Below are 238,557 nucleotides of genomic sequence, written 5' to 3' on the forward strand. Positions count from 1 at the left end.
AGACCATCCTTCTGGACACCAGCACCCCTGTGCTCAAAATGCTCCTCATTCAAGGTGAAATCACGTTTTTTTACGTAAGGACATTGTGTATTTGTACTGATACACAGACATTCACACTGATGGCAGTGGACATCTACAGACCATCTTATCTAATCTGACCATTCACACCACATTTACACACCCATGAGCAGCAAGGGGAGCAATTCGGGGTTCAGTGTCTTGCCAAAGGACATTTCGACATATGGACCAGGGGGGGTGGGGATCGAACCACCAATCTCTCGAATGGAGGACGACCCACTCCACTACAGAGCCACTGTCGCCCCATATTGTGTCATATTTCTCTCCCTTTCTGTATTTACATGGTTGTTTCTCTTGTTTTCCTCATTTTCCAGTCACTAAAGACTTTTTAAGAAGAGAAATACATTTACTTTCTGTTTGTAGGACGACTAGAGGGGATTTGTTACGACACAAATGAGCATTTCCTTAAAGGTAACCAGCGGCAAAAGCATCTGTAGGTGGTGAAGCCTCAGTCTGACGCTCGTAACACTCTTCCACTCTTCCACGTCCAAATAATCCACAGAGACCAGCTGGTAAACTAAAAATATGTACTTTATTAAATTGTCACAAAATTAAATATAAACTGCTTCCTATACACGCAATGAGAGAGAGAGAGAGAGAGAGAGAGAGAGAGAGAGAGAGAGAGAGAGAGGGGTCAAAACACTTTGTCTCCACTCCCTGATTGTCCTGACTGACTACAAAAAGCACGTAACCTTCTTTTTAAAGGTGCAGTCTTCAGGAAACAAAAATACAACTGTCAACAGTTATTATAAAAACCAAAACATGTTCATACTGCCCCATTATAAGCAAATCATATGTTTAAAACTGTACATAATGTGAATATTCTTATACTTAATCCTTATCCCAATGAAATTAAAACATTTTATCAATAAAAAGACTGCATTCAGGCTCCTACAGCATCATTATTTTATGATTTAACATGTTACTTTTATCAGTGTTTTGCCTTGAGTTGCTGCTCGTTCCCTGTTTCAGTGATTGTGTTTCATCTTTACCTTGTTTTTGTTTTGTTCTTTTACTTTTACGGAGTCCTTTCTGACATTTGGACAGATTCTGCCAATGTCCATTCATATGTATTGTCCCTGTCTAATAAATAAATGACAAAATAAATGAAATAAATAGGATAATGTGTTGAAATTAAGGCCCTTTTTGTGAAATTTAAACAAAGTGTCCAGTTGTTAATTAGCTGTTTCATTGTCTTCAGGAGGGACGTTGGTGTTTGATGAGGCGGACATCGAGCTGCAGGCAGAAAACATCCTGATCACAGACGGTGGGCGGCTCCAGATCGGAGAGGAGGAGGCGCCGTTCCAGCACAAAGCCATCATCACGCTTCACGGGAACCTGCGCTCACCTGAACTTCCTGTCTACGGAACCAAGACGCTGGCTGTCAGAGAGGGGACGCTGGACCTGCATGGTACGAACGCACAAGCACATTCAGACAGACGACGCTCCCCTCTGGACTCCAGCACATCCCTGCAGCCTGGCTCTGTCAAAGAGCAGTAAATAATAAATATAAATGTACTTATATTCAAGTAAGGGTCAGAATACTTCTTCCACCACTGAATTATAATCCTCTCTGAAGTAGACGTGACCCGAATATTCCAGAAAACACTGGTTACACGTCAGTATGTCACATAATGAGTCATTTGAGTCCTTTGTCCTGAAGCTGTGTGGTTATTAGTGACACCTCAGCTTCCCTCCTCAGGCTCGAGTCATTGTTGACAACTTGTTTCTCCAGGTATTCCGGTCCCTATCACATGGACCCACCTGGCCCAGACGGCGGCCGGCGGCTCCTCCACGCTGACCCTGATGAAGGCGGTGACGTGGACAGCCGGAGCTGAAATTGTCATCGCCTCCACCGGCCACAGGTACACGACGGACCGTGGATCTGACGTTTAAGAGCAAAAATAACACAATTAAGTGTTGAGATTTGACTCTTTAAGTGTTTGACTGTTACCGTTCTTTGACACTGAAGGTAATGTGCTCAAAAACAACCAACCAACTTTAATTTAAAGCTGCAGTAGGTTAAAAATAGATAAATAAATAAAGGAAAAAACAGAATTTAAAGCAGAGGAAGGGGTCTTCCTGTCTCCTGTGACAGACTAGGTTTTCTAAAAACAGCCAAGAGGAAAAACAGAAGTCTAGTTTCCCCTCAGAGTTACAATATGATAAAGATTATTATGGATTATTTACCAAACATGGCCAAAAATCAACTGCCCACCCCAGAATTTAGGTTAATTCATGAAACTAGCTTAATGAGTTCAAATGGACAAGAAAGCTGAAGAAACAACATATTTTGTTTGTAGCTGGTTATAGGTTATATTTATTCAGCATACACTGCAGGAAGAGGCAGAAAACCCAGTGGGTTGATTTGAAGCCTCCACCTAAATAATGTTAAATTTTCACAAAATTATAAAGAAACACAAAATTTACATACAAAAATAAAAAAATTAAAAGTACATGAAGAAATAACAAGTTAATAGTAACAGATTATATATAATAACAAAAAAAATAATAACATAACATATAAAAGCTGCTGTTTTTTTTCCAAACATACATGGCAGTATGTTTGCAGGCCTTATGTCAAGTTAACGATAATGATTAATAATCTCCTACAAGTTAAACGTGTCTCTCAACAAAAGAGCCTTAAATCTTCAAAGGATTTTCTCTTTACTTCACTGTTCCTGTCGTTTTTTTACCCCTGAGCTGATGTGTGACGGGTTGTTTCATGACTGTGTAAAGTTAAACAACACCTGGAGACAAGATGTCATTAAACTCATCCTAAAGTAACATTTTCCTGTCAAGTTTTAATAAATCTCGGCGCAGAAAGTGTGACTGAAAGGGAATATGGGAAGAAATAACCACCTTGGTATTTGTCGCCTTTTTTTTAAAAAGGTATAAAATAATCTAAACCTCAGGCATCAAAATGTATACAATCACATAATTGTTCAGACGTCATTTTAATATTTTCTTTTAAATAAATGACAGCTAATGATCCATTTAGTCCCTTTTTTAAAGCTCCAATCGTCTTTATGGTGTTATTCAAGGATTCAAGATTCAGGGATTCAAGATTCAAGGATTCAAGATTCAAGGATTCAAGAATCTTTCTTTATCCCGAGGGAAATGATTGTGCAACAGTTTCAATACAAAGATGGGAAAGTATCAGAGTAACAATAAGCATAAAAACATAAATCAAATCAAATAAAGCTAACATCAAATAAATCAAACAATACCTAAATGTGACAGAGTGCAACAGACATTGGGGTTAAACGTAGGTAAATACAATATACAACAATACGCAGCATGCAGTTTAGCAGCATATTGAAATAAAATAAGTACAAACTTAATAAGGGATAAGGAGCGATAATTGAAAGTGTTAAAAATGTAGCAGCATTTCCTACAGACCTAAGTTACAGGGAGGTGTAGCAGCCTTTCTTACTGAAGTGAGTTAGTTACAGTAAAGTACAGTGAAGTTATTGTATATTCTGTAGATAGATACAGATGGATCAATGGTGTGGAGCTGCCGGTGGAAATCATTTGTTTCTGTTTCCAGGCACAGCCAGATCGAGAACGAGGTGAGGATGATCGCCGCCGTGTCGGCTGATGGCAAGACTCTGACCCTGACCGAACCGCTCAAGTACTCTCACCTCGGGGTGACCGTCACGCTGCCCAACGGTCAGGAGTTTGAGGGCCGAGCCGAGGTGGGTCTCCTCACCAGGAACATCGTGGTGCGAGGCTCTCTAAACCAAGAGTGGGACGACAAGATCGAAGCCTGCCCCGACGGCTTCAACACAGGTCTGCGATTTAGGTTTTGGGATTTCATTATAAGAGACATAACGTTGCAACGTCAGATTCACCAACATGTATGAGACTGCAAATGTTTTCCAGTTGGTTTTGGAAGAGTTTACTAGATTAATCCTTAATCTGCGAAAGTCCTAAAGCCCAGGAATTAATTGCATTTGCACAAAGTCAGTGGGTTTCGGGTTAGAAGCCTAAAATACGGTCCGTGGTAAACACATGTTTAAGAGATTAAGGGACCTAACATATATCAATAAATACATCGCTTGCTGGGTTTTCAACTGGCGATTGCATTAACTCGTAAATCATAAGTGGTGTCTAATATTTGTAAAGATTATCTCGCTCAACAAAATGTGTACATTTCATAAACTTTTGTAAGAATCCAACACCAGTGGACAAATCCCATCAGGTTTTCGTTGAGGGAACCAGACAGAGGCCAACTTCATCCCTGCAACACACGCATTAAAATCCTCCTTCTGCTCCTCGTGCTGCAGGTGAATTCGCCACCCAAACCTGTTTCCAAGGGCGGTTTGGAGAGGAGATCGGCAGCGATCAGTTTGGAGGCTGCATCATGTTCCACGCACCCCGGCCAAACGAGAATCTTGCAGTCGGCAGAATTGAACATGTTGAGGTGAGCTGCTTCAGACTGCTGACCATTATTTTACAGTCAGAATCAGAAGCAGAAATACTTTATTATTTAAACCGTATTTAAACTATTTTACTGAGATTCCTGCTGCTTTTCGAAGTCTTCTCATCCTAAACAATGTGTCAAGTTTGACTTTTGTATCAACACAAATGAAATGATGAACTTTTGTGGCACAGCTCTTCAATGCAGGACAGGCCTTCAGACTGGGACGTTACCCCATCCACTGGCATCTGATGGGAGACATCGACTACAAGTCATACGTGAAGGGTTGTTCCATCCATCAGACCTATAACAGGGCCGTAACCATCCACAACACCCACAAGCTGCTGGTGGAGCGCAACGTCATCTACAACATCATGGGTGGGGCCTTCTTCATCGAGGACGGCATTGAGACGGAGAACATCCTGCAGTACAACCTGGCTGTGTTTGTCAAACAAAGCACCAGCCTGCTGAATGACGACGTCACTCCAGCTGCCTACTGGGTCACCAATCCCAACAATATCGTCCGCCACAACGCTGCGGCGGGGGGAACCCATTTCGGCTTCTGGTACCGCATGCACAAGCACCCCGATGGCCCGTCCTATAACCCAAATATCTGCCAGAAGAACGTTCCCCTTGGCGAGTTTTACAACAACACCGTGCACTCTCAGGGCTGGTTCGGCCTTTGGATCTTCCAAGACTTCTTCCCCAAGAAGAATGGAGGCTGCCGCTCCAGTACCCCCGAGCCTGCCGTCTTCCGCGAACTCACCACCTGGAACTGCGAGAAAGGTGCAGAGTGGGTCAACGTGGGCGCTGTGCAGTTCAGCGGCTTCAACATGATCAACAACGAGAAAGCCGGTATTGAAGCCAAGCGCATCTTGAGCCCGCACCTGAGCGGCTTCGGAGAGGAAGGAGGGGCGATGATGATCAACAGCACCATCGTGGGCCACGTGGACGAGCTCGGACTGGGAGGTGCCTACTGCACCCAGCGAGGTATCATTGCGCCATTGGACGATGGCCTGAGCGTCGTTGGTACCACGTTCATCAACTTCAACCGTGGGTCTTGTGCAGCCATCGGGGTAGCCAGAATCGATGGGACGTGTATAGAGCGGTGCGGCGGCTGGGCGGTCAGGTTTAGTGGTGTCAAGTACCTCGACTCATCAAACAAGGCCAGCTTCAGGTGGGAGCACGAGGTGCAGCTCGTGGACACCGATGGCTCCCTCACAGGTACTTGAGTCTCTTACTACTAACTTAACTAATTATAACTAACTAACTTAACTAATTATGTTTATTTAACTGTTCCTTTCCAAACTAAATCTGTATTACGTCCATCAATCTATCGAGGTATCCAGAAGATTATTGTTATTAAAGCATCAGGTGTTATTCTGAACTGTTCTTATTGTCAACGAACATGAAGAAGTCAAAAATAACATCACTTCCTGAGCCTGATCCTATTGGTCGCATGAACGTATAAAGAGAACTGGATACAGCACGCGGAGCCAAAAAAATGGCTCAGCACTGCTTTAACATTACACGGCCCGTGGTGCAGGCGCACTGGAGACTTCAGCCGGCTCCATCAGTCCAGTTTAGCGCTCTGCTAACTTAAAGGTTGATAAAATGATTTTGTCGTGCGCCTCTTTAAGACTTTCTAAATGTTATCGTCCTGAATGGATCAACTTCTCACAGTGAAACAAGTCATTTTGACACTTAAAATGTATCCACATCTCTTTTTACGATGTAAGTCAATGGTAAAAAGTCTTTTTGACAGACCGAGTAGTTGCAATGCCGCTGTTTTGCCGCTACATCAACTTGGCTTCAAAGTCCTGCGCACTTCTCTGGACCCTGATTGGTTCCTACTACAAAGTTTCAATAGTTTTAATTTTATAGTTTACTACTAATAGTTTAGTTTTTCTTGTTTTTCTTAAAAAGTCAAACTCAGTAAGACCTTAAAACTCCTCCTCCATCCTGCATCTGACTAATCTCTGTCACACGTGTTTCCTTGTTTTCAGGAAAGGTCGGCAACAAAGTGGTGCCGGTGAGCCCGTTGCTGGACCCCGCTCACTGTTCCCAGAGTGCGGAGTGGAGCGTGGGATTCCCTGGCGCAGTGTGCGACGAAACTGTCGAATTCCACCGTTTTGCGTTCAACAACCCAACACCAAGCTCTCTGAGGGCCAAGGACGTCATCTTCACCAACTCACACGGTAAACACAGAGGCTTAACACTTTTTCATGTCTGTGTTGTTGTTGGAGATACAGTCGTTTATCTGTAATCTCTGTCGACCTCTGCTGGGGAGGGGTGGGACGTGCGGTCGGATACCAAACTTTACTGAGTATACTGAGAAAAGTCCTGCATCTCTCTCCCAGTTTTGTTTATAAAAAGCTTTTACACCAAACTTAAGAGGTGTATATCTAAATCATGTCATCTGTGTGCTGATTATGCACTTTAAATGAAAAAATGGCTGATGATCTGGTCAGCTGTCCCAAATGTTTGCGCCCACAAACTGAAATGGTCACAGATACGACAGAAGAGTTGTTACTTTATTAATCCCACAAGGGAAATTACATTTTTTCGCTCTGTTGTTATTCAGGTTGCACACACACAGGCCCGAAATACACACACATGCACACACAGGACCGATATACATGCAATTAATGGAGAGATGTCAGAGTGAGGGGGCTGCCAGTGGATCAGCGCCCCGAGCAGTTGGGAGTTCGGTGCCTAGCTCAACGGCACTTCTCCAGTCACCTGTCCACACTCCATTTATGGTCCACACAGGGACTCGAACCGGCTAGTGTAATATGTAATTGGAGATTGTACACAGTTTGATAGGAGTTAATGAAGAAAATGTAGCAAAACATCCTGAAACACAGCTGCTTCTGTTTCACTTTAAAATGGAAGTTGTGTGTAAACTGAAGTGTTTTTTTGACAGCTCCTCGTGTGAGCACCCAGATGAGGAATGACGATCCAGTAAAACATATTATAATTAGATACAGTGTCTCATGGAGACGTTATAATCGCTGCAGAATACTATACAGGACTAAACACTTATAAATGCTCCTGTATTTATGTACGACTGCATTAAAGTGTTTTACTTGCTCTGTCTGACCTTAAATATGAAACTGCTGTAATCTAAGAGTTTCAATCACTTGTTTTAATGTCACTATAACAGGCAGCTCCGTGGTTCCCTATTTGAAGAAGAGAATGACTCATAAGTTCGGCTGGATGGCCCTGCTGCCCAGTAAAGACACTTTCAACATGTTGTTTGACAACATGGATCACATCACCAACATCACTTACAGTGGGGAGTTCTACGGCTTCAAGGTACGAGACGGGTCCTTCACTGGATGTGATATAAGAAATAACAGGACGATGGGTTTTCTGCCTGTTCACAGTATTATACCGATGTGCTTCTTTGCTTGTCCTTCCACAGTCAGATGGATTTGTGATCATTAAGCACAACTTCACCCAGAGTCCGGACAAGTTCCGCGTCATCGACGAGAGAAACGGCTCGTTGACGCCGTTGAGCTTCAGCAACAACCACAACGGAGACTGGTACTTTGACGCCAGCTCCAACGACCTCTTCTACATCAGTGAGACACACTTTAATATTAATCCAATGACTTTACTGCCTTTTTTTTGTGTGTTTATTAAGCAAAAAGGCCTGAAGCAGCTTCTTTAATCTGAGAATTTTTTCGATTGAACTGTACACACACACACACACACACTCACACACACACACACACACACACACACGTCTCAGTCTGGGAGGACTTTCCTTATGCTGCCAACGTTGTAAATACACTGTATTTAGTCTCAGTCTCAGAATGACAACGGGTTGCAGCAGTTCAGAAACATCAACTTACCCCCAGTTTAATGTTTTATATGCTACCTTCTAAAAAGACCTTTACCTTTATGAAGAGTGTTGTTATAAAATCACAGAGAGCTGAATTCATTGTTAGACTATTCAACATTAAATCACACAGTAAACATTCACTGATGGAGTCATTTTTTTGTGTCTGCAGTTTCTGGGAAGACGAGTCAGCGCCGGCGTCGTGACACCGTTGACCGCTCACTGACGGACACCGCGGTGAACTTCAGGGTCTACCGCTGCTTCTACCTCGACTGCATCACACCAACACCACCTCCGCCAGCCACACTCCCCCCCTTACCCACCGGCCGGCCTGACGACTTCATGTACGTTAAGTCTAGTTCAACTTTTTACAATAACTTGGAGAAATGAGTGTCTGTGTGTTAAAACAAGACTAGGTTCAGCCGATCCTGACACAAGATTATGAATATTTTGATATTAGAACATTTTGTAATTAATTGAAATGTTCCTACTTAATAGTTTTCACTTTTTATAAGAAATAAGATTTAAATTTACAGAATTCACTTAATGAGGGGGATTTTTTTCCCACTAAAACAGTGATTCTAGTTTTAAATGAAGCACATTTGAAGGAAAAGAAATAAACACAATATGCAAAATAACCAAAGTAAAGAGTAAAAAGTACAGTATTTCACTCTAATACGTAGTCGAGTAGAAGTGAAACGTAGAAGCAAATCAATATAATCAAGTTAACTGTAAGTATCTCAAAAGTTTACTTAAATTGGATTGGATTGGGAGTAATGGTGACTTACAACTTTACAAAAGAAAACTCACAATATATTTGATTTCTAAAAGTGAAACCAGTGGTTTCCTGACACTGAAATGTTCTTTTTGTGTGTGTTTCTCTGCAGTTCGTGGTCGAACGCTTCTTTCTGGAAGAGTTCAGCTGAGAATAACTTCACTGCACCAACAGCAGGCGCTGACGTGGTCATCCCCGCAGGTACATTACAGAAGAAAACAAAACATAAGTCAACTTTTACACTAAATATATGATATAACAATTTATTTCAATGTAAGTTAAACAGCTTTTATATAATCTCTCAAACTGGCGATGAGATCTGATTATCAGAAAAGTGTGTGTTTGATTTATTAGAGCCAGAATCTGGAAATACAAAATTCAGTTTGAACATGATCTTAAGGTAGTTTACTTTTATATTGTTGTCCCTGCTGAGCCCCCTACTCTACACCCTCTACACGCATGACTGCACCCCCGCACCCCCGCACACTCCAGCAACGCCATCATCAAGTTTGCTGATGATACCACAGTTGTGGGGCTCATCTCTGAGGGAGACGAGTCGGCTTACCGGGACGAGGTGAAGCAGCTGTTAATGTGGTGTTCAGACAGTAACCGTGTCCTGAACACCACCTAAACCAAGGAGCTGGTCATAGACTTCAGGAGGAAAGCCAAAACAGACACTCAACCCCTATTCATCAGGGGGAAACATGTGGAAAGGGTAACAGATTTACTGTTTCTCGTAGGCACATACAGGAGGACTTCACTTGGAGCATTCACACCACAACCACCATCAAGAAAGCACAAGAGAGACTGGACTTTCTAAAAGTTCTCAGGAATAACAATCTGACTCAGAGACTTTTGGTGTCTTTCTATCGTTGCTCCATAGAAAGCATCCTGACTTACTGTATGTGTGTGTGTGGTTTGCCAGCTGCACAGTGGCTGACTGGAAAGCCCTCCAAAGGGTTGTTAACGCAGCCCAAGAGATCATTGGGTGCTCACTCCCCACCCTAGAAGAACTTTAAATGTGTCTTTTAAAGGTCTAGCCTATTCTGTTTTAAGCTTTTAACGTTAAATTATTTCTGCACTTTAAGGGATTGTACTGTAAATGCCGTTGTACTGGTACAATGACAATAAAGACAATTCAATTCAAACCACAGGGAAGTGGGTCGTTCTGGACGGCAACACTCCCGCGCTCAACAAGCTGACGGTCATCGGAGTTCTCGAGATCCCCGACACCATGAACAGCTCGTCCTCCAGACCGGCTCGTTCTGCGCCAACGTACAGCACCGTGGTCATAGACGCCGTCTACATCTCCATCCAGGTCAGTGAGATGCAGGATTATAACATTTAAAATCTGTTTCATGTTGTTTTTTTCTGTTTTTTTCACTTTAAAGTTGCAGCTGGCGAAGTGGAGATCATTTTAACTACTTTATAAACTGCTGGGCGAACTCAGAAGACGACCGTTCAGCCTCGGGGGGTAACAGGCGGGCGTTCAGGTGTCGCCAGAGGATATCAGGGCCAAGACTTCCTCTGCAGAGCGGCATTCATGGTCACTGGTGCAGTACGTTCAGTTCAGTGATGTTTGCGTCTGCTGCTGTGTTCAGGGCGGGAGGCTGATCGCAGGATGGGACGACAAGCCGTTCAGAGGTCAACTGCACATCAAGCTGAGAGGGGAACACAGCACGCCTGACTGGCCTCTGCCCAACGGACCCAACCAGGGATCCAAAGTCCTGGGTAAATACTATATATATGTTATCTGTATAATATTGTTTTTGTTGTTAAATATGTTGTTTTTATAGCTGGAGTTTGCTTCACAATCAACCTCATGTGCTCGTAAATGAATGTGTAACATATCTGCAACTGAAACAGGCAACTTTGTTGTGTTGTTCGTACATTATTATATATATTTGTGACATATCGTAACAATAGGTTGTAGAATATTCTGCTGCATCTCTCATATTGTAATTATAACTACATACTTTCGTGTTTTTAAGATGCATCTACTAAACCTCTACACATAATCACACACACACACACACACATATACATATACACCTATATACTCTCTCACACGCAGATATATGTGCATGTTTGTAAAAAATGATGTGAAGAAAATATAATTAAACTTAACGAAAGGGGAGGGGAAGGAAGAAAAAGACTTAATTAAGTTATATTAATAGATACAAAACAACCATAATGTAACTATTGTGGCTAATGAACCAAGAAGAGTTCATTTACTATTATTATATTATTTTAAATTTAAATCTTCAAAACAAATATTTTAAAAATGTATTGATCTCAGCATATTTTTGTTTTGTAAGTGGATTCCTGAATGAAGCCGTGGTTTAAATTACAACATTTGCACATTGTGTTATAATTTAATATAAAGTGAAACAGATGGTGCTCAGTTACCAAATAAACAGAAATGATCTTCTGCAGTGATTTTATTACATAGAGTAAATAATCCCAGCCCAGAGGGGAGCTGTGGTGGTGTCACGTGTCTCACAGCGGGCCCTCGTGTGTTTCGTTGTGTCACAGGTGTGTTTGGTACTCTGGAGCTCTACGGACTACCTCACAACGTGTACCACACCAAACTGGCTGCCACCGCTGACGCCGGATCCGACACGCTGACCCTGTCGAAGTCCGTTGACTGGCAGGTCAGGAGCTTTTTACTTTCAACCTCTCTGTTTTGAAATGTAAAGATCAAACACGGGGGTTGTTCACGTGGTCAAATCTAATGCAGCTCTCGCGACAGCTGCTACTGAGCCGTGTGTTTACATGTGTGCCCGTGCGTGCAGGTCGGAGACGAGGTCGTCATCTCCACCACCAGCTACAACGCGTGGGAGACGGAAAAACGCCACATCGTCGCCAAGTCAACAGATGGACATATTCTGACCCTGAACCAGCCTTTGACCCACACTCACATTGGTCAGTTCAGCTTCACAAATGTCTCAAGAGCATCAGAATAATAATAAAAGTACCGTCTCACTGGATATTCAGCTCAGCATCACCTCATAAAGGTTTTAACCTCTGCTATTCAATTAGAACAATCACTTCTTTATAATATGAACAGGTGTTTCCAGATATCAATCCAAAAATCAGCTTTTCTAGATGTGTTTATTGTGTTAAACTGAAATAAATAGTTCATAGAGCTTCCAGAGAAGTCTCAGTCTGACCACTCTGACCTCTGTTTCCTTCTCCATCTTCAGGTGAGACTCACTCCGTCTCCGGTACATCGTTGTCCTACACTCTGGCGGCTGACGTCGGCCTCGTGACCAGAAACATTAAGATCATCGGTGAGCAGTATCCGGAGATGATGGAGGAGTCGTTCGGAGCCAGACTTTTGGTGGGCACCTACTCCTGGGCCGGAATCGACTATAAAGGTAAGAAGAGTGTAAACTGTGATCTCTATGACTCGACAGAACCCTGTGTGTGATGTGTGGACGGGATTAATGAGCTGTAATGTTGTTACTCATCTGGAGTTTCAGACCTTCGGACTCTATGGAATCAAATCAGCTCCATTGATATGTGGATCTTTGAGATGATGTTCACAAATAATTTCACCGGCTGCAGTTGTAATCACCTTTTGTGTGCATGTAAAAAATATATATATAGTAAAGTAAAGTTTTGCAGCTGTAGAAATACAAAAAACATCTTTTCACAGGCTTATTTTGTTTCCATGCGCACACTGGGAGTGAAACAGCGCTGCATTTCAAATGATGCATTGTGCATCAGCAACTCAGCAAAAACTGAGGATTGTATTATTATTATTATTATTATTATTATTATTATTATTATTATTATCTCTAATCTCATCTCATCTTCAGCCTCTTATCCGGGGTCGGGTCGCGGGGGGGCAGCAGCTTTAGCAGGGGACCCCAAACTTCCCTTTCCCGGGCCACATTAACCAGCTCTAACTGGGGGATCCTGAGGCGTTCACAGGACCAGTATGGAGATCTAATCTCTCCACCTGGTCCTGGGTCTTCCCCGAGGCCTCCTCCCAGCTGGACGTGCCTGGAACACCTCCCTAGGGAGGCGCCCAGGGTTCATCCTTACTAGATGATCCTGAACCACCTCAACTGGCTCCTTTCAACGCTAAGGAGCAGCGGCTCTACTCCGAGTTCCTCACGGATGCTGAACTTCTCACCCTATTATTATTATTATTAAAGTAAATAAATGTTGAACCAACTCTGCAAAACCTCCAGTTTTATCTCCTACGTAAAACTCTTTTTTCATGTTTTATTCATTATTATTCATGTAGCCATAAACCATCAGTCATGTTCTGACTCATTACATTGTCATTATTTGGTGGTTTATTCCTTGTTTCAATAATATGAAGTGCATATATATACTTTATATTCAGCCCTGATCTGACTTTACCTTCGTTTATATTAAAACACATTACACTGAACATTGTTTCATGTTTTATTCCTGAAGGCAAAGCTCAGATCAGGAACGTGGAGTTCGTCCGCTCTGGTCAGGAAGGCTGGATCGACGCCCATGACCCTCGTTACTCTGTGGCCTTCCTCAACCTGGGAGAGGTGCAGCAAAACACACACGCACACATGCACACACGCACACACAACCACATATAAAAGGACTACAGGGCTGCATGCGTGTTAAATCTTTATATTTTATCACCTGTGATGTTCAGTAGGCGTTCACATGACCATGCGGTGCTGTTTAGACTTACTGGAAAAAGTATTAATTAAATGTGTAAAATGTAAAATGAGTATTGTTTTATTTGTGCGTTGAAAGGTCGCAGAAGAAGACTCGTACCTTCAGGGTTGTGCTTTCCATGACGGCTTCTCTCCGGCCATCGGAGTCTTTGGGACAGATGGACTGAAAGTTGACGATAACATCATCCACCGCACTGTGGGAGAAGGTAAACACTGAGCTGTCAAAGTCATTTACACGTTTGTGAAGTGATATAATCTCCTCCAGCACTAAAGCATTCACATGAATCCTCCGCAGCTATCAGAATCTGGGGCGACAGGACGACCGTCAGGAGGAACCTGGTGATGATGACGCAGTGGCCCGGATCGTATCAGGACAGAGAGGAGCCCTTCAACTACGACTGGAACGCTGCCATCGAGGTCCCTTTTCTCAAAATACAACATGAACCGCTTAAACTATAAAAACACGCTGCTGCATTTATGGTCTTTGCTGGTTTTTCAGGTCACTGAGGGGACAAACGTTGTGCTGCAGTATAACATCGTGGCCGGTTACGAGAGAGTGGCGTACCGCATCGATGGTGAACCGTGTCCAGGTGATGTTAAATAAATGGGCCTGAACCGTAGATCGTATCTGAGGAAATCTTGGCCGAACTGACTGAGGAGAGAACTGATGGTTGTGTCCCTCTGTGACTTCTGCAGGTTACCTGAACGAGAATGAGAAGTGGATTCACAATGAGGCTCACGGCGGTCTGTACGGAGTCTTTATGAACAAAGACGGTTTGCCCGGCTGCAGCCTCATCCAGGGCTTCTTCATCTGGAGGAGCTTTGACTTCGGCATCTACTTCCAGGTTTCTACACTGAACTCTTATTTCTGACGCATTCATTCATCCGCAAGGCAGCGTTCTGACATAATTTGAGGTCAAGTGATGTCAAGGGCGAGGAAAAGTAAAATACTAAATCATATACAATAATTTAAACCAGATAAACAGAAACAAGTGAGTAGCCTGCTGAGCTCCACATGACTGCAGAAACACTTTAAGACAGTGTCAGGATCAAAGACTGTTTCATAAATCTTGGACCTTTCTCAACAAATTTTCTACATGACATCATTTACATTTTGATCTCATCTGATCTTCATCCGCTTATCCGGGGTCGGGTCGCTGGGGCAGCAGCTTTAGCAGGGGACCCCAAACTTCCCTTTCCCGGGCCACATTAACCAGCTCTAACTGGGGGCTCCCGAGGCGTTCCTAGGCCAGTGTAGAGATATAATCTCTCCACCTGGTCCTGGGTCTTCCCCGAGGCCTCCTCCCAGCTGGACGTGCCTGGAACACCTCCCTAGGGAGGCGCCCAGGGTTCATCCTTACTAGATGATCCTGAACCACCTCAACTGGCTCCTTTCAACACAAAGGAGCAGCGGCTCTACTCCGAGTTCCTCACTGATGGCTGAACTTCTCCCCCTCTCTCTAAGGGAGACTCCAGCCCCCCTCCTGAGAAAACCCATTTCGGCCGCTTGTGTCCGCGACCTCGTAGCTGAAGGTTTAAAAGATTAACAGTGATCCCCTTCCTGTCCCCTCACAGACCATCATGGATATTATCATTGACAACGTGACCCTGGTGGACAACGGGATGGGCGTCATGCCTATCATCTACGCTCCTCCTTCTCTCTCCCACGCATACGCCGATAAAACCGTACAAGTACAGGTAAGAGGGTTTATTTAGTTTCTACTGTCCTCTCATCGCACATCATTTGGTTCGTTTAGTTTTCAGTAGAGACTTTTAAAGTTACAGATTTCTTCTCCTCGTCGTTTCCCAGAATGCCTTGATTGTTGGCAGCAGCCCGAACTTCAACTGTTCGCTCACGTTGCCCAGCAGCGACTTCAATATGGTCATCAGCGGAGAACATCGAGCCCCAAGACCTCTCCCAGGTACAGCACAGGGTGATGCTGCTGAAACACCACAAACAGTGTCACTAATACAAAGTATAGAGTCACGCGTCAACATGACATTCTCAGGGAGAGAAAAATGGCGTTCAGCGTGGCAACACAGCCGTTCAAATGTTTTCAAGTTTCAAATTTTCTGTTTAAGAAGGTGTCTGACCTGTTTCTCTTATATGAAAATAGAAATTTTGAAATGCAAGATAGGTTTTGCAAAGTTCATTTGACATGTTCATTTATGCACATTGCTGCCTGTAGGGGTGTGTGCGGGCTCAGGACACCGCCCAGGTAATATAAGGGCAGGTGTGTGTTTGTTCGTCAGGAAACCAAATGTCAAGTGAAAGAGGCAGTGGTTGAAAAAAGTTCAACCGCTTTATTAAGATCATGGTGATGGTTTATTGGTTTCCCAGTATCGGCTCCTTAATTTAGAGGACAGTTTTGTTTATTTTTGAAGTTTAAAATAAAAGATTTTCTAAATCTTCTGTCAGCGAGGCGAGCTGACCCCGCCTGCTGTAACCACGGCTCAAACAAAGAACAGCCGAGACGCTTGGATTTGCCGTTTTAGGATAAGACTCTTTTTTAAATCAGTTAAAGTTAAACAGTCTCAGCTCACATCCTGCTGATTACTGAGACAGAGACGTGTTTATACATAAATCTTTTTCACAATAAAACCTGGACTTCTGGACTTAACAAAGATCTTGAATAAACTAGAAAAGAGGTCCTAATTGTTCAGGTGTCTTTATTGAAACAAGGGTAAACTAGTTTCACAGTCATGTCTCAATATGAACAATTACAACAAGATATAAAACTGAAACAAGGAACAGATGAGAATCGACAAAGTGCTGCAATCCACAAAATAAAAGCATGAAATAAGAAGAAAGAACGCCAAGAGCTAATGTCACACAAATATAGGTTAGAAAGTAAATAAAATAAATAAATAAATGTTCAGTAGAACGAGAATAAAACAATTAGATAAAAAACCAGAGGATCTATGAATAAAAAACAAGATAAATGCTCCAAAGTTGTGCAACTGCAGCTTGTTTACCAGTGCGATTGCAGCTGTTTTTGTAACGTTTCGTTCTGCAGAGAAGACTAAAAACCTCCGTCCAGAGGGAAGAAGCTGGGACTCACTGTGCAGGGATGCAAACATCTAAAGTGTGTGAAAATGTAACTGTGTACGGGGAAGAGGGGTTCAGCTCACATGACCATTTCACTATTTTGTTCAAAGAGTCAAACATAGTGTCATTATGGTGATTTAATTTAACCAAACAATGAAATAAACACTTGAACGTTATTGAAAAGTGCTGGAAGTTGTTCCTGCTTTTGTGTATGAATGCAGACTGGTTCAGTTTTTAAACCCCTGATGTTGGGACTTTGTTCTCACTCTGAACAGGCGGGCGGTCTGGACTCTGTTGGCCCAATTTTCAATCTACACACAACAGAGCTCCAACAATGGCAAATTCTGGCACCGCCAGCTACAACGCCATCAAAGGACTGATGATGGTGACGGGTGAGTTCAGGCTCGGAGCTTTAGGAGGGATTTACTTTGCCACTGAAAACATAGAGGAACATATTCCTTATTCCTCATCTCTCTCTCTCTCTCTCTCTCTCTCTCTCTCTCGTTTTCTTTCCAGACACGACATTCGTTGGTTTCCGAGACGTCTGCTCCGGCGAGATGAACTTCATGTTCTTCACCAACCCGTTGAACGAGGACCTGCAGCACCCTGTGCATGTTTCAGGCATCTCCATGGTCGACAGCACAGAGAACGGCAAAGTCTTCGTCCACAGGGCCGATGTCGGGTAAATCACTGCACCGCCTGGCTAAATCTGCTATGTCATTTCCGCGTTCATCAGACAGTGAGAGAAGGAAACACCTGGACAAGATAAATAATTATTATTATGACGGCTTAGATTTATATAGCATCTTTCTCAGTGCTCAAGGCGCTTTACAGAGTCCAGGTTCCCTTCACTCACACAGACATACATGGTGGTGGTGGTAAACTACGTAGTAGTCACAGCTGCCCTGGGGCAGACTGACGGAAGCGAGGCAGCTAATCAATTCAATTCAATTCAATTTTATTTATAGTGCAAAATCATAACAAAAGTTATCTCAGGACACTTTAATCCGCCACTTTAATCAGCGCCTACGGCCCCTCCGACCACCTCCTCAAACATACAGCAGTCAGACACAATCACACGAGGCAAGGTGGGTGAAGTGTCTTGCCCAAGGACAACAATGACCATGACAGGGCAGGGATCAAACCGTCGACCCTTTTGACGTTGGCTGACTCACTCAACCAACTAAGCCACAGTCGCCCCAGTTAGATTTAAGTCTTTAAGAATGTTTTAAAAGTTTCCTTTAAGTCTTCTGTGTAAGACAATTTATGGATTGTTGCTGCAAGACGAGTGTTTTTTACTGAAAACATTTATGAACTTTAAGCATTTAGTGTAAGATTAGTTTCAACATCATTCATTAATTGTCTTTATTTCAAACATATAAGCAATGGAAACAAAGTTAAAATAGTAGTAGATAAATAAACACATGCTCAAAAGTCGGGGAGATAGTAAAAACGTATCTAATCCTACCCTTTAACAGATCAGTTTATATTAGTAACACGTCAGTATATGTTATTAAAAAACTATAATAGCTATAATAACACAGTTCTATCATATAAATGTGTATAACTATCAATAATAACTATGATTATTATATATTATATATAAATTCTATAAACAATCATACATAAACATTATAAACGACAAATATATATATTAATATTTATTATAAATACAAATAACAAGTGTATTACAAAACTAAAGTCTGTGTATGTCCATTTTACGGAGGCTCTTCTAAATGTCTGTACTTTGTGAAGACGATGTCTTTATATTTGTTTTTAAACTGTTTTGTCATTTCTGTACTCCAACACTTAAACTGATTCCACAGTTTAACTCCGTAGATGCTGAAACTACAGCTCTTGTTGGTTGTGCGTGTGTGGCGTACCTTAATTCCTGCGGTTTTGTAGCTGATAAAATAAAACCTTTCTCTTTTTGTGCTTCAGTAAAGTGAACCCATCCGACTGCGTGGACATGGAGTGTGACGCGAAGAAGAAGATGCTGTTGAAGGACTTGGACGGGTCGTTCCTGGGTGCAGTGGGAGCTGTGGTGCCTCAGTCTGAGTTTGCGTGGGGAGGTGATCCCAGGAGAGGGCTGGGCGACTATCGCATCCCCAAGGTCATGCTCACTTACCCCAACGGCAGCCGCATCCCTGTGGACACGATCGCTCCACACAAAGGTAACTATTTAATTATTTTATTGAGGGACAATTGAAAGCCACTTGCTGTGGTTAAATGAATATTTTCTCTTTAACTCGATTGAAATAATTCATATTCGAGATTTCATCTTGAATATTTACATGGGCGCTAACTAGAGTGATCAGATATTAGCTTTTTATCAAAATATTACTTTTTGTTATTTGTGCAAAGTGGTAAAATATAATCGAAATAGTAATAATTTACACTCTTTTAATGATTTAAAACTTTTCCTGTCCTGTGTGACCCTTTGCTGACAGGTAGACCATCAAATACTGCATAATAAAATGCTGTGTTGCTCTCTCTTTAGGTGTGATCAGGGAAAACTGCATGTACATGTCTTCCTGGCAGTGCTACAAATGTTTCAGCCTGAACTACACGATGCTGGTGATCGAGAGCCTGGACGCTGACACAGAGACCAGGCGTCTGTCCCCCGTCGCTGTCCTCGGAGGCGAATATCTGGATCTGATCAACGGTATGTAGCGTCCTGTAGTTGTGATATGATTAAAACCCAGAGACATCTAAATGCTCTCTCTCTAAAAATCAGTTACAGTCTTTAATCCAGCAGTGTGTGTGTTTGCGTCCAGGTCCTCAGGATCACGGCTGGTGTGCGGGCTACACCTGCCAGAAGAGAGTGTCCCTCTTCCACAGCGTTGTGGCCACAAACAAATCCTTCGATGTCTTTTTCTCCAGCGTCAGCCCTCAGAAACTCCGCCTCATGATGCTCAACGCTGATTCTTCCGAGGTCAGAGGACACTAAATATTACCACACAACAAGCAGATCCGCCGGGGCAATCTGATCGGTCGACTTAACATCTATAACGTGCTTAAATCCGCATGACAGCACACGTCTTCATTGAAATATAACTCTGCCGTGACGCTCCTGCTACTGTATTCATGCTTTAATTTATACGCTATAAAGTATAGAAAAGCTCTTCTTACAATCCTTAAATATATATATTATGTAGCAAATACATATTTCTTGCCTAAGCACAGTGGAAGTTGACATCCTTTTTGTTTTCTGCAGAGCATCGTGGTGTCAGTCTTCTACTCCAAGCCTAACCGGTTGGACGTGTACGTCAACAACAACCTGGTTGCTCCGACTAACGCTAAGTGGAACGATGACAACACTGACTACACTCTGAACAAGCCTCTCCAACCAGGTGCTGATGCTTTACCTGCACGCAGATAATGTGACTGTTAATCAATGCAGACAGTGATACACAGGGAAGAGCCTACAGTATCTATTAAGCTGTGTCATCTTATTATGTCAAGTGTGGCTTTCTTTGTATTTGATTACGTTGTTTGTCTCAAACTCAAACACCTGAAACATACTTACTCTTGGCTCAACCAGAAAGTTCTGAGCAGAAACTATAAAATAAACGTTATTCCTGGATTTCCAACATGACAGTTCTGACCTTTAACAAAATAAAATCTAATCTTTTCCCCTCCAGGTCAATATGATCCCCAACTGAGTGCCACTTTGGGCACCAACTACTTCGACCAGGAGTACAAGATGCTGAAGGTCGTGGTGAGAGGCTCCGAACCGGTGGAGATCCGAACCGCCCCGGTTCTGTTCCTCTCTTTTGAGCTGCCCGCCATGACTGAGGACCAGTTCTTCGGAGACAGCCTGGTCCAGAACCTCGCTATATTCCTCAAAGTGCCCCCAAATATGATCCGAATCACCAAAATCATCCGGGAGGGCGGAAGCGCGCGGCGACGGAAGAGATCCACGGGCCTGAAGGTGGAGGTGGAGATCAAGAAACCTCCGGTCCAACAAAGCACCAACAGCACCGACGGTTAGTGAGAGAAGACGTGTAACTTCTGAGCTGATATCGTATTTAAAGACTGTTTTAAAGTCTAATGTGTGGATGTGAATTCAGATTTTTTTGTGTGTTATCTCAGATGAGGAAGACTTTGTGTTGTTGAAGAACATCGCTGATGATCTGGGTCAGGCGGCAGTTTCCGGGAACCTCAGTCAGTCCATCGGCTTCAACGTCTCTTCGATGGGCGTCATCCCGCCTCCGCCTCCATCATCTGACCCCGACTGGAACGAGGTGAACGTCAAGACTCAAATCACAACACCTTTAGAGTAAAAAGAAACAAAAACTAATGGAAAAATCCCATTCCATCAGTTTTAAAACAAGTGCTCACTGCTTTTGTGGTTTCCTGCTTTTAAATCTCAGGAGGCCAATAAAGAAGACACAAGGGAGGAGCCCACAGTGAGCTACGTGTCCAGCGTGGACGACCTGGTGCTGGTGGAGGAGCCCATAGTCGGGGAGTTTGTGGGTCCTCTGGCCCAGCAGCCCACTCTCATGGCTGTGGATGAGCAGGTGAGGAAAAAACACATCTGCACACAGGTCGTCCTCAGAGAAATGACATCCACGGGGATTTACAGCAGCTCAGGATCAGATATTACTGTTCTGAACACGTCATCATTTTACGGATCCTTCATGAGTATCATGTTTCGGATCAAACTCACTCGACTACCAACATGTAGCTCAGTTTATATGTTTAAATAAGGGTAAGCTAGAGTAGTACACAAGAAATTCAACTGTCTGAAAGCTGCCCTGTGCTGTTGTCTGCAGGGTAACTGTGTCTCTGTGGGAGTGACGACGCTCACTGTAACAGCCAGCCTGAAGGACGCCAGTGGGAACAGCGTGGACGGACTGGAGGGTAACACCACCATCCTGTTCAGCACCTGCTGGGCAAACTTCACCGACCTGTCCATTCAGCACAGCGGTACGTCTGCTGCAGGTTTTTTAAAATCAGGCCTATAAATCATATTAACTTTCAGATAAAGTACTGAGGTGGTAAACTCTGGTAAGGTAATTTATTTAAACGGTTAAAACGCCGTCACAGTCTCAAACACACACACAAGAGGAACAAGAAGAGAAACATGTTTGAGTGGAGGGGGACTTTAAAGTTTACTTGACTCTACTATTCCTTCTCCTCCTCCTGGTGCTGCAGTCTCGTGGTTTATTTCAGGATTCTTCCAAAACATTATTTATAAAAAGAAAACCCTCGGTGCAAAAGTTCATCTACTTGCTTTTTAACATTTTACCCGTCCTCTCCCTGCAGGTGAGAACCTGACCATGGTCTTCACGCTGAAGGAGTGGGGTGCCCAGTCACGCGCCTTCGACGTCAGAGACACTCCAACCACTCTGGCCCCTGCGACCACCAGCGGACAACCGGCCACCACCGACGACGACGACAGCGTCTTCTGCTCCAGCGCGGCCCTGTCCGCCGGCAGTCTGTACCTGGTCAGCGTCATCTACAGTGTGGCCTGCTGCTCTGAGGGAACCACCTTATGTTAGTCAGCTCTGTGACGCTAAGAGGGTTTGATGAAGGAAACCTCGACATATAGTCACTTTAACACAAACATATTCACTTTAACACTAATGGGGCTGCTAAAGAAACAAATGTAATCCTTTAATATCATTTAATATCATGCACATGCCTGTTTTTTTCTTCCACTGAATCGTTCGTTAACCAAAGTCAAAATCCAAAGCTCCCACTCCTCCTCTCTGTGAAGGCTATAGTTTGATTCTGTTTCTTTTCTGGTTTTGTAAAAGGTTTAAATGTACTTTTGATATGAAAATACTCAGGGTGACACATCCATGATGTAGACTTTAATAACTGGTGCAATAGAACTTAACTTGGTCTGAAACGAGATGAAGGAAAACATGAAGTTTGCATTTTGTTGTTGAATGTTTTGAAACTTTATTCTCTTTTCAATAAATTCTATTTTTCATTCATAAACATCGTTATTGCATCAGTGTTTTTCTTCATCATATACAGTAATGTGTTACAGTTTATTTTAGAAGAAGTATATTTTGTGTATTCTACATCTATATCTACAGTATGCTAAGGTTTTGAGCAACTTTAATTAATTTAATTTGATGTGTATATTTATATTAATGTATATCTTATCCCTTGCAATGCCAGAATAACCTGCTGCTACATAAGAATTCCCCAGTTTGAGAACAATAAACATTAATCTATTTGATGGATTAACTGAACAGGCAGACTGGGCACAGGAGCAGCGGATCAGAGGTCCTGACTCACAAAATGTTGCCAAATAACCACACAATGATCACAAAGAGACTAAATGGCTGAAAATAGACACAAACTGATCAAAAATGTGCTCATACCAATTAACAAGCAAGAAAACCACCATGAAAAGATGAAACAGGACTAAACATAGATGCTAAAGAATCACAGATGTGCAAATGAACACAAAACGACCACAAAGAAATGTAAAACGCCGAAAATATACATGCAAAGTCATTATTTAGGGAGGCAAAACGACTACAAGTAGACTCTTTGAGTTTGGGCATCTTGTTCCTATGGAGACAGGGTAGGGGCCTCTTCCAAGTCTGTACCCAGGGGCCCTCTATCCATCTGTCTGTCTGTCTATCCATCTATCTATCTATCTATCTATCTATCTATCCATCTATCTGTCTATCTGTCTGTCTATCTGTCTGTCTGTCTGTCTATATCTATCTATCTATCTATCTATCTATCTATCTATCTATCTATCTATCCATCTATCTATCTATCTATCCATCTATCTATCTATCTATCCATCTATCTATCTATCTATCTGTCTATCTGTCTGTCTGTCTGTCTGTCTATATCTATCTATCCATCTATCCATCCATCCATCTGTCTGTCTCATCCGTCTCTGGGTGAAGGCTCTGTCCATGGTGCTGAATGAGGCTGATTGGTTGGATGTTTCCTCTCTAAAGCGCATCAGATCCGTTCACTCCTCACTAGAGGGCGGGAGACTCCGTGGTAAATGCGCCCACGCTGCTGCTCCGGTGCACTGATATTTAATGTCCTGCTTGAACAGAGACAATTCTAAAACTGTGACCCAAAAAACAACCTCCAAATGAGGAGCCATTTGTTTTTGCCGACGCGTAAGTGAATGTCCGCAAACGCACCAGGAGTCGACGAGCGTCCTTTCAGCGCACATCTGTCTCCCCAGGAGGGAGGCGACGGCCGGCGGAGGAACAATTAGTTTTACAGCCTTAATTTGCGTCCCCCATTTAGCCTTTACGATAGAAGTACAATGTGGGCGTGTTCTCGGCCCCTTTTTTTAAACTTTGCACCGCCTGTCCTCCGGAGCTGTGCGCTCTTTGCGGAGCAGCCACTTGCTGCAGAGTGGATGCAGAGTTCAGCTCCGGCTTCGCCCGTGGTCCCCGCGGCCACAGCTCAGGCTCCGGCTCTGATTCAGGACGAGACCAGAGGATGGATCTCTATCACTTCGCTTTTCTCTGCGGAGCTCTGGTGTTTGTTTGGGAAATCCCCGGGTTTCACTCTCTCGCTATTTTCCCTCCGGCTGCCCTGAAGAGCGGCAAGGTGTCGAGGATTTATGATGGACAAGAAGCTTCGAGGTACTTCAAGGAGTTTTACGCGCCGCCGTCCATCGACAGAAACACTAAAGCGACATCCAAAGACTCAGTGGAGCCTCACGACTACATGCTGTCTATTTACACGACCTTCTCCACAGCGGAGAGACTGGGACTCAACGCCAGCTTCTTTCGCTCTTCGAAAGCTGCAAACACTATTGCGAGTTTTGTGGACAGTGGACAAGGTACGTGGAGCTCAACTGTACGTGTGAGTGTGTGTGAGTGTGTGTGTGTGCATGCAGGTAGGATTGACTCATACTCCAGATTAATTCCGTGCAGACAATAGTGGGATATTTTTGTGGTATGTGCATCATCCCCACGAGAATGCATCTGACCCCTCTGCTTTAATGCTTTCCACAGATGACCTCCCACTCTCCCCTCTGAGGAGACAGCAGTATCTGTTCGACGTCTCAACGCTCTCCAAAAAGGCGGAGGTGCTGGGAGCCGAGCTCAGGATATACACCAAAGTGTCTGGGAATTTCCGTATATCGGAAACAGAGCCCGTCGACATCCAGCTCCTCTCCTGCCACGACCGGCAGCTGCTCGACTCCAAAACACTGGACTTGCAAGATTCCCAAAGGCCGAAGTGGGAGGTGTTGGACGTGTGGGAAATATTCAAAGAGCAGCAGCACCTGAGCCAGGGGAAACACTTCTGCCTGGAGCTCAGGGCCATGCTGGACAACCCGGAGAGGGAGCTGGACCTGCAACTTCTGGGGTTGCACAGGTACGGCAGGCCTCAGCAGAAGAAAGCCATCTTAGTGGTGTTCACCAGGTCGAAGAAGAGGCAGACGCTCTTCAGTGAGAGGAGAGAGGGCAGAGTGTTGCTGGGCCTGGAGAGGAAGTCCAAAGAGAAGGGCCCTGGAGCCAAAGCCAGCAGGAGGAGGAGGACGGCTGCGTCCAAAACCCGCCACGGGAAGAGACACGGCAAGAAGTCCAAGTCCAGGTGCAGTAAGAAGCCGCTGCACGTGAACTTCAGAGATCTGGGCTGGGACGACTGGATCATCGCCCCGCTGGATTATGAAGCGTACCACTGCGAGGGGGTGTGTGACTTCCCCCTGCGCTCCCACCTGGAGCCCACCAACCACGCCATCATCCAGACTCTGATGAATTCAATGAACCCCAGCAACATGCCGCCCAGCTGCTGCGCCCCGTCCAAACTCAGCCCCATCAGCATCCTCTACATCGACTCAGGAAACAATGTGGTGTACAAGCAGTACGAGGACATGGTGGTGGAGTCTTGTGGCTGCAGATAGTGGACCTGGCAGGTGTAGGGCGTCACCCTCTGGCTCTCTGGTCACAGTATCACAGTCTGTGTGGGGACGAGGCCGCACCTGAAATAAGGAACACTCGCTTGATCTGTTTGGCGAGAAAAACTTAGTGACGCATTTCCTCACAACGCAAACCAGCAAGGTCATGTTTAATACCTCAAACATTTGTTTTCTTGTTTTTTTTCTCTGTTTTCTGGCAACTTCAACGCTACAGCGACTGCAACTGCATATTCATGGATAGAAGAGAGGTGTTCCTTTAAAAACAGACAGATTTAATACCCCCCCCCCCCCCTATTTTTATCTTATAAATTATTGCCAGTGCAAAAATAAAACCATTTTTTTTATCCTTTTACCACCCACTGTTTGGCCCGTGGGACAGAGCATTACATGTTCAACTGTCACGGACCGCTCGTACTTTGAGAATTTACATGAATATGAATATTTAATATATGGGATGTTAGATTAGAGTCTAGTTTATTGTCTAAAGAACACCCTGTAGTAAACACAGTCCTGGTACAATGGAAACCAGCATCTACAACTTAAAAAAACATAAAAATAAGAAGTATTTCTGTCGTCAAGTCCAACAACGTAATCAACCTTGACCTCTGACCTCAAGATATCTGAAGGAAAATTCAATTCAGTTAAATTTTATTTACAGTGCCAAATCATAACAAAGATGGACACCTGTCTTGATCAGTTTGGGAGGAAGAAAAAGAGAGAGAAAGACACAGACGGACAGTCCCAGAGATGCAAGCAACCAGAAAAATGAGAGTAACTATGAGCTTGGTTCTGTAGGTCCCCACGAGTCCCCACGAGTCCCCCCTTTACAGACATGCACACTTTGTGATAATCCAGACAGTTGGGGGAGAAAAGTTTCCTGCACGCAATCTAAATGTGTAATTTCTGCCTATTCGAAAACGGAGTATTTGAATATTTCTGCATACCGGGGTCCGTAAACAGTCTTGGAGTTGCATTAATTGGGTCTGACTGTAAAGCTGAGACTTGATGAGCCCCATTATATTCGTTACAAGTGTGACGATGTTAGTCCCCGTAGAAGCCATTTCATTGTAGTGAGATAATATTTACAATATAAACTGTATAAAATGAGCTGTTGTGACCTCTAGGATCATCACAACCTCGTGAAACTGTACAACCACCAACTAGAGACCTGGAGCATTCAGAGGATGCATGGCTTCGTTAGGTGTAATGACAATAAGAGGATTCAGATGCAGAACACGAGTGCTCGCCAAAATCTCTTTTTTTTTATTGTTATACCAAATCACAGCATGTTTTTTTTCTATGGTGTTCAAGCTCAAGTTCAAAGTGTCCTAATGTGATTTTTTGGAAGAATTATTTGATTTTTTTATCAATTCGTAAGTAAAAAAAGTTTGTAATTTAGCACAAAATCTGTGTAACAAATGAAACCCACTCAAAATCGACTTATGAGACATAACAGAGCCTGAGAACGGCCGTCACACGCTTCCACCGTAATGTTTGAAGCCTTTGCACACTCGCTGTCTGTTCTTCTTCTACTGCTTAACAGAAACTTCAGTTCACATTTTTTCACCATGTTGGACGTCTTGAGTGGCGTCTCTGCCAAGTTTAAAAAGCAGATTTTCAGCACTTGACACGGCCTACGACTCAGGGAACGTCCTCGCGTGCTGGAGAGAAAACGTGAAGTCCTTTCTTTTTTCCAGATTGATCCGCCGGCATTCACATTTCCACCACAAAAACAAAAAAAACAGTTTTACTTTTTTCGTCGAGGAGATGCATAATTTTGTCTGTGATGCACTGATGTTCAAAAAAAAAAAAGGTACCATGTGTAAATATTTGGAAATAATAATTTATGTTCTACGAATAAGTTATATCATTTTTTTTATCGTCCGCTTTGTTCCGTTACAACTTCCAGACGGCATGAGTCACACATCTGGATGTTCCGGTTCGAATAAACACATATGGGTAATGTTTTGGTAACGAAACGTGACAGCTATGTTCTGGTCCCAGACTGTGAAATACTGTAGTTAATATCAGTGTTTTTGTTGTATATATGCATAGGAAATAATTATTCTGCAAACAAAGAGACATTGTGTGTCTTTGGTAAACTCTTTTTTGTATTTTAGGCTATACTGTTTTAAACATTAGTCGCACATTTTAGCCTCTTATATTGTGTTTTGCATTATTTACTGCGACCTGAAGATAATATATTGTACTGACATGGATAATTCAGTGTCATCTCTGTGCTCTCCTGCATCAAACCCTTATTACAGCAGAAAATGAATTAATAATGTATTTTTACACAGTGAAATAATCAGTAATATTGTATAACCAGATGAATCTATTCTTATAAACTGTGTGAACTGTAAGAGTGTGTAGAGTAACAGACAAATTAAAATGTCTTGAACTTAAAATAACGTTGAAGTTTGGACTTTTAATCACTTTTACCCTCTTTTTTTGGTCATTTTACGTTGTTTATTACTGCTCGTACTGTCACTCTTTACTCTTCCTGGTCTGAATTATTCATCAAGTCATTAACAACTTAGTCAAAATATACCTTTATATACCTGTAACTTTAAATGATCTAAGTTTTTATTGTCCCGCTTGATTTGTTTGCTTATAGCAGAAACCAAAAAAGAAAGGCAAATCAAAAGGCACATCTTTGTCCTCAGGTCCAGTCTCATATATTAATTCAACGTGCTGCAGGAACGAGTCCTAAAAACCAGAAGCCTGTTTTCATTTTTGCACTTCGCTGCATGCACCACCGGTTCCCTCGCCCCAAAGTCAGTGTTTTTTTTTTGTTTTGTTGTCTGAAGTAAGGTCTGTTGTTCACATGAGCTTAAGAGAGAAGAGAAGTTATGTTCTAGGCCAGTAAATACTGCCCTGGTAAAGTTTGGAGCTTGTATGTGTCTTTAAAAAGGTGGTTGCTAACAAGGAGCTGAATGAGACTGCGGACGTTATTGAGGGCATTAAATGTTTTCACAGAGCGTCCCGTAAACAAAGAGTGAATCCTCGCTGCAGCGGTCCGACTTTGACTCTGAACCACGGTCCTTCGCTGCATGTCGACCCCCGTCCACTCCCCGTTTCCTATTAACATTTATCTGCACTTACAAATAAAATTTAAAAAAATATCGCATCAACCGTGCAAGATCCTTAGGAAGCTAGTGGAAGGTGTAGTTTGTTCAAAGCCTTACGTTATATTTTGACTTCTGGAGAATGCATTTTCCCTTAAAACATCATAAAAGTGTTTATTTTTGAAGATTATCTCGCTGAACAAAACATATAAGTATCATAAACAGCTGCTAGCGTCTATAAAGTTCACTCACACATTATATATCTTGTTTGCTGAATTCATACAAGTGTCCTCAGTCCGTTCTCATTCCCACAGCGTCAAATACCGCCGTGGCGTTAGGCCCTGTACGTCTGTGCCAAATCCCCCAGGCTTTCAACTGTAAAGTCATTCGAGGTGATGGATGAGTCAAACAAACACCAGACTTTTACCCAGGAGACCGCAGTTTGTGTTGTATGCTAAGCTAAGCTAACCGGTCGCTGGTCGTAGCTTCATATTTATGATACGAACATGAAAGTGATGTCCATCTTCTCCTCTAATCGCAAGAGGGTAAATAAGCAGATTTCCCAAATGTCAAATTACTCCTTCCCTAAAGTGAAAACATGTCTTTTTCCAGCCAAAAGTGTCTGAAAGTGTGTGCTGCTGTTCTTGATCATTCGTCGTCGTAGGTTCACCTAAACCTGCTCCTGATCAGTACGAACAAGTGGTCTGGAGCCTCTGTCTTCCTCTCTGGCGTTAAAGGGACGAGCGAGCTGAGTGACAGTGTGCAGGGTGAAAACAGGGTCACCAGACAAATGGAAAGAGCGCCATCTTCCCTGGGTGGGCTGTGTTTCTGTGTGACAAACAAACTAGTGTGCAGATGTAGTGACTGACCCCCCCTCCTTTAGTCCAGAGCCACATTGGGTCCCCTGCCCCACGGACAATAGCGGCGGAGGATCTCAACATCAGATTAAGCCTGCCTTTTCCTCACCAGGGCCAAAGGTCAAGTGGGGCATTGTCTCCGGGAGCTTTGGACATTAAACAACGTACACGTCCCCTTAGAGAAGGCCAATGATTGTATAGGCAATCAAGAGTTAAGGGAGGGGGGCGAGGGGAAGGAATGTGTGTGATGCTCTGTGAGGGCCAAACAACAAGGTGAGATATAAAAAAGGGGCGGCCGCTTTAAAGCAGCTGCTCTGAGCAGCCAGCGGAGGACAAAAGACTGGAATGTACCGTCTCTATAGCGGCGTACGGAGGCGTTTCTGCACTGCGTCTCGCTGTGGCAGATTTGCAGTGAGATGGAGAAAGAATATTTGCAGGGGAAACAAAGCCGGGTGTAAATCGACTGCAGGATTCAACAGTTATCAGAGAGGAGAGGAGAGGGGGGGGGGGGGGGGGGGGTAACTGGGAACTCATGTTTTTCTGTTTTCCTGCAGAGTTTTTCTGTGATGTTAAATGTCTCACACATGTCCACAGTGCAGTCAAGAGGAAAAGAAGTGAGGATTGAGCGCGGTGAGATCTGGAAGAAGATAGTTTTCAACATGTGATGTGTGTCCAAGAGATCTCGAGACGGGCGGCACAAAGAAAGAAAAACTTTCCCCTGAAGTATTTACGTAATATAATTCCTTACACTTGTCTTCTTTGTTTACTTTTCGTCGCAGGCAAAAGTGATGTTTTGTTATCTTGACCTCTGTGTTTGCTCTGGTTAACGCCGCCTGTTAGAGGCTTCGGAGTGGAGTCAGATGGCGGCCGGCCCAAAGCGCTCTGACTGACACGGGAGGGAAGTGACTCGTTACTCCTTCTGTTTGTTGAGTAAACTTTAGTGACATCTAAAGGCCTTTACACTCTGAATGAGACTAAATGCTCGCCTGCAAACATTCATGCGGGCAGGTAGTAGTGACGTGATGACATTCTTTTGAACGGCTCTTCGGTATAAATGAAGGGAACCAGGTCGTAGTTGAAAGCCGTTCTTTGTGCCAAAATTTCCCGCTCGCATGCAGGATGCACAGACAGCTATCACACTGAAAACACACCAAATGCTTTTATTTACACTTTTATCCGGTATACGTGACAGGCAGGTGTGTGTGCGCGATGCCATCCGCATGAGCCGTGAGATTCAGTTCCCATCAAAGAGCCGTAATTCCCATCACTAGCAGATAAACAGTTACGCAGTCTAGGGCTTTTATTGTGAAAGGGAAGGACAGAAGGAATGAATAAGGTATTCAAAGCCATTGTCAAGGTTTAAAAGAGCAACGTTTGGCATCTTCTTTGGAGTCTGTGTTGTTGTTTTATAGTCCTCAAGGTTGAGGCCTTTATTTTTCTCTGTGAACATTTTTTTTTTTTTTAAATCAAGCAAAAACATTTTATTGGCGTGTAATATTGGCTTTCTGTTTGAAAGCACTCGTGATAAAAAACAGCAGTGCAGTGTTTAAAGGCCTTGTCGTTTTTGCTGCAGGGTTTTGTCCTTTTCACATTTTGCCTAAATGTGATTTTAAAAGTAAATGTTTTTTGGACATTTAATTGAAACAGTGCATCTTCCTGAAGCATGAAGCCGCTCAGCTCCAGGACGGAGAACATCCAGGACGTAAGAAAGGACTGAACGCACCGATTCATCTGCAGCCTTAGAACTGTGCAAACAGAGAAACATTTATTTTCCATCAGAGTCAAACAGAACAAAGCCAAGGCGGACACATATATAGTCAACCTACAGCAGGTGAGCAGCCCTCATTGGATAATTGGTTGAACAGGATTTCAAATCTATTAGACGACGGATCCACTAGTGGGAGTTTCCATGGTTAGTGTCCAGATGCCACACCATGGTGCACCACAATCACGCCAGAAAAAGTGACATTGAACAAGTAACACACCGAAAACAAATAACAGATTTACATTTCAACAAAACAGAGAAACATACAACAGCAGTTCTACCTTCTGGTCAGTTTGTTCAGGGCGGTGACGGCAGATGGAATAAAAACCTTTTTTAAAACAAGCTTTTTTTTTGTGGGTGATTTGTCCGTACCTGATCCCAGAGGGGAGGAGGGTGAAACAGGGGGATACAGGGTGGGAGGGGTCATGTGCAACGGTCTGAGCTGAAATACAAAGCAGTAAAAGTACATTTATTATATTAAAATGACCATATCTCATATATCATCGTATAGCTAGTTTAGGTGGAACTTGTTAAGAGCGTTACTGTCTTTGGACAAACATAAATAATACACACGTCAATTTTGAGCGTCAAACATTATATTTCCTGTAATTTGGTGAATTCTTTTCCACCAATTTGTGCCTTTTTCTGCATCAATTTACAGTGTAAATGTTGCAGTACGTCCTGCTTCAACCCAAGGATCAGTAAATTAAGGTATGCTTGCCGAAGAAGAGGCACATGCTCTAAATTAAAGAACTAACACTTAGAGCTGTTTCTGTTATACATCTGACCCTCATTGATATATTCATACACATCATACTTTGGGGCTAAAAGTCAAATGTACCTACCACAATTCAGAAATCAACAGTAAACATAAATTAAAACTGCAAGCAGCTATGAACGGACCCTCGCACCTAGTGTGTGTCGGAGGAGCTAGCCAAAGTCTGGAGGAATGTTTGTCCCTATAACTAATGCTTGGAAACAATAAACTTCTCCATATTTACCAACTTGATCTGAAATACATGCAAATTAGACACTTGATGGTAGGGCGTTATCTGTGAGTTTTAGAAAGGGGATACATTTTGTGGTAGACTGAGAAACCGTCTGAAATCACTTATATCCCCCTGTAACTTTTGACATATTTCCCAATGTTACTATTTATGATCTGAAATATGTGCAAAACTGGGAGGATACATTTTGTGGCAGACTAATAAAGCCTTGAATATCACAGATTGGACGAAACGCAACAGTATTGCATCAGATATTTGCAAAGATCATAGTCTGGCTCACCGAATGTACGTTGTACTGCGGCGGGATAAATCCTGACATCCCCTATGTCTGCCATCTCTTTTGAGTTTAGTGCTGTTTAAGATGATTGTGATTAGTTTAAAGAAATACAAACAACCGAGCTGCATTTGTCATTCACGCACATGCACAATACATAAGTATGCTAGGGAGTTTTTTAGCCTGTAATAGATTAAATGGCAGAAATGTCATTGAGCTGCTCTTTACTTTGATTTTCTGGACATTTCCCTCAGATGTGATTGACATTTAAGAGACATTCATGAGCTCTCCGCGTGTGTGCTGACTGACGCGGACTCAGAAGAGAAGAGGGATTACACGGCTGAGTGAAAAAGCAAAGTGACGGAGAAGGAGGAGGTCAGACAGGTGAGTGGGTCACTGCTGCTGACACACAGTGACTTCTTGGCGCAACAGAAGCCATCTCAGGGTTTGGATGTGTGTCTCTGTTGTTGTGAAGTAAATGTTTAAGACATTTAATGTTCCCGGACATCTAAAAAAACATCAAACTTGACTTAAAGGACTGTTTTCCAAGATGTCCCTGCAGCTGGTTGCATCGCTGCTCATAATCTGTTGTGATCTGTCTCAGCTGTGAGGAGTTTCTCATTACAGCGTTTCTGGAACAAATCAACACCACATTAAAATAAAGAAAACAACTAATTTTAGCCTGAATGTTGGCGTGTGTAATTGTATTTAGTAACTGAAAACACTATTATCGTGTGCAGCTTGGGTTTGACTGACACCTGTGCTGCTCCTCAGCTGGAGTCAATTAGTCTCTTCCTTTGCGTTTGGTTGATTGAGTTTCAGTTTATCTCGACACAACAGTTTCCCCCTCATCCATGCATTGCTCCTTTTACATTTTGTAAATTATCAAACCACATGGTCCGGCCTCCTGCTTGTCATTTCCTTGAACCAGGTTGTGAACTGAATACCCTGAAGGATTTCACATCTGATAGAAAGAAACTAGTCTCCTAAAAAATGTTCCCACACAATGAAACTGCATCCTCCATTACATTTCCAGGAAACCCTGTTTGTCCCGGATTACGTTCTTTGATGATTCAAAAATAAGTTTCAAATCAATCAAAGTCCGCTTAAGTCCAAAAATGGAGACGTTTGGGGTGGATCAAACAAATAGGACTTTCACCCAGAAGACGACTGTTTATGTCCAGTGTGAAACCAAAAGTCAACGTTGACCCAATGTCAGAACCCGTTGGCTATCTGTCTGACAACAATTTCACCTCTTGGTACGTCGTTTGCCACCTTGGTCTTAGCTGCCAAGCGCGGTACCGTAGCCCATTCACTCCCATACATGCGGGGAAGAGGAGATCACCTCATAATTATCTTCAGACCCACTACTAAAAAATGTTTGTTGGCACAGTTTTAGACCCGAACAAAATGGAGTTATGTGCAGGAGAAGGAGGGTGCACAGCTTAAAAGAGTCATAGTGGAACACATTCAGCAGCTTAGGTCCCGCACGGCTCCTGCAAAGACACAACTCTGCTGCTCAAACTTTCTGTGCATTGTGTCCGATGTTTTTTCTGTTGTTTTTCGTGTTGTTTCATGCTTGGCGCTCAGGCATGGGCTCGGGAACGCAAAGATTTCTACATCCGGTAAATAAGTCCTCCTGCGTTCACGAGAACCAAAAATGGCAGCGTCCTTAAAGGAGCCTGCGCCATTGAGCAGCTTTCCAAAGGGATGAATGGGCGCCATTTTTCCCGCCCGCCATCCATTCTTCTTGCTATCAACCAAAGCCCACTCAAACGTGATTGGTCAATACTACACAGACTACAAACAGACAGAAACAATCTTGTCTTGTTGCCTACAGACTCTACCTTCATACGCGGGATCTGTTTAGAGAGATTAACGTTGACCTGTTTGTAACCTACATTCCTCTGTGTCATGCACATAACTTACTTAACGTTAACAACACACTTAATTTGATCCAAACCTTCATCTTTATCTAAACTTAACCAAGTAGATTTGTTTCAATTGTCACCACACGTGCACCCTAAAAACTTTATTACAAATAAACAAAATAATGTAGACTAACGTAAAAACAATAAAAATACTGATAAGAAGAAGAAGAAGAAGAAGAAGAAGAAGAAGAATTCCTTTATTAGTCCCGCAAATGGGGAAATTCAATTTTCACTCTATGATTAATCATGTTACACACACAGGACCGAAATATACACACACATGCACAGACAGGACCTATATACATGCAATTAATAGAGAGATGTCAGAGCGAGGGGGCTGCTAGTGACCGGCGCCCCGAGCAGTTGGGGGTTCGGTGCCTTGCTCCTCGGCAGTGCCCAGGAGATGAACTGGCACCTCTCCAGTCACCAGTTCACGCCCCATACATGGTCCACACAGGGACTCGAACCAGCAACCCTCCGGCTTCCCAGCCTAGTCACCTCTGGACTGAGCTACTATAAACAAAACTTAAAAATGTCTTTATCACGCTGGTTCTTTCCCTAAGAAAACCCAGTCGGATCAAAACGTTTCCAAATCCAGTGTTGCGGCTTTTCCTTCTTTTGGTTTACAACACAAACATCTGGAGAAAATGTCCCATAACACCAGAGAGTGCAGACTTCTTTTGTCTCCTTTTGTTGATGAACCAGGTCGAGCAGGTATAAAAGTTCCAGTACAGCTTCTTTAGCGCTTCTTCATGAAGGATTCATCGTTTTCGAGTTCCCTTTGGTGTTCATGCAGGATGAATATGTCAAGGGAACACAAGGCTCCGGTACTCTCCGGGTTTAGGACCACTATTTCTAATGTTCAACAGGTGGTCTTGAGTGTTTTTTTTAAATCTCATTGTCATATTGGGTTTACATTATTTAGCTGAGAGTTTTGTTGTTTGAACAAAAGTCGATCCGTGACTTCATCAGCCTCTCCAGCATGTTTAAGGTATTTGTGTGTATTAAGAGTTTGACCACTCAAACCTGCACTCATTCTCTCTTTAAGTTCAAAGGAAGGAATTAGATTTCACTTGTTAAATCAACACTCGTCCCCATCTGACGCCTCATATCCGTCCTTCGCTGTAACCTCTCTGTCTCTATCTGAACACAGGCCCTCTGTGTTTCCGCACTTTGAACAAGATCCTCTGGTTTCGTTCCCATACTTGATCTCCCCGGTCTCTTACGGATTGTGGCCTCGGGTGAAGGTTTCATGAGAGGGCAGCGTGGAGCAGATCCACATTTTTTCGACATCTTAAAGATGCACATTATCCACAACACCTCATAATGGTGAAGTTTTATAGAGATCCCTGATACCACTCCTTTTTCATGATGCACTTTAGAGGAAGAGGACAAGAGCCAGCAGAGGTGTGTGTGTGTGTGTGTGTGTGTGTGTGTGTGTGTGTGTGTGTGTGTGTGTGTGTGTGTGTGTGTGTGTGTGTGTGTGTGTGTGTGTGTGTGTGTGTGTGTGTGTGTGTGTGTGTGTGTGTGTGTGTGTGTTCATGAAGGAAAGACAAACAGATGGAGAGAGAATACAGAAAGACAGGAACCCGAACTAACCCTTTAAAACCCCAAAGTCACACAATAAGACAAACTAACTAATTCAATTCAATTCAGTTTTATCTATAGTGCCAAATCATAACAAATGTTATCCCAGGACACTTTACAGAGTAGGTAAAGACCACACTCTATGACTTATTTATGATTTACAGAGACCCAACAATTCCCCCGTAGAGTACGGTGGCAACGAAAATCTTCACTATAACAGACAGGAACGTCAGAAAGACCCAGCTCTGTGGAGGATGGACATCTGTCTGCACCGGAGAGAGGAAGAGAAGGAGAGAGAGAGAGAGAAAAGACGGACAGATGGACAGAGAGAGACAAAGACAGACACAAAGACAGAGACAGACACACTTCCAGTAACTATAATAACATCTAAAGTAATGTGAATATGACTTATATGTTATGGCGGTTAATACAGCAGAATTGTAGAAACAAGCAAAGCTAAGGTGATAGATTATAAAAGCAGCAGGAAGCGTCATGCTACCTAACTAACTAACTGATTTAGGGAACAGCAGATGAGCAACTCCTGTTGTCCCTGGAATCACTGGTGGCTTTGAAGAGAGTATAGCGACCCCCATCTCCTGTAGATAACACACTGCCTGTGGATACAGCCCCACTTCAAAATATCCGAATCATCCCTTTATGTGATGACTGAAGTGGTTGCAATTCATTCTGAGGGGAATATGAATCCCTGGACCACATTTCATGGCAATGCATCCAATTGTTGCTGAGATATTTCACTAAAAGCCAAGTGTCAACCTCATCAAACCATAGAAACGTTGATATGAAACGTTTTGGCACCTTCTCTGGTTTAACTGTCAGCAAGTGCTCAGGTGACGCAGTGCAACAAGCCTCAAACTCCTCTAAGGGAGGAGGTTGGTGTTGATGGTTGGGTCGAACACACACTGGACTTTCATTCCCGGAGACCGCGGTTCATGTCCCGTCCCATGTGAGAGCGAAACATAAAGACATAACAGACCTAATTATTTTAACCCAAACCAAATGTGGTTTTGATGCCTAAACATAAGCTTCATTAATAGTTTTTGTTTGAATTTTTGAATTGTTTAAAACTGCGACCGTGGAGCGTCGAAAAGCGTCGGTATGTGACGAGTAAGGAAATGAGAACGGGGTGCAGCGATTCAGAAACGCTGAGACTCAACGTATTTGTGGTTTGCAGAAACATACACCAATGTTATTTTCTACTGGTTGGATTAGTTAAAAAAGAAGAGTCAAACTCAAAGCTGCAAGGTACTAAATATCCAGACTTTTTTTTTAGTCCCGATGTGAAACTCTAACAACACTGGATCCTAAATTTCCCATAATGCAACCAACAGTTTCCATCACCACCTAGGAAACAGTGTTGAGATCATAGACTGTATAAAAAAAAATGGACTCCGCCTCTCCGTCGAGGGCCGTTCTCTTAACTTGATCCAATCGTACTCGTCTACGGGAGTTGCCATCTTGTCAGACTTTGACCTCGCCTCATTTCCTCTTACCAAAAAAGGGCATGTATGTGACGTTGGGGGGAGGGGCATACATCCATCTGGCTGATGTACACCTCTGAGGAGACGTGAGGGCCAGAGGCTAGCTGTCACTCAAGAGGCCACGCCCCTAATTATTCATAAACTTTAATTTCCAATAAAATAAAAACTAACCTGACTACAGACTAGAAAGTTTTTTTGTCCCAGGCCTTAAATAGGTTTAATTATGCTGTGAAACGGCCTGTTTAACATATGAAACCTGCCCCTAGTGGACACTCGAAGAACGGCAGTTTTTGGCACTTCCTTATTGGAGCAACCAGGAAGTCGCTGTGGTGGTTGGGACTGTGTTGGGACCAAGGAGACTTGTAGGCTGAGCAGTGACCATAAACAAGGAGCTGACCCTTTAATGAGGGTGATGCCCACGGTGTAAATTTGAGAGAAAGAAAGTGTGAGGAAGGCCATGAAATTGGAAGAAAAACGTAGTGGCTGGGACATAACTCTGTGTGTGTGTGTGTGTGTGTGTGTGTGTGTGTGTGTGTGTGACTATGTGTGTGTGTGTTCCTGCAGCACAGCCCCATCCGTCAGCCTCTTTTGGCAGCAGAACAAACCGGGCAGAGTTACTTTTTAGCGGGTGTTCCCCTCCTCTCCTCCCTGCAGCCTCTTTTACTGTCACACAGGGATCTAAATGATGAGGACACGCAGAACATGCAGATGTTTGCAATATCTCTCTCTTAATATGAACTCTCTCATACAGACGCACCTGGCTCTGATTTGTCTGAGATAGAGCATGTAGCGTGTGCACTTGACATCAGTTTTTTTATGTGTGCAGAAAGATACTTAAAGGAAAGAGAGAAGAGGAGGAGGAGGAGGAGGAGGAGGAAGGAGGGGGTTGTAAGTAAAAACAGAGCAACTGTCGCTCACATGCCCGACACAGAATGATAATCAGGGCCCCGGCTGCTTTTGTACATGAGCAGCTTTGGTTTTGGGTGACAGCGCTGGTAGTGTTGTTTTACAGTCAGTCTGCAGTTGGAAATAAAAACCAGACGAGGTGGGCTCGGCAGCCAAAATCAGTCCCCCCGGTAATTAAAAGTGCCTGCTGAGAGCTCTTTACTACACGCAGCCAGATCACTGATCATCACTGGCCGATCACATCAAAAGGAAATGACACAGGACACAAGGCAAGCCATTAGTGAGTCGATTTCCCCCAAAAGATCACAGGCATCATTGGGCGGTTGATTACCTACAGATTGTCTGTCTTTCTCCACCTTTCCACCCGCGGGGACACGCACTAAAAGGTACTTTTTAAATCCTCCTTCTGTGGGAAAACGCCATAAAGAGCGAACTATATAATGCCACAATTTGATGCATCATCAAATCTCATGTTCTGCCCGTATATCTCTTTTCTTTCAGCCTTTAAAGCTTTAGTTTATAACTTCTGTCAAACGGAGGCCTCTGTGGTCAAAAGTGGTAGTTACAGGATGAAAGAGAAATTCATTTGCCTTCATTTCCCAAAGTTCCCTAAAAAGAAAAGGTGGTGACGTACACTGTGCGAGATTAGAGATGAAAAAATAATTAATTATTCTCTCATTGCTCACTACCGCACTATATTTCCTCCAAAATAAGGTCCCGTGGGGTCCACAGGAAGGAGAAGGACTTTGCCTCTATATATGTTTTTTGGGTTCATCCTTACTAGATGATCCCGAACCACCTCAACTGGCTCCTTTCAACGGAAAGGAGCAGCGGCTCTACTCCGAGTTCCTCACGGATGCTGAACTTCTCACCCTATCTCTAAGGGAGACTCCAGCCCCCCTCCTGAGAAAACACATTTTGGCCGCTTGTACCCGCGACCTGGTTCTTTCAGTCATGACCCAACTTTCATGACCATAGGTGAGGGTAGGAACGAAGATTGACCTGTGATCCAGAGCTTTGTCTTCCTCAGCTCTCTTTCCGTCACAACGGTGCGGTAGAGCGACTGCAACACCGCCCCCACTGCTCCGATTCTCCGGCCAAACTCACGCTCCATCGTCCCCTCACGCGTGAACAAGATCCCGAGGTACTAGAACTCCTTCACTTGGGGTAAGGACTCATTCCCTACCTGGCAATACAATACAATACAGTACAATAGGCACTACTTCAAGGAAATACATTATTTTTAATTCCAAATCTGAGCTTCATACATCAGCAGAGTCTTAATTATATTCACTCACTACAAATGAATATCTTCTATTCGTGTTTATGTTGATGCAAGTTATTATCACTAAAACAGACTCAGATATCAAAAGCGCTTGAAGAAAAGGGAAGTTTCCTCTTTCATCCTCTCAGATCAGCTGAAGAAGAACAGAAAAGGTTTTGCACAGATTCTCAAAGTCAGTGAGTCATCAAACCAAAGCTTTTACAGAGTTCCTGAAACGTCGACCTCTTTGAGACGCAAGACTTTTACAAGCGAAAAGCAATATTTTATGAGTCATTCTTGAGCTGAATATGAAATCATAACCTGTAAAGTTACAGATAAATGTAGTAAAATTACGATATTCTTATACGTTTAAGTCATGTGGTATCCGGCTCTCGTGATATTTGCTTTTGCTGCTGCGAACTGTTATTTCCAAGGTCAAAAGTGAACCTTTAAACTATAAGTCCCTCCAAAATAGGAGGAAACATTCATGTTTCAAAGGCCTTTAGTGACTTTCTAACTTTAGTTGGAAGGAGCATTGATGAAAAACTTTTCTTCCACCTTCTTAAAGTGTAATTCCGGCGCAAAATCATCCCATGGTCTTTTTCAGCACTTACAAACATCAAATAAGCCATGGAGACAGTTTTTTTCCGTGTATGAACTATTAACGGAGAAATCCAGGAGAGTCGCTGACAACCGTACGTTGCTAACACTGATCAGCTCGGGGCATTCAAACGGCTTTTTTAACCACTAATCCTGCTGAAATAACAGCGAACCTCTGCAGCAGCATGAGAAGAGTCCCTACACAGAAAACAAAGCAGCAATGGGCTCCTTCCTTTGGGACTGACTTTGGTAATCCACTGTAATGGACTTTACTATGAGAGGAGCTGGTACAGGGGCCAGTAGATAAGTCTTTAAAACACTCTTTTAATAAACTCTGGGTTCACTAACTACGTTGTTGGTGCTTTGTTTTTTGTGTAGGGACTCTTCTCATGCTGCTGCAGAGGTTTGCTGTTATTTTGAGCAGTATTAGTGGTTAAAAAAGACGTTTGAATGCCTTCACCGTACTGGCTTCAAAATTATAGCGAAGCCACAAAGGCATCGAAACAATTCGTATGGAGGAACAAAGTAGAAATGAAGCTGATAAAATCATTAGTGACCCCTCCTATCCATTACATAGAGCATTTGAACCCCTACCTTCAGGAAGGCGTTATAGAGCTCCAGGAGCAAATAGAAATATCTTTAAGAAATCCTTTGTCCCTAATGCTGGGACACTATGAAATGGCACTAATCACACAGGACACACTGCCTAATATAGAGGGAGTCTTAATGCTACAGGTTTGAGACAACAAGCACACTTTCTTATTTATTTATTTATTTATTTATAGTAATTTATTCATGTCTTTCGATATGAAATGTTCTGTCCAAACTCGTCTTGTGTGTCTATATTGTGTTTTTAATGTCCTGTCTATTTTTCTATGCTTGCGGTGGAGCAAATTTTCACATTGTGGATAATAAAGTTTTCGTTTTTCGTATTTTCATCTGCCTTTTTTAATCCGTCATCCGTTAAAAATTGTTGCACATGCGTTTTATTACTTCCCTGGCCATGAAACAGATTTAGAACAATAGGCATGATGTTACACGTATCAGTTACAGTAAAAAGAAAACACACACACTTAAGCAGAACACAGACATGGGCAACAATGAAAGCAGAGTCAATGACGGTTCAACAAAACAAACAAATACAGAACGGTTTCGCAAAAACAGACACAAGACAGGAGCGGCAGCAGTAAGATAGGTAGTGGTAGGGCAGTTTAGCAGCATACAATTACTTTCTATTCGCAATAGGAGACTAAATGAAGTCGTCAAGCAGTGAGGATGACTTTGTACAACAGATTTTACTAATGAATGACTGACGTTAGTGAGGAGCTATCGTTCAGCTGCCTGGAGCATAATCACTTCTGATTCATCTTCCGTACATCCTGATTTAAAGCTGCTCTGTTGTTCTTCAAATGCTGCATCTCTGTTTTTAATTTGTTTTGAAGTTCTTAGTGCTGGGAGACTAACCAGCTCATCAGATGCCCTTTTGGAAGAGGACGTGTGCACGTACGGTGGCTCTTAGTGGTCAAACAACTCTGTAAAAGGCTTTTGACGCGTCCAAAAACAATGAACCTGTTCCAAACACTTTGATAACGGACGAAGGTTTAGAAGTCGGCGTGTGTTAAAGTGATGGACACAACGTGACGTCGTATTTATTTTTTTAAACGTGCGTAAATTCCAGATGAAAAATACGGACGTGGGGGGGCCCCAGTAGCTCATCTACTCGAGCGGGGGGCCCATGTACAAAAAGGCTGAGTCCTTACCGACTCCCTTTGCTGCATGTCCTCCCCTCTCTCCCCCTTGCCTGTCAACCTTAAGCTGCATCTGTGATAAATGCAAAAAGCCCCCAAAAATCTTCTTAAACAAGAAAAAACTGGCCTTCAGTCTTTCTCTTCTTCAGATATTCAGGGCTGTCTGAGGTGCTAAACGGCAGACATTTTTGAACACCTTGTTAAATGAGTTGCAGGTGCAATCAGCGAGACAACGGCACTTTTACCTTCGCACAATCGCCCTACTTACTGTAATTTATTCCCCCTTAAAGAAATGTGGGGGCGAGTGGCGTTTGGGCAGACAGAGAGGGGGAGCCGAGTCTTTGGGTCAATAAAAATCAAAAAAGCAGTTATTGACTTTGAAGCCCCTTGCCGTTTGAGGGAAACCTGAACCGGGCCGATTGTGGCGAGTCGCTCTGGTTGAGGTCGGAGAGGAAATGCAGTGTGACACTAACAGGCTGAAGGAGGAAGTGTTGATGGACTGAATTAAACAAGGGGAGGAGAAGGGGCTGAGGGGGTGGTGGGAGGGATTGTGGGGGCATGACACTAATGTTTTCCATTGACAAGACGGAAAAGCCCCGCTGCTATGCCACACACACGCACACGCACACACACACACACACACACACACACACACACGCACACACGCACGCACACACACACACACACACACACACACGCACACACGCACAGTCATAAATCCATGAATTTATTCACAGGGAACGTTCACTCGGAGTCGGCAGCGGGGGCACTTTCCCATGCATACTTTAAGGAAAACATACACAAACATTTGTCTTAAACTGAAGTCTGATTGAAAGGTGAAACATCCATCCAATCAACATTTACCAAACTGCTTTGCTCCAAAAGTTTCCCAGAGCAGTTTGATTAAAGACTAAAAATGACCATCCGTCGTCCGGATTGAAAGAAGATAATAAAGATTTAAACATATTTCAGGCTACTGTGACTCACTGGTACACAAGCTGTCTGTTTCCAATTATGGCTTTTGAGCAGTTTGAGGAAATGTGTGGTAACTTCAAGAGGAAATATTTTACATGTCGTGGATGTAATAGAGGAGCATTGTACTTTGTATAAACTGCTGGATCTGGGTTTTATCTGCACACGGAAAAGAAACGCAGCAGTGAAAACAAAGGAGTAAATGTGGAGCGAGTGTTGAAGGGAAAAACAAGCAGACGCGGAAGAGAAAAAAGCAAAAATGTGTTCAGATGAGGATTTTTACTTTCAGAGTTCGTGCGTTTGACAGAACTCCTCAGAAGTGACGGAGAATAGCTGCAACAGAAGGAATCATCAAAGCCGCCACGAAGAGTGCACAGGTCAAAGGTCATTTCAAGTAGATAACATGTATTTACTGAATATATACAATAATTCTGCACAACAATATGTAGATGCTCTGCAAACAAAACAATTCTATATTTCTTTAAAATATGCAAATGACTGAGAAAACATCCTTTCACAGCAACTTGAGGAAGTTTTCTGGTGATAAACTTTCCCTTTAAATGAAGAGTTTTCCATTGTTATGTGGTAGAGCAAATAAATGTGTTTTTTACCCATCCAGCTCTTAAAATGAAACGATACACATTAGCTGTGAGTGTCTTCGGTCAGGAAAGAGTAATTCAGAAATACATCGGCACGTTAAAGAGCTGAAACAGACTTTTGATTTAAGATGAGAGCAAGGATTGGATAAGGATTGTTTTTCCACAATAAATTATCAGCAAAACCACATGTTTTTGTTATTTCCTTCCTTTTGTTTGAGTGAGGAGGGCTTTACATGTTTTGGTTTTGTCTGTTTGCTTCTGTTTCTCTCTCTCACTGCTCGCCTGGCTGCAACCAGCAACCAGCAACCAGCAACCAGCAACCAGCAACCAGTAACCAGTAACCAGCAACCAGCAACCAGTAACCAGCAACCAGCAACCAGCAACCAGTAACCAGCAACCAGCAACCAGCAACCAGTAACCAGTAACCAGCAACCAGCAACCAGCAACCAGCAACCAGCAACAAGTAACCAGCAACCAGCAACCAGTAACCAGCAACAAGTAACCAGCAACCAGCAACCAGCAACCAGTAACCAGCAACAAGTAACCAGCAACCAGCAACAAGTAACCAGCAACCAGCAACCAGTAACCAGCAACCAGTAACCAGTAACCAGCAACCAGCAACCAGCAACCAGTAACCAGTAACCAGCAACCAGTAACCAGTAACCAGCAACCAGCAACCAGTAACCAGTAACCAGCAACCAGCAACCAGCAACCAGTAACCAGCAACCAGTAACCAGCAACCAGTAACCAGCAACCAGCAACCAGCAACCAGTAACCAGCATCCAGTAACCAGCAACCAGTAACCAGCAACCAGCATCCAGTAACCAGCAACCAGCCACCAGTAACCAGCAACCAGCAACCAGTAAACAGTAACCAGCAACCAGCAACCAGTAACCAGCATCCAGTAACCAGCAACCAGCAACCAGTAACCAGCATCCAGTAACCAGCAACCAGTAACCAGCAACCAGTAACCAGCAACCAGCAACCAGCAACCAGTAACCAGTAACCAGCAACCAGCAACCAGTAACCAGTAACCAGCAACCAGTAACCAGCAACCAGCAACCAGTAACCAGCAACCAGCAACCAGCAACCAGCAAACAGCAATCAGTAACCAGTAACCAGCAACCAGCAACCAGCAACCAGCACTCCTGTCTGACAGTCTCCTCTTCCATACTCAGTCAGCCTCAGTGGAGTCGGGTGACTCCTGGCATTGTCCTTGAATGGTTATGGTTGGTATAGTTCGTGAAAAAAAGAAAGTGTACCGTACAGTTGTTATGAACGGGAAAATTAGCTATAGACACCAAGTAATTGTTTTTACCAGGCTGAACACATGTTTATTTCTGCTGTAATATTGGATATTTTAACATGAAGGTCTATGGGAATTGACCAGAACCCCACCACAGCGACTTCCTGGTTGATCCAATCAGGAAGTGCCGTAAACTGCAGTCCTCTGAGTGTCCACTAGGGGCAGATTTCATAATGAAGCAGTTTCTCATTGACCCCCATGTTAAACAGGCCGTTTTCACAGCATCATTAAACCTGTTTAAGGCTTGTTACAAAAAATCATTCTAGTCTGTATGTTTAGGTCATATCTCCATGACAACACTGAGGGGGTTGGATTTTTTTGTACCAGGCTAGTTTTTATTTTCATTGGAGGTTAAAGGTTATGAATAATTAGGGGCGTGGCCTCTTGAGTGACAGCTAGCCTCTGGCCCTCACTTCTCCTCGGAGGTAAACGTCAGCCAGATGGACGCATCTCCCTCCCCCCAACGTCACATACATGCCCTTTTTTGGTAAGAGGTAATGAGGCGGAGTCAAAGTCTGACAAGATCTAGACTCCCGTAGGCGAGGACGATTGAATCAAGTGGAGAGAACAGACCTCGACGGAGGTGCAACGCCCATTTTTTCATACAGTCTATGGGATAGACTCTCTTTTGGAGCCAGCCCCAAGTGGCCATTCGAGGAACTGCAGTTCTTGGCACTACCCTGTTAAGGACACCGCGTCCACAGTCTGTGGTTCAGCCTCACAATCTGTGAAAATAAGGTTTTAAAAATGCTGCATTAATATGTTCATGTGATCAAGACTTCTTCCAATTACAAGTACAGTTTATGGCGTTCTTTTATGTGTACGTTACTGTAGTCGTCATTTTGATTGTGATTCGACTGAACAGACGTAGTTAGATTAGTTTCATCCCTTCTCAGTTTATCGGCGTGAGCACGGTGATGAAAGCCTGTTTTGATCTGTTCATATCTGGATTTGGAGAGGCACATGGCATGGGAGAGGTCAGCGTTTACGGGCATTAACAACAAGTCAGACAGACCTCCCACTAGTAAAGCAGGTTTACTTGAGGTCCTCCACTCCTCAGGCGTTGATAAGGTTGTCAATCACACATTTCTGGAGCCTGGAAGCAGCTGAAGCATTTCTGAGGAAACTAAGGCATTAACGGAGAATTACAAGATCTTACAAAATCTTTTATTAGGTCTTTCATCCAGTCTCCCTTTTAAGTCATGGATTTGTTCAGTGTTATTCTTTTCCTTAATTAACAGGATTAAAGTAAACTTTGATCAATAACGTCTGAAACAATGTCTTTTCGTCAAAACCTCCGTTAATCCCTCTAAGCTGTCAGATGGTATCACGTCCGCCGAGTAAAATCTGGACCAAAGTGGATTTTAGGAGCGACCTGGAGTCACACGCTGAGGCTGTGCAGCCAAAAATGCAACGTGTTGAGGTGTTTTGAACTATGCTTGTTACTGTGCCACCATGAAGCGTTAAACTTTGTCCTTGTACGAACAGAGGTGATGCCTTTTAGGAGGAGTATAAAATTAAATTAAAGGCCTTAAATGTTATTTTTTTACAATATAAACTTGATGTTTATTCTCATACATGCGTAGTTTGCTTGATATATTTAAAATTTTGAGTTTTTCACAATTGATCAAACGTCATCATAAAGTTATTTTGTTGTCTAAAAAGAAATGAATGGAGCGTGGACCGGTGGCTGGAGAGGTGCCAGTTCATCTCCTGGGCACTGCAAAGGTGCTGTTGAGCAAGGCACCAAACCCCCAACTGCTTGGGGCGCTGGTCACTGGCAGCCCCCTCGCTCTGACATCTCTCCATTAATTGCATGTATATAGGTCCTGTCTATGCATGTGTGTGTATTTCGGGCCTGTGTGTGTGTAACATGAAAAATAATCGTATTCCCGTTGCAGGATTAATAAAGTAATAATTCTCCGTAATTCTTCTTTAATTGCAGGTACATTTGAAAGGAAGTTTGCACGTGTTGTGTTTTTTCAAGAATTAAAGTTGAAAAGTTCCAAAATTTAGTTGCAGGTTTTCTTTAAATACAAAACTGAGTGACTTTTTCAGATGTTTTGTGTCTTAAACGTGAAATAAAATCTCTAATTGCCTGAACCGAATTTGATGATGATCGCTCCAAATTTGTAGGAGGAGTAGCAAAAAAGAAAAATAACAGATCTGGACACAAATCAAAATGGTGGGAAATAAATCCGGACATCTGGACCCACAGAATCCAGGATTTACTGTGAGACTTTCGGTTCAAAGCTTACAGGCTCAAATGCGTCGTTCATGTCGTAGCGCCACCATCTGGAAACATCCATCAAGTGTGAAGTAGACGGGACAAACGGTTCTTGAGGTGTGTGAAGGACAAACACAGAGACAGACAGAGATTCCTTACTTTATAGATGTCTGGTGGAACAACAGCAACAGATCAAACATCAAATAAAGCACGGAAAATAAAACTTCTTTAGAAAAGTCTTGTATTTACAGAACTCGATTCGTACATAGGCATTTTATTTATTTATTTTATTCTTATTGCTGTTCACTGCTGCTTTTTTATATATGTTTACAGACTATTTATATGTGCTGTACGCCTATTTTCTCTATTCTTTACGTGTATTTGTTCAGCTTTATCGTCCTTGCTTTTATCTGTTTTGTCTAATTCTGTCAGGACAAAGAGAACAAAGTCAGATTCCTTGTACACTTGGCCACAAAGGTGATTCAGAGTCTGAGGTGGTACCACGATATTTTGATCCAGAAAAAGGAAAAGTCATGGCGGTGAAGCCCTGAGTTGTTTTTCTGATAACGTGTGTTTGTGCGGCTCGCTGAGTCTGAACAAAATGATCGTCGTCGGCCCCCGACTGGATCAGAGCGATCTGGTGGCAGTGACCCCGGCTCCCCTCTTTCACCTTTAGGTGTTGATTGCTTTTAGAGCCCTAAGTCTAGATTGAGGGCTTTTCCCATGGAGATTAGACGATCTGGTTTAAAGCTGTTTCAACAGGTCGCTTGTGAGGGGTCAAAGGTCAATTACATAGTAGTGCCTAATGGTAGCAAATAACGTCAATCACCTTAAATGGACCAGCGGCGAGACTTGTGCCTGACTTTGGGCTGGAATGTGGGGAATCCAGGGGTTAAGCTGGTGGCATGGAGCGGCTGACTGGACACACACACACACACACACACACACACACACACACACACACACACACACACACACACACACACACACACACACACACACACACACACACACACACACACACACACACACACACACACACACACACACACACACACACACACACACACACACACAAGCGAAACTGGTCGAACTCACTCACCATTACCTACCATGCAATGCTATCAATCTTGCAGTGACCTCATTCAATCTCAAAAACAACACACGTCTTATAACTGCAGAGATCGAGGATACACCGATGACCTCTATGGGAGCGAAGGAAGCACGTGATGAAACTAGAACACGCATTTCCTTCCTGCAGAAAATGCGTAAAAAGCTGATACTCAATGTTTTAAAGATTTAGACATGTTTTAACACGAATAAGCCCGTACTATAAACGTAACAAAACTTCTCTTCCTTTTTTTTTTACCAGCCGCACAAAGGCCGACAACTGGCCTGTGCTGTAACCACAATGTCACTGTGTCGCACAATTAATGTAAACTAGAGCTGCAACGATCCACTGATCAAACAGTGTTTAACAAAACTGTTCTGATAATCGATTCAAGCTAAAAAGCCACATTATTGCAGCTTGTTTATGATTGTAAATAATCAATAATGAAAATAATAAACACCTTTTTTTTCCACAATATCTTAAAAGCGTGAAAAACACGGTATCTCCCTCCTGCACATAATGCTATAAATACCTAGAAGAGCATACAGAGCACAGACCCTCGCCAAGGCCATGTCCTATCTCACATTATTATTATTTTTGGGCAGTTTTTCACGTCTTTATTATAAAGGACTGACAGAAAATGGGGTGAGAGAGAGTGGGGGAGACATGCAGCAAAGGGCCGCAGGTCGGAGTCAAACCCGCGGCTCCTGCTGCCTCGAGGACCTTGAGCCTCTTTACACGGGGCGACTGCTCAAACCACTCCCATGCTGCACCTTTGCACCAAGATTCATTCAAATCTGGGCCGAATTTTCCCAAATCCTGCTGACGAACATAAAAACTAACAAACTGATGACATTAGCTCCTTGGTAGAAAAACTAAATGTTTTATCTGCAGCTGAATATTAATGGTGAAATTTAACCAGGAGTGAATATTTTACGGTAGAACTAAAATACCACTGTATCAGATTTATGTGGTTTAAATTTCACTCTTTAAAATACCCCAAAAGTCATTTTCAAGTAAGGGTTATCTTTTTATTTGTCTTGTTATATCAAAATATATATATGAAAAGTATAATTTTTAAAAGGGTTTCAGGGTTCAGACAGAAAGTTAAAGTTTCAAAGGTCTTTAATCTAATGTCATTATTATGTGTAGGCTGCAGTTTACCTGTAAGACTTTAATCTTGCTGCCTTCCTTTGCATCCACACAACTCCTGCTCCCCTTCATCCTCTTCCTCCTCTTCTTTGTCTTCCTCCTCTTCCTCCTTCGTTGCAGCTGAGGTGAAACATTCGTCCTGTGAAAGAGAACTCTGTTGGCACAAACGTCTGCCATTCACATTTACAGTAAATGATTTGTTAAGGCTGTACCAGATTGACTCTGTAATTAACGACCTCGCCTGGGGCGCGCAAACAAATGACGATACCGTGTAACCACGACAACAGAGATGACTCATACCCACAGCGAGCCCCTCACCTGGCCTGATGTGCCGTCTGTGCCAAATGTAGTTTTTCCTCTGTGTGTGTGTGTGTGTGTGTGTGTGTGTTTTAACATTACAGTGACTCACACTGAACCTAACGTAAGTAATGTGTTCATAGTGTTTTGGTTTGCAAACTAAGGATAATCAAAAGGAGTCTGTGCACGTTGATCAACAATAAACTGTAAATTAATTCATTTTGCATTCATGAAAATCTCCTGAAAAGTAGTTTGATGAGTAGAAATTTGCCTTTTTCATCTTTTAATAGACGTTTACGGTGATAAAACATCAAGTATCAAGTCAAAAATATCCACGACACACAAGCTAACATGCTGTTATTTAGCAGGTTTATCTTAGTTTAGTGTAAACACTTGCTAATCTGCACTTCCTCATTAGTTTTGTAGGTTTTTAGTCAAAAACCAAAAGTGTTGGACAAACTTTGACCAACTGAAATCAGGCTTCACCAGAGTTATTGGGAATATTTGTACCAAATTTCACAGCAATCCGCTTAATATCTGTTAAAAATAAATCATATAAGCAAAACAACAACTTTTAACAAATAACTGCAGCTTACAAATACTTTTTGTTCTTTAAAGAAAGAGTTTCCACCAACACACAACTCATGATTACCAAATTCCACCATCACCTGCCAGCACACCTGCTCCTCATTGGCCTCAATCAGCCACTTTGTTTAAATACACACCTGCCTGTTAACGCAAGATTTCCCTAACGTGCCACAAAAGCTGTCGGCCAACCAGCCATTTGGTTTTGGCAGACTGTTGCTCACCTTGTTTGTTAACTATACCAAAGTACATCTTGTTTTTATCTTAACGTGTTCAGCTTTTGAACGCTTGAGAGCTGTTTTTAACCATCGATGTGAAGAACCCAGACAAACAAATCAGTTTATGAAGGATTGTTATTCGATTTTTGCTCAATAAATAATCTAAGAAGTGCTGGAATCAACCTTCACAAAGTTTCTAAAACCCTGAAATAACAGTGTCCTTAATGCAGGGCTGGATTCCCAACTGGGTATAGCGGGCCAGTACATTTTTGCCCCCGGTGCATTTAGATTTAAGTCCTGGTTCATAAAGAACTTTAATTTGCACAATGTTTCTGTTTTCTTTCATTATTCTCTGACTTCAACCCTCCATCTGAAACCTGTTGGTGTCTGATGCTTCAGAAATGGTTACAGAATCACTTTTCATTGACAAGAATAATAAAAGAACATTCCTTCATAGTGGTGCACAGATACATACAGTATACTGTCGTACAATGTGGCACAGTCCTCACATTGTTTGTGTCTGCAGGTGGTTTTGTTTCCATGCCTCCCTTGACCTGAAAACTCTGCACACTGCAATCAGGCCTGGTTTATGGCGGCCAATCTGCCATTCACCGGAGACTAAGATTGATGACGCCTGTCCTGACTGACTGGCACTCGGGGCGAGTTGCTGCTGTCGGACATGCACCGCACACTCATAAACCTCAGTCCATGTGTTCGGAGACAAACAAGGAAATGTGTCCATAAATTCTTAACTTGCTTAAGAAATTGGAATGAAACAAAACAATAAGGTAGTCCTGTGAATCATGTTTCGACCAGCTGGAAACGACTACACCTCCTCCCAACCTTCAGTCGCGTTGCCCTTTTGACCCACTGACCAGACCACTTACATTAACTAGACACAATGTATTCTCCCATGAATGCAGCGTTAACCACCACAGGCTCCCATTGACACTCAAACGGAAGTATTTTTACGGCCTCCAAGCACCACTGAACAAGTTTAAAGCAGCTTAATTGCAGCGTTGACCTGATTGGCAGCTACATGAATGTGTCTTGGTGGGGAAGAGGCCACAGACTGTTAACTGCAGCGAGGTGCTAAGAAGAAGAAAAAAAGGTTAATGAGCTAAACGCTGCACTGCCAGACCAGCTTTCAAGTTGGGATTCATGTCTTTATACAGACTAATAAATGCGTCTTGTGAAAAAGTATGGTGGCCCTGAGGTCCCAAACAGATTGGATGAAACATCAAAAAATTAGAAAACACAACATTTTCTAAGATTTTCTTAGACAATAAAAATCATTGAGTCAATTTGGCACGAACACCATAATGAGTTAATTTTACCCCAAACCCATCGGATATCTGTCTATCTGTTGGCTTTCGGTGTAGCCAGTGGATTTCCGGGTTAAGACGTCCTCTTCCCAGCGGCGGTCATTGTTTACGGCCCGATTAGCAACGTCATCTCATCTCATCTTCAACCGCTCATCCAGGGTCGGGTCTCGGGGGCAGCAGCTTTAGCAGGGGACCCCAAACTTCCCTTTCCCGGGCCACATTAACCAGCTCTAACTGGGGGATCCTGAGGCGTTCCCAGGCCAGTGTGGAGATCTAATCTCTCCACCTGGTCCTGGGTCTTCCCCGAGGCCTCCTCCCAGCTGGACGTGCCTGGAACACCTCCCTAGGGAGACGCACAGAGGGCATCATCACTAGATGATCCTGAACCACCTCAACTGGCTCCTTTCAATGCAAAGGAGCAGCGGCTCTACTCCGAGTTCCTCACAGATGGCTGAACTTCTCCTCCTCTCTCTAAGGGAGACTCCAGCCACCCTCCTGAGGAAACCCATTTCGGCCGCTTGTACCCGTGACCTCGTTCTTTCGGTCCTGACCCAGCTTTCATGACCATAGGTGAGGGTAGGAACGAAGATTGACCGGTAGATCGAGAGCTTTGTCTTCCGGCTCAGCTCTCTTTCGCCACAACGGTGCGGTAGAGCGACTGCAACGGCGCCCCGCCCGATTAGCAACTTGAGACGCGATAATGGAGTTGACAGATGGCATCTCTATGAACAGATATCCACATAAATACACACGTAAATAATAACGGAGAGCTAATGAAAAGCTAAACTATAATCTATTTTGTTATTGTGTTTTGCATCTCAGGGCCTCCGTAGCCTGCTATTCATGACTGATCATCACGTTTGTTCCTCTCCAAAAAACCTGAATCCAACAAGTGTTTACTTCTGTAGTTTTTAAAATACCATCTGTGACATACATTGCAAACTTTACACAACCAAACCTTGAGATTCAAATGCTTGTCTGGTACAGTAGTAACAGGAAATGAGGTAACGAGGGCCTCTCTGGGAGTGCACAGCATGGAGAGCGATGCACTGACCCGTGGCAGCCCAGACAGGTCCACTGAACTTTAAAGGTGAATTGGATCAGGGCCCCTGCCCGGCCGCTCAGCCAAAAACCTCCTGATGAGGGCTTAGCGGCGGCAGTGAAAGCAACCTAATGAGTGAGGAGTAATCAACACTATTACCGGGCCTCGCAAGCGCACCCAAGCTTCAGCCCAGCAGGCTGTAATGGCGTTTACAGGCTGATTCACTGTGAGAGTGACTAATCAGGAGAAAGGAATATTAGTGAATTTAATAGTTTCAGTATAAGTCTTTACCATTTGTAGGACGAAGGGAGAAAAAAGAGCTTTGATTAATAAGCTGAAGTGCTCTTTTTTTTCGCCGGGGTCTGTAACCATCTGGGGCTCTAGCTAAACTGATGACCTCACTGCATTTCACTGGCTGCAGTCCATCCTGCAACATGTCCCTGGCAATCAAAGAGCAGTGCCAATACAAAGGCCAAGTCAGGAGCCAAACCTACGAGGTCACTGTGAAGTAAGACACTAATCAGACGTGTTAGAGGCTGTTTTTACAGATACATACGAAAGGTTGAGACTGAAAAGAGCATTTAATTATAAAAAGTTAAATTTTAACAGGTTATCCTAGGGCACTTTCCATATAGAGTAGGTCTGAACCACAGTCTTTGATTTACAGACCTAAAGAAAACCTTCCTGTGGCAGGAAAGTCACACAGACCAGACTTTACGGAGGGCGGCTGTCTGCCTAAACCGGCTGAGGGGGGTAGTTTCCCACAGACACACAGCAACCGCTTTTATGTCCAGCATGAGTATAAGTCATCTGTCAGGAAGACGGGAGCCTTCAGGGTCGGGATGGCACTGCACAACTTTTACTGCTTTAATCCTAATCCTCCTCGATCGAGCGTCAATAAATCCTCCAGCGTAAGACATCGACTCTTCTTCAGTCTCCACGATCACCGACTCTCAGATTTACCACATCGACAAACCACGATCCCTCACATTGCAACAAGAGTATGATCTTGTTTAAGTCTACCGACCTTTTTACTTTACTATTGTTATTATAATTTAATATGCTCTTATATTCTGTCTATGGTAGACACTTATTTTATGACCATGAGATATTGTTGTAATGCTTGATGTGCTTTGTTCTTTACCTTTTCTTCTCTTCTCTTTTTCCTGGTTTTTTCTCCATTTTTATATTTTTTCATTTTTCTCCGCATTGAAAATCATTGAACATATTTCAAAAAACAATATAAACAAACAACGATCCAGGGAAAACCCTCTTATATAATAATGTGAGGCGGTTTTATTTTTAGTGTTGTGCACAAATGATACAAACTGTAAAGGGATTTTTGAGTTCATGAACATTACGACAGTTTCTTTATGGAAGTGAAAGTATTTAAAAAAATATAGATTTCAACTTAAAATTAAAACAAATCCTAAATTAATTGAACGATAATCCAAAACACAAACATAATGATGAATCTCTACTGAACACAAACTAAATCTAACATTTGTTTAAAGGAGTCGGGAGGAAGTGCAGATCTATAACTTCCTACCAATTGCGTTCAATTCAATTCAATTAAAAAAAACTTTATTAGTCCCCGGGGGGCAATTCAGGGCACACAGAGCAGCAAATAACAACAGTGCAACTATACAAAAACATTTTAACCTAACAAGAATAAAGTGTAAGAGAAGAATAAGTGTCAGGATGTTAGTGTGTTAGTTAGTTCTGCTGCGTGGTGACAAACCTCCACAGAGCTGCAGCAGCTGTAATGATCTCGCGTTGTTTACAGGCAGGTACTGTCGTCTCCAGGCCTCCTGCAACCTAACACAGTTCAAAAGTTTAAACCCGGGGCAGGATCTGTTGTCGGGACACTTTAAGCAACTTACGGACTTACGGAGGCGTAATCCTTTTGTGTGTAACTGATTTAATGAACAAAAGTAAAAACAGAGGGTTGATCTTTTAATCCCTGGAATACTACTGAAACACCGGAGCGCTGCATTTCTTTCCCCTTGAAGTTAATCGGGACTATAAATCCGCAGATTTTAAGATTCTGATTTATCGAATCTCTCAGAGCGGAATAAAACAAAAGCGAACTGTTGGGAGGAGGATCTGTAATATATCAAACTGCATACTTTTAGATGGGATCGCTGTTAAGTGGTGTGTGGGTTGGTGTGTGTGAGAGTGTGCTGGATTCTCTGGCATGTGAAAGAGATTGAGTTTCATAAGGAGATCTGGTCGTTAATTCGCCTGTTTATCTCGATGCGGAGCTCTGGACTAAATTTGAGTGAAATATATGATTCTCGCAGACACGTTTTATCTGCCGACTTCTCCGTCCGCCTCCCCCTTCACGCACCCTGACACACACTCATCCTCCTCCTCTTCCTTGCCAAATACCTTCCAGTCGAAAAACACCCAATTCAGCTTATCAGTCCAATGCATCATCGTGTCCTCACATTAGCCGAGCTGCAGCTTATCCATGTTTATCAGTACATTAACCACCGCTACCCCCTATTAAAGGTGTTACAGGTGCTTTTGAAGCAGTTTGTCATATTTACTTCTACAAAACAAGACATCACTTTGTTTCGAGGCGTCACTTTGGATCAGGAGGAAGCGTTGATGCTCCGCAGCTGCAGCAGATGTAATGGACCAAGAAGAGCCGTGCCAGGTCTGGTTTCAAACCGCGGATGGTTTATGTTGGCCCCTGATCAGGATCCAGATCATCCTCTCTTAAACTTTTTCACAGTGCATTATTTTGATGTCTTCGCTCAGCACAAATGGGGATTTGTCACAACATTTTTACAGTCTGAAATAACATTTTATTTGGCAAATATGTTATTACAAGTTTGTTTTTTGTCTGTAGTTTACATGTAAAGGCTTGACAGTGAAACGTTTAGCTACTCACAAGCTTGTAGTGCCACCTTCTGGTAGAACACATTAGTTTGATTACACTTGTACAAAAGCCCACAGTCGACAGCATGTGTTGCAACATTCAGGCATTATTTGAATACAGCATACGGCCAAAAGTATAAAGACACGTACTTGATCTTATTGGTTTCCATTCATCTCATCTCAGTGCACTCTAAAAGATAACTTACAGACACTAGCAACTTGCTTTGGACACCAAATCCATCAAAGTGAACATTTTGTCTTTTGTCATTTGCACAGAGCTGCAGCTGAGAGTAGTTTTTATATGTCCACTTCAGGCTTTTTAGAGTGAGCTGTAACTTTTCAACACAAATCACATTATTAACGCTGATCTTCCTTTTCACACAACCAAATTTGCTTCTCATTTATCTCTGAGGTTGGATCTTTAGACCTTATCATAGCCAACTCTCAGTCTCAGTCTGAGAGTCATTAAATGCACCATATGAGTGTTTGTGCTCAAGTGGAAGAAAACACTTGTTCATTATAAAGGATTTCCATTTCGACTCTTACCAACTGTACATAGACATTATTATTGTGGTTCACAGGAAACGGTAGTTTGGTAAGAGAGGGAGTTTGGTTGAAAAGAATAATTGCTTTGCGGAGACCACATATAACTTGTATCAACAGAATTTCATCAAAAGTCAATTACAAGGCCATTGAAACAAAAGTTATATGAAACGTAGTCTTGCACTTTTTTTTTCTAAAGTAATTTTTGTCCTTTTTAATGCCTTAATCATTTAGGACAGATGAAGAGTGAGGGGAAACAGGGGAGGGGAGATGACATGCAGCAAAGGGCCGCAGGTCGGAGTCGAACCCGGGCCACTGTGGCGAAGACTTTTAGCCTCTGTATGTGGGGCACGCTCTAACGACTGAGCAACTGGGTGCCCCAGACTTGCACTTTTTAACCAGATTGAGCAAAGTTTTAACCTAAATGTATAGACTTCTGTTAGCCCGCAATTCACCAAATGAATGCTTGCTGGGTTTCCTCGGTCTGAACAGGTGTTTGCTCTTACAGTATATGTTTCCTTTCAGTGCAGCTCTGCAGCTTCAGTCCCACACTGTGAGCTGGAGTTACCTCCTGTTGTTACTATAAAGCGCCGATGTCATCGTAGTCGTCCTCAGATGAAGACATTTGGTCGGGGCTCACAGGGGAGTAAATGGGGCCTTCATCTTCATCACCTTATGAACAGACAATAACAAAAATCAGCATTTGTTACAGATCTTATTTTTCCACAAGCGTGACACCTGTTTAGTGACATTTACCTGAACTCTGCAGGTTTGTTGTTTGTCCGGGGTAAAGTTGATCTTTGCTGTTTACGAGCCTCAAAGGGTCAAAAGCATCCTTGACAACAGATGACTGGCTTGGTCCTGGTTCTGTCATTTGTAAGAGCACAGGGAGTAAAACTTTACCTTGGGAACGCTTTTTGAGGCAGTTTCAGGTGTGCTTTCGTCTTTCATATCCTCCTACCTCTGAGCCACAAGTGTGTCTGGGAATTTTAGCTGCAAACACCCACAGCTTTGGTTAAGGGACGGTGCTAACGCTCCCCAGCATTATTATCATTTCCTTTAAAAATAAAAGAGCAGAACCATCCTCCCCCAACAAGTAATATTGGTATTTGCACAACTCATTTTACCCAATACAACATTGCTAAAAGAGAAAGGAGTTGGTGGATGGTGGATCCTAATTTAAATCTAACAGAAAAAGTTTAGTTTAGCTCATTTTTTTCGCCGAGAGGATTGATAAACAGGGAAAACAGCTGACTCGGCTCATTCCACTGTTAACAAAATCCGACTGCTGGCTCGTGATGTTATGCTCGAGGCTGCTTGCTCGACAGCATCAATCTCATGAAGCTGGAGTGTTGCGAGACACTATTTCGTTCCCTGCTTTACAATCACGGGACCACTGCGAGTGAGGCCCCGTTACATCACAAAGCAGGTTTTTCAGGCATTTCTTTGTGATGCAGTTCTGACACACAGCCAGCAGATGTCACTCTACTGACTCTATGACATGCTTCGAAGCAGCGCGTCGTTCATGAGCAGCTGTATCAATTTGGTTCAGTGGTTCATGAAGCTTCGATTTCATCACCACTACAGAGCTCAATGTAGCTTCATAATTAGCGTTCAAACATGAGAGCGGTGTCGATCTTCTCATTTAACTCTCAGCAAGAAAAGGAAGTGATTAAAAAGTTGAACTATTCATTTTAATATTAAAACAGTTCAAAATAGATGTGAATACTGTACACATATCAGCAGTCATATTGGGAAATGTTAGGCAGACACGTGAAAGGTTTCTGTACGGCCCTTTAGATCCTTTTTACAGTAACTTTACAACAGGGCACTGGTTGAAGGAAAGCAAGTGAATGAACTCGACCCACCAGGAGTGACATAGTTGTCTGTGTTTTCGTAGCATTCCCCAGAGGAAGTACTGGAGGTGTCAAATGAGTCCACTGTGATTTTTGACACTCTGGCATATTCAGCGTCTGTGGGGCCACCATTATAGCTCACTTCATGTGTGGGTCCAGGGACTGGGAAATGAAAATTAGAATATTATATTAGACAGCAATAGCATAAAAAGATAAATGATCTCTTGTAAAAGTAATATTTTACTCTATGGTTTAGAAAATTATCCCGGATTTTAATTTTTCTGACTAAAACAGAAACAGGTGGCAGTTTCGACGTCGAGTGACTCTGATGAAGACACACTTGATGTCCAAACGTTAATGATAATACACCATTTTACAGATGTATAGTTCTAAATATGTCCTAGTTTATGTCCTGTTGCAGTGAACGACTGTCGACTGACAGGAAGTTAACAAGGACCGAGTATGTTCGGTTATAATACAATACAGAATTGACTGTGCATGCAACCAAGGTCTATTTAACCATTTAACTTTAAATTTAACGTTAAATCATAGGAAATTTCAAATCATTGCGATCATGGTTCAGTATCTAGCAGCAAGTCATGTGTATAAATGCCTACAATGCCACGCACCGCCATATTTACAGGTGTTTGAGCGTACTACAGACAGAAGCATAAAATACATCTGATACTAGGTTTAGTCGAAACTCAGTCATAATGGATGTGGCTCTTTCAACTAAATCCTTTCAATGTGTGGGGGACAGAATTACCGGATGTGAGAATTATTAGTTTTTGAAAACAGATGTAAATGCACTTAGTAATTTAGTAAAGATTTAAATTTTGTATTATGAGTACGACTGTATTTGCTTTTAAATCTGTGTGACAATGAATTTTGTCTTATGTTTTGTTTTCTTATGTTTGTGAATATTTGGCCAAGTGAAAAAAATCAATGTAACTCAAAAGATTTCCTTGTTGAATAAAGACTAAATGTAATTAAAAACAAATTATATTTGGTGAAGATTGAGTGATTTATATATCTAAACACTCCTACAGTGATAAATATGTTCCAGAAGTCCAATTAAAGCCCAGTTCAGACCAAAGATTTGTGACGAGATGAAACCGTTTTAAAAAGTTGCAGGTAAACTTTGCAGCGGTGTGAACGTGCGCGTCTTGTCTCGACTCAATCCGTCTGACGGTGTGGCCTGCGACTCAGCGTGAGCAACGTCATGTGTTTCGTCAGCCCATCACCTCATAGCGAAGTCCGCTGGTCAAATCACTTACGAACTGTGAGCAGGTGAAAATGGTAGTTTTGGACAGAGGCTCAACAAGTGCATGAGAGACAAGAAAAGGAGACAGCGTGAGAGGGTCGAGCGAGCTTTACACTTAAAAGGCAAAGCAGTGAATCAGGGAAATAAAACAGTGTTTTCGCCGTTTCATCATCACCAGAAATGTAGCTGTAGCAAGTATATCTCTCTCTGTCCTCATTGTGTTTAAATATGCTATAAATTATATCCACATATGAAAAAAGCCTGAAAAGTTATAAGTTAGAAACGGTAGTACAGAGAATCGTTGCTATGGACATGATGCACCGTCTCGCCTCGTCTCACTGGTGTGAACTGGCAGGTTTCAGAACTTTGCAAGAATTTGCAAGTTTCAACTCTTTTTCTTGAGAATCTTTGGTCTGAACTGGGCTTACAACTCTAAAAAAGTTTGAGCTATCCTCTAATGATTACTGGGAAGAGCAGTACTATACAGCGGATACATTATCGAGTGTACTGAGATGTGCAGAGTAAAATATCTAGTCTCTTCTGTGGCATCTTTGCAAACAGTGACTCACCTTCCTCAAAGAGGCTGTCAAGACCTGAGGGCCTCATCAAAGGGTTCACGTCTGTTCTGTACCGCTGAGAATCTGGATACAAAATGATGCACATGATGCGTTTGTTTTAATCCCAAACCTTCAACCTGCAAACATTCACTGCAAACAGCATTGATCTGCAAAGACCGCTCACACGCATGCATGGCAGAGCAGCTTCAACCGCAAAATGCAGCAACACAGCGAGAGAACATCTCAAGAGGCAAAGACTGAGAAACACACAGGAATAAATGAAAATAAAAGAACGTAGCTCACTCCGAAAAGTTGATAAAGGGACAGACGGGTCATTGCTTGGCTCATACTGCTCATAGTCAGTATCTACCGACGTGCTGTCAACACTACTAAGCTGGGTCCAAAGATACCTGGGATTGGAGGGGACTTTTTGAGACAAAAATAAAAAAAATTAAAAGACTTGATGAGATGGCTATATGCTTTGTAGATGCTGCAACATTCTGCATCTTTCTCACAACTGTGCATGTATATAAAATACATATATATGTACGGTACCAAAGAGAGAAAAGAGTGAGTTGTGTGAGAGTCCAAGGTATTGAATTAAAGTTGTTTTTTTTATTATATTCTTGTAAATATTCAGCCACCGACCTTCCGACTGCAGTGGGTTGGGGGTGACCTTGATGAGGTCAACGGCGTCTTGGTGGCCGTTGTGGTGATATTGAGTGGGACCTCGTGGGCTGGTGCGCGTCTGCTGGAGCAAGAACGCTGTGGACACAATTACCAAGATATAGATTACTATATATAAAATATATAATAATATACAAAATATATAATTATTGGCTTACTTAACTCTTGGTTAACTAAGGTTTTCACAATACCAGAACTTAAAACTTTGTAACAATACAAGTAAAAAAAAAAAAAGTAGGATCATTACAGTTTCATCTGTGCAGCCTTGGGTTAAAAATCTGATGTAGTTCTTCTTGTTTTTATATCTTTGGTACTTTAGATACTATCAGATGTGGTTATCCTATCGTTTTGAAACCTGCGGTATTAAAACAGTATCAGTACTTACTATACTTTTGACAACAGTAGTGTCGACTGTCTAACAGAAGAATTTATTTTACCTTAAAAATAGATTTAGAGGTTTCAATTTACTGAAGAGATGAGATTAAACTAGATATGATGTGGTTTGAAAAACTGGAATATCAGTCTGTCATTAAGATTAAAGATCCTCTCACAACTTTGACATAGACATAAAAATAATATATGCTTTGAATAATAAATTGTTTGTTATGTGTTTTTTTCCCAATATTAATATAATATAATCACATTATTAAAACGCATCAAAGTCTTCTCCCTCATTGCACTTAAGTGGTGTAATTTTCTGAATTTACCAAACAGTTCGAAAATATTGTGATGCTTGATTTTCTCCTTATCTCCAAGCCCTAATCAGAAGTATATTAACAAGGAATTTTGTTTATTTTAATCCCATGACTCACATAAAGAGAACAATGTATCTGGAACTGAAGCCACGTAAAATCAAAATCTGAAATATGATTTAAAAGACTTTACTCGCTGAGATTCGTCACGTTCAGAGCTACTAAAATCACAAATTGACTCTGGATTGCTGCGCAGATGAAAGTAGTGAGACTGAAGCGCGGACTGAAGTGAACCAACCGTGTTTCCTTTTGTAATGGCAGCAGAGCACCGAGTTTGTGATCAGAACCACGAGGAGAAGAAGAGCCAGAGCGATGACGCCGAGAAGCTCTGGGGGCGGTAAGGAGAAGCCTTCAGCATGATCGACTGAGGTTGGACCTTTTGAGATACACAGAAAGAACAAATACACATCTTTCTAATACTTTCTGATCGTTGAGTCAAGAGTAAACGCTTTCCTGTGACTTGAAAAACACACTGAGACGTATTCTGTTTGCTCTTAAATGAGCCGAAGAATATTTAAAGTAACATTTAAAAATATAATGTGATATATGTCTGTTTTAGTAAGAATAAAAACTGAAATATTCACCAGACGTCCAGCCGGTCGTTACAGTTGCATTAGCTGTGGTGGCTGTGGTGGGTGCAGGAAACCCGAGGGAACCTGCAGGATGATAAATATATTTTAAGTTCAACACAATCTGGATGGGAAGTGACACAAAAATAAATAATTATTCACCTGTTTGATCTATAAAATGAGCTCAACATGGACAAATTCAACCCAAAGCTGTATTGTTGATGTTGGATCCAACACAAACACTGTCACTCACCTTCACAGATGACGCCAGATGCTTTTGAGGACATGCATAGGTGTTTTTTGTTGACGAACTCCGTGCACTGCCACAGACTCCGTATGTTTCGATCGCATTGATAGAACCACAGTGACCCGTTGTTGTGTGCGAGAGGAGGCATAAACTGTGAGTACTGCAGTGGCTCAGCACCACACTGCAGCATGGAGCACACCATGGAGGCCATGTTTTTATTCCAGCAGTTATCACACACCGTACCCCAACTGCCATTACGGTGGACCTCCACTTTACCAGAGCAACGGTCCAAACCTCCAGTCAGCCTCACTGCTCTCATCTCTGCACAGAAAATAAACACTGTGGAATTATGAGAGGAAAATAAATATCCCATGATTCATGTTGAGACAAGGAAACCCTAAAAGTTATATTGACTCTGGTTTTAGCCCGTCTCCGGTCACTCAGCTGCTGGGACAAATAACGTCCCCTTCGCTGAGGCTTTTACCCAGTGCCAGCCTACAGTAGCTGCGCACAACAACAGACAACCCTGGCAACCCACAATGCCGGCCGCTATTGGCTGGTACAATGTAAACTGAAAGTGACAGAAAGTCATTGTCAAACCCTTAATATATATAAATATATATATTAATTCAGACTAAATCCTTTTTTTAATGGAAATTAAATACTTTCATACTGTACCCCTCAAAACGCCCCGTGGGTGTATTGTTTTTTTTAAATATAGTTTTTAATGAAGATTCTACATATTCAACCTTTAATATACACCATATTATATATATCATTATATTATACATTAAAAACAATATTTTTGTTTTTGACCAAATACCTGCAATACTTTTTTTTAACTCTCATCAGCCTCATCTCTAAATTACTCTGTATTTCAAGCTAATTAGCAACTGTTAGCATGCTAACTAGCTACACTACGACGGTTAGCCAAATATTATATACACAAAGCTAAATTTACGAAGACTCACTCTATCTTTTAAGGGTTTTAGAATGAATTCTTATTATATTGTAAATAACTTACTTATATGAGCACTAAATATGCAAATGAACTGCTTAGCAACTTGGAATTGTACTCACCCTTGAATGTATCTCCTAGCTAATCAAATGAAGCCCAAATAACTGTTTTTTTGTTTGTTTTCGTATATTTTGATATGTTTATATTTTAAAGTTATACCATTTTATTTTTATTTTGTGCCCTTTTTTATGTTTTTTCCTCCAACCGTGTTAATTTTGGAAATGTTAATCTCCCCTATTGCTGTAAATTTCATGGTGGCAGGTAAATAGCATGCTAACGGTAGCATTTTAGATTTTAGCCCCACGTACAGCCGCGCAGAGCTACTGTTTTAGCTTAGCTGTAGATTCTTGGTGTTTGGACTATTTATGACTCTAAACTAAATAATTTGCCACAAAATGAAGTGTATTTCTTCTCTGATACGTTTCAACAGAAGCTCCACTTTCTAACGTTATCTTTTCCTGGAGCTTTTACCACTTCAGAGAGGAGTAACCGTTAAGCTAGTAGCCGTTAAGTTGGTAACCGTTAAGTTAATAACCGTTGAGTTAGCAGCCATTAAGTTAGTAACCGTTAAATAAGCCGTTAAATTAGCCGTTAAGTTAGCCGTTAAGTGGCAGTTGGAGTCCATTATCCGAATTTGATGACGTAGGCTTGCGATTTCTCTAACGGTTAACCTTAATATTTTTAAATAATATTTTATTTTTTTAATTATTATAACCTCTTTTTCTAAACTGTGTTAACATTATTTTTTCAATAAGTTGAATTTGTGCTCTGCTTCTGACCTGAGCACACGACCCCCGCGTCCTCTTTGTGTCCGCAGTCGGGCTCCTCCTGTGCGGCCGGACAGGCCCACAGGTTGTCCTCTCTGCCGGTACAGTTCAGCTCGTCCCGATGGACCGGTCCTCTGCCCGGGGGGAAGGAGCCGCCCTGACCCGTCACACTGAGGGCGTAACCGCAGCCGAGCTGGGCGCACACGACGTCCGCATCCCGCAGGTCCCACTGGTCGTCACACACGGTGCCCCACCTGCCGTTTCTCCACAGCTCCACCCGGCCTTCACACCGGCCTGACCCCCCTGCCAGCCGCACAGCCTGGTGCCCTGAGGAGGACGTCATACTGTCAGTTTATTTTTATATTTTTAATTTATTTTATATTTTAATTTATTTATTTTATTTTGTTAATTAATTCATTATTTTTTATAATTTTAATTTTATTTATTTATTTTGATATTTATTATTTATTTTTAGTTTTATGGCAGTTTACTCTATAATATTCACATTATTCTATAATAACTACATTTAAATCCCTGCAAACTGGTAAATGTATCCATCTTTTATCAGCTGAAATTATTTATTATATTATATATATATATATATATATATATATTATATTATTAATATAAGTGATAATAAATTCTTGGATCAATAAAAATAAATAAAGTAATTGTTTCAGACTGGAATGAATATGTAAATATTGTATTTAAAGTTTTGTTATTATCTATATAGACGTTATGTCTTTTTTACACAATTAAAACAATACTACAAGTAAAAGTACTAACATCAACATATAGGCTACCAGTAAAAGTACTCAGTATGCACAATGTTCAATTTAATAACACATTTTATTATATAGAGGTTATAATTAGTGATGCATTATTGTGTTACAGCTGGTAAAGGTGGAGCTAACTTTCAGGTTGTGTATATACTGCTATATAACTATTTTGTATTAATAATCTGTAATTTATGGTGTTAAATAAATGTCATGAAGTAGAATATTGGTTTTGAAAAAGAGAGAAAACACAAGAAAATATAAATAAAATGTGGGCTACTATTGCTATTATTTTACTGTTTTTACTACTACCATTTAAAATATCCACATAGCTGAATTTGAGTAACTGTCACAATGCATTTTTGAAATGTAAAATAAAAGCATGGTGTCTTTTAATCATAATATTAGGACATACTGGAGAAAACCCTTACCGCACACAGCCTCAGTAATCACAGTGCAGTTGCGCCCTGCAGTCTGTGAGCAGTTCTGTAAACGACCATCTTGGTACACACAGTGGTGAAAGCAGGTGGCGTTGGGAGGTGAGCTGGTTTTGTTCACTAGATAGACGCCGCCACAGCCGAGATCCTGACACACCTGTTCAACCAGCTCCCCCGTAGAGTCTGCAGGTGATGCCACCACATCACTGCTCCTGTTGTTTCCAGGCATCCTGAGCGTGAAGCTGCATTTACCGGAGAGTTTGTGGATGAAAGGGTCGCCTGAGGACACACAGAAAACACAATTATGTGCTGATTATTCCAGTTAAACTCAATTAATTTCAGTTCTCTGGTACTGGTCAGTTTCTCACTTCCCTTCCCCATCTGTGTTTTTCTCAAACAGGAGGAAATAGTGCATTTGTTGGGGACTATTTTCTATTGCAGGTTTATACACATACACATTGCCAACGACTGCTTCCTGTAAAGGTTGTAATGGCTGAACCTGACTATTTTAATAATACACTGCACTTTTTGCATGAATTATGGGAACAATCGGTGAGAGAAAATGTAATTTTTAATTGCGTTACACTTCAAATTTTGTATAAACATTTTAGGGTGGTGTAGTTTTTAATATTCAATTTAATTTCTATTGTATTTATAGTGTTAAATCATAACATTTATCCATTTATCATGTTTGCCACCATAATTATTATCATTTTCATATTATATCACCTTAGCTGTGCTTGTTTCTACTGTTCTGCTGTATTAATAAGTCATATTCACATTACTATAGATATTATTATAGTTACTGGAAGTGTGTCTGTCTCTGTCTTTGAGTCTGTCTTTGTGTCTCTCTGTCCATCTGTCCGTCTTTTCTCTCTCTCTCTCTCCTTCTCTTCCTCTCTCCGGTGCAGAGCTGGGTCTGTCTGACGTTCCTGTCTGTTATAGTGAAGGTTTTCGTTGCCACTGTACTCTACGGGGGAATTGTTGGGTCTATGTAAATCATAAATAAGTCATAGAGTGTGGTCTTTACCTACTCTGTAAAGTGTCCTGAGATAACTTTGGTTATGATTTGGCACTGTAAATAAAATTGATTGAATTGAATTGAATAACAGAAGTTATCGCTCTATGATTTACAGAAAAGCAATTCCTCCATGAGCAACAGTAGCAAGGAAAACTTCCTTTTAACAGGCAGAAATCTCGGTGCAGACTCAGGGCCCACCATAACGACAACATCCTTGGTTTGATGAATGCTTGTTGCACGTCAAACCCCCCCAGTTGAGCAGAAAGCCAACAGCATCAAAGGTAACCTGCAGATCAAACCAGGGTCTGCGTGGGAGAATGCTTTGCTATCTCACTTTCTGATTTGCAGCTGCAAAGTTACCGAGATGCGTTTCACAAGCAGGTCACCCCACATCCTGTGACAATAAGAGTGAGGATTTTCATACGTTCTCACCATAAAGTGTTTATTCTTTGTGTGAAAGAGAGAGAGGAAGAGAAAGAGAACGTTATCGTCCTGAATAATAGGAAATATTGCACTTACTGCTGAATTCCTCTTGTGTTCCCCTTCTTGTATTAGTTCCCTCTGTTGTCGCCTGGACATCAGCTGGGCTCGTTTGAGTGGGTGAGTTTTGCAAAGCTGAAATAAAGATGAGAACAGATTCACTACATTCACTTTCAGTAACAGTGTGAGCATCAAGCCTGTACAATATTCACCGACACGCCACATCAAACTCTTCTACCACAGGATGTTTGATGAGTTACCACTTGACCAAATGTGTGAAGGCTGGAGCGTGGTGCGGCTGTGGTCAGAGACGACCAATCAATGATCTGCCATGTGGATTAAAATGACTCATTGTTACACATATAAGTAATATAAGTGACGTGTAGTGAGGATAAAAATCAAAATAATTTACAGAAATGTTCATAATCCACACATCCCGTACTCTATTTCTCCTGGTTTTCATCTTAATCTTCTGTTATTTAAGTATTTTATTTGAGGAAATGTTTTTTTTTTCAAATAATAAGTCACATTTTGTAAACTTCAAAATATACAAGAAATAAAAAGGGGCATAACAATAGCTACTTATTATTATATTATAACACAAAGCCTTTGTCAGTAGTTTGCAGTGTGTTCCTTTGCTCAAGTTTTACTTTTACTGTGTTAAATAAAGTCATAAAAACAGTAAAATAGAGAGGTTAAATTTATACTTTTACTGTGTTAAATAATGTCATAAAAACAATAAAATAGACAAGTTAAATTTATACTTCTACTGTGTTGAATAATGTCATAAAACAATAGATTAGACAGGTTAAATTTATACTTTTACTGTGTTAAATAATGCCATAAAACAGTAAAATAGACAGGTTAAATTTTTGCTTTTACTGTGGTAAATAATGTCATAAAACAGTAAAATAAACAGGTTACATTAATACTTTTACTGTGTTAAATAATGCCATAAAACAGTAAAATAGACAGGTTAAATTAATACTTTTACTGTGATAAATAAAGTCATAAAAACAGTAAAAGGCAGGTTCTACTATTTCCCTTCACTGACAACAATGATTTAACATTTGAAATAAAAAAAACAAACATATATACTGCTGATGTTCACACATTTGGAAAATAGTGTGAAATAAAGTTAAAAAATTGTCTTAGACCCAAAAAATAATCTATTACCGTCTCAGTTACAGGCCGTTTCAACAAAGCCAAAGTCCGTAACTCAGTAGAAGTGAGAGTTTGTGAATAATAATAATATTATAACAAATGAAGCTTATAAAGGAATAAAACTGTAGACGTTACCTTGACAAAGACAGCTCAGTTGGACAATTAAAATGCATTTCCCCAGCGTCATTGTTGCAAAGAGCAAGAGAGGAAACAGCCTCTGGACTCAAACTGTTATTTATGAGAAGAGATATGAGCGCGGCTTCCTCTCTCGTTGCATTTATCACGGTGCATCATGACAGGAAGTGTCACTCATACTTAATATCTGGACTCTAACCACGGTTATGGTGGTGAAACCTCCCCCTGATATATTTGTTTATAAATGGCATCATTAATTATTAATGTTTCTGTTTCATCAGAACTATTTTGTGCTATAGATTCACCTTGTTTTGTCTTTGATATACATTTTCATACAGATCATTGACACTTAAGCAATGTGTTACATTAATGATATGTAGCAACTGATTAATGAATTCATGACTCGATTGCTTTTTAATTGCACTTATACTGAGTTTAGATTACAGCATTTCTAGTTATAATTGTAATAAAATGAGTATAGTCTACACATTTTTGTAAGGCAGGAAAAAATAAAAAAATAATTGAAACTTATAATGCTAAATGTCTTAGGTATGTTGTTATATAATAATAATAATAATAATAATAATAATAATAATAATAATAATAAAGTAAATAATATTATCAGCATAAGTCGTGATGTCAGGTAAACAGTCATGAAATCATAACAGGACATGAGGAAAATAAATGACTGAGCCTTTTATGTGAGACCTTTTGTTTGACTGAGCTACAAAAGGTCTCACATAAAACCCATTAATCTACATTTAACCAGAGGGGGGAGACATTACTTCAAGGCTGTGCTTTTAAAGGTTTGGTTTATATGTGTGGTTGAATTCAAATGACTACTTTATGTCTTACATTCTTATTTAATTTGTGATTTTCTTTTTAAGTACATATTTAATGAGAATTATTGGAGCCTGAGATCTAAGCTTTTCAGGTTGTAATAACTGAACCTGGCTGTTTTAAACATACACTGCGCTTTTTGCATGAATTATGAGAACAATTGGTGAGAGAAAATGTATTTTTTCAATTCCGTTACACTTCAAATATTGCATAAACATTTTCTTTTTAAATTCACCCCCCTCAGTGTTGTCATGGAGATATGACCTAAACGTACAGACTACAATGTTTTTTTTGTCCCAGGTCTTAAACAGGTTTAATGATGCTGTGAAAACGCCCTGTTTAACATGAGGGTCAATGAGAAACTGCTCTGTTATGAAACACTCAGAGAACTGCAGTTTTGGCACTTCCTGATTGGATCAACCAGGAAGTTGCTGTGGTGGGGGCTTGGTCCAAACAAATGTCCAGTTTCAACAAAAAACGTGGTTTATTTAACCACAAAGCGAGCAAGTAATAAACAAAGAAAAATCCTGTGCTTCTCCCGCTCCGGTGAAAAAACATTTGCCCACCCAGGTGCATGCTGGACAGCCTACCTATATAATTTCAGGTGCCCGTCTAATGTGCCTGAATAAAACTAAACACAAATAATAAACAGGAAAACACCTAAACAAAACAAATAATAAACTAGAATACTTATAGAAATGTAATCATAATGAAATCAAATTAATTCAGAATAATATAAATTAACTACTCACTAAAGAGAAGACTGAACTAAACAGCACTATCTACTAACAATAAATAAATAAATAGCTCCAACCGTAACTAATAAATTGGATTCGTAAAGTGTCTGTTGAGGGTTAATAACTGCTCGGGCGCTGGTCAATGGCAGCCCCCTCACTCTGACATCTCTCCATTCATTGCATGTATATAGGTCCTGTTTATGCATGTGTGTGTATTTCGGGCCTGTGTGTGTGTGTGTGTAACATGAATAATAATAGAGTGTGGGACTAAATCTTCTTCTTCTTCTTCTTCTTCTAACCTCCTACCTGCCTTTCATTAGCTCTTTCAAGCCATTGGGGTTAGAACTAAATATAAATCTACATTCTTTGACATTATGTGACCTTTGCTGTTAAAAACATCCCTTAAAAGTATAAAGTTTTTAACAAAAGAGGGTCTTATTTCCTTAAAAAGCTGTGTCACAGCCCTCAGCTCTGCTCTGACTGACAGCTGCTGCTTTGTTTACATCCTTCCCAGGAGCACGCGCTCAACTCAACTCGCTCTCCTATTGGCTGACAGGCTCTACAGCCCCGCCCACCGCCTGGCAGACCGGAAACTCCAACTGACAGAAACAAAAAGAAAAGGACGAATTAATGTAAGATTTAGGTTTTAATTCTGCTTTAACACCTTTTATATGACAATAAAACTCGTAATAACACTTAAAACAAACACATAACCCAAGTAAAGAGAATTCAGCTTTAAAAAAAGACGGTTTTTAGTTGAATTCATGGTTTAATTTACGGTTAAACGACAACTTCTAGCATCGTTAAGGTTGTTGAAGCTAAAGCAAAGATGACACATAAGTAAATAGCGGTAACACAATTACAGTTAGTCGCCTTTAAGTTAAACGTTAACCTCGTTTAAGCTCCAGTTAAAAGCTGTGGGGCTGGGAGTACTTATACACATGCGCACTGTGCCGCAGAAGCTCATTAGTTGGCGCCAGCGGGACTTGAAACAAGTTTGATTTGTGCTCGGACCCAGAGGAGGTAAGCAGCAGATACCCCTGCTCCTGTAGAGCTAGATAGTCGGTGAATCAGTCGTCTTACCTTTAAGTTACAGTCCTGCAGCATTTCCAAGTAATGCATGTGTAATCGTATGATTCAGCTGAGGTTTTCGGGTCCTTTTGCAGTCTGTTCCTGGTTCAGTCATCGATAAAGTTGTGTCTGAATCATTAAATTCACTGTTTATGGCGCTGAAATGGTTAAATTAACCATAACGGATGAATTGTGATAACTGGTGGCCGTGTTGTTGTCTGTTATTGTTGCATTCTTGGCACAAAATGTCCTCCCTGGGCCTTTGTGTTGGTGTTGCTGCTGCTGCAGTACAGGAGCAGTTGTTGCTTTTGGGGGGGTCTTTCCCTGCCTGTCTCTTTGTGCTGTAAATGGTGGTTTTGTCTCATGCAAATTCAGGATATTCACTCCAGAAATAGCCCTAAAGGTGATCTAAAGTGTCTGAAGTTTTAGCAGCAGAGGTTTTGTTTGTCTAGTGGCGGCTGCACAGCGTTGGTCTGTTTACGCGCTCATTATTAATATTATTGGCGCGGATGATGAAGATGAGGTCTAATCCCTGAAACACAATGTGGGTTTATGTGTTTTTCATCGGGCTTGAATTATTTGAATAGAAGTTTTTGTGTAAATTAGCTGCAGTCGGTTGTCACAGTTTCATCTGTGCGCTAACTTCCTGCTTTTGTTGTTAATAAACATTAACTTTTCTTCTAAATTGTCTCACTTTAGTTACAGACGAAAGCAGCCACAGCCATGTCTAGACAAAGGTAAAACTACTCTTTTGTTACTTCATGAATTAGCATTGTGTGTTTATTGGTTGTTGTATGTTAAGTTCAGTTTGTCTTTGCAGTGGTCGCCTGCAGAAAAGATCCGAAAATGCTCCTGTGCAGAAAAACAAAGTAACCAAGGTAACAAACCATTAATGTTAGAGCTGAAGTGCAGCTTAACTGACTGATTACATTTTTCTAGATGGTCTGACATAAAGTATAACTTTCAACGTTTTTCTTTTCAGAAAAGAAACCGAAACAAGATTCTGTGTGAGAAGGTATGTCTTTATTTGATTAATCACATTAGGTAGAATTTTATTGCTCATTCATTGCAGAGACAGTGAGTCAACAAAATGGAGTTTAGCTTCTAACCAGAAGCACAAACTGCATAATGCGCAGAGTAAACAAAGAATAAAATGTAGAATAAATAGAATGTGGACTAAACAGGGAGGGGTATGAATACACTATATTTTATACTTATGCCTGCACTATATATCTTAAGTGCACATTGTAATTAAGTAAAACTAACAGTAGACTATTATATACAGAATAAACAGCTTGAGGTATACACAACAGTATGTGGGGTACACCGTATAGTGTAAGTAGTACAGTAAGTGCATGTGCAGCAGTGTTGGTTACAATTATGATGTTCTTTTTATTGGTTTTGCTCAAGGATCAAGTCCGTTAAAGGCCACAAAACAGATGACTAAATAAAAATATGCTCTGTTTTAAAGTAAAAGGAGCAGAGAGTGCCATCAGACATTCAAAGAACAAAAACAGTCAGAATAATAACGCATCAAAACAAAAACATGTCACGTTCTTGAATTAGCACAACAGAAATATCCTTAACTCTTTGTTAATAATCAATTTTCTCATTTCCATTTCAGAACCAGCTGTTACTCGAAGGAGCCGCCAAACCGTGTGTTCGCATCGAGACTTCTGAGAAGGAAGTTGGAGTCGACAATGATGCGTTTCTCACTTCTGCAGCCTCTTTGGTTCGGCCGTCACCTCTGCCTCATCTCGGGTGATTATCATTTATTTTTTAGCTGAGGTTTGACAATTATCTTTTGCTGATAACTGCCAGACAGTTTAATTTAGTCATCCAGAACCCAAAGACATTCAATTTACTGTCATGTAAGACCAAGAAAAACCAGAGTTCTCAAATTTAAGAAACTGGAACTATCAAATATCCAAACAGGTGCCGATTAATCTTCATATGACTGTTTTCTGACTCTGCCTGTGACAGATGGGGATGTCCTGAAGATGTTTGGGTGAAGATGGTCGGCAGGGAGCAGAATTACACACACAGCAAGAGCTTCATGCAGAAACATCCCAAAATACTCCCCAGGATGAGATCGATACTCCTCGACTGGTTAATCGAGGTGCGTCTTCAACTGCATCTCAGATTTTTATCAAACGTTCATCTTTGTTTTTCAGATTTCTGGATATTGTGGATTAATGTGAAACTTGGTGCAAATAGTAGCAGTTTAAAATCATTTTCATGGGGGCAATGTTGTAATTACATGAATGGCAAAGTACAAAAGTCTGACTAAGACTTACTTCCTGTTTGACCTTTATTCATCCATCGTGTTTTAAGGATTTGGCACAAGTTTAGTTTATTCCAGAAGAGATGGTGCAAATGAATGAATACACATTATATAATAGCTAGAATTGACCAAGAAGCTACTTTTCAAATGTAGTCTCTGGTCAAGGTGTTATTTAAAGAAAAGCTTCTTAAAAATGCATCAAAGTAAAAACAGGGCGTGCAGATTAAAGATTAGAAAGGACACGGTTGTTAGAAGCAGTAGTGACTCGTACTCAGTATAGAACGACATTGCAAACCAGCTTTATTATCTTAAAACTTAATTAAATTTGAATCTTTCTGTCATTTAAATGTTGGTCCCTTTTTTATAAAGACGTTCCCTCACATGTTCTGTGTTTGGGTTCCCCAGGTGAGCGAGGCCTACACTCTCCACAGACAGACATTCTACTTGGCACAGGACTTCTTCGACCGCTTCATGTTGACGCAGGACAACATTGAAAAGAACATGCTGCAGCTCATTGGGATAACCTGTCTGTTCATAGCATCAAAGATGGAGGTGAGGAACAGCGGGGAGAGATCAGAGCTGTGTTCGAAATCATTCCCTATCACAGAAGTAGTGCACTATAATGTGTGTACGCCATTTTGTAGTGGTGTTCAAATTCTCTGTGGTTAATTTCATTCACGTTATAGTCCACTATAAAATACCCACAATGCACAGATAATTTGAGCGTACATACGATGTACACTACATTGTACTCCCGCATACCACAATGCAATGCGGTCGTGTTTTACCGGAGGAGAAAGAGGCAGAAGAGGTGCTAACGGTAGCCAGAGAGCTAACTGCAGTTACCAACAACAAGACCAGTTACTCACAAGCTGAATACTGTTACTGCTGTTACTCGCTCGTGAAATAAACTAACCATGGGCTATTACAGCTCGCAAAGAGGACACACAACCACTGTTAACAACCCCACAGGTTAACACCATCAACATTTCAACAAGTTATTCGGAATTTCACATTGAAATTAACATCAAAACAACATTTTACCGTCATCCAGAGTGCAGCTTTGTATCATAAACAGACTGAAAAGGACATTAGCATGTTACATGATGCTGGACACACCCTATTCCGTTACACATATATCCTGCACATTTACTGACGCAACGATTTGTTAGAAAATTTTTCTGTAGTGTCTGAAATCTCCTTAGATCATTCCCTATATAGTGCAATATTTAATAAACACTATATAGGGAATAGTGAGTGAATGAGGGAAAGATTTCGAACACAGCTCAGGTCTGATATTCACAAATCCTTCTGTCTAAATGACACTGCAACACTGTGAGAACCCAACAAAATAAGGCTGATTTGTTGTTTTTGGATCAGATTAAATACAATAATTTTATAATAACAAATGAGACCACATTGCTGAATGTAAACGAACATTTATTTCACAGTTATCTGTATTTGACTCCATTTAGTTGTAGGTGATACCTTGCAGATTGGTTTTGGAAACACAAAGTAAAAACATTGTTTTCAAAACATTTCATGCAGATGTTTCTTTTTTTTGTTAATCAGCCTTTTCACTTATCTCCAAATGTCATTAATCTACTGTTTTATTACTCAGTGCTTTTCACATTTTGCTCGTTTGGAGCAGCAGAGAACCTTTTTTTTTCTATATCGGACTGTTTAACAAGCTCATTGGTCCAGAGGTATTTAATTTGCAGCAGCGCACACAGTTACATCTCTAATGGATGTGATGCCATTTTGTTTCCTCGTAGGAAGCCTGTCCTCCAAAGCTCTCACAGATGGCTTACATAACCGCAGGAACCTACTATGAAGAAGAGATCCTTCAAATGGAGATCATCATTTTGAAGGTAATGTTTTTACAAGGATGGCGCCATTTGACTCATTTTTTATTTTTCGTTAACAATAAGAAGACGTTGATTCTTGCATAATTCTTAATTATATTTATTCTATGTTATACAGGCATTGCGTTGGAACCTTTGTCCTGAAACGGCTGTGTCCTGGCTCAAGCTTTACTTCCAGATGGTGTCGATGAACGCCGACTCCGACCTGCTGCAGCAGCAGTTTCCACCTGAGGCTTACGTACAAATGACACTTGTAAGACCTTACTACCTTGACATCAGTGGCATCCCATCAGAGCTCTCATCTTTCTATGTTCACTCTTATACCACAGTAGACAAATGTGTCAGTCCATGGTAATGACACCTGGTCTTCCAACTTGAGCTAAAGTGTGTCTAATGTTGAAGGGGGGGGTTTCTCTTCTTTGAAGCTTTTAGACCTGTGTATCCTCGACATTAACGCTCTGGACTTTGAGTATCGAGTGTTGGCGGCCTCAGTCCTGAGCCATTTCGTTCAACAGGAAACGGCTGAAACAAATTCAGGTAAGATGTGGAAATATGATATTTATACATATGTAGATATAGATGGAAACATTTTGTCGAACACATAAATTTAAAGCCTGATAACGGGATGAAAACTGGACCAGACGGACCCGAGGCACTTGAGTGTATTATTTATGTAAATCAAAAACTTATTTCTTTAACTGAGACGTGTATACAATTGTATTTCAGTATGTGTTCCACCTATTGATATCACACATGCAGCTGTAATCAATTTTTCAATTTAATTTTTTCAGGTTTGCCAAAAGACGCCATCCAGCGCTGCGTTAACTGGATGGCCCCCTTTGTGGAGTCAGTGGGCTCGTTTGGCAGAGCGACGCTGAGGGATTTCACCGGAATAAAGAAAGAAGACAGACACAACATCCAGACGCACACAGACTACATGACCATGCTGGTGCGTATTTAAAGATGCAGTAGGGAAACAGTAGGGCTGGCTGATGCTGAACCATTGTTTTTAATAACATGGGAAAACACTCTATACAAAAATATGCTTTACCCTGTGGTTAATTCGTATAGACATGTACAGAACATCCTATATCGTTGTTGAGATACGAAATTAACTCCATTCAGATCGAAACGATTTTGGACAAATCATCCAGCCCTGCAAAAAGCAAAAGAAAAACGCCAGAATTTGCAGCGGAGTGAGACCACGTCCTGCTGCCCTCCCTCTCCCCTCTGCCCTGAGCCAATAGGAATTCTCTCTTTCTGAAACGACTTGTGATTGGCCAAAGTCTCCCGTCACAGGCTAGATTTTCTAAAGCATGAAAACAGCCAAGAGGAGCTGCAGAAGTCCAGTTTTCTCTCTGAACACTTGAATTTCACCATGATAGATTAACACAAAGATAATGGATTTTTTTGCCCAACAACACCAGAAATCTACTGCGTACTCCGGGGTTAGGTCCAAAGAAACCTGCCATAATTCATACTTAAATCTTCAGTGACGCTTCTTCAGCATATCTTTGGTTTGTGACTTTGAACCTGTGTTTTATTTTAGGAGGTGGTCAGTCAAAAGGAAGTGAACGCCCAGATCCTCACTCCTCCCAACAGCACAGAGAAAACCTGCACACTCTAAACCACTACAGAAAGACTCTTCAGGGAGTGTGGACGGAGGACAAACAGGGTGGACGACCCACAAAGACCTGAGTCGTCGTGTTTACTGGAAACCAGTGGGGAAAAGACTGTTCACTGGATGGGAGTTTGTCACTGAATGCATCATCCAGGAAAACACTTTAAAGACACTTGGCCAAAGCGTTTCCTGCTTGATTAACTTTTTTTAACAACTTGATGCCTTAATTCAGAAAATGTCTTTTAAAAAGTGTCATTTCCAGGAAATGATGATTCAAAGAAAGTGATGTGCAATTGTTTATTTTTGTAGTATATGAAATATGTTAATAGTCAGCAGAGTCTTTGAAACGCTGCTTCAGGGTCAGTTGAAATGTTTAATTTTTGAAAAAATATGTTGGAAACCAGCTACTGCCACTACTTCACAAGTGTAAAAGAGAACTTGGAGACACTGATGTTCAGTACGAGTAAGCACCTTTTGCAGGAACCCTGATGAAAGGCGTGCGTCAGAAAACCGTGTTTTTCTCAGTGATGTTTACCACGCTGATGTAAATGAGACATTGTGTCACTCAGGGCTATGGATGGTCAGTGATTAAGAATTAATTTCAAATGATTGCGAATGGGCAACTGTATTTATTTATTTGTTTATTTTCTACCACAAAATAAAATATACATTCACCCCTCCGACAGTCTCCTAGAAATAGAGTTTGGCCATCGCCTGCAGGAACCTCTTCTTCCTCTTCTGTGCAGCCAGCTGCAGCACCTCCTCTGGGTTACTGGTGTTCAGCTCCGTCTGTCCGATCGCTTTGATCTGAGGAAGAGCAGAGCGTTAGGAAACTAATGCAGCTTCTCAGTAAAGCGTAGACTTGGAGAAATGCAGGTTGAACTTTGTCTTTTTAGAAATTCTTCACACTTTGTCTTAAAACGTGTTTCAGTGATCTGAACAGAAGTGAACAGCCGAGACGCATCAACGTCCACAACTGTGTCACTTCCACTAGAAGGTTAAAGGGCGCCTTGCACAGTTATTTCCACACTCGCCAGTCACGTGAGCAGTTGTGTCAGTGTAGCTGCAGATATGATGGATGGTCACGCAACACTTTGTCCGAGTTAGAGTGTTGATGCACTGTCACAAAAGTATTGTCCTGTTGTGAAATGTGCCCCAGAGCGACCTCTGCAAAGGGTTTTCGTGATCGGATCACAATGTGTCTTAGTGGTTGTTGACATTTGTGTTTATCAGTGTCCACCTGTGATCCTGTCGCTCCAGACCCGTTTTAAGAAAAGTGTAAAAGGCGTCCCCTATACAGAGGTTAAAAGTCCTCGCAGCAGCGGCCCAGATTCAATTACGACCTGTGGCCCTTTGCTGCATGTCGCTCTCATTTCCTGTCAACCTGCAGCTGTTTATGTAAATAAAAAAGCCAAAGAAATCATCTTAAAATGTTACAATGCTGCGAACATCCCATATACTATTTAAAAACCCAGAGGATTATCTGAAAAATGCATGACACAACCCTCAAAAGATGTTTTTCTTTCCATTTTGGGAGACAGAACAGCAGTTTTATATCTTGGCGCAAAAACAGGTTGCTACATAAACTGTGGAGTTTAAACCACGTACCGCTATTTGTCTCTTCTCAGTCTCGCCCCGTTTGTGGTGAATATCTGAACACAGTCAAGGAGGAAAAACATTACAACAGCAGGTTTCTTCTTATAAAAATGTTCTATGCATGACTTGATTTTTGCTGCGTGTGATATAAACGCGTTCTCTGAAGGTCTGTATTTGAATCAATGAAAAAGGATACGTGTGAGGTATTCCAGGATGGTGACATCCCAGATGTAGTCGTAGAACGAGTCCATGGCATCGTGACTGTGGCGACAAAAGAATATGTAAAGAGATGCTCAGAAGAAGGTGTAATTACTGTCAGGCGTGCCGTCAGGTCGTACCTGTTCTGTTCCTGAAGAGCTTTAAACGCCGTCATGTAGTCGACCTCTCGCAGAAACTGACAGAGAACAGCGACCTGCAGGACGAGAGACAAACCAGTTTAACGCGGAAACCACAACAATAGCAACTTCCAGTATGGTGTCCAAATACTGTAGGAGTTTTGAGGATGCATTCATATATTAGAAGAAGAAGAAGAATTACTTTATTTATCCCGCAACGAGGGAATTTAATTTTGTCACTCTTATTATTAATCATTTCACACACACAGGCCTGAAATACACACACATGCACAGACAGGACCTATATACATGCAATTAAGGAGAGATGTTAGCGCGAGGGGGCTGCCAGTGACCAGCACTAGGACTACAGTGACAGGGGCGGCGGTAGCTCAGTCCATAGGTGACTTGGCTGGTTCGCTGGTTCGAGTCCCTGTGTGGACCATGTATGGAGCATGGACTGGTGGCTGGAGAGGTGCCAGTTCATCTCCTGAGGCAATGTTGAGCAAGGCACCGAACCCCCAACAGCTCGGGGCGCCGGTCACTGGCAGCCGCCTCGCTCTAACATCTCTCCATTAGTTGCATGTATATAGGTCCTGTCTGTGCATGTGTGTATTTTCGGGCCTGTGTGTGTCCCCATTGCGGGACGAATAAAGGAATTCTTCTTCTTCTTCATAAAGTTTATTTTGATTGCCTGTATTACCGTATTTCTAGCCTCCATGATTCAAGTAAAGTTTTAGTGCAGTCATTGTTTCACACATTCTTAATAAGTTTGTTCTGTTTCTTTAATCAACTGGACAAACTGTAAACTGAGTTGTGGATTTGGACAGGCCTCAGCACGCACAGATTTCCAGGGAATGCGCCCGCAAAGAGTCTGCAGGTGCAGTAAACTCGACTGAGCCGTTGGAAAAGGCTTGTTAACTTAGAAAAAGGGCCACTGGACTCACCTGTGTGTGGCAGTTCATCATCGAACAGCACTTGATCATCCGCTTCAGGACCTGAAAACAGCCAGTGATTCATTTTAATGTCACCACAAATTAAAAGAGACTTATGTATATTAGGTTTGTTTTTACTTTATTGTAAAATGTGTTTTGTGTGTGTTTTGTTAAAAATATTAGCATCAGTGAGACAAAAGTTAATATTTCCTTTTATACATTTCTTTGGTGTAGCTGGTAGTTTTTAGAGTGAGCTGTGTGACGTACCTGGTCGCTGTAGACGTCAGGGGCAACAGCTTTGGTGAAGAAGTCCGAGGACACGGCTCCGGCCTGGAGGTAAAGGTTCAGTGCAGCGGAGTATTGATTGGTCACTGCAGAGAGAGACGAACAGGAAGGCTTCAGTCACACGGAGGTTATACTTTTTCTATAGTAACGAATGGTGGCTGAATTACATTTAGCTGCATTGTAAACTCCAAAGATCTGGTATTTCATCTATTTTACCTTAGTTTACCTAAATCCATTGGAGCCAAGTTCAACTACACTCCCTGATTAGATATTTCCTCGCTGCAGAAAAGAAAGACAAATGTTGCTGCTGTGCTTCTCACCAAAGTAGATATCGGCCTGCGTGATGAGCCACGACTGGTTATTAGGGTTCAGGGTGAGGGCGTAGGACACCAGCTCTTTGACCGTCACAGCCACAGCTTCCACGTCCACGGCCTGAATGCTGCTCGACACACACACACACCATCGTCACATGAAGTGGCTTTCTTTGAGAAATCCTAATATTTCATTGAGATTTAAATTGAGATTCTTACGTTGGAAGAGTCGACGGCCAGATGGAGAGGTGCTCTGCTGTCACTTCATTTACGATATCATCCTAAAGAAAGAGAAACCGTTTGTTATCCGTGAGAGAAAAAGCAGTGCAGAGGACGGGTTTTTGGATTTATGAAAGTGATGAAAAAGTTTTAATAAAGAGTTAAGATTGTACTAAACTGCAGAACATTTCTGCCTTAATGATCCTTAAAGGGGACCGAGCTATACGCCAATGACCATTTTTCATTTAGTAGATCTTTTTTTCCTATGAGCTTTTGAAAAGATACATCATAGAGCGACCGTATGTATTATACATGTTTTGAGTTTATGCATTTTGTTTTTATGTACTTTGTCTTGTAGTATGAATATTGAGGTCTGCTGTACTTTTGTTGAAATTTGTATAAATGTAAACGAATGTAAGTTGTGAAATCGTAGAGACCACAGGAAGAGTAGCAACTGTCTAAGACAGAAGCTGATGGGGATCTTAATAAAGAAACATAAGCTTTAGACTGAAACTGCAGCAAAACCGTCACCATATTTGTACACCTAATGCAACATTAAAGTATTTTTTTTCCAGTCTAGCCTGCTGTTTTTTCCCCCTTACAGTGTCCCAGTAAAACTCTCTGTTGACCAAATTAATGAGACTCCGTTTACAACTTTTTGCAACACGTTTAGCGCCTCATTCACTGAAAACCACAGGATGGCGACTGCAACAACAGGCTGCAGGAAGTTCTCTGTCCCTCTGAACTTTGTGTCCAAGGGCTCGGATTAGAGACATACCCGCACGATGCTGTGGAGCCTCACAAACAGCGAGATCAGGGTGGTCAGCACCAGCGGCTCCTGTGAGAAATGAGATGACACTCGTCAACTTTGCATCAAGAGCACCTTGAATATGTCCAGAGTTAAGTTTACTTTATTGAATACTTACTCTAAGTTTCTTGATGAAAGTGATGAATTTGCTCCTAAATGGGTTAGAGAATGAAAACATACCAGAATGAGCATGATTCTTCCAGCTGTGTGTGCTTATATACAGCATATAACCGTGTTGTAATGCTTTATTACGCTGCATTGTTCTAAAATCTGTAATAGTAGAAGGGATGTTTGCAGCGTACCGGTACAGGATGCCCATGGAGGACTCTCTGTGTTTAATGAGGCCCACTCTGCCGTCGTTGTTCCTCTTGTGCTGGATGGACACGCTGCAGATCTGCACCACCACGTCCCACAGCTCCTTGGCTGTGCGTCGACACTCTTTGGGACCCGGGAGCTCTTTGCATGTTGAGGCCAGGAGCTGACCGATCTTAATGAAGGAAACGGAGGGAACGAATTGAACAAGTGACAATCCGAAACGTTCATACCAGCGGAGGGTTCATCATCACAAACCCTCTGCAAAGAAGGTACAAAATATGTGCAACTGAACGGAGGAAATGTGTATAAAATTGTGCCCAATGCTTCAAGAATGATGTAATATTTCTGTAGTGGCTTTAAATGACTGATGTTTTCATTGTTGATATAGAAGATTTGATCTGAGCATCTTTAAATGAAGTGGTGCAAGAAGCAGATAAAGGGAATCATGCTCTATATGAGTATGGGAAATGCTTTTTTTCTCTATCAGTTACCGAAAGAGAACAAATTCATGGTAGTTTAGATATGATGTTGGTTATTTTTGTAGCTGGCTGTGATGCATGTGAAAATCTGAAGATGTTAGGATTTAATTATCAATCATTAGCTCATGTATCGTTACAGGTATTACAAAGCTTTTACCGTAGCCCAGTGAAGTTCATTTAACGTTAATATAATAGCAATAAAACAGCAAAACACATCTTTAACTATTTCATAACCTGCATAAATGTTACAGGAACAATGTAAGAGTCAATGATAACATCTGTGTGACGGACTACGATGAGGCAGTGACAGAGTTTTTACCTTGATGTACGGGTTGTTCATGACCAGAGACGGTGGCACCTGCAGAGTCAAGTAATCGTTCTCTCTCCAGTTCAACATGAAGGCGACACACTCCTCTCCCACCACCTGACGCAGAGGCAGATCTGGAGGCAAAGACCCATCACTTGAGAAACAGCACAGTCCATTATGCAAACTGTAGTGACTATCAAATTACAACTTGGGCCACTGATGAACTAAGTCCATTGTCCAAGCAAGATTCAAGTTTTCATTTTCATTTCTAGTTCAAAAACAAACAAACAAAACATTTCATGCTTCCTCTCCCATTAACCCAACAAGTGCCTGGTCTGGTGCTTAGTGCTCCTGGTGTCTACAAAAAATAACAAATAATAATTATAATGAAATAATCCAATGAATGAAATAGCTTCTACACACACAGTATAACAGATAGAGCATCTGTGTTGTATTGTGTGTGTTCTCAACATAAGAGTATATCCAAAAGTGTCTGAAATATCTATTGTGCCATCAGATCATCTAAAACACATAACAACCAGTTGAAGACCAGGAAACAGCTCCACAGTGTTTACATCCACTCCCTCACCGTGAATCCTCATCTCCAGGTATCCCCTGACCCTGCTGACCAAGTCCGGGGGCGGTCGCTCCTTGCAGCCCTCGGACGCCATCGTCTCGTGCGCGCGGACCTCCAGCAGCAGCATCTCGTTCAGCATCACCTGCCTCAGCTTCGGGGAGAACTCGGTGACGAGCTCCAGGCAAGCTGAGAAAAGCTGCCGTGCATGGGCGAAGTCCTGAGACGGCAGGAGACGAGTAGTTATCATTTCTACTTCTCACTGCTGTTATTGCTATAAAGCTGATGTTCAGGGTTTAAAAATGTGTGGCTGCATTTTGTATTCTTTACTGTAAATACAGTTGAACAAGCTTATTTCACATTTTGGATCCTGGTGTATAATTATGAGCAGAAAAAGAAAAATCCCAGTAAGTCGCATGTCTGCGCCCTGATCGTGTAAGCGCACCTTGATGGATATGCAGTGGAGTCCTTTGGCCATGAGGATGTAAACCAGGTCCTTGGTCAGGTTGTCTTTGATGCTGAGGATCACGTTAATGTAGTCTGGAGGAACTTCCCACTGTAAACAGAAAAGGGATATTTTCATTAAATCTGAACTTTTTTTTTTTTTTTAAATCACATTAAGTTCAATCTTCATCTTAATTTCTCGCAATGTATCAAGTGAATCATGCTGTTTATATATTTGTGTAACACTTAATACAAGATTTATTAAAGATATCTAAGAAATCCTGAATGTCTTTGAAGGGTTCCTGCACATTTTCCAAAGACACATTTAATCTTTTCAAGGTGCATTTTCAAGCTTTTCCAGCACTGGACACGTGTCCGTGTTATATAGAGCTGGGTCTTTTTGTTCCTTCCTGTTAAAGGGAAGGTTTTCGTCGCCACTGTGTGCACAAGATTGCTGGATTAATACTGTAAAAATATAGTAACTATTATTATTATTATTAAAGATAGTGTGACTTGTTGCTGCTCATGGGGGAATTGTTGGGTCTCTGTAAATCATAAATAAGTCAGAGTGTGGTCTCGACCTTCTCTATATGCAGGATAACTTTTGTTATAATTTGACACTGTAAATAAAATTATGTAAATTACATATTTATATGCACAGCTCATACAGATTAAACAGTATACTGATATTATCTCTTCTTTCTCACATTAATTCAGATGTTACTGCGCTATAAACAACCAAAATTTGGGTGGCAAATAAAGAAAACCACAACAAAGTTTCATGTTTAAAAATCACCTGTTTGTAAGTAAACTTGGCCTCCTCTATAACCTACATTTCAAAGTTTATTCAAAGTCCGAGCACTCTTCAAACCTTGAAAACATCATATACAAGTCTATGAAAGTATTTTCAGCATCCGTAAGAACCCTGTCTTTTTTTATCAGTTGACCTCTGACCTTACTGTTGACCCTCCAGAAGGGTCGTTCGGCCATGCCGTGGAGTTCGATGAGGATCTGTCTGATCCTGCGCGGCTCTAGTGAAAGGATGAGTTGCTGCTCCAGCTGCCCGATGTTCACATTCGCTGAAGCTGTTGAGGGATGAAGTCACGCTTTAAGACACAGTCCCTGTGGATTATCAGCAGTGTGACAGAAAAAAAACAATAAACTGGATAGATCTCTGTTGCTGCACCTGGAATGTCGTAGAAAGACGGCAGAGGCTTGGCGCTGAGGTTGATTGTGGTCGATTTCTTCCTCAGCTGCTCCAGCAGGACCTTCCTCTCCTCCTCCTTCAACAGCTCCATGAAGAGCTTATGAGAGGACACCACAAACAACAGAGGCAGCTCCTCCAAGGTCTCACACAGAGTCCTGCAAGAGAAGAACCGTCTCATTTTAGAGATCTCTCATATCATCTCATCTTCAACCTCTTATCCGGGGTCGGGTCGCAGGGGCAGCAGCTTTAGCAGGGGACCCCAAACCTCCCTTTCCCGGGCCACATTAACCAGCTCTAACTGGGGGATCCCGAGGCGTTCCCAGGCCAGTGTGGAGATATAATCTCTCCACCTGGTCCTGGGTCTTCCCTGAGGCCTCCTCCCAGCTGGACGTGCCTGGAACCCCTCCCTAGGGAGGCGCCCAGGGTTCATCCTTACTAGATGCCCGAACCACCTCAACTGGCTCCTTTCAAAGCAACTACTACTACTCCGAGTTCCTCATGGATGCTGAACTTCTCCCCCTCTCTGAGGGACACTCCAGCCACCCTCCTGAGAAAACCCATTTCGGCTGCTTGTACCCGCGACCTGGTTCTTTCGGTCATGACACTTACAATTATCATTCACAAAATTAACACTAACAGGGTGTATTACCCGAGCCTACCAGCTTCACTTTCTGCTTTTTTAAAAAACACTTTATCGTCACTTCAGCTGGTGAATCAGCGAGTACTAATGTCATGAAGCAACCCTGACTCTGCTCTCACTCACTTCATGAAAGTTGCCATGTGTCTTCTGGATGGCTCAGAGTGGCGGCCCTTTTCCAACGAAAGTGTGCACACCTGCAGGACAGAGGGATCTGGATTAAAATGTGCAGCAGCTTTAGTTTAATTTATTTCCTGAGAAAAATTCGACTCCTCAGATCTCAGCACAGCTTATCGAGAAAAGGATTTCCTAAAAAAGTTTAACTTCAAAGTTCAACTAAAATCAAATCCTCACCTAAAAATTTTCATTCAACTCCCAAAAACCTCTTTCTTTAATCAGAAGACTGTGCTTCAGTAGTACCTGCATCTGCATTATTTAAGGTAATTTGAAGTGTATTTAATAGTGCACGTCAGAGACAGTTGCAATAAGAAATCCTTGTGTGCTGAGGTTTGAACATTTATCAGTTCCCAAGCATTAATTACTCCTGCATGAATCTCAAATTACACACACATATTTGGGACATATGAAGGTGAGAAAGTACCTCTAAAATGAAGTCCACCATCCTTTTACTGGGCTTGATGAGGAGCTGCTGGAAACGCACACTGAGGACTTCTCCTTCCAAAGCATCTCTGACGGCGTTGCAAACACACAGCTTGTAGCAAACCTCGTCCAGGCTCGATTCCCTGCAGTGTTAATAAAGAAATACGTGATCATGATACTTTCATGTCTCAGTCTATAGCCTTTGTCACACTGCACACTGTTTAGTTCACTGAATTAGTTGTGATGTTAGATTGAACTGTGCTCTCACCCTTGTTGGACTTTGTACAGGAACTCCCTGAGAACAGATCGTCTGAAGTTGTTCGGCAAACTGCGGCACACGTTGTCTTTGATGAACGCTTCGATGACCGCCTGTCAATATAAAGCACCATGCATGAGTTACGGCGCTGAGCCTCTCACTGGAGCCTGACTTCATGCCAAGTTGCTCATTATGTAGTCCCAGGTGTATTTTTACAGAACAAATCTTTGAAGTCACTGCGGTGTCGGCTCTGACCTTGTAGTTGTGAGCCCGGATCAGGCTGTTGATCTGGTTGTAGGGTGTGTTCTGGGAGTCTGAGGGGTCACAGTCTTCAGTCAAAGCTTTGCAGGCGTTCCAGTAGCCAGCCAGACGTTTCTCATCCAGGTGAACGTGGATGGTCGAGTCCAGCTGGAATATAAAATGTGACGTTAGGGCTGGATTTAAAAAATGGATTGTCAGATTAAAATCAATCTTGTTTCATTATGAAGCCTCTTCTACAAGGATAACAAAACATAATTCAGTCGTGGTTCTTTCTATAGTAACAAAACTAATAATAACAAAAATAGTACCAGAAACACGGTAACTGTACACAACACCTGCAAAAGCTCAGCCTGCGTGTTGAAGACAAACATTACCCAGCCTCAGCCTTAGCCTCTTGGTATCCGCATCACATGCAACGAGAAGAACTAAATAAGCTGTTGGTACCAGCCATGTCATGCTAGTTTGTCAGTGAGGAGGTAAAATAAAGCTCCAAAGGTAGCAAGGGGAAAACTAGTGTGGCCATTTTCAAAAGGGGTCCCTTGACCTCTGACCTCAAGATATCTCACTGAAAATGTCACTCAATACTCAGTGACTGCAGAGTTTCACTTTATTGTATAAACTGCTGTGGGGAGTTCATGTTAAATAAAAAGTACATTAATTCAACTGCTTTGGGGTCGATTGTTCTCTCGAACATGAGGTAATATCTTTAATAAGGTTGGAGGGTTCCTTGTACAATTTACAGCATTAGTTCTCTGAGATTCTCTTTCATATCCAAGAAAAAATTACTGAAATATTCTAAATGAAATCAATACTGGATCAAACTCAATTGGAAACCTTGTGAATCTTAGGAAATTAGTGGCGATAAACTATGATATAAAAATGCAGAAAGAATGACTGAGATCGACAAACTCTGCTGGTAGGAAGTCAGATCTGGACGTGTTTCAGTAATAAACAAGTAAATGTACCTTTGTCAACAGTTCCTTTGTCTGTCTGAAGTGATCGCGGGCTTTCTCATAGGCTGTTTGGTCTGTGCAACCTTGCTGGAAGAAAATACCTCCCAAATCATAATGCACCTGAAACATCAAAGCACACCCACTTAAGATTCAGCACACTACAAATTCACCTGATGGGTATTTTTCTGCATTTTCTCAGTAGATTCAATATGAAAGTATACTTTGCAAATGTCCTGAACAGATCGCTAAAGTTAATCTCACTGCCCACCGACCTGACAGTGCAGCTCGTGTGCACTGATGCGAAGCCCTGCGGTGGAGGACTCCGTCTCTCCGTTGGCAGCGGCGTCAGCAGCCAGCAGATCCAGAGTCCTCAGGGTGTGGATGTAGAAGTCTTTCTTCAGCTGCAGAGCTCCTTCCAGGACGCTGATGGAGTCGGTCGCCTGCTCTTTCAACTAAAGTTATACGGGAAGAAAGTCATTTAACCTGCTGGACTAGAGAAGAAGGTGACAGAACGACATGCTCGCGATGCAAACCTTATATCAAAACTATCTCGCGTAACGAAATGTGGATAACACGTTTATGAATATCAGCAATAGTCGGAGAAAGTATATTTCATGACAGCAGTGGAGGATTTCCACGAAACACATCAAAAAAGATGTCAACTCACCACAGTAAGGATGTTGTCGGTCATCTCTTTCTCCTGTTGCACAATACTTAACCTACAAGAGCCCAGAAGACAAGAACTCAGTATCGTCTTGATGACATTTTAAAGCAATTCTTACCTTTCTAAAGATTTAGACATGAAAGTGCTGCTCACTTTTTTCATTAACGCTGCAGGGAATCGAGCCTGGACGAGGTTTGCTTACACTTTTCTTTTGTAATCTTTAAATGCTCCTAATATTCAGATATTGTATATTTCTAATAAAAGTCTGACCAATCATTTCATTTGGTTCGCATAAAATTATTTGCGGGGCTTCCTGCCTGTCGTCCGTCGCTCTGTTTCACTTGCGCTGCTCATGCTGCGTTAAAGTGTCATAGGTAGTATGAAGATTTGGACCTCCAACCAGGCAAAGTGAACCGCCTAGAAGCGAATTCGGGGGAGCTCGACCTACCTCGAATTCGCTTGTAGGGGGTTCACTTTTCCGAGCGTAAGGGATCAGGCCGGGGGGAAGAGGGTTGGACTTTGGAGGGAAGCGCTGAGTGCTTTAACTGAGACATGCAAGAAAAGGTAAGAGTTGCTTTAAACTGATCTATTTGGATGTCTTATTATTTTTGGGCGAGTCTGTTTTGTTCTGTAAACTGTCTCGAATAAGAGGGTAGTAACAGGAAGGAAGGAGCAGAATTTACATGTTCATCTGGTGAGGTCCCGGTTTGGTCTGTTTCTCTGGAAAGCTGCTCAGGACGATGGTTCGGATCGCCCTTTGAAAAACAGGAGAAACGGACATGAAGATGTTTCAAATTACTTCTATTTCTTTCCTCCTTTTATCAACATGTATTCTTTGCGACTGTTGCCGTCATCAGCTGACAGTGAGTCTCTCTCTACTTCAGCCGGTGCTTCAGGGAGTTCTGTGTGTTTTTTCCATGTGGATCTCACTCACCAGCGGTTGTATATGATGACAGCCATGGCCGTGGTGGGAGGCAGAGTGGACAGGTCCAGCTCCACATGCTTCACCCCTGCAGGCACTTTGCTCACACACAGGAGCTCGTTCAATAACATATTTAATACTGGAATGGTCAAACTGGGAGGGAAGAAGGAGAAATGTAAGTAATTGTTGAAGAAATTAGGCAGAAACCCTTCTGAAATATTGGAAAATCACATTTGCAAAATAAAAAAGGTTATAAAAAGCCAGAGGATTATATTGTCTTCTCCAGCATGACACATTTCTGCAACCGTGAAACCTTTTCATATCCTCTAAACTGACTATATGCAAAGTGGAAAAGCTTTTAAAATGTCCTCTGCGTTACATGTTTAAAGTCCTTTACAAACACACACCCTTTCTCAAGAGCATCCAGATCCCACTTCATGTGAGCAGCTACTTTCAGTGCCAGCAGCTTCAGGGTGCGGTTCCTGCGGTTGTCCGCTGGAGGCTGAACTTGATTCTGCTCGTTCACAGACGGTTTGGACGCCTGCTCCAGGAACTGGATGATCAGCTGCACTGGCGTCGGGTCTGTGGAAACAAACACATATATTCAAGATGACAAGCACATACATTTCCAGCCGTGTTCAACTCACAGAGATAAAGATAAATAAGTTGCATCACAGGTGATAGTGTTTAAATTTAGCTCAGTTTGGTTATAAAATGGGTTTATTAGATTAAGAATCGTATAATAAATGTTATAACGCCGAGCTCACCTGGGAATGACTTCAGCAGGTGATTCTCCAGCAAACTGCCATCCAGGAGGAACTCAAACCAGGAGGTCTGAAGTGGCGTGCTGGGCCGACTGCTGACAGCAGACACCGGGTCCACCGTCTGCCCACTCATCCTCCCCTGGTGAACAGAGACAGAGACTGGATCTTTTGTTTTATCTTTAACGACATCACAGTGACATACGTACAGTAAGGGTTATAAGGATTCTCTGTCAGCAAAAGTTAAATGAAATCGGGTGTCCTGGAACAAAATGAATGCATATCATGTTTACAACAAAATACCAAAGCAAATCCATCTCCTGGATGCACAGAAAGTGCTGAGGTGGCTCCAGCCCCGACTGCACTTTACCATCAACCTGTTTGTTCACCATTTACTTTTTGGCATGTGTTCCTATTGAATTTGCACCCTAATCTTAATCACCTCATCTTACTGTATAACACTGTTTACATTGCTGGGATTGTGTATATTGGGATTTTTCACCTTCTTGATAATCTTGACGGTTAATATTTTGTTTATTACACTCTTTCCCACTTTGAATTGTAACTACTGTACAACAATTTCCCTTGGAATAAATAAAGTTTTATCTTATCTTGTGTATGAAAACCTACTTGGCAATAAACCCAATTCTGATTAAATAAAACTACTTTAGCCAGGGGAGGATGAGTGGGAAGACCATGTATGCGTGTGTGTGTGTATATATATATATATATATATATATATATATATATATATATATATATACATTGTACATGTATATACAATATGCATTGTAAACAAATACATTTAACACCAACCAACAACAATCTACCTTAGCCTTAAACCTGGCTTATATATATATATATAGTAAACAAGTAAAACTACCATAGTCTTAACCTTGACTTTTATACATACAGTATAAACAAATGAAAACTAACATAGCCTTAAATTATACTCTATAATAAAGTAAATATATATATACATATATATATATATATATATATATATATATATAGAGAGAGAGAGAGAGAGAGAGAGAGAGAGAGTAAACAAATAAAACGACCTTAACACAAATAAAACTAACATATATATATCTATATATATTTATAGCTATATACTTTACTTGTATACATATATACATTATTATATTATATTATTATTATATTATTTGTTTACGCTCTATAAAACTACCATAGCCATATCAATATATATATATTAAGCCAAGTTTAGATTATATATATATATATATATATATATATATATAAAATATATCAAATATGTAGAGGTTTATGCTTCTGGTCTTGAAAGCAGCGAGTTAGTGAACAAAACTAACATAACATTATTCTCTGTAGTGAACAGTAGATGTTTAATTTGGTTTAATTTGATTGGCGTCTCGTCCCGAGTGGGCGGGGTTGTCACCGTGCCCACATCCGCGGTGGGTCATGACTGCACCGGTGTTTCTCGGCTGGGCCGGTGTTTACATCAAGCGCCCCTCGCCCTCCCTTCTGTCTGTTGTTAGCTGCCGTTGTTTTGAGCTAACGGGCTGACCGGTCGAGTCCGGACCCGGAGGGGCGGGTTCTCTTACCTTCACAGGTCCGAACGAACCAACAGAAGATGTCTGAGGTAAATACAAACACACAATCTCCACATTTAAAACCTGGGACAGCTACACACACGGTTTCATTCTCACATATTTCATTCTGCGCTTCTTCGACATCGCGCTGTTTCCGGTTCCGTTTCGTCGCCAAGGAGACGCACAGTGCGCCATGTTTGCGCATATTTATGCGCTCAGCGTGAATTTGGTGACTTTACACTTAAAAAACAAAAAGGATTAAAAAATATAATATATCATTTTTTTGTAAGTATTTGTACTTTAACTTATCACTTAAAAAACAAAAAAGGATGAAAAAATATAATATATAAATATTAAACATTATAGAACTGAATGTATTTGAGTTTTTGGTAATGTATATGTCTGATGAATTGTATTGTATGTAATGTAATATGTGCTGTGAATTTTGCTTCATTAAGAATCTTTAAAATAATAATTTTAAATAAAAAATGCCAAGTAATTTACTCGAGTATTTCCATCTAATGATAATTTCTATTTCTGTTCCATTACATTTTGGAGGCTAAAATTGCACATATATCTAACAGCATTAGTTTGCAGATTAAGATAATTAATACAAAAACAATCAACTAATAAATTACGTATTTTTACGCAGCAGTATATAAAGTAATTTAAATTAGCTCCACCTTTACCAGCTGCAACGTTAAAATGATGTAGACATAAATGCATCACTAATTATAATCCAGTAGTATAATATATATATTACTCTGAAATGTGAAATACCTTACCTTCGGTACTCTCAGTATGTGTCGATGCTGATACTTTTACTGAAGTGAGAATGCTGTATTGTTTATACGTATCTATTATTAAGTACTTTTAGTCGTAGTTTGAAGAAGAAGAGTGGATATTAGAGTATGGATGCTGTTTATACTATTTAGCAAAAAATGCCAAGGGAAAATTGACATGAATATATAAAATTGTCTTTTTCTTCCCCTTATTCCCTCCTATTTGTATTTTAAATAAAATAGACATTAAAAACATAAGCATGAGAAACACATAAGATCAGCTTTGTATTCATCAACTCATACACACTTTAATCTTTTATATTTCAATAAAACCTAATATTTACTACATGGCCTTTTGCACATGGACAGTTATCAGTGAGGATTGTTAGACAGCACCAGAAGGAAATTAAATACCACCAAATACTTCAGGTAAGAACCGGGTGAAGGGGAAACGATCAGTCTCAGACACGAGTAAAGCTAAATAAAGAGATGACAGTTCACACATCTCACATTAAGGCATCCACATGAAGACAAAGTAACAGGAACGAGTAGCGTCAGAACCAGTCCTCACTACCCTTTTAAGGCTTAAAGAAAGATCACAGATGTTTCTATTGTCCTGGGTTATTCAATCAATATTATTATATGCTGTTTATCTTGATTCCTACTTTCATGTTTATTGTATGGATCAAACCCTAAGGCAAATTCCTTCCAAGAGAAAACCTATTTGGAAATAAATCAGATTCTGATTTGGATGTAAAACAGAGCCGCTCCAAACAAAACCACAGCTAAACTGGGAAAAAGAAGCACATAAGACACATTTAAAATCCTCTCAACAAATATTCATCTTTCATCCATGATGTATGAAGAAGCTCTTCATGCACTTCTAATCTTCCAGTGTCGCAGGTGTGCTTCCGAGCTTCAAACATATTCACCTGGTGATGGTAGACCGCAGGAACTGTATCTATGAGCTCTTAACTTACGTACATGCGTGTGCTCCTTTTAAAAAAAGAGATCTGCTCACCCTTTGTTACCCTTTCCAAAGCCTATAAACATCACAGCAACCACAGCTGCTCTTGGCTTCTGTACAAACCCGCCCTTCAATAAATACATAACAGCAATGCATGGCTTATAAAACTACAGTATAGTGGTTATTATGGCATATTTCAACTTAAACAGGGCCATTTGATGTTGATTTGAATCAAACAAAGTGTAGGTCAAAATCAGTACAATGTTCTCCGTTGATACCAGTTTGTATTTGCAGCTTCAGCATCCACACACGGGGATGTAGAAGGAACCAGTGATTAGACGTTTTTTCTGAGCACAAGCTGCAGTCCTCTGCTGTGGCTGTGATGTGAAACACTGGAGAGGGGCAGGCTCAGTAAAGTCTCAGCGGCGGGGGGCATGAGCTGCTGTCAGTACTGGAAAGAGATGACAGAGTTCACTTTGTACACGTGATACGAGCGGTTCCAGAAAACCCGTGTGAAGTAGTTTGTGTAGGGCGAGTAGTTCCTCTTGATCTCCTGGCAGAATCTTCCGTGCTTGGAGAAGGAGTAGATCTCCCCTTTGTCATAAACGACCTAAATGAGACAAGAGCATATGGAACATTAACGAGAATAACACTTCCTTAAAATCTCACGTCTTATATAATACTTCCCTGGAGTTTCTAAAAGCAGTACCTCATTGAGAACGACATGTTGGGAAACACCTTTTCACCTTCTTGCCTAAAGTTAGATGAGAAGATCGACACTGCTCTCTTGTGAAGGCACAGCCAGCAGCTAGCTTAGCTTAGCTTAGCACAAAGACTGGAGACAGGTGGGAACAGCTAGCCTGGCTCAGTCCAAGACTCCAGGAATAAACTGCTCCCAACCAGGAAAAACTAGTCCAGTACAAACCCCTAGACCGGGTACCCCCATCACCATCTGCCGGCGATCTGAATTTCACCCTGCACCTCGGTCTGGAAAAGAGCAGGTCTGTTCCTCCTGTTTCCTATCCTATTTCTTGGATCCAATCACCAAGCTGGCTTTTTTCACCCGACGCTTTTGGCTGGTTAAACACGATGACGACAGAGAAGCATCGCAAGCAGCTTTGTGTTTACAATTTACATTCAACATGGCGGCCGCTGCAGTTTTAAATCATTTCAGTGGCAAGTTTACTTTGAAAACTGAGCAGACACCTGCCCTGGAGCAATTCCTCCAAAGAGTGGATGTATTTGCTCTACTGCCGACTGGTTCTGGTAAAAGTTGAATCTACCAGTTAGCCTCGCTGGTGTGCAAACGAATGGAGTACGTCATCCAGAGCATTGGTCTGATTGGTTGAAGGACTTCGCACCTTGTGCTGAATAAATGACAGCAGCCTTCCCAGATCACGTTCAATCTACGATTGCCGGGCTACGTAATAAAACCACAATGTGCTGTTATCACACTGTTTTCCGTACAGATTAAACAAACAAGATATAATGTATTTATTGGTGATTTTAGAGAGCCGGGTTAAACTCACATGTCCGTTGGAAATGTCGAGCAGGTCTTTGATCCTGCAGCCTTTATTAAGACTGAGCTCGTTACAAATGGACTCCTCGATGATCACATAGTTTGTCTTCTGAGAGGTCAGGATCTTGTAGACGTCCTCTGCAGATCTCATCGCATACACCTGATAGGTCTACAAGAAGAGGGGAAAATTATAGTTATTTAAAAGATTAAGTTAGCTAGTTCAAGTCATCTGTGATAGGGAACATCTAAATATATATTTTGTCTTTTTCTTGTGTTTTCTTGACAGTGTAGAGATAGATATAATATGAGGTGAAAGGACGTGCAACACCATTTTTGAGGCCCATGCTAACATTAATAAAATTACTATAATACATTTAGGAGGGCATTCAAAGTGGATTCCATGTGATCCATGAATCACACATCTTTGTAACCCCAGGACTTTAAGCAATCTAGCTTTGTTTAAAAAAGGCTGTGCTGTTCTCTCTCACTCACATCCTCAGTCCTCCTCAGCAGGTTGACGTCCGAGTAAAGCGGTAAACTGGTCACAGCTGAACCCGAACACAACTTCACGGTTCCCAACAGCTGAGGGCTGCCCGCAAAGACAGCCGCCACTGGAGCTTGGGACCTGGAACACAGGATTAGATATGTTACATGCCACAATAAAGACTTTATAGATATATTTGACAATACAAATCAGATCAGATGACTCACTTGATCCAGCTGATCAGCTCTACTGTATCTGGGTCGTAAAAATCCTGCAGATCGGACAACTCTGCTAAGACACGAGGGCAGTACTGCGAGACAGAAGAGAGCAGTGTTCGAAGATATTATGTTTCCGATATAAACAGCTTTGAAAGATAAAGAGCTGAAGATCTCACCTCTCTCCACAAACTGAAACCGATGATGGTAGGAACCGCTGTGCTCAGGATCAGAGACTGAAGAGTAAAAGAAACAATGAACACTTTAAACGCACAATATGTAAATCATCTGCCATGAGAGCTCTCACAGTGAAAACAGTCACAAAAGACAGTTTTGTTACATCGAACGTCACGAAAATATGTAAATATGACCCGTTTATGAATGAATAAATAAATCATATTAGAGTATTTAACTGTGTGGTCTAGACCTACTCTTTTAGTTAAGGGTCTTGAGATAACTGTTGTTATGAGTTGACAATATAAATAAAGGTGAATTGAATAGTGTGGGATTATCGGCGTTGAGCATTTTCATGTTAAACATTTTGTTTCTTTGACAGACACAGGACGTCCAGGAGGGCTGCGAGTCGAGCTGCTGCTAACGTTCGCTCAGCTTCTTTCTCTGATAACTTAAAATCCAGACTTTCAATCACTTAAATCCTTCATCCGGTTAAATATAGAGTTCAGAACGACCGAGATCTAAAAGGGGTAAGGGGTTAAAATTGGATATAAAGTAAATTTATGTTGCTTCTGTCAGACAAACACAACACTGATACAACTGACAGGCACCAAATGAAACAGACCTTTACTTTCATTAAAATTACGTATTATTTGTAAACATTTATGATAATGTAAGAACACTTTCTAAGAAAATACATAAGTTCTAGGCGCTTTTAGACATTTTAATGCAAAAATAAGGACGGGTTCTGCTGCAACTCTATGTTGTTAGATATTAATCTAATTTAAAACGCCTTTTAAATTAATTTAGGAGAAAATATTAGTCCAAAGTCATGCACTTTTTTATAAATGAAATAGCACATGCAAATAGCATGTTTGCTGTTAAAGGTTAATATCAGAGGCCACTCACCAGCACCACAGGATGGATGGACTTCAGTTTGAGCCACTTAAACACAGTCATCCAGAGGTCTGGAGAACACACACCGAACGCTGTAAACATGCAGACGTATGGGGTCCATAAATATTTCATCCTGCATGAAAGAAAGAACACAGTCGATGTCTAATTGTGTCTATTTAACAATGCTTAATTTACTAAAGACACACGTTAGAAATCCAAAAACCCACGCTCAGGCTGATGAACTTACCCATCGAACAGCAGAGCCAGCCCTCCAAACAGCAGCGTGTGAAAAACGTGATAGATGACCTCTGGCTGCTCTCCTATTTGACCATCTTCAAGTCTGAGGTTGGTGTTCATTGGCTGGCCACTGTAAAAAAGTTAAAATGCTTCCAGGGTCATGACATCGAGCCTACAGCGAAAAGTGGAACCATGATAAATGTTGACCAGAGCCTCAAACAGGAGCTTGTTACAGCAAAACTTCAACCTGTGAGCCCCAGCTTTGTCAAATATCATTTAAGAAAGACACCCAAGAGTACGCATTGTGTTTGGCACAAGTGTCTAACCTGAGTCTTCTGTAAATAGTCTGCAGGGTGGACAGCAGGCAGACAGTGAGCACCAGCAAGTAGAAGGGAAGAACTGAGGCCTGCGTCAACCGTAGAAATAAGTCCTGACCGGGCATTTGGAAGCTCTCTTGGCACAAGAGGAAGTTGGTGATGAAGTCCCTGACAAAGAATTAGAGAAAACATTGAAATTAGATAACATTAAATTCAGAAAATAGCATATGACTGTCTTATATGAATACAGTATTAGCCTGCACTGTAACAGCTAACGTTTCATGCAACAGCTGTAACTCACGTTGTTGTGTTAAGCCCAAATTTTACTTCAAGGAATTTCAAAATGAAGTCGCTCTCACTCACAGGTATTGCTTTCTGTAAATGAAAAGCAGCGATTATTCACTACAAACGAATGCTTTTGACTTGAAATAGGTCAATGCAGACAGCAAACTCTTTTACTGTACCTTGACCAAATAACTGAAGGTGATCCCTGTGGTAAAGACCAAGTGGAAATGTAGGAAGAGCTTCATCACTCTGGCCACAAGAGGCCCCATCTTCATCTTTTGCTGTAATAGAAATAGAGAAAACAGCATTGAGATGGTCTTACTCTAGGTTTAAACACAAAAGGTCAACCATTTTTATGATAAAATACAGAAAAAATAGAGCTGTATACTTGATAAATTAGTTTAATTATTTATCATTTATTAAAGGTATTTGATAACTATCTGTTAACAAATGGTTTAAATACTTACATAAGCACTTAATCTCACCCGTCCGGGGTTAATGCAAATTAAAACAAATGTAAAATGTAATTTGACTGAGCTCTGACGTGAGGGAGCAGCTAACTCTACCTGGAAGTACCTCGCGAGCACTTGGCCAATCAGGAGGCTGAGCAGAGGCGAGCTGAGCAGGGTCGGGTTCTGAAACTGGAACAAGTACGCCAGGAACAAAGAGCTGAGGTACACCTTGTGAATATCGGCCATCTTAACATCCCGGATAGAGAGATGATGGAGGGAGAAGTAGAGAGAGCAAGGGAGGAGAGAAACAAAGAAAAAACACAATGTATTTGAGGATGATTGTGGGTAAGAACGGATTGAAAAAGGTACTGAACAAACATGTTTATATGAACAGTTACATCTGGAAACCCACATTTGTTCTTCCTTACCTTCCGTGGTGGCACCAGGTCGAAAGAGTCGAGCAAGAAAAGACAGAGGCCTTGGATGAAGAGCACGTAGTGGCTGTGTTCCCAGACCAGGAGGAAGGTAAAGGTGGTGGCACTCATGGTAAGATAGCAAAACATCTACAAAGAAATAAAGTTCATCAGTGTGTTTAAAAGTAGCGTTCCACCTTAACTGATTAAAGTAAACTAGAGGATTTTTAAAAGGCTCACCTCAGTGGCAGAGCTGATGTTATTACTCAGGAATCCCGTCAAAGCTGCAACCTGGCAAGAGAAGTAAGGCAGAGCCCAGTTGTCCCGCAGAGGAATGGCGTAGTCCACTTTGGTCGTATCTGGTCTGAGGAAGAAATGACCCACAAAAGAGTTGCAGAGCGGACAAGTGACCGAACGACAGAAAGAAAACGAGTGCAACAAATATGAAACATGAAACATGAGGTTGTTATGATTTTTTTTAAATGCCCCATGTTCAAGTCTGTTTTTGTTATCAGACCGCTGAGCCACCAGCCGCCACAGAATTAGGCCATTTTTTAATGTGGTACTGAATCGGATACGTATCGGATTTTTTTGAATGCGACCGCAATCTCAACAGCCAGGTCGCATTTAATGCGTTTGACGTCATTCTGACCCTCGCTCAGGGCAAGCCAGACTTGAAGGGTCTTATTGATTAAATTTGCCGGCTGCTGCCTACAATACCGGTTGCCGTTGCCATGTTTGCTTCCGTAAACACCGTTGATGCGTGATGCCACAATGATCAACTGCGCATGATGGTCACTTCAGGAGCGTAGACAGGCCACACTTAAAGATGTAATGTGAAGAGCCAAACAAATAATGGGATTTGAGCATTAAGACCTGTAGCGTGAACGTAGCCGAAGAGACACGAGGCATTCAGAGGAACCTCACACTAAAGTACGAAGAGCGGGGGGGCAGTATTCCTCTCACCTGTTGATCACATACCAGGCCACAGCCAACATGCCGGCCACCCATGTGCCGCTCATCACCCAGCTGCACACAAACAGGGCGGTGACATAGACCGCCTGGAGCCCGAAGACCGCTCCAACATAGAAATAGATTGGCTCCACAAAATCCTAAAGGCAGAGACGGAAATATAAAGGTTTTATCACAGAGCGAGACACAAATGTATTGAAGCAAGGTCAAAACATATACACTTTATTTAACCTAAATCAGAAACTGACCAACAGGAGAAAAAAAACCCACCTGGCTGTCTGTGACTCTGTATATGAAGCTTGTAATGAGTTCTGGATACAGAGACAAGCGCTCCACTGCGTTGATGGTCTCACCTGAAACAGTCCTGTTATCGAGGGTCAGCTCATAAAACCCTGAAAAACACAGAACAGAGGACAATGACATTTATAGCTCTTTAATTCAAGTTAGTGTCCTTTTTGCTGTTGTATTTAGTTCAATATTTGAATTTTCTTCCTTTAAATTAGGAGCAGAAATGACACATGTACCTCTTTCAAACGACGGTGCCGTCAGCAGGCGCTTGTAGTAGTAATAGTAGAGCCCGCTGCCTCCTTGGAAGGTGATTTCTCGCTCGACCTCCTGAGACACATGCAAGTGAATTTTAGGATTCATATGTTTATGGCAGTGAAGAGGAACTTGAATGGAAGCAGACCTGTGATAAACACCTGTCTAGTGGAAAACCAGAACTTCCTGTCATGATACGCAGAGAGATACGCGGCATAAAGGATGCCGCAGGCAACTGCTGCCAGACATCCGAAGAACACCCTCACCAGGCGCTGCAGAAAACCTGCTGAGGAGCAGAAATATAACAGTGAACATCACATGACACAGCAATACGTGAGACACATTTTGACTGTATTTAAAAGGAAGAATCAGCCCTCAGATGGTTTTACACTGTAATTATCCCGCCACACCATCATTAAGGTCACTGAGGGCAGAAACTCGTTTTTGTTTCTGTATTAACGCTTACATTTACCCTGTTTTTGGCAGGTGACAGGTGCTAATTTCACTCCCTGACACTGACACTCAGTACACAGGACGTGAACTTACATGCAGAAGAAATCCTGGGTCTTTTGACAGGCGACTCAGGTCCGTTTGATTCTTCCCGTTTCTGCTGAGCATCCTCTTCTTCTTTAACTTCACCTTCATCTCCATCTTTCTGCTGCTTGTCTTCTCCATCTCCATCTCCACCGTTGGGCACACTCCCTTCATCCGCCGTGTTCATCACCTCTTTCGTACCTGGTCAGGTGTTACAACAGACCGACAGAGTTTAACAACTACAATTAATTACGAATATTACATTTAGAGAAACTGACCTGTTCTTATATTAAGCATCCAAATTTTTATCTAAGAACAAACAGTATTTTGTTAATTTTTTCTTTATCTTAGCTAAATATCACATATATATTATATTAATAAAATTAAATATGGAAAGAAATCGCTCTCTTATACCTCTTTCCAATAATCAGTTCTTAATACATAGTTGGATAACAAATTGAAGACCACTTTAATAAAAAACTAACCAAAATATTTAATTTATGCAAAATTTGTAGTTTTATTTTTTTTTAAATGGGTAAATCCTTGTGTTCAGAATTTGTATATTGCTTTATTACATTATTATTACTTTTTTTTTACTATTTGAATGCCTGTGACAAGTAAATGTGCATTTAAAAAATCGTAAATTAAAAATATGCAAAATATAATCAAAAACAAATTGTTTTTTAAAAAACACAAAATTCAAAAAATCTAATTAAATCAAGTTAAAAACACACAAAATACAAAATTAAAGAATCAAAATGAAATAAAAATTAAAGTAATATAAAGAAATACAAAATTCTAAATAAAAATAAAAAGTTTGAACATTGTAAAATAAAAACTACAAAATGTAAAAGATTAAGAATCCAAATTTAAAAAAATAATAAATGAAGTTAGAAAAATATACAATATATATATAAAACAATTAAGAATAAGAATACAACATTTAAAAAAATGTATTAAATAAAATTAAAAAATAATGAATTAAAAATCTATAAAAAGGAGAGACGTGTTTCTATGGAAAAGTTCGGTGAAGTTTCCGGTTGGTTCTGCAGGAAGCTAACTGGTTCTCCGTTAGCCCGTGGACTTACGTGCAGTCTGCGGGTCATTTTGGAGCGTGTCCTCTTCTGTATTTGCCTCCAAAGTGTCAGATTTTTGACATCTTAACTCGGTCATGACGAGATGAAATTAATCCCAGAGCCGTTGTCCGGTTGGTTGAGACAGCAGCATGCTAACTAACAGCGGCTAGCTAACACCGGAACCTCAGATCATAACGGTTATAACGGTTAACTGTAACGGTTAAAGCCGAGACACAAACGTATCCGGTTTATACCCAAACTCTTCTTCCCGCTGTCGTTAACCTGCAGGTGCACAGCTGCAGCCCTGAGATGTTAAACTGTGTCGGAGGACTGAAATAAGCAGCACTCATGGCACCGCTGCTGCTGCTGCGGTACAAAAGAAGAAGAAGAAAAAAATAACTTTATTAACAAAATGTACAAACAACATGGCTTATATCTTTTTAACATTCAAAAGGAGCAGGTCTGATTTGCTGAGAAAGTGCCTATAAATAAATTAAAGTCATTATAAATTGGATATCCTTGACCTTTTCAAAGATGTAAAAATAAACATGGTAAACATTGGGAAGTGAACAAGGAACAAGGCTGTTGCCTAGCAATGGAATACCGTTAAAGAGGCCGACAGTCACCTTAACCTGACACCAAATTTACTGCTCCGTTTGTTTTAAACATACTGATTTACACTAATGTGAGATTTTGTTTCATAATGAAGAAAAGAAAACTGACGGGGAAAAAAGTAATGTACTGAAATGTTCTGAATAAAGGTTTTTTTTTTAAGTAAGTAGATGATGACGTCGAGACGCGTCATCAACACTCGCCCTTGTGTTCCTTCTCCAGAAACGAAAGGGAACAAAACAAAACGAAGATCAACTTTTTTCATTTGTTTAAAGCCATGGCTGGATAAACAGGTTATTAAAACGTGTTGAAAGACTCTCTGTCGCACCGAGACACTTAACATTTGGTGACAGCAACAACCAGCAAACTGCGAACTTCGCTAAAAACAAGGAGAAGAAGAAGAAGAAGCTAACAACAACAGCAGCAGCAGCAGCGTCTTGGCGCGTTTTGGATGAAGAGCGTTAATTAAGTTTAACCTGAGCAACAACATGGACTGCAGCACCGCCGACACGCCCCGTACTGTGGGACACGACTCTTCAGGTATTTATTAATTATGTTATTAATTATAGCTGAGCAGACGGGTCATTTATTCATTGTAGCTAACGTTAAAGATGAGTTAGCTTACAACTTCAAAATAAAGCATGGCGGCGCTGCTGCTAATGTCTTTGACAGGGTTTCCACGGGTGCTTAAAATCCTTGAAAATGATGAATTTTAGGCCTGTGCTTGAATATTAATGTTGTGTTTTCAAGGTTTAAAAAGTGCTTGAATTTTGGATAAAGTGCTTGAAATTATATCCGTATTTATTTCAACAAATAGCAAAAGAATATACATTTAATTTAATGCCTTATCCTTCTGATATTACGAAACAAATGTAGTGGTTTACAACGTAAAATCATCTATTTTTTAACTTGATTTTAATAAATAAAATAAAAAAAATAAGTATGTTTGTCTATGTTTTCGTAGAAGTATGTAACTGTAAGGTGCTGGAAAAGCTTGAAATCATTGAAAGTGCTTGAATTTTTATGTTGTTTTCAAGGTTTAAAAAGTGCTTGAACTTTGGATGAAATGCTTGAAATTATATCCGTATTTCTTTCAACAAATAGCTATATATACATATTCATTTCTTATTATTCTGCTATCATGAAACAAATGCAGTTGTTTATAACATAATACCATTTCTTTTAACTGGATTTTAATTTTAAAAAGAAGTATGTTTGTCTATGTATTCGTAGGAATATGTAACTGTAAGGTGCTGAAGAAGCTTGAAAATGGACCTTGAGAGTGCTTGAATTTGACCTTGGAAAATGGTTTTACGAACTTTGCTTTTTAAACAGCTCAGGTGGAGTTTACACGGATCATACACATTCACTTTTTACGTGGATAGTATTGAGGAGAGTTTGTTTGCGCTGCAGCAACATGCACATTAAAAATAAAATATATAATAGCACTGGTACTTCTAGTAATATATTGGTGTAAAGTAGTTTAAGCTACTGTATCTAAGTAAAAATTTATATTTATTTTATTTTCTGAAGTATTTGCATTTTATGTTTCTTTACACTTAACTCTTTTTTGCTCATTCATCTATAATAACTTGGGATTTTGTAGATTTTCATTTTACATTAAAAACCCATTAACAGCTTCTAAAATATGATACATAGATAAGATCAGACGACCTACAGTATCGTAGATTATATAAACATGGTTAAAGTGCAAGAAGTTAAATAATGAATGCTGATTATGTGTTAGTGCATAAGTAGTTCTCTAATAACTATACATTTTACACAACACTCTGAAAAGTGCCATTCCACAAAATGTGTATTTTAACTTGGTTATTTAAAGTGTATATGGCTTAAAATACTCCTGTACTTACTTAAATATAATTTCTACTGTAGGCCTATTGGACAAAAGCCCTAGGGAGACTTTAAATAGTCAAAATCCTATGCCTGAATTGTGGACATGCCCAGTTTTCAGTCTCCCATTATCTTTAAAAGTGTAGTGAAATTTGAACAATATGTCTAAGTCAACTGTTGAGTCTGCTCCAAACTGGAAAACGTTTACAGTAAGGTAAAATCACGATATGCAAACTAGAAAAAGGGTCCGTTTATTGAGACCAAATGTATTGTTGAACGTTTATGATAATTGAACCAGACCAAACATGAGACGTAATTACTGATTTCTATCCCATCTCTGATCAGGGAATGGCAGCTCCTGCTCAGATGATGACGTTCCTCTCTCAACGCTCCCGACGAAGCCAAACAGGGAGGAGAAGCAGTCCTGTGAAAACACAAACAGCTCCAGCGCTAATTCAAAAAAGGACAAAAGCGGTGAGGACAACCCAAAAAAAACAGATGATGTCGAAGATACTGCCATTTGAAAAAACACTTTAAACTTGACACATTTGTTTCCATATCATCTCCTGTTGTAGCTTCGGATGACTCTTCACATGACGAGCCTTCAATAAAAAAGAAAACAATCTCTTCACCAGCTAAGAAACCAGAGGAAATAGACGACACATCGCTCCGATCTAACGGCACAAATAACAAGAAAGCAGGTGTTTACATCACGACATGTTATCGACCATATTTCAGCTGTGTTTTCTGAGTTTTGTCTGTAATGGATGGACTTTAATCTTTTGATATAACTGTTTCAGATGTGAATACAGACGAAAGCTCTGACAATGAGCCTCTCGAAAAAAAATCCAAAAATCCCTCCAGAGCTGCAAAGAAGACTTCCTCAGTCTCTCCCAAAAAATCTGTTGATTCAGAGAAGGAAGGTGAGATCGTTTTCTCTCAGTGGACACAGCATCAACTGAACGTTTGTGTTCTCCGCAGCAGATATTTATTCTTGACTTCCATTTCTCACGCAGAATCTCCGGAAGACGACAACAGCTCAGAAGATAATGAGCCTCTTAGCAAGAAACGTAACTCCAAACGTCAGAGAAAGTCCCCTCGTGCTCCATCTAGAAAAGCCCCAGTTGGGAAATCCAAAAGGAACGCAGCGAAGGGAAAGGGTAGGTGTTACACAGTGGAAATTATAACTCATCTAAAATGCTTTTCTCATAGAACTTATGCCAAAAATTCATCTGTTTTGTTTGTTGTCGTTAAATATGCAGAGTCTTCCAGTGAAAACTCAGATGATGAACCACTGGCTAAATCGCCAAAAGGTAGGCAGCATGTTCATTAGTGTTTCAGGGCCATCGCACACACCACAACCTCCTCCTACCCCCTTAAAAAAAGACCCCCACTACCAGGGTCTTTGTGATATCAAAATGTTGCTCACAAAAGTGCCTCCACAGCTACATTTTCCCGACCTTTATTATGTTGTACGTCAAGTGTATCAGGCTGAAGAAACAGTAATCAACACACACGTCTCTGATTACCATTCTTCACACTGGTCAGGACAGTTAACAGGTTATGTATGATCTGTTTAAATGGTAACCGGCAATGATGCTCCAACAAACCCTTCTCTGAAACCTTCAGTGTCCAAATCAAAGCCATTGCCTCCTCCCCAACAACTGTGTGATTTAGTTGCGGACGATCAGACTTGCCTGAGAAGAAGCAGACACGATGTTCAGTTCCCACTACCTGTACCAGGACAACACATGCACCAGTTTCACTTGCATCCACCTGCATCTTAGAATGTTTCTCAAAATCGGGGGCAAAACAAAAACAGAGCTTTGTCTATAATGGATGGCTTTTAATCTTTCGATGTAACTGTTTCATGTGTGAATACAGACGAAAGCTCTGACAATGAGCCTCCTGCAAAAACATCCAAAAAACCCTCCAGAGCTGCAAAGAAGACTTCCTCAGTCTCTCCCAAAAAATCTGATGATTCAAAGGAGGAAGGTGAGATCATTTTCTCTCAGTGGACACAGCATTAACATAACGTTTGTGTTCTCTGCAGCAGATATTTATTCTTGACTTCCATTTCTCAAGCAGAATCTCTGGAAGACGACAACGGCTCGGATTATGAGCCTCAGAGTAAATTTGGCAAGAAACATAACTCCAAACGTCAGAGAAAGTCGCCTCGTGCTCCATCTAGAAGAGCCCCAGTTGTGAAATCCACAAGGAACGCAGCGAGGGGAAAGGGTAGGTGTTACACAGTGGGAATTATAACTCATCTAAAATGCTTTTTTCATACCACCCATGCGAAATATACATCTGTTTTGTTTGTTGTAGTTAAGTATGCGGAGTCTTCCAGTGATAACTCAGATGATGAACCACTGGCTAAATCGCCAAAAGGTAGGTAGCATGTTCATTAGCGTTTCAAGGCCACCGCACACACCACAAACTCCTCCTACTCCTATTAAAAAAAACACTACGAGGGTCTTCGTGATATCAAAATGTTGCTCACAAAAGTGTGTCCACAGCTACATTTTTCTGACCTTTATTAAATCATACTTCAAAATCAGGAGCTGCAACAGAACAAGTCAGCATTTTTACACATATGAAAGCAGTTTGACAGACAAACAGTGTTTTAACTCAAAAGTTTCCTCAGCAGAGCCATTACAAAAACTACACTGATACGCCACAACCCCCAGGAAACAGCACCATTTCTTTTTTGAATTATGGCACAAGATATTTATCAGTGGCCTCCACTTTAGCCTGCACAGAACAAACTCCACCGGGACCTGTCTTGGACCCTGCCAAGACAGGTCACTGTCGCTTTGGCAAACTCACACTTTGCTAAGTTGGTTGTTTAATTTGCTTCCACCAACCACTGAAACACTACCATCAGATTTTGAACATAAGCTTCCCATGTGTGGCACAAGAAAACAATCTCTGCACCAGCTAAGAAACCAGAGGACAACTTTAATTGTACAAATAACAGGAAAGCAGGTGTTGACATCTGTTTATATCGACCATATTTCAGCTGTGTTTTCTGAGTTTTGTCTGTAATAGATGGACTTTAATCTTTTGATATATGTAACTGTTTCAGATGTGAATACAGACGAAAGCTCTGACAATGAGCCTCCTGCAAAAAAATCCAAAAAACCCTCCAGAGCTGCAAAGAAGACTTCTCCCAAAAAGTCTGTTCGTTCAAAGAAGGAAGGTGAGATCATTTTCTCTCAGTGGACACGGCATCAACAGCACGTTTGTGTTTTCCGCAGCAGATATTTATTCTTTACTCTCACGCAGAATCTCTGGAAGAGGACAACAGCTCGGATGATGAGCCTCTTAGCAAGAAACTTAACTCCAAGCGTCAGAGAAAGTCGCCTCGTGGTCCGTCTAGAAAAGCCCCAGTTGGGAAATCCAAAAGGAATGTAGCGAAGGGAAAGGGTAGGTGTTACACAGTGGAAATTATAACTCATCTCAAATGCTTTTCTCAGAGCACTTGTGCCAAAAATACAAATGTTTTGTTTGTTGTCGTTAAATATGCAGAGTCTTCCAGTGAAAACTCAGATGATGAACCACTGGCTAAATCGCCAAAAGGTAGGCAGCATGTTCATTAGTGTTTCAGGGCCACCGCACACACCACAACCCCCTTCTACCCCCTTAAAAAAAGACCCCCACTAACAGGGTCTTTGTGCTTTTACCGTTACATTTTCCCGAACTTATTATGTCGTACGTCAAGTTATCAGGCTGAAGGAAACAGTAATCAGCGCAGAAGTCTCACACATTACCATTCTTCACACTGCTCAGGGCAGTTAACATGTTCTTTATGATCTGTTTAAATTGTAGCCGGCAATGATGCTCCAACAAACCCAACTGAAACCTTCAGTGTCCAAATCAAAGCCATTGCCTCCTCCTGTGGACGATTAGACTTGCCTAAGAAGCAGACACGATGTTCACCTGTGGCCCTTTGCTGTGTGTCGCCCCCTCTCTCTCCCCTGTTTCCTGTCAATCTTGAGCTGTCCTCAGAAATAAAAGCCTTGAAAAAGGCCAAATAAATAACTTTAAAAAACTACACAAATGCAGCACAACCTCCAGGAACAGCACCATTTCTTTTCTGGATTCTGGCACCGGATATTTATTAATGGCCTCCACTTCAGCCGGCACAGGACAAACTTCCCAATGACGTGCATTCATGCCTTTTTAAAAGACTTGTATTTAAATGTTTAAGCTTTTAACAAGTTATATACAAAAAAATACAATACATATTATAATTTATTAAAAGAACCTGTGTGCAAAATGTGCAAAATCCATAGTAAAGTGCATCCAAAGTCCATGATCTTCTATAAAGTGCTGTGTTTCATAAGTTCAGTTTGCTCCGTTGAAGGAGCTATTTCTCCTCCAGAGTTCAGTGGGCACCGGTCTGCACACAGTGTCGCTGCCCATTACAGTCTGTGTAAAGTCATCACACATCTGGTTTTCCAGATGGACTTTAATCTTTTGATACATGTAACTGTTTCAGATGTGAATACAGACGAAAGCTCTGACGATGAGCCTCCTGCAAAAAAATCCAAAAAACCCTCCAGAGCTGCAAAGAAGACTTCTCCCAAAAAATCTGTTCGTTCAAAGAAGGAAGGTGAGATCATTTTCTCTCAGTGGACACAGCATCAACAGAACGTTTGTGTTCTCAGCAGCAGATATTTATTCTTGACTTCCATTTCTCACGCAGAATCTCTGGAAGACGACAACGGCTCGGATTATGAGCCTCTGGGTAAATTTGGCAAGAAACATAACTCCAAGCGTCAGAGAAAGTCGCCTCGTGCTCCATCTAGAAGAGCCCCGGTTGTGAAATCCACAAGGAACGCAGCGAGGGGAAAGGGTAGGTGTTACACAGTGGAAATTATAACTCATCTAAAATGCTTTTTTTCAGAGCACTTGTGCCAAAAATACATCTGTTTTGTTTGTTGTAGTTAAGTATGCGGAGTCTTCCAGTGACAGCTCAGATGATGAACCACTGGCTAAATCGCTAAAAGGTAGGCAGCATGTTCATTAGACTCACCAGAAATCATTTAATTCAGGTAAAAAAGACGTTAAAAGACGTTTCGTTCTCAGACAGCGGCTCCGATGAGGATGATGACGATGTGCCTTTGGAGAACCTCACAGCCAAGAAGAAGAAACCAGTGAAGGGAAACACAAGAGCATCAAGAAAGAGGCGAGGTACTGTAGCAGTCATCACGACATGAACATGATTCTAGTTTTTTAAGAAAATGTTTTTATATCCTTGCCGCTGTGACTAGTGACGTTTCCATTATAGTCCAATACTCTGTATTAGGCGCGTCTACCTCGCCAAACGCCCCTAATTGAATGTAAGCCGCCCCTAATTGAATGTAAGCCGCCCCTAGTTGCCGTTTGACCGGAGCTCTTTTCTTCCATGAAAAAAGCCTGGTTGCTGATTGGATATACTCGAAGCGGGATGTGACGTATTTACACAACGCCACGACAACATGCGCCATTTTTACAAGCCACCGAAGTAGAGAGTAGACGTTTAACCAGTGGGGAGGTGCTATTTGTTTTTTTACTACCGGAGCGCAGAACATGATCTGTGCACACGCATCTGTACTTGTTAAAATGAGCGTCCTCTGCACCGGTGACCGCCCGTCTGTCACTAACACACACTTTTTGACAACTACCGTAAATTTCAAGGTGAAGTGTTTTCTTTCATGTCACTCGCTGCATGAGTTGACCTCGTGAATCAAGGGAGCCACCTTAAAATGTCAAAATGTCGTCTTTTTTTAACTACATACCATTTAATAATGGTCGGATCTTGAAGTGCTCATAAACTTGTCTGAATGTCAACCAGATTACTCAAACTGCATCTGTTCTGCGTTTCTCACTTGGAGAAAGAAGTTCTGCAGCGCCGCTCCGGTGTGTCAGCGATTACCCGACGATCGACACCCGTTCAGTTTGATACGTCACCTCCGAGAGTCTTGTGAATCCCTCTGGGGTGCTTTTTTTGTAACGGAGAACTGTGAGACTTTTGAGAGAGCCACATTTTACCTCAATGGAAACGCGCCGACTGTTGTTTGGCAGGAGTCTGATGAAAGCTCAGAAGATGAACCCTTGATTGATCCTGTGGAAAAGAATTGCACCGGCAAACGAACAAAAAACAAACCAAAGGGTTCACCTGCACAGAAGAGGCAATAAAGAACTTGCGTCAGATAAAGTCTGAGCCAGTCTGAGCGAGTAGAGGTGACAGATATGAAAATGCACATCATAACACCAGCAGAAGAACAGATAATGTCGTTCCTCAGAAGAAGAAAGAAACGTTGTATTGTAAAGAGGGTTTTTTTATCATTCAGTCTGAGCTATTTCCTGTTCATCTGCCATGCGTTTATGTATCAATTATATTGTTTTCAGAATCAAGCAACAGTTCAGATGATGAACCTTTATGTGCGGCGAATCACCCAGAAGTGACCAAAACCCTGAGCATCGTACTGGAGAGGTGTGACGATGAAGAGGCCGGTGAAGAAGCTGGTGAAGAAGCTGGAGCAGCAGGAGGCCTGAACAAAAGCAGCACAGGTACAGATTACATAACAAAGTCATTATTGATGCTGTGAAAGTGAACTACACGTGTCCTCAAAACAATATTAAAACGTCCGTCGTATGTTTCTATATCGGTTTCTATCGTTCGCTCACATTTTACGCTATGATCCTTGCGCGTTATGTTCATTTTGCACTCAAGTTCTTTCAGTGGCAGGAGGAAACTACATTTTCAACAGCAGCACTACAATTTCACTACTTCGTTCTTACCTTTCACAATAAAAGCCCTGAACATATAACTTTAATGTTACACTGCATCACTTGCTTTTAGAAAGCGTTTCACTGAGAGGCAACTCAACAGAACTAGCTTACAGAGGCTATCATCATGTAGCAGTTTCCACTTTAATAAAATCAGAAAAGACTAATAACTAACAATTATCTTTATCAAAGCCAAAATATTCAGTTTAATATAATTCTAGAGATGAGAAAAGCAGGTTATTTCTACATTTTCTACCATTTTTACATCAAAAATCACTTTCATGATTAATCAATTATCAAAATAGATCTTTCATGTGTCATGTATTTAATTCACACAGGAGTATACAAAATAGACTTTACTAAGTGTTTTTTTCATCGAGACTATTCATTGAATTACCAGAAAGAAAACATGTTATATTGTATTATAAATTATAATCGAATCCTGATATAGGGAAAGAAGATTTTACACCATCCAGCGCTGTAACTGAAAATGAAGAGTAACATTATTCTTACACTCCAACACAGAAACAGAGATTGCTGAAAAGACATCGAGGGAGGAGTCAAAGAACTCTGAGGAATCACCAGAAGAAGAATAAGAAGATGGAAAAAAAACGTTGAAGAAATTGCGTTTTATTGCACCTCCTGGATCGTGAAGTTCAAACCATCGAGTGGCTATGAGTTGGAAGGACTTCCTAGAGATCACAGTTGGTGTCCACTTGACGCTCAACAATGTGTTTTTTTATACATGTTTATACATGTTTACCTGAGGTGTTGATATTTTTACTCTCATTTTTGAGTTTGGGCCCAGATTTTGTAGGTTCCTGAAATATTTTTTGCAGTAATTGATGTTGTTTCACTATTCGGTTCCTCTGGTATTAATCCTTTAAGAGAGCCGAATACGTCATTGATGTACGTGACATTCCTGCCTTCATATTAACTGTACACCCGGCATGCAGCAGTGGAAGATGTTGAATTAAACTGGGGTCACTATTAATTTCATACCAGATAATTCTCTCTTTTTGTGCTGACAATTCTTTTATTTTATTTTCTTTGTCTGTCATTTTCACTCCTGTGAGATTGTATGTGAAGTAGAGCCAGACCAGCATTGGCCTTTTTTACACAACATATAATACAGAAAAAGATGCTTGCAAGATTTAGAAATGGTGTCGTAGAGCTCTTTCTTTTATTTTTGACTTATTTGCTGAACAATTGCCTCATCCTTAACATGATGTTTATTCACTTATTCTATTTTAATTTCCCGTTTCTCACTCTCCACGTATGCTATTGTTTGATTGTGTAAAATGTATATTAATGTTAAATGTTTGAAAAGTACCTTTTGGAAAAGTCATATCTGTGTGAAAAATCAGGGCACAAGCCATTATTTTTATTCCAGCTCAGAAATCCGGCTGGTGTGACTTTTATTTTGAAAAACTGCCCCGTATCCGCTCATGACGTCGATCATCCGTTGCCACGGTAACCGTTTGTTTGTTACATTTGAGGGCAGAAGACGCCGAAACATTAACTTAACGTTAGCTTAGATACGTGTGTTTTTCAACAAGGTAGGGTCCATTTCTAATTCGTTAGGGGGTTTTGTTGTTGTTGTAATGTGAGTTTTGGGGTATTTGTATAACTTTAGTGAGAAATAACACTTTATAATGTCTGTGTTTAAACCGAGAAAACAAACAGTGTTGGCCACTGTCGCTCCGGGCGAACTGTTAACTCGCTAAAGAGTCTCTTTGATGGTTAAAATTCAACTTTTTGTAAAGATTTTAGGAACAACATAGCTAACTTAGCAAATATAACAAGTTACAAGGTTGATTTAAGTGGTATTATACAACACAGGGTTGCACAGTTAAATGAAAACAAATATTTCCAAATGAAATCAGAATTAATAAATAAAACAATGTGTAATTCGACTACTTGTATACAAAACACCCATAGCCAAACGTGGTGGTGTTGAGGTTTTACTGTTGTCGGAATTGTGTTTTTATTCGTTTTCATGTAAAAACTGTCGTGCGATGTTTCTACCATTCTGTTTTTATTGTGTTTAGTTTGTTTTCTTATGAAGCATAAAGTGAATAAGGTTACAGCTGTATTTCCTTTTGCAACCCTGTGTTGTACAATGTCAATAAATGAAACTTGAACCTAGAGAGATTTTGATTTGTTGATCCATCTCAATTCAAATAGAGTAAAAATCTAAATTAAATTAACATGTCTTTTTGTCATTCAGTTATCTGTTATGTAGCTGTAGCTGCAACATTTTGTCGATTAACCTATTTTGTTGACTATTAACTTAATCCCAAACTATGTTTCTAATCATTAAATTGTCTCAAGTCTCTTTTTTTTAAAGAGAAAAATCCAGATTCTTTGATTTCAAGTTCTCAAATGTTAATATTTTCTGGTTTCTATGAGCGTAAAGTGAATATCTTTGATTTGAGGACAAAACAAAACATTCTTAGGGAAACACTGATGACATCTTTTACCATTTTCTGACATTTTAACTGTTAACTAAATGAGAAAATGATAAACCGATAATGAAAATAATCATTAGTTGCAGCCCTAGCTGTAATGGAGCTGTAATAAAAATTCTGTACTTTTGTTATTATATCAATCCACTATTCAGTATCTGAAGATTACAAGGCCTTTCAGATGCTTTATTGCAGTGTTTTCAATGATTTTATAGTCAACAATACATTTGCACATGTTGTGTTTAAGTGTTTGTCTTTCTTTCAGACATTTCTAACATGAATGATCTGTGAGTCCAGTTAAACCTGCACACACAGGGATTTTCCTGTGGTTTTAAAGTGTCGTAGGCTCTCTCTCTCAGAGGAGCAGCCACATTTTTTCCCATTTCTTCATTTAGTTTTTTATCTACCACCAGTGGGGAGTAATGTCGATCCCGGAGCGCAGTCCCCAGGAGGGTGTTGGAGCCAATCTTGTGAATTTTGAGGTGATGCGAAACCACTCAGAGCTCTTCAGAGCAGAATGCATGAGGCTTATGCTGGAAACTGACAAAGCATGTAAGCGCATGCAAAATGATGATAACAAGAAACTAGGTAAGTCAAAACAAATCAGCTAAGAACTCTGTAGATTCAAAGACCACAGAGTTGGACTGCAGTGTTTTTCTTCTGCCGTGTAGATCAGCGCGTCAGAGACATCCAGTTTCTAAAGAAGGAACTGGAGCTGAAGTTGGAGGAGATTATTCTGGAGATTGACGTCCTCCTAGCGTTGCAGAGCAGAGTGGGGAAAGCCCTGGAGGCCTGCAGAGAGCCTCTGAGAGTCACTGTGGTCTGTCTGGAGGAAAGGTTAGACTGGAAAATGATGGAGAAGCGAGAACAATCAGTCAAATGCAGAATATTTTGCTACTTTACATCTGAAACTACTCACAAATAACCCGTCTTTTAGACTTTTCAGTTACACAAAAAGACCAAACTTTTCCACACCACTTTCTCCTATTATGATTCTTACATATAAAACAATTCAACAAAACAACTTGTAGTTGCAGTGAGGGTATTTTTTTTGTTTTGCTGGCTGCAGAATGAAGCGTCTCCCTTCTGAGAGGCTTCACGACGAGGTGGACAGAGAGCTGCTGAAGGAGAGGGAGGTTATTGAGGGAGTGGCTTCCCTTCTGCAGGGAGTAGTGGAGCAGATCACTGAGCAGATCCGGTAAGAAAGACGGGCTGATCTATACAATGGATCTCAAAAGTATGCATAACATTTATTGTCTTGAAACCTGGAAATCACATCACTAGATACAGTTGCCAGTAAAAAGCCAGACAAAATGTGTTTTGTGTTTCAGGTTGGACCGATCCTCCAAGTACAAGCTAGAGCAGGATCTGAAGGAGAAGTTCCAGGCTCAGTGCATCGACAACTCCTGTGCCTTAATGACGACCCATTCCCTCAACAACCTGAAGAACATCTCCAACGCTGCTCTGCCGAGGTGAACTACCAATAACAAAACGTCGGTGAAAAGGCAGAAAAGACGTTTCGTTCCAGATTTTTAAATGTCTCCCTCCCTCTCTCTCAGCTTGACGGTGACTCCAAAGCAGTGGGAGAACATCTCGGAGCTCAACATAGCCGAGGCGGAGAGGCAGAAGACCAACTCTCTGTCCCTCCGGGCCCTGGTGGAGTCTGTCCTGGAGCAGACGGCTGCTGACTTGCAGAAGCAGGTCCAGGCCACAGCGACGGCCCTTCAGCTGAACGTCCAGGAGATCAAGACGGCCAAGAGCCAGATGGAGGATCAGCTGAACAAGGTAAGGCAGACGAGTGCATGGTGCTCAATTGGCAGACAGGCAGCGGGAGGCAGCTGTTAAAATAAAAGAGAGAGAGAGAAGATTTGGTTTGATTAATCTTGTAAGTATTGAGTTTTTATTGACATCTGGATAATAGTTGGCCAGTGATGATCCTCTCATTAAGGTGAGGTTGATTATTTGAACAGCAGCCTGGATTGTAAACGCTCTTTCAAGCCTCTCTTTGTTATTGTTTTCTGCGAGCTTCTATTAAACCTGTTAGGTCTCATTATAAAAATTCTCAGTGTTGTAACAATAACTGACTATGATCCATGTCTCAAACTATGCCTCTGTCTCCTCTAGATCCTGTCTGAGTTTTCCAGCCAGAAGAGGATCAGGGAGGATTTGCAAGTGGCCATCGCAGAGAGTGCACATGTTCTGAGTTTGGCCCAGGCCCGGCTGGCTCTGCGGCGCCAGAGGCCGGGTAAAGAGCAATGCCACGATCCAGCACAGTCGCAGCTCCTCGCCGAGGTCCAGCAGCTCACCGCTCACATCAACAAGTAAGGGAAATACACACAGTGGAATATAATTTGTTCCAGTGTGGACAGTTATTACATCTGCTAGTTTACCATAGAAATAGAGTGAGAGTAGAACAGACACAAAGCATGGCAATTTATTGTACTCCGTAAGAATTGAGATACGTTGTTTCTAGCGGCCTCTTTGACGGTAAAATGTAACTGCAGCGAGCATGTTCTTTCAGAGCCTCCATCTTGTCACGTTCATGGTCACTATGTGTGTTGACTATTTTTTATTTTTTTGCACTTTTGTAAACTTTATTGAAACACATTCACCTCTCTACTTCCAGTCTGTTCTCTATATGTTCCCCTCTTAAATCCACACACACACACACACACACACACACACACTCCTATTACACTTCTACCCTTACTACAAGCCTGACTGAGAAGTTAAGGTTCACGATTTCCGTTTACAAGTGAACACAGCCTAACTGTTGGTGACAAGCTCCACCGACAGACCAACCACTGTTAGCGTCACTAACATGGCGGCGTATTTACAGCTAGAGATGAAACGTCTCCACAGACACACAGATTAGAAAACTTGGCGAAAAAGGCAACGGGTGTTTTCATTAGTGGGTCATATGATCAACACCACTGTTTTAACTCACTCTTTGATAGAAAGGAACTCAAAAGACAATTAAATAGATTGACTTTAACATGTCAAAAAAGTGTAATGTGTGTGAGAAAGCATGAACAGCACAATGGTTTTAAACAGGACTTGTATTAGAAAAGGAAAACTGAATTACTTTGAAATGCACATAAAGAACCGACCATGTTGTTAATGTCTGGTTTAGCTGAATTTAGAAGTATTGACTGATTTAACAAAACAATTGTTGTTTCTGTTTTCCACCACTGTTCTTCCCATACTGTGTGAGGATAAAATCATTGAGGACGGTCCTTATGTGGCATCTCTTTGTCTCTGTCGCCCAGACTGCGTGAGGCGGCGGCTCAGTCAGACGAGGAGCAGAGAGCTCTGATTCGCTGCCAGCTGGAGCTGCAGGAAAACATCGAGACGAAGGCCAGCTCCCTTTACATCGACGAGGTCATCTGCGCCCAGCACAGGGAGCCCATTGTTATACATAACTTCTGATGCAACGGGAAGAGTCTACACTACATAGAGACTTCTATTTCTATATATAAAGTTCCCTTCAAATGATGTGTGAATCTATTTCACTTGTATATGATAGGAACAGGGTTTTAAACACTGTTTTCATCAGTTAATGACACTGAAAAAATAATGGGAAGACTGGTTTCACTTCTACGAGTTTGTCGACTGAACCCCTCGTGAAAATTTAGCATTTGACCAAATATACAAAACAAATGAATACATTTTTAAAAAAAAGGAGCTGTATCAAATATCTCCATATTTCACTCTGTGGTTTGTAATTTGGCAGAAGCTGCAACAGAGGATTTTATTCTGAGACACTTTTTCTTCCTGCGAGCTCAAAGTCAGACACACAGAGTAAAACTAAAAAGATTAACCATCCAAAACATCGCTGATTAGTTTTCCTCTTGTTTCAGTTCGTTTCATTGTCTTTAGTCAGAACAGAACTCTGTAATGCAGCAGAGTCAGCCCATTAAAGCTGAGTTTACAGAATACAGAGACAAACCTTTAGATATAACACAGATTTAAAGAGTCAGATATTGAAGAGAAAGCAGTCAGTGTGGCAGTTGATAGCTCGGTTTATTACACACAAACAAGATAAATACTCGAGCACTGTAACGCTGGACAGACAGGACACGATCATCTCGACGTTCTGATCCAGACATAAGAAGACCTACACGCAGTCAACATTAAAGTGACCTTACCCCAAAGCTCATCCTTCAGGAACTGATAATCAATGTTTTTTTCCTCATTTGATTGGTTGTTTTATATATATATTTATTTTTTCAGCATTGTCCGTTCATGATCGTTGTTTTCTATGAGGTGTCTTGATCACATCCCTGAGACAGCAAGGGGACATCCTCTCGTCGTGTTCACCGTTCGCTTCTTTTCTGACCGTTTTGTTAAATCAAATATACGTTTTAAATCAAAAGTGCTACCACAGAAGTATTCCTACTATAAACCCAACCTCCCATTTCCCCTCTACATTTGTACCAACACATATATCACATAACGCAAATTCATTACAGCTGAATAAAACATTGGTAAGTAACTCAAAGAAAATAGTTTTAAATATCAATACAATGTAATCTCAATAAACTTGATCCTTGGAGATTCAATCTTTCATGATTCAAAAACGGAGTTTACCAATGTTTCATGCAACGGCAATCTCTCAAAATTAAAAGTTACGACCATTTCCATCACAGAAGTGCTACAAACGACACTCAATAAACTTCACATCATCCTGCTTTCCCGCTCCGCGGACTCACGCGGAGCTGGAAAGCAGATTATCCATTATTCATGCCTTGCTATTAATTTTGCATCTTGTCACAAACAAACGTTTTACCAGCTGGAGTTGTTTTGATATAAATAACAAAAAGCACTTTCTCTTGTGTTAAATATGTAGAGCCAGGCCCTTTGAAAGCTCCACTTGACCCCGCTGCTGGAAAGTGGCATCTTTGCTGATAAGACAAATCACAGTACGGTAAAATATCATCACGAGTGGAGCGATTCAGGTAAACGCAGTTATTTTAACGGTGTGTTGCTCGGTGCAACCCGTGTGTCCGTGCTGGTGTTTGTGAGCGCTCAGGGACCTGCAGAGTTTACATGGCAGCCATCTTGCTGGCCTCTCGGACTCCACTCAGGTAGGCTCCCGTCACAGTCTGAGGGAAATGTCTGTTGGTTGCCTGGTAAGCAAAACAAAACAAAACGAGTCAAATAAAAAGTTAGCCTGATACATGACATCACAAAAGAGATTCACTTCAAGTCATTTTTATTTAACAGGGTGGAAACCGGGGGACAGAGAGGCAAACCTAAGCAGCCGTGGGACGAACTCTTACATTTGAATCCTTTACAAAGGCCTTTAATCTCAAAATGTGCAGTTCTATTCAGTCATATGATGAACTTTTGACCTTCAACACGAGAGAGACCTGTGAACGTGAACTCTGATTGGTTTTTGATAAATATTGGTGGGAATCCGCACTGCAGGTCATTTACAAAACCTCTATTTGTGCATGTTTGACCTTGATACAGTTTAAAGTTGTATTATGACGTCACTATTCGAAGACATGGTTGGTGCAGACTTTCCCAAATACAGTAGATAGATGTCTGTGACAGATGTGGAGGCTCACCATGCAATCTTACCCATAAGTCTAAGGTATTCTCAAGGACTATTCACACTTCACACATTGGCATTGTGTGTCTTCTGTCAGACTATACGCAGTATTCCACTAAAGGATTGGAAGTTATAGCTTTGACCTCCCTAATTTCTAAGCGCCACTCCGTCTCAACTGGAAATCCACAACAGCTCCTTCAGACACACGACGGATTAAAGAGGCTATGTCCTTTTTAAAAGTAGAGGAAATTAGATCCTCAAGAAGGATTAACCTGGACAAAATCAACAATACATGACAACTGTTCATGATTTATTTTTTACGACAATGTAATCCCCCCCCCCACACACACACACACACACACACTCCCACTCCCCTTTGCTTTTCTCTTTTACTATTATTTATTTATCTTATCTATAATGTTTATGTGGCCAGTTTAATCATTTTATACAGACTACGTCTAAATGCTTTTTTCCATTGTATTCCTATTGGTTGTATTTTTTGTACCAGTGTGTCCTGATATATATATATATATATTCAAGTGCCTTTGTTGTTCTTGTGTACACACCAATAAAAAAAGAATATGAAACCAGAGAGAGGGTTGGTTAAGTAAAAGCTGCAGCGTTACCTCTCCAGCAAAGAACACTTTTCCCTGCACGTCCTCGGCGAGGATGTCGTAGGCCTCGCCACTTCCCCCCGTCTTCACGAAGCTGTAGGACATCTGGGTCCACATGTCTTTGCTCCAACGTGTGACAAAGAAATGCAGCGGCTCTGGGACCTCCTAACAAGGACGACAGCCGTTCAAAACCATAACAGTTATGAGAAACACACACAAAATACAATACAGGAAGAAAGTTTATAAAGAGGTAATATAAGGTGTGAATAGAGAAAGACTTGTTAGTCTTATGGTGCGTTCCAGTTGTACTCGGAAAACGGGATTTCCACACAAACCCCGAGTTGACATTTAAAGATGGCCGCCCCGGTTGTAAACAGTAAAGAAGCTCCTGTAATAATCCTTTTATAAACACTTTTTACTAATGGTTGTCACATAAGTCAGCCGTATACACAGTATTGTTAGATGTATATATATGGAAATGCTGTCTTAGTGTAATTTAAATTTTTTATGTGTAAATGTAAACTACTGCGCTTTTGTGTTTCCTCTTCATCCACCGTGTTTGCAGGTTGCAGAAGGGCCGCGTATTTGTCCCAAAGTTGTTTATATTCAGACAAGGCAAGCGCAAGAATGCCTTTCCTAGATGTGGCCATCTTGTTTCCTCTTCCGTTTTTGGCCGCTGGCTCCTTTTTTTTACTTTTTAACTCAGGTGTGACGTCATTCCCAGCTCCGACTTCCGAGGTAAATTGAACGCACCACTACTGTTCACTATTCATCAGTAACAATAAACAACACTCCACGTCAGCAGAATGTGACAGGGCTACACATTAAAGGTGAACGCGTTACCTGCTCTTTGAAAAGTTCCCGCAGGACCTTCATGCACTCGTCCACCACCTGCTTGTCCTCCATGTCCCGGACAGCAGGAACAGCCTCACCGGTGATTACAGACATGAGGACAGCCTGTTTCCCCTACACACACACACACACACACAAACACACAAAGACTGCATTATACACACTGTAACCATGACGATAAGGTCAAAATGTAGAATCGAGAAATGTTCCTTCCTTCTTCCATATGAAAATATCAGGATATTTCCCCTGATAGGAATACGTATCTTCAGTTTCACTCCTTGTGGATAAAAATGTGTTTGAATACGTGTTCACTAATGCTCCCCAGGTGCCTCTACTTGTGCTGTTGCCTTCATACTTTAGTAGAAGTAGTGAAGACAAACCTGTGGCTCCATGTCGTAGAAGACACTGAACATGCCTCTCTTGTCAGGACTTGGTGGGATGTGACCAAAGTAGTCTGCTCCTTGGATTTTTTTGTCCCAGAATCTGTACGGGAACTGAAGAGCGATCTGGAAGACATTTTAAAATAATATTTTGTTCAGCCATCTTGAACCTCTTGTCCCTATCGGGGTTGCGGGGGGCTGGAGCCGATCCCAGCTGACATCGGGCGTGGGGCGGGGTACACCCCGGACAGAACGCCAGTCTATCGCAGGACACATAGAGACGAACAGAGACAGACGACCATTCACACCTACGGGCAATTTTAGAGTCATCAATGAACCGAACACCTGCACGTCTTTGGACTGTGGGAGGAAACCGGAGAACCCGGAGAAAACCCACGCAGACACGGGGAGAACATGCAAACTCCACACAGAAGAGGCCCAAGCTGGGATTCGAACCAGGAACCCTCTTTCTGTGAGGCAACAGTGCTAGCAGCATTAATAATATTCCCCGCAATTCCTCGACCCCTGGATAAGCAGTATTTTAGCACCTTAAAGGAGACAACTTTCTAATCACAACCACTGTTATTGCCTTAAAGTTAAATGTTCTGGATACGTTTTCCTGCTGTACTTAACTACAACCATGAAAACACAGAAAACCGTTTGTACCTTTTCTATGATGCCTGCTCCCAGACTGTGGATTGCTTTCAGTTTCCTTTCAGGAAGCGGAGGGTTGAACTGAATCATGTTCTTCTGAAGTAAAGTCAGTGGGACTGTGACAAGAACCTAACCAGAGTAACATTAAACCACCATTAGTTTCATTATTTCAAACTTATAAGAAAAAGAAATTAACAGTACACATATAGCAAACTCAATAAATAAACCACTTAATTAATATAACATGTCCAAAATGGAGTAGGAAGAAGGTTTAAACCATTTAAACAACTATGATCAGCATTGAACGCATCCACGTTAAAGATAAAGTGTGATAATAAAGATAATATAATGCATTTTTATAGCATTTATCAACATGTTTTTACCTTCTGTGCTTTCCACTGGGACCCGTTGGAGGAGGTCACTTTGACAACATCACCTGAGTAATCGATGGCCTGAACCTGCGATTGAAAAAGAAAAGGTGCACACCTGATTTAGATTTTTAACATTGTGATTTATCGATGTAGTTTTCAGCGTAAAGGTAAAAAGCAGCAGCTGAAATGTAAAGATGGAGTTACAAACCGGGCACTTGGTGCGGATGTCGAGGCCCTCGGCCAGTTTGTGGAGTAAAGCGGAGTAGCCCTTTGTGAGTAAAGTGTGGTCTCCTGAGAACTGGGCAAAAAACTCATTGTGGTCCCAAGATCTTGCAGAAACCTACGAACGACAACAAAAACACTTCATACATTTTCATCACAATCACCAAGGATTCAATGACTTCACAGTTCAAACACATGCAACGTCAATCAGTCTGTCTACTTTTTGTATCGTTGTTGTTGTGTCTGTCTCTGTCTTTGTGTCTGTCTTTGTCTCTCTGTCCATCTGTCCGTCTTTTCTCTCTCTCTCTCTCCTTTTCTTCCTCCCCAACCGGTGCAGACAGATGTGCGTCCTCCACAGAGCTGGGTCTGTCTGACGTTCCTGTCTGTTATAGTGACGGTTTTCAACGCCACCGTACTCTACGGGGGAATTGTTGGGTCTGTGTAAATCATAATAAGTCATAGAGTGTGGTCTTTACCTACTCTGTAAAGTGTCCTGAGATAACTTCGGTTATGATTTGGCACTATAAATAAAATTGAATTGTTTTTTACCGATGCTTCTTGTTACCGCACTTTAAAAAAGGACTAAATGTGTCAAAGTGATTTTCCCCTTGTGGACAGTAAAGAGTCTAACCTAACCCTAGCCCCTTTGCTGCTGTAACAACATCACCACTGTTGGACTAATAAAGTTCTACTGTGGTGAATCATTTCTACGTGCACAGGCAGAAATGTTGGTGTATGGTGAATTCGTAACAATAAACCAGCCTTAAGTGATTACGTAAGTGTTTGTGTTCTCCACACCTGCTCCAGCGTGCTTCCACAGGCGTACTCCAGGTTGCTGAGATGAAACTGAAGCACTTTCTCCTCCAGCTCACTGAACTGGATCCCAGACTCCTGGAGAAAGTTCTTCTTCACCTCCTGGACTTTTTCTGCGGAAATAAAATGCATACAATTATAGATCACTTTGTCATATTTTTCCACTGAAATTCATTTTTTCTCATCAAAAGAGCCAAATGTGAAGACAAAACATCCAAGCAGCTGGTTCCTGAGTCTCAGTTTTTAGATTAAAACAATCGTGTCGTATTCGGGGACAACGCTTCAGCACCTCTCAGCGGGGTGTCCTGGTTCTGCGACTTGTCCTTCCTCCATTCTGACACCACGTCCAGGATGGCGTTGAAGTGGAAGTCCATGCGCTTGTCGATGGCGGGGTCAGTAACTTGCCCGCCCTCCTGAAAGAGGTCACACCGCTCTCCCAGCTTGTGCATCTTGATGCCCATCTGCAACAGTAGAGTCAAATTAGACGAAGCACAAATCTCACAGTCACATATGAAGATGCATGTTTCCATTTAGCAGACGAAACAAAGAACAAGAGCTCTTTCTTTGCAGACCTTTGAGCTCTTAAATAAAATCCTACCTGTTCACACATCAGAGCGATGGGGTTGTTTACACAGCCGTTGACGATTTGCGCTCCTCGGCCTACAGTCACTCCCAGAGAAGTATCATCCCACACACGACCTCCAATTCTCTCCCTCGCCTCCAGCACCACCACCTGCAAACCCATGACAATGACGAGTGTAAAGGGACAGCGAGTTGACGAACAAACAGGGTCAAACAGGAGGTCAGAGAATATGAGAGGCAAGAACAACAGTTACCTGAGTGCCAAAGTTTTGCAGCTGCCGTGCAGCAGCCAGACCTGAAGCCCCGGCACCGATGATGAGAACATTCCTCTGCGAAAGTGATAGAATATGAGGACGTGCTGATGTAAAACTTCCATGAATTGTGTGCTGTTGTGTCATGGTCAGGTAACGATGAGGGCACTCACAGAGCCGTGTCTTTCAGGGAGCAGAGGGCGTTTCACTGCCAGCACACCGGTGTTGATGAGGCCCTTCCTGGTCATGAAGTGGAGCACTCGGTCCATCTCCTGCACGCAGCGCACACGCACCAACCCCCGGACAATGATTTGCTGGGCACATTTCTGGGAAGTCAGCACCTCCTTTACAAAAAAACAGGAACATTTGTAAATAGTTTGCTGTGTTTTAGAGCCGTATGTTATGTTCTAAATCCAAAAGCAATGGTTGTTAAGATTGATTTAAATGAGCTGGCAGAGTAATATTTACGCCACTTCAGGGCTTCAGTCAGGAAGGACACCAGTAAGAGTTGACCGGCTTTACTTATTCAATCGGACTGTATTACACTGAACACAAATTGTAGTGTACAATGGTGGAAGTTTATCGTCAATGACTTCCAACATCACCGTAGAATGAACTGAACTGGTGGTGCGGACATTTGCGCTGGTTATGTAAGCTAGGCTGGTTACGTATGCTACGCTGGTTACGTATGCTACGCTGGTTACGTATGCTATGCTGGTTACGTAAGCTACGTACTTCGCTAAGCAAATACCTGGCGTAACACAGACACTAACACTAAATAAACAGGTGGTAGAGAATTCACAACACAGGTGAAAACATGAAAAACATGCAATTCGTAAGTTACTGCTGTCTGCACTGTACCCTGCAATTCTTGTGCCAGGAGGCAAGAATGAGGTTGCGTAACGCCAAATACATGGTGGGATCTCTGGAGAATTCTGGAAACTCGTAAAGCTCATCCAGCTCCATCATATCCGGCCGTACACACAGAGCCTTTCCGCACTCGTTCGGCTGGTAGAAGGGCTGGAAGTATGGACACAGGCCTGGAACTGAGGGAAACCATCATGATCACCACACCACAGTATGTGCTTTTAGACAGAGCATAAACAACGGCGGTTAATAAATGTTATTCCTCACGCAAAACACACAGGGAGACTCACTTTGAGGCTGCACGGCTCTGCAGTGATCGGCCCTCAGCTCGGACAGAGACATGTTACTGGGAGAGCCCGACGGACTCATACCCACACAGTCGGGGTAGTAGGCAGCGAGGAACGGGCTGGCCGGGCTTTCTTTGAACAACGGCGGCAAAATCAACATCGAATGCCACCAGCTGTCGGTCACCTCAGCCACTCTCTGTGAGAATGAAACGACATGAGATTAAAGAGGACGACAGTCACCGCTTTATTGGCACAGATGGATGCATCACTGCTATGGGTCCAAAAGAGATCTTACAACACACATCGGCATCTTACCAAGTCCTCTGGCTGGGAGCACTGGTCCGGTCCCTCACTCTGCAGGCAAAGACACGCGCTTATCATCACAAAAAAAAGAGAAACGTCACTTGTGAGTGGCTGTTTGACTCCTTTTCTATTTCCTGTTTACCTTGATGTTGTTGACCTTCATCCCACAGCGGTACATTGCTGCCATGGACGCAGTGAGTTGGATCTCCTTGGTTAGCTGACGCCACTTCCTGCAGTCCGGTTTAGAGCACTGAACCTGAGGGGAACATATCATAATGAACGTGACTGTTTAACTTAGAATAGTATAAAGTAACTATTCTACCGTATGACTTCATCTCACCCAGAACGGTAGCTGTTGATCTGCCATGAAAGCTTTGAGACTGGGCTCACTTTTCCCATTACTGGTCCAAACCTTCTTCCACGAAGCAAAGGTCTCGTAGCCATCTTTGTGACTGCAAATTTTTAAAAAATCAATAGTTGAAACACTTTTATATGTCATCTCATCTCATCCTCAGCCTCTTATCCGGGGTCGGGTCTCGGGGGCAGCAGCTTTAGCAGGGGACCCCAAACTTCCCTTTCCCGGGCCACATTAACCAGCTCTAACTGGGGGATCCCGAGGCGCTCCCAGGCCAGTGTGGAGATATAATGGGAAAAAAACAGTGGAACACGCTCCGTCAACATTACCTTCTGTAGTAGTGGTCGAAACATTCGTTGCAAAAATGCTCCCCACAGGACAGGTGGTACCAGCGAGACGTGTATCCATTCTTGGCACACCTGAGAAAAGACAGAAGAATTCAAAACAAGCCGCATCTAAAAAAAAAAAGTCAGATTTCTGTTTTACCGAGAAACTCGCTACCTTTCAGATGCACTTGCAAAACAAACTGGGTATGTGGCAGAGCATCCGGCCTTCTCACACTTTCTGTACTTCTTCTCAGACTGGTCGTCTTCCTCCTCGGTGTCTGTGGCTTTTCTTTTGCTCTAGAAGAGAGTTGATTTGTGCGGATTACTTTAAACCACAGATGCAGAGATCCACACACTTTAAAGGTGGGGAAAGAAAGGGACCGCTTGGGTTTAGGAATTGGTATCATGAGAGAAAAGGCTGGTTCGGCGCATCCTGACTTCAAACACAACACCGTAGATCCAACATGACAGAAGAGGAGAGGGAAAGAAGCAAAACAAACTTGAGGCGTAACAGGAAATACAGGAGCGGGTCAGGTCTGTTTCTTTTAAAGTCGGAGAACGTTTTCAGCTATACAGCGTTTGATATCGTGGAGAAAAGTATTCAGGTCTTTTGTGCCCACAGCTGTGAAAAGGGATGTTGTGTCGCCACATGGGAATAAGTCAGCTGACAAATAACTAAATTTGCAAAACAGAAATGCCAAAGCTATGTTTGAGAACACGGTCATCTTTACATGGTTTGTCCTCATAGATTATTTTATCCATTTTCTTCTGCTTATCTGGGGCCAGATCGGATTTTTTAACGCTGTTTGTGGGCTTGGATTTGTATATGTATGTATATTTATATGTATATGCACATTTTGTTGTTATTATGTGTATTTTTGTTTTAATCTGGAAGCCTTTTCTATTATGTTTGACATTAGAAAATGAATAAAAACATAATAGCAAAAAAATCCATATTTTAAATGCTGAAAACAACATTTTCTCTCATCTTTGCATGAAAAATTACTTTAACAATGAATACATTTTTAAAATAGTCCTGGTTGACTCTCTCCCCTCTCCCTCTCGCCCCATTCCCTGTCTGTCTTATATAATAAAATGCTTAAAAATATAAAAAATAAAATAAAAATAATCTTTCTTAATCAAAGAAAAGGTGTTGTCATGTGTCACTGTGGCCTATAAGGGCTAAAGGTGTATCGGCCTACCATGTGAACCATAACTGGTCCCTCTCTCTGCCCACATCTCTTCAATAACGCAAAAAAGCCTCAAAAATACTCTCTGAAAAAACAAATATGTGCAGGTTTATCATCATTGTATTTTCTAGAATCAGACTCAAAAAGCATAAACACACAGGTAAAGAAAATAAGACCAGACCAGACCAGACGAGACATGCCTGAGTGGAGCAGGGCTGAACGTGCATGCTGCTGCAGCTGTTACCTGTCCAGGTGGAGGGTTGTTGGTGCGCTTCACCCGGACATTGATCTGCCTCCCCGAGGAGCGCAGGGTCTGTCCCTCCCCCGGTGACTCCCCGGAGCTCCTCTTCTTGGTTCGTCGAGCCCCAGAGGGATTCCCAGAGTAGTCTGAACATTAGTGACAACAGCATTTATCAGAGCACAAATGCACTGCAGCTGAGATGAACTGGGGCCTTGGTAGTGACTGATAAGATCTCACATGTGTTATCCTATTGTTTATAACCTGATCAAAGAGGATCACAGACAGCAAATGTGTCGACACATAACCAAGCCCTTTAAACAGCTGAATAATGTCCGCCTGTCACGTTTAGCACATGTAGCAGTGAGCAGCAGAGACTCTGAGCACTTACCTGCATCCGACAGCATGGCTGACTGCAGCTGCTGCACAACCCGGGGATCCACTCACCGTGTGTGTCCGGTTCTGATTCTGTTTTTTATTGTTATAATTCACCTCCCCTTTTATTGTTGTGGGGGGAAATCAATGCGCTGTTGTTGCGAGAATACCACTTCCTGTTTTAAAGAGGAAATGGGCGTTTCGGTTTTAGGATTAGGGTTTGGAGGATTCAACGTGTCACATCAATACATATATAAATAAATGTAGAAATGAATAAATAAATAGAGGGGGAAATTAATGATTAAATACAGAAATAAATAAGTAAATCAATAAATGCATAAAAACATTATAAATAAATTCAGAAAAAATAAATACAGGAAAATAATAAATTATTAAACAAAGCAACAAACAAGTAAATAAGAAAATGCATAAATAAATACATAAATTCATAAATAAATGAGTAAAATCATTAATAAATGCATACATTAATAAATAAGATAATAAATACATGCATAAATAAATGGATATATAAATACAACCACTAATAAATGTATAACTGAATAAATAAGATAATGAATAAATGCATAGATAATTAAGGAATAAAATAATAAATGCTTTACATTTATTTTTCACATTTTTTTTCAACTCCATTTATTTATTTCTGTTTTTCCATGTTCATAGGTAGGAGGTCCCATTTTCTTATTTCTGTATTTATTCACGTATTTATTTATTTCAGCATTTATTTATTTCTGTATTTATTCACGTATTTATTTATTTCTGTATTTATTCACGTATTTATTTATTTCAGCATTTATTTATTTATATATTTATCTTGTATTTATTTATACATTTATGCATTCATCATTTTTTTATTTCTTTATTGAGTCGTTTAAACCTCGACGGTTTTGAGCTCCAGTTGCTCGAAACAATAAAAACATAACTTAAAATGTACAAAGACAGGAAAAACAAGAAAAAATGAATGACAAATAAACAAAAACAAAACAAAAACATAGACAAAAACCTAAAAACAAAAAACACAAACACAAACAAAAACAAACACAGACACAAAAACACAACAAAAACAACCCAAAAAACAAAAACAAAACGTTTGGTAAATGGGCGTTTCATTTTTAGGATTAGTTTTGCTCACCGCTGCTCGCCGTACTACACGGTAACCATGGCAACTGTACCCAGGGCAACGTACAAACCCAGGTGAGACGGAGAGACGTTGGACGTCAGTTGGTGGAGAAACACCGAGGGTAGGAAGTAAACTTGGACGTATCTGTAATGTTTAAGGACTTTAACGTTAACCAACCGGAACCCAAACAAACAAAAATCGTGAAGTAAAAATTCAAATGAACCGATAATGTTTGAAGTAAGACTTTAACGCAATAAGTTCGTCGAAACATTAAAGATGGATTCAGGTAAAGTTGTGCTCAGAAGAAAACCGGACATTCCTGGAATCAGACCAAGAGCATCGGACCCGAGCCAGCCGGAGGTAAACAGTGACTTTCTCAGTTATTCAGCTTTATTAAGTGTCTGGTTCTCTGTTAAGAGTCAAAATAACAATACACAACTAAAACAATACTCTGCCATTATTAAAACTCTTCAATTCAAAGTGTTACTTAAATAAAAGTAGGCTAACGTTACTATCAGGAACATGTAAAGTAAGCTAGCACAAAGTAAAAGCACTCTCTATATGATAATACATTTATTTATATATAAAAAAATTATTTGTATTTGTATTATTATTATTATTATTATTTGTATTAATAATAATATTTTCTATTTCCCTCTTTTTATGCAATTATTTATTTACATGTTTGCTACATTTCTATTATTATTATTATTATTATTATTATTATTATTATTATTATTATTATCTCTGTATTTCTGTGCTCTTTTATTGTATGACTGTCTGGGGGAGGGGGTATTGTGTTATTTGTTCAATTGTCATCATTTGTATTACTTGTTAAAAATCAATACATTGTATTTTGTTTTTAAAACTAATTAAAACAGCAATAAGAGCACTGAAACATATCAAATAAAAATAAAATGGCAGATCCATAAACAATAAAAACTAGAGTCAGGGAAGTCTGTGTGATAAAAAGTATGTTTTAGGCTTATCATATTCATTTTTATTATTAATTTAATAACATTTATGATGCAGTTTTTGGCGTTGTAGCTGGCTGCCATAGTGTTAATTGTCATCATTTGTATTACTTGTTAAAAATCAATAGATTGTATTTTTTAAACACATTGAAACAGCAATAAAAACACTGAAACATATCACATAAAAATAAAACCGCAGATCCATAAACAATAAAAACTAGAGTCAGATTATCACAGGGAAGTCTGTGTGATAAAAGTATGTTTTAGGCTTATCATATTATTAATTGAATAACATTTATGATGCATTTTGATCATTTTTATGATTGGCGTTGTAGCTGGCTGCAATAGAGTTAATTGGATTAATATGATTACTGTTGGGTGGTTTAATTTACAGTCCATTGTATTTTATATGCTGCTGATATTATTGCTTGGACCATGTCGCTGCTCTTTTTAGTGTAGTGTAGTGAACTGTTGCAATTTTAAATGTCACCCTAATTGCCCGATGGAGCAGATTCAATCTCTAAATTTGGTTACTATGATCCAGAAACAGCAAAACTTCTCTACAAGTGAGAAAAAATATAGTGAATATGGAAATAAATTGTATTAAAAGCTAAGAGTGGGCAGAAAATGATGGATGCTTTTCAAAACTCTGAGAAATGCAGCCACTTATTACATGAGATGCTTGCACATTTTAATGCAAAATATTTTCTCTCATCCTCAGAATGAATATAATATATATTTTCTAGATTGTGACAAACGTGTGTCTGTCACCAAAGAAGACACGAAATGTAAACCTCGACCTAAACTGTCTCAACAGGTCAGCGTTAAAAGTCTTGAACTCAACAAGGTGATTCGTCTTCTTGAAGATCCATTGACAGTAAGTCAAACTTGAATGTCATCAGACTTTCTTTTTTTTTAATGTTTTAAGCAATATTTGAAGTAATGAACTGTATACTTTGTTTTTACTAAAGGCTAACTTGAAGGAGAGGCACCTTTTTGTACTGAAGAAACTACTGAAGAGAAGCCAGATTGGCTTTGTATCCTTTGTGCTGGATTCAGTCTTCTGACGTAACACTTCTGATAACGCAGACTTCTCCTAACAAGTGTCTCTCTGTCCCAAAATAAATCTCTCTCAGGTGTCACACTCTGCAGCAGATTGTCAAATGTTCCTCCTTACAGTCCCCTGGTACAGTGATGGAAATAGATCTGATCTCATGCAACCTGAACACAGCCAAACGGCGTTCCCAAGGCTCTAATTTACAGCTGTATCGTTGCGTCTGTCAGCAGTTTCCCTGCTCAGAAATAACCTCAGTTATCATGATGACTCTTTGTCCCGTCACTTCCCCTCCCTCAGCGGATTTATCTTCGTTTAAGCTTTGCCCAAAATGTTCAAACTTCTTAAATCATTTCAAGCTTTTGAAGGAGCTGACGGACATCGCCAAAATACTCAACATCTGTGCTGAGAAGGTGACAGATCACCCTGAATATGTGCCCATTTTGTGTGAGGCACTTTGCATTTGCAGGTAAGAAACTCACATGTGTCAAGCCTACGTGAGCACTGATGCTTTTTTGTGTTGTGCAGTCGTCATCATGTTGCTTTGCTTCATCTCAGGCTTCCCTTCCTGAAGGAGAAAACATCTGACGAGCTGAACTACGCTCAGGACGTCATAGAGTTCCTCTCTCACATGGGTACACAGATCACTTATTAAACGTATTCCATAGATATAAATTAAATTGCGGTTGACAGTTAAGGCCATTTATTTAACATTTGGCTGCCAGTTTTTTAATATATTATGAAAATAAATGTGAAGACTTGAAACTTAAAGTGTAAGGCCGGCATGTCTTGCTATCAAAAATCCCATGAAGAGAAATAAACAATGCATTTGTCTGTTTCTCAATACTTTACAACCTCTCTACTGTCTGTGGCACTCAGCCCCAAGCCTCCTGAAGAGGTACATCTTTAAAAACAGGTCACAAATTTACATTGTTTGTCTTTTTAAAGGGCTCAAACATTTCCGAAAACAACAGGACACTTTCGCTTTTGGCAAACCTAACTTAAACACGTGTAAACAGTGTATTAGAGAACTGTTTTCAGTGGTGGATAAATACACATTTGCTGAGTATTTCCTGCAGCAGGATAAGTGATTTGCTGACAAAAAACATATGTGAAATATCACCAGCCTTACTCTTTCAGAAACATCACAGTGAACATCAAGTTACATGCACTTTTTGGTGCATCCACATGCTTTTGGGGTGTGACATGCAGTGGCACAACCTCTTTAACACAGGAGATAACAAAGTCCATCTTATCCTTCATATAGTTTTTACTTTATGTATATTAATGACATTGCTCAAGGCTGATGAGCAAGAAGAAAACGGTTTCTTCAGACAGCAGGAGTGTTGATGAAGAGCGACTGACACGTGTTTCTGTTGGCAGGCTGTCTGATGCGGGTGTCAGAGGCTGAAGTGAGGCAGCAGATAGTTGAGTCTGTGAAATCTTTCTACAGCTGTGTGGCTCCCAAACAGCTGCTGCACGGTACGGACGGTCTCACCAAGCCAAAGCCTCGGACTTTCCACTCTGACAACCGATTTTCTAGACTTTCACTGAGTGAGGTTTTCTCATGGCTTCTGTGGGGTGGCATGCTTGTGCCTTTGTTTGTTTTTCTTCTCTGTTTATTTCATGTCATCAAGTATAACAAGGCTGATATGATGAACCAGTATTAGCTTATTAATCTTGCCAAATATAATCGATCAAGCTCATTGATCAACCCGGTATTTATTCAATAAAGGCTTATCATATCTCATCTCAAAACAACCTTCTCCATATAGACAGTTTTGTATACAGTGCATTAAAAATGAATATCTACCAATGTATCTTAATACATTTTTAACTGCACTGCTTCCAGAAATTGACTTAAATCACTTTAATTTAAGTTCAGATTGAATGTTCTTTTTTATATATTTGTCATTGTTTTTCACAAAGGCTGCTATTTTTCCTGTCTTTTATCCTCGTTTACTTCTTAATCAAACTTTTCTTACTGTTTTGTTAATGTTGTATCACTTTTTGTTGTTGGTGTTGTTCCTGTTTCCCCGATTTTAGATATTAAGAGTGAAAACAAAAATGTGTTTTTGCATGTGTAATTTTTTTGTCTTTAGTTTGTTTTATGTTGTTGTTCACATCTTTCATCCAGACATGTTTATTATTATTATTATTATTATTGTTATCTCTTATTCTAATGTGTTTCTGCAGGGCTCCAGCCAACCTCTCCAGGTTATAGGCTGCAGTTGCTGGAGCGCAGTGATCTGGCTCAGACGTTGCTCCTCTCCATGGCGGCACTGGAGAACCAGCCCACCATCAAGCTGCAGCTCCTGCAGACACTTCAGATCCTCTCCAGCTCCTCTGGTCAGTAACTGAGTTTTATTATTGGATCCACTGAGGTAGTGGAGGAGGGGATCTGTCAGACATGTCAATCTAACCTCCTTCATTAGATAAAGTAGCCAGCTCTCAAGTGCATAAATCCTCACATGACCTAACAACAATCAGACAAACAATCAAAACGGTGATTTTAAGTGTCCTTGTGTCAATGTCAGCAGGTCAATGGGTCGTTTTATCATCAATCACATTAATCCCATTTCATTTTACAACTGCAGATATGAACTGTGCATCAATACTGAATGCACGAGGAGCAGAGAGGATCTGCCTCCACATGAACGAACCCGACCCGTCCGGTCAGGTCCTGTTCCACTCCTCCGAAATCCTCTGGAACCTGCTGGAGAGCGGCAGCACGGAGGTCACGGCTCAGCTCAGCAGCATGGAGTGTGTCATGTATGTGTCTCGTGCAGATGTTTCCATATGTGGCTGATGAGGGCAATGTGTGCCTGTAGAGATCATTTCATTTAAAGGTCTCATATTATTCTAATTTTCAGGTTCAACCTTGTGTTTTGAGTTTCCACAAGAACTTGTTTACATGCTTTGATGTTAAAAAAACGCATTACGCCTGTCTCTTTAAGAATCCCTCCTGAAAAGACAAGTCTGCTCTGATTGGTCAGGGTTTGTCTTCCACATCGACTCTGAACCGTCATTGCAGCCGGGGAATGAATGTAACTGCCCTGTAGCAGCACTTTCTAAATGTATATATAGCAAAGTTGTGACATCACAAACCTTCAGAAGTCCTGACGGTTCATTTAAAGTCATAGTTTCTGAATAAAGGCTGTGTTCATTTCTCTGTGGATTGAGCGTTTTTTAATTTACATAGCACCTCGATCTGCTTTATGATCTGACAAAAAGACATGGAAATCTCACTTTTTACAATACGGGACCTTTAATGACCTTATGTACTTTGGGATCAACAAGCATCTAAAGAAAGTTATGAGTCAAGAATGAATTACCTTCCAGCCTCTAAAAGTTTAAATACGTTTTTTCTCTCATTCTGTACAAATAGATATTAGATTTCTTACTTTCTGTTTTGTTCATTAGATCTATAAAAGAGGCGTTTTGTCACCAGCTGATGAACGGTTTCCGACATTCTGACCTCCAACTCAGAAATGATCTGCTCGTGATCACAACTCTCATCGCTGAGAATCCCGACTCTCTGCTTATTGTGAGTACAGGATGGGAAACTGTTTGATGGAAACACATTGCAGCAGATATTTGTAGTCACATACAGGTATGTGGAAGGTGTGTAAAATGTGCTTAACATTGTGTTTCTGATTTTCAGGAGAGTTTATTTGCCAAACAGCTTGTGGTTTTCGTCACATTTCCAGAGTGTGAGGTCCCTCTTTCCTTCTGCATTTGTTTTAATTTTTCCATTTGAAATATTTACGAGTACATTTTATGATAACAGAAATGCTTCCTTTCGTTTCAGTGAGAAGTCACAACCCTTTGGTCCGCAACCTCAAGCTCACCTACAACAACGAAGACTTGAAAATGAAGAAGCTGCTTTTGAATCTGTTGGTTTTAATGTCGAATGATTTAGCTGCTCTGACGGTCAGTCACACACTAACAGTACTGTTTGAGTCATTGATTAGTCTAAATCTGACATTTTTAACACCCTACATGTTCCCTCCATGTGTTCTTCTCCTAGCTGTATAAAGAGGAAAGAGTTATGCTTGCTCTGCTGATGCTCGTGAAGCTGCCTGCTGCCTCGTCTGAGCGACGGTCAGCTTCACGTCACTGGTCCACCGTTCAGCAGGAGGAGCTCCAGCTGCAGGCGCTGGCCACCCTCTCCACCGTCGCTCCACTCATGTTGGATGACTACATGTCCTATCAAGGAAACGCCTGTCTGCTGCTCCTGCTGGACTGGTGCGTTGCTCAAGGTCAGGAAACTGTAAAACATGTGAAGAGACAAACGAGAGGCTAAAGAGAGCATGTCCTGTATCTTCAACCCCCACTCAACATCTCACATCCAAACAATTACCATCTTAAAACACTGTGACCCTTTGCAGTGTTTGCAATTTTCATAATTTGTGTGTTTTGTGCCTTTTTTCATTATATTAAACAATATATTTCCTCCTTTCTGCCAGATTCTTTGTTTGGTCAGGGTCACAGCTCCAATGGCCCAGGAGCAAGAGGCAGTAAGAAGGCTCAGATGCGGCATATCATCAGAGTGCTGAGATCTGTGACGTCTTTGGGCGAAGAGTCAGTCAACCAGGACCTTTGTGATCAAGGAACCATCAACCAGCTCCTGGGTAAATTTCCTTCCAACTTTCACAGCATCAGCAGAAACATTTAACCTAATAAACATGTTGAATACAGACTTGCTGTTGTATTTTCTCAGGGATTTTGATGCAGATGGAAGCGAGTCCTGATGAGGACGATGTCGTCACCCTGGAGATAAAGTCAGATCTTCAACTGATACTGTCAGCGCTGTGTGAGAGCGACATGCACAGAAAGGTAAAGCTGAGATCATGACAAACGCACTGAGACAGCTAAGAAGTAGTTTGGCTAAAAAGCCACCATGTGACTTTTATTTAATTTAATCATAGCATATAGTTTTTTGTTGTAGAAAAATAAGACTATGTCATAACGTGGTCAGTTTTTGGCCACAGTGGCTTATTTAAATCTACCTGTTTTTGCCATAGCTTCTTTAAACAGTACTTCAAACCAGTATTTTGTTTTAATTATTTTTCCATACTGTGAATCCATCTGCCTGCAACTTTTAAACACTAATATGATTTTATCTTCTAAATCTCTTTGTGTTTATATTTGTCATCCAGATGACATCTTGTGCTTTGATCAGAGACGACATTTATATTTTTATACCCCAATATCACAAATCCCAAATGTGCCCCAGGGGCTTTACAATTTATAAAGCATTTTGACTCTCGCTTCAGATGAGGAAAAACTTCAAAAACAAACTCTTTTAACGGAGGATTAGAATGGAAGAAACCTTTAAGAAGAGGGACCCCTCTCTCAGGATACACAGATGTACAATAGATGTTATACTGTATGTACAGAATAGACCAACATAATAAAAATACAGACAATCCATACAACAAAATCATACATAGAATATGAACATACATATTTAAAAGTTAGTAGTATGGTAAGGATGTCCTCTTACTTTTTCTTAGCTGACAGTTTCGGCTGCAGCTCTGAGGAAGGCTGGAGTACTGCCGAAACTGTCAACTAAGAAAAGGTAAGAGGACATCCTTATCATACAACTAACTTGTCTGAAAAGAACAAACTTTAACTTTCAAAATGGATAAAGAAGACATTAGGAATACAATCGATCTATACATATTTAAAAAGGATGCAGAAGGATGGCATGGAGCCTGAGCCACATGACCTCCTGACCTCCGCACTGACAGCGTTGTTGTGTTGCTCACAGGAGCTGTTTGGATCAGAGGGAGTGGAGATGGCACTTCACTTCCTGAAGAAAGGCTCCGACAAGTTCTACAGTGGTCTGGGACACAACAAGCTCATCCTCTCCACGGTGGACTGTGTGTGGTCAGTTTAGCACACTTTCATAAATTAAGTGTTTTAATTATTTATTATAATGAATCATACCAGCAAATGTCCTGTCTTGTCATGTCCGGAATCAATTTTCATCTGGCTGCTTCAGGCAAGACGGGAATAAATGCTGTTGACTTTTACATTTTCCTTATCTTGAACATAATTCAGAGGAACATGTTTATTATTTCACGATATTAAATATGCTATATGTGTTAATACAGTATATTATTATAACTTCATCCTAAATAAAAGAACCAAACTAAGGTTAAGAACATGCAAAACTCTCATCTTCTCTTGATCGCAAAAAAACCCTTCATGTTTTTTTACATTTGGCATTTCTATCGTTGTATAGCTTTCTGAACAACCCGAGACCCATGAAGTGTGAATATAATACAATTTAAATTAATTAATTTGGGTTTGGGAGATTTAAGTAAACAAACAGAAAGGAAAACATAGTTGAGCAAGTTTGTTTCCCATCAGGTCCTGTATTGTGGGCTGCTACACCACAGAAGATTACTTTCTGGCTAAAGAGGGGGCGTCTCTTCTCTTGGACTTACTCAGTGTAAGAAGCTGATTGATTTCCAATGTCTGAAGCTGAACTGAAGTCGTTGTTGTGCTTGTGTGTCTATATGCACCTAGATATTAAAATTACTGTTATGAAACTATTTGGGTGTCTCTCTCCAACAGTCGAGCCCCAGATGCGTACACTGCATCGTCCTCGCCACCCTGCTGGAGTTATGTGACAATCCGAACGCTCTGTCTCACATCCTGAGCTGGAGGGACGGCGACGGTCAGACGGCTCCCAGGTTCCTGCTGCAGCTGTGGAGGGACGAGGAGGAGGAGCTGAGAGTCAGCCGAACCCAACAGGGAGGGATCGCAGGTCAGTCTGCAACTAGAATTAAAATAACTGCGAGGAAGTTCATTAATATACATCTTCATCAAAGTGTAACTGGGAGTTAATGTCCGCCCTGGACACCGGAGCCGGTCATACTTTTTCACACTTTCATAGAAACTGCAGGACAAAGTGTCTAAAACCGTCTATGGAAGCTGCAGTGCCGCTATTTATTTTGCACAATACATTTAATATCGAGACATTTTCCCCTCTTATCTTATGCTTTTTCACTTTCTGACTTTCAGATCCCCAGAGGCCCATCCGCAGTCATCACCAGCAGGAGGACACCCAGCTGACATTTCCTGCCAAGAAACCGAGTGCAGCAATACTGGAGCTATCAGAGAACCTGCGGTCAAAGATTTACTCCATCTTCTGCAAACTTGGTAAAACAGTTATTAAGTAATTAAACCAGGTTCAAACAGCCGTAAATACAGTGCCACTTATTTTTTAAAAATACAACTGTAAATATGTAGATAATGCTATTATTATAAAGTCTTAGACAGGTTTAGTAGATGTACAAAACTAAACTAGACAAAATCTTTTAGTGCCTTGAATGAGCCGTCACAGACCGGCGCTAAAACGAGGTTGAATACGGAAAATAATGTGTTTTTTAAAAATTTAAACTAATCTAATGGAAACTACAGTTTTGAAAAATGTGGTCATTATGTACACAAGACATATGTGGTACTTTTCCAGGTTTTCAAGACCTTCCTGGATTGTCAAGAAAACATTATGTGACTTTGAGCATCGTCAGGAGATACCTGGACTTCAAGGTAGAACTGTTGGATATGAAATGAGTTGTACTTTCACCAGGCAGAACTGCATCATGATTGACATTTTACACCATCAGAATAATTTGAAAGATGTTGTAATCATGTTAAGTGACATGTTACGGAGTCAAATAGAGATCAGTGCTGTAGAGTCGAATATTCAACCAAAATGACTATGAAAAATGGACGTAGCCTCTCTGTCGAGGTCCGTTCTCTCAACTTGATCCAATCGTCCTCGCTACGGGAGTCTCCATCTTGTCAGACCTTGACTCCACTTCTTTTCCTCTTACCAAAAAAAGGGCATTGACGTGACGTTGGGGGGAAGGAGATACCTCCACCTGGCTGCCGTATACCTCCGAGGAGAAGTGAGGGCCAGGGGCTAGCTGTCACTCAAGAGGCCACTTCCCTAATTATTCATAAACCTTAACCTCCAATAAAAAATAAACTAGCCTGTTACAAAAAAATTCTCCCCCCTCAGTGTTGTCATGGAGATATGACCTAAATATACAGACTAGAATAGGTTTTGTACCAGGCCTTAAACAGGTTTAATTATGCTGTGAAAACGGCCTGTTTAACATGGGGGTCTATGAGAAACTGCTCTATTGTGCAAACTACAACCTAGTCGACACTCGGAGAACTGCAGTTTTTGGCACTTCCTCTTTAGATCAACCAGTAAGTCGCTGTGGTGGCGGCTTGATTTAAACTCTAAAATCATCAACGTATGAAATAATGCAAAAGGGAGATTTTAAGACATCTGTTTTAGACACAGAGACACATAAACATGGAGGTGTGTGTCGTGGTGCTGTAGGTCTGTGAGGTGTGGGAGGAGATCAGCAGGGAGCTGAGTTTGGACAGTGTGAGGCCGATCACCCCCGACGAGGAGGCTCTCCGTACGATCTGTAAGGTTGCAGAGGACACGGCGAGGAGGGTCGCAGAAGAACAAAACAGCATCCTGGAGCAACAGGAGAAGGAGGACATTGGGGAGGAGGCGCTCTTGTACACAGAGGTGCTGAGAGTTTAATTCAGTCGTCAACAAAGTCTGTTGAAGTCAGCTGAAGATATTTTCTGTAATAAACAACCAAAAACTTATTTTAACAACCGCACAAACTTGAATGAAATCCTGGATCATGAGTAGTTTTGCATTAATATTATGATACTAAAGTGAGTGCAGCCTAATTTCTTTCTAGTAGATTTAAATTGATGGATATTTTCACTGAAAGTAACTTGTCTTTGGGACTTAATCCACGTAGACACAGCAGACATCTTGTTTCCATCATTTTCCTTTTGTGTCTTTGCAGATTAAGTCTCACTGGAAGCAGCGGGAGCTCACAGCCAAATCATGGAACAGTTACGTTTCCAAGACTTCAAACTATGAGATCCTGAAGGTTTGATCTTTAACAAACCTCAAGTCATCACTGCTGTTACAAAAGATCAATTTGAAGGGCTATGTTTTTATGTTTCGCTGCCTTTGTTTTGTACAGGAAGTGAAAGCGCAGCAGGAGAAACACATTGAATCATCCAGACCCAAACCAAACCATGAGGACGCTGTGCTTCATCCTACAGAGGTACTTACACACGACATTTTTAGAGTATTGTAGTGCTCACTGGCTTTAAGAGATAGAACCTGCAGAAGGTTCAGCACGGTGGTTGAATGATAAGAAGTGATCAGACTGTTACTGACCTCGACTGGTGTACAGGAGGAACTGCAACAATGTCCTCTACACAGCTCTCTCACAAGACTCATCTCTCAACTGGCCTTGACTTACAGTGAAAATTGTTTAAATGTGTTGCTTGAGAAGAGGGGCTGAAGCCAAGCTCACTGAAAACGACTTGTGTATAAAGTAGTCTCTCTTATACACCAGCTGATAAAATGAGAGATGCACCAGAAGCATTGAGTAAAGAGGTAACATGCAATTTATTACTGCTTCTGTCATTGATTTTAAGGCTTGAAAGTTTTGGTTCAAAACTGCTTTGAAAGCCAGACATCTCAACACTTGAGGATGTAATCATTGTTGGGATGTTGAGATAATGTGGATTTTGTGCACTGGTGCTGTAAAACTGATTCTTTTTCCACCTTAAATCCCCTTACAGCTGCAAGTGCTGTGTAAAACAGCAAGGAGCCGTACTCTCACTCAAGCTGTTTGTTTTGTTTTTTCAGCATTTCATCGGGCAGGTGATGTCCGTAGAGAGGACAGGGGCTCAGGGACCTGCAGGAGTGAAGCTGATGCTGGCCAGAGCTCCCATCAAGGCTGCAGGTCGGGACGAAGTGGGACCCACAACACAGGATCCAGAATACTTCAGCACCGTATCTGTGAAAGACTGATGCTCAATACAAGCCCTTTACATTATTATTATTGCATCTTTATTCTATCTTATAGAGTTTAATGTACGCCCAATACAAAACGGACCGAACTGTGCAGCCCATTGACACGTTTATCATGAACAGTTATTTATTTCTAATAGCTTCTAATTCATTCTCAGCGTCTGTGGATACTGCTGTGTTTTTATGTGGCAGCAAATGCAGACATGAGGTCACTGTATGTGCACAATCAGCATCTTGTAGTCTGGTCCACCTCCAGTCTCTTTATGCAGACACAGTGCTTTAAACTGACGTCCCCCTGTGGTCTAAAATGTCTGATTTCAGCGTGTCTGATGAACAGTACAACTATAAAAAATCATGTATAGTAAATAAATAAAATAACATAACAAGCGTCTTTTAGATCACGTGAAAATGAATCAAAGAATTGGATTTGTAAACCTTTTTCCCATCACACTGAGATCATTAAACATGTAATTAAATGTTTAGATATGTTTCCATGTTTTAATTCTCCAACACCCTCCGATTATAAAACCAGCACGGCAACGTGAACAGTTAGGACAATCAATGTGGCATCATGGTCACTGAGGCTTTACGTAACATCAAAATAACAACTTCTTAATTACTTTAAACATTAAAAAAAAAAAGTCTATTTATGTCCAGTTAATGTGAATCCTCATCTCGTCCAGTGCTAGTTTGTGTTTGTCAGTTGCGGCACCCAAAGGTCCATTTTAGGACAGTTGTTAAAAAGTATTTCTAGTGTTTTTTTGGTTACATAAGTCACTGCAGCGCATTAACACACATGTTCCTTCAAGCGTGCAACATGCTGCAAAGAGCCTCTTCTTCTTCTCCTCTCTCTCTCTGCTCTCGCTCACTTTACTGGCTGAGTGACCAAATCATCTACGACAGGCCGCAGCTATTCATGCAGCTTTGTGAGTGCGTGTTGAGCCCGTTGAGCCCCGTCAGACTGGGACGTCCACACTGCACAAAAGACCAGGGACACACAGGAGCCTCTTCACTACGACAGGCTGCCACTGTTTGTTCAGGCAGCTGAGGGGCTTCACATGCTGTCTCTCCGTCTGTCTGTCTGTCTGTCTGTCCGTCCGTCTGTCTACCGCCCTGAGCTGCTGCAGCCGTCGATGAAGGTGAGGGCGAGCGTTGATGGGCGCTCCCCAACTCCCCAAGGACCCGTGAACTGTGAGACAAACTTTGTTTTCCTGAAAGACTTTGGTTATTTTGTTCAACCTAAAAGTAATTTTGTTTTTGTATTCACATTTTAATGGCATTTAAATCATATAAATTTAAATTATTGACCATTTTAAGACTTTAAACGCACATTTATGAGTGAGAATCAAATGTTTTTCTAACAACTTCTGCTCGAGTGGAGCTGTAATGACTTTGTTGTGTTTAGATTTGTATTACAAATAACTTATTTGACTTCTGTCTGTACTAACAGTTGTTAAACCTTAATACAACTAAACAGAGAGATTGAAAGTAGATTCATGGTGTGGAAAAACTTGTAAAAGAGGAAGTGAGATGATTGACGATGACAAACACGTCAAAGTAAAGTATACATTACACACAATCTTTTATATTATATATATATCTATAGATATATAGTATATAAAAGATTGTTTGCATTCAGTGACGCTCCTTAGGATGTGAGCACCTGTCCATTTGACTTATCTAAAAGTAAATTACAAATCTGTCTTTAACTCCAGAGACGTTCTCTGTAACATGGCTTAATTATTTCCAGATTATCTACTGATAAACTTTTCAGAGATGTCCAAAAATATACTTAGTTTTTAAAACCAGTTTCAGGGGTTGAGATCCTCCTGAGCGGTGATATGATGATAAATGGGACGGACTAGCAGAAAAAAATAATCCTCACACAGAAAAGTACATTTTGTCTGACTTTACCTCAGCAAAATCCTGAGTAGTTTTACTTCTTTAGATGCTTAAAAAACAATCTGTGAGGATAAATTCACTCTCTGGTCGAAGCGCTCACATGTAAAAACCGCTTCGTTGTCACAGACCAAAATGTTCAGGAACGTCTGAGGTAGAAAGCTAAATATTTAAGAAAAGTGTTGTAATTTAAACCCTATGCTTCCTATATTGTAAACATGACCTGAGGACTGTTTTGCCTCCTCTGCAGGAAGGTTGTTGTCTCGTCTGAGGAGCTCCAGCAGCAGAAATGATCATCAGACTGGGACGACTGACACCGGGATACTTCCGCCTCCTCCAGGTGAGTCACAACAACCTTCATGGTCTCCGTTGCTGGAACGTTCCCCAAATGTATAGTTTCACACAGAGAAATATATCACAATAGCAAAAACACAGAACATATGCTGGTTCCAGCTTCTTAAAAAGGAAGTGTTGCTTCTCTCTCATTTATATATATTTGTGAACTGATTATGTTTGGATTGGTGCAGTTATTGGAGGATGTCTCCTCAGGCTCTGTGATGGACTTTTCACTACTTTTTGACACAGATTGAACAATTAATCATGATATTAATTTTAGTTTTAATACTTGACAGATTCTTTTTTATAGAAATGTTTTCAGCTGAGGGAGGACAAGATAATTAATATTTTACAGAGAGCTGACGCAGCTCGTCAGGAGGTTACGTTATATAACCTGTGCAGACTCAACCTCACAGCTGGTGTTGCATGTAAGATGCTCATCCTACATACACAAAAAGAGAAACGCGTAGAGGACATTATTGCCTGCCTGTATCTGTTCTGATACCATTGGAGGAGTACCAATGTCCGACTTATTAAGTTTGTTTGAAAGATCTGAAAACCACATAAAAAACCTTAATGCAATGAGAAAACAAGCTTTTTTTCTACTGAATTGAGGCATCGTGTTTATTTAGTCTAATGTTTAGTTTAATAAGGCTATTCTGGGTAAAATTCCTCTTTATTTATCTTTTAATTTGGAAACATGGAGTTTACAATCTCCACTCAGTGAACAGAGTTGGGAAAGAAAGCATTTAGGTTTTCAGCCCCTGTTGCTTGGGGGTGATCCTGAAGAGACAGGAGTTAAGCTGACACTTGAATGATAGGAGTGTTTCTGAGTTCTGGATGGCGAGGGGCAGCCTTCCCAAGGGTCGGGGCGGCGATGGCGAAGGCTTGGTCCCCTAGGGTGCGATATTTGGTTTGGTGATCAGGGTGAGAAGGGTGCAAGGTTGTTTAGGGCTTTGTAGGTGGTGAGGAGGATCTTGAAGTTGATACCAAAACAACCCTATAATATCTACTGTATTATTATCCATCTTCAACCGCTTATCCGGGGTCGGGTCGCTGGGGCAGCAGCTTTATCAGGGGACCCCAAACTTCCCTTTCCTGGGCCACATTAACCAGCTCTAACTGGGGGATCCTGAGGCGTTCCCAGGCCAGTGTGGAGATCTAATCTCTCCACCTGGTCCTTGGTCTTCCCCAAGGCCTCCTCCCAGCTGGACGTGCCTGGAACACCGTATTGTATTATTATTTCTTAGATTATTTTACTTGTGTGATATTCTTTATATTTAGCCCACAATTTTCTTGTAATTGTTGTGCACATGACAATGAATGAAAATGGAAAAGGATAAAAAGAAAAAAACATTTAACCCTTTTTGCACCAGATCCAACCTGGGAACACAGACAATGGAGGGCTGAAGTCGACACCAGATTTTAATTTTTGTTGTCACACAAACATATTTCATCAGAACCCTTCGGACGCTGCAGTACTCACATGAACATTAAACACATCCTCTCTGATCAGTGTGTGTTTAACTACTGTCTCTCTGTTTGTTTTCTCGTCTGCAGAGGCAGGTCTCAGGTGAGGTCCGCATGCAGCCGCAGAGCAGCCTCATCGATCCCATTGCCATGACGATGGCCACAGTGGGGACGGGAGTGTCTCTGTACAGCGCCAGGCAGATGGCGGAGAGGGTCCACCTGAAACACGCCGCAGCCTGAGATCTGTGGGCGGTTTATGTGACGGACTGATGGTTTGTGTACGTCCCAGGAGGTTTGTGGCGGAGGAGGTCGAGTGTTAACGTGTTTGTGGCGTTGCTTGGTGGAAAATCTATAAGTGTCCGGAGGAAAATGTGAGTCACTGCTCAGTCCCTGCAGGAACAAAACAATTTACACTTCCTTTGCAATCTCAACATTTATGAGCAGGTGAAGCCTGTCGTTTCACCGCTCTGCATGTTGTGTGCAGGTTGTCAGTGATTGTTTTTTAATTAAATAAATTAGCATATTATTTGTCAACAAAGATCTCAGCTGTAACGTTTGACCTGCAGCCGTTATCGCGTCCTGTATTTACAGTGCAACAAAACACGTTTAATAGGAATAACCACAGAAAATCTAATAAATTCATTATGTAAAAATTCTCTCAGTGCACAAATTAGTTATAAACAAGCACCTTTGAGTCAAAATGTATCAGTTTGGTCATTAGTTTGTTGTACTTTATGTTTTGAATTCAGATTGTAAATCCTAAAGCAGCATCCCCCCTTTAAGTATTTATTTTCCTCAGTCTACTAAATCAAAATGTCACGTTTGTGCTAGAATGTAATAAAGTCTGTCGATGTAAAAGGCCACATTCTTACATTTTATAGTAACACAATTTGATGAATTGATGTGAATCTCAAATAAACATGTTCACGTATTTCCTTCTGTGTGCAGACGGGTTATTTATAAAACAGCTCTGTGGTTCTCAGGCTTCACCCACGTGGAAAAGTCCTGTGGGAAACAGAAGTTGTCGGACGACTGCACCGTCTGAATGGAGCGACTCATGCGGATGAAACTCAGACGGGATTTCCCTGCGAGGTGAAAGTCAACTTTAACATCAGAAGATACAAAGAAAGGGAAATGTATTCTTCTAGTTCACATGTATTCGTCCACACAGATATTAACGTATAAGCTTTTCTATACTCTCACTGGTAATGCAGTGTTTATTCACTTTTATCTGAACTCTTAGTTATAAACAGGAGCGTACGTTGACAGATTCTCCTGTTCCCTACACTGTAAACCCGGATAAATTGACTTTGACTAAAACATCTGAGGCCTGAGATTCCACTTAAACCATGTAAGTAATGGATGCTTCATTTGTTTAAGTGGACCTGGACTATTAAAGTTGAACACACTAAAAGTGAATCATTTGTACTTAAAATATCCTGTGAAAACTCTCCACTTTCCAACCATTTAACTCAGCATTTTAAGTTGCAATGACTCGTTTTTTTCATTCAGTGTAATTTCCATCCGTTCATCTTCAACCGCTTGTCCCTGTCGGGGTTACTAGGGGCCTGGAGCCGATCCCAGCTTACATTGGGTGTGAGTCGGGGTACACCCTGGACAGGTCGCCAGTCTATCATAGGGACAAACAGAGACAGACAACCATTCACACCTACGGACAGTTTAGAGTCATCAATGAACCGAACACAGTTTAATTGTTGCCAGTTGAGGTGGTTCAGGATCATCTGGTAAGGATGAACCCTGGGCGCCTCCCTAGGGAGGTGTTCCAGGCACGTCCAGCTGGGAGGAGGCCTCTGGGAAGACCCAGGACCAGGTGGATAATGTTGGCCCGTGAAAGGGAAGTTTGGGGTCCCCTGCTAAAGCTGTTGCCCCCGCGACCTGACCCCGGATAAGAGGCTGAAGATGAGATGAGTTTAATTTATTGTTCATTAAAGTACAATTTTACGTCTGCAGTTTCAAATCTTGACTTGTTCTCATAACATGTATAAACCAATGAACACAAAATTCAGCTATTTTTTGTTAAAACTTTTTTAAAGTTACAAAAAAACACAAAGTCACTGTGAAAACAGTTCATATCTGTTCCACGTTTGTCGGCCCATTCTGCTGACAGATGTGCAGTTTTCCACGTTGGACTCTTGAGGGGTTCAGCTGCTGCTGTCCAAGGAGTCTGTCTTAAATAACGCAACACAACTCAAAATTTGAACTCATAGTTACTTAAACGGTTTAAACCGACACAGCTCCCGGGTTTACGTGCAGGTTAAAACCTGTGGGTTTGTGTTTCCCTCCGTTGGCCCGACAGCAGCCAGAGGAGGAGCTCTGACTGTGGGAACCAGTCACTGATGTTGGTTTTACTAAATCTTCTCCACAGGGAAAAAGGACGTGAGCTGTGAATCATTTGTTTATTCTGGATTCATCTCAAACTGGAGGCTGTTGGCAAATAACAATTGATTCTACTTCACTTTGTTTGAGAAGCCGAGAGTTTAACTGTGGATAACTGCAGAATAGATCATGTTTCTAAACTCATCAAACTCAGAGACAGATTTACAGTGTGAAGCTGATAACTGTTTCTGATTCAGGTTTAACACAATACAAACATTCATAATATATGTTGTTAGATTCTGGGCTGAGAACAAATGAAAACTCAAATTTAATTTTAAGCATTTAAAACATCCAAATGGCACCGGTTTGGCAAAACAGCCCAACTGAGCCAGAGATTTTCTCTCTGACAAACCTTCAGTTCCTGGATCTGGTCCTCTGTTATTGGGAGCGGGCGCAGCTTCCCTGGTGGTCTAGTGGTTAGGATTCGGCGCTCTCACCGCCGCGGCCCAGGTTCGATTCCCGGTTAGGGAACTAGTCTTTTGGGTTAGTGGTAGCTCTGCCAGTGGGGATAAGACTGGTACCAGGCATTACCTAGGAGCCTTTGAGCAACTCACCACATTAACTTCTATCAACCTGCGTCTCCTTTACCTGTTTGGCTCCTTACTCCAACTTCAGTCCCTTGTGTGTGTTTCTGAAGAGAAAATAACAGCAGCAACTCTCTCATCGCGTGGGTTTTAAAATAATCTCCCACCATTGACTACAATCAGATCAGTTATGAAACCTGACCTGATCACAGGAAGTCTATAAAAATGTGTCTCAAGAAGAGATTCACTACGCCTTATCTACATGACAGATCAAATCTTTCTCAAAATCACAGCGATCATTACACTAAAATGCGTTTAGAAATGAGACAACACAGAATATTTGTTGTTTTCGATCAGCACGGGCTAGTTTGATCTGAGACAAACAGTTGTGATTGGCAGTGGCGGACTAAGGTGGTCATGGGCCCCCAAGCTACTGTTTGTTTGGGCCCACCACATGATTAATCAGCTTTATCCAAAAAACAGATGAAGAGTTTGAGACCCTGAAAAATCCTGTTAATTAATGAATTTTCTTCAGTAGATCTCGGTCGGTTGCGCTTTCAGTCGTTGTGATTTTCTTTTTCATGCTCTCGTGCGCTTTCACATTTCCTTTCTTTTCCTTTTTGCAGCTATACTGTCTAATATCAGTGAGTGACGTATCATTCGACAACATAAATGACCTTATCGACCCGGTAAATGTGTCCCATATCTATCCCATCAGTGACTGTTTTTGTTGTTCTAAGGGCCCCAATAGGAGGCAAGTTTAGCCTGCACACCTGGGGCCCCTGGGTTGCAGCCGAGGCCCGCCTTTGCATTTATCCGCCCCTGGTGATTGGTCAGCACAGGGTCAGGACGGCCTTAAATCTGTGTCTATGGGAGAGAAGTCTCTGCCAGAACAAATGAAACATGAGTTTAACAGATGGGTTAAAGTGTCCAGGCTGCAGAAATGGGCTAAAGGTAGATTATGTTAAATGTGTTCTGTCTTGTTTGAACTCTGGTCGCAGCGTCTTGTTTTATCCACAGTCATGTTGCAGAGATCAGAGACACTGAACAGTAACAAGACACAAGAAGCGTCTGGGATTATTTGTGCTCCCTCTTTTCTTTCTCTCACAATTACACAAAACAATAGTTCAATATCTGCAGCTGTGACTCGATCTAGGGCTCTAATTCTGGGATAACGCACAGCTTCCCTGGTGGTCTAGTGGTTAGGATTCGGCGCTCTCACCGCCGCGGCCCGGGTTCGATTCCCGGTCAGGGAACTGGTCTTTTGGGTCGAAGGTATCTCCGCCAGTGGGTATAAGACTGGTACCAGGTACTGCCGAGGATCCCTTGAGCAACTCACCGGACCTAACCTCCATCATCTTGCGGCTCTTCTACCCGTTGACCTGTGTTTTTTTATTACAGAAAAACATTACCTCGGGGTTAATAAAGTACGTCTTCTTTTACAGTGGAAAGTGAATGAAATAAAGAAATATATCTTATATATAAGATGTGGAAGACTTGATCAGTAAAACCCTGCTTTCACCATTTTACATTAATATTAACAGCGAAATACAATTACAGTATCAAAAGTAACAGCACTCGTTAAGAAGAATAGCTCCTTTGAGTTATATCATCACTGTATCAGCCTGTAAATGTTCTCATGTGTCAAGGTCATCGTTATCCCCAAAGCAATTTCAGTCAAAAGCAACTGGACTTGGTTATCTGTCTAGGCCAGGAGTGGGCAATTCCGGTCCTGCAGAGCCACTGTCCTGCATGTTTTAGGTTCCTCTCTGCTCTAACACACCTGGTTCTAATGATGTGCTCGTTATCAAGCAGCTGAAGCTCGTCACAGTTTGATTATTGTTAGACTCAGGTGTGTTAGGGTAGGGAGGAACCTAAAACATGCAGGATAGTGGCTCTCCAAGACCGGAATTGCCCACCCCTGGTCTAGGGAGACGTTTCACCTCTCATCCAAGAGGCTTCATCAGCTCATGGACGCATCTGACCAGGCTGGGACTGGTCTGGATTAAAATAGTGGGTAGTTTCACTTATTAAGATGGAAAATAAAGACCATAGAAGTATAATCCATCCTTCTGAAATGTGGTGAAGTAGAAATATAAGTTGTATGAAATAGAAAAACTCCAGTAACTGTCCTCCCACCACGTGTGTGTGTGTGTGTGTGCTCATGTGGAGGCAGCGGCGGTCGTGTGCTCCTCCACTCCAGCAGATGTCACCTTCTCTCCGGCTGAGCTGCGGCTGTTGAACTAAAGAAAAAGAGTTCAGCGTGAGAGATTTGTGCCTGACTCTGATGGATGTTGATGCCCGGGGTGGAAACCCTCCGAGTCCAGTCTGAAGGGAAAATAACAGCACCAACTCTCCAGGTTTTAAACCATCAACCAAGAGGCGAGGGTGTTAAAATATACCTCCACCAATGACAACAGCGTGTTTGTCTGCAACATAAAAAAACGTTTGTTCTTCTCCAACTATGCGCACTTTTGAGATGTGTGGGAAGTTTGTGCGTAAAAGTGCGCGCTCCTCCGTTGCGCAGCACGCTCGCTTCCCATACTATCTTCATCTTCCTCTTCATCGGATCTAGAGCCGAGCAGCAGCAGCAGCAGCAGCAGCAGCAGCTCAGCTTCAACCCAGCTGAAAATGGCTGAGCTCCGTCCCGCCCGGGGGAGCGCCAGTCCGCCTCTCACCGGGTTCATGTGCGTTTTGTTGCTCGTTTTTGTCTCCGTCGCCTGCGCGAGTCGTGATGCTGTTTCAGGAAACAACGAGACGAGGATCGACCCGGCCGGAGACACGCAAGAGGACCCCCACCATCAAACCAACTCCACCGCTCACAAGAAGGCTTTCCCCGTCCTCTCCTTCAACTACGAACACGTCCGGAAGCCCTTCGAGATCTCTCTGTGGATCCTCCTGGCCCTGCTCATGAAACTTGGTGAGTGGCACATGTGACACAAATTAACTGCGTTTCCTTCTGCCACAATAACCACACACTCCTCCTCCTCTGGCATCAATAACACGCTGGATCATCATGGTCACCCAGGCTCCAAAAAACTGCTGGTGCACAGCTTTTAAAGTCTGTAAAATCATTAAAGTGTCTTGTTATCATCAGACATAAATGAATAGAGAAGAACAGCTGTGATTAAAATACAAATGCATTTAATCAACCAGCTGCTGAGTTTAAGAAGTGATGTGTCCAGGATCTGTGTAAAGCACAAAGTGACATTTCACAGCTCGGCAAGAGACAGATTTGTGTTAAATTAGCAGAATATTTTATGAAGTTTGGTTAAGAAAATATCTTTAATGTCCACCGGTGTAAACATTTCTCTTTGGCTCACAGGACGTAAGAAATGAGACTGTGTTACGTATTAAAAAGAGTCAGTCAGAGTTAGTTAGACGCAGACATATAGATGAAAGATGATTTACACAAGCTGGGAGGAGGCCTCGGGGAAGACCCAGGACCAGGTGGAGAGATTATATCTCCACACTGGCCTGGGAACGCCTCAGGATCCCCCAGTTAGAGCTGGTTAATGTGGCCCGGGAAAGGGAAGTTTGGGGTCCCCTGCTAGAGCTGCTGCTCCCGCGACCCGACCCCGGATAAGCGGCTGAAGATGAGATGAGATGAGATTTACACAACAACTCATAGCAGCAGCATCATTTCCTCTCATGTTTGTGGATTACCTCCCAGTTGTTGAGTTAGGAATGTTGATAAAGGACTTTTTATACATGTTTAATTGCCAGTGAGCCACCAGGCAGAAGAGGAAAGGTTAAAACACTCATTGAGAACCGTGGACAGTCCAGACTCTGCTGACTGATACCGAGGAAGTTTGTGAGCATCTTTTGAAAATGGATTTTCACAGAAGTTCACCTGGAAGTCCAAAAACTGTGCCACAGTATTTAAAGTCATCTAAAGTTTCCACTTGTCGTCCATTTAATGAGACAGGCTCTAAGTTCATACCTTGTTTTGTGACGATAATTATTAATTTTGTCTTGGTTACATTGATTTCTAGCTTGCTCTCGTGACGCCACGTTTGGACAATTGGACAATACAAGAATATCAAGTCGTGTTTGATCGGCACGTCCTAGTTTAATCTGAGTATCTGAGATAAACAGGTCAGCACGGGGTCAGGATGGCTGTTAATCTGTGTCTATGGGAGAGAAGTCTCTGCCAGAACAAATGAAACATGAGTTTAACAGATGTGTTAAAGTGTCCAGGCTGCAGAAATGGGCTAAAGGTAGAATATGTTAAATGTGTTCTCTCTTGTTTGATTTGCGGTGTCCTGTTTTATCCACAGTCATGTTGGAAAGATCAGAGACACTGCAACAGTAACAAGAGACAAGAAGCTTCTCGCTCTTTGTGTGTTTTTAAGACGCTTGTTTTGTTAATACTGAACTGAACAGAGAGCTGAATGTGCCTCCACAGGCCGCTTCAGTTCTGCTTCTACGCTGCACAAACTTATTTTAGGACGAGCGTGACGGTGCGAGCGTCTGGCTGTAGACGAAGCAAATGTTGAAGGATTAGTTTAAATTTGGCAACAGGCTACGAAGCAGTTGCTCGGACTAATCGGATGAGATCAGATGTTTATCTGCGTAGATCTATAATAAGTTTTCTTCTGACTGCTGTGACACACTGGACACACGATTAGCTCACTTCTTACTTTTTAGGTTAATATTTTTATTAGGAGGCACATTAGAGCAGGATCCAATGTTATCATGACGTTGAGTATCACATCACATCCACATCACAATTGAAAACATACGTACGTACCCAATAGTGCACTTCCGACTCTGAGGATAAGATAATCCTTGTCAGTCTCACAGTGGAGACATTTTCAGTGTTAAAGCAGCAAAGATGATACTGCAAATGACAAATGCATCAGTAAAAATGCAACATGGAGTAAATATTTAAAACATTTATGAAGTTCACACGGTGTCTGCATGGTCTTAAATAGTTTGAAAATTGATAAAACAATAATTGAGTCAAGTCTTGAAGCTCATTTTGGAAGGATTACATTTCTTAGCTTCACTTTGTATATTTGTCCAAAGAGGGTGTGCACTAAAGTTTGTGAATTTAAAGACTGCGTAGATGTGTGGAAATTCTGCGTAGTTTACAGAAATCCTGCTAAATTCCTTTAAATCATCTCAAAAAGACAACCGTTGGCGCACTCACTCACTCACTCACTCACTCACTCACTCACTCACTCACTCACTCACTCACTCACTCACTGACTCACTCACTCACTGACTGACTCACTCACTCACTCACCCACTCACTCACTGACTCATTCACTGACTCACTCACTCACTCACTCACTCACTCACCGACTCACTCACTCACTCACTCACTCACTCACTCACTCACTCACTCACCCACTCACTCACTGACTCATTCACTCACTCATTCACTCACTCACTCACTCACTCACTCACTCACTCACCGACTCACTCACTCACTCAGTCACTCACTCACTCAGTCACTCACTCACTCAGTCACTCACTCACTGACTCACTCACTGACTCACTCACTCACTCACTCCCCCACTCACTCATTCACTCACTCACTCACTCACTCACTCACTCACTCACTCACTCACTCACTCACTCACTCACTCACTGACCCACTCACTCACTCACTCACTCACTCACTCACTCACTCACTCACTCACTCACTCACTCACTCCCCCACTCACTCACTCACTCACTCCCTCACTGACTCACTCACTCACTCACTCACTCACTCACTCACTCACTCCCCCACTCACTCACTCACTCCCCCACTCACTCACTCACTCACTGACTGACTGACTGACTGACTCACTCACTCACTGACTGACTGACTGACTGACTCACTCACTCACTCACTGACTGTCTCACTGACTGACTGACTCACTGACTCACTCACTCACTGACTGACTGACTGACTGACTGACTGACTGACTGACTCACCCACTCACCCACTCACTCACTCACTCACTCACCCACTCACTCACTCACTCACTCACTCACTCACTCACTCACTCACTGACTGACTCACTGACTCACTCACTCACCCACTCACTCACTCACTCACTCACTCACTCACTGACTGACTCACTCACTGACCCACTCACTCACTCACTGACCCACTCACTCACTCACTCACTCACTGACCCACTCACTCACTCACTGACCCACTCACTCACTCACTCACTCACTGACTCACTCACTGACCCACTCACTCACTCACTCACTCACTCACTGACTCACTCAATCACTCACTCACTCACTCACTCCCTCACTCACTCACTCACTCACTCACTCACTCACTCACTCACTCACTCACTCACTCACTCACTCACTCACTCACTCACTCACTGACCCACCAACTGATGGCTGCTTGATAACATGACATGAAGGTTACTTTGGGTGTTAGGCTTCATGGCTTCAAATCAATGTAGAGTATTCTGTAAATCATAAATGAGTCATAGAGTGTGGTCTTTACCTTGTCTGTAAAGTGTCCTGAGATAACTTCTGTTATGATTTGACACTGTAAATAAAACTGAATTGAATTGAATGAACATCGATACAATGGAAAAACTGTGCATCATGTTAAACGAACAGGAACAACATGTACAGTCCTCCTCCCAAGATGTTTTCTTATTTTACACATGTGGCCCAAACGGGACATGATCAGGCAACAAATGCGATGTGCGTATCCATACTGCTTCTTACTTTAACCATTTTTCTTATGGTGTTTTTTACTAAATTTCATCAGAATTTACATAATTATTGTTATTTAAAGTGTTGTATTACTTGGAGTATTCATACTGCCAGTGTTGTTGTTCTGTATTTAATACCACCCACCCATTTCTGATCAGCCGCCAACCAGACTGATCACATTTTGTTTAATTATTTTATTGTTGAGGGCGACACGGTGTTGTGGTGGTTAGCACTGTCCCCTCACAGCGGAAGGGTTCCTGGTTCAAATCCCGGCTAGGACCCTTCTGTGAGGAGTTTGCATGTTGTCCCCGTGTCTGCGTGGGTTTTCTCCGGGTTCTCCGGTTTCCTCCCACAGTCCAAAGACGTGCAGGTGTTCGGTTCATTGATGACTCTAAAAAAAAGTGCCCGTTGGTGTGAGTGTGAGTGTGAATGGTTGTCTGTCTCTGTTTGTGCCCTGCGATAGACTGGCGTCCTGTCCAGGGTGTGTGAAGATGAATGAATGAATTTTATTGTTTAGTATCTTTTTTGTAAATGTGATTCCAACGTTATGGGCTAATCTTTGTTTCCTGCCACATTAAATAGAGCCAGTATTGAGCGATATTAGCTTAGCACAGATTACATTCATTTAGATGACGTTTTTATCAAAAAATAAGTAAAATAATTATCATTTAAACCATTAAGATACCACGCAAAATTCACGGGAGTCCGTCAAATGAACCGAATCAAGTCCTGCAGATGTGTTTGTACCTGTGTAGATGTGGACTTATATGCTGAGGTACAATCCGTCCCCCAGAGAGCTTTAAAAAATGTTTTTTTTCAAATGTAAAAATCCACCTCAGTACATTTTTTAACCACAACTCATAAAAATGTATATATGTACTGTTATATACTCATCCACCCTGATGTTGAGTGTGAAAACACAGAGTTGTGATGATTCTGAAGGATCTCTCCTGCAGTTTGTCGTTGGCATGAAGCTTATCTCTTCTGTCCAGCTGTTGTCTAACGAGGGCCGGTCCGTCTTCCGGTCCTAATGCACTGCGCGATAACAAAGGTCCCAGTGTGCAGAGGGCAGAGGAGGGGCCGAGGACGGCCGCACACGGGACCACTCACTGCAGAAAACATTTGTTACAGCAGCTGAGTGTCGAGGCCTCGATCGGCCGAATATGAAACTAAAGGAGCAGAACATCGTCACTGCTCCTTTAATCTGCTGAACCACCTTTATTTAACCTTTAGATGACCAGGTCGTCAAAAAAACGAATGACATGAGTTAATAATCTCAGAGGAAGTCGATTCAAATTCCAGTTTTGTACCGGTTCTCAACTTGAACCGGGTCTGGATTCCCGTCCCAACATGTGATTTTTCACTGTTTTCTGACTTAAGGACAAAAAAAAAAACATTAATCAACGATGGAGATGATGGTTAGCTGCAGCAACACCCACTAGAGGATAATAATAGTGAAACATTCCCAGTTTAATGCAGATTGAATGCATAAATGTAGCCCACACAGACATTTCTGTTCAGCCGTTCTGTTCGTATAGACGTCTGTTTGTCTCCTGCAGCAGCGGCGTGTTTTATATTTCATGAGGACGCTGCAGTGGAGCAGACTGAGTGAGTCAGTGCCCTGCTCTAATGCACACGGTGATTTATCACTAAATGTATTTGCCGTTGCCTCCGCAGTGTCCTTTAACAGTGAACCCGTGAACAGCTGACTCCTAAAAGCATATCAAATGTATTCTTTTAATGTTGGTTGACTGTATTTTCTGATTTATGAAGTTATCCCCACTGTGAAAGAAGAAGAATTACTTTATTTAGTTACAAACATACAGGCCCGAAATACACACACATGCACAAACAGGACCTATATACATGCAATCAATGGAGAGACGTCAGAGCGAGAGGGCTGCCAGTGGATCGGCGCCCCGAGCATTTGGGGGTTCGGTGCCTTGCTCAACAGCGCCTTTGCCCAGGAGATGAACTGGCACCTCTCCAGCCACCAGTCCACGCTCCGTTCATGGTCCACACAGTGCCCCTAAATACTTATACTTTAATACGTCAACACAATGAAACAATAACTCGGCTTTATAGATGTGTGCACATATTAATTGAGATAATGTCTCATTTGCATATTTGATTTTAATGATTCAGAAAACTTTTGATACAAAAATGAAGTGTGTTAATGTCAGCGGGGGAAGTTCCCTGCGTATCTGTTGGTTTCACCTGTCGTGTCTTCAGTTGTCATGAGCTCTTCGTGTCTCTGCAGGTTTTCACATTATCCCCCATGTGTCGCACGTCGTCCCAGAGAGTTGTCTGCTGATCGGCGTCGGTCTGCTGGTGGGCGGCATCATCAAAGCCATCGGAGAGAAAGCACCCGTCCTCGACAATAAGCTCTTCTTCCTCTACCTTCTGCCTCCCATCATCCTCGATGCCGGCTACTTCCTGCCCATCCGCGCCTTCACGGAGAACATGGGCACCATCCTGGTGTTCGCCGTGGTGGGAACTCTGTGGAACACCTTCTTCATCGGCGGGATGATTTACGCCGTGTGTCAGATCGAAGGAGCCCAGCTGGGCGGCGTGGACCTGCTGTCCTGCCTGCTGTTCGGCTCCATCGTCTCGGCCGTGGACCCCGTGGCCGTCCTCGCCGTGTTCGAGGAGATCCACATCAACGAGCTGCTGCACATCCTGGTGTTCGGGGAGTCGCTGCTCAACGACGCCGTCACTGTGGTGAGTGGAGTGAAGGCGTGAGAGGCCACTTCACACTTCTGCTCCACCACATTTACACATACATTTTCATCCTTTGAGTAAAACACTTCACGTTTCTCTCCGCAGGTTCTGTATCACCTGTTCGAGGAGTTTTCTCACGCAGGAAGTGTGACGGTGACAGACGCCCTCCTCGGGGTCGTCTGTTTCTTCGTGGTGTCGCTGGGAGGCGTCATGGTGGGCGCCATCTACGGCATCCTGGGGGCCTTCACGTCCCGCTTCACCTCGCACACCCGCGTCATCGAGCCCCTGTTTGTCTTCCTCTACAGCTACATGGCGTACCTCTCCGCGGAGGTCTTCCACCTGTCGGGCATCATGTCGTGAGTGATCGAAACTTTATCCACATTTGCCACGTTTCTTTTTTTATGTTCTGCATGTTGTGATTGGCTGGTAACATATATGACCTTTAACATAGGAACATAGGACCCGGGGAACATAGGATCCAGGGAACATAGGATCCAGGGAACATTGGACCAAGGGGAACATAGGACCAGGGGACATAGGACCCAAGGGACATAGGACCCAGGGGACATAGGACCCGGAGAACATAGGATCCAGGGAACATAGGATCCAGGGAACATTGGACCAAGGGGAACATAGGACCAGGGGACATAGGACCCAAGGGACATAGGACCAAGGGGACATAGGACCCGGGGAACATAGGATCCGGGGGACTTAGGACCCAGGGGAACATAGGACCCAGGGGACATAGGACCCGGGGAACGTAGGACCCGGGGGACATAGGACCCGGGGGACATAGGACCCAGGGGACATAGGACCCCGGGGAACATAGGACCCAGGGAACATAGGACCCGGGGAACATAGGACCCGGGGGACATAGGACCCAGGGGAACATAGGACATAGGGAACATAGGACCCAGGGGAACATAGGACCCAGGGTACATAGGACCCAGGGAACATAAGACCCGGGGAACATAGGTACGCTCCCGTTACAGACATGACAGTGAAATCAATCTTCTGATCTAATTCTCAGCAACAATGCAAACTACCCTAAACTACTTCGTTATGTTTTGCTTCATCACCTCACTCTAAAACACAACACTCGTCAGTTGATGCTTTAAAACCTTTCAGAAACAATTCTCACCTCGTCCCTCAGGTTGATAGCATGTGGCGTGATGATGCGGCCGTACGTGGAGGCCAATGTCTCCCACAAGTCGTACACCACCATCAAATATTTCCTGAAGATGTGGAGCAGCGTGAGCGAGACGCTGATCTTCATCTTCCTGGGTGTTTCCACGGTGGCCGGTCCTCACTTCTGGAACTGGACCTTCGTCATCGTCACCGTCGTCCTCTGTCTGTTGTCCAGGGTGCTGGGTCAGTAAACAAAACAACACAAATTGTTACTTTTGTCCTGTTTCTGCACTGTATTAAAGTCTCCGCCTCTTCATAAACTGGTTTGTGGTGTTTGCTGTGTTCTTCAGGAGTCATCGGTCTCACCTTCATCATCAATAAATTCCGTATTGTGAAGTTAACCAAAAAGGACCAGTTCATCGTGGCCTACGGTGGCCTGCGTGGTGCCATCGCCTTCTCACTGGGCTTCCTGCTGACCAACAACAAGATGAAGGACATGTTCCTCACCGCCATCATCACGGTCATCTTCTTCACCGTCATTGTGCAGGTGCATTTAGTAATAAACAACCAGGAGGTTTTTTGTAATAACTCAGGTTCGGCCCTCCATATCTGTAACCAGTAACCTTTTACTGACCTCTGTTGGCGTCTCACTGGAACTGTATCCAACCTTTCTAAGGGCGCACTCACACTGTCCGTCCGTACCGTGCCCCGTGCTTTAGGGTACTTGCCCCCCCCTTCTCCCCCCACAGCCCAGGCCCATTTGTACTCACACTACCTGGGCCTCGGCGAATGCTTCTTGCTGCCTATACGTCATCACGCCGTAACACGTCACACGCATTAATGACGTCATGGCGATGCGTGGCTTTGTTCACAAATCTTTCCATAGACCTCAGAGTTTTTGTGCGTCTTGTCGACTGTTTTTGAATATTTTCATCGACCAAATCTGCAGTAAACACTCCACCTCCGCATCACACCAACGTGAAGCTTTCACGCCATTGTTTTAAATGTCCACGCATGGTCCGTCCTTCTTTTTTCTATGTCCAAACAGGCGCACATAAAATGACGTCAAACCGCCGTAGGCCTCGTGCTCGTACACGTGGAGACTCGAAGACGAGGGGTAAACCAAACGTGGGGATCAGGAGATGAAACACAAACGGGTGGTGGAGAACAGGAACTCTGGAAACTATAACAAAAGAAACAAAGAAGTAGTAAGATAAACCAACGCAACATGGAAAGGGAACACGATCATAAAGTAGGTAGCAACCAAACGAGAGACTCGAACCATGAAACAGCAATACGGTCTGGCAACGGACGTGGGTCACATCCAGCTCTTTATCCGGGCGTTGACGAGGAGACGAGCCACAGCTGGGTGGGACCACGCCGACCAGCTCCAACACAGGGACACACAGGGAACGACACATGCAGGGAGAAACAGACAGAGGGAGACAAACTCACACAAAAGGAAGAGGGAAGAGACTGACAGGACAGGAATCCTGACACCTCATGCCTAACTGTAACGTCAAATGCAGATGATTTTTATCGATACATGAAGAGATTTTTGCTCCTTGTGCTGCTGACACGGCTGCAAATCATTTTTACCCCACAGCTGATAAATGATACTGTATTTTCAGTGGTTTTCGGCGCTTTTCCATTCGACCAAAATAATTCAGGAGCCCCGTTGTCAATGTCCACATGACCTCACTTCCTGTTTGTGTGTCCAGGGAATGACGATCAGGCCTCTGGTGGAGCTCCTGGCCGTGAAGAGGAAGAAGGAGAGCAAAAGATCCATTAATGAGGAGATTCACACACAGGTGAGATCGGCATGGATTTATTTCAGTTTTTTTACACCGACAATAGAAGAGAAGAGTTAAAGAACGAGGCGTGTTTGTTTATTGTTCATTTTCACGCATAAATAACAGCATTTAAACCTCGTTCTGTCTCCAGTTTCTGGATCATCTCCTCACGGGCATCGAAGACGTCTGCGGTCATTATGGACATCATCACTGGAAAGACAAGTATGACTCTCCCCTCTTACTGCCTTTGATAATCATCTTTATAATAACAATAATAATAAACTCATACTGCACTTTTCCTAACAATGTTACAAAGTGCTTAACAAAAGAAAACAAAACAAGACACAAACTGAGAATAAGGACGTAAAGACAATTAAAGTGACAGGAACAAATAAATGGGAATAAAAACAGTATTAATAGGAAAATATTAAACGTTTCAGAAAGCTTCACAAAGAGAAAACGGGGAAAAGACACAAATAAATTGTTATATATGATGTGTGAAAGTATTGAGGATACCTTCTAATATTATATATTTTAAATTAGATAAATTAGATGGATTGATAATAAATGATAAAGATCTTGCACAAATTCTAAAGAAATTAAGATTGAAGCTTTGGCTGGAGCATGTTTTCTGGTAATTCACTCAATAAATAATTAAATAGTCTTTATGAAATAACCTCATGGTAAATCAGAGTTTTGTTTACTTTAATGTAAATTAAACATGTTAGCAAATGAAAAATAGAGTTTTTTATTATTTTATCAAGAACTTTCATGCAAAAAATCACAATTTTCACATCAGATTTCCTGGAAAGTTTGAGTTAGTATGATCTTGTTATTATCAATTTATTTTGATTTATGATTTAATCACGATACACTTCTATGAAAGACGATAAATGATGATATTGAATTATCGGCCAGCTCTCCCTGCAGCCTCCCTCTGCCTCATGTAATATTTAAATGTAGTTGCAGAGAGGGAGCACGTTCAAGGTGAATTTATTTCTGGTGTTATAACACAGAGCTGCACAATGAAGTATAAGTAGCTCCTTCACACTTCACACACATATTTAAATGTTTAAATTAGAATAAAAAAATAAAAACAGATACTAATATACATAAAAACCTCATGAGACAATGAGACATGAGGCAGGTGATGATAACTGTGATTTCCCGCCGTCCTCAGGCTGAACCGCTTCAATAAAGCCTACGTGAAGAGGTGGCTGATCGCAGGCGAGCGCTCCACGGAGCCGCAGCTCATCTCCTTCTACAACAAGATGGAGATGAAACAGGCGATGATGATGGTGGAGAGCGGGAGCTCCGCCAAGCTGCCCGCCCTCCTGTCGTCCGTGTCCATGCAGTGAGTATCATCAAGTGTTCTTCTTTCATTTAAAAGCTGCTTTTGTTCGTTATGACGGATTTATTCACGGACACGCCACAATAATATGAAGTCAGAGGCGTTCAGGATTTGCCCTGTTGCAGCGTCAGAGGTCAAAGGTCAGATTCTGGGCTCTGCCAGAACCCACAGACCCACTCTGCCACTGAACCACATCTCTGTGGCTCAGTGGCAGAGGTCGTCCTCCATTCGAGAGATAGGAGGTTCGATCCCCAGCTCCCCCGGTCCACATGTCGTAGTGTCCTTGGGCAAGACACTGAACCCTGAATTGCTCCCCGTGCTGCGCATGGGTGTGTGAATGTGGTGTGAATGATTAGATTAGATGGTATGAAGATGTCCACTGCCGTCTGTGTGAATGGGTGAATGTGACAAGTGTGAAAGCGCCTTGAGTAGTCAGAAGACTAGAAAGGCGCTTTATAAGTACAAGTCCATTTACCAAGTCCATGTTGCCCAGAACACAGGACTCCATATCAGGGAACCGGTGAATTGCCGGTGTATAAATATGACTCTATACTGAATATATATATAATTCTGTGCTTTGGGGTTAATTCTGTTAAGACCCTAAAGTTGAAGCAACAACGTGTCTCCACAGAAACATTCAGCCGAGAGACGCGGACAGACGACGGGCGATCCCGAGCATCTCGAAAAGTCGTGAACAAGAGATCAGAAAGATTCTGCGCGGCCACCTGCAGAAGACCAGACAGAGGGTATGAGAGCACGTCTGCGAGCACAGAGCGAGTTAAAGAGAGATGAACGAGGCGTCAGATAATATTCAATTAAATTAAATTTACAGAACCAAATCATAACAGACGTTATCTCAAGACACTTTACAGACAGAGTAGGTAAAGACCACACTCTGAGACTTATTCATGATTCACAGAGACCCAACAATTCCCCCATGAGCAGCAACAAGTCACACTTTCTTTAATAATTTTAACAATAATTGTAATAATTATTATAGTTATAACAGGCAGGAGCGTCAAACAGACCCAGCTCTACCGAGGACGGCTGTCTGTCTTGACCGGTCGGGGAAATGGAGACAAACAGACGCAAATATGCAAACAACCACAGAAGTAACAGTTAAAAATATAAAAAATATAAAAAATAACAAATATCTAAGTCACTGGATCTCAAACTGAGGCATTTGTGCCACAGGTGGAACTCAAAGGTATCTCCAAATTTAAGAAAACAAAAATGTATTACTTAATTAATATAATGCTCATAGAATACTGTTAAAGATCTGTGAAATGTAATTTAAAATTATTATTATTATTATTAGTTTAATTAAAAGGGGACAGTGCAATTTCATAAAACACAGGACTAAACGTGGTTAAAAGAGCCAGAATCAGCCAGAAGGCCAGTTTTCATCTGTCGTCCCCTGAACATGATGAGAAAAGGCAATAAAACTATTTAAAAAAGAGAGAGAGAAGAAAAAAGCACACAAAACATTTACAATATAATACAAAATACATACATACATACAATACAACATCACAACGGGCTCATCCTTTAGTGTTGATGAGCCACATGTTCAGTTGTTTGTGAGGGCCGTGTGTGTTGTGAGGCGTTTAACCTCCTCAGGTCCTGAGCTCCACACATGTGCACTCGTTACTGACCGGCCGACTCACTGAACGTGCTCCTGAGCAGAGGAACAGTCACCTCTGACAGAGCCTCGAGTGATGTTTTTGTTTCAGTATCAGCCGGTTACGTGGTCACGGTCATGAGTTATAGATAGATAGATAGATAGATAGATAGATAGATAGATAGATAGATAACTTTATTTATCCCCAAGGGGAAATGAGGTCATCGTAGCAGCGGTACAGAGCAATCAGAAGTACTAAAATAAGAAAAAAATACAAAATATGAACAACAATAAAATAGAATAAAATAAAAGTACAGTATTGCAGATAAAACACTATATTAAATGTGCTATGTGGATTTTAATGTGCAAGTGAGATAAGGTGCATGTCAGTGATAGTTCACTTTGAGTAGTGTGAGTTTATTCCCTGAGCGTTGTTGTGCAGCGTTGTTGTGCAGTGTTGTTGTGCAGCGTTGTTGTGCAGCGTTGTTGTGCAGCGTTGTAGAGTCTGACGGCTGCAGGTAGGAATGATTTCCTGTGCCGTTCTTTGAGGCAGCGGGGTTGAATGAGTCTGCTGCTGAAGCTGCTCTGAAGCTCGTCCAGGGTTTTATGGAGGGGACGGGAGACATCGTCCATGATCCCCAGCAGTTTTGCATCCTGTGCTCCACAACCTCCTCCAGGGTGACGAGCTTAGAGCCAACAACAGACCCTGCCTTCTGATATGTGAGCTAAACTGTGATTGCAGGAGGGTAAACAGATGAAAAATGACTGGTTTGAAAACACTGAAGTGTCCTAAGGCTGAAGGTCCTCGAGACAGCGACTGCAAGTTCGACTCCGACCTGCGCCCCTTTGCTGCGTGCCCCCCTCTCTCTCTCTCACCCCATTTCCTGTCTTTCCTCTAATAAAAGGCGTGAAAACCAATCTTAAAAACAAAACTAATGATAGTTTATATGAGTAATAGTGATATAAGCAGCACCACCACAATGACGACAAAGCACAAACATCTCCAGGGAAGAATTTAAATAAATAGTAAATAAAAGTGTGTTTGTTCTCCTCAGCTTCGCTCCTACAGCCGACACGACCTGATGATCGACCCGTTTGAGGACGACGTGACTGAAGTTCGCTTCAGGAAGCAGCGGGTGGAGATGGAGCGGAGGGTGAGAGCTTTGAAACCTTATTCACAGATGACGTTTGTTACCGAGACGACTCCGTTACTCAACCTTTTTCTGATTCAGTGTTTTTTACTTCACTGAATGTTGCACTGAAGCCAGTTCAGTCTCATTTTACTGAAGCAAACGACCTTTAAATGATTTTTAATGCTGTTAAATAAAGAGTTAATTATCTTGTTATTAAAAAACAAACAGAATATCGTTTCCTTTTATAATTTATAAAGTTTATCAGAGATCAGAAGTTCAAACGGTGCAGATCGAGCTGCTGGTGACGGACTTTGTGACTGTTCGCTTTTCAAAATAAGAGTTTATACAAAGAACATGTGAAATAAGATTAATTCTATGATATTCCCAATAAATATAAAACACCTGTGTCCCTTTTATCAAATCAAAAAGAAAACAGCATTGAATTGTGACGGAAATGTCTTAACTCTTGAAAACAAGTGATTGATTCCTGACAGCGACGGATCTCAGACGACAAACGGAGACAAAAAGAAGCATTTTTACTGAATCAGTTTTGAGATATTACAGATATCTGACAAACGTTAGGCTACAAGTGACAAGAAGAGACGATATTTTGTTTAACGGCATAAAAAAAAGAAAGAATACCTCGAGCGTGATATAATTTAACATGTCTCATATCTTAGATTTCAGGATGATGAGTATTGTTCAGTATTAAACTGTCAGCGTTTGCGTCTCTTTCACAGATGAGTCACTACCTCACGGTTCCTGCAAACCGTCAGGAAACGCCGCCAGTGAGAAAAGTCTGCTTTGAACCAGGTCAGAGTTCCTCCTGTCGTGTCATTAAATGTCCCTGTGGCGTTTTTCATGCTGCTTTAGAGTCGCAGTGATATTTTCTGGGTAAAAACAGCAGGTTGGGTGTAAACAGGAAGATTGAGCCTCATTCACCAATATCTTCTTTTTCTTAAACTTGTTCTTGGTAAAACTTTACGTCTTGACTTGTTCTTAAACCGCTGAATTGTTCGTACCCATGTTCTTAGAACGATGAATCCCATTTCCTTGTAAGTTGAAAGCACGGTTCATTCTTAGGGCGCACTCACACTGTCCATTCGTACCGTTCCCTGTGCTTTAGGGTACTTATCGCCAGGCTTTTGCTATGGTTGTCATCTTTCTCTCTGTCTCTCTTCAGTTTTATTTAACGGGCAGACGTTGCAGGTCTCTAAATGCTCGGACTAACAGACTTAAGAACAGTTTTTATCCAAAAGCTATAACAGTGCAGAACACCGCAAACACCTTTACCTATGATGGTCCATGATGCTCGGGGTGCATGTGTGTGTGTGTGTGTGTGTGTGTGTGTGTGTGTGTGTGTGTGTGTGTGTGTGTGTGTGTGTGTGTGTGTGTGTGTGTGTGTGTGTGTGTGTGTGTGTGTGTGTGTGTGTGTGTGTGTGTGTGTGTGTGTGTGTGTGTGTGTGTGTGTGTGTGTGTGTGTGTGTGTGTGTGTGTGTGTGTGTGTGTGTGTGTGTGTGTGTGTGTGTGTGTGTGTGTGTGTGTGTGTGTGTGTGTGTGTGTGTGTGTGTGTGTGTGTTAAAGGTCTAGCCTTTTATTTTTGATGCTTTTAATGTAAAATTATATATATTTCTGCACTTTAAGGGTTTGTACTGTAAATTTTCGTCATCAAGACAATTCAATTCAATTTTCTAATCAAGCCTTAAAAAACAGACTTCTGCCACTTTGTGTTATTGTGTTTTGTTAAATAATGACTCTAATAATTAAGAAATATTATAAATGCTAAAATATATTGTAATTTAAATACAACTGTATAACAGAAGAGAATAACAGTCAGCACTCAGGTGTGAGTCAGCGTCCTCCAGAGTGAGCGTTCGTTCGTTTTCACAAATCCCCGCTGAGAAAACACCGGTGAAAAGTGCATAAATGTGTTTCATATCGTTGGTGAATGAGGATCAATGTCTTTTTTTCAGAGTAAGAGCAAAAAAACAGATTTCTGAAGGTAAACAAAGCAAATGTTGAAGCACTAATTTGTGTCTTACTCCTCCAGAACACCAGGTTTACACTTATGATGCCAGCAGGAGCCCCCGGGACCCGACTGAGCCGGACCCCAGCCCTCCTGACGCCGTCAGCGTGCTGAGCGAATCCCCCCGGAGGCCCAATCAGAGCGGCGAGCAGGAGGAGCAACTGAGATTATCCCGCTGCCTTAGTGACCCCGGACACAACAAAGAGGAGGATCTCTCCTGATGAAGCACATGCTTTAGATCCTGCTCCTGAGTGAACGGGTGATATTTATCAAGTATTATTCTCGTGACGCGACATTATGCAGATTTCTTTTCTCACAACTTGATACGAACACATTACTAAAGCTTGCATCAGCCGCCATTTGCTGTTTCAGGCTTTATTTACAGCCTGAAGTCAGAGTTTTGTGTCTTTTACAAGCAGATTTAAATCAAATACAGAAAGAAAAAGCACCAGACGGGTGGAGTTCACCGCCTGAGAGCACAGTGTAAAGAATCCATCAACTCGACAGATACCATGTCCAATATTAATATTATTATTATTTCATATATATATCAGTGTTGACGTATTTATCAGCCGATGAGGAGCTGCACAGAAATGCCAAAGAAATGTTTGAGGTGATGTAGAAACAGTGTCGCGTTCGCGGCGTCGCTCTGTGGACGGTGTCGGTCGCCGTTTGGTCCAAACTAAAACATCTCAATGATTCGATGTATTTCCATAAAACTTTGTACAGACGTTCTTGTCCCCCAGAGGATGAACTGTAACGACTCTGAACATCGCCTCCCCACCGCTCCAGCGCCATCATCTGGTCACATTTTTAATTTGTCCAATACTTTATTAAACAACCGAATATCTGCGAAACTAACGTTCCCATCAGCCCGAGCGGTTAAATAGATAAATCCCGGTTTGTGTCATGACACTGTGGGCGCTGATTTACAGTGTTTAGCCTTGTTCGGACGGGATTAGTCTAATGTGGGGACGTGGGGTAACAGTTTTACCTCAGGACGTCTGTAATATAAATGTCCAATTCACTCTGTATCATACCAGGAGTGGGAGGGGTTACTCAATTTACACACTGCGTCACCTCCCTGTCTCCATGTGCGTGCTACGTAGCTTCCTCATATCACAAAATTACGTAAACACTAAATTAAAGGACAGAACCGATTATCCAAAGCTCCTCCATGCTCAAAAAAAAAGGTGGAAACTAAGTATTAACAGGATTTGACTGGATACGTATGTTTTACAGAGGGTCGTACTCAGACGGGACTAGTTTGACCTGAGGTTTTTTTTCACAGAAGGTGAAACTCGCTGTATTTTCAAAGACATTTTCCGTATTTATCACTGAAATGGTGCATTCAGACAGGACTAAGAATGGCCGTACCCAACACACCACATTAAACTAATCCCGTCCGAACAGGGCTGAAAGAAGGACTCTGTAGCCCCCTAGAGGAGCGGCGCATCGGAGATTTACAAAATCTGCCAAATAACGCAAAGCACATAGTTGCCATGACGCAGCCCTGGATTAAAATGGTAGACCCTTTAAGCGCTAATGAGCAAGTGTTAGCACACCAACAAACTAAAATGGTGCACGTGGCAAACATTACTTCCTCTTAAAGGGACAGTTTCAGGATCCTTTAGATCCGGGCTCAAGATGTTCGTAATGCTGCACGCGGTTGTTCACGTGAAAATGACCGAAATAGTTTTGAAAAATGAAAGAAGAGAGTTTGGAGAAGTTCACACGTGGGCTCTTCTCTCACCTCCGTACAGCTGACCAATCACAGCGTGAAGTGGAGAGGTATAGAAATGGTCGCACACAGCCTCCGTAGTTCGACGATGGAAAGGTGTAGAGGGAGAAGTGGTGACTTAAGCTATTTGGTCACCTGACTAAAGAGGAAGTACAAGTGCCTTTTGGTGTGTTTTAGTGTCTCAATCCGCACATATTGATCAAAACTAATATTAAAAATCAACGGTATCTGCCTATAAATCCTCATAGATCAGGATTTTAAAAAACTCTCCTGGTGAAATAAGAAGAAAGAACAAATCTAGGGATACAAGAATATTAAAAGACCTTAAAAAGAGTGAAACAAATGTAGTTTGACCGAAGTGTCTGTGAACAAGCTCGTGTGTAACACCGCTGCATGACTCATCAGTGTTTTCTCAGGGACATGACACAGTATTAAACGCTCGTCTCTATTTATAAAGTGATTGTTTTTGTAAGAGTAACATTCCAGCTTTGTCACATCTGAGCATTTTTATCACCAAGCTCCGCGTGTGTGTGACCGAGCCTGCTTTGAGACCTTTATCTATCTTCACATGTGCACAACACTGGACCGCCTGAGCTTCTGCTGCCTGCACGTTTGCCTTAAAATGTATTTGCTTTCCGTGTGTTTGCCAGTTGAAGTATTTTTATATTTTGAAAAGGGGGAAAAAAGTGCTCAAATCATGAATATTTGTCAAATGAAGCAAAGCTGTGTAAAATAAAGATGTGTCATTGCTTAAATCAGTGTTCAGTGCAGTGTTTTTGTTTCTTCCTGGTATCTGCTGCAATATTTCATCTACACATCATTCGACATCTGTTGCTCAGCACTTCCTGGTTCTTAATGGAAATTTCAGTCCAAATAACAGGGAGTTTGAAGTCCCCGACCTGCCAACCAGCCGAGTGTGTGATGGGATAATGACAACAAGGACAACACACACCCTCGAGCGAGCAACACGAGCAGACATGGACTTCAGCGGCACCTGGAAAGTTTATTCTGAGGAGAACCTGGATGGGTTTTTAAAAGCAGTCGGTAAGAGCATCATATCCAGATGATTTATTTACTTATGCATGCATCATTTGATCGTTTTATTTAAAATGTGCATTAATTTACTTATGTATGTGCATTCAAGGTGCACCTGACGCCGTTGCCAAAATGCGGAAGGAAGTCAAACCGGTGTTGGTGATCGAGCAGAACGGCAAAGACTTCACCTACACCATCAAGACTCCCATCTGCACCAAAGAGTACACGTTCACCCTGGGGAAGGAGTGCGAGATCGTCACCGTGGACGGCAGGAAGCTCAAGGTGATTCAAGCCTCAACTTCTTTGTGCATATTAAGAGAAGCGTGCGATGGTTCTTAGAAAGCTTCACCCTGAAAAGTGTCTTCACTCAGGAATCTTTGTATGAAGTTAGAATAATCTGATCCATGAAGAAGCACGAAGCAAATCCAGTTTCCTTTAAGTGTTCGGACGCAGGGTGGATGGATGCAAGTGACGCTCGTGCAAAATTTAAGTGCATGTTCAAATTTCAGTTGTTTTTGTGAAGTAAATCTAGAGCCACTTGCATCTTACAGTGTGTAAATGTGAGAGATTTGTGTCTGAAACTTCTAGTATTTTTGTTCAGGCTGTCTCCAATTAAAGAAATGAACATTTGTTTATTTAATCGACACATCTGCAAAGAGTTTCTCCACGAAGAATCCTGCAAAAGCATTTTTTTAACCCAAGAACAAACTGTGTTTTTTTAACCTGAGCACATAAATGTGTGTGGTTCTCATTCTGCTGCGTTTCTCTGAGTGTCACGGGTCTCGTCTCTGTGCAGCTTCAGCTTTGACTTTGACGTCTCGGAAGGTGTTTTACTAAACACACCTTTTCCTACAGGCACATGTTTGGGTGATTTTCACCCAGCAATAGTGTTGGAAGGTATTTGTATTTGTATTTATTTGTTCCTTTCATGAAAATGCTTTTGCATTACATCGTACACACACTGATGAATTCAATTCACAATCACAATACATTTAAACATTTACATGAATGTAAAGGAGCAGATAAGAAGAATACAACTCTTATATTTGTCTGCAGCTTTTCAACATAATACAAACGTGATGACCTCCCCTGATTTCAGCATTTCATCACCAAATTAAAGACTAAACCTAAAGAACAGTTTATAAAACAAGTACATCCAGCTACTCCTCAAGTTTACATGATTCAATATGTTTTGTTAAATACAATCTTTTAAATTGAAAAATATTCGGATAACTTTTTAATTCATCCTCTTAGGAATTTCATTTCAATTTTATTTATAGTGCCAAATCATAACAAAAGTTATCTCAGGACACTTTACAGAGTAGGTAAAGACCACACTCTATGACTTATGTATGATTTACATGGACCCAACAATTCCCCCGTAGAGTATTTCAGGTAAAGTTTTGGTGGATTCTTACCGAGGGAAAGAGTTATTTGTTTATTTATTTGTTTGCCAAGGACACTGAACCTTCACCAGGAACAAGTGTGACCAAAAAACAAGTTTACACCTATATTATTTTGGGTTTTTATGGATTTTTTGTCCCCAAATTCCTAATTTTCCAGTAATTTTGGAGCATTTTCATATGTTCCCCTCTTGATGCTTTTCAACACCAGACTTTCTTTGCTATTTTTGTCAGACACATGACACAGTTTAAAATAAAACACTGCTCAAATGGGTCATGTTTTGCTATATTTTGATGACAAGTACTGTTTATCGGGTGTTTTATCTCAGGCGTTAGTGATGGTGTTTGAATTTGAGCGCGAGTGTTTGAGGACAGAGGATAGAGACTCAGCATGAAACTGACTAAAAAATCCTTAGTGGACAAAAACGAGCGATTAGTCGACTAAATGACGAAGAGGGGGCAGCACAAGTTATACGAGTCGATTAACTTCCATTTTCCATTCGTGCATTAATTTAAATGTATCTGACGGTGCGATGTGTTTGTCTGGAGCAGGGCACCGTCAGAGAGGAGGACGGGAAGCTGGTCTGTGAGAACGACAAGTTCACCTCCGTCCGGGAGATGCAAGGGGACGACATGGTGGAGGTCAGCAGCGTTTAGAAACGGCTGTAAAGACAAAAAACTACTCACTGTTTTCACTGTTTTCACTGTTTCTGTCTCTGCCTCCTCACTTTTGCAGACTTACACCGCCGGCTCCGAAACGTTCATCAGCAGAAGCAAACGCGTCTGATCCTCAGCTGTGAATCTTCAACACCTTTAAACTTAAAACCTTATTACTGTTATAAATAAACCTGAATGATTAAATAAACCGACGTGTTTGTTTTCAAAGGTGGTGACATTTTATATCAAGACACAAAAGTACTTGCACAGATTCACTCCTCTGATCCTCTGACTGCAGTTTTGTTTTTGCATCAAACTGTTTGTGTGCAAATAAGAAAATACCTTTTATTTGTCACGTAATTAATTCACATGGGAGTTTACACCAATTAGAGCGTCTCCTCTGAGTCAATTAGTCGACTAATCTGTTGTTTTTGTGTTTGTCATTTACTCAATTAGTCATTTTCTTTAATGCTGAGATTATTTATGTGCACATTTCTGTTAAACACAAGATTTAAAGTGACGCTTTTATATAATTATTTGGGGAAAAACTCAGTTCTACAGATCTGCTGAATAAATCTACTCGATCGATGTTTTAAAAGTGTTTAAAACTCTTTAATCGAGGAGAGCTCAAACAAAAACAGGCTTTACCATGTGGTTATTTCATGAAACATGGGTTATTTACAAAATTACCAGAAACCTGATACGAAATTATATTTATAGGGATAATTTAAATGTATTAGATAGATTAAATGTATTATAACTTCAAAGAGGCTTCAAATGCATGAGTTAACTTGTAGTGGAGTATTTTCACAGTGTGCTACATGAGCACTTTGACTGGAGTGAAGTCGTGTCTGAAAATACACATTAACATGAATGCAATGTATTATTAGCAAAGACACAAAATACAAAGCATAATTAGATCCATGAATGACAAACATTTGCTGAGAAGAAAAGCATGTTCGAAAAAGGAGTGAGAAGAAGTTTGCACTTAATCTCCGTTCACTGTCACTCATTTTAGTTAAGCTTCCTTATTCATAATTATTAACATTTTCATTTATTATTACTTATATATGTATATATATTATTATTATTTCAACCTATCAAATATATACTTTTCTATGATTAAATGTATTACTCGTATTTGTACTTGTATTACTATATGTTCATATCAAATATATATATATCCCCAGGTGAGGATCTTTACCGTGTATCTCAGCGATCAGTACAATGTCCGTAATCCAGAATCAGTGGTCAAAAAAGCCAAACACACAGAAAACTACAGACTCAAAAACACGAAAGCATTATGTGTGTATGTATCTGAATTTCAGTGTTCATAAATTCAAGGTTTAACAAATTCAGTGTTAGAAAAATCAAAGATAAAAAATGTCAATATGCCAAATTCAGAAGCCAAATATAATGTATAAAATGCAATGTTATGAATTCATAGTAAAAAAAAAATAAAGAGTTAAATTCAGAGTCAAAACCGTCAGATACATATTTTTAAATGCATAAATATCCAGTGGTAGAAATTAAATATCTTTAAAGTGACAGATTTACTTCTTGTGTTCAGTTCCCAGTTCGTCCACAGCTGCGGTGTTGCGCTCCGCCGGCAGGGGGCGCTGTGGGCGCTGTGGGCACTTAGCGCACCACTGTTTCTCAGAGGAAGAGCCAGACGGCGCCCTGTGAGTGCGCATGCGCCGCAGATACTCTGTTCTGCAGCTCTTCCGTTTCTTGTTGTGAGTGTAACTTTATGACCAAACACATGAGGCCCCCAAACTCGTCTTTGTTCGTCAGAAACATCTCGGATGAGTCCAGGTGAGTCCACACTGACGTAAACAGGAACTTTAACGGACACTAACGGCCGCTAACGTTGACGTTCGGTTGGTTAGCTTAGCAGCTAAGGTTAGCATCCTCAGGTTACATTACACTAGCTTCAGTGTTTGACATATGTGTTCGCTGCATCTCACAGAGTTACAATTAAAACACAACCTGGAGCAGCAGCAGTCATTGTTCACATTTATTATGTTTGGTAACGTTTGTTTGTGTATAGCGGATCTGTGTCACCAGTCGGACAGTTTTTGGCTAAATTCTATCAAAGTTTCTGTTTAACCTGCGACTATAAATGATGATGTAATGTTAAGAGTTAATTTAATGGTGTTAGACTTTAGTTTAACATCTTGTCTTTGTAACCATATATCGTGTCAATGGTCTTATTTACATTTGTTTACAAGAGTTGTCAAAAGGACGCTAACACTGGTGAATTAGCCCCTATTCGGACACCGTGATCCCCTCTCCGTAAACACTGGTCGTCCACATTCTTATCAATGCTGTCAAAACATCCAGGGCCACACTTCAGCCCTTCACACTAAAAAGAGACGCTTTAAAAACTCCAGAATATACTGTAAAGTCTTTTTAATGTCAATTTTAATGTAAACCACCACCTGCAGCGTCGCCCAAACGTCCTTACAGCTTTCTCTCATCAGCGTCACTATATTTTTCTAATCTGGCGAGTAAATGTTCATGTACAAGTATGAAACTTCACTTGTAGATTCTTAAAAGTGTGTTTAATTAATTGTACTTGCACTTGGGTGGCATCACCCAGTAAAAACAACACGAAAAGACCGGAAACTGCGTAAGAGTAGATCCGTCCGGGTAGGGACAATACCAGCGAACGGCGTCCGACTGGTGACACATTCCCTATAAATGAGCTAACACTAGCAACGTTAGCTAAAACATAAACAATGTTTCAGAAGCTCAGTTTAATGTTTTAGTGATTTTCAGGTAAAAGACTTAAAATGTATTATTATATTTGGTTGGACTTCACCTCTTAACCAGCCCAGCTAACGTTAACATAGGTTGGATAGCGACACTGTTGTTTCAGTTAACCGTTAGTAACCGTTAGTAACCGTTATTAACCGTTATTCATTTAAATTTGCCAACTAACTTTTTTTTTTTAAACTTTATTTATTGAGTTTCTGGTCGTTATTAATAAACAATACACAATGAAAAAACAAATAAATAAGTGGAAAAATAAGGTAAAAAAATGTAATCTAAAAAAACATGACAATAAAAAAAAATAACATAACATTAAATGCATTAAATGGAAACCAAAAAGGGATAATAATGATAACAAAAGCATTAATAAGCAATATCATAACAATAAAAATGATAATATTAGTACAATAATAATCCGGCTGTAAAATTGTGACATACTTGGATTTATGATTTAAAAAACAACTAGTGTGACGCGGGTTGTTGGGAGGAATAGTGCCATTTATGTTGTTTTTGTTCCTGTTTTTTGTCTAAATGAGGTAAACATCGCCGTGACTCGGTTTGGCTGATGTTTTTTTCAACGGTGAAGTAGAAACAATATAGAAAAATATATACAATAGACATTTTTGTACATCGTTTTCACTTTAAGGTAGACTTTTATACACCGTAAAACTTTTATACTTGCTCATTTGGTTTGAAAAACTATCTATTTGTTTTTTTCTTATCCAGTGCTCTTTTCTCAAATTTGGGAACTTTTGCCTCTGGTTCAAATCCCAAACAAAAATATTTTTTCTAAAAAAAACAACGTGTGTTGACGACAATTACTGCTCAGTGTTGATTTAATACAATGTGTGGGACCAGTGCACTCAGACGTTATTTGTTTTTATTTGCTGAAAACTTGAACTTGAACATGTTTTACAAATCTAACCCGACTGGAGCAACAATGCTGTATCTGCTGATGTCGAGTGACAAGTTTGTTATTGGGTTTTACATCAAATTGCATGTTGAACAAAACAGTGTAGGCATCTTCATGGGCCAGTTTGCCTCAAAACACAACAGAATTGTTGCAAAAACAACAAAAACTTCTAAATAAAAACAGCGGGAACAGGCTGGGCGACATGGTAAAAATCTGCTATCCCAATATATGTAATTTCATAACTTAGTAACAATATATATCGTGATAAATCATGTTTTCTAGGGATTGAGCGATATGGATTTTTTTACCGACCGATACAGATCTTTTCAGCTTTAGCCGACGACCGATGCGGACTGGTGGTTTTCTTGAGCTGATACGACTTTTGCTCCCTCAATTCACATCGTAAAACTTACACAATGATAAAAACAACTTTTACGCTTCTCAATTTTTAAAAAAGAAACATTTATTGGACTTAAAAAAGACGCATGTCCGTAAATAAAGCCAGGGAAAAACTATCGTTGAATGCAGCAGCCCGCATCAGCCGATACACGTAAAAAACGCAAATATCTGCAGATAATGTCGGCCGGCTGATGTATCGGTCTATCACTAATTTTCTATATAACCACATGTTAAAGCCTATTTGTTATACTCCAATGTGAATTAAATACCTGACAAATGAAACGTACTGATTTTCTAATTTTATTAAGGATTTTAGTGCAAAATTAACATAAGAAGCAAGAACCAGAACATAAAACGGCGTCTAAATGAGGTAAACATCGCTGTGACACGGTTCGGCTGCTGTTTTTCCAACGTCGCAGTAGAAACAACATAGAAAAAATATACAATAGACATTTTTCAGATCGTTTTCACAATATCAGATCGCCCAGACCTGGTGGACAGGTGGCTCAGATCGCCGGGTAAGAGTTAAATGATTCTCACTGTGTTTTGGGGTGAACTGTCCCTTTTTCAGCCGTGTCATCAGCTGCTGTTACTGGTTGATGATGTAGGTAGAGTTTCCCGTGATGGTCAGTTGAGTCATACTTGTATTTACGGTGTTCAGGCCTGAGGATTTGCGGCGTGAGTTTGGCCGCTATGGGCCGATAGTAGATGTCTACATCCCACTTGACTTCTATACACGTCGACCAAGAGGATTTGCATACATTCAATATCCTTTCCCAAGGACTCTTTACTGTGTGTGCTCCCGCTAACTAAACATTTTAATTTCCTTTTCAGCAGAGAAGAGATGCTTTTGTGACACTTTTTTTTCCCCTTGCACTTAATTTGATTGAATATCTAACACGTATATTTCTCTGTTATTGCTTCAGAAAATGTAAATGCCAGAATCCAGTTGTGGAACCGGCCACAAAGAGTAACAAAGACCCGTGTAGAGTAGCCGTAAAGACAAGTCACACAGACCTTCAGGATCAGAGGGAGGGAAAAGGTTGAAAAGAAAGAAAGTAAAGCATGAAGAGGAAAAGGGAACGGAGACAAGGCTCGGATATGGCGGCAAAGAATTGGGAAAAGAAAAGAGGTTTAAGAGGAAAAGGCGAGCAGGAAACCCGAGTCCCTGTGGGAGTCGAGTAAAGAGTGTAAAGATCAAGATGAAGCTCATGGGCAAAGGTAACGAGTCCGTGTTATTTTGTATCCTCACAAGACAAATCCACAAATTTGACATGGCAACCAAATCAGCTTTTCCCTGTGATATCAATGGCATTTTTATTTTATTTTAACCAAAGCAATTTAACCAATGATTTAATGTAAATTTCATTTGTTTATATATATTTTTAGTCTTGGTCCCTCAGACAATTATTTTAATGTGTTTGAAGAAACTTGCTTCGTCTTTTATCGCTACAAAAAATCTACTTAGGTTGCATTTGTTTGCTTTTTTCACTTGCTACATCATATCTTTTAATGTGTAATTTATTGTTTTATAAGTTAAACCGCACAAATTAAAGAAAATGTTTGCAACAGATAAATTAAGTGTAAAATCTCTTGATGATGTGAGGGGGGGTTAAAACATGGGGTTGATTTAATTTATTTTAATGTGAGGGAAATATTTTTTCCTTCACTTCAGCCCAAAAACGCAAACATTTGTTTTAATTAGTGTGGTCTTAACAAAAAAAAAGAAAGCAAACAAAAACCCTTAACCACCCAGTATGTTTGAGGATGTCCGTGATGCCGAAGATGCTCTGCACAGTCTGGACAGGAAGTGGGTCTGCGGCCGCCAGATTGAGATCCAGTTTGCCCAGGGTGACAGAAAGAGTAAGTGCTTCACTTTTTTATTTACTTTTGCAACCGGACACTCAGTGCGTTTACATGCAGTTAAAAAAAAACGGATAATACTCGGGTTAAGGGAAGACTCTTGTTTCTCAAACATAATTTATTCACCGTACCCCGGGTAAAATCGGGGTTCTCAAACCCGGTTAACAGACCCAGAGAACTCCTTCAGTTCCTGATTATTCATGCATGTAAACAGCTTAACCAGAGTTTTAATCAGGTTTCACATCTGCACGCGCTCCGTGGATTAAAACTCCCCCTTTTGACACAGAAATAGAATAAACCAGGAAGCACCGGCGCCGAAAAACGTGAAAAAAAAACAATAATAGAGCGTTTCCTTTAAATCGAGTGAAGACTACGCCACAGCGAGTAACATCACTACCAAGAAAACCCGTTTGTGTCGTAATTCTGTCCAAAAGTCGGCCATTTTCCCCTCGCTTGTGATTTTGTTGAATGTGAACCTGAAAATAAAGCTTTATTCAGAGCAGCTGGATGTTGGAGGAGCGTGGCCTCCTGCACCGGAGGCCATTTTTACGGGTTACTGCTGTGCATGTAAACGTAGCGACTGTTGAATTTGTGTTATTGCTGTCGACAATAATGTAATTGTCAGTGTCCTTTAGATTAAACAGAGTTCTGTGATCCGTCTTGGGAGCAAATGATATTAATTCCCTCTGTGCTCGTCCTGATGTGACGAATCAAAAGGTCTTTCAAGTCAAACTGTACTTGATGCTGTGTGTATTTATGACTGCGGACTTAACCGTAGCCTGGTCTAGAGGCGCACCCTGTGTGTACTCTGTAGGGCTCGTGGGGCAGGAAGCACTTTTTATTCCAAAGTTTGTTTTTCCCAAAATAAAAGAAACAGGAAAATAAAATAAATGTTGGAAGTGTTGTGTTTTACTCTGGGCTCTAACCGTCTTTCATCTTTTTTTACATCAGCACCAAACCAGATGAAGTCAAAGGAAAGGTCCTCTCCAGGCAGATCCTCCAGATACGACGACGACGATCGAGACGGCCGGCGCAGACGTTCGCGCAGCCGCAGCTACGACAGATACAGATCACGCAGCCCTTCTTATGATCGCCATCGCAGACGGTCTGAGAGTCCCCGAGAGTGAGTTTTTCTCTCGGCAGACTTGTACTTAAATACTCATTTGAAGGGGAAAATAACCTTTTCGTGTTTATCTTCAGGTCACGTGGACGGGTGTACGGAGGAAGAAGCAGGAGCCGCGAGGATGAAAGGTATGACTTCTACGCAGGGGTGTCGAACTGATCCAGTGAAGGTTCAGCTGTGGCTGCAGGTTTTCATTCATGCAAGAACTCACCTGGTCCAACAAATCCCCCGTGTGAAGGCAGTTCAGGTGATGGAGTCGGGTCAAGTGTGTTCTTCAGCGGCCCTTTACTGGAGCAGTTTGACACCTGTGGTTTAGAGGGTGTGGTTTGCTCTCTTACTCTCTTACAGTCATGGTACCGTCTGTGTTACTGTACAAATACACTTACAGAATTTCTCGGGCAGACTTGGACTACATCCGCTCAACTGTGTTTTTATTTAAAAATGTATCTTTGCTACGTTTATGCCTCACGTCCGCACTACTCTGGCATTTCCGAGCCCCTAAAGCAGGGACGCAACCCTGCTCTTGGAGAGCTACTGCCCTGCATGTTCTAGGTTTCTCTGCTCCAGCACACCTGACTCTAATGATTAACGAGCACATTGTTAGAGTCAGGTGTGTTAGAGCAGAGAAACCTAAAACATGCAGGGCAGTAGTTCTCCAGGAGCAGGGTTGAGCACCTGGAAACGCTTCTGAACCCCTTTTTTAGTTTGAAAACTCAGGGGTTGAGTTTTAGTCTGGACAGGCAGAATAGAATAGTGACATCATGTGTTTTCACAAGTTAAGACGGACGCAGATTATTTCTGATACAGAGCTAAAGCGCTTGTGTGGGCGTAAATTTGTTTATTTTGAAACAGCGTTTTAGAACGGTGCTGTAGTGTGAGTGTGTGTGTAGTGTGGTGCGGACTGAAAAACCTCAGTGTGTTCAGTGTCTAAATGGTCTCGTGTGTGTTCAGATACAGGCCGAGGCCCCGGAGAGAGTGCAGAGAGAGATCTCGATCACGCTCCAAATCCGCATCTCCGAGTGAAACCGCCAACCCAGCATCCACCTCCCACTACACCGAGGAAGAAGTGCGACGGACACACTCGCCATCCCGCTCCAGGTCCCGCTCTGCATCGAGATCACGCTCTCGTTCGCGTTCTCGGTCTCGATCCTGGGCCGGACGCAAGTCGGGGGGGCGCTAAAGAAAAGCACCTGCTCCCGCTTCTGCCCGTCGTTTTGTCAGATGCACCAGAGTCGGTTCATTTGTCATTTGACACGAATGTAACGTCCACAGAACCATTTGTAGAAAGCTTGTTTTTGCGGCTCCGTTTTAAGAACGACGCTGGTCCTTTTGCTTGGTTTTATAAACTCGTGTTGGTGAGCGTTCCCGATTTAGACTTTAAACAGTCAGCGGCTTCTGTTCAGTGGAGTAATTGTCTTTTTTATATAAACGGTTGCTGATGATTTTGTTTTCTAAACCCTATGCAACATCCAGTATTTTAAGATGAGTCCATTCTGTCGACAAACCAAACCTGCGTTTCTCTGTATTTTATCACATTTACAACAAACTGCATCCTTTTTTTACACTACTGCTGATTTTTCTTTGTTTTCTTTACTTTCTTTCAGCACAAATGTTCATTTATTTTACTCAGTTAGTTAGAATTTATTTCCAAAACTCACAGTAACCCGTACGGAGATAATCATCTACGTATTTTGCCAAAGTAGCAGACTGAATTTAAAAGTGTGACGCTTTAAGATAAGATTTGCTTGGACGTCACAGTGTCTGCAGACTTTCAGATTTTAGTCACTGCAGGTTAAAGTTTTCCAAAGAAACAAAGAAAAACAAACTCAAGCATTGTTTAATCTACATTTTGGGGCTAAAATACACAGAAATGCCGCTTTGGTCCTTAAGTGTTAAGCTGTTGTCGACCAGTGACTTTAACCACAAACTGTTAAAAATGTACTTTTAATGCGTTTTAATTTCGTGGTGCTTTCTGTCAGATTAGACCAAGGGTGTCAAACTGATCCAGTAAAGGGCCGATCAAAAACACACCTGGTCAAACAAATCAACTGTGTGAAGACGGTTCAGGTGATGGAGTAAGTCGAGTCAGGTGTGTTTTTGATTGGTTGGAATGAAAACCTGCGGCCACACGACCCTTTACTGGATCCCTTTGACACCCCTGGATTAGACTTTTTAATTTCCTTTTTCCAGGTATTTTACTTTTGAAAGATTTCTCCAAACCTTTGCTTTCCGAGAGCAGGAACACAAGTTTCTCGTTTGTGTTGAAAACAACCGCGTTGATGTTATTTTGTAACGAATCTGGTCACTGCATGTTTTATTCATCTAATCCACGACTTTTAGTAGGAAGAAACTGTTATTTTCAGTAATAAATGGATCACGTTCTGCATAAGGAAACAGTGTGACCTCAGTTTATCTCTCAAAGTGTGTTAATTTAGGTATTTATGTGATGGAGAAACTGTATTTGGGAGATTTAGTGAGACAAAATGGAGGAAACATGAGGATAATTAATCAGCCTGATGTTTGATAAGAGTTATGCCACAGTCTGCAGTCATCTGCGTGGAAAACAGTCCAGCCATGGTCATCGATTTCCTTTTAATGGATCAGTAGCTGGGAGGAACAACTTAAATTAGATGCACAGTGAAGACGCAACCATGTATGAAATCGGACGTGCCCCATTGATCCCTGTATTGAAAACATAACATTGATTAAACGAGCACAGCGGCCGCTGCTCTATCAAGAACAGCTGGTTACAAACAGATCACACTGAGCCAAGATAATACAGAATTAACACTGCATTTACTTTATATAACCTCTGAGGCCTAGAAGAAAAAAGTGCAAATATTTGTAGTTTTTAACGTGTTAATCCAGCTGATGCAGCACTTGACCCTTAAAGAGGTTTTATTTTAATAATAAAGGAAGATAATTTACCCAAAGCAGAACAAAAGGTAAGAAGAGCAACATTAACAGCACAGGATTACTTTAAAAAAGGGTTGTTATTAAAAAATAATAATAAAAGAACAAGGGGGAAAAACAAAGCAAGATTGGTGAGAACCCTTCATTAATTATTAGTATAACTAACTCTAGTATAAGTAATTAGGGTTGAAGGTACTGGTACATTTAGATGCTTAAATGTGTGTAAATGAACATATGACAGAACGTATCAGGGTTCGTACAGGACCTTGAAATGGTAAGACGAGCAACATTAACAGCACAGGATTACTTTAAAAAAGGGTTTTTAATAAAAATAGTAAAAGAACAAGGGGGAAAAACAAAGCAAGATTGGTGTGAACCCTTCAATAATTATTAGTATAACTAACTCTAGTATAAGTAATTAGGGTTGAAGGTACTGGTGCATTTAGATGCTTAAATGTGTGTAAATGAACATATGACAGAACGTATCAGGGTTCGTACAGGACCTTGAAAATGCTTGAATGTTGTTTTCAAGGTCTGAAAAGTGAGTTTTGGATAAAGTGCTTAACATAATATCTGTTTTTCTTTCACAACAAATAACAATAGAAGAGAAATGTAATTTTTCATTCTTCTGGATTTACAAAACACACTTTTAGTTGTTCAAAGCGAAATAACTTCTTTTTTTAACGTGATTTTCTTTTTTAATGAAATGATCATTTTCAATATGTTTGTATTTGTAGAAATGTGTAATTTACCACGGCTGTAAGGTTCTGAAAACCTTTAAATTAACCTTTAAAAGTTTAATTTGACCTTTGAAAAAGCAAAGGAACCCTGATCTATGTCTGTACAGAGTCCCAGTCTGAACTTCTTGTGTTGTTGCACTTTATCTTGTTATTAAACGATAATTTTCTCCAAAAAGAAATTAACTTTGCACATTTTGTTTTTACTTTTAGGAAATTTAGATTCAAGTTATCTCATTATCGTGCTTTAAAAACATTTCAGTAATCAAAATAATCATATTTATTCTCCTCCAAAACCCACAGCGTAGTCTTTAAAGTTTTAAAGATGAAATAAATATATAATAATATTAGTGGTGTTTTTGTGTTTGAGTCATGCAACAGTGCTGCTGCTCTTCCTCTTCCTCTCTGCAGAATCAAAATGTAAAATATATTAAGTAGATTTTTAGTAGCAGCCCTTTAAAGATCTACAAACATGCAAAAAACGTATAAAGCTCTTCTTCTTAAAGGCCCCAGCGCGGCGTCTTCCTTTAGGGTCGTTCAGGGTCAAACAGAAGCAAACTTGACGTGTTCTGCGACACTTTCACCTCCAGTGACTCGCAGGAACCTGCAGTCGTCATTCTGCTGCGGGTTAAATGGCCACAGAGCGTCACCGCAGCATCGATTGTGTTCCTCTGTCACGGTCTATAAAGTGGTGAACGACGAGAGCAGGGAGCAGTTTGACTCTGTCCCGTTTTGACCAACAGTGGAAGTTTGAACTCAGGAGAGGAAAGATGAACATTTCACACCCAAGATGGAAGGTGAGTCAATCAATATTTCACCTTTTTCTGTATGTCAGGTGTTTTATTATGATCACAGTGAGCTGACTGTACCACCTTTATGTCGTGCATTATTATGAATAATATGGATTATATATATATTTGATTTCACATGATCGTAATGTCTGATGATTACCAATTTTACCAAAATATCTCATGCTATTGTATTAAGATGGTGCTGAATGTTGTCTGATAGTTAACCACTGGGGGTAAGAACACATTCAAATGATATTTAATAGTCAGATTAGTACTTAAGCGTTTTAATGTGTGTTTAATATATATTGTACTATTATTAGTTCTTTAAAAAATAATTAATATTACTAGTGTTGGGTTTATTTACACGCAGCAAACTAATGAAGGGCTGATGTCATGTTTACTAAAGAAAATCAGCTGATTTAAAGATTTATTTTTTATCCTTAAAACTCCCAAATATCGATTTAACTTGGTTCTTATGCTTGGATATTGAATAAAGTTCTTGAAACTTCTTAAATGTTTATGATGTAACTAGAAAACATCTTGAAACATGAAGTTTTAGTTGTCACCCTTATAGAGAAACATGCTTTTCGTTGTTTAATGCACAATAACATCTAAAAGGTGTAATTTTCCACGGCTTTAAGGCGCTGGAGAAGCTTGAAAATGACCATTAAAATGCTTGAAAAGTTCTTGAATTAAAGGAAACAATTATCGGCCTAAAACATTAAATATCCGTCGGTCTTTACTGATCATAACCTGGATTTCTTTCCTCGTTCATTACAGAACTTCTGATGTAAACAATGGGAGACTGGAACTTCCTCGGAGGGATCTTGGAGGAGGTGCACATCCACTCCACCATGGTCGGCAAGATCTGGCTGACCATCCTGTTCATATTCCGGATGTTGGTGTTGGGCGTCGCGGCGGAGGACGTGTGGAACGACGAGCAGTCAGACTTCGTGTGCAACACCGACCAGCCCGGCTGCCGCAACGTGTGCTACGACCAGGCCTTCCCCATCTCCCTCATCCGCTACTGGGTGCTCCAGGTGATCTTTGTGTCCTCGCCCTCCCTGGTGTACATGGGTCACGCCATCTACCAGCTGCGAGCTCTGGAGAAGGAGCGCCACTGCAAGAAGGTGGCTCTCCGTCGGGAGCTGGAGGCGGTGGACTCGGAGCTGGTGGAGATGCGGAGGAGGATTGAGAAGGAGATGAAGCAGCTGGAGCAAGGGAAGCTCAACAAAGCTCCGCTGAGGGGCTCTCTGCTGTGTACTTACCTGGTCCACATTGTGACTCGCTCGCTGGTGGAGGTCAGCTTCATGGTGATTCAGTACTTCCTGTACGGACACCGCCTGAACCCTCTGTACAAGTGCGAAAGAGAGCCGTGTCCAAATGTGGTCGACTGCTTCGTCTCCAGGCCCACTGAGAAAAGCGTTTTCATGGTGTTCATGCAGGGCATCGCCTGCATCTCCCTGTTCCTCAGCCTTCTGGAGATCATGCACCTGGGATACAAGAAGATTAAGAAAGGCCTCCTGGATTACTACCCTCACCTGAAGGCCGACCTTGACGATTATTACGTTGACAAGTCAAAAAAGAACTCCGTCGTGCATCAGGTTTGCATCGGCACGTCCGTGGGCCGCAAAACTACCATTCCCACGGCACCATGTGGGTACACGTTACTGTTGGAGAAGCAGGGCAACGGGCCGACCTACCCTCTTCTCAATGCCTCCTCTGCCTTCGTCCCCATAAAAGGGGACGCTGGTGCAAAGCCAGACGGCCACAAGGACAGCAAGGAGGGGTTGCCGAGCCCCACAGAGCAGAACAGCAACTCCAACAACACCAGCAGCGAGACGCGTTCTCCTCCTGCAGACAAACAGGAGGAGCCAGAGGAACCGTCTTCACCCCGTCACGAGGACATGGAGTGTGCCGGCTCTGAGTACCCAACCCTCCCCGTAGCAGACACCTCCTCCTGCACAACACTCTCAGGCATCGCGAGGAAGTCACGGAAGGTCACGCCACCGTGGAACTGCACCACACTGGTGGAGGGGAACGGCTCGGACAGCGGGGATTCCTACCACGGGAACAACAGCGTGAAGCTACGCAGCACCTGTGTCGGCCCCAGAGCGAGGATTCTGTCCAAATCAGACATTAAGAGACCGGGCAGGTCGCAGAGTCCGGACTCCGCTGGGGAGCTGAGCTCAGTGTCTCGACACAGCCGGGAGAGCAACAGCCCCGTCGCCTCCTCTCCAAACCGCAGAGTGTCGGCAGCGAGCAGTGGCAGCAGCAGAAGAGCTCCGACTGATCTGCAGATATAAACAGACTGAAACCCTTGATAAGCCATGTTTGGGTTCTGTTATGTGAACGCTATTTTACTGCACTTTCACGCACGTAGAGTTCTTTAAAACAAGAACAGGAGGAGATTTTGGGTTTGGCAGCAGGGAGCACGGATGCATCACTGCACGGGCACAGGCTCAGGGGTCCTGACTCACTAAATGTTAGTGAAACAATTACAAAACACAATAGAAAATGACCACAAACAACACAAAATGACTACAAAGACACGCTAAATGACAGAACATAGACACAAAATGGCAACAAATGATCCAAACTGATGACAAAGAAACACAAAACGACCACAGGGAGGAGCAAAAGGATAAAAAATAAACGTAAAATTACCACAAAGAGACACAAAATGGCCAAAGAGAAAAGTAAATCGACTAAAAATTTATGCAAAATGACGCGGGTAGGGGGCCTCTTACGTGTCTGTGCCCAGGGGCCCACTCTTTTATGGTCCGCCCATGCCTTTGTCCGATCATATTTAACTTAATATCGGCAATCTAACGTCCACTCCTCGGGTTTTAACGGGGTCAAACCACAGTGGACTGTTTTGTTTGTGAACATCAACATGTGTGTTGGACGCAGTTGTAATGATTTCAGTGTTTGCAGCAGCTCCGTCCGAATGGAAAACTGAACCACACGATCTATAACGTTGTTTCAGGTCACAACGTGCCGTTACGCAACCGGATACTGTCTGAATTAATCCAACATGAGTTCTGCAACATTAAACATATTGATACCCGGCTCTGGATGTCTTTGTCACAACGGTGATGAATATCTTTGTGTTGATACTGGGACGAGAATAAAAATCTGTCTTTAATGTATCAGACTTTAATTTCCCTTCTGGCGCCTCGGACATACTGCTTTTGTATATTTTTACTCGGTAATGCAGTTGATATCAATTAAAGTGTCTTTGAAAAGAGATTAAAGGTCATTGTAACAACTTTAGTGTTTTTAAATGTATTATTTCCATGGCTGCACGTGTAAGAAGAAGCCTTTGGTTGGAGAGTCACTGATGCCGAGTGCTGAAAAAACATTTTTATTTATGACAAAAGGAAAAGGTGCTTCTTGTGACAGAACACAAAAATAACAGTGGTTTTGTTTTCACTGTACATCCATTATAATGTAATAAACATTTAAATATTCTTCAAAAATGCTACTGTTTAACCTTTTTCTCTTTTTACCCCAGACAGCAAAGACAAAACCCCTCCTTTCTACTCTGCCGCTCCGTCCTCAGGTGAAGGTTCGTACTGCATCAGCTGGAAATGATGTGAAGGCAGAGGTCAGCGTCACAGAAGCAACACACACACACACACACACACACACACACACACTTTACCAGTAACACACCCTGTTTCTCAGCTCTTTGTTCTCCTCCATGAGCAGGTTGCACTTCTGTTGTAGGTCACCCAGCTCCATGCGAAGAGCTTCGGCGTCCGCTGGCTCCGGACCGGCCGCACCGAGGTGAAGCTTTATGAAACTGTGCAGGTGGTTAAGGTGAATGAACGCTCCGTCTGCAGAAATCCTTAAAGGGAAATTCTGCCGTAAAATCATCCCAGGGTCTTTTTCGGCAAATACCCTCTCAAATTAGTTAGAGAAAAAAATTTTGCCTGTAAAGACAATAAACGTAGAAATCCCGGACAGTAAATAACAGTAATTGATGTAATGTAAAGCAGCTAACACTGATTAGCTGGGGGCAGAACGGTGAACGCATTCAAACGTCTTTTTTAACCACTAATTCTGCTCAAAATAACAGCAAACCTCTGCAGCAGCGTGAGAAGAGTCCCTACACACAAAACAAAGCACCAACAGCGTAGTTAGTGAACCCAGAGTTTATTAAAAGAGTGTTTTAAAGACTTACCTACTGGCCCTGGTACCAGCTTCTCTCATAGTAAAGTCCTTTCAAGTGGATTAAAGTCAATCCCAAAGTAAGGAGCCCATTGGTGCTTTGTTTTCTGTGTAGGGACTCTTCTCCTGCTGCTGCAGAGGTTTGCTCTTATTTTGAGCAGCATTAGTGGTTAAAAAAGACGTTTGAATGCCTTCACCGTGCTGCCCCGAGCTAATCGGTGTTAGCCACGTCCAGCTGTTAGTGACTCTCCAGGGTTTCTCTGTTAATAGTTCAAACACAAAAAAACTGTCTTGTGGCTTATTTGATTGAGTGTATTTGCTGAAAAAGACCCTGGGAAATTCCCTTTAAGAGTCAAGCTCGGTGAAGACCAGTTAAGAAACGATGAGCAATGATGATTTCTGCAAGAAAATAACTCCTCTGGCTCAAGAACGAGCTCCCTGCGAATTAAACGGATCTTCTGCCCCACGTGCTTTTCCACGTGTCAATAATGACAGCAACACATCAAAGAAGAGCCAGACTCATTTATCGGTTTTCTGATATTACCAGCAGATATATTGGTATCAGTGCCAGCGTATATGTTTGTACACAAAAGGAAAAACACTAAAGCACACCTGACAAATACAAATGCAGCCTCGCTGAGTTAAATTATCCAGCAGTGTTTTTCCTATTTAAAAAAATCAATGTTTCCACATGACACCTTTGATCATGATGAGGATAAGGTGCATTTCTCTCACACAGGCTGCCTAAATTATAGATTTTAAAATTGTGTGGCTGATGATCTCCCTCTCAGCCGGTGTATTGACATTTCAAACATACCAGAAATACCTCCAAAGGGGGAAAGCTGTGTTTTGTATTCACTGGCTGATATTTCCCTCAGTGATTGTCCTTATGAGCAATCTTATCTCCAGTCAGCCAGAGACGACGTATACTTGTGTAATAAATCCATACGAACACTGTAAACTTTTCCAGGAACAATGCGTAGGTGAAAATGAACAGAATCCTCCTGTTTTTAGGCCATAAAGGAGAATTCCCATTAGATTTAAAGGTAAACGTGCATGTGGCTTGTGACGGCAAAGGTTGAGTCTCCCATTCCGGTTGCCATGTTCGCTCAAGTACAACAGGGAACACAATTCTCATCTGCACAGTGTCCCTGTGGGGGAAGGTTGAACTCAAAGCAGAAACATGCATTCTGGTTGTGGTGATTAATACACTGGATATTTTACTGTCAGTTTCATCATATGTACCATGTACTAAGACTACAACCTGTTATTTCCATTAGTTATTCTGTTGATTATTCTCTAGTTAAATTAAAAAAAATCTGATTATTCTCTACAATAATTGATTCATCGTGAAATCCACCATTCCTCAAAGTCCAAGGTGATGTCTGTCTTGTTTTGTGAGTACAAAACCCAAAGACATTGAGTTTAATGTGATATACAACAGAGAAAAGCAGGAAATAAACATGTTTGAGAGGCTAAGAACAGCATTTTTGCATGAAAAAATACTTTAACAATTATCAAAATAGTTGCCAATTATCTCTCAACTAATCATTTCAGCCCCACCATGTTCATAGGCGACCAAACTAAAAAGCTATGTTTTTATGTCATTTTTCTCATCACACTGCAGCCTCTTTTGTTTTAGGGGTCATCATTTCAGGCACACCAACACCTGTTTATTACCCCTGAAAGTTAAACAAAGCTGCACACGTGAGAAAAGGATACTCCAGTGCATTGTTAGGTTTGTCAGTCTCCTCATAAAGTGTCACTAAAACTGCAAAAAGGGAAACAAAATGGTGATGAAGCCGCACAGCAGGTGTATCGTGTGTGCAACACAATGTGCACCATGCATGCTCATTCACGTGCCAAGTAATGCATTTGAATTACTTGTATATATACACATACACACCGTTTGTTATTGCATCAAGGACTCCAGATTTTTCAAGATATCTTCTAAACTGTTCTCGCTTAGACTCTGATGCCTGAAACACAAGATAAATATTTGACTGCCACACAAGTTAGCAGCACAGCACAAGTCTGACTGGTTTTATCCACTGGCAAACACTATTATTAACTCTATTGAGGTGCGTTCACTGCCATGCCTGCTATGATGCTAGCCAGTTAGCACTTACACGTCAACGAGCAAACTACATTTACCGAGTTAAAACAACCAACAGTTACAGAAACAACATGGAAAAATACTTACCCTGTAATGCGCCATGGGTGCGAAGATGGTTGTATAATTTACAGGTGCCTTTAAACTAGTGTCAGGTGCGTTAACTGTGAGCAGCCGCTGTTAGTTTGCTACTCTACAACACAGGAGGTGGATTCGTTGCCATAACAACACATTAAAAAACGGCTGCCGGAAATACATTTCTCCTCGACTAGTTTTAATTATGTTATATATTTATTTTTGAAACACGAAGTACGACTAAGCAGCCGTTAAAAGAGTTTCTAAATCATTTTTTCAAATGAATTTTTTTTTTTTTGCTACAGTCGAAAACACACACTGGTGAATTCGTTGCCATAACAACACATTAAAACGGCTTCCGGAAATACATTTATTCCCGACTAAATTTTATTTGTTAAATAAATTATTTTTGAACGACGAATTACGACTGAGCAGCAGTTAAGATAAGTTTTTAAATATTTATTTAGTTATTTGTGTTTGCCTCACACACACACACACACACACACACACACACACATACACACACACACACGTGGTGGATTCGTTGCCATAACAACACATTAAAACGGCTGCCAGAAATACATTTCTTCCAGATTATATTTAATTTGTTAAATAAATAAAACATTGTGGCAGGTATGGGGGAAAAAGAAGATAAATGAAGCAATTTGATTTAATGGTTATTTTTTATTTTAAGATAATTAAAATTTAAAGATAATTTTAAAAAATGTATATCAAATTGTATTGTACATTTTTTTTCGTATGATCTAATTTGTATGTTATTAATATTATGATTAGTATTTTTTTTGTATTGGTTTTGTTTTGTTAATAAACAGTAAGTTATAAGGTTGTTTGATCCACACTCCAGACCAGTTGGGGGCGTGAATGCACCAAAAAGCTGTTTGTCAACCGCCCTAAAAAAAAAAAAAAAATAATAATTAATTTGTTAAATAAAGTATTTGAATGAAGAAGTACGACTGAGAAGATGTTTAATTAGGTTTTTAAATTATTTTTAAAATTTACTTTTAGTACTTTTTTAAGCTAACCGTTGCAGCTCGTGCGAGTGAGAAGGGCGGGGCAGCCGTTGGTCATGTGCTGAAACGTCACATCGTTATAATAGAGATATAAAACATTCGGCCGGACGTAAACACCAGGCGGAGTCACTCCAGTGTGTTTACACATCTGCGCTTCCACACCGCTCCGCTCATATGACCGTTTGTCTTCTGTACTTGAGAAAAACAGCTCCACGACTCGTTTGTTGTCTCGCCGGCTGAGATAACGACACATTTAATATGATACCTTTCATATTTCACGTTGTTTTACCTTCATGCTGCTTTAACCAAGTGTATTTGGTGTAAAACCCGTCAAAAGGTAAGATGTGTTTAATGAAATATCCATTTAAGTCGTTGTTAAACAGTAATAAAGCAGGTTCCTGTTTGTGGTTTATGCTAATATTCACTGAACATGACACATTAAGGACACATTAGCAAAGACACCCTTGAGTTAAAGCAACTTAAAATGTTACTATTATAATGTAATGCCACAGTGACAGGTTGTTTTTCTTGGTATTTGTCAGTATTTCATGTCATTTATAGAAAAATACATTTACACTTTTATTTTCACTTGTTTTTTTACCTTTTAATTGACTTTGCATTACATTTCTCATTATTTAGCAGTGTTTGACAATGCTGTGGTGTCTTTTAGTATGATAAGGTTGTGATAGACACACAATTTATTAGTTATAATTCTAATAATGTAAGTAAAATTACTAAATATCTGCCAGGTAGACATAGAAGGGGCTGAATGGTGCTAATGTGTCTCTGTTTTATGTAATTATATGACAAAATGACCTATTTAATAGCATTAATATGGGCTCTGGTGTTACACTTTTCATTATCATTCAATCACTCATCAGTTAATCCATGGTGATATTTAGTAATTGTTGTTTTATTATTTATTTATGGTTGTCAGGGCTGACAGTGGGATTTAAAAGTGAGACTTCACTTTCATTACAAACAAAGTGCAACTATAAAACAAGCCACAGTAACTGGGCGTTTAATTTAACCTCAAATGTGAAAGGAGAAAAGGTCGCCTTAATAATATATAAAACATTAATTGTTTCAGGAGAAAAATAAGTGAATTGGTTTGTTTTTATGAGGATCTCATGATCGGCTCAGACGTGGGTCACATGATAAAGGCATAAAAGTATATGCTTTGTCTTACATGTGTACACACTACACTGTCATCTTATCTGGAAATGTTCTTTTAAAAAACACCTGTCACTCTGATTGATATCAAATAATCAGGCAGTTAAATGTCAGAAAATCAATCAACTTCATGTATATGACACTTTTCATACTTTAACAGCAGCACAAAGTTCCTCACAGACAATAAAAGCAGAGTAAAAACAAAACATGAACAAAGAAACACCATGAAAACCCAAACCTCACACCCCCAAAAATATTCAGACACACACACACACTAGCTTTAAATTCTGCCTGGAAAAAGATAAGTAAAAACATTTAACAATGTTGTGGCAAAATAAACACCACGTCAAATGAATATCAACTATTTTTAAGTGCTTTAAAACACACTGAAAATGCAATAATACAGATAAAGTCCAGCAAAAATACTCCAATAATTTAAAAAACATATAAAAGAAAATGTGAACGTGTGTCTGGTGAATAAAATTTAGATCAACAGCCTTTGGGATCTTTAGAAGTTGAGGATTTCAAAAGGTCAGATATAGTTTCAGTTAAAAGTGTGGCGAGTGAAAACTTAAAATCAATAAAAGCAGATATTGATAATTGTATTTTCTTAAGTGATAAATGATAATTCAGACATCGTCATCTCCTTTACTAACAGACGTCCGAGAGTGTAAAAGAATATTCAGGATGTGTTTCCAGAGGACACATTTCACAGGACACGAAGTCTCTGACTGGAAAATAAACAGACACACTTTAATACAAGACACTGAACATTATTCACCTACATTTTATACATATCTGAGCCTCTCACATGTCTTCTCACGCAGCCAGTTCTTACAGTTTGCCTCCTTTTGTAAACACTACGACACTTTAGGTGAATCTATAAAGATGTAAGCTGAAAAAAGGAAGTAAAACAAACCTGGAAACAACTTTTAGTCCGTTAATCAATTCAGTCTATAGCCAGAAAACGAACCTGCAGCTGTTTTTATAATAAGTTAGTTGTTGAAATCATAAAAGAAGCTATTTTCATCATTTTTAATTTGAGGATTTGCAGATTTTCTCTCTTTTATGTGATTTTAAATAGTTTTTTATTGAGTTTTTTTTATACTTCTGATCAGACAAAACACGCAACTTGAAGGCGTCACTTTGGGACTTCAGAAAAATAGTGATGTCAGCATTTAATGAGCAGATTAATCCACATTAAAGCACTTTCTCTGTATTTGCTTTACCGTTTAAGGTGCTGACACACACTCTAGTTTACAGAGGCTTTAAATCTGTACGTGTGATAAGTGAGGATCAACGTTTTGGAAAGTCGGCACATTCCTCAGACAATACATGTTGACTTAAAATGTGAAGCGTGTTGAGATTGACTGTGCAGATGAACCGTAGTGATATTTAAAGGGTCATTCCCCGTCGTTGTAGCTGTTTATTGATGCGTTAACCTCCGACCGGCGGCTTCAGGAGATCTGTGTGTGTCATTCACGTCCTGTTATGTGCCGATGATGACGCGTTATATCTGCTGTCATGTCATGAAACCAAAGCTTAACCCCTAAACTTACTGGTTGGTGTCCAAAACGCACCAGCGAGCTACAAATAAACACATTTTTCTCAGTTCCTCCTGAATAAAAGGTTTGAAGCTGCCGCGTCGTGACTCGTCACTTTTAAAGCTCAAGTGTGAGAAGTGAAACTCAAAACAATGACACGGCGTTTATATCCTTCCCTTAAAAAAACATTTATTTTACAGACAAATCCATTTCGTAGCACTTTATATACAGAGGTATTAATCCTTTTCATAAGTCAGCTCTGCCACTAGATTCATTATTTCCACTCTTTTTGAGCCGCAACTAAGGATTATTTTAATTATCGTTTCATCTGTTGATTATTTTCTAAGTTCTGTTCGTAAAAAGTTTCAGAAAATTGTCCCAGAGTCGAAGGTGATGTCTTAAAATGTCTTGTTTTGTCCAATCAACACTTCAAAACCCAAATAAATTCAGTTTATTGTCAATAAAAGCGTTAAAACCTGACTTCTAAGAAGCTAGAGCCGGCAAATATCCGTCTGTTTTGACTTAAATTATCATTTGATCATCACAATAGGTAATAGCAATTCATTTTCTGTTTGGCAGATTAATCATTAATGAAGATAATTGTTAGTGCAGAGTAAGGTTTTTTTACTATAATATATTAATGATAGAGCCAGCTAATGATTAGTTATTCTGCAGGTTATTTTCTTAATTCATCAATGATTAATTTGGTCTATAAATGTCTAAAAAATAGTGAGTTTCCTAGTTTCACAAAGTCCAATGTGATGTCTTTATGTCTTATTTTGCCCAAAATCCAAAATAAATTCAGTTTAATATAAAATAAAACAGAGAAAAGCAAGAAATCTTCATATTTCAGAGGCTAAAAATAACATTTTCTGTCGTTTTTGCTTGAGAAATTACTTTTTTACTACGATTTATTGGTGATTTTAACAGTAATCAACAGTTGCAGCTCTAATTAAAACACTTAAATCTGTGGGTATGATCCAAACTCCCCACAGCAACAGTTCATTTGATTTCTGTTAAACAATTATAATAAAACAAACCGTTTATAACCAGTAAAGTCACTGAACAGGTCACATTAAAATTAGTTTTCCTACTCTGGTATTTCCGATCTTATCTGTTGTTTTGGTTACTTTCATGTTTCAAACTGACCTTTGTTTCCATAAAACCTTTTAAAAGTGTTTAAAAGCTCAGATTTCTTGTGTCGTGTGACCTCTTTTATTTCCCGTCCACAGGTTCCACTTCTTTAAAGAGACAAAGAGCTTCACGCGTCTTCACTCGTCAGCGTTTCTCAGCATCAGTGAGTGTCTTTTTTGATGTGTCGAGGGTTTTTCTCACGTTCTCCTCGTGCATCACTGTCGTTTCGTCCGTGCAGCAGGTTTCGTGGACGCCATGGTTCAGTGACATCATTTTACAGCCTTAACCTTTCCCGGGTCAGCCGAGCGCCATGCCGCGACCGAATGGCTCCATCAACGCGGACCCTTTGGGCGAGAGCGAGGACGCTGAACCCCTCATCGAGAACGACGCAGGTGTGTTGATCTTTGTAGATTTGGGGTTTTTTCAATCGTATTTATTTGATTTATACAAAAGGAAAAACTTTAAAATGTTTTTGTGCCCCAGTGACTTCATAAAAACCTCCGTATTCTCTGTGACCAGTCCCTCCACAGTGCTGCTCGGCTCGCCTCAACCTCGCCCTGCTGATGTTCTTGGGGTTCGCTGTCGTCTACGGTCTCCGTGTCAACCTCAGCGTTGCCATGGTAGCCATGGTGAATACCACAGAAGAGAACAGAACGCAGAACAGCTCCACGATCCACGCCTGTCCGCCGCCAGCGGGGTCGGAAAACACTAGCGACACTTTCGAACAACCTGAGGGGGTAAAAAACAGTTAATACATTTATTTTGTGTGTGTAGTTTAATACAGAACAACGTGCCATCGTCACTTAAAGGTCCCATATTGTAAAACTGCCTTTACAGTTCTACTCTGTAAGATTTGAGGTGCTCGTTTCTAGCGGCCTCTCTGGCAGTACGCTGTAACTGCAGGTAGGCAGTATCACGATCATAACCCCCCCCTCTCTCTCCGTCCTCTGGTCCCAGATCCCCCAGTACCCGTGGGACTCGGAGACCCAGGGCTGGCTGCTGGGAGCCTTCTTCTTCGGCTACCTGTGCACACAGATCCCGGGTGGATACCTGTCCGGTCACTACGGGGGGAGCGTCTTCCTGGGCGTGGGGGTGCTGGGCACCGCCGTCCTCACGCTGCTCACTCCTCTGGCCGCACAGATGGGCTCGCACTGGCTGTTTGCCCTGCGAGCGCTGGAGGGCTTCGGGGAGGTACGAGTGTGTTCAGCAGTTTTCCCTCCAGCTGCAATTTACTGATTATTTTCTTTGTTTGGTTTTTAAGACATTAACAAATACTTTATACTAATTAATTTATTATTAAAGTAGTTCCTGCTTCATCGTTTCATGTCTGTCTTCTTTGTCACCAAAGAAGAATTTTTACATTTAAAACCATCTGAAAACATGTTTCTGTCTTACTCTGTCTCACTCTCTCTCTTTTTCTGTCCCACTCTTTGTCTCTCTCTGTCTGTCTCTCTCTCTCTCTTTTTATCTTTCTGTCTCTCTCTTTGTGTCTGTCTCTCTCTTTTTGTCCGTCTCACTCTCTCTCTCTGTCTCTCTCTGTCTCACTCTCCATCTCTCCGTGTTCCTCCAGGGTGTGACGTTCCCGGCCATGATGTCCATGTGGGCTCGATGGGCTCCTCCTCTGGAGCGCTCTCGTCTGATGACCCTGTCGGGATCTGGGGCGAACTTTGGTGCTTTTCTGGCTCTGCCGCTCACCGGCTTCATCTGCCAAACTCTGGGCTGGCCGGCTGTCTTCTACCTCTGCGGTGAGGGAGGGACACGAAACACGATCACATGCTCACGTCACGACACAGAAAAGATGACACAATATTTACATGTAAACAAAGTCAGTGTACAACTCGAAATAAAATCTGTAACTTTCACTTGAAATGTTCGTTTTGCACTAAAATACTCAATGAAATGAGAAAATACTTCTGATTTAATTTGTCGAGTATTTAATTCACCCAGGAGTTTATGAAAGTCGGCTTTGTTGTTAAGGACTATTTATTTAATTACCAGAAAACATGTTATATGATGATATTAATCATAGTTGAGACATGAAATGATCTGTGAAGATAGAAGATTCTGTCCATGTAAAGACAAATATTGGGCTTTAAAAATAGTGTTCTCCTCTTTACACGATGCATTTGGAGCAGTTAAATATTGTTACGACTCGTTCACTGTAAACCTTGAATACCCGCCGCTTTCCTTTAATTATTCACCAACCAAGATAATAAAACTCTCTCTCTCTCTCTTTCAGGGGGTGCTGGTTGTCTCTGGGCGATCGTTTGGTTTATTTTTGTGTCCGATGACCCTCGCACCCACCGTCGAATCAGCAAAGAGGAGAGAGATTACATCATAAACTCCATCGGACCTCAGGTGCACATGAAACATTAACCAGCGTTTTATGAAGTGTGACATGCAGACCACGGCGTTATTCTCCATTCGCTAGTAAAAAAAAAAGTAATCAGTCGTGAAGACAAGTGAGAGTGAAGGTAATATCAGTACGGGGGCGCCAACGTGTTAGGACGAACAGGTTTGACCGATTAGAGAGCTGAGCCGGAAGGCAAAGCTCTCGATCTATCGGTCAATCTCTGTTCCTACCCTCACCTGTGGTCATGAAAGCTGGGTTTTCAGGAGGGTGCCTGGAGTCTCCCTTAGAGAGAGGGGGAGAAGTTCAGCATCCGTGAGGAACTCGGAGTAGAGCCGCTGCTCCTTTGCGTTGAAAGGAGCCAGTTGAGGTGGTTCAGGTGGAGAGATTAGATCTCCACACTGGCCTGGGAACGCCTCAGGATCCCCCAGTTAGAGCTGGTTAATGTGGCCCGGGAAAGGGAAGTTTGGGGTCCCCTGCTAAAGCTCTGCTGCCCCCACGACCCGACCCCGGATAAGAGGTTGAAGATGAGACGAGATGAGATGAGATTTGACCGATTTAAATAACTTTTTGGGCAAACAAAACAATAAGTAAGCAGGTAACTCACATTGTGTGCGTCAAAAACTTGAAAGCAGAGATAACGATGACAAATGGACTCATGAGAACATTCACAGGCTTTGTGGTATTTTCTAAAGATTTTGTGTTGAACCTGCAGGGCACAGGTCACGGCTGGTCCGTGCCCGTGCTGCACATGATGCTGTCGGTCCCTCTGTGGGCCATCATAATCACCCAGATGTGTGCGAACTGGAGCTACTACACGCTGCTCACCTCCCTGCCCACCTACATGAACATCATCCTGCACTTTGACCTCAAATCGGTGAGGATTCGATGCATTTGCTCCTCTGGATCATGTCAAACGAAAACTATGTTAAACAGCGGTTAATCTTTAAGTACGTTTGTCCGTGTGTGTGTTACTGACAGTTGTGTTTAAAACACAACATGTTCCAGAAGTAAACTTTAAATCTGCTTCATCACAAAGTCGTTCTTCTGTTTTAAATAATAACAGTTGTTTTCACTCAGCCCAGGTTAAAACAGAAGCAATTGGACTCGTATTTGCTTTAAATATATTATTTTAAGCTAGCTGTTTCCCCCCGTGTCCAGCCTTTATGCTAAGCTAACCAGCTGCTGTTTTATATTTACCGTAGAGACATGAGAGTAGCATCCTCTCATCTCTCAGTTAGAAATACAAAACCATTTCTTTCCTATTCCTCATCACTTACACGCTGTACTTCCTCTGTGTGACAGGACGCTGTAGTGTGTTTTACGTCTCTTCAAAACTGACAAAGAGCAGCAGCAAAATAGGACAACAGCGACTCTTATGAAAGTCTCTTGTGTCTCTGTGCAGAATGGTTTCCTCTCCGCTCTGCCGTACCTCGGCGCCTGGTTGTTTGCGACGCTGTCTGGCTTCGTGGCGGACAGTCTGCTCGAGAGGAAGGTGTTCAGCGTCACCGTCATACGCAAGCTCTTTACCCTAGCAGGTAAAAGAAACTTTCCCTCTTTGTTTACGTCACGTTCACATGCTTAGACATGCTTAGACATGCTTAGACGCTCCCTTCGTGTCCCCCTGAGCTGCGTGATGAGGAGGTTTAAAGACTCTCAGAAGTGGTTTACCTTTGACTTTGTAGTAGGAAGTCTGTCTTCTACTTTAAATGGTATCGTTTTGGCTCTGGCACCAAGTGTGACTGCGCACCTACGCTTTTGTTGAACCGTGAACATGTTCATCTACGAACCCCCTGTACAGTGGTGGAATACAACTACAAGTACTTTTACTTTGAGTCTTTATGCTTCTCAGAGGGACATATTGTACTTTTTTACTACACTACATTTGTCTGACGGCTTTAAATTAAAATCAAATCTTTATAGAGTGCATTATAAACAACCACACAGACGACCAAAGTATTGTACAGTTCAGCAATAAAAACTAGAATAAAAGATATACATAAAATACAGTAGACGGGTGTCTTGATCGAATTCAAAGCCCTAGAGAACAAGTGGGTCTTCAATAAGGACTTAAAAACCTTTAAAAAAGGGTCTGGGCTGATCTAATGTGCCAGGGCGGGCTGTTCCAGAGCCGAGGGGACGCCGCCGCAGAGGCTCGGTCCCCTCTGGTTTCAGTCTGGTCCTGGAGACTTCCTGCAGCATTTGACCTGCTGACCTCAGCGCTCTGGCTGGAGTCTGACAATGTAAAAGTTAAGTTAAGTGCAGCGGTGCCAGAGCTTTAAAATCAAATAACAAAAGTTTAAATCAATCCTGCAGCTTGAGTTACTATTCAGACGCCAGTTCTACATCTCCTTCCTGTCCAGTGAAAACAGTGTCTCCAGATTTGGTTATTTTGAATGTTTGTGATCAGCACTGCACAAAAAACCTCAAATTTATCAAGACCACCATTTAAGTGCAATAATTTAATCTTACTGCTAAATTCTGCCAAATACAGTCATTTTATCTGATCTTATACGTTTCTCTGCACTTATCTGATTTAATTTTCTGTGAATTTTATTTTACTTGTATTCCTATTTCTGCTTTATATATAGATTTAACTAAGAGTCTATTGTTTACCTTCTGTATTTAACTAAGAGTCTATTGTTTACCTTCTATATTTAACTAAGAGTCTATTGTTTACCTTCTGTATTTAACTAAGAGTCTATTGTTTACCTTCTATATTTAACTAAGAGTCTATTGTTTACCTTCTATATTTAACTAAGAGTCTATTGTTTACCTTCTGTATTTAACTAAGAGTCTATTGTTTACCTTCTATATTTAACTAAGAGTCTATTGTTTACCTTCTATATTTAACTAAGAGTCTATTGTTTACCTTCTATATTTAACTAAGAGTCTATTGTTTACCTTCTATATTTAACTAAGAGTCTATTGTTTACCTTCTCTATTTAACTAAGAGTCTATTGTTCATTGTCTATTGTTTTACTTCTATATTTATTTAGCTAAGAGTTTCTTGTTGATCTTATACTGTATTTTTTATACCTAATATAAGTTTATATAACTCTTATATAAATGTTTTTTAAGCTGCTGGAAATCACATTTCCTTGCGGGAGTTTTCCCAAACATCAATAAAGAGAAGTCTAAGTCTCTAAATCCCAATATGGACGAGTGCAATATTCAAAATATGTGTCAAAATACAGACTGTAGAAAATGACTTTATCATCATTTCAGTATATTTATCAGTGTTTTATGTTCATTGTTAAACTAAATCTTAAAAGACACAGAGAGAACCAGTAACACAGTGATGTTTCTCAGCGTGTTCTGGTGTTTACTCCCTTTTAACGTCCACGTCATCTCTGCAGGTCTGTTGCCGGCGGCAGCGTTCCTCGTGGCTGTGAGTTACGCCGGCTGCAACCACATCCTCACCGTCACCTTCCTCACTCTCTCCACAACCATAGGAGGACTCACCGCCTCCGGAGTCTTCATCAACCAAATAGACATCGCTCCTCGGTGGGTGTCACCATCCACACGCACATGTTCAGCCTTTAAGTCGGATCTTTTCTCAGAAAAACGTGTTTCAAATGTGCAGAAATATTCAGTTTACAAAGTTATGAAACAGATAAAACCAGCGAGTCGTGACGTTTACAACCTGAAGCCACAGAATGTTTTTATTTATTTTTGGAAATTTACTTGATATTCAGTAATTCAGGGTTTTCAAATCATGGAAAAACCTGGAAAAGGATTAAATGACCAAATATCCTGGAAAGTTTATACATGTGGTCCAGGCAAATGTTGAGTGCCACTCACTCCGATCGCCTACTTAAACCTGTTGGTGCGTTTTTGTTTGAACTCGACTTGTTTGTTGAAAAACGCAAAGTGGAACGCCACATTTAGTTTCAGCTCCATGTCACTCAATCTGCAGACAAACTTAACTAATCCTGAGGGGAAATGCAATTTTTTCACACATTCAAACACACTCAATTGTTGCCTTGCTCAACGGCACCTCGGCAGTGCCCTTGAGGGAAACTGACACCTCTCCAGCTACTGGTCCACTTCCATATGTGGGACCTGAACCCTTTAGTTCCAGAGCTACTGCCGCCCCAGAGCAGTTAAAGTGTAATTCAGGAGTAAAATCATCCTAAGGTCTATTTCCGCACTTACAAACATCCAATAAATCAAAGAGACAGTTTTTGTCATGTTGTCGTCTCTTCTCCTGCAGGTATGCCGGGTTCCTCCTGGGAATCACCAACACATTCGCGACCATTCCTGGAGTCCTGGCTCCCATCGTCACAGGATACTTCACTGAAGACGTAAGTCTCTAAAAATGAACCATTGGTCACTTTAGTTATCTTCAAGGACAATCAGTCATGTTTTGTACGTAAGTGAAACTCTGTCTCCTCTAAACGTCACATACACACAACGTATATGTGGTGAGACAGTTAAATAATATCAAGTGAATAAGGAAACATTTCGATTTTCTTCAAGACATTTAGGGCGCACTCACACTGTGACTCCGTCCCGTGCCCCGTGCTTTAGGGTACTTGTCCCCCCCTCCCTCTCCCCCCACAGCCCAGGCCCGTTTGTACTCACACTACCTGGGCCTCGGCGAATGATTCTTGCTGCCTATACGTCATCACGCCGTAACACGTCACACGCATTGATGACGTCATCACGATGCGTCGCTTTGTTTACAAATCTTTCCATAGACCTCAGAGTTTTTGTGCGTCTTGTCGACTGTTGTTTAATATTTTCATCGACCAAATCTGCAGTAAACACTCCACCTCCGCATCACACCAACGTGAACCTTTCACCGCCATTGTTGTTGTTGTTAAATGTCCGCGCATGGTCCGTCCTTCTTTCTGTGTCCGAACAGGCGCACATAAAATGACGTCAGAACCGCCGTAGGCCTCGTACACGTACATGTGCAAACATGCTTTACAAAAGCCCACCTCTCTCAGACGGGCCGTGGCCGGCAAGCGTACAGTACGGTTGCACTCACACTGGTCAAACAAACTAGACTTTAGCCGCGAAGCGTGCTTGGGAACGGTACGGACGGACAGTGTGAGTGCGCCTTTAGAAGAGGTAGAGTTTCACTGACGCACAGAACATAATGGATTTTACTGATCTGGATATTTTAGTGTCATTCTTTGTCTGAAGCACTGAACTTTAATATTTTACATAAATGTTTTTATACAGTAAAAGAATATCAGTCTTGTGGAGACGCTGAGCCTGTGAAACACCTTCACAGGACACCAGAAAGTATTAAAATTGAGTCTAATATGAGAAGGAGGACATTTCATCACACAAATTAAGAGGAAAACACAATAAAGTCCCAGATTTATTCAAAAAAAAGCACTGGAGAGGTTTCACTCTGGTCATCGTGAGGACATTTATCACTAATTTCTGAATTTTTACAAAGCAAACAATCGAATAATTGAGAAAATAATCCACATTTAAACCCATAATAAGAATAATCATGAGCTTCAGTCTGATACAAAATAGTTAAACTTCACCTCAGCAACAGTTAAATCCGCTTTTACATTAACGCATGAGTAATAATCAAATATAATATCATAACAGTCTCAGGAGACGTCTTTATTCTACTTTAAGTATTTTATTTTAGTGATTACACAAACATGCTTTTGCTTAAGTCACATGTTCGATGCTGGGCTCTTACAGCACACCATGGCGGGCTGGAGGAAGGTGTTCTGGTTGGCAGCTGGGATCAACGTCAGCGGCGCTCTCATCTACGCGATATTCGGCAGCGGGAAGAATCAGCCTTGGGCCGACGCCGAGGAGGAGAGCGACGCAGCTGAGAAAGAGAGGAGTGCGTCCATCGCCACGTAAAACAGAAACATTCAGACGAAAAACATCGGACAAACACCGAGGGGCAGACGACGTTGAGCTTTTAAAGACGCTGGGACACGTTTTCGAGTTCTACCTCAGTAAAATGATGCAAAGACGATGGAAATACACGCAGCAGTGCGAGAGGCGAGGGTATAATATCAGCAGCAGAGCCGAGCAGAGCTTTCAGATCAGTGCACCGGGAAAGTTTGATCCATTATTTACACGTTTAAACTCAGGGGAGCAAAAGAGATTTAGGATCATAGACATGTTTTAACATCAAAATCCTATTTTTTGCACATTTTTATAGTTTTTTTTATCAATATTTTTATCTGGATGACACAAACAAAACACATCAGTATAAAATTACAAGTTTTTACAGTTTTGTTGTTAAATGAACGTCGCCAGGCCTCAAAGAGAGAGAGAGACACACACACACACACACACACACACACACACACACACACACACACACACACACACACACACACACACACACACTGGGCGACTCTTTGTGTGTGTGTGTGTGTGTGTGTGTGTGTGTGGGGCCTCTTACTCAGCATGCTTTACCAGCAAAAAGTAATCCAGTGCCGTGGTGGCCTGTTAAAATACAACATGGCCCCATCGTGTGTAAAAAGGTATAAAAGTCCAAATTCCCCCAGGACGACCCTCAAACACCACGGACCCTTCACAGTCTACATCTGTTACATTTAATTTCATTACAATGCTCTTTTTATCTCTGTATTTAATTCATTTATCGACCTAAAAATAATCACATTTAAGAATATTGACTCTTAAATGTGCCAGAATCTACTTTATAAAGACCAAAAGGTTCACGTGTCGCTACAACACTTTAGATCAACAGTTTTGTTTAGAAATGATTTATTTTACTTCCTCCTGAAAAGCGGCCTGAGTTTAAACTCAGGGGACCATTTGCACAATAACTCCAGCAAAGAGATTTAGGATCATAGTAAATGGACTTGTACTTATAAAGCGCTTTCTAGTCTTCTGGCTACTCAAGGTGCTTTCACAGTGTTTGTCACATTCACCCGTTCACACAGACGTTCACACTGATGGCAGTGGACATCTACAGACCATCTAATCTGACCATTCACACCACGTTTACACACCCATGCACAGCACGGGGAGCAATTCAGGGTTCAGTGTCTTGCCCAAGGACACTTCCACATGCGGACCGGGGGAGCTGGGGATCGAACTACCAATCTCTCGAATGGAGGACGATCCACTCTTACCCTGAGCCGCAGTCGCCCCGTAGATATGTCACGGACATGTTTTAACATCAAAATCCTATTTTTTGCAGATTTTTAATGTTTTTATAATCGATATTTTTATTGGGATGACACAAACAAAACACAGCAGTATGAAAATTATGAGTTTTTCACAGTTTAGTTGTTAAATGACGTAGCCAGGGGCCTCAAAGAGAGACACACACACACACACACACACACACACACACACACACCTGACAACAGGAACAAAACACTGTCTTTGTTTACAAAATAACAATGATGGATGGAAAAATAGGACGGGACGGAGGGGTTCGCCAGGTGGAAAAGTTTATACGGAATAAAAGTAATCTGTAAAATAATCTATTCATGAAAAAGAAAACAGTTTTACGCACATTTTTAAAGCATGCTGGATATTCTCAGGAATACTTTTACTGCAGCAGAAGCTCACAGGAGAGTGATTTAAGGTACAAGTCTTTGCATCAGTGATGTTTACGTCATAATCAGTGATATTAGAGGTTTATTAAGGTATAAAGGTTTAATATAAGATACAACAGGAGCGTGAGAGGCGCTGAAAACCACTGTGACTAAATCAACGCACGTTTTCTTTTCAACGACTCTCGTTTTGTTTCTATGGTTCGACCAAGACAAACCGATTTTTGTGATATTTTGTGTGTTTTTAAGACGTCTTTGAGCTGCGAACGAGCTGGGACCGAATGTTTCATGAACCAAAATGTTTTTTTAAATATCTGTTAACCACTTTACCGTTCCCTGTTCTGTGTTTTCTGCCCAGCGGGAACAAAATAAGCACTTTTCTCATGCAAAAACACACAGGAAGCCTTTTACTACAGTGCCAATATTTAGCTAAATAATGTTTCTACAGATATTTTTTATCAAATCTTCAGTAAGATTCGGTTTTTACCAACGCACCGTCTTCTGTCAGGATTTTTTATAAAAGTGCCATGAACTTCCTTTTGTGTTACGTTTCTATGAAATATTTGGATTTGCGGTGTTTTTAATCTCTCATTTCTTCAACGACAGTAATTATTCTTTTTATATAAAACATATAAAACAGACTTGTGCCGTTTATCAAAGTGCACTGTCATCGTAAAGGTGTTTTTAAACGGATGCAATAATTTATTTGCCTCTCTGTGCTTTGAAAATGTGCAAGTTTGCACAAATGTGTGAAATATGTTGAACGATGTATTTCAAAATAAACTCTGAGGCATCAGAGTGGCGTCTCTGCGTGTATTTAAATATCTGTTATATATGTTTATACTGTTTATTTGTTCAGTTGTGACACATCATTATAACAGCGTGAGTACATAGGGATTCACTTCCCCGGAGTTGTTTGTGCTTTGTCGTCTCGCAGGTCTCTGCTGATCGTGGTGGTGCCTGCTGCCGTGGTCCTGCATGACGCTTCCTGCTGCTGTTATAATCTATCACCTTAGCTGTGCTTGTTTCTACTATTCTGCTGTATTAATAAGTCATATTCACATTACTATAGATGTTATTATAGTTACTGGAAGTGTGTCTGTCTCTGTCTTTGTCTCTGTCTTTGTCTCTCTCTGTCCATCTATCCGTCTTTTCTCTCCCTCTCTCTCCTTTTCTTCCTCTCTCCGGTGCAGACAGATGTCCGTCCTCCACAGAGCTGGGTCTGTCTGACGTTCCTGTCTGTTATAGTGAAGGTTTTCAACGCCACCGTACTCTACGGGGGAATTGTTGGGTCTCTGTAAATCATAAATAAGTCATAGAGTGTGGTCTTTACCTACTCTGTAAAGTGTCCTGAGATAACTGTTGTTATGATTTGGCGCTATAAATAAAACTGAATTGAATTGAATTTAGTTACTGGAGAAAAGAAGATACATGTTTGATAGGAAACCTTTTAAGAAAGTAGTACTACAACCAAAATTAGATTAAACAACAACTAATTTAAATATATTTATGTTTATATTAATAAAGTTAAAGTGGAATAATGGTTATAAAAGAGAACATAAGAGTTTGGATCAGGGACAATCAAAGTAAAAAGTTTGTTATTTTATATTATTAAGTGATTCTTAAAATCTCCATTTTGTACTTTGACTCTTAAATGTGCCAGAATCTACTTTATTAAACCCAAAAGGTCAGGTTCACGTGTCGCTACTACACTTTAGATCAACAGTTGTTTTTATATATATTTACATTTTTATTTGTTTTACTTCCTCCTGAGAAGCGGCGTGTGTTTACTGTCGTCTGCAGAGTTTGTAAATCTCTCCCTGTAAACACACAGGTTGGGTTTGAGTCAACTTGAGCTGTTTAGGGAGTTTTTTTTAGTTTAGTTTAGTTTAGATTTAGTTTATTTTGAATATGTGAGAAAACAAAATGATCAAACATTAATGTGCAGTGTTAAAGAAAAGGGGAAACAACAGAGAGAAAAATACATTTACAGTAACAAAGTTTAACAAAGTAAACTGAAAAATATAAATTCTGTTTACATATCCGAAAAAGACAGGGAGGAAGTATAAACTTATTTAATTCCACCACTTTTTAATAAATATTACTGAAATATTCTCACTATAAAGTAATAATAACAATAATAATAACTTCTATTTGTCATTCTTTAATTGTCCTTGTTCTGTATCTAACAAAGCATAATTCTATTACAAAGATATTTGTCTGAATTAAATATTATATTCTTTTTATTGCTATTTGCGTTGAAAGGAGCCAGTTGAGGTGGTTCAGGATCATCTGGTAAGGATGAACCCTGGGCGCCTCCCTAGGGAGGTGTTCCAGGCACGTCCAGCTGGGAGGAGGCCTCTGGGAAGACCCAGGACTAGGTGGAGAGATTATATCTCCACACTGGCCTGGGAACGCCTCAGGATCCCCCAGTTAGAGCTGGTTAATGTGGCCCGGGAAAGGGAAGTTTGGGGTCCCCTGCTAAAGCTGCTGCCCCCAGATAAGAGGCTGAAGATGAGATGAGTTGAGGTGAGATTCTTTATATTGTTATAATATATAACACACACACACACACACACACACACACATACTGAAGATGACACAGAGTCCAATATAGCTACCTATATAAACACACACACACATGACATACTATACTGAAGTGTGTCATGTGTGTGTGTGATACTGAAGATAACACATGGTTTTTAATGAAACCATCTGAATTCACCGACTTTTCCACTCGATTTCAAACTCAATCCCCGATAAATAATAATAAATCAGTTGATCAGAGGGTTTGTTTTTGACTGCAGCCACTAGATGGCACAAGAAACTGAACATAAGCGTCGACCTCTGAGCTTAAAATGGAAATAAACGTTTTAAATATGAGTTTTTAATCGAAGCTGCTGTTACAGACCTGCATGTTTGGGCTGTGGTGAATAAAATGTACATTTAGTGATGATAACACAACATGGGAGAAGATATTAGAAGATATATATTCTGTTTTTGCACTATTTGGTCTTATTTACTCATATTTATTCATTCCGTATTATATTATTACAAAACAAGAACAACTGCACTATATCATGTGAATATGTACATGTGTCTATTTCCATTTCTTCCCTTTTTGAATTTAACTTTATTGCTTATTTTTGTAATTTTTTATCTTATTTTGTAATATTCTGATTCTGATTCTGATTAAAATACTCAACTAAAACTCCCCCATTCAATATCTTACTTAAATAAAATAATGTGCGTATACGTACATATATAAATAATATTAAGAGTAAATACAAAACGGGCCTGGTCGTTTTAACATTATCATATATTATGCTATAAGTTTATCTTCAGTATAAGATGCATTTTAATGTTGTTTCTTGGTGCAGGAGAGTTAAATACAGTAAACACTCATTGGTGAGATATTAAATACACTAATCTTAAAGTGCTAAAGTGTAAAGAACCGTATTATATCATTCAAAGTACAAGAACTTAACTACAGTACTTGAGTAAATGTACTTAGTTACTTTCCACCACTTTGAAATATTCACATTAGTAAAGTTTTAAGGTGCTTTTCTTGAGTATTTCCATTTTATTTCACTTTATACTTTAAATCCACTTAAATATTGTACTTTTTACTCCACTACATTTATTTTATAACAGTTAATTTGTAGATTTAGTTCATTATATTAATACAATCAACTATTACTATGATTTCTTTGTTTTTTTTACATGCATATTTTTATTTATTTTTACAATGTTCATTAATTTTTTATTTTATTTTATTTTTTACAATCAAATAAATGTATCTTTATTTTTCACAGTGGGTGCAGCCCCCTGTTGTTACAGCTCATAGGTGCAGCTCATGGGTGCAGCCCCCTGTTGTTACAGCTCATGGGTGCAGCTCATAGGTGCAGCTCATGGGTGCAGCTCATGGGTGCAGCCCCCTGTTGTTACAGCTCATGGGTGCAGCTCATGGGTGCAGCCCCCTGTTGTTACAGCTCATGGGTGCAGCTCATGGGTGCAGCCCCCTGTTGTTATAGCTCATGGGTGCAGCTCATAGGTGCAGCTCATGGGTGCAGCTCATGGGTGCAGCCCCCTGTTGTTACAGCTCATGGGTGCAGCTCATGGGTGCAGCCCCCTGTTGTTACAGCTCATAGGTGCAGCTCATAGGTGCAGCTCATAGGTGCAGCCCCCTGTTGTTACAGCTCATGGGTGCAGCTCATGGGTGCAGCTCGTAGATGCAGCTCATGGGTGCAGCTCATGGGTGCAGCTCATAGGTGCAGCTCATGGGTGCAGCCCCCTGTTGTTACAGCTCATGGGTGCAGCCCCTCTGTTGTTACAGGAAGTTGTTGGAAACTTGCATCAGATTTTTTAAGATGACCCGGAAGTTCATATGACGGAACCACCGGTGTGGTGTAACGGTAATTGTCGTCCCCCCTTTTCATCACATCCGCCCTGTAAACATTTATAATTAAACACATTTATTATTGTTACTCCGCGAAAACTTCACCGTCTCCGAGTCAAATAATCATTTCAGTGCCGTGTGTTTTACGGAGCTGACACGAACTTACCTTTTTTTTAGTGGCGGTTTAATTCGCGTATTTACGGTCAAACCAACGGAAATCACAACGGCTGGCTAACGTTAGCTGTTCATTAGCATCTGAAATTATCCTTTTAACGTTATTTTATTCACTAATTTAGACATTTATGGCGAGAATAAGTGACTTATATTTAACCCCTTAGCGACTATAAATCACCATAGTGACCACAGTGTGATTTTATTGCGTTTAAATACATTAAATTAACTTTATATACTAGCTAACTGTAGCTAGGTTGTTTGTTTTTCCCCCAAACTTTATTGAAACATTTATACAAACGTTACAAACAATTAAATAATATTTAAGCATCATACTTTATATATATATATATATATATATATATATGGCAGTCATTTTTACTTTCAATAAACAATACAATCTTACATTATGACATAAGTTCATTTTTGTAAAGGAAGTAAAAATAAAACAATAAATAAATACAAAAAAATACATTGAAATTTATGCTATATAATCACATTTCCTTTAAAAAAATGCTTGTAGTTTATCAGCTGCATAAATACTTATTGTTAATAATTTAAATAGACTCAAAATAAAAAGTTTGAAGGTATTAAAATTTGTCCGAGACTTTAAAAACTTTATGGATGTGAAATTTTGCTTGTAGACGATCCGATGAATTGATTTGTTTTTGTTCTCAAAAGCAAATCACATATTTTGCTTCCAACTTAATAAAACTGTTTTGAATCTTCAACGTTTACTGACACTCCCAGAATAAACGTTTAATAGTTTCTTCTTCAATTTTTACAAAGTTCACATTTGTCGTCCACAGCCATAAACATTTAAATAAATGTATTTAATGTTATAAAGTAATTGTTTCAGTTAATTGGGGATATCAAATGTGTCCGGGCGAGGTCACGCTAGCATCACGCTGATGAATGTTTCATGACAGTGCAGTTGTTTGACTGTTTTATTCACTTCATATATTATTAAAAACACAGAAAACCCCGTCCGTAGTAAATGTGGAGCCTTTATTCTGCACAGAGTAAATGAATTCACCCCTAATGTCACAGTATTTCTTTATTTTTACATTGTGAATATTTAATCTCACCAGGTTTGGTTTAATAAAAAGATGGATGACAGTCCTGGCTGTTGTCTCACTATTAGAACATTTATTTATTTATTTATCAGCTTTCACGTTAGACGGTTTAATCATTAACAGTCGATGGTTTTCAGATCAGTAAATGAGACAAATTATGATTTACGACACAGCAGTGCAGAGCCAGGATTACTCATCATTTGTGTTTCTGTGTGATATTAATAACTGTCTTTTATTTTAATGTTTTTATCAGTTTTCTCAGTTTCATTGCATCAATGAAGTCATGTTAATTTTCTAGTGACAGTTCCTTTAATTGTCCTTTAACCTTCATTTTCTCCTGTGTTTTTGTCTGTAAATATGTGAAAGAGACCGGTTTGATATTAAAAATAATGACATTCACGAGTAATACGTCTCATAAAACGCTGTACCAGAAACCTCCCCACTTTGGTTGGAAGCAGGACGTGAACCTTAAGATATAAATAGGGCCTATACATTATTAAAATCACATTTTAAACATGCAATGGGGCTTTTAATCCGCTTCAAGACTTAAATGTTAATGAAACGTACTCAAAATGCTTCCTGCCGAGCATTTGAAGCGGAAAAACAAACACTAACTTATTGGCAGAGCCGTTTATTTGTACAGTCCAGTATCACTTTTACTATTTAAACAGGTTTTTGCACATTTAAAACAGCTGTTACAGATCCAGAACCAGTGTCTGGGTAAAAAAACAACATGAGAAACCTGTGAAAGAGGCCGTTCAAAGAGAAAGAGAGGCTCAAGGATGCGATCAGAGCCAGGAGTGGGTGATGGAAATGTTCCTAAAGGTCCCAAAGTAGAAGAAGTAGCTGCTGTGATTTGCATGTGATAAACACAAACCTCCTCCAGGGTGTGAAACAAATGCAGACGACAGCCCGACCGCCAAAAGGGAAAACTCTGTTAGCAAGTGTGAAGCTCTGGGGGGAGCGTGTGGAACTGGCAGTGTGTTGTAAATGTGATTTATTTGCATTAGCTGCCCCCACCTGGCTCAGTCTGTACCCAGGGAGCTGACTTTAGTATTTAGATGTTAACTCCGGCCTGTGTGCACATGAATGCCGGTGCCGTGGGATTTTCTAAATGTTGGCGTCGGTCGGTATCAGTTTTTTCTGCACCCACGCAAACACCAAGTCACGTTTGTTAAACCTGGCAGATAAGGACGCCTCTAAAGCGCCAGTTCCTGCTGCTGCCCACTTAAAAAACACGGTTTTCACTCGAATTCATAAAGTAAATATTCATTTAATGCGACTTTTTACCCCTAAAATGACGTCGTGTCTGCTACAGCGTGTCGTCACATGTTCACCTCAGAAGTTTCATCAATTACATGATTTTTTAAACGGTTTAGTTCAGTTTTAAGAAAAGATAAGTACATTTACACGTGTGCTGCTCGTCTTGGATACAGTGGATGATTTCATCTGAGGAGAAAGAAAATTATCTAATAGTCTCGATTCTCATGAACACTGAATGTAGATGCTAATGTTAGCCTTAGTTGGAAGTTAGCCCGCTAGTGCTAACATTAGCTAGCCTTACCTAGCACAGACGACCTGCAATTGATCTCACTGCAGTTTAAAATCAACGATACATTTATGTTTTTACGATTTATGTGATGTGGGACGATTTGCCGTTAAAACAGGCATGTACATGTTTATGTATATGTTTATGTTTATGTTTATGTTTGTTTGCTTTCTGAGTTTTTAGTAGGTCTTTGATTTTCTGAAAAGAACTGTGTTTAATTTAATTTTGCATTACTGTGAATAAAACTTTATTTAAAATCTTAACTTAAACCGTGTTTTCTCTGCCGCTTAAACGAACTAAAGGAGACATGTCTCTTTAGAAAAGTTAATTTTGACCCAGAAAAACAACAATAAATCAAACAAATTCTTCAATCACAACCTTTTTTAAAGCATGCGAGAGTCGGTGACGCTCAGGAACCAGTTTCCTGACAGAGCCGTTCTTTGGCCGTGGAAACAGGAAGAACCGGGTCAGGATTTGGACCCCGGCTCTGAACCGGCCCTCAAAGACGTCTCGGTGGAAAAGAGGAAACAAGGTGCTCCAGACAAAACTGTTTCTCCCAACACTTTGTTTCCTTTCCTGTTTCCACACTTTAATGTTCTTCAGAAAAGCTTTTCCCCCGTTTGATGAAGAGGAACTTGAGGGTTTCGAAGGTTCGCTGACGTGTTTGTGATGAAGCGGCGCCTCTTCAGTCGACCTCCGTCTGTCGAGTGAACAAAGAAACAACAAACATTAATGTTTGCAAATGAATCATGATCAAGTTTTTACACACAGAGTGTTTCGGCTCATCACGGCCACGATAAACAAGAACAGTGTGTCGCTCTGTTTGTTTGTTTGTTTGTTGTTGTCGTCCCATGTTGTTGTGTAAACATCTCTTTTAATGATCAGTTTCAGTCATTATTTAGCTTTTTACTGTTGTTTTTTGCTGCTGGCTGAACTGAAAATGGACAATAAAGATCTCTTGTTCTTGTTTTGTTTTGTTTTGTTTTGTAAAGCGACTTTAAGTCCAGAAAAGAGCCGCATCAATTAAATGTATTATTATAATTATTATTATTATTTAAAGAATAATAAATAAGCACTGCGAGTTAAATAGAAAAGTCATGAAATTTGACCAATTATTGATAAAATAATGAATGAAAACAATAAAATCATGACAGTAATGAATGATTACAAAAATAAAAACAATTTTAATTTGAATTTGAAAAATAGGCTTTAATGTTTAAAGGTAAATTAATCCATTTAAAGGGAGCCTTCAAAAAATCATCAAGCAAAATCTGTAATTTAGACAGAATAAAACCATTAATTTAAGGATATTTACATGTTTGTGACTTTATTTCATGTTTATTTTATGAAGATACTTTACACTCACAGTGAAATTATGTGATTTATGCTTATTATGATGATAATATTTATGTTGTTTATCGATTATTATTAATCCAATGCATCACCTACTGCGTAAACTATGAAATTATTTAAATATATTTTAACGTCTTGTTTCTGTGTAAATGAAGACTTGTCTTTATATTGTGAATTTAAATGTCCAAACCAGCAAAATGTGTAATTTAGACCAAATAATACCATTAATTTAAGAGTATTTACATGTTTGTGACTTTATTTCACATTTATTTTATGGAGTTACTTTACAGTCACAGTGAAATGATGTGATTTCTACGTGTTGTGGCAGTAAAAGTTAACGTTTTCCATCCATCTGCACTGACAAACAGGTTTTTCTCAGTGGTTGCTGTGATCACCACACAATGACTCATCAGTGACGTGCTGCCTGTTGAATCACACACACACACACACACACACACATACACACACACACACACACACACAAACACACACACACACACACACACACACACACACACACACATTCATGCCCTGAGGCTCTGAAATAAGATACTGTTGAGTCGGTCCAGATTATTTTCCCTTTTACCTTAAACCTGAGCTGCAGATTACAGATTAAGCACAAAACTGATTTAAGAAGAACAGGAAGAGAAACATGTTTTTATATATTTACAAATAAAATTGAAACAATTTATAAAAACATCCTCAAGAAATCAACTTTTATTTCTTTACGACCTTCTGTTTCCGAGATACGGCAGAAAATGTCTAGACAGAAACTCCCATGATGCATTGCGGGATATGTTTTATCACTAAAATGTCATTTTTCCCCCCAATAACACATCAATGTTATTATTATTATTATTATATCACTGTTTTGATCTTAATCTCAGCTATCAGAATAGTATATTTATAATTATTTAAAAAATACTTATTAACAACAATTTCCTTTCTATGAAAAATGTTTTAGACTTTAGATCAATATAAATGATAGGTTGAACAGAGTTAAGTAACATTTAATTAATTTCCCAGCAAATGTTGCATTTAAAGTACATTTCACTTGATATTGTTCAGTGGCTCGTTCTTGATGAGCAGGAAAATTTACTTTAAAAAAGGATTTTGTTAAGTAAATCCTACAAGTTATGTTTTACAGTGTGTGCTGTTTCACGAAGAACACAACACAACACAACATTTACTCATTTCACAATAAAGAATTAAATAAAATTCTCCGTATTTGACTCCAGATCAAGTCAAATGTTCATTTTACACTCAGGGCAAGTTTCCCCTCTCGCGGTCGCTCGGCTCTCCGCTGAGTGAAAGCAGCAGCTGGAAGTAGGAGTGTGTATGTGTGTGTGTGTGTGTGTGTGTGTGTGTGTGTGTGTGTGTGTGTGTGTGTGTGTGCCAGGGGATGCCAGCTGACTCTATACTTGACAACACGCCACAGTGATGGAAGAAGAGGCAGAATCTGACCTCCTGACCCCCAAATAGCATCCGAGGTTTAATCTAGTTATCGAGTCACATCGACAGGATGCAGTGGGAAGCTTTCAGATGTGAATATTCATATAAATGTTCCTCAGATACGTCAAATATTCTCAGGGTACGTCCACACGTTCTCTGTACACGTGGCCTTGGCTTAAGAAACCAGGTAAACGTACTCCAAACGCTGTAGTGCACACGCCAGGCCTGGGTGTGGCGCCGTGACTGCCACAAAAATACAACAACTACGGAGAAGAAGAGACGGGGAGAGGCTGCGGAGAATCAAAACACTGGAGAGTTTCTAGCCACTGTTTCTGGTGTTAGTGGAGACTTTTGTGGTGTTTTGGTCACTGATGCACCGATCACTCTGCAGTTAGTGTCCTCACTGAGCAGAGGGTGCTGCTGGGAGCCCCTTCCCCGTCCCAAAGCACCCACAGGCGCCACTTTCTCACTACATTTAGAGACTTTTCACACCTTCTAAGAACTGGATTTGTAAAACTAGCGACCAATTTAGCGACTTATTCAGAGCGTCAGGGAAAAGGGAGAAATCTGTGGTTGGCCAAATTCGTTCCTGTGCAGTCGCTCCGAGTCCAGTTCAGTAAACGGGTCCGTCCGAGGCTCCTGCCTGCTACAGGGAAGGTTGTTGGGTCTGTAAATCATAAATAAGTCAGAGTGTGGTCTTTACCTATTCCGTAAAGTAACTTTTGTTTTTTTTTAGCACTATAAATAAAATTGGATTAAACAGTCTATCTTTCCGTCTCTGTGCTCTCACGCAGCAGCACTGTTGTTGTTATGTGGCGCTGTTGGGTCAGAGGTCGGAGGAGGGCCGATGACACCATTGTTTAATAAAGTATGCGGTTTCGCTCTCTAGACGTCGTTTTTAAATCTTCCCACTCTGGGACCCGGTTTCAAAAGATCCCGTTTTTCAGGCTCCGATAACGCCATCGGCTGTGGACGGTCGGAGAAAACGATTAAAAAGTTGCGCGGTTACAGGATAACGCATCTTTGTGCGGATGGGCCCTAAATTATTCCAAATCACAGCAAAGTTAACAAAGGAAAGAAGCTTTAAGGATGTCAAAGAACCTGTTTATGTTGTTGTTCTGTAGTAAAATCAGCTGATACACTTCACTTCAGTTTGTACTGAAACTTAGTTAATTTATGTTTTGTTCTGTAACTTAGTTAAATTTATGTAGCTAAGAAATGCTGCTACACTTTTAACACTGTTATCACTTATCGCTTCTTATCACTTATTTAGTTTGTACTTATTTTATGTCATTATGCTGCTAAACTGCTAAATTGTATTGTTGTATATTGTATAAACCTGCGTTTAACCACAATGTCTGTTGCACTCTGTCACATTTAGTTAATTGTTTGATTAATTGTATGTTAGCTTTATATTTATTTGTTTTATGTTTTTATGCTTATTGTCACTCTGATCCTTTCCCATCTTTGTATTGAAACTGTTGCACAATAATTTCCCTCTCTTTATAAATAAAGCTTCTTGAATCTTGACTCTTTAATTCAATCAGACACTTCTGTTTACGCGCCTGGTGTGAATGCAAACGATAAGGTGAGATAAGGTGTTTGGGAACAGCATGAGTTCATCTTTTCAGGGTCTGGGATCTGTTTGAATGCAAATCTCACTGTTATTTAAATAATCTCACTGATTACTGGAGGGAGGAGGGCGACAAAGACCGGGGCTTCGTGCTGTTCTGGTGTCATGAGGGCGTAAAACTCTGAATTTGTTATTTATTTGCTGTTTTTTTTGTATATTAATAATAAAAATCCACTGAAATATGTGACGTTTACACAACACAAACTCTGTGAATGATGAATAAACCACCCCTAAATTACTTATAAACTTAAACTTATGTGTTTTCGTGTTTTATTTCATGTTTTTTATGTCCTAATATTATTTTTAAGCATTTTTGTAGGGTAATAATAAGTGAGTGAATCTGTGTCGGATTAGGATTTTAAAGTGTAAATGTAAAATGTAAATAAAATAATAGAAAATTAAATAAAACAGGAATTAAAAACAATAATAAAGCAAAGAAATAAATCATAAAAAATAGAAAAACATACAAAAAATGATATAAACAAAAAAAATAAAATATTCTAAAAAGAGTGGGGATAAGTACAGCTAATTTAACCCCCCCTCCTTCTCCATAATTAGCCATATTTAATTATTTATAGTGTATTTTAACGCATTAATGCTTGAAATATGTCATAGAAGTGAGTTAAAAACAACTGTGTTTCTGTTGAACAGCTGATGGATTAAAGTTGAGGAAGTTGTGGTTGAAATAAACCTAAAGCTGCTTAGAAACATATGTATTTTATTGTATAATTAATAAAATAACCAGCCACATTAAAGTATGTTGTAGCTGTTGTGGGTTTCAGTGCTAACTAAGCTAAAACGTACAGACCTCATACATGTTTCAGGCGGGTCATCCGGTGGCGTGCTGACGTTTTTTGCAGGAATGTGTGTGATTTGCGGGGTCTGCACCGGGGAGGGCGACGGGAAGTCAGGCCGCCTCCCATTCGGTATAAAACCCTCTGTCCGGCCGTTGTCTTCCTCTTTCTGTTACCTGGCTAGGGGCAGCAGCTTTGGCCGTGAAAACCGAGAAACACCGGTAAGTCCAACTTTGATTCGTACGGAGAGGCGGTTTTTAACGTTCATTGAGAACCAACGGTTAGTTTTTTCAACCGTCCAACGGCTGAGATTTAAACTTTAAAATAACGGTTATGTTACGTCACACAAACCTGTGGCTTAATTAGTAAGACTTACCGGCTCGTTTGAAAAAACTTGCCGTTACTTGCCCACTGTTTACCCGCTAAATGACAGTCTTTTGTGCGCTTGTGTGTGTAAGATTATATTTATAAGCTTGTAACAAAGGAGGTTCGTGAGGGAGGAGAGGATGTGGAGGGTGAAAGGAACAAAGAGATGAGATGTGAGGATGCTGTAATGGCGTTTCTTCATCCCTCCTCCATTAAACAACTGGACTTATTACCGAGTAACAGGTGTTGGGCGGCGGGACAAGATAGCCCCTGAGTATATTGGCAGACTTTGTAACTTTAAACGACGTGGCCCAGAGAGTAACACGTGTCTCGTCTGGCTTATGGCCGAGTGAGGCCTAGTAGCAGTGGCCACCGCCTACAAACGGCTCAAATCCAGGAGCCGTTAGTTACGGTTGAAAACGTTAAGCGGTTTTAACTGACGTTTAATCGAGCTGTGATTTGAAAATGGCAGTTTAAAAACACTAACGTTTGTCAGAATGTTAATGTTAAGCCGGGCCCAGGTTGTCATGGTTGCGTTAACGTGTCGCCCTGGGGTCAAATGTTAACGGTGAATACATGATGAGCGACTTAATAAACGGTTCTAACGGTCGGGTCTTTTTTTACATTTTTCTTTCGTGGCAGAAACTACAACAATGGGAAAGGAAAAGATCCACATCAACATCGTGGTCATCGGCCATGTCGACTCCGGCAAGTCCACTTCCACCGGTCACTTGATCTACAAGTGCGGAGGCATCGACAAGAGGACCATCGAGAAGTTCGAGAAGGAAGCCGCCGAGGTGAGCAGTTTGTGCTTTTTGTGGCTCTTTTTATCTTTATGACCGTTACATTCAAGAGCCAAGATGGCGGCGCCAGCGTGCCCACTCTGCCCGGTCTGAGAATGTAGTCAGCGTGTGCGCGCACGTAGGGGTGGGGCTTAACGCCAGCAGCGTTGATGGTGACTGTGCACTTTATTCAGCAGAGGCCTCAGGCTGAAGACTAACACTTAAAAAACAATATTTTACAGATTAAATCCATGTCAAAGATAACGTGTTTAAGTGTATTATCGGTGTCAACATGTTTAAGTGTATAATCAGTGTCTAAAGTTTGTTAAATTACAGGATCAGGAAGTTGTTGAATATTTCAAAATTTGTCCACTACAATAAAAATTGAGCGTAAAAAATCTGTACAAAGTACATACAGAAACTTCTTAAAGCTATTATTTTGTATTGCATTTTTATATTGTAGCCCGTAGGGCCACTTTCCTATATCAGATGGTGAAAAATGGTTAAAATCTGACTTATTCTCTGATTATCCATCCACAGATGGGCAAGGGCTCCTTCAAGTACGCCTGGGTGCTGGACAAACTGAAGGCAGAGCGTGAGCGTGGTATCACCATCGACATTGCTCTGTGGAAGTTTGAGACCGCCAGGTACTACGTGACCATCATTGATGCCCCTGGACACAGAGATTTCATCAAGAACATGATCACTGGTACCTCTCAGGTAAGTTATTCTGTAAATACACAGCAAATCTAGGTCTAAGTCACATCTTGTATTAGTGTATTTAAAAACCTGTACTTGTAATGTTTTCAGGCTGACTGCGCCGTGCTTATCGTTGCTGCTGGTGTTGGTGAGTTTGAGGCCGGTATCTCCAAGAACGGTCAGACCCGTGAGCACGCCCTGTTGGCCTTCACCCTCGGTGTGAAGCAGCTTATCGTTGGAGTCAACAAGATGGACTCCACCGAGCCCCCTTACAGCCAGGCCCGTTATGAGGAAATCACCAAGGAAGTTAGCACCTACATCAAGAAGATCGGCTACAACCCCGCCACTGTTGCCTTTGTCCCCATCTCTGGGTGGCACGGAGACAACATGCTGGAGGCCAGTGAAAAGGTGAGATGAGTAAAGAATACTTGGTGCTGCTGAGCTTGTTGACATGGCGTGGGCGTGGACTAACTTCTTACTTAATTCTGTCTGTAGATGGGCTGGTTCAAGGGATGGAAGGTCGAGCGCAAGGAGGGTAATGCCAATGGAACCACCCTGCTGGAGGCTCTTGATGCCATCGTGCCCCCCTCCCGCCCCACAGACAAGCCCCTCCGTCTGCCCCTGCAGGACGTTTACAAAATCGGCGGTAAATATGAATAATTACTTAACGGTATAAATAACATCTTCTCAACTCTGGTTACCTTGAGTACTCAACCCAGTTATTTTTCTCAGGTATTGGAACAGTACCCGTCGGTCGTGTTGAGACTGGTATCCTGAAGCCCGGCATGGTCGTTACCTTTGCCCCCGCCAACTTGACCACTGAGGTTAAGTCTGTGGAGATGCACCACGAGTCTCTGCCCGAGGCTGTGCCCGGTGACAACGTCGGCTTCAACATCAAGAACGTGTCCGTCAAGGAAATCCGTCGTGGATACGTAGCTGGAGACAGCAAGAACGACCCACCCAAGGGAGCTGACAACTTCAACGCCCAGGTTGGTATTTTAGACTTTAACAGCTTTGAGGAAAATGAACAGAATATCTTCCAGCCTTGGGTCAAGAAAATTTGATAGAGTTCTAATTAAAAATGTTTCCACAGGTCATCATCCTGAACCACCCTGGCCAGATCAACGCCGGTTACGCACCTGTGCTGGATTGCCACACAGCTCACATCGCCTGCAAGTTCAGCGAGCTCATCGAGAAGATCGACCGTCGTTCTGGCAAGAAGCTTGAGGACCAGCCCAAGTTCGTCAAGTCGGGAGACGCCGCCATTGTCAAACTGATCCCACAGAAGCCCATGGTTGTGGAGCCCTTCTCCAGCTACCCACCCCTTGGTATGCATTTGAAAGCTTGCTGTATAAAGCTCAACTTAGAAATGCTCACAATTCAACTTTGCGATGATCAGGAGCACAAATGCAGTCGCTAATTTCTTTTCCCTCTTCTATTCCAGGTCGCTTTGCCGTGCGTGACATGAGGCAGACAGTGGCTGTCGGTGTCATCAAGGCCGTTGAGACCAAGGAAGTTAGCGGAAAGACAACCAAGGCCGCAGAGAAGGCCCAGAAGAAGAAATGAATGGTCGTGCAGGACATCCAGCAACAAGAGGTGTGCCGGCAGCAGCGGGCCACTTCCCCTCTGTCTTGCCCTCACCCTGCATCATCCTCTCTGTGGCAGAGCACTCTACTCAAGGACTGGCTTATGCTGATTAAAACCCATCGCAAAAGTTTTCGCAGGAAAAAAGAACTACGTGGCATTGTCCCTTACCTGAATCACATGACGGTGCCTCTTCTCAGTTAAGTTTAAGTTGGAAACGTTGATAAAATGCCACAAATTTAATTGGAAAGAAAGCTGCTGGTAACTAATAATAAAATAAATGTCTTTGAAAAAATTGAAATTGGCTTGTCTGTCCTTCACTGTGTTGCAGTTTAGTTATGGCTGTCACAGGCGAGCCTCTGTGTGTTGCAGCTGTTTTTGACCATGCTATCTGTGTCCTGTGATGCACTTGTCGACCAATCGTCGCAATAGAAATTACACCAGCCCAGCCAATAGCTCGTCTCACTTTGGTCTGACAGCAACCAGAGCATGCACAGCCCTCCCTCTCTCCTGGATCGGTATAAAAACTCTGCACTGATCACATACTGTCCTTTTTTCCCTCCGCTCTAAATCGACGTCGTTTTAGTTGCCGGGCACAGGTTGGTAAAATATCTTTTTATCCGACTCCTATCATCTAGAAATGCATGTTCGTGCTCAGGAGATGGGGTAGTATTCAGGGAGGGCAGGGAATTTAGACTCGTGTTATCCAGTGTCAGGAAAAATGGGGAGATCAGGTGTAACCAGGCCCTCCTGTGACTTTCTTTTTTCATTCTAGTGGGTAACATGTTATAAAAGGTAAACATGCCAGCTCACCTTGAATTTCTTATCCATATCTTGCATATCATGTGCAGACCTATTCAGCTCGTCTTAATGATGCTTCCATACACCGACATTTTAAAAAAACAACACCAAATATACGCAGATTGGGAACCTTGAGTCATAAATTGCTGTTTTTCTTTCTGCCAGTCATGGTCGTCCTTTATATCTGCCGTCGTGAACGCGCATCCAATGCTGTAGTTATCGGGGGCGCGCTTTCATCAGACAGTAACATGGCGGCTCTGCGCTCCCGGCGCAACATGGAGGCCGGTGTAGAGCACATGGCGCGCGTGACTCACCGTCAGTCGCTTTTCCGGTTACGTGCACGAGTACCGAACATGGCAGTTACCGGTAGCGTTAGGTTGAATTAACTAAACCCGTAGTTATGTCGCTCTTACGCCCGTTAAGCGTCATTAACGTACCAACGGACACCAAGTTGTGTTCGGGGTTAATGTCAACTGTCATTAACGGTAAGCTAACGGTCGCTAACTGGCAATGCCGCAGTTGTGACCGAGGTGAATCACAAGACATTTGTGACGCCATTGTAGTTTGTTTTTCACCAAATATGTGTCAAATTTAACTCTGACCTCATTTAGACATTAAAAGTTTAAATATTTAATGTACATCACTTTATGGTGTTCATAATTAGATTTACGTCACAGCTGGGTCATAACTATGGAGGACTAAACATGACTTTAGTCTCAATAAATAAATACAGAAATAAAATACCTTTAATACATGTATATATAAAATAATACTTCACATTTATTTCTACATTTTTGTTCACCTACATTTGATTTTATATTTGTGACCATATGTAAATGAGGTTGGAGGTCCCATATATACTTATTTATTGAGACTTAAGTCGTGTTTAGTCTAAACTATTTTAAACCTGAAATATTTCACTTTTAATTTTGATGTTTTACTAGTGCTTTTACTTTTGCTAGCATTACTAGTGATACTTCTAAATTCAGAAATAAAAACATATTAAAATATAAAAAAAAACCTAACCAAATAAATAAAAATAAAAACAGTTGGTGTCTGCTGCGAAACTAAGGGAGTTAATGTGAAATGCTTAAATAATGAAATAGTTTTTGCTAATTTGTTATTGAGTTTTACGTTTTCAATAGTGGTCAAATATTATTTAAAATATGCAGAAATATTCATTTTAAAGTCACAACTGTGAAGTTATGTCGCTTTTAATCCCGTTAAGCGTCATTAGCGTAGCAACGGACACCACGTTATGTTCGGTCATTAACGGCAAACTAACGGTCATTAACGTTAGCTAACGGTCATTAACGTTAGCTAACTGGCAATTACACATTTGTGACGGAGATGAATCAGACGTTTTCACCGTATAACGGTATTATCGGTTGTAAATCTGTGTTAAATTGATGTCTTTGTGCTGTACTGAGCTCATTTAGACATTAAAAGTTTAAATATTTAATGTAGTCAACATCACTTCACAGTATTGATGTTTGATTAACGTCACCAAACGTCACAGCTGCGTCATCACTATGGAAACTAAACAGGACTCAAGTCTCAATAAATAAATACAAAAATAAATGAACATTTAAATACAAAAAATAAATACATTCATGTATTTTAAAAATTTGTTTCAGCATTTAATTATGTATTTATTGACGACTTAAAACCTGAAATATTTATTGTATTTAATTTTTTAATGTTTATTTTATTTTGTAGAAATAACAAAAATTAAAATAAAAATATCATGTCGTGAATAAATACATGATTAAATGGAAAAAATACATAAATGCATGAATAAATACACAAATAAAACATTCACCTACATGTATTTATTTATATGTCTGTGTCCATGTGTTAATGATGTTGAATGGCCAATATATTCATGCATTTATGTATTTTTTTCATTTATTTCAGTATTTAATTATGTATTTATGTATTTATTTATTGACGACTTAAAACCTGAATTATTTAACTGAATTTAATTTTTTTATGTTTATTTTATTTTGAAAATATTCAGTATAAACATACATGTTCAAGAGCTATACATAATGTATTAAATGTAGAAATAACATACATTAAAATGTACAAAAAAATGAAAAACATAGAAAGAAGAAAAAATGGTTAAAATAAAAAATGACTAAAAAAATGATTTAAAGTCGTCAATAAATAAATACATAATTAAATGCTGAAATAAATCTAAAAAAAATACATAAATGCATGAATCAATTGGCCCTCCAACACCATTAACACATGAACACAAATACATTTAATAAATTCATATTTAATAATTATTCATATATATTTAATATATTATTAAAACATATTAAATGTGTTATTTTTGAATTTGATGTGCTTAAAAATCTGCATAAATATTCCACATTAAAGTTTATAACGGCTCCGCCATGTTGTTTAAACCCAGTTCATCGAAATGGGAAAGGAAAAGATCCACATCAACATCGTGGTCATCGGCCATGTCGACTCCGGCAAGTCCACCACCACCGGTCACCTGATCTACAAGTGCGGAGGCATCGACAAGAGGACCATCGAGAAGTTCGAGAAGGAAGCCGCTGAGGTGGGTTGTCATGGAAACACCAGCCTGTTTAAGTCATCAATGACTAAAAACACACACACACACACCGTGGGACACAAGTGTGACGGAGGCCGCACCTCATCCGTGGACGTGCGGGTGTAGTGGAGGAAACGGCTCCCTCAGATTATACGGTTTAAACTGCCACCTACTGTTTAAAGACACGTACTGTCTTTATAATGCAACTTATACAGAAAAATGCCCAAAACACAACGTTTAACCTGCATTTAGTGGTGAAAGAAATACTCTTTTATATGTAATACACTTTTACTTAAGGTAAAGTAGTGACACCACACTGTAGAATACTCTTTATATAATACGTTTTAACTTAAGGTAAAGTAGTGACACCACTGTAGAAATACTCTTTATATAATACACTTTAACTTAAGGTAAAGTAGTGACACCACTGTAGAAATACTCTTTATATAATACACTTTAACTTAAGGTAAAGTAGTGACACCACTGTAGAAATACTCTTTATATAATACGCTTTAACTTAAGGTAAAGTAGTGACACCACTGTAGAAATACTCTTTATATAATACACTTTAACTTAAGGTAAAGTAGTGACACCACTGTAGAAATACTCTTTTTATAATACGCTTTAACTTAAGGTAAAGTAGTGACACCACACTGTAGAAATACTCTTTTTATATAACTTATAACTATATTTAACTTAAGGTGAAGTAGTGACACCACACTGTAGAAATACTCTTTTATATAATACGCAGTTCTCCCGACTCGATACTTAATTAAATATCAGAAAAGGTTGAAATCTAAATGAAAGATTAGAGAAAAGTATTTAGACTGAACTGAAACAAATCACACATTAAAGTTTATTATGTATAAACACTGATTTGTTTAAATAGGTTTGAAACACAATAATAACAGTTAAATATTACATATGCAGTCTAGCAAAGTGAATTGTTTTCCAGCTTTTAACAAATAAAATATATGTATTTTATTTAAAAACTGCAACAAATTGTGTTCGAATTCTTATTTTTTTTAAATTATTCTTTGATTTTATGAACTGAATTAGGAAACTTTACATCATATTTTTGGCAAAGACGCAGATAAACATTAATGTTTTTAGCAGTTTGTCGTATTTTGTTGAATAAAAAAGAGGCTCAAACATGTTTTTGTGCCAAAATATATAAAAAATACTGATATTAACCGATTTAATAACTGTATTTAAGGGAAATTTGAGTTTTCTCTGGTCACAGTTTTCTGTCTTTAGACTTTGAAGAGACATGATATTATTTAATTTAATACAAATCTTTTGTCCCATTTTATTTCCTGTTTTAACGACGACAGATGGGCAAGGGCTCCTTCAAGTACGCCTGGGTGCTGGACAAACTGAAGGCCGAGCGTGAGCGTGGTATCACCATCGACATCGCTCTGTGGAAGTTTGAGACCGCCAAGTACTACGTGACCATCATCGACGCCCCTGGACACAGAGACTTCATCAAGAACATGATCACCGGCACCTCTCAGGTAAAAGCTCACCTTTAGATCTTTTATCTACTGAGTTATCGCTTTATTCTTTATGTTTAAATATGTTTGTTCTGCTAATTCTCCCTGTTCAGGCTGACTGCGCCGTGCTCATCGTGGCTGCTGGTGTTGGCGAGTTCGAGGCTGGTATCTCCAAGAACGGTCAGACCCGTGAGCACGCCCTGCTCGCCTACACTCTGGGTGTGAAGCAGCTCATCGTCGGAGTGAACAAGATGGACTCCACCGAGCCCCCGTACAGCCAGAAGCGCTTTGAGGAAATCACCAAGGAAGTGAGCACCTACATCAAGAAGATCGGCTACAACCCCGCCACTGTCGCCTTTGTCCCCATCTCTGGGTGGCACGGAGACAACATGCTGGAGGCCAGTGACAAGGTGAGACGCTCGGTACACGGCTACACCTGTCAACACACCAGACACCTCCACTCACATCTAAGGGCGCACTCACACAGTGTCCACCCGTACAGTTCCCAAACAGGTTCCAGGGCTAAAGTCTAGTTCGTTTGACCAGTGTGAGCTCCTAGGAGCGGCACGTTTGCCGTCTAAAGCCCGTTTGGGAGAGGTGGGCTTTTGTAAAGCCCGTTTGCACATGTACGAGCACGAGCATGACCACGTGTACGAGCACGAGGCCTACGGCGGTTCTGACGTCATTCTATGTGCGCCTGTTCGGACATAGAAAGACAGACGGACGGACACACGGTTTCAAAACACACAAAAATATCCTAGTTCCTGTGGACGGCCACTAATAAGTCTGGAAATTTAGAAATAGAAAATGTGTAGGAACGCTGTATAAAGTATATTTACACATACACTCACGGCCGCTTTATTAGGTGCACCTGTCCAACTGCTCGCAAATTTCTAATCAGCCAATCACACGGCAGCAGCTCAGTGCATTCAGGCATGTAGACGTGGTGAAGACGATCTGCTGCAGTTCAAACCGAGCATCAGAACGGGGAAGAACGGTGATTTAAGTGACTTTGAACGTGGCGTGGTTGTTGGTGCCAGACGGGAGCTCTGAGTGTTTTAGAAACTGCTGATCTGCTGGGATTTTCACGTACAACCATCTCTAGGGTTTTTACAGAGAATGGTCCCAAAAAGAGAAAAGATCCAGTGAGCGGCAGTTCTGTGGGGGCAAATGTTGATGCCAGAGGTCAGAGGAGAACGGACAGACTGGTTGGAGCTGATAGAAAGGCAACAGTAACTCAAATATCCACTTGTTACAACAGAGGAATGCAGGAGAGCATCTGTGAACACACAACACCACCTACTTTCTACAGAGAGGGAACAGCAGCAGAAGACCACACTGACACTTTATTAAGCACCAGGTGTGCCTAATAAAGAGGCCACTGAGCGTATATACCTACATATATCAGTCAAACTTCCTTTTATCTTTTCACAACAGCACCCTCTTGTGGACAAAACACAACATTACTCTTACGATCTGATCAAATCTTGAAACTGAGGTTTTCAAAATAGTAAAAATGGATTCTGAAACTGGATAAAATCATCCAGTTTTGGTTTTGATATGGATCAAACCTTTAGTATGTGTTGTTAAAAACTCTTTAGTGAGAATGGGATACCTTGGATCCCATAAATTGGGATTATTCAAAGTTAAATACGAATACAATTAACAAACTTCTGGAAGATACAGACAGATTAAACAAGTATAAAGTCAAAATTCGGACTAGAATCTCGACTGTGGTGAGGGGGTTTCATGTGGTTTTGACTTTATACTTGTTTAATAATATGCAAATGCCTGTTTTCTGTGAGATGAGCCAGTGGCGGTCGTCACAAAGCTTCTAAAGGCGCTCTCAGTTTGTCTTCACGGGTGTGGTCAAAAGGTAAGCTGTTGTGGGGTACTTTGAACGTCCTGTCTGTCTCTAATAGAGGAATATCTTATCTTATACCAGATGAGCTGGTTCAAGGGCTGGAAGATCGAGCGTAAGGAGGGCGGTGCTTCTGGCGTCACCCTGCTGGAGGCTCTGGATTCCATCCTGCCTCCCTCCCGCCCCACGGACAAGCCCCTGCGTCTGCCTCTGCAGGACGTCTACAAAATTGGCGGTAAGGATTGTCAGGACATGTCGCCTCTCAACACCTCACCTCAAGGGAAATGAAGCTACGTAATGTCAGCGGAAAGTTCTCTCTACAAACTTTCAGACACGCACTGTTACTTAGTGGGATTCAACTTGTCGGCCTCGGGTCTGAACAAGTCTCTTTTATGCAAAACTCGCAACGACAATCCCCTGAGTTCACAACGTATCACCTCCAACACACCGCACTTCTAAATATAATGTGTAATTACCACCTTTCACACAAAGACATGAAAGAAAGTTCACTAAACCATGAAACACTGAGACCGAGCAGAGAATCTTCAGGTAAAATCAGCAAATATGTTTCTTTCTCTTCACAGTTCAAAGAAGAAACAACAAAATAAACCAACCAGCACTCTTGTTTGTGTAAGTGAGCAAATAGGAATTAAAGTCCCGACTGGTTGTCAGACTTTATAAAATACGAAACACAATTCTGAATGAAATTTGATGAGAAATTGAATCGTAGTCTTACTGTAAAATGCAGAATGAGCCTCCCCTTTGTCCACAATGATCACAAATTACGGCTCTGAGGGCAAACAAAGCCTTTAAAGCATCGCTGGTGCAGCCTGTGACGGAGCAGAAGTCACTCCTCTCCCTTCGTATCTCAACTTTCTTTCTTTTCCAGTGTTGCGACCACTCCCACCAGAGCATCAGAGTAACTGAATATCATGCGAGCATTGAGGCTCCGTAACTGTTTTTGTGTCTGAATGAAGCCGTAACGAACTTTTATATCCAAAAAAAAAGTGTGCGAATGACAAAAAAACTTTACATTAAGAGAAACATGAAGCCTGAAGTTTCACATATTTAACATTTAAAGAGATTAACCCATTAAAACAAAACACATGGCTGGGAACCAACACTTTAACTTCTGAGTCTACGCTAAATAGAAATAAACTTCAAACACAGCCATAAAATATCAAAATCACACAGAGAATGACAGAGTTGAGTTGCTCACCTGCAAGCCTGAAAGTTGCACCAACGACATTAACAGCAGTTTGAAATTTGAGACTTCGATCTGGTCGTCACACCCTTGTTTCTGCTGAAGGGCGTTCTGGGAGTAGATCTGGACCCGCAGGTTAAGACAAGCCCATCACAAAGGGGCAACTGGAAAGACCGGATAGAGTGAGTGTCCACGTACACGAAGTCTGCAGGGAAACAGACGAGATGTTTGTGTTAATACTCCTACAAGCCTTCATTAATGTCCGTCTGACTGGTCAATCTTTACTCTTTGTGCCATTTTGCTTCCATACACATTTACTATTTAACAATATCTTTATGGGAATTTCATTTTTTTATAAAAGCGAATGCAAGAAACAACTAACAGCAGAGAAGTGTGTAAATGGTACAGAAGGAACACTAAACACACCTGCTCCATACAACCGTACCAACAAGATGACACACAAACATGGCGGTCAGGGGGCCTCCCCAATGTAGACACATCATTCTGACTTTTGGACTATTCATTCAATTTTAGATCTTATTTTTTTATACCCACATACATGTCTGAACTGAGTAGGAGCTGCCTTTAATCTCACTGTATTGTGTCTAGTGACAATAAAAGGGTCCACCGAAGATACAGTAACGTAGAGTCCAGAGGACACTGGGTCATGTAACAACGCACCCTCCTTCTCCTGCCCATAACTCGATTTTTTTAGAAGAAGAAGAAGAAAAATAATTACTTTATTAATCCCTCAAGGGGAAATTCAATTTTTTCACTGTTATTATTCAGGTTACACACACACTGGCCCGAAATACACACACATGCACAGACAGGACCTATACATGCAATTAATGGAGAGATGTTAGAGCGAGGGGGCTGCCAATGGATCGGCGCCCCGAGCAGTTGGGGGTACGGTGCCTTGCTCAACAGCACCTCTGCAGTGCCCAGGAGATGAACTTGGCCTAAGAGGGTCAGAAGATAATTATGAGTATTTTGATTGGTATCCAGAACATTTGTCAGAGGGGATCTCCTCTTCCCCGCATGTTTGGGAGTGAATGGGCGAAAGCGCTTCCGGGCCGGGGACAGCGACACAAACAGGCGAGAGCTGCAGCACTAAGCCCACGTCTCACCGCCAAAGAGGCCGCTAGAAACAACCTGTCTTAGGGTGCACTCACACTGTCCATCCGTACCGTGCCCAAGCACGTTTTACGGCTAAAGTCTAGTTCGTTTGACCAGTGTGAGTGCAACCGCACCACGCCTTGCTGCGGTACGCTTGCCGGCCACGGTCCGTTTGGGAGAGGTGGGCTTTTGTAAAGCATGTTTGCACATGTATGAGCATGAGGCCTACGGCGGTTCTGACGTCATTTTATGTGCGCCTGTTGGGACATAGAAAAAAGAAGGAGGGACCATGCGTGGACATTTAAAAAAATGGCGGCGAAAGGTTCACGTTGGTGTGATGCGGAGGTGGAGTGTTTACTGCAGATTTGGTCGATGAAAAGATTCAAAAACAGTCGACAAGACGCACAAAAACTCCGAGGTCTACGGAAAGATTTGTGAACAAAGAGACGCATCGCGATGACGTCAATCAATGCGTGTGACGTGTTACGGTGGATAACGTATGGACAGTAAGAAGCATTTGCCGAGGCAAAAAACAGGTTTAATTTTGCCTCCTGCTCTCAGGTATTGGAACTGTACCCGTCGGCCGCGTTGAGACCGGGGTCCTCAAGCCCGGTATGGTCGTCACCTTTGCTCCCCCCAACCTGACCACTGAGGTGAAGTCCGTGGAGATGCACCACGAGACGCTGACTGAAGCTCTCCCCGGCGACAACGTCGGCTTCAACATCAAGAACGTGTCCGTCAAGGAAATCCGCCGTGGAAACGTGGCCGGTGACAGCAAGAACGACCCACCTATGGCGGCTGACAACTTCAACGCCCAGGTGAGTCTCAGGAAAAGGAAGGAGTGTTTGTGTTTACAGAATAAACAGTGACCTACAGAGCAAAGACTCTCTGACGCTATATTGACGCTGGCAAACTCCATTTCAACCAGGTCTGGTCCGAGACCAGGTCTGCAATGTTACGAGGCGCTCTGTATCTGTTCTAACTTTTGACTTTTCAGGCTTTTTTTGTAGCTGGAAATATAATTTGTTACGTCTAAAAATATGAATGAGGACGGAGATAATGAGGTATTTACCACAGCTGCATTTCTAGTAGTGATGAAAAAGGGAAAATAAAGTTTTATTTCTCTGATTCACTGCTCTGTGCTTATATTGACGCTGGTTTTTGCCCGTCTCCGGTCACTCAGCTGCTGTAGGATTGGCAAACTCCATTTCACCCAGTGCCAGCCTACAGTAGCTGCACCCAACAACAATCAACCCTGGAAACCCATAAACACCAAACGCTATTGGCTCCTACAATGTAAACAGAACGTGACAGAAAGTCAAACCTGTCAAAAGAATTTAGACTAAATATATATATTTTAGGGAAGAGCAATACTTTCATTCTGTACCCCTCAAAACGCCCCGTGGGTGTATTATTATTCTTAAAAATATAACCTTTAATGAAAATATAGTAGCGTGGATGTAGCCTCAGTGGTATCCAGCACCAGTCTGTCCACATCCTCACGTGTTGCTCCTTTGACTTCCCTCCATGTCGCGCCCATGCAGGTCATCATCCTGAACCACCCCGGTCAGATCTCCCAGGGTTACGCCCCCGTGCTGGACTGCCACACCGCTCACATCGCCTGCAAGTTCAGCGAGCTCAAGGAGAAGATCGACCGCCGTTCTGGCAAGAAGCTCGAGGATAACCCCAAGGCCCTCAAGTCTGGAGACGCCGCCATCATCACCATGGTGCCTGGAAAACCCATGTGTGTTGAGAGCTTCTCCCAGTATCCCCCACTGGGTGAGTGACGCCCCAATCCGTGTTGGTCTTTACATTTTAGCATTTCATATAACAACTATAATATATTATAACAAAGAATATTGTTTTACATTACACACATTGACCCCATGTCTAAATCAGCCCAGCGTTGTTTTCTGCGTTACATGTTCAGTGAAAGAGGTTTTTACCGAACACGCAGGGTTCGTACGGGTGCTTGAAATCCTGTAAAATGCTTGAGTTTTAATTGACAAAGTACTCGAAAATGCATGAAAGTGTATCCGCATTTCTTTCACGACAAAAAGCTATAGAACATAAATGTTATTTCCTATACTCCTGTTATTACAAAACACAATTTTAGTTGTTTATAGCGTAAAACATGTCTTTTAACGTGATTATAAAAAAGTGAAATGATCATTTTTAATATCTATGTAAGTATATGTAGAATTATGTTATTTACCAGAGCTGCAAGGTGCTGGAAAAGCTTGACAATAGACCTGGAAAGTTCTTGACTTTGACATTTGGAACAGGTGTACGAACCCTGAACATGTAGTCAGAGTATAAGCCGACACATCTGTGACAGACCAGCACACATTCTTTACGTCTCTGACGTATCGACGACCTTCAGATTTCCTAAAACGATTTAGATTTTAGTACATTTCTGCTGCCACTCAGCTCCAGAGCTAATGACAGACTTACTATATAATTTATAATATGATATGAAACCTTTCTACTCTTATTTTTGTGCTTAGTTACTTAATTAAAAGTATTTTATGTGCCCTTTATTCACAGTAAAGACTCATGTCTAAGGCATCTCACTGTGCAATTAATAATAATTTACTCTTACACACCTGGACACTTATCTTTTCTTTTCTGTGCAGTAACTTTATCCACCACTTAAGTTCAATAATTTAATCTTTAATCTCTTTAATCATAAATAGTTTATCTTGTATTTCCTCTACATTTAAATGATCTGATTTAATTTTCCGTGAATTTGATTTTACCTGTATTCTTAAATCTACCTCATATATATTTAACTAAGAGTTTATTGTTTACTGTTTACTTTATGTATTTAAGAGTTTATTGTTTACTGTTTACTTTATGTATTTAACAGTTTATTGTTTACTGTTTACTTTATGTATTTATTAAGAGTTTATTAGTCATCTTATACTGTATTTTTTTATACCCTCCTCATGTTTTTGTACGCTGCTGGACGTTCAGTTCGTCCCAAAGGATCAATGAAGAGAAGTCTATCTCTTCAGCTGCTCATTGACTCCGTTTCTGTCCTTTTCTTTATCCACTTCCTCCCCTCAGGTCGCTTCGCTGTGCGTGACATGAGGCAGACCGTGGCCGTCGGTGTCATCAAGTCCGTCGACAAGAAAATCGCCTCCGGTGGAAAGGTCACCAAGTCTGCGCAGAAGGCCGACAAGAAGAAATGAATTTTCCTGCGGGACGTCCGACAAAGAGTCACGTCTCAGCAGCAGCGGCCCGACACTTCCCTTCTTCTTCTTCTTCCCTGCCACCCGGCGCCGTCTTCTCCGAGGCAGAGCTCTCTACTCAAGGACTGGCTTATGCTGATTAGGACCCATCGGAAAAGTTTCCGCAGGAAAGGAAGGCCAGTGTCTTTTTAGGGGAAACTATGATCATGATTACGTTGAAACCAAAACAATAAAAATCTTAAACATTGCCAAATGAAGATGCTTGAGGGTGTGTTTTACTCTTTGAACGTATTGATTACGACAGCGTTCCTCCTCGAGTTTCACACATGAACAGCAGAGCAGCGTGACAATGAGGTCAAACTCAGCGCCACGGGGCCTTTTCTTATGTTTTCTGTTGGTAAAAGAGACGTTATGTGTAAAACAAGAAGCAGGCAAGCTGGGTTTGAGAGACACCACGTACAAAAGATGAGGGAGGTTTTAAGGTGTGCCCTGTAAAGCACAAGGAACAAGAACAGACTTGCAGAACTAGTTGGCCTAGTATGTGCTTGCAGGCAAAAGCAACATAGGCCACAATTATTTGTGAAAAAGCTTTTCGGGAGGAGGAGATTAGAGGAAGGCGTTGTTCTGGACTCCTTTTTAAGGAAACAGCACCCAGTGATCGTCCCAGACAAAGCCGGAGACGACAGGTATCCACCGCCGCCATTTAGCCTCTCAACCAGGTGAGTTAAAATGCAGGAATATATTTTAAAAATCACATAAAAAACACTTTATTTTATTATTATAAACTGATTATTCAAGAAATCCAAATAAAATAGCACCAAAAACATTAGTTATATGAACTAAGACTTTAAGTGGGGCTCTGGATGCTGATGTAATGGTTTGGATGACATCTTTAGAGGGTGAAATATCAGTAAAGGTTATACTTTTTAATACCATGTAATGCTTTTTAGTACTATGTATTGGTTTCTAATGGTTTCCATTGAATGGTGAATTACTTTATATTAATATGTAATTATTTCTAATGGTTTACATTAATTTCAGTTATTAATGACTTTAAAACTTTACACAAAACACATAATCAGTTCATTAAACGTGGTGCATTGTTATAGATCAAAGTAGCCAAACAGAAAGTAGTTTAAATGTGTTTTTATGTTGAGGGCCTTCTGTCGGCTAAAGGCTAATGAGTAGGCCTACCTAGCTTAATACTTTTTTTTTGTAAATTATATATGTTACCTTTCAAAAAGTAACACTAAACCATATAGTAACAACGCTGTTATAGTGTGGTATTTGTAGTTTTATGCAGGATAAAGTTATTTGATGAGACTGCCTCATTTGCTTGACTGGATGAGATTCTGCACGTGCTTAGCAGCCGGCAAGCTAACGTTCGCTAAGTGACGTCACCCAGCGAACGTTAGCTGATTTTTGAATAACCGTTGGAGTCTTAACGGTCGTTTCGCTGGGCTGACCTTCATTTTGTCGACGCATTTAAACCGGAAACAGTTCAATTTAAAGTCAAAATAACGGCTCCGCCATGTTGTTTGAACCCAGTACATCGAAATGGGAAAGGAAAAGACCCACATCAACATCGTGGTCATCGGCCATGTCGACTCCGGCAAGTCCACCACCACCGGTCACCTGATCTACAAGTGCGGAGGAATCGACAAGAGGACCATCGAGAAGTTCGAGAAGGAAGCCTCTGAGGTGGGTTTCTGTAAAACATCAAAATAATAATGTATATTTATTAAGTTATTAGCTAATATTCACACCACGTGACACACAATGAAGCCACGAAGGCACATATTACGTCACACACAGGTGAGGGGAAGGGTGTGGCGGATGTAGCGGCTCCTTCCGTTGCTTAGTTACAACTGCCATCTACTGTCGAAATATAAGTACTACTTTCTGTGGTGAGGTGACCAGATTTATGAGACATGTTTGGTTCAGAGGCGTAAAAACCGCCCAAAAATGACCATTATTAAGTCAGTTTGATATAAAGCATTAATTTGATATTCAGAATAAAAAGCTATTATGCATTTAAACCATTTTATTGCATTGTGTTCGACGTAAAGTTTTTTTTCCCTCATGTATCACAAGGCTTGTTTTTGAATAATGTATTTTCATGTATTTTTACAAAACTTAAATCTATTATGCGTCCTTATCTTTTGACCTAGGGATGTCAAACCACTTTTGCAACATAAAGACTAATATTCCTCATGTATCACAAGGCTTGTTTTTGAATAATATATATATATATATATATTATGATTTTTTTTTTATGATTTTTGACATAATGTCAAACCAGAAACAGGGGACGTCGGGTTTCCGTAATCTGTGACAACACACACAATACCTTTTATTTTATTTTATTTTATTCAAAATGGTTGTGCAAGTAATTTTTCATGCAAAATATTTTCTTTTTTTCATAATAACAATATGATAATAATAAAGTAACATGATAGTAATATAATATGATAATATTTTTACCTCCAATAATCATAATGTTTAGGATCGTTTGTTGGACAAAACAAACTTTGGGCTCTGGGTTATTTTGATGCTATTTCTCATTATTTTCATTGTATTTACGAGGCAAGTTTGTTTGTATGGCACAATTCAACAACAAGGGAATTCAAAGTGCTTTACATAAAAGTTTTGGAAAGAAACACGTATAAAATTACATTTGAAAAATTAACCACATTAAAGAATGTAATGTAAGTAACTTATATATATATATATAAATAGTAAATACTAAAATACATTTAGAAGAGAAAACACAAAAGGCCATCTCTCTACATGAAACCCTGGGAAAATGCTTAGGCACACTAGTAAAAAAGGGGCCCTGACATAAATGTTTTTATTTTAAAACTGGCTTTATTAAACTTTAATAACAGATGACTGTTCCTGCTCTATTTGTGCTGATTTAACGACGGCAGATGGTATTTACCTATTTAAAAACTGTATTTAAGGGAAATTTGAGTTTTCTCAGGTCACAGTTTTCTGTTTTTACACCATGAAGAGACGTGATATTATTTAATTTAATACAAATCTTTTGTCCCGGTTTATTTCTACCGTTGTTTTAACGACGACAGATGGGCAAGGGCTCCTTCAAGTACGCCTGGGTGCTGGACAAACTGAAGGCCGAGCGTGAGCGCGGTATAACCATCGACATCGCTCTGTGGAAGTTTGAGACCGCCAAGTACTACGTGACCATCATCGACGCCCCTGGACACAGAGACTTCATCAAGAACATGATCACCGGCACCTCTCAGGTAAAAAGCTCACCTTTAAATCTGCTCTTTCATGACTTCTCACGTCCAGGTTTGTATATTTTAACATTACGGGTGCAATGAGAAATGATCCACAGTCCAATATTACTGTATGCAGAGGGGAAACATTGATACATGTCGTCATCTGTAAGATCCGCCTTTGTTTTGACATTTCCGCTTTATATTAATGCGTAATTACTCAACCTAAGAGATGATGCTGGTTGGCAACCGCTTTTAAAAGTTAGTGTTAGGGTAGAAGTGTAAGAATGCAATGACTGTATCTTCTTATATTCCCATACAGCATTGTGATCCCAGAAAATAAGTTTATTGTATTATTTAAAGTTAAGTTAAAATAAACATGCAGACGTTTAGATGGCTTGGGCATGTACAGTCTAATCTAAGATCTATCCCTATTAATTATTATTATATTGTCTGCTTCCTTTGAGAAGTCACAGCATTTTCATTTTAATTATGTTCAGCGTCAATTTAATCCCTCATTTGTTTTCAGCCTGCGCTCCTAAAGGAGAACCACAGAGGAAAGATGATGTTATTGCAAAGAGTGACGCGTTCATGTTCAGAAAAGCGCACACACACAGAGCAAAAACACTGCATCGGCTTGAACGAAACACGCAGATATGTAGAAGTAAAGAAACTGTTTCCCTGTTCAGGCTGACTGCGCCGTGCTCATCGTTGCTGCCGGTGTTGGCGAGTTCGAGGCCGGTATCTCCAAGAACGGTCAGACCCGTGAGCACGCCCTGCTCGCCTTCACCCTCGGTGTGAAGCAGCTCATCATTGGAGTCAACAAGATGGACTCCACCGCTCCCCCTTACAGCCAGGCCCGTTTCGACGAGATCCAGAAGGAAGTGACCACCTTCATCAAGAAGATCGGCTACAACCCTTCAGCTGTCGCCTTCGTCCCCATCTCTGGTTGGCACGGCGACAACATGCTGGAGCCCAGTGAGAACGTGAGGGACTTTTCCACCTGTGTTAACATGATGACTGAGAACTTGAATGAATACTCACTTTGAACCCTGTCTGTCTGTAGATGGGCTGGTTCAAGGGATGGAAGATCGACCGTAAGGAGGGAGCTGCCAATGGAACCACGCTGTTTGAGGCTCTCGATGCCATCCTGCCCCCAAAACGCCCCACCGAAAAGCCCCTCCGCCTGCCCCTGCAGGACGTTTACAAGATCGGCGGTAAGTCGTGTCAGATGCTGTAACCGCACCTTGTGTTTCAGATCAGAATCAGAATCAGAAATACTTTAATAATTGTTTTCGTTACAAACTCCAGCCATACAAACAACAATATTATACAGATAACATATATTTGTAAAAACAGACTATGAAACGGTCTCTATATACATAACTACTTATATGTAAAACTACAAAAGTAACAATTTCATCACATTAAAGCACAATACCTCGTATTACTTCATTCATATTTCTGCTACAATCCAGAACATGGAAATATCAAAATCCAACCGAACGGCACTGAAAGGCATTGAAAGTTGCACAAATAACAGTTAAACCAAGAACATCAAACAACTTCAATACTCTAGACTTTCCAAAATGTTAAAGTCCCACCTGCGGCGTCTGTAGGCTAATCTCCAGTCCAATGCGATGCTTATTGGCTCGTCTGTCTTATAACCGAGAAACAACAGTTTGACGTCACGATGCCGATGAAGGATTCTACGCAAGTGTGGAACTAAAAGCCTCACGTTGTGGTAACATTTGTCTCGTGTTTGGTTCTAGTTCTCTTGTTTGGGCTGTGACCTAAACCATTTCCACGTCCTTCAGTTCTACAGTTATAGTTCACACTCCTGTGTCCGTCACAGCGTTTTAGAGTCAAGGACTTTAATTTGAAGGTAACTGAAGCGTGTACTAGAAACTTTCCTCCTGCTCACTCAGGTATTGGAACCGTCCCCGTCGGCCGGTGTGAGACCGGTATCCTGAAGCCCGGCATGATCGTCACCTTTGCTCCTGGGAACTTGACCACTGAGGTGAAGTCTGTGGAGATGCACCACGAGTCTCTGACCGAAGCTCTCCCCGGCGACAACGTCGGCTTCAACGTCAAGAACGTGTCAATCAAGGATATCCGTCGTGGAAACGTGGCCGGCGACAGCAAGAACGACCCACCCAAGGGATGTGCCTCCTTTAACGCCCAGGTTGGTATTTTAAACTTGAACAGCTTGAAGAAAAAAGTACATTTTTTGAGTTTTTTTTTAGTACTAATTAAAAAATGTGTCCACAGGTCATAATCCTGAACCACCCCGGCCAGATCAACGCCGGTTACGCACCCGTGCTGGATTGCCACACAGCTCACATCGCCTGCAAGTTCAGCGAGCTCATCGAGAAGGTCGACCGTCGTTCTGGCAAGAAGCTTGAGGATAACCCCAAATTTGTCAAGTCTGGAGACGCCGCCATCATCAAACTGATCCCCACTAAGCCCATGGTTGTGGAGGCCTTCGCTGAATATGCTCCACTGGGTGAGTAAAGGCTTTTTCTTCTTCTTCTACTGAATCTGTAGGTTACATTTAAGAGAATGGGCGAGACATCAACTCAAATCACACACGCTCATCAACTGAGTTTTAGTGTTCGACTGTTTACGGGCACATCCCAGAGCAGCTAAATAAATACTCTGAAAATGTGTTTCCGTGTCTCGTTTAGTGCAACAACCCTAAATTTGAAAAGAGGCAAACACCAAAACGAATGAACGTAAAAACCTTTAAGTGCGTTTTAGACGTTTTCATGACGCTTTTCTGATGCGACTCTTCAAAATACGCATTAAGAGACTTTTAAAGAAGCACCGTCGACTGACTGCTGCTGCTCCGAGGTCCGAGTCAGTTTTCATCACCTGTTGTCAGGCAGCTTTAAGCCCAGGTGCTGAAGGTTGTGTTGAGACGTATCCTGACGCTCTTGTTCATTGTAGACCTGCCTGTTGTTTAATTATTATCAGTGACTGCGGAGACACACTGACCAATTGGCAGCATCGCCTTTATTCATCTTGACTGATTTTTAAATACATAAAATGAGCACAAAATGTTGTTACGACTTGTTTTCTTCAATTGCATCTTTTGAGCCTCTCACGAACGATCCACTTCCTCCTCCCAGGTCGCTTTGCTGTACGCGACATGAAGCAGACTGTGGCCGTCGGCGTCGTGAAGAGTACAGAAAAGGTCACCGGCGCCGCAAAGGTCACCAAGTCTGCACAGAAGGTGACGGGGAAGAAATGAATTCTCATGCAGGATGTGGAACAAAAGGTCCCGGCTCCGCTGCCAGCGTCTCTTCATCCCAACGCTGTCTTCTGGCGTTTGATGATGAAAAACCACCGGAAAAGTTTCCGCAGGAAAGGAAGGCCCGTGCCTTTTAGAGGAAACTATTTCTAAGAATTAGGTTTAAAGGAAAATAATAAAAATCTAAAACATGACATATGACAACGTTTCTTCTCTTGTTTCACAACGTTTGAATATCTCACATCCTTTCTTGGGTTTTCCCCGGGTCCAGGGGCCGAGGACACAACAAGTCCCAAACAATGGTTCGGTTGAATACTAAGAAAAAGGTTTTATTTACAAAAACAGTTAAAGTGACAACAATAGATAATGAAATATATAAGCTGAGCTACAGGCTTCAGGGTGGACTGAGGCCAAAATGACAAACAAACAAAAGGTTCCTGTCTGAGAAACAATGAACCTTACCGAACCAAACTTAAGAAGAAACAAATGACACAAGATTTAACTCCCTAACTAAATAAACAGGAAAAAACATGTTTACAAAAGTGACAGTCCGACCCTACTACTCAAAGAAACTGAAACTACTCAAAAGGACGACAAAGCTGAGCTGAAGTGCCTGTTGGGGGATAAGGAGGATGAGGGAGTAGCATCCAGCTGCAGATGCCTGTTGCCATCAGACGTCGGCCATCTTGGCTCTTTCTTTATAAACCCGGTAGTTTTCAGCATGCAGCCAATCAGGAGCCAGGGCCTGACACCTGTCTACCATTCACTGCACGGCTATGGCACACACATATTTGCATCAATGATTGGAAGCAGAAAAAACACACAGGGCACACACACGCACACACACACACACACAAACACACACAGCACATTGGCTAAAAAATGACTGCAGTCGTAACACTTGTCATTTTGTTTTATGGAACGATCAGAAACTTCACAAATCCCGAACATGGAGACTCTTCTTACACATTTAATTTAAAGTATCTCATCTCATCTTCAGCCTCTTATCCGGGGTCGGGTCTCGGGCAGTAGCTTTAGCAGGGGACCCCGAACTTCCCTTTCCCGGGCCACATTAACCAGCTCTAACTGGGGGATCCTGAGGCGTTCCCAGGCCAGTGTGGAGATCTAATCTCTCCACCTGGTCCTGGATCTTTGCTCAAAAGATCCATTTAATTCATTTTGTAATTATAGCTGCAGTATATTCACACAGAACATACAAAAAGGTATTGTTTTGTGTTCCCTATCATCCAAGTTTGTGATTTTAAACGCAGGTAACCAATGGTCTGACCGTTACCGTGGGTTACCTGTGTATAAGCTGCTCCTATAGGTCCAAACAACAGCCTCCTGATCCAGAATATCACCTTTAAGGCGAGGGGGTGCATTCACTGCAGGGGTGCTGAATACGACACAACACCGGTCCTGGTTTACGTAACGGGAGAATTCAAAAGGTACAAAAGTATGTGGCTCTGCAAC

The 238,557-nt window shown here is 41.1% G+C and overlaps 19 protein-coding genes across 22 annotated transcripts in view; 14 read left to right on the plus strand and 5 right to left on the minus strand.

Moving 5' to 3' along the window:
* Window positions 1-22,355, plus strand: part of pkhd1l1.1 (PKHD1 like 1, tandem duplicate 1) — a gene marked incomplete at both ends in the record, with an annotated part of 64,171 nt that extends 41,816 nt beyond the window's left edge. The window contains 34 exon segments of the mRNA XM_083925219.1: window positions 1-54; window positions 1,280-1,489; window positions 1,814-1,943; window positions 3,629-3,870; window positions 4,368-4,504; window positions 4,696-5,725; window positions 6,508-6,699; window positions 7,668-7,819; window positions 7,929-8,088; window positions 8,521-8,692; window positions 9,236-9,324; window positions 10,278-10,441; window positions 10,725-10,854; window positions 11,659-11,777; window positions 11,919-12,048; window positions 12,330-12,514; window positions 13,569-13,661; window positions 13,879-14,005; window positions 14,095-14,216; window positions 14,299-14,389; window positions 14,496-14,644; window positions 15,375-15,497; window positions 15,610-15,721; window positions 17,124-17,240; window positions 17,365-17,530; window positions 18,790-19,022; window positions 19,349-19,513; window positions 19,626-19,783; window positions 20,066-20,201; window positions 20,493-20,837; window positions 20,944-21,095; window positions 21,225-21,371; window positions 21,627-21,780; window positions 22,120-22,355. The exon segment at window positions 1-54 is cut by the window's left edge and continues 103 nt beyond it. Coding sequence (XP_083781345.1) covers window positions 1-54; window positions 1,280-1,489; window positions 1,814-1,943; window positions 3,629-3,870; window positions 4,368-4,504; window positions 4,696-5,725; window positions 6,508-6,699; window positions 7,668-7,819; window positions 7,929-8,088; window positions 8,521-8,692; window positions 9,236-9,324; window positions 10,278-10,441; window positions 10,725-10,854; window positions 11,659-11,777; window positions 11,919-12,048; window positions 12,330-12,514; window positions 13,569-13,661; window positions 13,879-14,005; window positions 14,095-14,216; window positions 14,299-14,389; window positions 14,496-14,644; window positions 15,375-15,497; window positions 15,610-15,721; window positions 17,124-17,240; window positions 17,365-17,530; window positions 18,790-19,022; window positions 19,349-19,513; window positions 19,626-19,783; window positions 20,066-20,201; window positions 20,493-20,837; window positions 20,944-21,095; window positions 21,225-21,371; window positions 21,627-21,780; window positions 22,120-22,355 — 6,122 coding nt within the window.
* Window positions 22,356-24,252: 1,897 nt separating this feature from the next.
* gdf6b (growth differentiation factor 6b) lies at window positions 24,253-25,705 on the plus strand (the record flags this gene model as incomplete). Its single annotated transcript, XM_083926149.1, has 2 exons — window positions 24,253-24,637; window positions 24,813-25,705. Exons 1-2 carry the CDS (start codon window positions 24,292-24,294, stop codon window positions 25,703-25,705), a joined length of 1,239 nt encoding a protein of 412 aa, XP_083782275.1. The 5' UTR covers window positions 24,253-24,291.
* A 30,305-nt stretch (window positions 25,706-56,010) lies between these two features.
* LOC310956005 (uncharacterized protein) lies at window positions 56,011-68,294 on the minus strand. The gene is made up of 12 exons (XM_083926089.1): window positions 68,220-68,294; window positions 66,960-67,055; window positions 65,414-65,698; window positions 64,219-64,533; window positions 62,428-62,742; window positions 62,190-62,261; window positions 61,844-61,981; window positions 60,815-60,931; window positions 60,179-60,250; window positions 58,358-58,507; window positions 57,246-57,356; window positions 56,011-57,161 (listed from the first exon to the last, which is right to left on the minus strand). The coding sequence occupies exons 1-12, from the start codon at window positions 68,269-68,271 to the stop codon at window positions 57,070-57,072; spliced, it is 1,815 nt and encodes a 604-aa protein (XP_083782215.1). The 5' UTR covers window positions 68,272-68,294; the 3' UTR covers window positions 56,011-57,069.
* Window positions 68,295-71,576: 3,282 nt separating this feature from the next.
* LOC310956003 (G1/S-specific cyclin-E2-like) lies at window positions 71,577-77,252 on the plus strand. The gene is made up of 11 exons (XM_083926087.1): window positions 71,577-71,604; window positions 71,688-71,745; window positions 71,850-71,882; window positions 72,492-72,628; window positions 72,851-72,986; window positions 73,557-73,703; window positions 74,927-75,022; window positions 75,135-75,269; window positions 75,442-75,553; window positions 75,808-75,965; window positions 76,566-77,252. Exons 1-11 carry the CDS (start codon window positions 71,591-71,593, stop codon window positions 76,641-76,643), a joined length of 1,104 nt encoding a protein of 367 aa, XP_083782213.1. The 5' UTR covers window positions 71,577-71,590; the 3' UTR covers window positions 76,644-77,252.
* A 59-nt stretch (window positions 77,253-77,311) lies between these two features.
* Window positions 77,312-91,224, minus strand: ints8 (integrator complex subunit 8). The gene is made up of 28 exons (XM_083926204.1): window positions 91,087-91,224; window positions 89,510-89,645; window positions 89,150-89,324; window positions 88,755-88,895; window positions 88,504-88,575; window positions 87,824-87,875; window positions 87,429-87,608; window positions 87,169-87,276; window positions 86,198-86,350; window positions 85,955-86,055; window positions 85,688-85,829; window positions 85,213-85,283; window positions 84,429-84,604; window positions 84,197-84,327; window positions 83,244-83,354; window positions 82,814-83,018; window positions 82,237-82,358; window positions 81,426-81,610; window positions 81,242-81,275; window positions 81,094-81,153; window positions 80,316-80,377; window positions 80,106-80,224; window positions 79,768-79,871; window positions 79,513-79,563; window positions 78,572-78,645; window positions 78,430-78,494; window positions 78,246-78,289; window positions 77,312-77,444 (listed from the first exon to the last, which is right to left on the minus strand). The coding sequence occupies exons 2-28, from the start codon at window positions 89,637-89,639 to the stop codon at window positions 77,328-77,330; spliced, it is 2,985 nt and encodes a 994-aa protein (XP_083782330.1). The 5' UTR covers window positions 89,640-89,645; window positions 91,087-91,224; the 3' UTR covers window positions 77,312-77,327.
* Window positions 91,225-92,226: 1,002 nt separating this feature from the next.
* Window positions 92,227-101,280, minus strand: LOC310955716 (putative C-mannosyltransferase DPY19L4). The gene is made up of 19 exons (XM_083925704.1): window positions 100,951-101,280; window positions 99,875-100,063; window positions 99,490-99,614; window positions 99,313-99,403; window positions 99,059-99,180; window positions 98,783-98,928; window positions 98,057-98,180; window positions 97,832-97,966; window positions 97,518-97,649; window positions 97,131-97,232; window positions 96,968-97,041; window positions 96,676-96,834; window positions 96,360-96,479; window positions 96,125-96,245; window positions 95,221-95,277; window positions 95,054-95,136; window positions 94,835-94,967; window positions 94,353-94,511; window positions 92,227-93,433 (listed from the first exon to the last, which is right to left on the minus strand). Exons 1-19 carry the CDS (start codon window positions 101,033-101,035, stop codon window positions 93,269-93,271), a joined length of 2,322 nt encoding a protein of 773 aa, XP_083781830.1. The 5' UTR covers window positions 101,036-101,280; the 3' UTR covers window positions 92,227-93,268.
* Window positions 101,281-101,797: 517 nt separating this feature from the next.
* On the plus strand, window positions 101,798-112,269 carry LOC310955500 (uncharacterized protein). Of its 3 annotated transcripts, XM_083925322.1 has the most exons (18): window positions 101,798-102,090; window positions 103,747-103,875; window positions 103,977-104,102; window positions 104,202-104,324; window positions 104,418-104,561; window positions 104,664-104,714; window positions 105,286-105,396; window positions 105,490-105,639; window positions 105,730-105,792; window positions 106,490-106,603; window positions 106,690-106,830; window positions 106,933-106,983; window positions 107,906-108,019; window positions 108,113-108,262; window positions 108,354-108,416; window positions 108,496-108,600; window positions 109,801-109,962; window positions 110,707-112,269. In XM_083925322.1, the coding sequence occupies exons 1-18, from the start codon at window positions 102,039-102,041 to the stop codon at window positions 110,775-110,777; spliced, it is 1,920 nt and encodes a 639-aa protein (XP_083781448.1). In that variant the 5' UTR covers window positions 101,798-102,038; the 3' UTR covers window positions 110,778-112,269. The 3 variants fall into 3 exon arrangements, with proteins under 3 accessions (XP_083781448.1, XP_083781449.1, XP_083781450.1); XM_083925323.1 differs by lacking the exons at window positions 106,690-106,830; window positions 106,933-106,983; window positions 107,906-108,019; XM_083925324.1 differs by lacking the exons at window positions 105,286-105,396; window positions 105,490-105,639; window positions 105,730-105,792.
* Window positions 111,723-116,078, plus strand: tekt1 (tektin 1; the record flags this gene model as incomplete). The annotated part of the gene is made up of 8 exons (XM_083925325.1): window positions 111,723-111,740; window positions 113,063-113,237; window positions 113,321-113,486; window positions 113,719-113,847; window positions 113,981-114,121; window positions 114,209-114,434; window positions 114,774-114,970; window positions 115,919-116,078. Exons 2-8 carry the CDS (start codon window positions 113,072-113,074, stop codon window positions 116,076-116,078), a joined length of 1,185 nt encoding a protein of 394 aa, XP_083781451.1. The 5' UTR covers window positions 111,723-111,740; window positions 113,063-113,071.
* A 575-nt stretch (window positions 116,079-116,653) lies between these two features.
* On the minus strand, window positions 116,654-127,045 carry kdm1b (lysine demethylase 1B). Its single transcript, XM_083925920.1, has 21 exons — window positions 126,903-127,045; window positions 126,518-126,660; window positions 125,259-125,380; window positions 125,087-125,176; window positions 124,743-124,854; window positions 124,545-124,658; window positions 124,415-124,453; window positions 124,103-124,295; window positions 123,807-123,991; window positions 123,119-123,289; window positions 122,949-123,023; window positions 122,711-122,845; window positions 122,402-122,573; window positions 122,098-122,225; window positions 121,286-121,417; window positions 121,090-121,164; window positions 120,719-120,835; window positions 120,053-120,178; window positions 119,664-119,786; window positions 118,833-118,985; window positions 116,654-117,778 (listed from the first exon to the last, which is right to left on the minus strand). The coding sequence occupies exons 1-21, from the start codon at window positions 126,916-126,918 to the stop codon at window positions 117,695-117,697; spliced, it is 2,505 nt and encodes an 834-aa protein (XP_083782046.1). The 5' UTR covers window positions 126,919-127,045; the 3' UTR covers window positions 116,654-117,694.
* Window positions 127,046-128,300: 1,255 nt separating this feature from the next.
* Window positions 128,301-139,938, plus strand: cfap69 (cilia and flagella associated protein 69; the record flags this gene model as incomplete). Its single annotated transcript, XM_083925329.1, has 23 exons — window positions 128,301-128,384; window positions 129,816-129,875; window positions 129,970-130,035; window positions 130,412-130,521; window positions 130,611-130,687; window positions 131,436-131,606; window positions 132,249-132,401; window positions 132,650-132,824; window positions 133,476-133,599; window positions 133,717-133,765; window positions 133,864-133,985; window positions 134,083-134,314; window positions 134,522-134,686; window positions 134,776-134,891; window positions 135,829-135,947; window positions 136,434-136,515; window positions 136,641-136,833; window positions 137,091-137,228; window positions 137,542-137,618; window positions 138,424-138,621; window positions 138,914-139,000; window positions 139,097-139,180; window positions 139,774-139,938. 23 exons carry the CDS (start codon window positions 128,301-128,303, stop codon window positions 139,936-139,938), a joined length of 2,847 nt encoding a protein of 948 aa, XP_083781455.1.
* An 8,937-nt stretch (window positions 139,939-148,875) lies between these two features.
* On the plus strand, window positions 148,876-167,517 carry slc9a1b (solute carrier family 9 member A1b). Its single transcript, XM_083925472.1, has 12 exons — window positions 148,876-149,484; window positions 155,509-155,969; window positions 156,075-156,325; window positions 157,123-157,340; window positions 157,448-157,644; window positions 158,819-158,908; window positions 159,042-159,112; window positions 160,071-160,244; window positions 160,873-160,987; window positions 162,918-163,016; window positions 163,736-163,808; window positions 165,046-167,517. Exons 1-12 carry the CDS (start codon window positions 149,196-149,198, stop codon window positions 165,240-165,242), a joined length of 2,235 nt encoding a protein of 744 aa, XP_083781598.1. The 5' UTR covers window positions 148,876-149,195; the 3' UTR covers window positions 165,243-167,517.
* Window positions 167,518-167,739: 222 nt separating this feature from the next.
* fabp10b (fatty acid binding protein 10b, liver basic) lies at window positions 167,740-169,987 on the plus strand (the record flags this gene model as incomplete). The annotated part of the gene is made up of 4 exons (XM_083926185.1): window positions 167,740-167,806; window positions 167,907-168,079; window positions 169,753-169,842; window positions 169,937-169,987. The coding sequence occupies 4 exons, from the start codon at window positions 167,740-167,742 to the stop codon at window positions 169,985-169,987; spliced, it is 381 nt and encodes a 126-aa protein (XP_083782311.1).
* Window positions 169,988-171,551: 1,564 nt separating this feature from the next.
* On the plus strand, window positions 171,552-180,762 carry srsf10b (serine and arginine rich splicing factor 10b). The gene is given in 7 exon segments (XM_083926160.1): window positions 171,552-171,672; window positions 174,871-175,076; window positions 175,079-175,172; window positions 175,701-175,807; window positions 176,759-176,930; window positions 177,008-177,058; window positions 177,882-180,762. Coding segments are annotated over 6 exon segments (720 nt in total). The 5' UTR covers window positions 171,552-171,672; window positions 174,871-175,009; the 3' UTR covers window positions 178,111-180,762.
* Window positions 180,763-182,168: 1,406 nt separating this feature from the next.
* gja9b (gap junction protein alpha 9b) lies at window positions 182,169-183,677 on the plus strand (the record flags this gene model as incomplete). The annotated part of the gene is made up of 1 exon (XM_083925321.1): window positions 182,169-183,677. The coding sequence occupies one exon, from the start codon at window positions 182,169-182,171 to the stop codon at window positions 183,675-183,677; it is 1,509 nt and encodes a 502-aa protein (XP_083781447.1).
* Window positions 183,678-184,722: 1,045 nt separating this feature from the next.
* On the minus strand, window positions 184,723-187,858 carry mycbp (MYC binding protein). The gene is made up of 5 exons (XM_083925345.1): window positions 187,751-187,858; window positions 187,454-187,526; window positions 187,270-187,318; window positions 185,050-185,179; window positions 184,723-184,958 (listed from the first exon to the last, which is right to left on the minus strand). Exons 1-5 carry the CDS (start codon window positions 187,763-187,765, stop codon window positions 184,914-184,916), a joined length of 312 nt encoding a protein of 103 aa, XP_083781471.1. The 5' UTR covers window positions 187,766-187,858; the 3' UTR covers window positions 184,723-184,913.
* A 1,104-nt stretch (window positions 187,859-188,962) lies between these two features.
* LOC310956096 (sialin) lies at window positions 188,963-201,143 on the plus strand. Of its 2 annotated transcripts, XM_083926224.1 has the most exons (12): window positions 188,963-189,103; window positions 192,716-192,780; window positions 192,856-193,009; window positions 193,137-193,354; window positions 193,575-193,808; window positions 194,188-194,362; window positions 194,857-194,975; window positions 195,683-195,844; window positions 196,373-196,505; window positions 198,327-198,474; window positions 199,184-199,274; window positions 200,644-201,143. In XM_083926224.1, the coding sequence occupies exons 3-12, from the start codon at window positions 192,928-192,930 to the stop codon at window positions 200,809-200,811; spliced, it is 1,530 nt and encodes a 509-aa protein (XP_083782350.1). In that variant the 5' UTR covers window positions 188,963-189,103; window positions 192,716-192,780; window positions 192,856-192,927; the 3' UTR covers window positions 200,812-201,143. The 2 variants fall into 2 exon arrangements, with proteins under 2 accessions (XP_083782350.1, XP_083782351.1); XM_083926225.1 differs by lacking the exon at window positions 188,963-189,103 and having other exon boundaries at window positions 192,345-193,009.
* Window positions 201,144-215,005: 13,862 nt separating this feature from the next.
* LOC310955681 (elongation factor 1-alpha) lies at window positions 215,006-218,649 on the plus strand. The gene is made up of 8 exons (XM_083925652.1): window positions 215,006-215,138; window positions 215,926-216,080; window positions 216,606-216,785; window positions 216,876-217,172; window positions 217,260-217,410; window positions 217,497-217,753; window positions 217,858-218,092; window positions 218,209-218,649. The coding sequence occupies exons 2-8, from the start codon at window positions 215,937-215,939 to the stop codon at window positions 218,328-218,330; spliced, it is 1,386 nt and encodes a 461-aa protein (XP_083781778.1). The 5' UTR covers window positions 215,006-215,138; window positions 215,926-215,936; the 3' UTR covers window positions 218,331-218,649.
* Window positions 218,650-218,805: 156 nt separating this feature from the next.
* LOC310955680 (elongation factor 1-alpha) lies at window positions 218,806-230,846 on the plus strand. The gene is made up of 8 exons (XM_083925651.1): window positions 218,806-218,947; window positions 221,572-221,724; window positions 223,053-223,232; window positions 223,325-223,621; window positions 225,157-225,307; window positions 227,957-228,213; window positions 228,940-229,174; window positions 230,465-230,846. The coding sequence occupies exons 2-8, from the start codon at window positions 221,581-221,583 to the stop codon at window positions 230,587-230,589; spliced, it is 1,389 nt and encodes a 462-aa protein (XP_083781777.1). The 5' UTR covers window positions 218,806-218,947; window positions 221,572-221,580; the 3' UTR covers window positions 230,590-230,846.
* A 344-nt stretch (window positions 230,847-231,190) lies between these two features.
* Window positions 231,191-237,278, plus strand: LOC310955730 (elongation factor 1-alpha-like). The gene is made up of 8 exons (XM_083925729.1): window positions 231,191-231,308; window positions 232,138-232,290; window positions 233,676-233,855; window positions 234,521-234,817; window positions 234,898-235,048; window positions 235,760-236,016; window positions 236,103-236,337; window positions 236,963-237,278. Exons 2-8 carry the CDS (start codon window positions 232,147-232,149, stop codon window positions 237,082-237,084), a joined length of 1,386 nt encoding a protein of 461 aa, XP_083781855.1. The 5' UTR covers window positions 231,191-231,308; window positions 232,138-232,146; the 3' UTR covers window positions 237,085-237,278.
* The last annotated feature ends 1,279 nt before the right edge of the window (window positions 237,279-238,557 follow it).

Source organism: Echiichthys vipera, assembly GCF_963691815.1.
Source record: "Echiichthys vipera genome assembly, chromosome: 13".
Taxonomy (NCBI): Eukaryota; Metazoa; Chordata; class Actinopteri; order Perciformes; family Trachinidae; genus Echiichthys; species Echiichthys vipera.

Coding starts and splice junctions, on each gene's coding strand:
- mycbp (XM_083925345.1), bottom strand. Junction 185,180..187,269: donor AAACCTAACAATGCACTGGA/GTATCCTTTTCT, acceptor CCACCTGCACAG/TTTCATAAAGCTTCACCTCG. Junction 184,959..185,049: donor ACAAAGAGCTGAGAAACAGG/GTGTGTTACTGG, acceptor CATCATTTCCAG/CTGATGCAGTACGAACCTTC.
- kdm1b (XM_083925920.1), bottom strand. Junction 122,226..122,401: donor CCAGGACACCCCGCTGAGAG/GTGCTGAAGCGT, acceptor TTATTTCCGCAG/AAAAAGTCCAGGAGGTGAAG. Junction 121,165..121,285: donor ACATCCGCACCAAGTGCCCG/GTTTGTAACTCC, acceptor TTTCAATCGCAG/GTTCAGGCCATCGATTACTC.
- LOC310955500 (XM_083925322.1), top strand. CDS start 102,039: ATGGACTGCAGCACCGCCGACACGCCCCGTACTGTGGGACACGACTCT. Junction 104,103..104,201: donor CACAAATAACAAGAAAGCAG/GTGTTTACATCA, acceptor TAACTGTTTCAG/ATGTGAATACAGACGAAAGC. Junction 104,715..105,285: donor ACTGGCTAAATCGCCAAAAG/GTAGGCAGCATG, acceptor GTGTGAATACAG/ACGAAAGCTCTGACAATGAG.
- ints8 (XM_083926204.1), bottom strand. CDS start 89,639: ATGAGTGGGCAGACGGTGGACCCGGTGTCTGCTGTCAGCAGTCGGCCC. Junction 87,277..87,428: donor CACACGAGCTGCACTGTCAG/GTCGGTGGGCAG, acceptor TTGATGTTTCAG/GTGCATTATGATTTGGGAGG. Junction 80,378..81,093: donor GGCTCCACAGCATCGTGCGG/GTATGTCTCTAA, acceptor CTCTTTCTTTAG/GATGATATCGTAAATGAAGT.
- LOC310955680 (XM_083925651.1), top strand. CDS start 221,581: ATGGGAAAGGAAAAGATCCACATCAACATCGTGGTCATCGGCCATGTC. Junction 223,233..223,324: donor TGATCACCGGCACCTCTCAG/GTAAAAGCTCAC, acceptor CTCCCTGTTCAG/GCTGACTGCGCCGTGCTCAT. Junction 225,308..227,956: donor GGACGTCTACAAAATTGGCG/GTAAGGATTGTC, acceptor TCCTGCTCTCAG/GTATTGGAACTGTACCCGTC.
- LOC310955730 (XM_083925729.1), top strand. CDS start 232,147: ATGGGAAAGGAAAAGACCCACATCAACATCGTGGTCATCGGCCATGTC. Junction 234,818..234,897: donor TGCTGGAGCCCAGTGAGAAC/GTGAGGGACTTT, acceptor GTCTGTCTGTAG/ATGGGCTGGTTCAAGGGATG. Junction 236,017..236,102: donor GTGCCTCCTTTAACGCCCAG/GTTGGTATTTTA, acceptor ATGTGTCCACAG/GTCATAATCCTGAACCACCC.
- LOC310956096 (XM_083926224.1), top strand. CDS start 192,928: ATGCCGCGACCGAATGGCTCCATCAACGCGGACCCTTTGGGCGAGAGC. Junction 195,845..196,372: donor TGCACTTTGACCTCAAATCG/GTGAGGATTCGA, acceptor GTCTCTGTGCAG/AATGGTTTCCTCTCCGCTCT. Junction 199,275..200,643: donor CAGGATACTTCACTGAAGAC/GTAAGTCTCTAA, acceptor GGGCTCTTACAG/CACACCATGGCGGGCTGGAG.
- LOC310956003 (XM_083926087.1), top strand. Junction 71,746..71,849: donor AGAAAAACAAAGTAACCAAG/GTAACAAACCAT, acceptor TTTTCTTTTCAG/AAAAGAAACCGAAACAAGAT. Junction 75,270..75,441: donor CTTACGTACAAATGACACTT/GTAAGACCTTAC, acceptor TCTTCTTTGAAG/CTTTTAGACCTGTGTATCCT.
- LOC310956005 (XM_083926089.1), bottom strand. CDS start 68,271: ATGACGCTGGGGAAATGCATTTTAATTGTCCAACTGAGCTGTCTTTGT. Junction 64,534..65,413: donor GATTACTGAGGCTGTGTGCG/GTAAGGGTTTTC, acceptor CGTCCTCCTCAG/GGCACCAGGCTGTGCGGCTG. Junction 58,508..60,178: donor TGACAGCCTCTTTGAGGAAG/GTGAGTCACTGT, acceptor TTCATTTCCCAG/TCCCTGGACCCACACATGAA.
- LOC310955716 (XM_083925704.1), bottom strand. CDS start 101,035: ATGACCGAGTTAAGATGTCAAAAATCTGACACTTTGGAGGCAAATACA. Junction 97,233..97,517: donor TGCTCGCGAGGTACTTCCAG/GTAGAGTTAGCT, acceptor TTTCTATTACAG/CAAAAGATGAAGATGGGGCC. Junction 97,042..97,130: donor CCTTCAGTTATTTGGTCAAG/GTACAGTAAAAG, acceptor TTTCATTTACAG/AAAGCAATACCTGTGAGTGA.
- LOC310955681 (XM_083925652.1), top strand. CDS start 215,937: ATGGGAAAGGAAAAGATCCACATCAACATCGTGGTCATCGGCCATGTC. Junction 216,786..216,875: donor TGATCACTGGTACCTCTCAG/GTAAGTTATTCT, acceptor TAATGTTTTCAG/GCTGACTGCGCCGTGCTTAT. Junction 217,754..217,857: donor CTGACAACTTCAACGCCCAG/GTTGGTATTTTA, acceptor ATGTTTCCACAG/GTCATCATCCTGAACCACCC.
- slc9a1b (XM_083925472.1), top strand. CDS start 149,196: ATGGCTGAGCTCCGTCCCGCCCGGGGGAGCGCCAGTCCGCCTCTCACC. Junction 156,326..157,122: donor CACCTGTCGGGCATCATGTC/GTGAGTGATCGA, acceptor CTCGTCCCTCAG/GTTGATAGCATGTGGCGTGA. Junction 158,909..159,041: donor ATGAGGAGATTCACACACAG/GTGAGATCGGCA, acceptor TTCTGTCTCCAG/TTTCTGGATCATCTCCTCAC.